Below are 241108 nucleotides of genomic sequence, written 5' to 3'. Positions count from 1 at the left end.
TTGCTTGGAAACGGAGTAAGTTATCGATTATCGGAAACAAACTCGATCTGCGCAGGAACTAGGAGCATCTACATCTAAAATTTCAAGTCTCTAGCTCTTATAGGTTCTGAGATCCTTTGGCTCATACATACGGACGAACGGACGGACAGACAGACGGACATGGCTAGATCGACTCGGCTATTTATGCTGATCAAGAATATATATACTTTATGGGGTCGGAGAAGCTTACTTCTGCCTGTTACATACATTTGGATTTTGCACAAATACAATATACCCTTATACCCATTTTTAATGGGTTCAGGGTATAAAAATAAGTTTGAGGCCAACCGGAGGAAAAGCTAAAACTTCGACCAACAAATCTTTATAATGTTATAAGTATATTTATAAAACAATTTTAACAACAATTTGAGCCTGAAACTTCAACCATCGAATCGTTGAACTTCATTTCCAAGAGGAGGAATGGATTGAATTTAAACAAAGAACTCTGAAAATAAAAAAACATTTTTCGCGATTTTTCCACTCTTACAAGTGGAATTGCTCATCAAATATGGAAATAAGATACATGCGACTCGGCGATATATGATTTTATTATTCTCTTTGAATTTATCAGACTAACACTAAAATGTTACATCGATTGTTGTTTCTACATATAAATTCGAACCATAGGTTAAATACAATCAGCACATATACATCTATTTCGTAATTTTCATTCATTTTATTTAACTTAAGTCTTATGCTAGGGAGGTGTAAATGAATGGTTGGCATAATTATAATTTTTAGAATTGAATAATAATTAGTTTCGTTGCAATTCTTTTCGATTATATTTTTGTATTCGTAAAGTATGTTGTTCTTCTCCCCTCTGGCGAGCGATAATCTATGTTACTTTTTGGCTTAATCGTATTTGAGAGATGAACTGGAAATTCTTAACTTTTGAAGTACACAAGTATAAGTTCTTATTTTAGCCTATGTACAAAAATGAAGTCGAGCTCGGAAAATATGAATCTGTGCTATTCTCATGTTTATCATTATTTTAACCTACATACATGTACAAAAAATCAAGTAGGGCTACATTTGTTTTAGCTCCTTAGGAAAATTATCTCATTAATCTGTGGCCTCTTCATATCATGTAAAAAATTAAATGCAAGACTTTAATTTAAATTAAATTTAATTAGAACTTTATAAACAACTTAAAGCAAGAACTTTTCGAGAAGAACTAAATTTAAAGCGTGCTATTTACATTTTTCATAAATATTTATTAATATCCTATAAGAATTTTAGGTCTACCTGCCCGAGCTTATATCAGATCATTTGGGTTGTTCTCAATTACATTTAACCTCTTTATTCGCTAGCATTTCGTTCAAATAATGTTCTATGTAAGAAATGATTATTAAAGTTGTTAAAGTTTTTTTTTATTACTTTAATCAATTCACAAAATAGATTTAACTTAAGAAAACTCTCTTGGAGATGACTAATTCATGCATCAATTCGTTGTCTGGCTAGAAAAGTGGATGACTGTAGGCGGACGAATGGAAGGGATGCTGAAATACTTGAGATTGGGCATTGGGATGAAAAGTGACACCCGATTCCGATCCCGTTCCGGCAATCATTGGGGCTGGGGATGTGACGGACGGTGTGGTAGGTGGCGTTAGGTTCTGGCTCATTGTCGATTCGGTTAGATTGAAGTAAAGGGATGAGCTGGGTGCCATTTGCGGTAATAGCATTGGTGGGTTGTCCATAGACGGCTTATTGCCGGCAACTGTTTGGGCTTGTTCTTCGACAACATGCGCCACGGCCACGGCAGCCGCAGCTGCGGCCTTCGAGAGCAGCTCTGTGGGCAAATTAAAGATCGAGGATCACTGAAGTCGCGGCCAATAATTGCTGCCAGTCAAATCGGATACATTCTGAGTCGATATTTGTACAGGTACCGAAACGCCAGCAGATATTACACCTGCAATTAAAAAAAAAGCCGTTTGTTAATTATCTGTGAAAACAGATTTTTTTTCAACACCTGTACTCACCTGTATTGGCTGTGCTTACTGCGGAGCTGTTGCCATAGACCCCATGCTGTGGTGGCTGCTGATGAGCTGCTGCCGGGTTGCAGGCTGTGTTCCGAGGGTGGGCAGCATAAGGAGATCCCAGGGACAGAGGATCGTGAAACATATATGGATAACTATCCCTTTGTTGCAAGCATGTGGGCGTCATTGAACTCAATGATGACGTCATCGAGCTGTTCGAGGTAGAAGCACAAAATAAAATAAAGACAAAATTAACACTTGTCACATTTTTTGAGATCTTTGTTAATTAAATAAATTAATTAAATCGCCCAAGAGGGGTGGATTTGCCGAAAAGTGTGAAACATGTCTCAAATACATTTTCACAAAGACCTCTTAAAATCAGTATGAAGCCGATTCGTTTTTAATTTTCCGCCAAATTTCCACAGTTGCGAAAAACGTTTTCACTAAGTTCTTATGTCGGGCTTTGAAACGAAGTTTGAAACTACCTGTGGCTCCACTACACGCCAGAAGGGTTGGGTTTGTCGAAAAGTGTGAAACACGTTTCAAATTAATTATCTTAGAGATCTTTGCCAATGATCTCACACCCAAACTCTACGCCCATTCAACCTTTGGGTACGCATTTTCCACCGAAAAGTGTGAAGCACGTCCCCATTTTGAAACTTTTCTTTAATCGTTGAACGTTAAATCACGTCATCAATAGGTTCTTATGTAGGAATTTAAATATATATGCAAAGATCTTTGGAAATGAGTTTGAGAACGTTAGGGTAGTGAAATTTCCTAGATACAATTTTCTCTTTAGCCTCCTAGCTAGCCGCCTAGACCAGAAGACCTTAGAAGACTTACTTGTAACTTTCGGCCATGGTTGCGATCGGTTGCGGGATGGATGAGTACATTGTGTTGAAACCAGAGTTTAGGGGTAGGCGGGGTGCTACGGCCTGCAAAGGTGGGCTTTCGGAGTTGGTATGGGCATTGCCTGTATCGCCGCCGTGTATCTGGAAGTGGGAGAAATGTTGAGCATACGCCATATATTGTTTTTATATATGGTATGTATTACTGTCGGTCCATTGGAGGATTCAGCCAGGTTATTGTTGTTGTTGCCAGCGTGAGCTGCTGATGCTCCCTCTGAAACGGAGGATCCTGCGATTCCGGGCGTCGAACTGTTCGCCGTTGTACCATTGGCCGGACCGGTGCCTCCGGCGGGATTATTTGTGCTTGCGCGGCTGCTGTTGCCACCGCCTCCATTATCGACGGAGCGTCGTTGGGTGCGCAGCTTTTCCTCTCGACGCCATTTGGCGCGTCGGTTCGAAAACCAAACCTAATTAAAAGTTTGTAAATTCTTATTATATATATTATGTGTCGGTGTCTCAAAGTTGAACTTTAAAACGTATTTACCAAATAAAGCATACAAATTAGAACAGATAAAAATAAAACCAACAAAAACAACGTATAGGTAGAAACAAGTCAAATGTTTATGAATAAATTCCTAAATTCCGATGATAATGACCATGTTGCTAGATTCTATGTATGTATATCTATATATATCTATGAGATACTCCAGTTAAATGGACAGAAAGTCAGACAAACAGAACTGAAAGCTCGTTTTCCCGATCAGGATGAACGTATCTACTTTAGTAAAATTAACAGACTTCGCGACAAAATAAAAATACCTTCTGTAATAACATAAGAATCTTTAAGATACTTTCTGTAATAACATACGTCATACATACTTTATGTAATAGCATAAGAATTCAAAAATGATCAGTTATCTTTGAAAAAAAGCCCCAAAGTTAGTTTGGGTTCGACAATCAAATTTATCTTAGCATATTTGGCAGGTGGCAATTTAAGGTGTGGATCAAGTTTGAAAATGTGTACGACATGCAATATTTTTAGTAAATCCGGAAAATGTTCAAAAACATAAGGCAATGCAAGGTTTGTTGCCAAACTTTCAATCCGGGTGTCACTTTGAACCGTAAACCGACACAATTGTTTTTATTTTTGGGATTAAACTTTTGGCATATTTTACGCAAAAGCAGCAGTTGCTGATTCTCATTGTCACGTGAACGTGATGACATTTATAAATGCTTCAGACCCAAATTCGTTCCATTGGCCTCAACGACTTGGCAATAAAACAATAAAAACACGAATAAATGGAGGTCGAAAGTGTAATACCCTCTCTTGTATTGAATGCATTTCCATACATATAGCTATATAAAAACTAATTTTAAAATTGAGGGAGAGATTAAATTAATTCAATATTGTACAAAAGTTTCTATGGGCAGTTGATAACATAATTGGGTATGGATAATTGCAAATATATGTTGTCCCTTAGTGCAGGCCAATGTGATTGATTTAATAAAATGAACTGATTAATTTATTCAGTAATTAGTCAATTAAATCAGAAATTAATGATTTTAATCTGTATTCCCCACTTGTTTAGTCTGTTGTTATATAAAATAGTAGATTCTTGAGATATATGCCTGCAGGATAAAAATATAATTTATTATTTATCTATTCAGCTGGACCTAATCAAATATGATATATTCTCAAAAATAAAAAAAAATATATTATTTAAATATACCATAATTTATAATTAATCTATTCAGTTGCACTTAATCAAATATGATAATTATTGGTTTCTTTATTTCATATTTCAATTACATATACGTCGTTTTTTGCTCTGTTAACTTATGTATTTATAAAACTTTTCAAATAGAAACGTCGACATTTATTTATTTCCATTATTTAAAAAAAAATTTTATAAATTTTAAATCGACTCATGATCAACTAATCAAGTAAAATGACCGTTTTTTTTGTTTCTTATATATTTTATTTAATTTTTTTATTCATTCATCAGGACTCGGAGCTTAACCTGATCTACTTCACAATTTAGTTCCCAAAATTGAACTAGAAGTGCACACACATCACACACATCATCACACACACATCACACACATCATCTCTCTATAAAAAACTGTTTGTCCTAACTGACTGATTGGCTGATTGGTGATCAATGCACAGTCCAAACCGTAAGAGCTAGGAAGCTGAAATTTTCACTGTAGTTACCTTATGTAATGAAGGTGCACGTTGAGACGCGGTTTCGGGAAATTCCACCCGCAACAGTGGGAAATTGGTGGAAAACGTTTGTATGAAAGTTGTTTGTTTACTGTCCGATCAGTTTCAAAATCATTTTCAAAGCTTTTTGAGAACATTTATTTATATGTGCCACGGACAAGGCCGGGCTGTACCCGCTAGTTCATGTATAAAGGTAGACCCAATCGGGTTAGGTTGCATTTCAGAAGGTCGCCTTTCTGTTGGCAAAATCATAATGCGCCTTTTGCGAGGGTATGAGTTTGATACTCATACCCATTTCAGACGTGTAATGAAGTCTAAGCTTATCACATCAGTCGAGAGACCCTTTGGCTCTCTGTCTGAGCTTATTTATGTTTGTTACTCTTGACAAAGGGGCGAATCTGGGGATTACAATATTTGTTGTGCCTTCATATTTTCATGATGACATTTATTATTATTTTGCCGCGAATACCCATCAGTTGTTGGTGTGCTTGACAAAACACTTCAACGCTCGACTCAATGTGAAAATCACAAGTAGTTTCAAGTGTTTTTACAGTCAAACTGTTTTTATTCACTTATACAAATAATCGTAAGCCGAACGAAACAAGTATTAATAAAAAAAAAGCATTAATAACAAATATTACAAGGGGGTGCACGTCGCATGTTGAGGGTTGACATTTGGCTTCCGTCGATTCTGACTCGCGTGCCTAAAAGGCATGGCAATCACTTCGAACAATCGGTTACAAAATTCACCAACCCCAAAAGGATGCGAGAGTTAGATTGATTTTTGTAACCCCAACCCCCGGTGAAGAATTCAGTATAGCATTATTTTTTTAGATGCCCAGCCCTATTTAAAAAATATAAAACTAAAGCGAGTTAGGCGATAGAAAAAACAATATTGAAAATAATAGAAATTTATTTAAATTGATTTTTGTATTATTCAATTCTATTTCTCTAGATGCCGAAAATGAATGAAAAATATATAACTAAGGCATGTAAGGCAATACAAACGAGAAAGGAGGGCAATCTTCGGCACGCCGAAGATCTAATACAAGATATCTTGATAACCAAAATAGCCTTTAATCAAAAACCCGGTTTTCGACCGATCGTTCCTATGACAGCTACAAGATATCGTGGTCCGATCCAGGTGATTTTGACATGTGTGCTGCGCGCAATAGAAAAAGGGACTTCTGCAAAGTTGCATTAAGATTGCTTTAAAACTGAGAGAATATTCGCATAGAAACACACAGACGGACATGGCTTTATCGACTCGGCTGTTGATGCTGATCAAGAATACATATACTTTATGGGGTCGGAGATGTCTCATTCTATGCGTTACACATTTCAAGACAAAATTATAATACCCTCCGCAAGGGTATAAAAATTGTGCAAATAAAATGGAAATTTATTTAAATTGATTTCTTTAACCCCCCAGTAAGGAATTCTCTAGATGCCAAGCACTATTCAAAGCTCGCGTGGCCTCACAAACGAATGAACCAAAATATGAAACTAAGGCATGTCGGGCAATAGAAATTAGAAAATATAGTGAAAATTATAGAAAATAGATCTAAAACCGAAAATAATTAAACAAAACGGAAAGACAAACCTGAATACGTGCCTCTGGCAAACCAATTTTTTCTGCAAGCCTCTCCCGTGCGAAGACATCCGGGTAATGCGTCCGTTCGAATTCTATCATAAATATGGCAGGTGTAAAAGTTAAATGTGTGTCTATAAGTTAACGAGAATTTTGCTATTTATTATTGTATTATTAACCTTTTTCCAAGCTGTCGATTTGCTCGTTTGTGAATGAAGTCCGATTTCGCTGCAGTTTCCGTTTCAGTCTCAGACGCATCTGCGAGTCCTCGTCCCCGGAAGAGTTGTGATCCGAATTGCCATCCGATGTGCTCTCATGCGAATTGGGATGCGACAGATCACCTGGATAGAGGTCTGAAAGGGAATATGGGATTAGAATTGGACATGTGAAAATAGCTATTTTTAGCCATGTTTAAAGTAATAATATTTGCATTTATAGTGACATATATGAAATCAGCTTTAAAAGTAATTGGAAAATTGTTATTTTGTGATCTCAATAAAAAATAAGTTTACAGCTAGAGGTGGGCATGAGCCGTGCTTTTGCACCATGACACGACTTTTTCACTATCTGAGTTTGTGGACAAATATTTCTTTTTACTTTATCTGCATGCAATTTAGCGCTCAAAAGTATTCAACATTTTATGACATAAATTTTTATACCCTGAACCCATTAAAAATGGGTATAAGGGTATATTGTATTTGTGCAAAATCCAAATGTATGTAACAGGCATTTATCCTAAAATTACACTTAACAAGTAAGAGGTTCAAGTCGGGAGCTCCCGACTAGGAGATACCCTGAACCCTCTTCTTCCAACATCAAATGCATATATATATTGTATTTTAGAAGCTATATGTCAAGTTTGGTGACTCTTGCTCTTATAATTTACCAAAATTGCCCAAAAAACAGGATATCGATATCAATTTTTATCGATTGCTTGGAAACGGAGTAAGTTATCGACTATCGGAAACAAACTCGATCTGCGCGGGAGCTAGGAGCGTTCATACATACGGACGGACGGACGGACGGAAGAAAGACGGACATGGCTAGATCGACTCGGCTATTGGTGCTGATCAAGAATATATATACTTTATGGGGTCGGAGATGCTTCCTTCTGCCTTTTACATACATTTGGATTTTGCACAAATACAATATACCCTTATACCCATTTTTAATAGGTTCAGGGTATAAAAAAACAATTTCACCTATATCTATTTGAAGATTCTAAATTGCCTATGTGATAGGAAATTAAGAAATTAAGCATTAATTAAAACGAAAATTAAACAAAAATTCAACATAATTGTTTAGTTATTTCGTAGTTCCAAACAATAAATAGTAAACATCGTAAAATTCATGGCAATTCGATAGAATGAGAAATTTGCTGTTAATTGCCAACAAATCTGAACTATTCTGCTATTCTTCTATTCAGAACTATTCAGGGGAGGTGAGGGTGAGGTTAGTGCAGACTTAGACGGTGTTGTGTAAGAATTGTGGAAAATTGTCAGAAAATAGTGTGAAATACTTCGGTAAATTTTCACAGCATGAAAAATGTAGTAAGTTAAGTTTTTATTAAACTTAAAAGATTCACCCAAATAAACTTTGATCCAGCATCTATACGGAGGAGCCTTGCTGGCAAGTGTGAAACACCTCTAAAAGAAATATTTAAGGATGTTTGTAATAAACTTGAACCCAAATCTTCGCTTATTCAACCTTGAAAAGAGGTGTAGTTTGCGAAAAGTGCGACACAGACATCAAATAAATTGGTTAAAAGCCTCGACTTAAGACCCAAAACCAAATCGAATTCTTTATGCAAACTGTTCCCAGTAATTTGACTTGGCTCTGATTAAGCCATGGCTAGTGCAGTGGCATTTGCAAAATTAATTCCATGATTGCTTCTCCTTATCTTTGAACAGAACATTTGCCGCGCAAGTACAAAAACATTTCCCTCTTACATGGAAGCATATTTTTGTAACCGTAAAAGGATGGCAGGGGAGGGGAGTGGATGGGCTGCTACTTATTGGCAATGGGACATATGTCAGCCTTATTTATTGATCGCAGAATAAACATAAACAATTGAAGGGCAGGCAAACCGACTACATGGGCGAAATTACGCTTCTCAATTAGATTTAATGGCAAATAACAAATGACCAACGAATTAACTGTTTGTTGTTGCCCCGATGTTTGATCATCTGTGACCAAATGTTTTTCCCTAGGGGTTGTTTTTCTTTCTTTCTCTCCTCTGATGACAAGTAATACCCCCCCTTCACCTCATAGTACGTCATTTAGAGTAATTCCAAAATTGTATCGAAATGATTTTGGGATGCTTGATTAAAATCTTCACTCGTTTTGCTTTAGATAAGTTGACTAGATGTTGGTCTCAATTGAAATAACGACCAAACTTAACAATTAATGGCCATAGGTATAATTACGAAATTTATCCAAAATATTCTTAAGATATTATATCATCATATCATATAAGAAAAAAAATCAAATTAAGTACAAGCATAACACTCAGAACGAAGTTCTTATCTTCTGAAATTCCCTGTTTTAAACGAAAGTATATAAAACCTGTTCACTAGAGTTGTGTCGTTCAGTTCGGACCAAGTCCAATTGAACGGGTCATTAAAATGAACTACTGAACTTATTCAGTGATTAGTGAACTAATTCGGTCAGCTATCCAGTCGGTTGAGATGTTTTTTTGTTCATGAACAACAAAAATAGTGGCATTTTAAGTTCACTTTTGATTTGTTGCGTCGTAAGTATCTAAAATTAATGGTACAGCATAGGATGTAAACAATTTAAATCCTGTTTTATTGGGCAATTTTGGTAAATAATAAGAGCTAGAGTCACCAAACTTGACATATAGCTTCTAAAATAGAATATATGTATATATTCATTTGATGTTGGAAGAAGAGAGTTCAGGGTATCCCTTAGTCGGGAGCTCCCGACAAGAACCTCTTACTTGTTACCCAATTTCGATGGGCTTAGGCTACAAAAACAATCCTATTTAATATGTGGCTGTTAAAATATTGAAGTAATTAATCTTCTTAATTAGTTTTTTGTTTCTGTTAAGAATATTCAATGGAGTTTTTCATTTTGTACATATTGAAACAAAGGCAAAAAAGAAATGAGAATTTAAATTTTGGCTAACTTACCGCGCTTTTGCACCTCATCTCGGTTTATCTGGCCAGATAAATTCGTTGGCACTGCCGTGGGCGTGGGCGGCAGTGCCAAGTGCGCCGTCGTCGTATTGCCCGGGTACCAGGCCCATCCGCCGGATTGTCCATTAAACATTCGCAACTTCTCATACACGGACTCGTTCTGCTGCTGCGCCTGCTGCTCCTTCTGCGACGCTAAATTGCGCAGCACCCGATTAATAGATGAAACCTGCAATTAAAGCGAAAGAATAAAGCAGTGCATATTTCCTCAAATTATAAATTCAAGTATGCTGAATAAAGCAGTGCGCGAGTATGTGTATGCGAGTGCGAGTGTTTTTGTGTGTGTGTTTGCAGAGGCATGCCGCTATTTCTACCCCCAAATACTAATGCAGTGCAAGATGCTGCCATTGGCTATGAGTTACAGCCAATCACGAGCTGCTGTCCAAGAGCAGGACAGCAATACTCGACTCTGTCGAGCATTTCATTTTAGCGTACACACGCATGTTAAAGCACTTTTACAAATAAGGCTTACATCCTTACACACAGTTGTCAACTTGGCCATAATAGCATGCATGGTACACATATACCTACATATACATACCTAAATATATATATATATATATATTTATGTGAATTCAAGTCTGCATAAACATAATTAAGAACACGCTTAGATAAAAATATGTTTGTGAGTGTATTTGCATTAAAGGGATTGCTTTTAACAGGAGTGGTCCAATCAGGAGTTCCTGACTAGCAGTTACCATGTCTAATTAGAGATGGCATCGGACCGCGAATCCTTTAGGGAGTCCCGCGAGTCCCCCGCATCTACTAATTATTGTATTCCTACAAATTTCGGAATTTTTCGTCTTTGATCGCATAACTTATTGTGGGATCTTGATATATTATGAAAAACGTCCGGCTGAGATAAACTCGATTTCGGGTCGTGCGAGACTGAATCGAATATTCTTTGCCGCGCCAATCTCTAGTCTAAACATTCATCTGAATCTAACTATGTAAATACATACAGAAGACTCAGATACACATACAAGACAAGACAATTCTCAACTAATCTCATACTCTATTTATCATCAGCATAATAACCAAGAAAACTCGATTCGACTCATTTTATTGCTTCACCCACAGCAAGAGATGAGCCCGAAATGAAGATACATTTTTTAAATCGGATAGAAGAATCACCACAAGAACAAATGGATGCCTCGATGTATCAAAATATTCGACATTGATTATTCCTTTGAATTTGCCAGATTAATGTATCATATAGTTCTACAGAAAGAATCGAACGAAAAGTAACTTCAGGAGTTCTGGTATCATTTTCTGAGATTAGCTTTAAAATTACTTCTGTTCTTACACCCAATCGACCTTAGATACAGAGCAGGCTGCGTCTGGAAATAAATAGGCAAAACAATATCTTTACAGCCCAACAATAAGATAGAAAAAACAGGAACAGAGAGACAACAAGGTATCCAAGATCTGTGATCCGAATGGAAATATAGCAATCCCACTTTCTGTCTAGGGAGGTATGGGAGAGGAATATGGTAGTTAATACTCGTTAGGTTTCCTTCTACATGGACTGTCGAGTGGGGATTGGATTGCACTCAAAAAGGCGCTCTTCACATCGATGATATCAAAGGTAATGAAAAAGCCGTGAAGAATCAGATTGCGATACTTCAGCGTGAAGCACAGCAATCCACACCACAAACCGGAATAGCGAACCATTATAGAAAATCGCAGACAAAGTGCACAAAAAACTTACCAAATTCAAAAAAGGGACAAACAGGACAACTGGCTGCCTCTTCATATAGTAAAAAAGAGATGCTAGTCGAAAGGATACTAAACGTCTTAAAGAAAAGACTGGCCTAAAAGCTGGGCATGCCTCGAAACTCAGATGCAGATGCAGTAAGAGGGCGAAAGGAATGGCAACATTGGAGAATTTACTGTCACTGGCCGGGTGCAGATAATAAATGTATACCAGCTACAATCCCTGGAGGAAGCCACAAGGCAGACTTCTTTTCCTAAATTCCAACTGGATATAAAAAGCATCTTTCAACACATGCACCTCAAAATGTCAATGAAGTCGATTAAAATAGTGGAAATAGTGCGTCTTTTTTGGCAGCGTCCAATGTCAACCCTTCATGGAAAACCCATTGCAGGGCATTTGCCGACGGACCAGTCCCTGACTAGGTTAGCCGTGCCACAACCCCGAACAGCAGGGGATGTTTTTGTGTGCCTATTTGTCCTTAATATGTATATATCTATATATCTACAGGGTATCTCCAATTCGTTTACTCTCGACTGATCACGGGGCTTGCTCTTTTGTTTTATTTAAGAACTTGTTAAATACTGCAATTAACGCAAATGCAATATATATAATAATTGAATGATGATGAAGTATAAGAGGGGTTCTTACATTCCTTCATTATATTAAGGTGAAAAAGTCAACAAATATTTTACAAATAATTTCTATTGTGCATAATAAGTATTATATTCCTAATATTATTCCTAATACATATTCCTTGCATTGAACGAATAAGAGACTCGCATCTAGGATTGGCACTGAAAACCTTTGATGTCCTTTGATGTCATTATGTGGCAATACAAAACGGCCCGCAATTCATTATAATCGTAACAGTAGAACCAACGTCAACGACGAGCACGGACACGAGCACGGACACAAGAACGAGCACGAGCACGCGAATGCAAAGAAATGCCAACTCCAATTCGCCGGACACGTGCCAACACTTAAGGCCTAAAGTGCTGTTTTTCATGTTCGTATTAATGGATGCAAACAGCGTCAAAGAACATTTTCAAATACTCGTTCTTCAATAACGTAAGACCTCCTCCACGTAAAGACTGGAGCTGGGCGCGAGCCGTGATTTTATCGTGCCTCAAACTACTTTTTCGTGCCTCAAAATGAACTCACAAATGCTTATAACTGTATGTAATTAATAAATCATTTAATTCAATTAATTGAATTTAATTTAATTGAATATGTTTTCTTCGGTGTTTGTTGTCCGATCTTCAGGTTCTAATTATATCCCGAACCCATTGAAAATGGGTAACAAGTAAGAGGATCTAGTCGGGAGCTCCCGACTAAGGGATACCCTGAACCCTCTTCTTCGAACATCAAATGCATATATATATTCTATTTTAAAAGCTATATGTCAAGTTTGGTGACTCTAGCAACAGAATGTCGATATCGATTTTTATCGGTTGCTTGGAAGCGGAGTAAGTTGGCGATTATCGGAAACAGACTCCTTGCGCTCATACATACGGGAGCTCCCGACTAGAACTTCTTACTTGTTTTAATTTTTATAGATGGCATTAAAATATTGACAAAAGTCGTCATTTATAAGCAATATCAAGATATTTTAAACATAATCGGCATTAACCATTTTCCCTGTGCTTCTCAGATACGGGCAAAGCACTATGCGCATTATGAAAAGGTTGGGTCTGCAAGGGTATTAAATAGCCATTCTTTCTCGTTATGTACATATATGCAAATAATTGTGTCTATGTAAAATAGTAGGCGATTACATTTGTACATACATATGTAAGACACGCACATACCAAATATGGTATAGAAAATCTACCCTTTGACTAAGAGAGGCAGGGGTGGGGATGGAATAAATGCAAACTGTAAATTCAATTTCGAAGCCACCCTCAATTTACCCATGAATACTAGAATACATATTTGCATATCCAATTATACATATTTATGAGAGTCCGAAAATAGGTACAGATGAATTAAAGATTTGAATGCTGTGACAAATTACAAGTACTGCAAAAGAAAGAGGGATTCTGCAAAGGACTTCTGGTTCATAAAGATAGCTTTGAAACTGAGAGACTGTTTCGCATAGGAACAGTAAGACGGGCAGACGGACATGGCTATATCGACTCGGTTGCTGATACTGATCAAAAATATATATACTTTATACTTATCAAGAATGTATATACTTAATAAATGCCAAGTTTGGTCAAGTTATCTTTATAAACAAAAATGTTAGTCATACAATAACTTAATTTTCGACCTATCGTTCCTATGGCAGCTATATGATATAGTGGTTCGATCCAGCTGGTTCTGACATATGTACTGCGTGCAACAGAAAGATGAACTTCTGCAGAGTTTCATAAAGATAGCTTTTAAACTGCGAGACTAGCTTGCAGAGTTCGAAAATGTCTTCTTCTAAGCGTTACACATTTCATGACAAAATTATAATACCCTCCAGCAAGGGTATAAAAGAGAAAGTTGAAGCTGTGTGCTCATAAAGTGAAAGGTAGCATATTGTTCTTGGGCATTGTCCGACACAGTCTCTGAGTAAACTGTTCATTGTATATATTTTAAGCACAACTTGAATATATTACTGTATCAAATAAATAATTGTGAGTATCCAACTATGTCAAAACAGTTTGCTTCAGACAGATACAAAGTCTCTCTCAAAGCGTCGATTGCTTTTTTCCTTGTTAATAATAATAAATTAAATAAACACATATTAAATTACAATGTTAAATAACGAACTTTCGCTTGTCGCAATATCATGACGTTACGTTTACAAAAATCAACTTTGGGTTTCCGTTGTTTTTAATGGTTTTTTTTAGTACTTATCTCCGAAAGCCCCATTTTAGTGCTTACTTTCGAGCCAAAAAGAAACAACTTCCCAGCTCCGACGGCTGTTCTGCGAGTCCGTCAGTCCGTCAGTCAGTCAGTCAGTCAGTCAGGACAAACCAGTTTATTTATTTTATATTTATATATTATATGCACATAGATTTATAGGTATTAGTGATTGCTTAATTTCATTGATTGCCTTGAAATCAAACTTGCTTCTGTAAAGTTTAAGGCGGGTGAAAAAAAACGGGTGTATCTTAAGATACTATAATAATAATCGAAGACTATATAAATTATCCGAGCTATTGGTTTTCCTGAATCAGAACTGGTACTTTACTTAGGCAATGATGCCATGGATCTGTTTGTAACAAATGCTAGTTTTTTCCGGTTTTCAACGAAATGTAGGGCAGATTTTTATACACCTATATGTGTCGGCCTAATTTGATAGCGTTGTAAAGGAGTATTATAATAATGTATGGCATAGAAGGACCCCATGAAGTATATATATTCTTGATCGGCATCAACAGTCGAGTTGATCTAGCCATGTCCGTCTGTCTGTCTGTCCGTCTGTCCGTATGTATGAACGCAAGGATCTCAGAACCTATAAGAGCTAGAGACTTGACTTTAGATGTAGGTGCTCCTAGTGCCTGCGCAGATCGAGTTTGTTTCCGATAATCAATAACTGTTTTTTGGGCAATTTTGGTAAATAATAAGAGCTAGAGTCACCAAACTTGACATATAGCTTCTAAAATAGAATATATATATGCATTTGATGTTGGAAGAAGCTTGGGAGCTCCCGACTAGAACCTCTTGCTTGTTTGTAGTTGAGCGCACTAGACTACAGGTCTCATAATTATTTTCTAGGGCAAATAAACAACTAATTAATATTCATCTCTATATATAAAACTGTTTGTCCTGACTGACTGACTGGCTGATGGGTGATCAATGCACAGCCCAAGCCGTAAGAGCTAGGAGGCTGAAATTTTCACTGTAGTTACTTTATGTGATGAAAGTGCAGGTTAAGACGGGGTTTCGAGAAATTGCACCCGCAAGTGTGGAAAAATCGCGAAAAACGTTTGTATGAAACTTTTTTCTTTAACATCCGATCGGCCTCAAACTCAATTTCAAAGTTGTTTGCTCAAGTTCATTTGAGGGGTGTTCCACACTTTTCGAAAAATGTATTCCTCCTTGGTGGAAATGGGGGTTAAAGATTTGGTGGATGACGTTTCGCCCTCAAATTTATTTTCAATGATCTATATGGCACATCATTTGAGACGTGTTTCACATTTTCCGCAAAATCTGAAATCCTTCGGTAGATGTGCGATTAAAAGATTTTTTGGGCAAAGTTTTAAGTTTTATCCGATTTATCTCAAACTTATTTTCAAAGCTCTACATAAGAACTTAATGAATACGTGTTTCAGCGATTTGGAAAATTCCACCCGCAACAGTGGTAAATTGGCGGAAAACGTTTGTATGAAGTTGTTTGTTTACCGTTCGATCAGTTTCAAAATCATTTTCAAAGCTTTTAGAGAACATTTATTTTATACGTGCCACGGGCACCGCCGGGCTATATCCGCTAGTATTTATACCCTGAATCCATTAAAAATGGGTATAAGGGTATATTGTATTTGTGCAAAATCCAAATGTATGTAACAGGGAGACCCGACCCCATAAAGTATATATATTCTTGATCAGCATCAATAGCCGAGTCGATATAGCCACGTCTGTCTGTCTGTCTGTCCGTCCGTCCGTCCGTATGTATGAACGCAAGGATCTCAGAACCTATAAGAGCTAGAGACTTGAAATTTTAGATGTAGATGCTCCTAGTTCCCGCGCAGATGGAGTTTGTTTACGATAATCGATAACTTACTCCGTTTTGAAAACATTTGATGTTGGAAGAAGAGGGTTCAGGGTATTCCCCTAGTCGGGAGCTCCCGACTAGAAACTCTTACTTGTTTAATAATTCTTTTATGCAAAAGTTTCATTTACGACCGATTGTTTCTATTGAAGCTATATGATAGAAAATAAGTTTGTTGCTTGTTAAAAAAATATATCTATGTAGGCGAAGTTTGAAATTAAAAATGAAATTGTCGGTGCGTAAAAATTGAAGGCTCAATATTGTCAACCAAAGCTAAAAAAAAAAATAAATAAAAACAAGTAAGAGGTTCTAGTCGGGAGCTCCCGACTTCCTCTTCCAACATCAAATGCATATATATATTCTATTTTAGAAGCTATATGTCAAGTTTGGTGACTCTAGCTCTTATTATTTACCAAAATCGCCCAAAAAACAGGATATCGATATCGATTTTTATCGATTGCTTGGAAACGGAGTACGATATCGATTATCGAAAACAAACTCGATCTGCGCAGGCACTAGGAGCACCGACATCTAAAAGTCAAGTCTCTAGCTCTTATAGGTTCGGAGATCCTTGCGTTCATACATACGGACGGACGGACAGAAAAGTCAGTGGGCTTAACGTGGCTTAATCTCACGGCATTCGAAAAAACAACGAGCCGAAACGATGCGTCGGACTATCGCCCCTCCAGGACACTGTCCCTGCTTGAACAGTGTCCCTTCGGTACCAATTGAATGAATGCCGGGCGGAGGCAATACATTCCCTCATTGGTGGGAGGTGAGGCCGGTCTAAAACCTCATAAAAAGCAAGCTCTACCCGCGTTTTGGGTATAAGCCACAGCCACCACTATACTCCCCGAAGGGCCGCAATTAAACAGTCAGGACGGAACAAGTTCCGTGGGCTCCTGGCTACCCGTTGTACCAAATTTACTGCCGAAGATGTATACTACCCAGTTTGGCCTCCACCGGCCTAAGAATGCGTCGACTTAATGTTTTCGCCGCTCGAATTAGCTGGTTGTCCGAATATACCTCGGACAATCACCCAGGGTCACCACAAGGAGGTCACTAATAATTATATGTGGGGCACAATGTGCCTTCGAGTCGACTTGTCGGTCCATTGAACCCCGGACGGACGGACAGACAGACGGAATGGCTAGATAGACTCGGCTATTGATGCTGATCAAGAATATATACTTTATGGGGACGGAGATGCTTCCTTCTGCCTGTTACATACATTTGGATTTTGCACAAATACAATATATACTTATACCCATATTTAATGGGTTCAGGGTATAAAAATACATAATATATATGGGATTTTTACTGTATATGATCCATAGGAAAGTTCTTATAGGTCGAGTGCATCGTCAGGTTAATAATCATTTTTTATCCTATTTATTGTTTAAAGATCATTTTCAAAATCATGCTTTCAAAACAATCGAACGTGCATCAATCAACTTGGGACTCTGTTAAATGAATTCTTTGCAAATTTTCCAGTTTGCCCAACTAATATGGAAGCTTCTATAGATAGATATATACTTGCTGAACACCATTGCTTGGACTTTAATCTGCGGCTTCAGATTTTTTTAATGCTCAGAGAGAACCGCCAACCACCGAATTTCCATTGAGTACAACAAATGGAATTAGGTGAACTAGATCCATTTGTTTACCTGATCGAATAATGAGAGTATCTTTTTTCGGATGAGCAGTATCTAAATCTTAATCCATTTGAAAAACATTGCGAAGGTATTGTTTTGAAATTACTTAATCCATTCTGAATGCTGGCTCATCCTCTGCAGCCGCCTTGCGCTCGGCTCTACTTTACGACAATCTTGATGGTATGCTGTGGTCTCGAGCCCGGCTCTCTTCCTCCTTTTTGTCTGTGTATGCAACGCACAACATCAACCCTCCATGCTTCATGAAATCAGTGCGTTTTTCAAAAGATTTTCAACTGTTACTTTGTATCCTGTACGCATTCAATACGCGTCAAAAGGTTAATAAGAGATTGGAGAAAAGGAAAGAAAAACTTAGTTTATCTAAATACTAATTCAATAGTGCTTATATGCATTAGCTTGGGCTTGAAGTAGAATACCATTATTAAACAATTTTTGATTCGCTTTGAAATGCATTTCGGAAGTTTGAACATGTTGGTCACGCAAATTAAGATTCGAACTGTTCAATTCGGAGCTCTGTTTTGAATATATCTTAACAGTTAACGGATTTCTTGGTTCTCATTCAAATTTTAATTGTATCCATATTCATACTTCGCTAGATAAGAAAACATTGTGTCCTGACTGAATGGCGGTCCAAAGCTAAGGTACTTGACTAAAAAATACCCTGTAGCTTTAGTCAAAAATCTTAATGTTGATTTATAATCGAATTCTTCTTCGCTGCTTCCTTTCCCTTCCCCCTTCTCCCACGGTATTGGAAATTTAATGTTAAATACCAATCTATGTTTGTTTTGCGATCTGAATAAAATTGGGTGGGGCATAAATATAGCATTTAAATATCCAAAATACAAGAGATAGAAATAAAAAAATATTTCTATTCCAAATAGTTATAGTATAATTATATACAATTTATGAGTTAAGCATAAGATAGTTATTGTAAATATAGCTTTATTGATATTTTGAAAATGGCAAGAGATATCTATCAAAAAAAATGTATACACGTTTTGTATAGGAGTATAGAAGCAGTAGTATAGGATATAAACTTTAAATTTATAGTCTTTCAAGTCTCAAGTTCTTATAGATCAAAGTTTTCAACAGACGGCCAGACGGACAAGGACTGTCTGGCAAAAAACAAAAGGCAAGGGTATAAGCCTTTTGTTTGTTGCCCGGGTATAGTTATTAAACACATTTTTAAAGATTTTTGAAATATTTTTTGAAACGTATTTAAAAGAGTTCTGTATAATTTATTTGATCATCCAATCGACTCAAACGTGGCTTTTGAGACATTCTTCGCTATCTGCGCAACAAGAGCTTCTCAGTGGAAACGGGGTTCAATGTAGTATGGGGGATTTTGGTATATAACACTTAAATAACACTTACGCTTGGAATATTATCACTATTGCATACTTGCTCCGATAGCAGCCGATCCCGAATTTCCCACGCAAATATGCTCGGACATTCTCTTTTGTAATCGGCAATTTTTTGGACGACGGGCGTCGTAGCCACTCGCGGCTTTGAACCACCTATCGCTCGGGGTTTTATCGATCCAGTTTCATAATATCTAAAAGTAGAAATATAAATCATAAATTGGTAGAAATAATATGCGTAGAAAAACGTGAGAGTGCTAGAAAATGCTACAGAGTAGTATTTTGTCGTGATAAAATATGGAAACCATTTTACCCATACATTCATAAATTCCTTCATGAATAAAAAGTGTGTTTATTCTTAAAGCCCTGAAAGAATTTGTGGAATGGAAGTAATATGAACTTGATCTATATATGGTATGGTATGCTAATATTATTGTCTCATCTTTTGTAGACAGACTCAGTTCGAAGTCCTTGTCAACTATAGCTGTCTTTTAACATATTTCCACATATATCCATTACTAATAGAACATTTTAAGAGGTTCTAGTCGGGAGCTCCCGACTAGGAGATACCCTGAACCCTGTTCTTCCAATATCATATATATATATATATATATATATATATATATATATATATATATATATATTCTATTTTGGAAGCTATATGTCAAGTTTCGTGACACTAGCTCTTATTATTTACCAAAATTGCCCAAAAAACAGGATATCGATATATATTTTTATCGATTGCTTGGAAACGGAGTAAGTTATCGATTATCAGAAAGAAACTCGATCTGCGCGGGAACTAGGAGCAGCTAAATCTAAAATTTCAGTCTCTAGCGCTTATAGGTTCTGAGATCCTTGCGTTCATACATAAGGACGAACGGACAGACAGACGGATATGGCTAGATAGACTCAGCTATTGGTGCTGATCAAGAATATATATACTTTATGGGGTCGGAGATGCTTCCTTCTGCCTGTTACATACATTTGGCTTTCGCACAAATACAATGTACCCTTGTACCCATTCTTAATGGGTTCAGGGTATGAAAAAAGTTCCCTTGGCTGGGCTTGAACTCGCAACTGACCGCATTACTTGCTGTCGACTCTACTCAACAGCCACACCAGCAAAAAAAACAAGTAAGAGGTTCTAGTCGGGAGCCCCCGCTAGGGGATACCCTGAACCCTCTTCTTCCAACATCAAATGCATATATATATTCTATTTTAGAAGCTATATGTTAAGTTTGGCGACTCTAGCTCTTATTATTTATCAAAATTGCCCAAAAAACTGGATATCGATATCGATTGCTTGGAAACGGAGTAGGTTGTCGATTATCGGAAACAAACTCGATCTGCGCAGACGGAGAGACGGACTGACAGACAGACGGACATGGCTAGATCGAATCGGCTATTGATGCTGATCAAGAATATATATACTTTATGGGGTCGGAGATGCTTAGTTCTGCCTGTTACATACATTTGGATTTTGCACAAATACAATATACCCATATACCCATTTTTAATAGATTCAGGGTATAAAAATATTCTTTATAATATTTGTGGTATAGCCTTGATACCTCCGAGAACATACATCCAATATGAGGCGTCTGTTTCTCTTAAAAGCTGCTAAATATGATAAAAAGTCCTATTTATATTGATTTCGTAGAAACAGAGCTATCTATGATTAAAACCAAAAACAAACAAGTAAGAGGTTCTAGTCGGGAGCTCCCGACTAGGGGATACCCTGAACCCTCTTATTCCAACACCAAATAAATTTAAAACAAGTAAGAGGTCCTACTCGGGAGCTCCCGACTAGGGGATACCCTGAACCCTCTTCTTTCAACATCAAATGCATATATATATTCTATTTTAGAAGCTATATCTCAAGTTTGGCGACTCTAGCTCTTATTATTTATCAAAATTTCCCAAAAAACTGGATATCGATATCGATTGCTTGGAAACGGAGTAGGTTGTCGATTATCGGAAACAAACTCGATCTGCGCGGGAACTAGGAGCACCTACATCTAAAATTTCAAGTCTCTAGCTCTTATAGGTTCTGAGATCCTTGCGTTCATACATACCGTCGGACGGACGGACGGACGGACGGACGGACGGACGGACGGACGGACGGACGGACGGACAGACAGACGGACATGGCTAGATCGATTCGGCTATTGATGCTGATCAAGAATATATATACTTTATGGGGTCGGAGATGCTTCCTTCTGCCTGTTACATACATTTGGATTTTGCACAAATACAATATACCCTTGTACCCATTTTTAATGGGTTCAGGGTTTAAAAAGACATATAGCATTTAATATAATATTTAAATTGGCTTTTGTGAAACATTTTACTGTGTAGACAATACATATATATACACATCTTACTGTTATATAAAAATATATATATATATATATATGTATGTATATATATCTTTCTGTATTATATCTTTGAAATTTGGTTTTGTGAGTCCATCTACCTCTCCGAAGAAATAAATTGTTATGATTTTTTGGCCAGACGAAAGGTTTTAGAGTTTGAGAGTTGAAAGTTTGATTACAATAATTTACAAAGTTAATTAAAAATAATAAATACAGCAGCCATTCTCTAGCATCTCTCTCTCTTTCTCTCTTTCTCTCTCTGTCTTTCTCAAATGGCATTTGTCTCACCTGCCCAAGATTTTGCTAACGCAGCCATTGGAAACTTGAAGTATTCGAGAAATATCACATGGCCGAGCGCCGGAATGTGCCAGCTCGACAATCTTCTGGCGTGTGGAATCGGGCAGGGGTCTGCCGTTCACATAGACGCCTCCTAGCTGGTTAATTCCGCTGTGTCCCGCTGTCGAACAGCCGAACAGTGCACTTTGGCCCACCCCCACGCCGACGGACGAATGGGGATGTCCGTGCATAATGTGTTCCGTTGTTAGCATCATTTTGTATAATTATCGTAATGATTATTGTCAAAGCGTATTCAGATTTTGGCTGCTCCGATTATAGCGCACTTATACCGTATTCTCATTGGATAAATAAAACCAAGAAAGCACTGAACAATTGACTATTTTTATGTTATTTATTCACTGTCATAAACTCGTGAATTAACTATGTTTTGTTGTTTATTTCGTTGTTGGATTTTTGTACTGGTGCATGTTGATGTATTTTCTTGTTCCACTTTATATCTAGATTACACTACGTTACAATTGTGTTTCTGAGTTGGAGGCATCATCAGATTTCGGCGGGGTTGTTATGGAATTTTGTTATGCTATTATCGTAGATTATTATTAATTCCAATTTTTTGTACTTATTGTCTCCAATTCGTATACGCTCTTTTTTTTTGAATTAACTTTAACTTCGATTTCGATTGCGATTGCGGTTTTTGGCTGCGATTTTGTTTAGCATATGTGTGGTAGGCAGCTCCTACATTCAAGGAGTATAACACATCGGTGCCGATCTGCCATAGGCGGCCAGCGACCAGCGACCAGCGACCCGGCGGCAACGCCACGGATTGCGAGCCCGTCACTTCTCTAACAATTTGTTTGCTTCAAATAGCAAAATAATCAAACTGCGGCGGCGGTGTTGGTGTGTGCCCTGAACAAAGTTGTGTATGACTAACTGGTTAGCCAAGCGAAACGATAATGAGCTCTCAAGCGAAAGACCAAACCTGCCCAGACAGGCTAGCTAGCATATTGAAAGGCAACAGCGAATGCCGTATCGCGGCCATTTTGCGTAAGTCTCTGCACAAGTGCGAGTGGGATGGTTGCCCGTTCGCTGCTGCTGTCGTCGCACGAAATGGCGATAGTGTCGCGAATGGGGCGAGAGCGGGATGGCACTAGTGTTTTGCGTGCGCTGCTTTGGTAAAACAGGATACAGAATCATCCCAGGTCTTGCAGCCATTTACAAAATAAAAACCGCGAGCAACGTTTTATAAGACTGTTGGAAAATAGAAAGCATACATGTGTAAACACACACATGTACACATACAGTATAACATACACACATACAATTTAAGGCAACGAATGCAAATTCTGCACGGTGGAGGGTTCCACTGGTACGGTTATATTTGTATGCGTATAAGGGATTCATTATATGTATGTATGTTTGTACATACAGTCTGTTATATATGTATATATATATACCAGCGGGAATTACCCGGCCTTGCCCGTGGCAAATTTTGTTCTTAAAATTTTAGTTATTACTTTTTTACTTTTTGTGTTATCTTATGGTGAAAATATTTGAGTAGAAAATTAAACTTTCGTTTTTCCCATTTTTCCCTTTTTACTTCATTTTCATTCACCATTTTCCACTGTTGCGGGTAGAATTCAAAATTGCTGAAAAACATATTCAATAAATTGGTTTTGAATAGAAGTTGGAAGCGAATTGGATTAAAACATTGCCCAATAAATGTTTGATCGGGATTTTCCGCCGAGGATTTTCCGAAAAACGCGACTCAAATTGATATTCTTAAAGATCCTTGCGAATGAGCATACAACTAAACTTCGTTCATTCAACATTTGATCCGCATTATCAAATAAATTTTGACAGCGATTTTAGAAAAGGATTTTGAAGCCGTAGAATCAGTTAACCCTTAACCAGAGTTACAGGTGGAAGTTTCAAAATTGCGAAAAATACATGTTCGTCAAGTTCTTGTGTTAGCCTTTGAAAATATGTTTAAGGCCAATAACACAATATTTTTCACACTTTTTCACCGATGAATCAATACCGAAAGATTGGACCAGAAGAGCAAGAGAACCGGAACGTCGTTACCTTATGTGACAGATATCTAAGATCTTTGTTCAAATTCATTTGAAAAAGATATCCCTCCTCGGTGGAAATGAAATGAACCAAAGATTTTTTTTTTTCAAATATGAATATTTATATATATGGCAAAAATAATTTCTTTGAAAATAAGAAAGTATTCGATGAATAAATTACAAAGGTGCACATGAAGCAATTAAACACGCTATCTAGGTCTATCAATATCATAAATTAAAGAATTAAATTAATTAATTAAGTGTATAACATATCAGTAGAATTATTCCCTGATAATTGCATATTCTCGAAAGTAAACGAAACAAAGTCAATATAGTTACAAATATTGGCTTTCACAAAAAATTAAATATTTTGATATAATATAATTTTACGGTCTATATATGTATCTAGAGCTATATGATAATCATAATATGATATATTTTTATAGCTATCTTGTGAAAACTTGGTCGAATTGCTGAAATGTAGTCTTAAATATATTGTGTATAGTCCGCAAATTATTATTAAAAACATTTTGATTAGGCTTAAGTTGAACTGAAGTATATCTACCATATGCATGCAATAGTATTAAGTAGACAACTTTTGTGTCTTTATATATACATTCGTATATTTAGAGACAGATAGACAAATAGATAGAAAAGCTAGAACATAGACTATGTGCATAATTTATAATATAGTCAATTATAAAACATTTTCGAATGGTTGATATTTTTTTAAGTAATATAAAGACATCAGTTGCAGAAAACGGCAAACAAATAAATGGGCCAATTATTAATAACATATAATTAACTAAATATCGCAAGATAGATTGTAAAGAAAAATTAGGACTGGAAAAAATGTTAAAATTATAAATCATTTTCGAATGGTTGATATTTTCATGTAAGCAATCAAACAGGCCAAAAATTTAAAATAGTCAATTTATTTATTATCGCAAGATGGATTATAAACAATAATTGAAACGGAAAAAAAAATATTCTAAAACATTTTCGAATGGTTGATAAATTCAAGTAAAATAAAGACATCAGTTGCAGAACACTACAAGCAATCAAACGCGCCAAGAACTTAAAATTGTGCCTATCACAGTCCACAGTTTCCACCCCGAAATGATGATTGCGCAAGCATGCACACCGCACAACTCGCACAATTCGCAACCCGCAACCCGCAACACCCCAACTCCGTGCCCGTCTTAGTTTGTGAAGCACTCGCAATACCCATTCTCTATGGGTAGAGTCTGCACGGGAGAGGAGTACGTCAATTTCAACATGCTGCCCGACACGTTTTTGGGATTTTTGAAGTCACACGCATCAACGGGCGCACACCCTCACCTTCACCCTACCCCTCGCCCACACCCTCACCCCCGGCCGACAAAAAAGCATTTCTTCAAAGCGAAATTCCTGGCTGGGCCCTTTAAATGCTTGTAGAAATTACATGGGGCATTGTGAAGGTGACGAATCAGATTTTTTTCCTGAAATGTGTGAAATATGTTAATTTGTTTTATAATACATTCTTGAGGCAACTTTCAGCGGGTGTACACCAAAATGAATAAGATCAGACAATGTACAGGCGGATTTTCTATTTTACTATATACTTACAAATATTGTTTGGTATTTATTATTATGTGGCTTGCCCCTAGAAGTAAACAAAAAACGATATGGAAATCAGTTTGAAAAAATATTCTTCGCATCTTCTTCTTTTAAACTAAATGTGAGTAAAGAAATTCATTGATATTTGTGATCTGGCCGGAATAGTTTTGTGCAAAATCCAAATGTATGTAACAGGAAGACCCGACCCCATAAAGTATATATATTCTTGATCAGCATCAATAGCCGAGTCGATCTAGCCATGTCCTTCTGTCTGTCCGTCCGTCCGTCCTTTCGTCCGTCCGTATGTATGAGCCAAAGGATCTCAGAACCTATAAGAGCTAGAGACTTGAAATTAGATGTAGATGCTCCTAGTTCCCGCGCAGATCGAGTTTGTTTCCGATAGTCGATAACTTACTCCGTTTTCAAGCAATCGATAAAAATCGATATCGACATCCTGTTTTTTTTAGCAAATTGGGTAAATAATAAGAGCTAGAGCCACCAAACATGATATGTTGCTTGTAGAATATTATAGATATTTCAAGTATCTTTCACTTCAAACCTATCGCCACCTCCCCGCTACCACGCCAGAGCTATAAATCAAGTTAATAACCCAACTTTTATTGCCAACCAATTTAAACCACAATTTAAATGCAATTGATTGTTTCAGAATACACAAATATTCTATGGTACAATAAGATATACTGTAGAAAATTTCATAAAGATCGGTTAAGAAAACCCAAAGTTATATGCAACTGCGCAATTGAATGAGGCAGCAGCTTTAAGAATTTCTGTATACATGTACACACACACATTCATGCGCGTCTGCTTCGCATTCTAATAGCATGGTAATTGCATCTTTTTTTTGTAATGTTATTTTAGTTCCTTTTTTTATCATAAGTACTTAATTGTTGGTGTGGCTGCTGAGTAGAGGCATAGCAAGTGGTGAGGTCTGTCGCGAGTTCAAGCCCTACCGGGGAAAGTATTATTATTTTTTTTTTTTTGCTGGTGTGGCTGTTGAGTAGAGTCGACAGTAAGTAATGCGTTCAGTTGCAAATTCGAGCCCTGCCAAGGGAACTTTTTTTTATTAATTTATTTGGTGTTGGAATAAGAGGGTTCAGGGTATCCCCTAGTCGGGAGCTCCCGACTAGAACTTCTTACTTGTTGTTTTTTGTTTTGTTAAGTTTCTTTTTTGGGGCATTATATTTGCAATGTTGGGTGAGAGAGAAAGAAAGAGAGAGAGGGAGAGAGAGGGAGAGAGAGAGAGAGAGAGAGAGAGAGAGAGAGAGAGAGAGAGAGAGAGAGAGAGAGAGGGAGAGAGATCTAATCGAGACGGCTCAATTTGGTGATAATATGTACTAAAATCCGAAGCAAACACTTATACATATACTCTGCTGGCTCGCTTTGCCTCTTAGGGGAATTATTCCTCGATTATTGTTAAAATTATGATGGCCTTGAAACCTTATAAGATGTGAATTTTTATTTTTGTGTTCGAAAAGTCAAATATTCTTGAAGAGTGTAGGCCATTCAATAAGTTGTATCAAAAAGGGTTTATTCTTCCGTTATCCTTGGGGGATACAGTCGAGATATAGCCGTAAATAGAATGTCCTGTTCCGAAAAATAGGCATACCTCGGCAACTACAACTTTTATTCCTATGTCCTTTGGTAAACTGATAGTGTTCATACCCCAAATTAAAAATAAAATATAAGAAGGAAACAAATTGTCTTGACTGAGACTAAACATTGACCAAAGGACATCCAAATCGTCCTTTTAGTTACGTTACGATGTAAATGTGTCTTTCTGACTGTCACATAGATTTTATTTAATACAAATACCAAGTCTTGCAATTTTTCTTACTTATTTTCAAGAAAAAAAAAGAAAATCGCTTTACTTAATATTCATTTAATTTTTTTATTTTATGGCTGATTTATCCAAATTATTATGTTATATTTTTTTTGAAGACATGTTCTAGTTTATGCATATTTAAAAATTTTAAAATATGCTAGTCTATACATATTTTATACACAATTAAAAGCAAAAGGCGGGCCATCGGGCGTGCGCCGCGACACGAGCAAGGGCAAGGGCATTGTCTGATTGCTTCTGTCAACAAATTCCTGACAATCCAGAGGTGCGGACGGACAGAGAGGATGATGTCTTAAACAACACCGCGCTCTTTTCTTTTTATTGTGCCTCGGAAGGGAACAAATAAAAGGTAATATGCGTAACATTGGCCAAAATCAAACCAAACCATTCCGATTCGGATGCCAGTGTTGAGCATTTGGCTGTTTACCCGTCGAATCTGGATATTTTTTAAATTCGATTTTAATTCGAAAAATAATTTAAAACGTAGCCAGCTTTGTTTAATGTGTTTTTGTTTTCATATAAGCTTATTATTTTATATATATACAAAATTTGTTATATAAAAAAACTCATTGAATTTTATTTTTTATAAACATTGTTATTGCTTTAAAATGTTGGCACACATACTTAGCTTCAAGTTGAGCTTTCCAGTCAGAACGTGACACATACTCTTATACTCGATTCGAAGTTGCTTTTTTTGTATATGAAAAACAAGTTATCAGCATAGAAAAAAAATAGCAGGTTGTCTGTATAGCTGGTTCGAGAACCTTTGGAGACTTTGTTACGCCTTGTTTTCTTTTCGCAGATTCAACTTGTTGAGAATTAAAAGATAGCTATGCTAATTAATAAATAGTTGCCTGCCCCTAAAATGACACTCTAGAATTGAAAATCCTCTAAAACTAGCTCTTTTACTCTCCAACAGTTCGCAACACAGATAGGTACAGAAGTCTCTGCTGGCCCAGGCTGAGTACTAAGCCGCAGACTTTGCCGCAGTTGCAGTCAACGTCAGTCACAGGCTTATTAAAAATAAAAAAATACAAATAGAAAGAAAAGAAAATGTAATAGACCGAGTCTGCGAGAGGGGCTACAGAAAGATAGAAAGAGCTGGGGTGTAAAATTTAGCTTAGGTAAATACGTCAAAGACCAAAAAACCGCAGACGATGCCGACAGACAGACAGATAGACAGACAGACAGACAGAGAGACACAGACAAACAGACACAGGCAAGGCTCTACATGTATAACTAACATAACTAATAACAAAAGACGTCAAAGTAGCTACACTGGGTACTCAATAGAAGCATAGAGATAGAGACACAGATACGAAGAGGAGTACCTCAACAATGAGACTGTGAAGCGGTTCGGTGGTTTATTAGACAGATGTAGGGACACATTCGCTTTGACAGTCAGCCCTTACTTAGAGGGCTGCTATGAGCTGAGCCGAACCGAGTCGTGCCGATCCGATCCGATCCGATCCGACCCGAGCCGAGCCCACCCTTACAACAAACAATTAAATGAATCGATGCATTGTGTATGTGGATCAATATGTTTCCTTCTGTTCTTGTTGTTATTGTTATTGTTATTGTTAATGTGAAGAGGCGTAATGGGGATGTGGTAACTGCAGCATGCAATTCTTCTACCTGTGCAGGCCAAGGGGGCAAGAGGCCAAGAGGGCTGAGCGTCAGAAACAATGAATAATTCCAATGCGTATCTCACACATTCGCCCATCAGAAGAAGAGTGTTGAATCATTTTTACATTAAACTAAGTGTGTGTATACATATAATGTCACCTTTTTTTACACCTTGTATACCCAGTACTGAGTAAGTAATAAAAAAAGTATTTAAAACAAGTAAGCAACTAGGCGATACCCTAAACCCTCTTCTTCCAACACCAAATGCAAATATATTTAATATGTCAAGTTTGGTGACTCTAGCTCTTATTATTTACCAAAATTGCCCAAAAAACAATATATCGATTGCTTGGAAATGGAGTAAGTTATCGATTATCGAAAAAAAACTCGATCTACGCACGCACTAGGAGCATCTACATCTCAAATTTCAAGTCTCTAGCTTTTATAGGTTCTGAGATCCTTGCGTTCATACATACGGACGGACAGACGGACGGACGGACATGGCTAGATCGACTCGGCTATTGATGCTGATCAAGAATATATATATACTTTATGGGGTCGGAGGTGCTTCCTTCTGCCTGTTACATACATTTGGATTTTGCACAAATACAATATACCCTTATACCCATTTTTAATGGGTTCAGGGTATAAAAAATAGATCACATTATTGCCTCACCTGCCAAAGCTTCCCTAGTCTTATGGCTTCATTCTGAACCAACTGCCTTATGTATTTAGATTAGAGTATTTGTTATCAGGCTCTCGCAAAGTAAGTGAGCTGTTCCGAGCGATGATAATGATGGACATGGACCGACGTCCATAGTTGGTGGGGCGGGGGAGGGGTTGTAGCTGCCAGGTCTTGGCAGGCCTGGTGGAGTAGGTCGGTTTGCACGCGTTGCGTATTACTTGCCGGATACGGAAATATTATTTTAAATAACTGCGCACAATCATAGAGGCCAGACGTCCTGCCGCTAGTTCCTAGGGGGGATTGCTTGGATTTCTGTATATACCATTAACTGGTTTTTTGCTCATGAAGTGTGTATGTTTTTTGGGGGGTGCAGAAGTTTGTGCGTGTGCACGGGAAATTAACAAAGGAGCGTGCAGAATTTGATTCGTAATATTTGCTTACTAAAAGCTACCGTCATTTATTAATTTATTGCCCGGATTTATAAAGTGGACGTGGCTTGAGACAAGTCTGAAAGGCAGTTCAAATTTTTTTGTTTTGTAAAAACAGAGAAAAAACAAAGACCTTTAAAACACGTTTTTAATTATCGTATTAAAATGTATTTATTAACAAATATTTGAAGAAGTCCTCTCAAATTAGCCAAAATAACAGCTGAAGATGAAATACTCAGGGGCATTTGCGATATATTTTATATACTTAGACGATGTGCTTAAGTAAATCAAGGTGGTTTTTCCAAAAGTTAATCTCGTCTGCCCGTAACTGATTAGTTTGGTTGCGTTATTATGATAACAGAAACAAGTAAGAGGTTCTAGTCGGGAGCTCCCGACTATGGGATACCCTGAACCCTCTTCTTCCAACATCAAATGCATATATATATATTCTATTTTAGAAGCTATATGTCAAGTTTGGTGACTCTAGCTCTTATTATTTACCAAAATTGCCCAAAAAACAGGATATCCATATCGATTTTTATCGATAGCTTGGAAACGGAGTAGGTTGTCGATTATCGGAAACAAACTCGATCTGCGCAGGTACTAGGAGCACCGGAGCATCGGCTATTGATGCTGATCAAGAATATTTATACTTTATGGGGTCGAAGATGCTTCCTTCTGTCTGTTACATACATTTGGATTTTGCACAAATACAATATACCCTTATACCCATTTTTAATGGGTTCAGGGTATAACAAACTAGCCTCTCATTTTGCATAGGTCCGTCTTTCTGTTGTATATCATCTGTATTTCATATAACATTCGATTTGCCTTAAATCTTGGACAAGCTCGGCATTTACTAGTTTAACTTTGCTGTTTTAATATGGGATGAGCTTATTCTTATCATGATCAAAATATCCGTCGATAATATGGGTTTTTGTATAGCAAAATATTCTGTTCTTCAAGAGCTCCAAGCTCAGCATTTACGAGCTTCCCTTTCTCCCCAATGTGCAAAGCCGTAGGGCGAATGTGTACAAGGATGTTTAATATCTGACATGTTAAAAATATCCCAACAAAAGAAAGACGCGTGACAGCGCTAAATCACAAAACAGCACGATTATTACGGGACAATTAATGCTAGTATAGACTTCAAATGAAACAAAGAACAGATTCTGTTCAAAAATACATATACATATACTATATATATATATGTCTGGGGTCTATTCGAATGTGTCCTCACAAAATATGAAATTTTATCCGAACCGGTTCGAATCCGATATTTAATTGTATGAATCGAACTTTAAAGCAAGCCAATTGCCCAAAAACTAACCATGCTGATAAATAAACCATATAAGTTTCCAAAATGAACCATATAGGTCTCCAAGATGATTTGGCCTTTGAGAGTCTCAGACCCAATGCATTTACAGTTTGAGCTCAACCATTGGACTTACATAAAATTGATATGCATACAATTTAAAATGGGCAATTATGAATTTAAAATTCAATGAAATCAAATCGGTGTTCTGAAATATTGACAACCTGGCTAATGAACCGTGAACCGAACCACTAGCAAACTGCTGGGACTTGCATTTTCGGCTGTTATTTGGTTCACGGATTGGGTTAAGGGAATTTTAATTCTGGGCTTATACCGATGACGCGGCTTGCAGGCTAGGTATTGAAATATATTTAGCGACAAGCAAGTTAAAATCAAATTGTATTGAGTGGGATAAGGATTGAAGCATTTTCACACACAATTGTGATAGAGAGTCAGCAGAAGGCGTTCTCCAACTGTGCGCAACGGATGCCGGTAAATGCGCACATGGCCAACCACCGGGCAGAAAGAAAGAAACTTTGTCATGTCAAATTCGAATAGGTTAAAGGGTTGAGCGACACTAAAATAAATGACAGTTCCCCAAGGAGAAATTAAAGAGACGTACGTTTCAGATGCGCTCCTCCTCCGCTCGTATCTGGCACAAATCATACAACCTACTAATTTGTATAAATATGCATCGATTGGGTGGTGAGTGCTTACATATTATCGTTATATCGTTAGCCATCGCGCTGACAACCACGGCCAAAATGTGGACCACTTTCAGCCGGTGGAACAGGCGTTTAAATCTCTATTTAGTGCACCTCGTTGGCTGCACTCTTCTCTGAGGGGGTTGCCCTGTGCCGTTGCTCTGCCGGCTGATGATGATGCTGTTCCTCCTGAGCCTTTACGTCACCGGCACACAGTCGGTCGTCGGTCGTCGGTCGTCGGTCGACGGTCGTTGGTCGACGCTCCGCAGCCCACTCGCAGCCAGAATTAACCGCCTGCTGTTGCCAACGAACTAGAAAGAACAGTCGTTCCGCCACGTGTCGCTGACAAACTGCTTAAACACGCCGTTGATGAATTCAAATAGAGTCGTTCGCTGCATTGCCAGGGCTACCAGATTGCCGGTCCGAGCCGGGTTGGGTTGGTTTGGGTCCGTGTCCTCGTCTTCGTCCTCGACAAATTACACACTTTGCGGCGTTTTGCGCTTTTAACAACTTTATTGTTATCGATCGATGGTCGCCTGGCTGCCAATTATCAAGTGCCAGAGCAGACAAGCACCAATTGTGTAAATCAGACATATCGATATTCCTTTTGTGTGCGGGTCGGATGGCGGTTGGTATGGCGGGTGGTATGGCGGGAGCTGTGACAGAGGCGAGATGAAGAATCGCCGAGTAATTTACATACGGAGCCCACCAAATGTAATTAATTTTATGGACGGCTGGGCTATGATAAGCATACAAACTTAACGCAATTACATACCTCCAATACAGACCCAAACAAACAAACACGGAAATACTCACATGCACGTCTAAAAGGGTGGAAGGGGGTAAGGGGGGATAAGTAGGTGGTCACCAAAGCTTAGCTGTAGGTGTACATGAAATTAAGGATTACACGAGTTCTTTCCATGAGCTGTGTGCACGTCAATTTCAATGGTCAAGCCCAGAGCTAGGCTATATAACATTTGAACCGGCGGGCATTGTTTTTCCTCATTTGTTTTTCTTTCAACTTGAACTATCCTCTTTCATCCGTATTTCCCAATGCTGTACTGAAATTTAGGAAATTGCTGAAGACTTCCCCAAATGCAATACGATTAGGAATTTTATTTTCCGCAATAGAAGAGGGGCAGATGGATGTGCAACACAATTGAATAGCTTTGTCAAATAATTATGTATGGTCGTACAGACGGACAGACAAGCTAGATTGAGCCAGCTCTTGATACTGTCTAAGAATGTATCTACTTTATGGTGTCGGAGATGCTAGTTTCTGCACTTTACATACGTTTGCACAAAATCAATAAACGCTTTTTATACCCTGAACCCATTTAAAATGGGTATAAGGGTATATTGTATTTGTGCAAAATCCAAATGTATGTAACAGGCAGAAGGAAGCATCTCCGACCCCATAAAGTATATATATTCTTGATCAGTATCAATAGCCGAGTCGATCTAGCCATGTCCGTCTGTCCGTCCGTATGTATGAGTCAAAGGATCTCAGAACCTATAATAGATACTCCTAGTTCCCGCGCAGATCGAGTTTGTTTCCGATAATCGATAACTTACTCCGTTTCCCAGCAATCGATAAAAATCGATATCGACATCCTGTTTTTTTAGCAAATTGGGTAAATAATAAGAGCTAAAGCCACCAAACATGATATGTTGCTTCTAGAATATTATAGATATTTCAAGTATCTTTCATTTCATACCTATCGCCACCTCCCCGCTACCACCCCAGAGCTATAAATCAAGTTAATAACCCAACTTTTATTGCCAACCAATTTAAACCACAATTTAAATGCAATTGATTTTTTCAGAATACACAAATATTCTATGGTACAATAAGATATACTGTAGAAAATTTCATAAAGATCGGTTAAGAAAACCCAAAGTTATATGCAACTGCGCAATTGAATGGGGCAGCAGCTTTAAGAATTTCTGTATACATGTACACACACACATTCATGCGCGTCTGCTTCGCATTCTAATAGCATGGTAATTGCATCTTTTTTTTGTAATGTTATCTTAGTTCCTTTTTTTTATCATAAGTACTTAATTGTTGGTGTGGCTGCTGAGTAGAGGCATAGCAAGTGGTGCGGTCTGTCGCGAGTTCGAGCCCTACCGGGGAAAGTATCATTATTATTTTTTTTTGCTGGTGTGGCTGTTGAGTAGAGTCGACAGTAAGTAATGCGGTCAGTTGCAAATTCGAGCCCTGCCAAGGGAACTTTTTTTTATTAATTTATTTGGTGTTGGAATAAGAGGGTTCAGGGTATCCCCTAGTCGGGAGCTCCCGACTAGAACCTCTTACTTGTTAATATAGAAATAATTATGAAGAAATATTGTTAAAAACACATGGTCTATTATTATCAGCTTTTATTTATAACTTTCCTTTTATAATTTAGTTAATTAATTAAATATAACAAATTAATTCATAACTTTTATTTGATTGAAAAGGCAATAAATAAATATTTAAATTAAATGTAATTTTTACCTCGCATATATAATATAAATATAATATATATGAGCCAGTGTTTTTTGTGCTTAAATTCATATATAATTATGCATATATATTAATGTATGCTCACATGAATGTTAAGTATAATATTTGCAAACATCAGTATTCCTCCCAAACTTCAAATTGAAGTTCCCGAATATTTACTAGCATCCTCAAGGGCGAAAGGTTTTTCCTCGGTTTGGTATGTGCGTTCAGTTTTATAAATATTAAGATTAATATAAATATTAGATTTATATGTATAATATACTATATACCATTCTATACATTATATATTACATATTATATATATATATATATATATATATATATATATATTCATGCGAGTATATAGTATAGTATATATTATATAATTCCTTTTCTCTCCGTACAATATTATAATTGTAGTTAGTGTATAAAGCAGCCGCTGCTCTCTCTACTACTTACCAAAAATATTCATGTTTACAATCGCCTTCGATCAATAGTTCGCCAATGCAAGAGGACAGCTCATTGCAGCTGGCGCTCTCGATCAGTTTATCCCTACTTGATCACTCCATCATCTTGCCGAGTGATACGAATCATTTGAAGTGTCACCGTGAATCATATCAATGATGAAGTGCTTATTTAGCGTGTTGCCTTCTCGCTTGTACTCGGGGACTGTATTCGTACTTTATTGTTAGTTTGCTGCACACAGGTGGAAGGTTAGAAAGTTACCCTATAGACGTAGTCCTCCGTCAGCAACAACTTGTTCAAGTTTTATTTTTTGATATCCTTTGCCAGATGAATAAATAAAAACAAATTAAAAATATCTAGCTTCTTCTATAGCAAATCTAGAGTGGAGAGCAAAACCTGCCGATGATAAAACCGGGAGGCTTTTGATATAGCTTCACAGACCTTGTTGTTGGTCGCAGTGAAACCTCGACTCGGCCAGCATAAGGTTTTGAAAATATAAGAGCTATCAAATTATATAAATATTTCAAATTTCAGTTCTCTGGATTTTGGTGTTTCCGAGATTAAAGCATTTATACAGAGGGACACTGCGAGCTTCCTCGAATTGAATTGAATTGAATTGAATTGTCGAACTAAAACATATTTTTAAGGCCATATATAAGAAGTTTGTACTTTGTATTCAGCTTACCATTTTTGTGAAAATTCATTCGTTACATGTGCAAACTTTTCGCAAAATCCATCCTTGTGGGATGTTGCGGCTCAATTTTCGACGTACGACCATTTGTAAATATCTTGAAAAAATTTATTTGAGACCTGTTTCATATTTTCGGAAATTCTACATTTCCTGGACGATAAATTTACATCAAAGGTTGTAAGATTAGAATTACATCAGATCTGCTTTTATCTTATTTTAAAAGCTCAACATAAACATCTTGTGCAGCGCAGCTGGAAATAAGGATGAGCTTTACTTATAAAAAGAAATATGTAGCTCTTCTTTCTTAAAACCCATTTGCACTTCTCGTGGATTTAAAAAAGCGGAAAAATTTAACATAGCTGTTAGAAAACAAGTTGAAAACTCCGAGGCAAAGAGTTTGAAGCTGATCGGATGATAAACATAGGCAGCGTATATACCATGTAGACAAGCTGGATCACCCGTCGTTGCGCGGATTTTGCTATATTGATTACTCGAGGCTACAAATTGGGACATGCCTTTTTTTGCAGAGTGAAACGAAAGTTTCTCCGCATCAGGTTGTATTTAAATAGGGTTCATGCAATCTTCAGTGCTTTACTATAATACATAATTTAAGCTTGGGCTATTCCACTGATTCGGGCTGGACGAAAAAAATTGAATTATTGTATAACAAATGTTACGGCAATTTTCATGAATTCAAAATCATTGAAATGAAATAATGGAAATCCCAAAAAACAATCAAAGGGATACCCACTCCCAATGCCTGCTAGACTGTTTATATACATACACATATATGTTTCCCTTTTTTTGAAGGGCGGCAAGGGCTCAGCATTCAGCACTAAAGAGGTGTTTAGTGCCGACTGGCCTAACCACCACCCCTCTTAACCATTTATTGTGCGGGGTGTGTGTGCACGCGTGCGTGTTTCTTGGTGAGCCACACAAATTTCTGTTCTTTAAACACAAATCCCAACACAGAAGAGGGCGTAACTCTGTTGATAAAGTTAAATTAGCAGTCGGGCATTTCGTCCATAATTCCCCCATCCCTATATTCATATATATGTATGTACATATGTATATGCATAACGTATGTATATTTATATGTATATTTATATGTATATGTATATGTATATGTATATGTATATGTATATGTATATGTATATGCATATGTATATGTATATGTATATGTATATGTATATGTATATGCATATATATATGTATATGTATATGTATATGTATATGTATATGTATATGTATATGTATATGTATATGTATATGTATATGTATATGTATATGTATATGTATATGTATATGTATATGTATATGTATATGTATATGTATATGTATATGTATATGTATATGTATATGTATATGTATATGTATATGTATATGTATATGTATATGTATATGTATATGTATATGTATATGTATATGTATATGTATATGTATATGTATATGTATATGTATATGTATATGTATATGTATATGTATATGTATATGTATATGTATATGTATATGTATATGTATATGTATATGTATATGTATATGTATATGTATATGTATATGTATATGTATATGTATATGTATATGTATATGTATATGTATATGTATATGTATATGTATATGTATATGTATATGTATATGTATATGTATATGTATATGTATATGTATATGTATATGTATATATGTGTGTTTATGTATGCGTATAGACAATTGTGTTCCGCATAGGGTGCGCGACTTGGACATGCCCTAAGCGAAACAATGCTTTGTTTCATTATTATTTTCTTTGAACGCAATAATGAACAACACAGCAATCATTTATACAACAATGCGATGCGCCCAAGCTGCGGATAAAGATGACGATGGGTTATGACGACAATTTCAATGAGGATTTGGCCGCGACTGCGTTGGATGGCCGTCATCAGAGTGAGGCCGGAGCCGGAGCCAGGACCAGAGCGCAACTCTCTCACTCATTGCTGGAAGCTGCCAGTTGACTGGGCAATTAACCATTGAGTTGGAAAAGGAAAAAGGGAACTTCAGCAACAGCTACAGCCTCGCAAAGCTGTTCGCAGTACATTTTATAAATTCTGCACCCTAGCCCTTACGCCAGAAAGGCTGGAATATTAGAGAACAGTGCATACTCAGGCCTGCTCCTGGTATTCGCCTGATAATTGGCATTGGCAGACATACTGGCAGATTGGGATTGCAGCGGGCGTTCATTTTGGTGCAGCGCATTTTATTACTTGTGTTACCTAGGTGGGGGGATGGAAGCTGGCTTTCTGGTAGTACAATTTTACACATTTGCTCCGCACCCGCAAGACTATTGTTGGCCATCAGCTGTTTAGATTCAAATTCGATCTCGTCCTGCGTTATTTTTTAAATAAAGCTATGTTTGAAATATCTATTAAGAAATACATATATATTTTTTTGGGATTAGAGTTTATTAAAATACTCAGGCTTATTTATTTTTATACCCTGAACCCATTAAAAATGGGTATAAGGGTATATTGTATTTGTGCGAAAGCCAAAGGTATGTAACAGGCAGAACGAAGCATCTCCGACCCCATAAAGTATATATATTCTTGATCAGCATAAATAGCCGAGTCGATCTAGCCATGTCCGTCTGTCTGTCCGTCCGTTCGTCCGTATGTATGAACGCAAGGATATCAGAACCTATAAGAGCTAGAGACTTGAAATTTTAGATGTAGATGCTCCTAGTTCGCGCGCAGATCGAGTTTGTTTCCGATAATCGATAGCTTACTCCGTTTCCAAGCAATGGAATATCGATATCGATATCCTGTTTTTTGGGCAATTTTGGTAAATAATAAGAGCTAGAGTCACCAAACTTGACATTTAGCTTCCAAAATAGATATATATGCATTTGATGTTGGTAGAAGAGGGTTCAGGGTATCCCCTAGTCGGGAGCTTCCGACAAGAACCTCTTACTTTTTAGTCTTTCGTTTTTCTTTGACCCGCACTCTCCAGGGTGGAGGGGTGGACTTTGTGAAAAACGTTTCAAATAAATCACCACAAAGATCTATAAAAATGAGTTTTAGGCGATTGCGAAAAAGTTCCAACCATTCTTCCCATTTTTTTCCAATTGCGGGTGGAACCAAACCGCTGAAACACGCATTCATTTTATGTAAGGCTTGAACATAATTTTGAAACAAAACGGAGAAAACTTAAAACTTTGCTCAAAAAGTCTTTAAATCACATTTTCAGTGGCGATAGCTTGGAATCTCCAAAAAGTGTGCAACACATCTCAATGATTTTTGCACGGAACTTTCACCACCCATCTTTGCACTCCCATTTATGCCACGGAGAAATCGATTTTTTGAAAACTGTGAAACTCCTCTCAAATAAATTTGAGCAAATATCTTCGAACCTGAGTTTGAGACCGATCGGATGGTAAACAAATAAGTTTTATACAAACGCATTTGCATTTTTGGTATGTGGGTTGATCACTAATCAGTCAGTCAGACAGTCAGTCAGTCGTCAGTCAGTCAGTCAGTCAGTCAGTCAGTCAGTCAGTCAGTCATTAAGTCAGTCATTAAGTCAGTCAGCCAGTCAGTCAATCAGTCAGTCAGTCAGGGAGTCAATCAGTCAATCAGTCAGTCCATATAGATATACCTAGGGGAACCAGTTTGCATTCAAGTCGCATCCAGCGTGTTTGGCATCGGGATCATCGACAAGTCAAGCGGAATTAATGCGTTTAATTGCTTTGTTGAAGCGTCAAATATTTAAAGATATTGAAACGTTGGATTCCATTTTTTTTTTTAAATTGGACTTTTTCTAATGCCACAACATATAAATAAAAAGAAATAAATAACAGAAGCAGGCAGAAGAATCTATATTCGAACTGTCACAGGTTTCATTCGCTAGACAATTCGTTTCTGAATCTGCCTCTAAAATCGTTTGTGTAAAACAAAATTGTGATGTTGCTGTAGGTAGATTTTACTCGGTTTTAGCGGAAACATTGCAAAGGTCTTTCTGTCGGAATCGGACGAATAGAACCGATAATTATGATCGGTTGAAAATATAATTGTCTTTAAAAAATAGGTCTGTTTATTAAGATTAACCTAATTAAACTGAAAACGAGTTGCTTGTATTCTATATTCATGAAGACAGAATTGAGTCTGTACAGAATGTTTCTTGTTGTTTGCCCTTCGTGGATTCAATTGGGATACTCCTGCTGATGATTAATCTTCCTTCCTTCCTTAAGTAATTGTAGAATATTTATTCATAAGCTAATTACGGGTGAAATCAGCTCGGAGTCGTCTCCTGCTCTAATAAAGTCAAAACTATTTAGCAAATATATAGTCTTAGTATAAATTCGTAGATTGTCATCGTTCTGTTATTCGCGACTCGGGAAAAAAAGATATGTTAAAGTCCTATCGGACTCATATGCCGTAAGGAATTTTAGGAAGAATCCGTCGAATAATGAGCTCGTTTGGCAATATGCTCGGCCATTTTTGAAAGGAAACCAAACCAACAAAATTTAACAATTGCGAGTTTCACTTTTCACTTGACACATTTGTAAAACCGTCAGTCAAAATTCTCAAAGGGTAATTCATAATATCGGCATATCGATGATGGGAGATATACCTGATTTTTCATAATAGTTGATCCTGCTTATTAGGTGTTGCATCAGGAGAAACCCACATAATAAATCGGTTCACGAATTAAAAGAATAAGACCCCTATTGAAACTAGAGACTAGTTATACGAAATATATATATATGTTGAATATCTTTACATATTCAGCAAATGACCGCATTAGGTGAAATGCGTTGAGTGTGAACGATACCGATCTATATACATATAGACTAGAGACATATATTTTACGATATATATATATATACTAATATATATAAGAGGTTCTAGTCGGGAGCTCCCGACTAGGGGATACCCTTAACACTCTTCTTCCAACATCAAATGCATATATATATTCTATTTTAGAAGCTATATGTCAAGTCTGGTGACTCTAGCTCTTATTATTTACCAAAATTGCCCAAAAAACAGGATATCGATATCGATTGCTTGGAAACGGAGTAAGCTATCGATTATCGGAAACAAACTCGATCTGCGCGCGAACTAGGAGCACCTACTTCTAAAATTTCAAGTCTCTAGCTCTTTTATGTTCTGAGATCCTTGCGTTCATACATACGGACGGACGGACGGACAGACAGACGGATATGGCTAGATCGACTCGGCTATTGATGCTGATCAAGAATATATATACATTATGGGGTCGGAGATGCTTCCTTCTGCTTGTTACATACATTTGGCTTTCGCACAAATACAATGTACCCTTATACCCATTTTTAATGGGTTCAGGGTATAAAAAAAACTGCTGAGTTAACTTTTTTAATTGACATTACATCATTTGAAAATGTAAAAATGAAATTTGTTTAAAAATAAGCAAATAATCAATTGCTTAAAGTTACAATTCCCGATTTGAACAAAATGGGTAATAATGCCAGCTCAAGGAACAAGGAAGGAATGTGACTTATCCCACGGGTTGCCATTTCTCTGACGGCTGCAATCCAACAAGTGTTGTTGACAGCATCACTTTCCACATTTCACTTGTGTATCATTAATTTTCGAGTCGAACGAACCGCAGCGCAACGTGAAAAATAACAGCTGATCCCGCTTGGCTTTGCGCCTGACATCATCCCGTCAAGTGGAACTAAATTGACATGTGATAAGAATATTTGAGTTAAATCTCGAAATGCCCTCGACTCTAGACTGGGCCAAATGTTTGCCTGTTTCGCCTGATTTGATTCGCAGCAAAATATTGGCACAGCAATTCCTGAAAGCCGCAGGATTAAGATAGCATTAATTAAACAGACTGAAAGCTTGCAACTCAAAAACTGATCTATAACATTTTTGAAAAGCAACCCCATCTGATTATGATTTCGGTAAGCCATTCTGCCATTCTAATCCGTTCAATTATGCAAGCCCTATTGAAATGCATTTTCTTTGTGTGACGAATTCGTCCTGGGAGTTTCTTCACTTGTTTGCAGTGTTCAAATATCGCGCACCCCTTGAAAAGGGGGAAATGCCTGAGGCAACCGGCAGCCGGATGCCGGGCCGACCCCACAATGTACCCACTTTTTTGGTCAGCCACGATGGAACCTACTTTCGGGTCGAAAGTCAAATGTCGGCAATTCGAGCGTCAAATCGGGAGAGTTGGCCCAGGTTTGTATGAAAATCAAGGCTCTCTTGCTTCCCTTGGCAGCAATTGTCTACTACATTTTTATACCCTGAACCCATTAAAAATGGGTATAAGGGTATATTGTATTATGTAACAGGCAGAAGGAAGCATCTCCGACCCCATAAAGTATATATATTCTTGATCAGCACCAATAGCCGAGTCGATCTAGCCATGTCCTTATGTCCGTCCGTCCGTCTGTCCGTATGTATGAACGCAAGGATCTCAGAACCTATAAGAGCTAGAGACTGAAATTTTAGATGTAGGTGCTCCTAGTTCCCGCGCAAATCGAGTTTGTTTCCGATAATCGATAACTTACTCCGTTTCCAAACAATCGATATCGATATCCAGTTTTTTGGGCAATTTTGGTAAATAATAAGATCTAGAGTCACCAAACATATAGATTCTAAAATAGAATATATGTATATATATATATATATAAATATATATATATTTGATGTTGGAATAAGAGGGTTCAGAGTATACCCTAGTCGGGAGCTTCCGACTAGAACCTGTTACTTGTTGTTATTATTCACGCCCAAAAAAAAAACAAGTAAATGGTTCTAGTCGGGAGCTCCCTACTAGGGGATACCCTGAACTCTCTTCTTCCAACACCAAATGCAAATATACATATATACTATTCTAGAAGCTACATGTCAAGTTTGGTGACTCTAGCTCTTATTATTAACCAAAATTGCCCAAAAACCGGATTTTGATATAGATTTTTATTGATTACTTTGAAACGGGGCAAGTTATCGATTATTGGAAAAAAATCGAACTGGAGGAGGACCTACATCTTAAATTTTAATTTCTCTAGCTCTTATAGGTTCTGATATCCTTGCGTTCATACGGATGGACGGACGGACAAACGGAGAGACGGACGGACAGACAGACGGACATGGCTAGATCGACTCGGCTATTGATGCTGATCAAGAATATATATATCTTATGGGGTCGGAGATGCTTCCTTCTACCTGTTACATACATTTACATTTTGCACAAATATATACCCTTGTTACCCATTTTCAACAAGTTCAAGGTATAAAAAGAAAAATAGATTTCATTTTCAAAGAAGTTTTCTCTTTTTCTTTTTCATTACAACTAATTAAAACAAAAGTTTTTATTTTGTGGTGGAGTAGCCGAGATTTCGACCCAAGTATTGCCTTATTACCTTTATATATTTAACAGAACAGGGTTCTTCTCATTTCATTTTTCTCATCTAATTTTAAATTATTATCGTATATATGAGGTATCTCTATATCGTATACAGATATTGAGTATAGAGTTTAAGTAAGAAAAAAGCTTTTGGTAAATTTTGGAATTGATGTAATATACATTCGAAGATCATATCAGCTTTTACACATTTATACACACATAAATGAATACCTTGTGCTGCTGTTGGGTCCTCATCAGGTTTTCGCATTGCAAAGTTGTGAAATCTAGTTTTTAAATTGGTTTCGCCAACGCTTTTCCCTGGGGCGTATAACTTTCGTGAATATTAAATGTTACGGGCTTAAAAGTGGCATTCGAATGTGTGGTACAAGGGTAACTCCTGATTTGCGTTTATCATGAAATCGACCTTTTTCGATTAACGGAAGTTGTGCTAGAAAATATCTGCGCAACCATATGCTAGGCTCTAGGCAGAGTACACAAAGCAGTTGCACTGCTTGATAATACTTTTGCTTAGGGAATTTTATGTCTAATTTTGACTACACCCGGTTTCAAAACAGATTCCACACTTGGGAAAATTGCAGCTTAGACACTAAAATGTTTGCAGGGACACAAACCATAGTGTTGAAATTTGTTACTGTATAATTATAACCACAATTATTAATTTTTCGAAACGTACATCTGTAGATAAATAAAATCCTGATTTTTTTTGGCAAATCGTGGACAGTTATGTATTACGTGTATCTTAATGTCTGTTTTGTGTAGGGGGATGGGCAAAACCATGCCAGCGCGGACACAAACCAAGTATTTTTATCATACACCTAAATTAAAAGTAGGCCCAAATAGCTTGGTGTATTCATGTATGGATTTGAACGATAGCAAGGACCACACACTATTTTTTGTGCAAAAATTGAACATACGTCTAAATACACCATAGAATACATAGCATGGACACAAGCAAAAGTTGCGTGAATGCACAACACAGCACAGAATATACATATAAGGTAGAAAAGAAGCATAATACGTGATAAAGCGGTAGCAAGGACACACACAACTTTCTTTAAAATAAAATGAAATACCTTAGAATAAAATAGCATGGATACAAACCAAGGTTGTGTGAATATACAACACAGAATACACATATAAGATAGAAGCACTAACCATACAATGTATAGACATACTTTTTATCGAAACAAAAAAAATCGAAGCGAGGCGACCCCAATGATACCTGCGACCATTTTAGTGTGCCCAGACAGAGTAAGACTGCTGAGAGTGGCAGCCAAACGCCGGCCTCAAAAGCCGAACGTTCAGTATGAAGCCGCATCTCGCTCAGCGCACAACGTTGCGGCTGATGATGCGTTTTCTTAATATATGTATGTATGCCATTTTTAAATCCTTACAGCCCAAAAACTTTTGTGTGTATACATGTGCCTCGCTCTCACTAATTGCTTCGCGCACTTGCGTCCAGCTCTTTCTTCCTGTATAGCTTCCCACAAAACCCCGAGATCTACAAACATTCATATGTTTGTGTTGTGTGGATGTGCGCACAAGTAGATCGCAACGTTTGTCGCGAGCCAGAGGTTATTTCTTCAATTGTGTGTGAACAAAAGTTGACGCACACTCTTTCAAGTAAGCAGTTGTGTGAAATTATTAAAGGGTTTGGCCTGTTCATGTGCAAAATTGCTATTTTCCATGCTTGTTGTAGGGGTAAGGGTACCTGATCGCTGGCATGTGTGCATGATACCTTTCTGGGTCGGCCAATCACGCACACTAACACACTTTTCTATATGGATGGAAGCATTAATGCGTGTGCGTGTTGGTTGCCTGCCTGCCTGCCCGATGCAAATTTTACAAAATCTGATATTTTTGGCATTTGTGAATTTCGAGCTCTACGCCCACACATGTACACACTCACAATTGTGTGTGGGTTTGTCGTGAGGCAGAGATATTTTTATCAATGGGTGCGTAAATTTGGGCGACTGGCACGTTTTTTTGGCATGCCTGCGGTGGGCTTGAATGAAACAGAGAGCGAGGCACATGCATACACACAAATGTTTTTGGGCTGTAAGGATTTAAAAATGGCATACATTCATATATTAAGAAAACGCATCATCAGCCACAACGTTGTGCGCTTAGCGAGATGCGGCTTCATACTGAACGTTCGGCTTTTGAGGCCGGCGTTCGGCTGCCACTCTCAGCAGTCTTACTCTGGGCACACTAAAATGGTTCCAGGTACCATTTGGGTCGCCTCGTTACGATTTTTTTTGTTTCGATAAAAAGGGCCATTTGGTATGTCCATACATTGTATGGTTAGTGATAGAAATGTGGAAGGTAAGCTATATATGTTATAAAACGATAGCAAGGACACACACCACCTTCATACATAAAAACTCTTATTGATTCATTATGTGAATAGAACAAGTTTTGCAATAGAAAGCCCTTTAGCATAGCAATAAATAAGAAAAGATAATTTACAAATCTAACGAATTTTCCTTTTAAGCCTTATTGCGCCGGAGCTTCAACTTAGACATAAACAGCATGGTTTAAACTGACAATAAATTGTAATGAATAAAGCGACTGCAAGAAAATAAGGCAAAGAACTGGCTACGAAACTTGGTTATTCTGTGGATCATATAAACAGTAAATGCGTATACATAAATATTGTTCCATAAATTTCAGTTGCCAACGAAAGCTTAAAGCTTTTTAAGTATAAGTCTAATATACATAGTTAAGTTTAACGATAGATGGCGCTTAAATATTTTTCGCTTCCTTTAAATCGAGTGACATGCCCCACTGGCAGATACCCTGTTTTTTATATTTTCTTTCAGCTAGAGCAAGCTTAAATTAAATTATAACCATTCCTCGACAACTTTTGACTTTTGCAGGGTGTATACAAAACAGCTTCAAGCAAAATAGCAAAAAGGCCAAAGACACCAAATAGGATATGTACAGGCTCTTGTTGAGTATACACAATCAGTTCGTCAGTTATATATATAGTTTAACGAGTCCGTTTCGGATATTAAAAATCTATTTTTATACTTGCGGTCCGATTACGTCCCGTATATTACAAACACTGGGAAGCTGATGATATGAGAACCATTTGGTACCGATGTATGCCACAGCAAATACAGGGTATCTCCCAATACGGTTGCCATTGACTATTTGACCCCGAAACAATGGGCTATGCTGCAATTGTGAGCACAGAGCAACCCGTTAGATAACACTCAGGTGTAATGTGTGCACGGCGTAAAGTCGTATGCCGGGCACAGACTTCCCTAACATGCCAATACAATGGTAACCACCGCTGGAACGCATTGGTCGTGGATTGGCGATGGGCGATGGGCGAGTGACACCACGTCACGAGTTAAGTGCGCTCATTTCACCCCTATTTTAACGCTTGGGCACTTTGTGGTCGATTCGACATCTCGATGTGGAACTAGTGTGTGGTGTGCATTAGAGAAGGGCCGTGATTTTGTTCCGTGTCACGGCGGGCTACTCTCCGTGTATACCTCTCCAATATTAAATCCAATGCAGTTCGCAGAGCCTAGTAGGGAATATTGATATTGAGATAGAAAAATACCATGATGAATTCTTGCAAAAACATAAACATAACAACTTCGTGCTTCGTGTTCGTGTTGGACCGTGTCGTTCAAGCCCGACCCACACCCATATCTAGTGTGCATACATTAATATATTTACTAAAAGTCGGAGATTCTTTTGTTGTATCTGTTGTATCGTGCAGATACAAAGTTAATGCTCGACACACGACCCAAATTAAATTTAATAACCAATTAACAGTATCATCCGCGTTCGTGGCATACAAATTCGAAGCCTTCATGCCTGCATTACGAAAGAAGCCACCCCAAAGGTCGACATTATTTCAACGAGGATTGATAAGTACCAAGTTAATCCAAGAAAGTGACGTGTTTCATAGTATCCGCTTCAGAGATACCCTGTAACCAATTCCCAACTTCTTTGAAGCTCAACGTACAAATACCATTAATTACCATAATTAAGGTAGGCAAAAAGGTAAATTTAGTGGAAAAGGCGCTTATAGTCTCAATAAGACGGGCCGACGTACATGGAGGGACAGACGTGATCAGGAATATACAGTGAGCACTCTCTTAACGCGGACATATTCGGGCATATCTTTGTATACCCTACATAAATTAAAAAAGGATTTTTTGCAAATGTATTTGGCAGGCAGAAGGACCCCGTCGAGCCTACTTCATATCAGCATCAATAGCCAAGTCGATCTACTTGCCCAAGAGAGTCTACATATCCTTTTGGGATTGGAAAGAAACTAATAAACAATTTTTTGGTGCTTTTCTTAGATTTTTGACTTGTTTTTTAAATGAATTTTTCGTAAAGAGCTTTCAAAACGATTTTGAGCGGGAAACTTGACCCACTTAAATCTTTGACCCCATTAAGAACGAACAGGAGTAGATTTTAAATCTGTCCGCTTATTCGGCAATATTTAAGCTTGTTGGAAAGACATTGACAATTATGTTGTTTAGTGTAATTGTTGTAGGGGGAGGGTTAAACATCCAACATACTTTCTGGGGGAGGTCAAGCGGGCGTGTTCTCCTGTGTTCTCATCTTGGAAATGCAAGATCAGGTGTTATATTCTAATGGTTAGAAAATGAATTGATTTGGCACAATTAAAGGTCTAGCATGCAATCGTGCTCTGCTACAAGATAATTTTTGGTTAAAAAAATTAGCCCAGCACGCTAAGTAGGTCATTATCACGCATATGAGTGGAAATTTCTTTAATGCGTTTCATGTAAACTTGATTATCGCATTAAGGTTGGGAAAGAAACTATACTTACAACAATCTGAGCGCAGTAAAACAAAAGAGCTTCTATCTGGAGAGCACATATGTATGTATGTATGTACTGTCAGAAGTAAGCCAGGGCATTGCATTGACGATAATCCAAATTTGACGAAAGGATTTTGTGCATACAATACGACCTCGCCCAACGCAACCTGTTAAAATTTGGCTAATTGCGAAAACTGAGGTGGTTGCAAGAACCGAAGAAAAATTTTCTGTTGGCCACGAGACCTATTTCCAAAAAGAGATGCCTTTGCTAACCATCAAAATTAAAGTAAATCGAATAATTCAGTGTTCAAGGCAGGGATTTTATTTTACTTTATTTTTTGTAAAATTGAGAAATTGTAGTCTGCACTTTTTAAAATTTATATTTTTCTGAATAGCTGTTTTGCGAATGTTAAGAAATCGGGTGTTGCAATTATCGAGGAGTTGCGTGTAACGAGGGTTGTGTTGAGCGAGGTCATTCTGTATAAGGCGAATTCAAAAATTGAGACTTGAGACTCCACAAATTGATTTAAAAACGTGTATTTTCTTGTTAGCTTCTTATTTCAAATCGAATTTCGTAAATGGTTGAAATAATGTGTGATTTTTGATTTTAATGGTTATATGTTAAAACAAGTAAAATGTTTTAGTCGGGAGCTCCCGACTAGGGGATACCCTGAACCCTCTTCTTCCAACACCAAATACAAATATATATACTATTCTAGAAGCTACCTGTTAAGTTTGGTGACTCTACCTCTTATTATTTACCAAAATTGCTCAAAAAACAGGATATCGATATCGATTTTTTTCGATTACTTGGAAACGGGGCAAGTTATCGATTATCGCAAACTCGATTTGCGCAGGCACTAGATGGACCTATATCTAAAATTTCAAGTCTCTAGCTCTTATAGGTTCTGAGATCCTTACGTACATACATACGGACGGACGGACGAACGGAGAGACGGACGGACAGACAAACGGGCATGGCTAGATCGACTCGACTGTTAATGCTAATTAAGAATATGTATACTTTATGGGGTCGGAGATGCTTCCTTCTGTCTGTTACATACATTTACATTTTGCACAAATACAATATACCCTTTTAACCCATTTTTAATGGGTTCAGGGTAGAGTCGTGTCGTTTAGTTCAGACCAAGCTCGATTGAACTGTTCATTAAAATGAACTACTGAACTTATTCAGTGACTAGTGAACTAATCGATCAGTCGGTCATGAACGAAACATTCTTGATACTCGTTCAGTCGGTCATGAACTTTGTATGCAACTCAGCAGTTCATCCGTTCCTGAACAATACATTCTTTTGAGATGTTCAGTTCTTAATAAACATAAAATATAGCGGGATATTAATTTCAATTTTGATTTGACTGCATAACTGAACTAAGCGAATAGTTCATGAACGACTGAATAGCTGAGCAGAATTCATCGTTCATGACCGACTGAATAGCTGAACGAGTGAACTAAATGACCGATTTAGTTCACGGCCAGAAAATGAACGAGTGAACTTATTCAGCAAATTGAACTAGAAATCCCCACTCTATTTCAGGGTATAACAAATAATTAAATAATATATGTATTCATATTGAAACAATAATCTAACAACCTGCTTTTATGTATATAATTTGATACCCTTCTCAATTTAGTTTTTGACGGAAATAATAAATACATATTTTGGAGAAATCAATTTGCTTGCCCGTGTGTACTATAGATGAGATATCCAGTACAATTTCATGTGGACATTGACAATTTTGAGGATTGGTCCAAACTCGACTTCGTTTTCGATGTGGCAAACTCTTTCATTATTTGAAAATTGAATTTGTGCGCATTGTCGGTTGTGCGGACAGACACACACACGCACATGCATTTAAACGATCTCTAGATATAATGAGAGAACATTGGGAGCACTGAGAGTAAGCGAAAGCACTTTCTTGTAGTGGGAGCCAGATAAAAAGAGCGATGCCGTTCCACCCCACAAATCATATGTATGTATTTCTCTCTGAACAAGATTCGAGAAGACAGAGCGAAAGATAAACATTTCATAATAACAGAGCAATAAAACGTTAAAAAAATGTTCGTATGCAAACAATTTTTATTTTAAGCAATAAGCAACACCAACACCAACGTGATGCACAAGCGCACACACACACACACACACACACACACAAAAGTACATGCAGAGGGGAGAACGAAGAGAACGGATAATCAAAACAAACACAAACAACAAAACGGGACTGACGCCGCGGTTTATAAATGCAATAATTGATAAACTTCACTGCACAAGTAATAAAAACTTTTTAAATAAAGCAAAAAAAACCAAAAGGGGCTCTAGTCGGGAGGGGCCGACTAGGGGATACCCTGAGCCCTCTTCTACCAACGCCAAATGCAGCTAAAATAAAAAAGGTCTCTCCCTATACCCCTATATAATATAATTATCCCATCAGCCCGACGTCGAACATGTTTAGATAAATATTTTGGACAGAAAAACAGGTTCATCACGATAGCATTAAGATGGACAGAAAGTCAGAAATTGTAATACCATACATGTAAATATTAGCGGGTATAACCCGACCTTGTCCGTGGCACTTACATATGTATAAAATAAATTTTCTCAAAAAGCTTTAAAAATTATTTTTAAACTGATGGGATGGTAAACAAACATATGTACTCATTAAGATTTTCTGTAGATCTTTAGAAATAAGTTTAAAGTAAATCGGACAACATTTAAAACTTAGCCCAACAAATTTTTGAATCGCATTTCTAACGAATAAGCTTGGATTCTGTGAGGCACGTCTCAAATGATTTTTCATATAATTCTTTTTAAATGAATTTGAGTGCGAAATGTCACCCACCAAATCTTTGACAAAGGTGGAATGGATTTTCTAAAAAGTGTAAAATACCCCTCAAATGAATTTGAACAAAGATCTTTGAAAATAAGTTTGAGGCCGATCGGATTGTTAACAAAAAGTTTCATATAAACATTTTCCCGATTCCGATTCCTGCATTATATTTATATGATTATACCCTCAGGGAGGGTATAGAAATATGCTGCATACAAATTGGGTTGTAGGGATCTTAATAAAAAATATGGTTAATATAATATAAATATCCGATCAGCTCGGTGGCGAGCATGTTATCCCTTGTTTCCCGTGTTGTGTTACAAATATGGTCATACGATTATACCCTCCGTGAGGGTATATGTATATATTTGCTGAATTGCAATTGCCCAATGTGTAAAACGAATGACATATAATGATTAACATTGATAGTTAATTTATTAAATTGCAGCAATGCGGATCGTTGTTATATTTTATTATCTTTACAGCTTGCAAAATGGTAATTCGGTTATATGCCAAAAAAATGAATCAGGTCAGATGTATAAGGAACGATTTGAAATTTTCAAGGTATGATCACCAACTAAATTTATAATATTCGAATATACTCAGTATATATATATATATATTTTTTTTTTAGAAAATAAACAATAGAAGCTATACACGTTCCCATGATGAAATGCGCAGCTATGAAGCCTATGAGGAAAATCAAAAAATTGTCAACGAACACAATTCGTATTACGAAACTGGAAAAAGCAGCTTTCGATTAGCAACAAACACATTGGCTGACATGGTATTATAGATATCTATAAATATTTGTTATGCTCCAAATGTATGTATGGGAAGCCTCTCCCGCCTTATAAGGCGTATTTTTAATCATCATCAATAGCCAGGTCGATCTCAGAACCTATAAAAGATATAGACTTCAGCTGTAGCTATATTAACTGGGCTGATCTAGAATATATAGTATATATACTTTATGTGATCGTTGATGTCTCCTTCTATGCGTTGATAAAATTATAGTACAACAAAATTATAGAAAATACTAATACAACTTATTAATTACAGAATACTGATTCATACCTCAAGGGATATTTACGTTTATTACGGAGCCCAGCGATTTCTGATTCGGACAATATTGCCGACATTGTTGGATCACCGCTGATGAATAATGTTCCCGAAAGTTTTGATTGGCGTAAAAAGGGATTTATTACACCATCGTATAATCAACAAAGCTGCGGCTCCTGCTATGCCTTCAGTATAGCTCAAAGTATAGAAGGGCAGGTCTTCAAGCGCACCGGTAAAATTCTAGCCCTAAGTGAACAACAAATTGTGGACTGTAGTATCTCCCATGGCAATCAAGGCTGTATCGGGGGCTCACTACGAAACACTCTAAGATATCTACAGGCTACCGGGGGTCTAATGAGATCGCTTGATTACAAATATGCCTCAAAGGTAATATAATCATTAAATATTCATTAACTCCCAATAGGATATTATTCATAACCTTATAATATAAAATATAAAAGCCTGAATATTATTCATACTCATATAATATAAAACCCGTACTACCCTGAATTCACAATAGAATATTATTATTATTATACCCTGAACCCATTAAAAATTGAGTATAAGGATTATTGTATTTGTGCAAAATCCAAATGTATGTAACAGGCAGAAGGAAGCATCTCCGATTCCATAAAGTATATATATTCTTGATCAGCATCAATAGCCGAGTCGATCTAGCCATGTCCGTCTGTCTGTCTGTCCGTCCGTCCGTCCGTCCGTCCGTATGTATGAACGCAAGGATCTCAGAACCTATAAGAGCTGGATTTTAGATGTGGATGCTTCTAGTGCCTGCGCAGAACGAGTTTGTTTCCGTTAATCGATAACGTACTCCGCTTCCAAGTAATAAAAATCGATATCGATATCCTGTTTTTTTGGGCAATTTTGGTAAATAATAAGAGCTAGAGTCACCAAACTTGACATATAGCTTCTAAAATAGAATATATATATGCATTTGATGTTGGAAGAAGAGGGTTCAGGGTATCCCCTAGTCGGGAGCTTCCGACTAGAATCTCTTACTTATTCATTATCGTCTAATGTAAAATATAAAGCCCGTACCATCGTGCTCGCCGCCTTAAGTTGTATTTTTCGTTCGAGTCCTGCGAATTTAAAACCCCAAAGTATAGCTTACGAATTCTTAATTATGTTTCTTTTTTTTTAGAAAGGAGAATGCCAATTCGTTAGCGAACTAGCCGTAGTCAATGTGACATCGTGGGCTATTTTACCGACAAAGGATGAAAACGCCATTCAAGCAGCTGTGGCACATATTGGTCCAGTTGCAGTCTCCATTAACGCAAGTCCCAAAACTTTTCAACTTTATAGGTAAGACGATCAAGATTCTAAAAATATATTTCCTGTAATCTTAGTTTGTTTTATCACTTTGTTTCAAAATTCTTGATCAGATATATATTCTTGATCAGCACCAATAGCCGAGTCGATCTAGCCATGACCGTCTGTCTGTCCGTCCGTATGTATGTATGAACGCAAGGATCACAGAACCTAAAAGAGCTAGAGTCTTGAAATTTTAGATGTAGGTGCTCCTAGTGCCTGCGCAGATCGAGTTTGTTTCCGATAATCGATAACTTACTCCGTTTCCAAGCAATCGATAAAAATCGATATCGATATCCTGTTTTTTTTGGCATTTTTGGTAAATAATAAGTCACCAAACTTGACACATAGCTTCTAAAATAGAATATATAAATGCATTTGATGTTGGAAGAAGAGGGTTCAGGGTATCCCCTAGTCGGGAGCTCCCGAATAGAACCTCTTACTTGTTCATTAATCAAAAGTAGAAAGCTGATCAGCGCAGAAGAAAATAATAAATTGAAAGAGATTAATAGTGCGCGTGAGTAAAGATTAAGTGCATTAGATTGTCAGAAGGCGGGCTGGACTCGAGAGTTGAATATATATAAACCCTATTGAGTAACAAATATATATAATATAATAATAAATATATTTATTGCTCAATGTACTTACCCATAGAGTCAAGGATCCCTTCTCTTCCTCCTTCTGACTATTACATACATATATATAAAACTATTTTCAATTAAACGAACTTGCCTGCGTCAGTTTTTTGATTTTATTCTCTACCCATTATCCGCTGTTGGAAGGCTGAAGTGTATCCCTACTTCTTTAAGCCCCCTTACAAGGAGGTTCTTCAATCATTTGAATGGGGACTTACACTCCTAGCTCTTAGGCCAAAATAATTGATGTATACGGAAATGTTAATTATCTTTTTATTTTGATTTATATTTTTTACAGTGAGGGAATTTATGACGACGTATCCTGTTCATCAACTTCTGTAAACCATGCCATGCTACTGATTGGCTTTGACAAAGACTTCTGGATTCTAAAGAACTGGTGGGGAGAATTGTGGGGAGAAGCTGGCTTTATGAGAATGCGTAAAGGTATTAATTTATGTGGGATTGCAAATTATGCAGCTTATGCAATAGTATAAGCCAGAGAAAGAGAAATGTCTCCATAATTACACTACTAAACATGCTTTAATGTGTATATTTAGTATAAGTACTAAATATCATGTTGGATAAAAGGCTATTGAATGTCCAACATGCACACGGAAATATGTATGATATTTACACCCCGCAATCTAGCTTGTCCAATAACTTAATTTAATTTGCATGCCACAATTTGTTGGAAAAGTTAATTAAATTAAAAGCAATATTCACAGTTCGTTAAATTCAAAATACAAAATACGTGTTATGTGCAAATTATGGGTATGATGCGATGTTCGGGGTGTAAGTGCAGGAATTTCTCCAGGGTGACTTCCTTCAGACGCATGCGTCGGATCGGATGGGGACACGCCCATATCACTCTAATTGGCGGAATGTACAAAATCTCTCCCGGACATGGCCTGTAAACATTCGAGGCGTGACCCTTATTGGTTGGGTTTCCTATCTGGTATTTATTTAGTGTTTGGCAAGGTGGCTTTTACAGGAGTCAGACAAAACGGAAACGCGTTCCTGTTCAGTCTTCACGGTTAATTCGCGACGCGAGATTTCTTGATTTGTTCGGAAACAAGCTGAAATTATGTTTGAAAAAGTGAATATAATATAATAACTATACAATGATTATAAAACAAATGCACGGTGTCCAATTTATATAATCGAACAATCTAACATCGGCTTATGTATTGTATGTATGCAGGCATCCCCGACCCCCCACAAGGTACACTTGCAAAAAAATAGTAGTTAGTTCCCATGGTGTTGTTTCTCTACAATAAAATCTCTCATTGTTAAACGTTAATTGCATAACTTTTAGGAACGATATTAGAAAGACGAGTTTTTGTAATTTATAAAAATTTACGACTCACTAATTGGGGACTAATGCTTAGTCGAAAGAGCTACGAGGCTAAACATTTGATTCAATTTAATTGGCATTGGGTAGTTTTATAAACGCTTTATATTATTTTTATATATTTTATGAAAATTGGTTGTGCATATCCTCGACCATAACGTGTACATATTCTTGATCCGTCTGCTCACCTGGCTGTCGGTTAATTTGTCCATATTTATGCCTACAACTCATTGAAAATTAAGTGAAAGCTTATAAAAGGGTATCCAATAGACAGAAGGAAGCATTTCGAAACGTATAAAGCACATATGTATTTCTGATCCCAATGTATGTCTGCTTTTCCGTTCGTCCTTTATTTGTGAACGCGTCGATCTCAGAACTTATAGGAGCTGGACAATTTAACTTTGATATCCGGTTTTTCTTAGGTTTTAATTGCTATGTTCACCAAATGTGATATATAGCTTCTCGTATAGCATACGTAGATCAAGGACATTTATTTTTTTGAATACAACCCTATTCTGCTTTATCAAATACACATACATTCACGCACGTGTTCCTTAGTTCTATAATAAGTAGTGTTCTATAACATTCTATTAATAAATAGAAATTACGAATGTTCTGTATCCTGTGCTTTGGTATGTGCTGCTCTTGAATTCATACGATTCTTATTAATTTTCTTTGTTTGATAATGTTAGTTTTAGGTTAATAGAGTAAGTTTTGGATCAGGCGATCGTACGGTATCTTCTGGTCGAGCACTCCCGACAACCACTCGAGAGAACATCTTTTTATACCCTGAACCCATTAAAAATGGGTATAAGGGTATATTGTATTTGTGCAAAATCCAAATGTATGTAACAGGCAGAAGGAAGCATCTCCGACCCCATAAAGTATATATATTCTTGATCGGCATAAATAGCCGAGTCGATCTAGCCATGTTCGTCTGTCTGTCCGTCCGTCCATCCGTCCGTCCATCCGTCCGTCCGTTCGTCCGTCCGTATGTATGAACGCAAGGATCTCAGAACCTATAAGAGCTAGAAAAAATTTTAGATGTAGATGCTCCTAGTTCCCGCGCAGATCGAGTTTGTTTCCGATAATCGATAACTTACTCCTTTTCCAAGCAATCGATAAAAATCGATATCGATATCCTGTTTTTGGGCAATTTTGGGAAATAATAAGAGCTAGAATCACCAAACTTGACATATAGCTTTTAATTTTATATATGCATTTGATGTTGGAAGAAGAAGGTTCAGGGTATCCCCTAGTAGGGAGCTCCCGACAAGAACCTCTTACTTGTTTCGATTGTTTCAGGCAGAGCTGGTAAATCAATGACCAAATCCAAGGAAGGATGAGGGTTCTTCGGGACGTGAGAGCGGGTCCTGAAAGGCATCCAGTACAAAGTTTAAACTAAAAGATCTGTCTCTTGTGTAATTCAACCAAAAAGCCTGAAATAGGGACATCTCACGTAGACAGAAAGTTTGAATCCATTGACAGGGAGGATTTTCAAGGGGAGAGATAGACATCTTAGATAGTGAAGAAATATGGGATCTCGATTTCCGGGATAGGAATGTCAGGAAGCTAAGATCGAAAAGAAGACTTAACAGCTTTGAGTACTCCTCCTCCGATAAGGGCAGTTCGATCACCCGATCTGTAAATGGTAAATGGAATCTGAGATATCCGGTTTTGGTCAAGTTTTAGTAAACGTGATAACATCAAAATTTGAAGGCAAGCAACTAAATTTGGAGTCCGATTTTTCATTTCGGCCAAAACTGCTTACAACCAAATTTATCAATTTTGTATATACTTTATGATTTAAAAGAGTTTTTGCTTTATCCGAAATCTATAAACATCGGATTACTTTATTATATAGATCTGTGCTTTATTTATACTTATTACTTTATTTTATAGTTCTTGCGGGAAAAGCTTTTTGATTTTCTACATAAGCCAGAACTTATTTAAGTCTCATCGACATCTAACTTCTATAAATTTTCTATAAATCTGACGCGATATTTTTACAAAATTCTAATATATTTGAATCAATCATCTGCAAAATATATTAGTATTGGCCAATTAGTCAGTCAGTCAGGACAATTATATATTAGTCCATCCGCAACCTACCAGTCTCCACTGTGGAGAATGGGATGGGAAATATAGTATCAGCATTGTCAGCTGCTTGAAGTAATTGAACATACTTCAGATAAATTGTGTAATCTGTTAAATGTGATATTTAGTCTGATATTATACAAAACTCAACAATTACTGGAGACCTATGCTTGACCATATTGGCGAATTCTAATAAATACCAGATCATTCTATAAATAAATAAATAAATACCCGATCATTATTTCATACAAATAACCAATGAGCATCAAATTTATTTTACTACCCTGAACCCATTAAAAATGGGTATAAGGGTATATTGTATTTGTGCAAAATCGAAATGCATGTAACAGGCAGAAGGAAGCATCTTCGACCCCATAAAGTATATATATTCTTGATCAGCATCAATAGCCGAGTCGATCTAGCCATGTCCGTCTGTCTGTTTTCCCGTCCGCCCGTCCGTCCGTTTGTATGTATGAACGCAAGGATCTCAGCACCTATAAGAGCTAGAGACTTGAAATCTTAGATGCAGGTGCTTCTAGTGCCTGCGCAGATCGAGTTTGTTTCTGATAATCGATAACTTACTCCGTTTCCAAGCAATCGATAAATAAAAAGAGCTAGAGTCACCAAACTTGACATATAGCTTCTAAAATAGAATATATATATGCATTTGATGTTGGAAGCAGAGGGTTCAGGGTATCCCCTAGTCGGGAGCTCCCAACTAGAACCTCTTTCATGTTATTATTATGTTTCCGGGTATTTTAGAAAGTTTATATTTGTGGACCAATCATTATCTGCAAAATGTATCTAAATATATGGTATATATTAATTTCAGCAGTTGGCCAATTAGTCAGTCAGTCAGGACAATTATATATTAGTCCATCCACAGCTCATCAGTCTCCATTGTGGAGAATGGTTTGGGGAATATAGTATCAACATTATCAGCTGCTTTGTAGGCATGCAATGCATTTGGTAATTGAACATACTTCAGGTAAATTGTGTAATCTGTTAAATGCAGCTTTTCCATGGCTACGAGTGCTTACCTGTAGGAAGCCACTTGTAATTAGGCAAAGTAAACTCAATTATCCGCGCATTTCATTTTCAAATGTTAATCGTCCAGCAATTTAACCCAATTAAATATGCATGATGTTTTACGTGTAAACAAAAGACCATCAGCAGCGGCATCAGTGTAATAATGATTACCCGCCCTCAAATGGAACACCTTCTATTATTTGCCTGTTGACAGTAACCACTCAACCGAATTATTGCCAACTCATCAGTGGGTATTTCGGTCTTTATCTGGCTGTGTGCTCCGTATTCGTCAAAAGGACACATGCCTTCAAATTTCAACCACCCTCGGGACCGTATTGCCAAACTGTAATCGTTTTCAATTTCAATAGCCGCCAAATGTGTACATTTGAACATTCCATATATACATGTTCGTATGTCTTTAATAAGTCGTTTTCAATCTTTACTTTTTTATACTCTGTAGCCATTACGAATGAATGCAAATGGTGTAATAGATTAGTAAAGCCCTATGTAGGTTTCTGCGATGGCTATAATTTATAATAATAATAATGCTTAATGTAACAGATAATTTATCTGTCAATTTCTGCCCAAAAAGCGGGCAGATTTTAAATAAAAATAATAATGTTAAAAAAATTAATTTTTTTTAGTAACTCCGCTTTTCCATTTTTAAAGGTAAGGCCTTGATATATGGTATTAAATTTCAATTTCAGCTCAAAAACTATTTACGTTTAAAGATGAGTACAGGGTAGCCATTAATCGGATACTTCAAAAAACTCTCGCCTAAGCTGAAATATGAGACCTGTGCAAGCAACTAGAGTGCAGACTAAACAGCACGCCTTTTATAAACAAAATTAATTTAAGGTAATTGCATTGGCATTGCAAACGTGTTGCTTTGCCCAAAACTTGCCAGTACTTTTATAACAGATTGTCCTGAAATTTGGACGGGCACCTTCCGTTTGGACATACGCAAGCACTTCCGGCTAATACCTACCTAACAAAAATGCAAAAAAAAAATGCTTCTAGATTATAAAGTTAATATTTCCAAAACTGCGATTTTGGGGGGTTGAACCCGCGCGTGACAGAAATAAGTATAGTCTATTTTAATTGTTTCGATTTCAATATGCGCAAAGTAAAAATAATTCCGCTCCTTATGAAGAAGCCTACAACATTTTAGAATTTTATCAGCATATTTATATTGGAATGGTATTCAATGGAGAGACGAATTCTACTCGTAAGTGTGGAAAATCGAGAAAAAACTTTATTATAGAGCACTGAGAGTAAGCCAAATCGGTTTCCTGCGTTAAATCACACAAATCAAAACTTTGTCTTCCGGTAAATGATCAAGTTAAAACGAAGTCGATGTGGGACCTGACGCATAGAAAACATAGGACTATCCTTGGTCAAAGGGGGAAATTCGAAGTAAGTTTGAAGCGCGAAATTAGCAGCGCAGCGAGATATTAGCATTCTACTTCAAGGCCAAGGTCTAGATGGCCTGACATGGCCTTTGCGAAAGGCATTCCAGCCGACCTGTTAAAGGTAAGGGCATTCGTTGGGGTGCCACGTTTGTCCAAACAGAGCAAGTCGCCATGCCTGGAGACTCGCTCTGTTTCAATTACAACTTCAAGGGGCACTGTCGGAAGCGGATAAGAGAGCATGGTTCATGGTACGGCTGTGGTGCAACTAATCACCTAGGGACCCAATGCGCATGGAGGAACTCAAAGGCTGGCAAAGAGGGGATCAATCATTTCAATTGTTTAAGCCATGTACGAATTTTTAGACCCTGAATCCATTGGCAAATCAGGTAGAAGGAAGCATATTTTAACCCATAAAGTATATATATTCTTGATCGGCTTCTATAGCCAAGTTGATCCAAGTTAGTCTGTGTGACAGTCCAGTCGTCCGTCTCTCCGTATGTATGAATGTGTCGAAACGTGTTGGAGACTTGAAATTTTTGAGAGCGAAAAGCCACTCGGCTGGCGTAGCGTTTTAACAGCGAAAAGCCATCTGAAAGCCCAGACTAGACTTTTTTGCGTCGAATTAAAATATTCGTTACGTCACTCATCTCATAGTTTATATAATCATTGGTAAAACTCTAACTGTACTTTAATTCAAAAGAATATTTTTATGTTTTGTTGAGTCTGTAAAACATTCATTATTCTTTATTTGCCCTTTCATTTCTTATCGATTGATGTAAAGGTCTTTATACAGTTAGAAATTCAAGCCACAGGCCTTTGCCTATGTGACACCTGAAATATCTACAATCGGAACTTTTAATTCTGAATTTATTACCACATCCATTTATTGGCACTCAAACTCTAGTTGCTGCGTCAAAAAATAAATTCTGTTCTTGGGCTTACCTGTCAAAACGTAACGTAAAGTCTAAGCTTGCTAGCCTGTACTTAAATTCTCTTGCCTTTCAATTTTCCTAAGTATTATTACTTTCAATGAAACCAGATTCCTGATATCAGATTCCTCAATATTTACTTCTGATCGAGCTTCCTGTATCGAAGAAGGAGTACTATTCATCTATTCATCTTTGTAAAACAATATCAAATATTTACGATTCGAAATCTTCAAAGCATTGAAGCTGACGAGAAGGGTTTGGAGGAACAAAATTGTCCAAAGCCAGTTTAAACTGAATAGAATTTCTCTATAATCGAAGATCTTCAATATGATTTGAGGGCTAAATTGTTATTTATATGTTAAGGAAAAAAGGTTGAAGGCACCGGTACAATACATTTATGATCACGAAGATGACATTGAGTTGCACTGCGTAGCAAGTGCATTAGGATTTGTAGCAGCATCATGAAAATAAACCAGATGGCAAAGTACATTCGATATTTTATTTTTCGAAGCTGGCAATTAAGTCTGAAGCGAAATACCAGAGCTTTGAGCTGGACACTAGCCATTATATTCGCGTAACGCAGAATCCGAAATATATATATTGGCTTTTCATTTCCTTGTTGGGTTTAAGCCGCCGACCATACGCATGTTAGCCCGACGCTCAAACGACGTTTGCAAATCACAACTAGTCTTTTCAAAAAACGTTGATTTTCCCGATGGGTGGAATTTTCCAAAACCATGTCATAGCACTCACTTTCGACCCAAAAGGACCAGATTCGTAGCTCGTACGATTTAGCCTATGCGTAGGTCAGGTCAGCACATGCTTACTTAAATTGGGAATTGCATAGAAGGGTTGTAAACTTGGTATGCGCTCGACGAAAGCTAAAATATAGGCAGTCAACTAATCAGGCAGAACTCTGTTAAACTTTGTTAATACACTGTGAACAGAGTATGTTGGAGCTGGTTCCATTCGACTGAATGCTAACAAGTTATTCATTTTTAGTCCATCCCGACTAAGCTTACCCATTACAACATGTATTTAAGCACCATTTTGTAAAAAAGAAAAAAAAAATAATTACTAATTATAATTACAATTGATCAACTTTGCAAAAGTTTGAATATATATATGGGAGAGTGTCGAATAAATAAATATTGTTATACAAATATCGTTGCAGAAAACAACCCCGTTTAATATTTCCTAACCTCGGGCAAACATCCCCGATTTATTTTTACTGACTAGCTAAGTACATCTGCCACATTGTTAACAATCTGCTGTTTTTCTTAATACTAACATAATTTTGTCATTATTTACGTCACTGGTTTGTAATTCGTTCAACCCTCTGGTTGCTCCCGCCTCCTCCTCCCTTCCTCCCCTCCTCCCTTTCGCCCTTTCGACCTGCCTCCCTTTACAAGTTAAGAAGTCTCGTAATCATTTGTTTCGCCTCCCGCAGGAGAAACATTGGCATTAAGCTTAACAATCTGTGTTTTGTTACTTTTTTGTAACCATATTATCTTTAACGAATTGTCTCTGGGGAGAATCTTCTTTTCAATTATGCCATTCACACGCATAATATAATTGAATGTGGACCTTTCATATAAGGGGCGGGTCTGTCCAGGTTGAGTGCATTTTTACCAACTTTAACGGATCAAAATTCCATGTCCGTCTACGTTTCAAAGAGCTGAAAATTTACGCGGATCCTATTAGAGTGCTTAAATGGAGTGTATCCGACTCAAATATACCAGCTCCTGATTAACTTTTACACACCTTCCACAAGAAAAGAACAATTGAACAATTAAAGATACTGAACTTTACGAACATATACTTGGCAGAATTTTGCAAAAGATTCGGGACAGAACGAGTATATTAAACTTTACGATATTTAATTTTTCCGAAATAAATATTTATGGATTTTTAGAGAATAATGTATAACAAGGCAGTCGGGAGCTCTTTATCAAACTGCCTAACGAAAAATCTAGTTAGTTTTACAAAAGATAAAAAAAATTTTATTCGCTTCTTTGTTTTCTCTTTCAGAAATAGCACTAAATGGCATTCCCAGAGTCAATTCCAAGATCTACTCGGCCTTCAACTCCACCTAATGAAATGGAAAACAGCCAAATATCCGTATCCCCAAAGTCGAATCATGTGCGTTAACTTTACCAACAAAAAAATGTATATACATATATATATATATAAAACACAATTATAACAAACAAGCAAAAAAAAACACGTTAAACTAATATTTTGGGGTGTGTTTCCTCATACACAGACACCAAATCGAAAGTAGACAAATGTTTCCCTCTGGTATTGTAGTTTACGTGCTTTGATTTTCTATTCGATTTAAGAAAGAAATAAAAACGATGGCAATCAAAAAACGATGGCAGGACAAACTTTGGTGCCAATTAAGCAATAAATATCTAATATATATTACTGAAGAAATTGTCGTAAATATTTGCATATAATTTACTTTGGTGTTATTCCACTTTTTATTCTATTCAAAACTTTGGATGCACTATTAAATCAGCTGAAAATAGAGAGTTCTATACAAAACTCCGCACCCCTCAGTCAATGTAATATTTATGATTATAGCAACACGCTTTGCACTATTCCAATCATAAAATATTGACTTACATGAATTCCATAGTGTTTAGATAATAAGATATAGATGTATTTATGTACAACCCATAACCGACTAATTCTTCCGTCTGCGCGACCCTATTAGAACTTTTAATTTGAATATATATATACATAAATAATACTTATTATCGATATCGATATCGATTTAATAAGTAATTTATCGATTATCGGAAACAAACTCGATCTGCGCGGGAACCCATTTTTAATGGGTTCAGGGTATAAAAATAAAATATTCGAGCTTTATAATTAAAAATACTTGATCGACACAATACTATACTAGAAGCTCTTAAGACTTAAGAGATGTGCTCAAAAAGTATGATTTCAATATCGATTCCTAACGATTGCTTGGATGCGGGCAAGTTATCGGAAATAAATTACCAGGAGAGCATACGTTCAAAATTTCAAGCTTCTAGCTCTTGTAGATTCTGAGATTGACAGGACAGACAGGCGGACACTTTCTGGAGACGGAGATGCTTATTCGCCTGTTTCATACCTATCCAGAACTCCATTAAACCTTTCACTCAATTTCAATGGGTTCAGTTTATAATAAATAAATAGTAGTAGAATTTATTACTACTACAGTAGTAGTAGTTAATAGTAGTAGTAGTAGTAGTATTAGTAGTAACTAGTAGTAGTAGTAGTTATTAGTAGTAGTAGTTGTAAATAGTAAACAAATAATAGGCTCTTGTAGGTAGTTCCCGAGATAATTGATTTGAATATAATTTTTAGAAGCAAAATGTCCAGTTTGGTCAACTCTAGGTCTCAAGACCTGAGAAATATGCTCAAAACACAGGGTTTCGATATCGAATCTTATCGATTGCTTTTAAACTAGTCAATTTATCAGTTATCGTACTGCCCGGCTACTAGATAGACCTATGTTCAAAATATCAAGTCTATAGCCCTGATAGGTTCTGAGAGAGACTAGTTCATACATAGGGACAGACGGGCGGAGAGGGACCTAGTTGGCTAGATTGGCTAGATTGTTGCTGATCACGAATATAAATACATTAAGGGGTCGGAGATGATAAATTTAAAATTTATTTTAAATAATTTAAAATTTATTTAAAAAAGCGAAACACACTCAAATAGTAGAAATGCAACACAATTCTATCCTTTCGTTACAAAATTAGCAGTTTTTCATTGAATGAAAACTATTTGTGTATTAAAAAAATAAGACAATAAAAAACAAGTAAGAGGTTCTAGTCGGGAGCTCCCGACTAGGGGATACCCTGAACCCTCTTCTTTCAACATCAAATGCATATATATATTCTATTTTAGAAGCTATATGTCAAGTTTGGTATTTACCAAAATTGCCCAAAAAACAGGATATCGATATCGATTTTTATCGATTGCTTGGAAACCGAGTAAGTTATCGATTATCGGAAACAAACTCGATCTGCGCGGGAACTAGGAGCATCTACATCTTATAAGTTCTGAGATCCTTGCGTTCATACATACGGACGGACGGACGGACGGACAGACGGACATAGCTAGATCGACTCGGCTATTGATGCTGATCAAGAATATATATACTTTATGGGGTCGGAGAAGCTTACTTCTGCCTGTTACATACATTTGGATTTTGCACAAATACAATATACCTTTATACCCATTTTTGATGGGTTCAGGGTATTAAAAGAATTGATATTAAATATAAAATAAACGGATAAATATATATGAGAAAAAATGTTGAAAATCAGTTAAACACACAACATGCGGGCAGGTTTTAAATGAAAATAATAATAATGTTAAAAAAAATTCGAAAACACACATGCCTAAATAATAGAAATGTAACAAAATTAATTTTATGTAACACAGTTAATTATAATGAAATTAAAACTATTTGTATATTTTTTGCAGGTGAGCTCGGTACTGCTCTATGGCATACCCATTGTATCCTTGTACATCGAAGGACAGGAACGTCTCTGCTTGGCGCAGATCTCGAACACACTTCTCAAACAGTTCAGCTACAATGAGATTCACAATCGACGCGTTGCACTTGGCATAACCTGCGTGCAATGCACTCCAGTCCAGTTGGAAATACTGAGACGGGCCGGAGCGATGCCGGTGAGTTCACGGCGATGCGGAATGATAACACGCCGAGAAGCCGAAAGGCTGTGCAAAAGCTTTTTGGGAGATAATACGCCGCCGAGATTACCGGACGACTTTGCGTTTAACGTACAGCATAAATGCGCCTGGGGCTGCCGTGGGTCGTTTTTGCCCGCACGCTATAATTCCTCACGTGCCAAATGCATCAAGTGTACCTATTGTGGAATGTTCTTTTCGCCAAACAAATTCATTTTCCACTCGCATCGTATAACGACCAACGACCGATATATCCAACCCGACGCGGCCAATTTCAATTCCTGGCGTCGGCACATGACGCTCAGTTCTCATGCGCAGGACGAGAAAATTATTCATGCTTGGGAGGATGTGAAGGCCATGTTTAACGGCGGCACACGGAAGCGACTTGTTGGCTGCAATAATAATAATAATAATAATAATAGTAACCATAATAATAATAATAATAATAATAATAATCATATTAATAGTAATAATAATAATAATAGAAATAATAATAATAATACACATCGAAGTCAGAGTTCGCCTGGCAGCGCAGCCTATGCAGTTGAGGAAAATGCGTGCGATTCGCGGTCTCCGGTAAGTTGTGAAACCGACGCCAAGCCCCGATCCCTGCATGAGGAGACACTGTGCTCGAAGCGAACCCTGAACCATCAGCAATACAACTATAGCACAGTTGCGGCTGCCGCTGCCGTGGTGGGCGTTACCGCAGTAGCTGCCACCGTGGGCGTGCCCTTCAATTTGCACCGGTCGTCGGTGCTGTCCCCGCTCCAATCGCTGCGCAACGAGCACGACCTGTCGATTGTGCCGCTTTCGAGGAATTTCGTTGTCGATTACACGATGTGGCAGCAACAAAACCAAACGCATTCGAAAAAAATGAGCGGCAGCGAGGCAACGAACGGATCGGCCTGTCCAATGCCATGGATTAGACCCGATTTAAATGTCTTATCGTCAGCTGGGAATGCACTTCCATTGAATGTTATCAAAAACGAGCCACGATCCGCCGCCAGCTATGCTGGGATTAAGAATCGTAAAGTCGCCGATGGCGATCCGTCGGATTTCAATATGTCGTCGATATTGAGTTCTTCTGCATTCAAGCCCGTTGTCGCCTCCGCATCCATTATGTCCACCTCGCTATATGCCACGCGCTCCAATGATTCGATTAGCAACGTTTACATAAGTCCATCGCAATCGACGAGAACAACCACAGTATTCACCCATAACAGCATTACGGCAGCCGCAACCCAACGATTACCCTCGGAGGCGATACTTAACACGGCTACGTGTGCTTTTCCGCCCATCCTGAACTCGATCCAACTCAGCGCAGAAAGTGAGCAGCCGGACTTTGCACTTGCAATTGATAATAACAATGAACTCTCATCAGCTTTGACTGCGGAACACTTGAACAAGTCAACGTTGTCGGATCCAATATACATCAACACGAGTATTTGTCGGAATCCTGAAGCCGATGATGACAATGATGGTGATGATGATGACGAAGTGGTCGATATTGAAACGACGGAAGACGATCTGCAAACAATAAATGATTCTCGCAACCTATTTGCGCACTCACCCAATGATATCTCATCGCTCAGTGCAAGCCATTCACATTCCGGCAGCCCCAACGACGATGTCGATGTGGATGGCATTACAACAGATGTCGAAGACCAATTTGATTTCAAATCAAACAATTGCTCATACAACATTAACATTAGCCGCTCAAATTTGTATGTTCATCACACTACTGAAAAGGACAAAGTTTCATCCCTGGGCATGAATACAGAAGAAGAAGAGATACGTACAAATCATTTAAAAAATAATGAGGTAGGAAGTGTTGCAAAGAAATTATATTATTATATTATTAATATTCATTTATTATTATTTATATGCCATTTATTATAATATGCCACCGGCTGACTTTGCGATTTCGAATTCATTCCGATTCAAATTTCACTTTTCACTTTCCACCCATTTTACGCCAAAACGAATTGGAGCCGGTCAAAAACACGGTTAAAATTACCTTTTACAAGCTAATTTAAAATGAAATGAACGGCTTTCAAGCTTCAAATCAAGAGTTTTCTGTCCACTTACTTAGCATGAGGTGGGTTTTCTTAAAATCCAATAGAACGAAAATGAAATTTGTATCATGCGGGGGTATTTAGAATACATAATATGTGTAACTCAAGGAAGGACCACATAAAGTATATTCAAGAACCTAGTTGTCCGTCTGCATGTTGGAAACTATGGAAGCTCGTGCCTCAGTTGTGAAGCTTCTTGAAAGTTCCGTTCGGATCCCGATCGGATGACTATATCATATAACTGTCGTAGTTCCTGTTTTGTTTATCAAGATATATTGGCCAAAATTGACATTTCACAATGTTAATATGAGTCAAAATTTAATGTTTAAATATAAAATAATTATTTAATATATAAAATATTATATTATTATTTATTATGGTAAGCATCAGTCGAAATATGAGTTTTTGTAGACAAACTTTTCTGCTTTTCATGTTCAGCATTTACTAGCTTTTATTTGGTAAAATTTTATTATATTCTTTGTTAAAATTGTAGGCTGTTATTATATATGCAAATTACTCTTCATAATATTAATTTGATGATTAATTTTTTAGGACGCAAATGGATTAAAAAGATTTTCCCGGCGAAAGTGCTCAAATCAACAAACCCAACGTCAATATCTAAAAAAGAATGGACCCACTCTTGACACCGATAAATTATTTTCGACCCAACCTAGTCTACATATTCCCCAGCGGGTCACTTTTCCGGTATTCCTAAGGTCCCATCTAAATTCTTTTCGACAGCGCCACCACCGTCAGCCGAGCCCCAATACACCAAGACAATTATATTGCTGTGATACAACAGCGAGAACTAATGAGAATGGTTTTGAATAAAATAATTTCGTTAAAGTAAATCAAAAAATTACAAATCGAACATGTAATCCGATTGTAACGTTTAAGGTCCAATAATAAATTGATTAAACCGAAATAAAACTTATATTTTGACTATTTTACATAAGATAATAACACTAGGCAACAGAATTTTCTTCCCAGTGCAATCCACTTACTTTTCTAAAATATATACACAGGCTAAAGTATATATATATATATAACCCGGCCTTGCTCGTGGCAATCAATAATAATCGACTTTCCCAGGAAACAAACAACTTTCATACAATCGTTTTCCGCTTATTAACCACCGTTGTGGGTGTAAGTTACCAAATAGCTCAAACAGGTATTCTTTGAGCTCCTATGTAGAGCTTTGAAAATAAGTTTGAAACAAATAGACAAAACTTAACTTTTCACAAAAAAAAATTGTTGAATTGCACTTTCCACCTGTGAAAGCTTCGATTTTGTCAAAAATGTGAGACACGTAGATTTATTAAAATTAATTTGAAGGCGAAACGCCACCCACCAAATCGTTGACACCCATTTCCACCAAGGAGGGATGGATTTTGTAAAAAATGTGAAATTTCCATCAGATGAATTTGCCCAAAGATCTTTGAAATTGGGTTTGAGGCCGATCGGATGGTAAACAAAAAAGTTTCATACAAACGTTTTTCGCGATTTTTCCATACTTGCGGCTGGAATTTCCCGAAACACCGTCTTAACGTGCACCTTCATCACAAAAGGTAACTACAGCGAAAATTTGGGCTGTGCGTTCATCACCAATCAGTCAGTCAATAAGTCAGTCAGTCAAGACAAACAGTTTATATATAGGGATAATGAGTTTAAAGCAATTTCGTCTGCAATAAAGCAAAGAAAGTTGAGATTCTGCGAAAGTTGACACACGTCTCAAGATTCTTGGAAATGAATTTAAATCCGAAACGTCAGCCGCCAAATCTTTTACTCCCATTTATACCAAGCAGAAAAGGATTTTCCGCTAAGTGTGAAATCGCCTCAACCTTATTTAAAACGAGAAAGAAGGGAAAGAAGAAAAGAAGGGCACGTCAAAAATTGAATACCCTTGCATAATGTTTTTCATACAACTTAATTTTCGACCGATCGTCGATATGACAGATAAATGATATAGTAGTCCGATATAAACAAAATATTGCATAAGTGTAGGGAACATATTGAAACTAATAAATGCCGAATTTGGTCAGCTATATGATATAGTGGTCCGATCCAGCCGGTTCCCACATGTGAACTGCGTGCAACAGAAAAAGGGACTTATGCTTAGTTTCACGACGATATATTTAAAACTGAGAGACAAGCTCGTAAAAAACAGACAGGCGGACAGACGGACAGGCGGACAGACGGACATGGCTATATAGATTCGGCTGTTGAATGTATATACTTCATGGGGTCGAAGATGTATCCTTCTATGCGTTACACAATTCTCAACAAAATTATAATAAACTCTGAAAAGCTCTTTAAAATGGAGTGTAGTATACATACATAATACATATGAGTTGGAGATGACTCCTCCTATGCGATATACACTTCATAACAAAAATAATATCCTCTACAAGGGCATAATAAAAAATTGGAAATGCGGTCATTCTTTTTATTTAATTATTACTTTGTTGAAGGCAAAATTGATATGGTTGTGCGGAAGGCCTGGGACGTACGTCCCTCGCGAGAATTCGTGCATACACCTGTGTAGGTTCGAAGTGAATGCTTTATCGGATTATGCGAAATGCACGCGTTCAAAATTACGGCAGGTGCTGCTAGTAATATAAGCAACCACAATATAAATATATAAAACTTTTAACACATTTGATTGAAAGTAAGAATGTTGCAGTAGGGTACTTTAATTAAACTTACGCGCCGTCCTAAATTTTTTAACCGAAGTCATTTAAAATGGAAATTTAAGACCTCACAATTGTTGCCAGAAAGGGTTTCTGGTTTTGTATCTCAAAAGGGCTTCAATTCAATATCCTATACAAGCTACAAGGGCAGCATATAAGCAAATTAGAAAGATATTGCGGCGCAGTCCGAAAGCTCTCTGACCGAATTGAATGGACACAACGATAACTAAATCGTAACGCAACCATGTTCGCGCATATGTTGTATATATAAATATAGTAAACAGTGTGGCCATATATTTTATAGGCGAAATTCCAGCATTTGACAATCGATAGCTAAAACTTCCCATGACGTATATATTTAATTGAATGTCCAGATGTATGGCACCAAGTTAATATTTAGCAAAAAGGTCTTTATATAAACGGCTTGCAAAAAAAATTATTTAAAAAAACATTGTTTGATATAAGTCGATACAACATTTTTTACATCCCTAGTAAATACCAGTTTGATTGAACAAGTTCAATATTGAGCAAATCGCTAAAAGAGTGAATATTTCATGGAAAACTGCACGCACACTAACGTAAAGTGAAATATTAAGAATACTTTTAATTGCAACAAAATAATAGAAAATGTGACAACGCAACAAGTAAAACAAATCAAAATCAGATGTACCTTACTAAGTATCACATTTCAACTTACCTACATATGTATGTGCATATGTGTGAGGTGTGTTGAGATACAACAGCGAACGCTTGTGAATTCTTATTTTTTAAACAATTTAAATGTCTGTAATTGATTCAGCACAGATTTAGCATTTAGTTATACAGACTTTTGTGAACATAACGTGATACACACGAATAAGATATATATATGTTAACTTTGCTGAGTTTAAAAAATAAAAAACTTAATGTGTGTATGTGTGCATGCCAGTTCACACAAGCAGCATACGTACGTTTTTCAATATTTGTTTGTAAAAGTGCAGTAAATAAAGCGAGGACTAAAGAGTAAGAAGAAGATACAAAATGGACATTATTAAAGATAATTCGAGGTAAGTGATGTCTGTCTTGTGATATAAAAAAGATAGTCCTTTCGTAAAATCATATTTTAATGTATCAAAGGGCATTCTATACATACATACGTAATTATATGCATACATATTCTATGCTTTGTTCTTAAAAAATAAAAGTGCTCAGTTTTTTTCATACTTTCTCCAATATTTGCATACGCGTATCTTGTGTGTGTGTGTGTGTGTTTGTGTGCATGTATGTATGTATGGGTGCCCGACAACCGACTCAACCAAATTGAATAAAAATATCCATAAATGTCCCATTCTCAGATACTCACGGTCTGATTTACTGGCTCTTCGCTATGAAGGAAGTTCGAAACAACGACCACATTGTGCAAACCGAACAGAGCTGCAGACGTTAAATTTTTGGAAAATAAACGTGATTCAATCAAGCAACAACAGCAACAGCTACGTGAATAAAACTGGGCTGTCCCCAGAAAGGGAAAGTTCAAGTCTTGCTATTTCAAATGGACTGTTAAGTTCTCGTCGCGCCTTGCGGAACCGGGAACGAGCCCACAATTATTATCAACGGTTCAGTTCTAGCGATCAGATTGGCGGAGAAGAGGTACAGGTTAGCTTAGCATCAGCCACCGGAAATCTCAGTGCATCGTATAAGTCACCCAACATAGATCATCGAAGCATATCTTCGTCGCATTTAATGCCGGCGTTTGCCAAAAAACGCTTTGTTATTGCTTCAGGAGAAAGAATTGATCAAAATGAATCCCAAAACGAAAAGACGAATGCCTCGGGTAATTATGAAGACGGGATGATGAATGCAAAGGAAAACACTGCGACTCCTGCCCAGGCCAATGCCGATTTGAAAAATCATTTACGTGCCATTAACAGCTCGTTAGGCTCACCCATACGCAGGGGATCACCTATACGCAGAGCTCCTGCACCAGGCGAGTGGGAACGCGGTGAGAAACATTCGAATCCACAAGAGAATGAACAAACGTTGGCGTTATCGCCAACATTTTCATCGGGCCGTCAGGCTGGAGGCCTAAATGTTCAGGAACGACGCATTGGCAGTGGTCGACTATTGCCCCGAACTGATAATTGGGAATATAAAAACAAGGATGCAGACAATTTACTGAATAATCTTGAAAAGGACCGACCTGAAAATGGCGGTCTGGCCAATCAGCAGCGCCAGCGAACGAGTTCTGGGAAACATAGCGACCGCACCAGCGATAATGTAGGAGATCGGGACCGCGACCGGGATCGAGATCGCGATCGCAGACTTAATGAGCGCAAAGGAGTCGATAATCGTGATCAGAATGATGGCAAAAAAATGGTGCAGCCCGGACGTCGCACTTCCAATAAAGACAAATTTAGTTTTGGCGATAGCAACATTCAGAGTCGAGGCAAGCGCATGAACCTATACCAAACACACGACAGACCAGAACCCGAATGGTTTAGTGCTGGGCCAACATCGCAGCATGAAACGATAGATTTGCATGGCTTTGACGATTTTGAGGGCGAGAGCTCTGCGAATTTGAAAATCGTCAAAGAAGATGCGAGCAAAGAACTCGAACTAAAAAGAAACCAAGCAGCAACCCCAACATCCAGAAGCAGTAGCATAGCCAGCCTAAACATTGTCGAATCGAATAGTAACAACAAAAAGGATTCGGATGCGGACATTACAATGGCAAACGTTGCGCCTAGTATTCAAAATCATAGCGTTCAGCCGATTCCTAAATCTGACGTTGAGTTTAATTTTGATGCTTTTCTTAACATGGATCCCATGGATCATGCACTTATGGTAAGTGTATTTATAAAAATATCAGAAATTCGAAAAATCTGTTCGTTAAAATACAGAAATAATGTACTTCAAAGAAATTTCTATTTGTTAAATATCTAAAAAAAAAATTTTTCAGTTTTGTGTGTGCGCATATATCGATTATAAGATTGTAGATGAAAGCGAAGCGGTTTTTTGTCCGCTTACGAGGAAATAAATTTGGATTCGGCCGGTTAAAAGAGTTATTTTAAATGCTCTTTTATTAATTTCTGCGGCTGGTGAAATTTAATTTTTTAGTTAAATAAATTTCTTCAAATAGTTAGAAATTTCATTGCCATCCTCAACTCTTATGGCATGAATATGTTAATTTATTATTTAATAAAGAGAAGAATCAACGCTTTCATTTTAATCACAACAAATACGACCAATTGATTAAAATATACGTTTGTGATTTCGTTCGTTTTTGTCCGCTTATAAGACAGGTTTTTATGTAGTGCATACCGGTGTAGTATACCGGGTCTAGTTATTGGAGAGAAAAAGCAGTCATCTTCCACTCCTTGAGAGGCCTTGCCTGTGGAAGGCTCCGTAATAAAAATAATACCTATCCCACCAAGTTATCGCCCGTGGAAAATTTAAATCTACCCTTACCATCTTGATCTGCAATCTCCTGTTTTAAAATATGTTTAAAATCATAGAATCAATGGTTTCCGCCGAAAAATAAACTTCCATTAATGAAACCTTTGACCCCGCTTGAAAACAAATTTGAAGCCGATGCTGAATTACGTATTCATTAAGTTTTCATGTACTGATTTGAAAATAAGTGAAATAAATAAATAATAGTACTTCGCCCCAAGAGCCTGGGAGGTGCAATTTCCATCGAGGCGTCCTGAAACATGTACGAAACAAACAAGTCCGAAACATGTTACAAACTATTTTTTCTGAAAGTCCGTTTCAAATGAGCTTACCAGCGAAGTTGGCCGGATTCTGCGAAAGCTCTGTGAAACACATTTCAAAAGCATTTTCATAAAGATTATTCAAGTGATTTTTAAGCCAATCGGATGGTATGGTATTTTACCATAATTACGGGTGAAATAGTCAAAAACGGTGAAACACGTATAAGTTCTTAAGTATAAAGACGATTGCACTTAAGCAGAAACTACGCTGGTAAAAAAAAATAACAGTTCATAAAACTGTTTTCCGGTATTTTACCATAATTACGGGTGAAATAGTCAAAAACGGTGAAACACGTATAAGTTCTTAAGTATAAAGACGATTGCACTTAAGCAGAAACTACGCTCGAACAACATTTGATCTTCATTTTCCACAAGGAATGAGACGTCTCAAGTGAATTTTCTTAAAAACTGTTACAAATGAGCATTCATATTTGATCCAAGATGGAAGGATTTCGCGAAAAGTATGAGATATGAGATGAATTTTTACAAAAATCTTAAAATGAATTTGAAGACAATCAGATGGTATTAAAAATCTTTTTTGTAACAATTTTCCGCCTATCTTCCACAGTTGTGAGTGGAATCGAACAAGATTTAAAACTTCGCTTAAAATGTCTTTCATTCATATATTCCACAAAAACGTCCCAAACGAATTTTAATAAAAATTCTTAAAAATGAGTTTTAATCCCACCAAATCTTTTACACCCATTTCCATTGTGAATTTGAACCAATAGCTTCCATTTAAGGCCGATCGAATGTCCCGTTTTTTATAACCTGCACCCATTAAGAATGGGTAAAAGGGGTCTTATTTAACATGGAGAAGGAAGCATCTCCGACCCCATAAAGTATATGTGGTCTTGATCAGCATCAATAGCCAAGTCGATCTAGCCATGCCCCTCTGTCTGTGCGTCCGTCCATCTGTCCGTATGTATGAACGCAAGGATCTCAGAAACTGTAAGAACCCGACTAGAGCCTCTAACTTGTTTCCACATTTGCGTATGGAAAATATAAGGTAACTAATTCTTTTTGGCTCTTACGGCTTGGGCTGTGCGTTGATTAGCAGGCAGTCAGGGCAAATATATAAATAATATAAACTATTCATACAAATGTTCGTTATCTATTTAAAACGTATTTCGATAATTTCAGGGTAATGATAGCGAGGTGCAAGGCGATGTCAAAGGGACGTCGCGATTCAGTCAGTGGTTTGCATCCAAGGAGACAACAAATACCAACGATCAGCTTTACTTTGGACACTCTTCTACGCCAGATACGCAAGGTAAGCAATTATGTTATGTATTTACATGCAGAGTGTTTTTTATGAGAAAAGCCTAGTTAAGCACTGTCCCTATTTTATGTGATGTTCAACAGTTAAGTTGTCTCTGCGTGTGACTGTCCACAACACTTTTGGTGTCCAATTGCACCTATTGAAGTCTCTGCTTAGGGTTTTCATTCATAACTCTACATTTTTTTTTAACTGTCTTTAGTGTCTTGTCGTGTCTTTAGTGTCGCGCAGTCGTTTACATCCGATATTGTTACTATACTTGGTTCATCGCGTGAAGAGTATATTGGTGTTGCCCGTCAGGATGTTCGCTCCGACCGAAAAATCAAATTTATACTTCAAATACTTGTGCATGCACGCCCGCTAGGGGACCGCGAAAATCTATTTAAAGCTAAAAACCCGAAGAAGGAGCCAAAGCTTTGGATAATATAATATTGTAATAAAATGTGTGAAGCATAAAATAAATCTTTGAGCCTATAAAGTATATATATTCTAGATTAGCATCAACAGCCAAGTTTAGATTGTCACGTTCTTCTGTCTGTCCGTCCGTCTGTCTGTCGCTATGCTTTATGTTCGCCTTGAATATTTGCATAGGTCCTTCTGTTGCGGGCAGGACACAGTTCGGAGTCGGCTTGATATGATATAGCTGCCATTTGAATGATCGGTCGAAAGTTAAACAACTTGCACTTTTATATTATTCAAGTATTCTTAAACACACTCATTCTTTCGTTCTTTACATTAACATTACATCGGACAATATAATATTTAGTTATATATACCAAGCACGAGATTTCTTATCTCCACTATGAATCTCATATATGGTTTATGCAAATTCTTATCAAGTTCGGATAACTAGGTCTTATAGGAAAGATTACTCGAAAAATGGGTTTTTATATGGCATATTTTTATATTTTCCAAGATATTTTCATCAAGCTCAGCATTTGCGAATTGCACACACCCGCTAAAGGGTGTTACAACTTTATCCTTAATTTCATGCTTAATTGTTGTATATTGTAATTTTTAGAAATTCCTAGTGTGAAAGATTTGGAAGCACAAATGAGAAAAGTGGATTTGCGTCCGGAAAACGATATAATAAACGCAAATGCACACCCAGCAATTCACACAGAACAGAGAGACAAAGCTGTTACCAAGGATACCGAAGCTTTTAAAAGACTTCTGCAGCAATTGGGCTCCCAGAACATATCTCATCCAGGCACTGAGTCGTCGTATCCTATGAATGCAAATGTTTCAGTCGCTCGTAGCGGACAAAGCTCTAATACTCAAGACCGCCAGCAGTACATTATTCAAGTTCAGGAAAACCAAACAAAAGAAGATGAGCTACAACTATATCAGCAGCAGCGTTCCAAAAAAATTGATACTGCGCCACAAAGGCACATTGAAATGATTTCCCAAAATCAAATGCATCCCGTTTTGCCGCCGGGTATCCATGATTCAAACATATCTGGGCTCTTACCTCTGCAAGCACATAAACGCATGGAGATTCAACAATTGCTGCAAGGTATGTTATTTATAATTAACTATTACATCTGCTAGGATATACGCATTTTTCAATTAAATATTGTAAAAGGAAAATTTAATATGACTTGCATAAATAAAACAAATTTATTGTTGAATTTTAGGAGTGGTTCGAGGAGATATTTCAATTGAATTTTTAAATAAGGAACTGAATAATCCCAACACAACGCATCAGTCTAGGGAGGTTATTGCAGCAGTACTTCATGAATGTTCCAATTCCGGGCGAAATGCCGTACAACATTTACCGTATTCAAATGACATACATCCCCATAATCTTGTGAAAAATCATCAACTCTTTAACAAGAATATGGGCCCCGAAGGTGAGCTGTCTGAGTTTACTTTATAATTGTAAAATGAGCGTATGATACTGTAAAAATATGGAAATTATAAACATGCCTTAATGTATTTTAGATGTATTTACCCAAAACACTCCGAGCCAAGGCATAAACCAACACCAAAGGCATAGTAATTCGCCAACACCTTTGGCATTTACTCCAACATCAGTTTTAAGAAAGATGACTGCAGACAAAGAATCAACATCCGCGCTCAATAACAGTGCCAACAATCAGCAGTATCACCAATATCAATTATCCACGCACCATCCAAAACCGGCCGTACTCAATATGATGAACGAGTCACCGGTAATGTCTGCAATTAACCAACTGCAGCCTAGGATGATTTTGGGTGGAAATTATGCCATGCAGCATCAATTAAATGCCAACAGCCCGCAAATTTCTCCAAAATTACCGCCACAGATGACTCAATCGCGAAATCAGCAAAATAAATGGCCTCCCGGAAACATGCAAACAACACATGCATCCAAGTCTTTTGGTAATATGCCTGACATTACAACACAATCTATCTTTTTTATACGCACGTACTTATAAACTGACTTTTAAATTTATAGGTCGTCCGATTCTGAAAGGAACATTAAACTCCGGTCCCCAACAAATGCCTCCGCTAGCATTTTTATTAAATAATGACATGCAACAAATCCATCAGCAAAAACTGAAGTCCATGCAACCAACGGAAATAATAAACAATGAAATTATACACGTTGGACCGCCACCACATCAAAATGTTCCATATGCCGATGGAATCTCCCAGATGCAGCAACATCATTATATACAACAGCAACAGCAACGATCACAGCCGCCCAGACATCGATTATTGCATGGAGATATGCACCGACAAACTAATCTACCAATGCAGACACTTCCAATGGCAGGTAACTAGGAACAACTGTTTTTTTAAATAATATATTCATTCATTTGTTTTTGGACTACACCTAGGTGTCCCCGAAGGCTCCGAGTCGGCAAATTTAATAAAAAATAATAATCTCGGTCCCATGAACTATCACAGAGATGAACGTTTATCGCCTACAACAAATCAATTAGCCCAATGGTTTTCCCCAGAATTGCTTGCCAGAGCATCAGCTGGTAAATTGCCTCTTTTAAATATGAACCAGGCGCTCAGCTTGGAAGAATTCGAACGTAGCATGCAACATTCCTCAGCCACAGTGCTCAATTAAGACTAAGAATAAATCTACTTTAAAAGAGACTTAAATGAAACTAAATAAAATTAGTTGAAATGATTGCTGTATTATTAAATAAAAGTTTTTCTGTAGTTTCTTGAAAAGGATTTAAAGACCTGTTCATCTGTGCATAGTTGCAAGGCTTTAGTGTACACTCTAATAGTTTCGTAGAGAGCATTAAACACAGTTGAACTAAGAATAATAAAACTAATCGCTAATCGTAGATCGTATTGTAAAATAAAACAAACAATTCTTCTGTATATACTGCAACAAAAATTTAATAATAAAGTAAAACATTTTAAAATTGTTTAGTTTCCGGATACACTGTACCAAGTCTTAAAATCCTAATCTTTACATGCACTGCACGCGAACCATAAGATCTGAGAACCCGAATACATTTTTATTGGAGGCATTCCAGAATGCTGCAAATTATACTTTTGAATTTTAGATATCTAATAGCTGTAACGAAGGAAAAAATCATTGTAATAAGAAGTATTTGGACACAAGAAAATCTATTGAGCTAAGTACTTTTTGTTTTTATTTTTTCCGAACCCCTTGACGGATCCTTAAGTACTAAATATACTTAGTTACATTATCATTTAGTTATGAAAGTTGGTTCAAATAATGCGATTCGAATTTTTCCTTGGGAATAAATAAAGTGTTGATTATGAAACGCAGTTCAATTTAATACACAAGTACATATTTTGAACATTCATAACTAATTTGTCCGTGCATTTGTCTTATACTTCATTCAAATTGTGCTCTCCATATGTATTAGTTTAATCATGTTCATAGGTGGGATAATCTGCGACTAATCTTACGTAGTTAATTTAGGTAATGCTTTTATTAACATTGATATTCGGAAAAGTATTTGCAAAGAACTCAATAAAGGAGTTTCTCTAAAATTCTTTTAAAACAATTATATTATAATTTAAATCTCTTGATCTCATTTAACTTTAAATTGTTTTATCTCTGAAACTTTACATATTTTCTTTAGAATATGTTTGACATTCAACTTTCGGTTAAGATTCAAAACTGAAACTTATATTTTTAGTAATAGGCCAATGAACTTTATAAAGATGAAAGCTAAAAGCTTCGTGAAACTTTTTGGTAACAGAAGAGAGTTAAACTATTTGTTAAAAAACATGTACCGTTAAAATATTTTAATAAATTTTATCCGAATATCAAAGTCCATTTCAAAAGTTAATGATTGTCCTAAAGAACAAATTTTAAATAACAAACATTTCTTATGATGGCTTGCTTTTACATTTCGGAGCAGAGATTCCCAGATAGGCAAGTAAAATATTATAATTTGCTAATCCTTGAATAACATAAAATAAACACACATCATATTTTTAAAACACCTTTCAACTCGTTTACCGCCTTTAGAAAATATAATATGTTTGTTTTCTTTTGGCCTTACTAAGAGTTATAGATAAACTATCAGCACAGAAAGCACGACACTTAAGCAATAAACTTCTGTTGTTTAATTTAATTAATTTTAATTAAATTTAATTTTACAATTCGTCCGAACGAAAGACTTACGGCCACCTTTCAGTTGACTTAATTTAAAAAATCCTTATAACAATTTTCGTTTTTATGAAAGTTAACAACTTGATTTTTCGCAGACTACATTTTAAATTTAGTAAGCGTTCTGTGTTAAATTAAAGCAACTACTTATGTGAGAAACGCAAACATTTTAACAAAAACTGTCCGTCATACCTGCTCGTATTAAATAGTACTCTAGTATGTGGATAGTATGCTGATAGTTCTCATCGTATGTGGAGAGTACTCATCGTGTGTGTATAGTACTCATAGTATGTGGAGAGTACTCAAAGCACGAAGTGTCAATCTTGGGTGCACTTTGCGACTTATCTAATCGTTAATTCCAATGCAGGATGGGTCTTCAGCACCTAGTCGGCAATCGCACTTGTCGGATGTCGGAGCACCATTGACGCATTCTTCGTTCCTATGAATAACCGCCGTTTGATTTTGATCTAGCTCAGAGCACGGACTGTTTTGGCAATCGCTTTGAGGCTGTCGCTCAGACACAGCTTTAGCAGCAGGGACTATGCCTGCGTCTGCCGCATTCAATCCAATGGGTGTGCGACCATATCCGGAACTTGTAGGTACTCCCGGAGCTCCTCCAGTTGCGGCAGAGCGTCTGTACACTGTGCTATTCATTGTCAGCTTGCGCACATTCTTGTCAGGATGGAAAACCAATATATACACCTTCGGAGAGTAGAGACAGACCAGGGCCACGGATGCACTTAAGCTGATGGATATGCACAATGTAGTTATTTGGATCTAGGCAAGAATTATATTAAATTTATTAATTATTAACTAGCTTTAACTATTTTGATTCGTAGCTGTCGCTCTCGAGAGTTTCAACATGAAATAAGATTTGTTCGAAACTGATAAAGTTAATTGTTTCATTATCAAATGAATAAATGAATGAATCAAACAAGAGACTCTACTCGGGAGTACCCGACTAGGGATACCCTAAACCATCTTCTTCTACCAACACCAAATGCAGCTCGCGCTACGAGCTTGATTGCTTTATCAGTAAAACAAAATAAAGAAGTAAGAGGTTCTAGTCGGGAGCTCCAGACTAGGGGATACCCTGAACGCTCTAATTCCAACACCAAATAAATTAATAAAAAAAAGTTCCCTTGGCAGGACTTGAACTCGCAACTGACCGCATTTCTTGCTGTCGACTCTACACAATAGACACACCAGCAAAAAAAAAAAAAATAATACTTTTCCCGGTAGGGCTCGAACTCGCAAAATATTGCACCACCTGCTATGCCTCTACTCAGCAGCCACACCAACAATTAATTAGTTATGATAAAAAAAGGCACTAAAATAACATTACAAAAAAAAGATGCAATTACCATGCTATTAGAATGCGAAGCAGACGCGCTAAATGTGTGTGTGTACATGTATACAGAAATTCTTAAAGCTGCTGCCCCATTCAATTGCGCAGTTGCATATAACTTTGGTTTTTCTTAACCGATCTTTATGAAATTTTCTACAGCATATCTTATTGTACCATAGAATATTTGTGCATTCTGAAAAAGTCAATTCCATTTAAATTGTGGCTTAAATTGGTTGGCAATAAAAGTTGGGTTATTAACTTGATTTATAGCTCTGGGGTGGTAGCGGGGAGGTGGCGATAGGTATGAAATGAAAGATAATTGAAATATCTATAATATTCTACAAGCAACATATCATGTTTGGTGGCTCTAGCTCTTGTTATTTACCCGATTTGCCAAAAAAAAAAGCAGAGTAAGTTATCGATTATCGAAAACAAACTCGATCTGCGCAGGCCCTAGGAGCACCTACATCTAAAATTTCAAGTCTCTAGCTCTTATAGGTTCTGAGGTCCTTACGTTCATTCATACGGACGGACGGACAGACAGACGGACATGGCTAGATCGACTCGGCTATTGATGCTGATCAAGAATATATATACTTTATGGGTTCAGAGATGCTTCCTTCTGCCTGTTACATACATTTGGATTTTGCACAAATACAATATACCCTTATACCCATTTTTAATGGGTTCAGGGTATAATTAACAAAAATGCATACATGAGGCAAGCCAAAACACATTTTCTTGAATAACTTCTGTGTTTCGCAACCGATCTTCATGAAATTTTCAACAGTCGATCTTATTGTGTTATAGAATATTTGTATATTCTCAAAAAGTCAATTGTATTTAATTTGTGGATTAAATCGGTGGACAATTATTGGAGTTTTAACCTGATTTATAGCTATAAGATGGTAGTGGGTTGGTGGCGATAGCTATAAAATGAGAGATGCTTCGTGTATATATATTTAGGTATATACTATTCCAGAGGCCACATGTAAAGTTTGGTGACTCTACCTCTAAAAAGCTAAGGGATTTGCTAAAAAAAAACACGATTTCGATATCGATTTTGATCGGTTACTTGGAAACGGAACAAGTTGTCGATTATCGTTCTGCGCGGGGACCTATATACATTTAAAATTTTAAGTCTCTAGCTCTAATAATTTCTGAGATCCTTGCGTTCATACATAAGGAAGGACGGACGAACGGACAGACAGACAGACGCACATGGCTACATCGACGCGGCTATTGAAGCTGATCAAGAATATATATACCTTATGGGGTAGGAGATGCTTTCATCTTCCCTGTTCAATGGGTTCAGGGTATAACAATGAAAATTAAGCATTGTTAAAAGAATTTAGGGAAAGCCCAAATTTGTGGAGGTCACCTTTAAAAATAATAAATCAATTATTTAAGGAAACCAGTTAGCACAAGAGTTGGAGGTGGACATGGGCCGTGTTTTTCTTGGCCCTAATGTTAAGCTGATGTTTTTGTATTCAATAAATAAAATTCTTGAAAAACAAAAAATGGTTTCTAATAAGTTTAGGTAAATATTTATAGAGCTTACCTCGTAGGAGTTGCCAGTACCGAAATAAATTGGTACAAATGCCAGCCAAATGATGCAGGTTGTATACATTGTGAATCCGATAAATTTGGATTCGTTAAAATTTTCAGGTATTTTGCGGGTTTTTATAGCGTAAACCGTACAAATTGTAATGAGTATCATGTTGTACAGCTGAGAGAAAAGAAAGGACATGTCCTGTATCTTGCATTTCAAGATGACCTCGGTGCGGTCCGGGTAGTAAAATCGAGTTCCCGGTGGCTCCACAATCATCCAAATCATCGTAATCAAAACTTGGATCGCTAAACAATTAGTAAACATACGTACTTATTAAATATATTTGGGCTATAGGATCCGGATGATCTGTATTCAATACTCTAATTCTATCGCAATTACATATATTAAATGGGATTTCTGAATTTTTTTGAATATAAGTAAATTACACAAAAAATCCTTGTTGATATTGTGTTATTGTAAAGCAATAATTAAGAAGGTATTATAATATTGCCACGAAATATTTTCCTAATTTTATAAAATTATATTTATTAGATTAATTTTCTAGAAAGATGAGAATTTTTTTTTTTTAAACCGGGACATTTTCCAAATTTTAATTTAAATGGGATTTTTAATTTGTTTGAGTGTGAGTAAAATACAAAACAGTTTGGTTAATTTGTAAAAAGTTCAAATGATCCGCCCTCAGAAGGAGTTATAATTTTGCCCCACAATATTTCCCTAGATTTATTAAAATTTATTTAAGGATCATAAAAATTTCCTTTTAAAACAAGGACATTCTACGAAGTTAAATTGAAATAGGCTTTTTTACTTTTCTGACTGTAAGTAAATTATACAAAAAATCCTTGTCGATCTTGTGTCGATTGTGAAATTTTGTCTCCGATAATAGATAGCTCGTCCTGATTCCAAACAATCGATAAGAATCGATATTGAAATTCTTTTTTTTTTTTTTAAAAAAAACACTTAGGTTAAGAAAAATTATTTGATATTGGTTCCTATCAATTACTTCGAAATGGGGGAACTTGCTGGAGATTGGTCTCTCGGAGGATAACCGTTCAAAATTTGATGTTTCCAGGTTACGAGAGGCGAGGCGTTCAGGCAGACGGGCTGGAACGACTCGTCAAATTTGGGGCGAGCTGGGATTAACTTGAGCCACTAATCAAACAACATATAGAGCACTGGGAGTAAGCCAAAGCAGTTTCCTGCAGCGATGCTGTTTTATGAACCCGAACAAAAACGAAGGCGACTTTGGACCAGCCGCACAGAAAACGAGAGGTCCCATCGCCGTCCACTGATTGTCCAGTCTATATGTTGTTTGGATAGTGCTTGAGCCTATTTGTTCGATTGAAACGAACCAGTTCCATTATTTATTTGTTGTACGAGTGTCCAAAACAGGGTTGATTCGAAAACGAACTGTTATACACTCTAATATCTTGTTTGAATACGTACCGATCAAGGAGGTCGTGATCACCACCTGGGACTGGGGGCTGATGTATTTGAGGCGCTGCGCCGACTTCGATGCAGAGTGGAAGATGCGAGATATGCGATTGGTTTTCGTGAGCAGAGCACTGTAAATGATGGAAAAGCCGACGCCGATGCCGAACCTCTGCAGGACACAGGAGCCAATCGTCGGCTTCGCGATCAATGCAAATGTGTTGCAATAGCAGACGAGAATGCCAAAAAGTAGAGTATAGCTAAGCTCACGGCCCGATGCACGCACGAGCGGCGTATCGTGATTTCTGGCAAATAACACAATTACGATGATGGTCATCGTAATGCCGAATATTGCAATCGCCAAGGGAACGAGAGCAAAAAGCGAGTTCCAGCGCATGTACTGGATGTTGAGGGCAAAGCATGACAGCTTGTCCGGATACGGCCAGAGACCCGGGCCACAGTCTTTGCAGGTCAACTCATCGTAGACGTATTCGTAGGGCTCGCAGCTGTCGCAGATCCAGCAACACGTGTCCCCCTGTAAATAGAAAAGAGAGTCAGCAACTGGGGTCAGTATACTAAGATGAGTTTTACTACCTGTTGTTTTTTTATCATCCCAGCTTCGCACGGCAAGGAGCATGCCGAGGTTGGCATCTCATTTTCTTTGTTCCACACAACTGTATCCAAGTTAATTTCCAGGTTATTGAACCATTTACCAATCACCTACAAATGTTCAAAAATACCATCAATTTTTAAATATATATATATATAATGATTCCACAATTTTATAAAATCATATTTAAGGATCTTTTTCTCTAAACATGAGAATTTCCTTTAAAAAAACCGGACATTTTATTTATTTAAATGGGATTTTTAACAATAATTTAACTAAATATGAACATTTCCTTTTAAAAACGATACCATTTTGTGGAGATAAATTAAATTTGAATGGGATTCATTAAATTAAATAATTATTTAATTATGTTGAGTGTAAGTAAACTACACAAAAATCCTTGTCGATTTTTATTTATTGTTAAGCAATAATAGAGTTTGGTTAATTTCTAAAAAGATCAAGTGATCCGCCCTCAGAAGTTATTAAAATAAGTTAATAACCCAACTTTTATTGCCAACCAATTTAAGCCACAATTTAAATGCAATGACTTTTTCAGAATACACAAATATTCTATGGCACAATAAGATATACTGTAGAAAATTTCATAAAGATCGGTTAAGAAAAACCAAAGTTATATGCAACTGCACAATTGGATGGGGCAGCATCTTTAAGAATTTCTCACACACACATTCATGAGCGACTGCTTCGCATTCTAACAGAATGGAAATTGCGAATTTTTTCTGTAATGCTATTTTAGTTCCTTTTTTTATCATATAATAACATAATTAATTGTTGGTGTGGCTGCTGAGTAGAGACATAGCAAGTGGTGCGGTCTGTCGCGAGTTCGAGCCCTGCCGGGGAAAGTATTTTTTTTTGCTGGTGTGGCTGTTCAGTAGAGTCGACAGCAAGTAATGCGGTCAGTTGCGAGTTCGAACCCTGCCGAGGAAACTTTTTTTATACCCTGAATCCATTAAAAATGGGTATAAGGGTACATTATATTTGTGCAAAATCAAAATGTATGTTACAGTCAGAAGGAAGTATCTCCGACCCCATAAAGTATAAATATTCTTGATCAGGATCAATATCCGAGTCGATCTAGCCATATCCGTCTGTCTGTCTGTCTGTCCGTCTGTCCGTATGTATGAACGCAAGGATCTCAGAACCTATAAGAGCTACAGACTGAAATTTTAGATGTAGGTGATCCTAGTGCCTGCGCAGATCGAATCGAGTTTGTTTCCGATAATCGATAACTTACTCCGTTTCCAAGCAATCGATAAAAATCGATATCGTTGTTTGGGCAATTTTGGTAAATAATAAGAGCTGGAGTCACCAAACTTGACATACAGCTTTGCAAATTCAGGGTATCCCCTAGTCGGGAGCTCCCGACAAGAACCTCTTATTTGTTTAATAATCTAATTACCTTATACTGGTATCCGGAGGAGTTGTCCAGACGTTGATAGTTCAAAATGTCATACCTCGCCAAGCCATCGCCCTGACGATCAAACTTCACCTCGCTGCCAGCCAAATCTTGGGAGAGTCAAAGGTTAATTCAAAATAGAAACAAGTGCATACAATGGGGATCTTTAACTTCTGTACTGTACCTAAAAATGACACATTCAACAGGTAATTGTTGTAGAAGTCCTTTCCATCATAGTTGGCCATATTGGGACATGCCTGCGAGTGGCTGTCCACGGGCTTGCGATACCACACGGACGCACTATGCCGATGCTGTGCGCCCGGGTTCTGATCATTCTGGGTGCACAGATCATTGTGCAAATTGTGTAGGGCATGGGCGAAGGCGTACACGGCGTCCACTACGAATTGAGTCTTCGATTCTTGCTCGTAACTGAATCAAAATAAACAAGTAAGAGGTTCTAGTCGGGAGCTCCCAACTAGGAGATACCCTGAACCCTCTTCTTCCAACATCAAATGCATATATATATTCTATTTTAGAAACTTGATCTTCCAATAGAGATTTTATATGAACCGGAATTCCGACTTAGTTTTTATACCCTGAACCCATTACAAATGGGTATAAGGGTATATTGTATTTGTGCGAAATCCAAATGTATGTAGCAGGCATAAGGAAGCATCTCCGAACCCATAAAGTATATATATTCTTGATCAGCATCAATAGCCGAGTCAATCTAGCCATGTCCGTCTGTCTGTCTGTCCGTCCGTCCGTCTGTCCGTCCGTATGTATGAACGCAAGGATCTCAGAACCTATAAGAGCTAGAGACTTGAAATTTTAGATGTATATGCTCCTAGTTCCCGCTCAGATCGAGTTTGTTTACGATAATCGATAACTTACTCCGTTTCCAAGCAATCGATAAAAATAGATATCGATATCCCGTTTTTTGGGAAATTTTAGTAAATAATGAGAGCTAGAGTCACCAAACTTGACACATAGCTTCTAAAATATAATATATATATACATTTGTTGTTGGAAGAAGAGGGTTCAGGGTATCCCCTAGTCGGGAGCTCCCGACGAGAACCTCTTACTTGTTTATATATATGAACCGAACCTTCAAACAAAGGGAGGGTTCAAGGTATCCCATAGTCGGGAGCTCCCGACTAGAACCTCTTACTTGTTCTATATGAAAAAATCAACGATTGTATAATTTGTAGAATATATGTATGACAAGCCAAGGTTTGAACGCAAGCTTGGGCTTGGTATATGACATGCTAAGGTTGGATCCCAATCCTGGGCTTAAGCCTGAAACTCCTTGCAGAGTCGTTAACCGAATTCCCGGTGCCCACGGATTAGAACTTACCCGACTTTTTCCGAGAGCCTGAAACTGTCATCGCAGGCGATTTTCGGCTTTTCTTTGGTTGGACTAGCTTCCTCTTCCTCTTGTTGTCCATTCTCCGATGCCGTGGATAGCACACAATTAAAGGTATCCTCCCAATACTCGGCGAACCAAGGATTTCGCTTGTTGTTGCTGGGCGTCAATTGCATCATATATCGGTCAAAGTCTTCGATTATCTCCGATTGCAGTTCAACCGTAATGGCGCCCTCGGCAATGTCCTCCAGCCCCTCCAGTAGCTTCTGCTGTTTGCCCCATCCATCGCTGGCCACCCAGTGGAAGGGATGTGAGAGATTGGCCCGTTTCGCCGCGAGAAGGATGCGACGCGCATCCTCGGCGCGCGTAAACAGGATAACTCCGCGAGCGTTTGGCTTCTTTTGGAGTTTCCCAATAATCGAATCAAAGACTTTGTCGTCGGCGGCACTTGGCACCTTTTCGGCGGCGGCAATGCAGACATGTCGCTCTGTGGCCTCCTTGTGGAAGGCCTCGATGCCATATTCACCATAGGAGCCTTCCGAATGAATTGTCGACACGTAGGACCAGTTGAAGTTCTTGATGATGTCCACCAAGGCGACAGACTGGAATGTATCCGGCGGCACGGTGCGTGCGAATAGATCAAAGCGCGTCTTGTCCGAGAGAGTCTTTGCCGTAGATGCCGGTGAAATTTGCGGTATGTGAAAGAGGCGCAAGAGATTCGCGACCTGCAGCGATACGGAACTGTACGAGCCGCCAATTACACCAAAGACCGGACCGGATGTCGCATTTTTCCTCAACTGCGGAACGGATGCATCGGAGCACTCGAACACGGACGTGTCCAGGTTGTTCAGCGAGGCGCGCACAAACTGGAGAGACTGGTTCAGAGCGTAGGTATCCCGAGAGCACGTGTCCAGTATGTGCACGCCTATCGTTATTCCCGGCAATATGTTTGTGTCGTTGTTAACACGGTCGATAGCATAAAGCATGGCTTCCAGTCGCTGAACACCCCGGTTGTAGACCTTGGGTCCGCAGGGCGGTGCACCTTCGCCCTTCTCGTGAACGGGAAAAAGTCCACCGAGTATTATGTCACCCGGCAAGGACACGGACACCGTGTCGTGTGCCTGCGACGATCCTGCGCCTGCCAATTGTGGCAAGAAGCTCCAGCAGGTGGCCAACAGGACCACAAGGATAACTGGATAACTGTTATCTGGATTTCTCTTAAACATTTCCCACATATTAGTTAATTCAATAATTTAGCTCAAGGTCTACGAATCATTTAATAGACATATTCATATGGCTTTCGATTTCTCGATTGCAATGCTCTTTAGCTCGTGATACAGAAGCGCCCACGCCCATTGTCCTTCCCAAACATCTGAAACAAAAGGCAATAAACATTATATTCTAGCTCAAATTTTAGATATGGTTTTTTCCCAGTCGCTGCTCTTGGAAAATTTGAATCTACCTCTACTACATTAAAGTCGAGTTTACCACCCAATCGGATCATTATCAAAGATCGTTACGAAATGCATGTGACACATGTTTCACACTTTTCGAAAATCCACCCTTCTTGGATGCATAAATGCGGATCACAGGTTGAATGTGCGATATTTCGGGTGTAGGCTCATTCGCAATGATTCAATAGAAAATTCATTCGAGGCATGTCTTAAAGTTTGCTCAATGAAAATGCGGGACAACAATTTTTTGGTGAAAGTCTTATGTTTCGTTCGTTTCGATCGGTCTTAAGTTCACTCATAATTCACAATTTGGCAATTTCACCCGCAACTGTGGAAAGTTTGCGAAAAACAATTGCATGAAGTTTTTTTGTCCGTCAGTACAGAAAACTTTATTTAAATTCGTTTGAAACGGGCAAGGACGTGCAATAACCGTTAGTCAACTTATATTTAACATAGGTATTTGAAAATAAGTTTGAAGTTCATGGAATTGAGGGTCACGGTCACAAGTTGGAATTAACTTTTCCCTCCGCAAAGTAAACCTTCAATAACCCGAATTGTCAATCCACGATACAAATTTGATAAAAAAATTGCATACAAATAATTTCCGATAAATTTCCACAGTTGCGGGCGGAATTTTCAAAACCTTTCATTTTTAAAATATGCATTAAATCGAGTGTAAAATACTTAAAACTTCGCCCAAAAAACCTTTGCGCTCCGTTTTTCAAATAGTGTCAAACACGCCCTAAAAGAATTTTCATAAAGAAAAGTGTGGAAGCGCAAAACTTCAGTTCACTAACCATTTATAATTATGACTTTAAGTGCAAATAATAATATTATTAAAAAAAACAAGTAAGAGGTTCTAGTCGGGAGCTCCCGACTAGGGGATACCCTGAACCCTCTTCTTCCAACATCAAATGCATATATATATTCTATTTTAGATGGTATATGTCAACTTTGGTGACTCTAGCTCTTATTATTTACCAAAATTGCCCAAAAACAGGATATCGATATCGATTTTTATCGATTGCTTGGAAACGGAGTAAGCTATCGATTATCGGAAACAAACTCAATCAGCTGGAGCTAGGAGCACCTACATCTCAAATTTCAAGTCTCTAGCTCTTATAGATTCTATATACTTTATGGGGTCGGAGATGCTTCCTTCTGCCTGTTACATACATTTGGCTTTCGCACAAATACAATATACCCTTATACCCATTTTTAATGGGTTCAGGGTATAAAAAAATTATCCTTTCCCTTAGTCGGGATGTTTTTATACCCTGAACCCATTAAAAATGGGTATAAAGGTATATTGTATTTGTGCAAAATCCAAATGTATGCAGAAGGAAGCATCTGTCTGTCTGTCTGTCCGTCTGTCCGTCCGTCTGTCCGTCCGTCTGTCCTTATGTATGAACGCAAGGATCTCAGAACCTATAAGAGAGAGACTTGAAATTTAGATGTAGGTGCTCCTAGTACCTGCGCAGATCGAGTTTGTTTCCGATAATCGGTAACTTACTCCGTTTCCAAGCAATCGATAAAAATCGATATCGATATCCTGTTTTTTGGGCAATTTTGGTAAATAATAAGAGCTAGAGTCACCAGACTTGACATATAGCTTCTAAAATAGAATATATATATGCATTTGATGTTGGAAGAAGAGGGTTCAGGGTATCCCCTAGTCGGGAGCTCCCGACTAGAACCTCTTACCTGATTTTTTTTTTCAAATAGAGCTCTTGCAAATGTGTACAAGAACCTATATCTATGCCGATTTTCTGCATAAATGGCCAACTGTTAAAAATGAATGCTTGTCGATTTGCGGAATTGGTTAAGTTAAGAGGATGCTAGTTTATTTACAGAATCTCTTAAGTTAAGAGAGGTTTGGCAAAAGAAAGAGAATACCAGATGGGGATGCTTTTCGTGGCAAACACAAAAGTTTTTCAAAGCTTGCTCACGCACACGGTCCCGAATATTGTGTGTGTGTGTGTGTGTGTGTGTGTGTGTGTGTGTGTGTGTGTGTGTGTGTGTGTGTGTGTGTGTGTGTGTATGTGTGTGTGTGCTTCACAAGTAACAATGGTGACCCAGAAAAAGCTTCGATGCAAGAACTTTACCAGAAGTACCAAGGAAGAATGGTCCTACTGATGATGGCAATGCGCACAGAAGCAAAAGCAGCCGCAGCAGCAGCAGCAGACATCAAATACAGCAACACCTACATTTTGAAAACATATACACATACACTTCTTGCATATGTATATGTGGCGGAATTCTATTAATTGAATCGGGTCAGGTCAAGGGATTGAAAGAAGAAAAAAAAACTTATATGTATGTATGTATGTAGGTACAAAAGACTTGTTCGTGCTTTAAGCGTAGTGAACATTCAACTACTTCTTATATGCAATCTATGCCCCCATGCCCCCCTCTCTCTCTTCTCTTCTCCTCTTTACAGCTGCTGGTCCTTATTTATTGTGACGGTTCTGTTACTGTGTGGGTGTTAAGGTACACATACACATACAAATACAAATGTATGTACGTGCGTAGAGTTTTGTACACTGACGTAAACCAAGCGCCAACATGAACACACTAAAGCGAACTTATATGTATTTGTATGTACGTACATATGTATTTATGCAAGTGCGGACTATATTCGAAATATCTGTACTATTCGTAAATTCGTCATGAGGGTTAAAAAAGTGTACTTACCGTTATTTGGCTGATTTTTATTATTTAATAAATATTTCTATATATAGTTAGATATGTGCGAATATAACACATGTAGTTAAATTGTTTAAAGTATCTGGTTGCACTCACGTTACTTTTTTTCCGTTAACACTTATTTTAGCCACAAGCAAACAGCGCACACACATCTGTCCATAGCATTAACAGTAGATAAACTGATTTCCTCATGATAAGCCCAAACAGTTCTTGTACCAGAAGCAGCAGCAGCAGCAGCAGTACCAGCAGCAGCAGCAGCAGCGACCACGGCAGCAACACAACAACAATGATAAGAGCTGTGCCAGCAGCAGCAGCATCATGGCTAAGAACAACCGTATCAGAAGCACCAACAACCAGCAGCAGCGGCGACAGCGGCAGCGGCGACAGCGGCAGCAGCAGCAACAACACCCACAGCAGTCATCTAACTGTTGTCCATCTCTCCTTGAATACTCAGTTTCGCCACTGCAGCAGCCGCAATGGATATCAAAGAGCAAATTTCAACATAAAAACTAGCAGCTAAAACCGAAAAAAGAACAACAAAAAAATGTGTCCGTCAGTAGGTTCGTCCTGCAGCATGAGAGTTAAGAGCGGGAAAAAGCTCTCTAAAGCTTTAGCCTATCTCTTTGAGTTTCTCGAAGTTTGCAAGAGAAGTGCCATGGCAAGGAAATATGCTTAATTGTTGCTTTATCATTGTGTACAGATATATCTAATTGCTTGCAAATACTCACACGTAATATTTATTTATTAACTAATGGGTAGTACCCGGCCTTGCCCGTGGCTAGTGTTTTTCTACAAATATTAGATATTAGTTTTTAACCCAGTTTCCTACCATGGAATTTTAATTTAATTTAATTTTACTGAATCTGCCCGTAGGGTGGTGAAGTCCACTTCTATTCGAAAATATATTTAAATTCCATACACTAAAGATCTTTTTTTATACCCTGAACCCATCAAAAATGGGTATAAGGGTATATTGCATTTGTGCAAAATCCAAATGTATGTAACAGGCAGAATGAAGCATCTCCGACCCCATAAAGTATATATATTCTTGATCAGCATCAATAGCCGAGTCGATATAGCCATGTCCGTCTGTCTGTCTGTCCGTCCGTCCGAATGTATGAACGCAAGGATCTCAGAACCTATAAGAGCTAGAGACTTGAAATGTTCGATGTAGGTGCTCCTAGTTCCTGCGCAGATCGAGTTTGTTTCCGATTATCGATAACTTACTCCGTTTCCAAGCAATCGATAAAAATCGATATCGGTATCCTGTTTTTTGGGCAATTTTGGTAAATAATAAGAGCTAGAGTCACCAAACTTGACATAGCTTCTAAAATAGAATATATACATATATGCATTTGATGTTGGAAGAAGAGGGTTCAGGGTATCCCCTAATCGGGTGCTCCTGACTAGAACCTCTTACTGGTTTAAATATGTTTTATTTGTGTGCTGGAATCTATCAGTGCCTTTTGATCTCTACCAAGCGAATAACTATTAATGTAATATAGTTACTATTTTGTAACTTATATGGTATTTACAGGGATGTTATTTACAATGATGAGAATGTTCAAATAATACGCCTTGTAGGTAGGTCGTCGGGGTGTAGCCTTCGGAGGCGTCTCACTCTGATGGGGTCACCCAGGAGCCTGGCGTCCGCGTTCGGGTGTTGCAGCAGCTTGTCGGCGTATCGACTGCTGAAAAAGTTAAGTTGGTCTCCGATCTTTGTTAGGCGGGGATCGCGTTCTATGCCGTCGGTTGTCACGTCCCATGGCAGGCCGGCAACGTTGCGTGCTGCCTTGGCTTGGACAACCCGTATGCGCTGCAGCTGGTGTGCTGACGACGTGCTCCAAACTCGGATGGCATATATCCAGATAGGCGTTATCATCGATTTCACAAGCAGTGCCTTCGTGATACATGGAGCTTGCTTTGAGGTTTTAGTCGCCAGTTGAGCTTTTGAAGTCTTCTCAAGCATTTTATGCTCATTGCTGCGATGTGCGATCCCCATATGAGCTGGTGTGCTCAATGGTTCCTCCATCGAACCGAAGCCCCGGGCAACTGTCTGGGCGCAGCATGAATGTGCCACAAGCGGACTTGGCGATGTTCCAATTAGCTGTCCAAGTTTCGATCGCAGCCAGTTTTGCACTGTATTTGTTGCAGCTTGCAGGTGGTCGTGCGAAGCTAGGAAGGCGGTATCATCCGCGCACGTTGCCACCAGCAGTCTCGCGGGCCTGAAGGCTGCACTGTTTTGTCCTTGTATGGGGAGGTCCACCGTGTACAGCTAATCTATAAGTTGGAATCGAAACATACACTTTCGGTTATTTTTTCAAAAGAAAATAAATTTTAACAGAGATCTGTGAACACGATTTGAGGGAAACGGATAGTTAACTTTAACTAAACTAAATTTCCAAAATGGTGTAGGCCTTTGAAAGTAAGTTAAAGGCCGATCGGACAAATCCTGAAAGTGGGCCTCTACAACCTGTGACTATTTTCCATCCAGAAGGGTTGGATTTTTCTCAATTGAATTTTCGAGAAGATCGTGTCAAAGCTTTAAAATTCGCCCGAAAAAATTTTCAATCCATCTATATCAATATCGACTCGGAAGTTTATACTGATTAAGAATATATATACATACCTTCTGAGGTCGAAGATGACTCGTTCTGACTGTTTTGCACAAACACAATGCATCCTTTTTATGCATTTTTATAAAAAGTTGAGCCCAACAAAATTTCATGCTCTCCTCCCCATTGAGTAATAAATAGAAAGAGATCAAAGTTCACTTTTAGGTTTATTTTTACCGTTTTAAAGTTCATGAATGGTGGTTCGGGTTGGGTTGCAAACGCAAAATCAAACATCAAAAATAAATCTCATTTACCATTGGAAGCAACAACAAATCAGCTGCAAAGCAACAACAGTGCGGACGAAACCCCATTTTGTTTTCGTCGTCTGTTCTGATCACTGAAAAGTTGATGGAAGATTTCAACGACATGGGAAACTCAGTGTAATGAAAAGGGACAAATAATGCCCTGTGTTTGTTGCCTCTTTCTCTGTCGTTGCTACAAGTTGCTACACGACTTGGGTTCTAATGTTGTTGTTGTAGAGCCGAGTCACGGTGCAGGTAGGTAGAAAATTCGAATGCCAGTAGGTCTTGGCATTCAAATCAAAGGGTTACGCACACGGCTGGGTAACATCCCAAATTATGACGTCACATTTTATGGAATATTATTTCTTGTTATATTCTATTTATTTAGTATATATTTGAACCTTTTTACGTACATTTAACTTATTTATTAATAGGGTCTTTTGTAATAATTTATTTATTTAAAACTTTACTAATTTACTGTACTGCGATTGTTTTGCACACAAAAAGCCTTGGGCTGTGACATAACATGTGCTACAGAATATTGCAATCTTCTTAAATTCATATACATATATAAGTACTTCCCTTGGCTTGACAGACATATACATGCAGATTTTTTTTTAGCAAAATGTGTGAGATGAGACATACATACCGCATACATACATACATACATATATTTGGCGCGTCGAGGTTGTCATACCCTATTTTATAGAAATAGTAAATAATGTTTAAAGAAAAAAGGAACAAAACGATGTTATACCTACTTTTCGACCGATCGTTCCTATAGCAGATATATGATATAGTGGTCCGATCCGACAATGAAATATCTGACTTTTCATTATTAATTAATTATTATTAAATGTTTTACACATATGTATATATTTTTTTATACCCTGAGCCCATTAAAAATGGGTTTAAGGGTATATTGTATTTGTGCAAAATCCAAATGTATGTAACAGGCAGAAGGAAGCATCTTCGACCCCATAAAGTATATATATTCTTGATCAGCATCAATAGCCGAGTCGATCTAGCCATGCCAGTCCGTCCGTCCGTATGTATGAACGCAAGGATCTCTGAACCTATAAGAGCTAGAGACAAATTTTAGAAGTAGGTGCTCCTAGTGACTGCGCAGATCGAGTTTGTTTCCGATAATCGATAACTTACTCCGTTTCCAAGCAATCGATAAAAATCTATATCGATATCCTGTTTCTTGGGCAATTTTGGTAAATAATAAGAGCTAGAGTCACCAAACTTGACATATAGCTTCTAAAATAGAATATATATATGCATTTGATGTTGGAAGAAGAGGGTTCAGGGTATCCCCTAGTCGGGAGCTCCCGACTAGAACCTCTTACTTGTTTTTGTTTTTATATATGTACATACATTTTTTAGTGGAACATTTTATTCGATATTGAAATTTGCATAAAATTAAATGTAAATATTGGAAAAGCAATGTGAATACTAAATTTAATTAAATGCGTTTGATTATAATGATTTGTCACAATTAAATTTTAAATGCACAATTGGTAATAAATTGTGATTTGTATTTGATCAGCACAAATGAAATACATATTTAAATATGTTTAGGTTATTTATTTGTTGGCTGGCTCGAGGTCCGTGTTTGTTAAAACAAACAATGAAAACAATTTTATTTTAATTTTCTTCCGATATATTTCGGTTGCACATCGGCAAACCGTCTTCAGGGCACTAACACCAAGATACAAAAAACAATTAACAATTATAATACAATAAATTAAACATTATTTCGAACATTTTACATACATTATTTTACACGTCTGCGCTTTTTGACGTGGAGATTGTTACTGAGGTTGTTTGGCTGTTTAAGAGGTGTCTGTACAAGTGAGCGCAATTTTCTGTGTCTGTCTTGTAGTTTAGTCGTTTGTTGGTTGGTGTGTTAATTATGTGTAGCATTTCCAATGTGTGTCGCTTGTAATAGTGTTGTTCTTGTTGTAAGATTGTTGTTTCATCAAAATTTGGTGTGTGGTTGCTTTTTATACAATGGGTCATAAGTGCTGTTTTCTGTATATTATTTTGATGTCTTAGTTTGAAGTCCGATTTATGTTGACTAATCCTTGTTTTTAGCTTCGATTTTGTTGTACCTATGTAGACACTATTGCACTTGTTGTTGTTTTCCCCGCCACATGGTATTTGGTAAACGACGTTGCTTTTGTCGATCATCGGGATTTTCGACTTTATCTTGTTGAAGAATTTTTGTAATGTATTCGTCGGTTTGTGTGCTACTTTTATATCTTGTTTGTTATAACAGTCTGAGTTTGTGAGGCGTTCTGATAGTCGTGGTACATATATTAGTGATTTGTATATTTTAGCAGGTTCTGTTGGCTTTTTTCTTTCGATTTGTCGTCTTTTTAATAATGTTTTGATTATATTTGGGGGGAAGTCATTTTTGGTCAAGAGTTTTTTGATTTCATGTTCAATTTCTTTGTGGTATATTGTGTCCGATATTTTCATCATTCTATTCATACAGCCTAGTGCTGTATTGATTATCATACTCTTTGGGTGGTTTGAATTGAAGTTGAGTATTCGTCCGGAGGCTATGGGTTTCCTATACCACTTTATTTTGAGTGTGTTGTCCATTCTGCTTACAATAGAGTCTAAAAATGGTAATTTCCCGTCCTTTTCTAATTCCATTGTAAATTTTATCTGTTTGTGGAAGGAATTCAATTCTTTTAGAATATTTTCCACGTCTATTTTGTTCGTTATGGCAAAAAGGTCATCTACATATTTGGTCAAGAGTCTTGGTTTTATTTTTAATTTATCTGTAATCTTGTCCAACAGTTCCTCCATTAATATATCTGCGATTACTGGGGAAGCCGGTGATCCCATTGGCATTCCCTTAAGTTGTGTGTATATTTTGTCTTCGTATTTGAAATATCTGTTTTCCTGTATGCAAAATCTAACTATGTCCATAAATAGTTGTTTCGGTATATTCGTGTGCTCTTCTAATTTGGTCCATTTTTGTCTTATTGTGTCAAGTGCTAATTCTATTGGTATTCTGGGAAATAAGGATACTACGTCAAAAGATACTAATGTTTCCTCTTCTCTAATCTGGGAGTTGTTGACTCTGTCTTTAAAATCTACCGCGTTCTTGATGTTGTACCTAGAGTCCATTGTCAGATTTTTTAATATTTGTATTATATATTTGCACAGCCCGTAAGATGGAGATCCGATGGAAGAACATATTGGTCTCAGTGGTGTTCCTTCCTTGTGTATTTTTGGTAGTCCATATATCCTCGGAGGTACCGCTGTTGTTGTAGTCATCTTATTTCTTTCGTCCTTTGAAATAAGACCCATCTTGAATAATTGTGCTACGAAGGTGTTATTCTTTGTCTGTAGTCTTGATGTCGGATCCAGTCTCAGTGTTCTATACGCGCATAAGTCGTCTAAAATATTTGTCATTTTATTTTTATATTCATCCTCATCCATTGCTACGGTTTTGTTGCCCTTATCCGACGATAGAATTTTAATATTTATATTTTCTTTCAGTAATTTTCGTGTCTGTTCCACTGTGTCCAGTATTGCTCGATCCCTACTGTTTTGGTTGTTCTTGGTTTTATGCTCTTTGACTAACAAAGAGAATTTTGTGCGCGCCGACTCTTGTGTTTCCTTTTCTTTTATTGTTTGCACTAGCTCCTTACCGTCTGCGTTTAGGTTAGTTAAGCTTCGTTCCGATGTTTTACTGTACACATAAAATATAATAACATTACAAAACAAATAAAACAAGAACTAACTAAAGAAAAAAAATATAAATTGGATTCTGCGAAACTGCGTTTACATCCACCGTCTAACTAACTACTAATATTAATTTAGCTTATTTAAAAACTATATCCCATATATTTTTAGACGTTTCTGGGGGAGGCAGGCATCTCTCTTTATACCCGTGACGGGCTTTGGTTGATCCTAGGGACACTTGCACAACTGTGGGCTTTGTTTTTATCCACATTGCTTGCCTTGTCTCCAGCTGAAGAGACAGTTTCCGGGCCAGCGTTTGGGGCTACAAAAGGCAACGTTCGGCATATATGCATAAAGAATTGGCACTCCAAACTCTTGTGGAACTTCTTTTTCAGAGCCGGTCGAGAATCACAAAGATTTAATGTTATTTTTGTCATCTTCGTTATCGGAGACTATAAACGACATTATTTTTGTTGCGTGCTGTCAGCCAAAGGTGCACCGGCAAATACTTGTGCATGTGTTGGCGAGTCTCCGATGATTTGCAACACTGCTCACAACGTTGCACTGGAGCGAGCGCGGTCGAAAGGTTTGGCGCCAATTAAATTTACAGAGATATGATTTAAATATACATATACCAGGTATTTTAGTTTGATACTTGAAAATGAAGAGTATATTTATAAATATAAGCAAAAAGGCCATGACCAAAACTGCAGACCAACTTCTTTAAACTTTTTTTTTCTATACAACTAATTTAATTACATTTTCTTTGAGTTTTATGTTTTCTGTTTAGTTATAGTTATTATAAGGTATATAAATATATACTAGAAACAAACAGACGGACGGACAAATGGACATGACTACATCAACTCGGCTGTTGGTGCTGATCTGGAATATATTTACTGCTTTGCACATTTCGTGTCAAAATTAGAACAGCATTTTTAAGTGTATAATTTATTTATTTATTAATGGTCGGCAAAACAAGTGTCTTCCTCATTATTCAAATTAAATGCTAAGACCCTAGTAGAGAATCAATATGTAAGCGATAAGTTACTGAGAAATTTGGAGCCAGGCGCGCAGAACTTCATGCAGATCATTGTAGAGGCGGCTCCCAGGCTCCCGCACTGGTTAAGAAAGTTCGCAGTCACCAGAATTTTCCCATTCATGGGTTTGCCAAGAAGTTTTCAGATTATCACGTTTTTTATGTGCGTTAGGAACTCCTGCGGTAAGTTGATATTCATAATTGGTCACTATTTAAATCGATATCACCTCAATAATCTCATTAAAAAAATTATAGGCCGTTTGCTAAAAGATGTCGCAGTGAGGTATCGAAAAACAAATAGACAAAACAACTTTCTATCATTACGAGTAGTAATAGTTGGTCTACGAAACGAGGCGATAAGTGTGGGTAGACTTATCCAATCAGCATTGACTCTTGACTCTTCCTCCACCATAACGAAAGCTACTCGGATCGGATCGGGCAGAAAGCTGACGCAAGGATTAAGGACGTAATTCGGGGTGCGTCTAATGTAGCTGTAGCTTGATAATATTGTCCTCCTTGTGGGCCAATTGGCCTAGTAATGCAGCCCGACTCTCGCCCGAGCTCTCCTCTGTCGCCAGCTTGTACGACAACAGACAGATCTTGTCCTCTGGGCAAAGCTTGCAGTAGCCATGCATGATTTTGTCTTTAATTCGATGCACCTGCTATTTGACACCTGTTTTCAAGTCCTTAGGTCCTTCTTGGATTACATGGGTGACATCATGTTGTGTCAAAAAATTGTGAAGAGAAAAGGAGAATTTTATTTTTTTATACTTACTATCAATGAAATATAAATTAACATCATTTGCAAATACCAGCAGAAGCTGACAGAATACTGTTGAATAACAGAACGTTTGCTTAAGCCAATCATAGATCGTCTAGAAAAGGTTTCTATTTATAATATAGTATGATAGCAATTGTTTAATGTAATCGCAATATAATGCAACTAGAGGTTTATCCCTTCAAATGTAGGAGACCAACTCCTTTGAACCATCCCCTAATCCAGATCCGTAATAAGCGTCGAACTCTCCAGATTGTTCAGATCTGGCAAGATTGTTATTTTAATTATATTTTAAGTGAATTAGTTTAACAATAAACTAGAATCGCTAGGCGTCATTGTCCACTTTCCCCTAGTGCTGGTTGCTGTCATATTAATAATAGAAGATATATTCATATTGTTGTAAAAAACAACAAAAGTGTGACCCTCGGATTTTTATATTAAAAGCCATCTGATCTCGTTACAAGTATCAAGTACTTAAAGGTTACTAGTTACTAATGTCATCAAAACAAACACGCAGTTCATCGCCTACTATTAACAAAAGTTTCATTTTAGGCGTAACGATCGATAGTCGATATCATTAGTGTACTTTCTAGAAAGCTGAGTAATTTATAAGTGTGTGTTTAAAAAACATTAATGGGAATGGGAAAAATTGAAATTTTAAGACTGTTTACGAGAGCTGGGAGTTATGTGGTAAATAATAAAGAAATCATACAGGTTTTCTAATGTATTAAATGTGCGAAACCCTGCTAAAAATTATTATGTATATCTGTTTTTTTTGGTAAACTTCTAATTTAAGTTATTAGAGAATATTAATTTAATTTTTACTTGAAATAACCATCGCTGGTATTCGTCACTACTATTATTTTTTTGTTGCTGTCACAGTTGTCACTGTGACACCAATATAATACTATGGCACGTCACCATTACCCATACAACCTATCGATATATATCGCTACGAAGTGACCATTCCTAGGCAGCACATTGCATGTGGAATGAAATTGATAGAAAATTTGTTTTTGGAAATAAACATAAAGAAAGACAAGTATAACTTAGTTTGCTACTGTGCAAGTATACATTAAAAGTGCAAGAACTGTTTTTTCTATTGTATATAACTGCTTGATATACGCGTGACGAATGCTCCAGGTAAAACACGTTTGAGAACGAGAGAACGGACGTAAAGTAAATTACATGATGACATTTCTTACCACAATGCAATTAGTTGACGTTGCTTTCTTAATAATATTTAAATTTTAAATATTCTAATACCTACACCTATGCAGAATTTCATTATCTGCTAATCACTGTTTTAGCCCAGTGATTCTACCAATATGGCACACACCAATTTTGTACCATTCATTTTCTTTGTGTAAGAGTTTTGTTCAGTACGTCGCGCTGCCTGCCCTCCCTCGTTTCTCTCAGCCGCTCGCATGTGCGCCAACGTCGCAACGTCGGCAAATATGTAGGCGAAAAAGCATGATAAAAGACTTGCAAAAGTGAAGCGGGGCTTAAAAAACCTAACAAGCAAACTGCAAATGCCTTTGTAATGCAAATAAATAATAATATCAATCAATTTAAGGGCTACCGATTATTATTGTTTCAATATAAATACGTGTAAATATATATATATATATATATGTAAACATGTGTGTGTGTTTATATATATATGCATGTATGCGGGTTAAAACAGCCGACATCGGGAAAAATGAACTTGACAAATTTAAACAATATATATGTACATATAAACAATTGTCATTGGTTTTTTAATTTTTAAAAACTCCCATTTTGTACAAATGGTAAATTTGCAAGTGCAATATTTGAAAGTTGTTTATTTTTTTAAATCGTTTTTTACATATTTATAAATTTTAATTATTTTGAAAATTGTCTTATAATTTTTTTGATTGCAGGTCGAGTTCTTGTCCACAAATTACCGGAATTATTTCGCTGAATTTCTTTTTATATAATAGAACTACATTTTTGCAGGTAAGAGTATTTTCTCACACACACAAACGGAATAACCCTTATAATAATGGAGATAAAATCCACAGCAGCATAATCAAATGGTTGTGTGACAGGTTGCTAACGGGTCAAAAATCGTCCCGGAGATCGTCGAACAAAACGGAATTCGCATCCGTTTGACGATACAATTACCAAACGGATCGGTCCCTTCGTAATGCAACCAGCTGCTCCAACATTATCAACACAAGCCGATATTGCTAAAACCATGCAGCCTCAAAATATGGTATGTTGTGTTCCTTTACGCCTTATCAGTATACACAATATGCGTTAAGACACTTAAAACCGCAAAAAGCCCAGCGAATGTCTTCCGAACAAATTTGAGCCTAGAGATGTGTGGGGTAAAGAAAAGCTGTTCCATTTTGTCTGAGTACAAAGCTGTTTTTCCAACTAGACTTAATCTACCCATTTTGGGATATTTTTGAAGATAATTCTTTTCTTTCTAAATCCATTAAAGATGGGTACATAGTATGCAAATGTATTTAAATATACAGACAGGCAGCTAAGTCGATCTAGCCGTGTCCGTCGGTCTGTCCGTTTGTATGAGCGTTAATCTCAGAGCCTCACAGCTAGCTAGACGTAGCTCCTTTTATTTTCCGTGCAGATTGAAGTTGATAAATTGCAAATATTTCGAGGGTATTTAGAGCTACAGACGCGAAATTTGCCTCGTAACCTCGCTTTTTGGATACTTCCTCGTTCCCAAACATTTAAAAAAATCATTAGAAAGTTTATAGCCTTGCGCTTTGGTATTTCTACAAATTTGCCGTTCAGATCCTAAAGATTTGAGGGATACGCAAGCATTTCTCTAGTGTAGGGCTCAAAGAAGAACTCTGACTTTGTGACTTTTTAAATGCATTTTTATAATAGCTGGAGGCTTTTAATGTTTAATTTATTAGACCTTAAACAGTCACCATGACCTTTTTTTCCTCTGAAATGGGGATTTTAAATTTTAAATTGTTTTTATTTTTATTTTTTTAAATTAATTTATCGAGCTATATCAAAAACTACTTATCACAAAATAACCACTGACCGCAAGCTTTAGTTGGGCGAAGTTGTTTCTAAAAATTTGTATTCGGGATTTCGAATATCAAAATATTTGTAAAAAAAAAAGAAACACTTTTTTGTATTTGCAGTTTGCTTTTTCGTTAAATTTAATTGGTTAGTCATGAATATGTAATTGTTAAAAATCTTAATTTGCCTGCTGACAACGTTTTTGAGGGTTTCAAAAGTATTGTCTGTTGTGAAACCTTTTCTCTAAGATTTCCACATTGCTTTCAAAATTATTAAACGAGCTATTGCGAGATTCTGACTCCAAAAGATTGTCTTGTTTTAATTCGTGCAGCCCACTTCTTAATTTGATTTGTTTCTTTGTCGAGATGAATAGAGCGGTTTTTTGATTCACTAATAAAACTTGTTTGAGTTGAATATTATTTTTGTTTAGTTGCTCGGTTCGATTCGTTTCGTTCGATTTGGTTTCCATTTTTTGTTAAACATACATAAATGTGCATACGAATGGGGCGCAGTTGAAGTCTGTGCCCCAACAATATGAAACTTTTGCCATCTGTTGTAGATTTTGCCGACCAATAAAAAGACTAAAAAGTACGCTTCGCAAGTGCCGCCCACGAAGCAGCAGCAGCCCCTACCACAGCACAGCACGACCCAGCCGCAGTTTCAGATTAACAAGGCATATAACGTAGTTTCCATACTGAAAACAACTTCAACGACGAATGGTCAGCAGCAGCAGCAGTCGACACACATGAGCACACACACACACCAGCCGCAGTCACATCATTTGCAACAGACACAGCAGACACAGCAGCAGCAGCAGCAGAGTTATGCGAATGTGGTCAACCGAGCTAACATTGCGCCGGCACTCTCGGCTGGTGGAGCCCAGCTTGAGAGGTCGACGGTCATCTGCAGCGGCGGCAACCTTATGACCGTCAACAACTGTCAGTTGAATACAGCAGAGCTGAATGCATCTGCCATCTACAATCTAACTGGCCACAGGCCGCAATTGGCGGCCGCCAATAGTGGAGTCATAGAGCCCAATTGTCGTTTCGTGGGCAGCGTTTCGGCGGTATCGGATATGCCCAAAGGGCTAGCAAATGTTGCAACCACAAATAACAGCATACAACATACGACTGGTGGCGGCGGCGGAGCCAGCGGCAGCGGCAATAACAGCGGCAACGGCAGCAATCAGAGCCTCATCGCGTTGGCCAACTCGCATGGCATTCAACTTGGCGCCTCCAATGCACCATATGCTATGCACGAGAAGAGCCTGTTGGGCGTTGGGGTTAGCGTCGGTGTTGGTTGTATCGATAATAGGAAATACGACTATAAAAACAATAATCTGCTGTCGAACAGCAGCTTCCAACCAGCCCAAGAGGTAGGCCAAACACACCATCTTGCGAGCTCCACAAATATAATTACACACCTCTATATATAACTTGATCGACAGACGATTTTCTCAATTTCTGTAAGCTATTGTCAGAAAACTTTACATAGGGCCGGCCTTTTTTTGCAGGTCGGATCCGACAACTTTATTCTCGGTCCAAAAATTAAATTCTTCGATAGAAAGCTTATCAATATCGGACAACTGTATCTCTATAAACTCTATTCTATAGTACAAATCGGATGAATTGGGAAAATAATTGTTTTTCGAAATTTTTCCATCAACTCAGCAATGACAATTGTTCCTACAATCAAAAGCGACGCTTTTCAGAATTAACTGCAAATTCGTTTAAGTTGCTGTCTTATTTAAGCGTATTTAAAAGGATTCAAGTTATATTTTAGTGGGACTGGAAAAGTTAAAAGTAAAGACACAATAGTTTTCTTTATTCAAAATACCAAACAATTTTAAGTTGATTGGACTATTTCGGTTATAGCGTTGGATTCCTTTCAAAATTGTAAAATGTAAAATAACGCCCTTAAGAGAAAAAGCAGAATAGAAGTGTTATTTTAGTGATCCTCAAAATTGAATAGCTTTGCAAACATATTGCAATAAATAATGTAATATTATGCAATGTCATTTCCAAAGATCTATATGAAAAATCATTTGAGACGTGTTTTGCACTTTTCGCAGAATCCAAGCTTCCTCGGTGGAAAATGCGATTCAAAGACTTTTTGGGACACATTTTAAGTTTTGTCCTATATGCATCGTTATTTTTTATTTAAGAACTTAATAAATTCGTCTTTCAGTGATTTGGAAAATTCCGGCCACGCATGAAACGTTTTTGTTTAGATCTTTGTGGGAGCTCGCTGGAAGTGCATATACATGTCTTTATTCTTGATCAGGATTAAGAGAGCCGAGCTTAGCCATGCCATGTCCTACCTGTTGTCCGTATAAACGTATGCATCGCAAAGACTATGAATGTTAGATCGATAGACATATAAAAGTTAGAGACTTAAAGAGTAGATGTACTACCAAATAATTCTACTCCTTGGCCCCTAAAAACAATTGTTTTAAAATATTTGTTTTCTTGAAGTTTTCTTATCTGTTCGGTGGAGTTGTGGGCATCCCGAAAACAGTATTAAGAAATTGTGGCTAATCTTGTGATTCGAAACAAAACTTAAAATATGAGTTAATGAATATCTCGAAATGTGTTATATGACTCCAGAATGTGCTAAATGTTCTCGTAGAGTTCTGGGTAAACGTGGCACAAATGCAAAAAGTATTAAGATGTTGTATAAGGAGCGCAATTTATTTCTTGACAATGATATGATGCTAAGTTCTTCGTCTAATTTTATGATAGTGAGAATGTCTACTTTATGCAGCGCAAAATCTGGACTCGAGAGATCTGTAACGACGAAGCCATACAGAGCTGACCACCTAGGCTTGAGTTAATGTTCTAGCTTTTAGTCTTCAGCGCCTCTTTATTGCACATTTTGTTTGGTCCCATATTAATATATCCGGCGGAGTTGTAAATCAGCCAGGACTCGCTTTGTGTTTCGGCCCGTCATGCTAATAAAACCGAAATATGGCCAGATCTTAACACCGCAAAACTAAGAATTCGTGCACATGTTTGTTCAATGTACACTTAATGAAAGTTAACTTTCTTGTGCACCCAACTGAAAGACATGACACTTCCTCCGCCGTTAGCCTTGGCTCATCTGCTTAGTAATACTAAGTTCCCAAAAACCTGGATCCTTCGAAACGTATTCTCTAGCCAAGTTGAGTCTCCGCAGGGAACATTGCTTGCACTTCTTGAACTCGATGCAATGGGAGTCACAGATTTGTCGCTTGACATGCTTGTTGAAAATTGAATGGGGTCTTTTCAGCTTACTTTGCACCCGATTCTCAGGTTTAACGTTTTGCACTGTAGTCGCATTAAAGTTGACAACTTTTCTTTGAGTTTGACCGTTTCTCTATTACAAATGATGTGATATTTTGCACTTCAAATAATAAAATCAGAATAAAATTATTGTCAAGCCAATTCTTGAAGCAGAGCAAAGGTGTACCTTTAGATAACGTTGCACACAGAAGTGTAACTGCATAAAATAAGCTGTGATTCACAATTTTGATGTGATTAGTTCTGAGCACAGGGTACATATTTTAGACTTTAAATATGAGGGATGCTGGATAAAAAAGTATGCACTGCATAAATCTGCTGGCCAGATCTGACTAGCGAGATATAGCTGTCCAATTATATTCTATGAAGAATATAAACTAAGGATAACAAAAAAAAAAGGTTATAAAGGAAAGCCATTAAAATACCAGAATATCGGGGAATTGAATGCAATGTTAGATGCTACAATTTGAAAGAAATCGCTCTCAATAAAAATGCAATACAAATACAAAATGCAAAAAGCAAAGAATAAAAGTAAAGTTATAGAATATTTTACATACATCCCAAGTTAAAAAGAAATAGTTATTTAATTTAGTTGCACATTTTGAATGACTGTCTTATATTCGGGTCAAGGAATGTCTTAGGGATTAATTGTGAAAATTATATTTTCTTGGTCACTATTCAAGCACACAACTGGTCCCGAAATTGAGTCAAGCTTTGGTCGTGTTCAGTTGAGCGATTTTCCAAAGCAATTAAAAAGTAAAACTAAAAATGTTTTTGCTTTTGCAGTATGTGTCATCTGGAAACAACAGTTCTGGAAACAACCGTTCAAATCAACAAAGTGGAATTTTCCGTGGACCGCCGCCTACGTCAAATACGCCGCGCGGTGCCGGCGCAGGGGGAGCCCGCCACGTACACATGCCAACGATGTATCCAAACATGGTGTTGCAACAGTACCCACAATTTCCACAGCGACAACCAACTTATCAAACGCCTCATATACAATATGCGCCTGCTCCCATTTCCTACTATCCCTATCAATATCTTCCTCAGCTTCAGCAACAGCCGCCCCATTCGCGCAGCGGTGTTGGCGTTAATACTAGCGTTAACATTGGCAACACGATGCCCGGCCCCAACGGACCGCTGGCTGGTCCAGGGGCTTCTCCCTCCCAATTGCAGTTGCTAACCGGTGCCGTACAGCCGGGCGGTAACACAGTTATCGGTGTCAGTGGCACCGGGAGCGGGCAAGTGGGTGTGGGTGTTCCGCCAATGGTCAGCGTTATGCCAGCAAACGTGGCGCCACAGCCGGTTCAGGTGCCGACAACGAGTAGACGTCGACATCAGCACCGTTTACAGATCATCGATCCGGCAACACAAAAGAATATACTCGATGATCTGGATAAGGTAAGTCTCGATTGAAGTTTCGTCTCAATTCAGTTCAATAAAGTTAATTAATTGCATAGAGTAATGCAAGTACGGACATCGATAGCCAGGAGCCAGGGCCAGGGCCAACTGCGACAGCGGCAACGACAGCAGCCATCGTTCAGCCAGATGTCTCGATTTGCTTTTCCCAGCCAGATGCTGGTGGTATGTGTCTACCCAGTAGTGTGTTAGTCCCTGACCCAAGGGCCCACTACAAATTAGGTATTTAAACTAATCAACAATAATTTTCTTAAATCGATTTTTGCCCACACTTTGCTTCAGAACAAATTCTCGCTCAGCGCCAGGATATTATCATGGGACAGACCCCGGTGGTATCAGCGATGTCCGATGCTCCATCTGTAGAAATATTACCAACTTCCCAGAAGTACAAGAATAAAAAGTAAGTCACCTAAAAAAAATATAAATCGCGTTTATTATTAAAGAAAATGTTTTTCAGAATTCCTATAGTGTCTCCGAAAGATGGGTCTGAGTCGTCGTCTACGGTTTACTCATCTCGTAAGTCGTTTTTTGCTTCTCATTTCGATTACTGATTAAGCTAGGTTTGTTCGAAGTTTGGGCATCTAGTCAGATAAATGGGAGCAAAGCCTTATCTAAACTCAGATATCTCAATTTGCTATATTTCAATCATAATTGTTAAGCTTAATGCCTTTAACTTTTATCCCTTAATACCTTTGTGCTTACATTTGAAATATATAACCTTTTCGACCGGTACTATCTTGAACTCTACGCCTAATGTTATGTTTTGCATAGAACAATTCAAAAATTCTTTGATTCGCATTTCCCACCGACGAAGCATTGATTCTGCAAAAAGTGTAAAACACGTCGCAAATTACGTCTCATAACCATCTATGGATATGAATTTGAGCCCGAAATATTTGACCCCCATTTCGACCAACGAGGAATGCATTCTCCAAAAAGTGTGAATTTGAACAAAGACCTTTGAAAATGGGTTTAAGATCGATCCCTTGTTGAACAAAAAAGTTTCATAGGACCGTCCCTCGCAATTTTTCCCCAGACCCCGCATCTCTTTCACATAAGGTTACAACCTATCCAATCCAATCCAATCCAATCCAACCACCAATCAATCAGTGAGGCTGTCAAAACAAAGAGTCTTATATTAAACGATTGTTCAGTTGAGTCAAAATGGCCTTAATTACTTTGGCTTTGGTTCTTTTTTTGCTGGCCACAGTTATTAACGCAGTCGGATTATTTTCAATTTGTGTTCTTGTATATTCATATTACCCTTATTATAATTATGTTGTGAAATGCGTGACGCAGAGACATCTCCGACCCCATAAAGTATATATATTCTTGATCAGTATCAACAGCCGAGTCGATATAGCCATGTCCGTCTGTCTGTTTCTATGCGAACTAGTCTCTCAGTTTTAAAGCTATCGTCATTAAACCTTGCAAAAGTCTCTCTTTCTGTTGTACGCAGTTCATATATCGGAACCAACTGGATCGGACCATTATATCATATAGCTGCCTTCGGAACGATCGGTCGAAAAGTAGAAAACTTTTTTGTTTATCAAGATACCTTGAACAAACTTGGCATTTATTAGTTTTACTATGCTCCCCATATATGTATATATGCAAAATCTTATTAATATCATATAGCTGCCATAATAAAGATCGGTCTAAAATTAAGTTGTATTAAAAACTTTTCCCCTGTTTCCCCCCTATTTCCGATATGGTTTGATACGAAAAGGTTTCGTTTGCAAGGGTATTAAATCTTCGGCGTGCCGAAGATAGCACTTCCTTCTCGTTATAGCCTGAACCCATTAAAAATGGGTATAAGGGTGTGCAAAATCCAAATGTATGTAACAGGCAGAAGGAAGCATCTCCGACCCCATAAAGTATATATATTCTTGATCAGCACCAATAGCCGAGTCGATATAGCCATGTCCGTCTGTCTGTCCGTCCGTCCGTCCGCCCGTCCGTCCGTATGTATGAACGCAAGGATCTCAGAACCTATAAGAGCAATCGATAAAAATCGATATCGATATCCTGTTTATTGGGCAATTTTGGTAAATAATAAGAGCTAAAATCACCAAACTTTACATAGCTTCTAAAATAGAATATATATATGCATTTGATGTTGGAAGAAGAGGGTTCAGGGTATCCCCTAGTCGGGAGCTCCCGACTAGAACCTCTTACTTGTTAAAATTTGTAGGACTTCAAATGGCATCCTGAAGTGTGTGTAGACTAATTGCTTTTAGATAATAAACGCATATGCCTTTGAGCTAATGTAATTAAATACTAACTAAGACATATATAAATGTATTTTATTCCCTGTACATGTTACTCTATAAATATATAGGCTTTATAAGCATCAAGAGCCTTGTCGATCTGGCCAACTACAACACTTGGATTATAAATTCTAGTATACCATTAAAAGATCAAGTTTTTATATTTCTTGTATTTCCTTAACTGTATACTATTTAATATTATTTTCATATAGTCTGTAAATATAAGTAAGTGTAGGAATGTATTCTGGTGAGCATAGCACAGGGTATCTTTGCCGAAATCGTAATTTGTCAGTTTACTATGCTCACTATATCTCTATATATAAAATTGTTTGTCCTGACTGACTGACTGACTGACTGACTGATTGGTGATCAACGCACAGCACAAACCGTAAGAGCTAGGAAGCTGAAATGTTCACTGTAGTTACCTTATGTGATGAAGGTGCACGTTAAGAAGGGGTTTTAAGAAATTCCACCCGCAAGTATGGAAAAATCGCGAAAAACGTTTGTATGAAACTTTTTTGTTTACCATCCGATCGGCCTCAAACTCAATTTCAAAGTTCTTTGTTCAAATTAATTTGAGTGGTGTTTCACACTTTTCCAAAAATGTATTCCTCCTTGGTGGAAATGGGGGTCAAAGATTTGGTGGGTGACGTTTCGCGCTCAAATTCATTTTCAAAGCTCTATATGAAAAATCATTACAGACGTGTTTCACATTTTTCGCAAAATCTAAACTCCTTCGGTAGAAATGCGATTCAAAGATTTTTTGGGCGAAGTTTTAAGTGGTGTCCGATTTGCTTCAAACTTATTTTTAAAGCTACATAAGAACTTAATGAATACGTGTTTCAGCAATTTGGAAAATTCCACCCACAACTGTGGTTAATTACCGAAAAACGTTGGTATGAAACCTTTTTTGTTAACCATCCGATCGGCCTCAAACTTATTTTCAAAGAACATTGCTAAAATTCATTAGAGGGGTGTTTCACACTTTTCGAAAAATCCATTCCTTCTTGGTGGAAATGGGAGTCAAAGATTTGGTGGGTGGCCTTTTGCCTTCAAATTCATTTGCATGGATCTACATAAAAAATCATTTGAGACGTTGTTTCACATTTTTTGGAAAATCTAAGCTCCTTCGGTGGAAAGTGCATTTTAAAGTAATTTTATTTTATTTTCAAAGCTCTATATAAGAATATAATGAATACGTGTTTCAGCGATTTGGGAAATTCCAGTCGAAACACTGGTAAAATTACGGAAAACGTTTGTATGAGAGTAGATTGTTTACTGTCTTCACATTTTTTGGAAAATCTAAGCTCCTTCGGTGGAAAGTACATTTTAAAGTAATTTTATTTTATTTTCAAAGCTCTATATAAGAATATAATGAATACGTGTTTCAGCGATTTGGGAAATTCCAGTCGAAACACTGGTAAAATTACGGATAACGTTTGTATGAGAGTAGATTGTTTACTGTCCGCTCAGTTTCATCAAAATCATTTTCAAAGCTATTCGAGAACATCGATTTTATAACATAAGTGCCACGAGCAAGACCGGGCTATACCCTCTAGAATATATATATACATATGTATATATGTAAAGTAAGATCTTTCCAAAATCGGACCAATGTATCACTATGATGCCATTGGAATGATCCATCAAAATTGAAGTTTTTGTGTTTGACGATATCTGAACCCAGCTTGACATTTACCACACATGTGAGCCAAATCCTGTCAACATTATATATTTTATAGCTCTATTGGAATAGTCGGTCCATAAGTAATTTTTTGTACGAAAAAATGTTTGCTTCTTCATAATATTCAAGCTTTCCAATATTTCTCCCATAGCTGCACAGTCCTAAGCCTGCTGAATATAAGGCTATTTAATCTTGGGAATTAATCTTGTTAGAAAGGGTATTAAAAAGTATGCAGTAGCTGAGCTCGTCTGTCAGTACGTCTATATATTTGCGTTGAATGCGTCACCGTGAAATCGATAACAGTCGAATTTCAGATTAATAGAAATAGCAATATCAAATTTTGTGTATAGGTTCTTATATAGTAACACATGTCCGAGACTTCTTTTTATTGAATATGCAGACATTATTAAGCTTTATAACACACCAAAAGCAGCTAAAATGCATTTCGCCTTGTATGGGGCTCAATAGAGAAGGAGCACAGTCGCTAAACAAAGATTTAAAGGGTATTTAAAGTTCGCATACATATTACGGCATCTCGGCAGTTTGTTAATTAAGATATTCCCCAATCGGGCACTTATAACTGTTCTCGTAGGCGTGCACTCTTGCGTGGGCAATTTGAAATTCTTTAATAATATTAGTCTGGGAATTTATTTAAGGGGCTGAAAGTCCATTGTTATTGCAAATGCAAACGTTTAAAAAGTACTGTTGTTGTTTTGTGCATAGGTGAGTCGTTATTTCCTGTCACACAAACTGACGTGCCTATCTATAAATACATACATATCTACATATATATGCATGTATGTCTTATAGATGAATAGATGTGGATATTCCTTTAGTCAATTTGTCCACGTGCGTCGTCGTCTACTTTAACAGCAAGAAGTATATAGAATATTGACCGCACTCACTCTCGTCGGCTTTTATTTCGCTCTCTCTTTTAGTCCGCTTTCTTCTTGGATTTTGGTCCGTCTCTTGTCTCTCAATCTCAAGAATGTGAGTCAATCACATTAAAGTATTCCAACTTGATCAGCACCCGCACACACAAACATGTTCTTTGGCCTGAATTGTGTTTTTGTGCGCGTGCGTCTGTATTGCGTGAACATATATGCGTGTGTGTGTGTATATATGCGAGAGTGTCTGCATGAATTTTTACTTTTGCTTTTGCTACTCGTAACACGTTATAAGCTTGTTTGCCGCTTTTTGTTTGCTGCTGGCGCTGGCGCTAGCTGCTGCTTGCTCGTATTTCTGTTTGCCTCGCCCGCCTGTGCAGCGAGTTCATTTGCGGTGGCTGCTTGCTGCTTGAACCGCGGCCGGTCTCAACTAGCTGATCGATGCGATCATTTGGGTGTGTTAGTGCGATTCGATATCATCTGTGTGTCTATCTATAGCGCTAGGCAACAACGCGACATTGGTGGGACACGCACACAACTCTCAATAAGAAAAGAATTAACAAATAAATAAACTAAAACATATGAACATAGGTATTTACGTATTCGGAAAACGTGTGCATAGTTCTCAAGGAATACACCATATTGGTTACATATGTATATATTATCCAGTATCAATATTATAATACAGTTATCTTGACTTAATAAAAAGAATACCAAATTCGGATGTTAATTATCTTAATGCTTGACATCTTTACTCCATCTCGACTGTGATAATTACAATGTAATGGATAGAAAATATAACTCAACAAACAACTGGTATGTCTGATCTGATATGTAGGTATATTTATACGTATACCTTCACGGGTGATATCATCTAATTTGACATTATCTCTACGTTGTATAAGTTAAATTCCTTAATATATTTAAAATTGGTAGGTAATAAATAGGTAAACCTAATTTTGTTTTTGTTAGGATAATGCGACTTAGTAATTATACTCACATCGACTGAAAATTCTGTAGAATATATAGTTGGCTTTTCTTTGAATTTCCAAAATCCCACACATTTTCTATACCCTTGCGAAAGGTATTACAGTTTTGTCGTGAGATGTGTAACGCATAGAAAGACATCTCCGACCCCATAAAGTATATATATTCTTAATCAGTATCAACAGCCGAGTCGATATAGCTATGTCCGTCTGTTTGTTTCTATGGGAACTAGTCTCTCAGTTTTTAAGCTATCGTCATGAAACTTTGCAGAAGGCCTTCTTTCTGTTGTACGCAGTACATATGTATGTCGGAAACAGCTGGATCAGACCAATATATCATATAGCCGCCATAGGAAAGATCAGTCGATAATTAAGTTGTATAGAAAACATTATTGTGTTTCACGATAACTTGACTAAACTCAGCATTTATTAGTTTTCCTATGCTCCCCATATATAGGCAAAATTTTATAAATATCGGTCCACTATATCATATAGCTGCCATAGGAACAATAGGTCGAAAAGTAGGTTCTTGTATGAACAACTTTTTTGTTTATCAAGATATCTTGGTTTAGCTCGGTATTTATATGATATGCAAATTGTTATTTATATCGGGCATATAGAAGCTTATAGCTGACATAGGAACAATCGGTGGAAAAGTAGGTTCTGGTATGAAAAACTTTTTTGTTTATCAATTTTTGTTTAACTATTTTTCCCGTGCTTTTAGATTCGAGCAGAGCACTATGAACATTATGAAAAGGTTGGGTCTTCAAGGGAATTGAATCTTCGGCATGCCAAAGTGAACACCTTTTAAATATTTACCATAAGCAAATCAAGTTTAATTTGGATTACCGATCTTGCAACAGAGATTTTTTTTTTTTAACAGACGTAATTATCTGATCTTTAAAACTAAATTCAGTAGTTAGTACTTTTTAATATAACTCATGTAAAAATGATCAGATTTTGGTGTTCTTAGCTAATCTTGTCAATTGGGGTCTTCTCTACATTTACAACATTCGTAAATAGTTCAGTTCTGAAAAACATAATGACAGAAAGCCTCCAAAGAGGAAACGGTTAAGAATATTATGTTCCGACCAAATTTGATCAATGAATAACTATAGTGTTAGGGATAATCGCTTATCAAATATTTAAACTTACGTTCATTCGTAGCATATATGTAATTTAGAATCGAAGAGTCTAAAAATGTTAAAATTTGATTGTATTGTTTATATTGGATTATTTATTTCAGCCTGTTTTGATACTCCAACGAAATTAGGCCCAAGGACTACGGTCGGCGACATTCAAAAGAAGCTCCACGAAATGCATCAGGAAGTGCTTGAAAAAAGTAATCGATACTGGACGCAAAAGGGAAAAGAAACTACGGAGAATATCGATACAGTCGTTAATGAGACGCTTTCGCAAAGCGCATTGCCTGCCGAGCAATATCAGGAGGAAAGTGCGACAGTGGACTCCACAGGATCGATCACCCAAGATTGTCAAGAGCCAATTTCGATGGTCGACCCAGGACACGAGCCCGTGGCTGACGCCGCGCCGAAGTCGTCAGAAATACCTTCGGAAATTCCCGCAGCTACAACACATATTAAAGACAGCTTAGGACAAGCTGCATTTGGCAGCAGTGAAACAAGTTTTAATGTTCATATAAACACACCAAAGTCGGAAGAAGTAGCTGCCGACCCTTCCACTACGGCCAGTGAATCAACCCCGATGCCTGTATCATCCGCTGATCCAAAAACAGCTGCAACGGATCCTATTTTAAGCGAACAAGTTGATAAGCAGCCCCCGAGCGTTAGCCAACCGTCAATTCGCAAAGATGCACTCCCGACAACCAAGATTTCGAATCTTCATGAAAGCGATCCAAAAACAGCTGCAAAAACGGAGCCTATTTCAAGCGAAAAAGATGCTGAGCCTTCGACTCGGCCATCAAGCACAGATGAAATCCCAACCGATGAGACTGATCGTGCGAAAATGCTACTCGTTGAAGAGACTTGCGTATCGACAACAACAACAACGGCAAAAGCAACAATTAAGGAAATCGCAAATGTTGAAATCGAAAGCGCAACCGAAGAATCGACGACTAGCACCACAGTGGCGGACGGTCCAAATGCGGTGCCAGAGAAAGTGGGTGGTGAGCAGGAACAAGTCGCAACAGCGACGGCGACAGAGTCGGGAATTTCCTCGTTAATTAACTATAACGAAGGTCAATGGTCGCCGAATAATCCAGGCGGAAAAAAACAGTACGATCGTGAGCAACTGCTGCAGCTGCGCGAGGCAAAGGCCTCGCGTGTACAGCCCGAGGTGAAGAATGTATCCATTCTGCCACATCCGAACCTAATGCCATTGTTTATGCGAAACAACAACAACAACAACAATAACAATAAGCGTGTGCAATCGATGGTTGGAATGATTGGAGGCAATCGAAACAGCGACTCGGGCAGCAATTTTGCTGGTAAACAAGTCTCCATGTCCGGTGTACAAGGCAGAAGCAGCATGAAGGGAATGATCCATGTGAATCTATCACTTAACCAAGATGTCAAGCTGAATGAAACCGAAAATGCCTGGCGACCGCGACTTGCAACCAAACAGGACGGTGAGAACAGCTCTGATATCAGGACAACTCAAGAAAAGGACGAGCTTGTGCGGCGGGTACGTGGAATTCTTAATAAGCTAACGCCCGAGAGGTTCGATACCCTGGTCGAGGAGATAATCAAGCTAAAGATAGATACACCAGACAAAATGGACGAAGTGATTGTTCTTGTTTTCGAAAAGGCCATCGATGAACCAAACTTCTCAGTTTCGTATGCCAGACTGTGTCATCGCCTCATTAGCGAGGTAAAAGCGCGAGACGAGCGAATGGAAAGTGGCACCAAATCGAATCTGCAACACTTTCGCAATGCTCTGCTCGACAAAACTGAAAAGGAGTTTACGCAGAATGTCTCGCAAGGTGCAGCCAAAGAGAAAAGGCTGCAGCCCTTCCTAGAGAAGATTAAAAAGTGTACGGATCCCAACGAAAAGGCTGAACTGGAAGCCCTTCTGGAAGAAGAGGAGCGAAAGATACGCCGCCGATCCGGCGGTACAGTGCGCTTCATTGGCGAGCTCTTTAAAATATCTATGTTGACTGGCAAAATCATTTACTCTTGCATCGATACACTGCTCAATCCCCATTCAGAAGACATGCTGGAATGCCTGTGCAAGCTCCTGACAACAGTGGGTGCAAAGTTTGAGCAGACGCCGGTCAATGCCAAGGATCCCGGTCGCTGTTATTCACTTGAAAAGTCAATCACCAGAATGCAGGCAATAGCTAGCAAAGGCGACAAGGATGGCGCCAAAGTTAGTTCGCGCGTACGCTTCATGCTCCAGGACGTTATTGATTTGCGTAAAAATAAATGGCAGACCTCGCGCAACGAGGCGCCCAAGACAATGGGACAAATTGAAAAGGAGGCTAAAAACGAGCAGTTATCGGCACAATATATTAACTACAGCGGCTCATTATCTTCGTCCAGCCCCAATGGACCGCAATCGGGTTCCGGTTCCGGTAAACGTGACGAACGCAGCAGCAGCTCTCGTTTCGGCGACTCGAGATCAGCCGGCGGCTATGGTGGCAGTCACAGTCAGCGCGGCGATGGCGGCGCCAACATGCGCCATCAACAATCGAACAGCGGCGGAGGCGGTGGCAGTGGCAGCGGCAACAATAGCGGCGGCAACAACGCTCACTCCAATGGAAACAATGACGATAATACGTGGCACGTGCAGACCAGTAAAGGCAGCCGCTCGCAGGCTGTTGACAGCAACAAACTTGAGGGTTTGGTTAGTTGTTTTCACATAACTCAATTTCGAATCGAATTCTTATTATATGCATAAATATTCTTTTGGCAGACATTACAGCTCAATCAGAATTTGGATACCAAAAAGATGGGCGGAGTTAATCAATTTATTTGGAATAACAATGCCAATAGACAATCCTCAACGCCAACGACAACGCCTTCCAATTCATTTGCCGCGCTCTCATCGTTAAACGATAAAAACAGCACCGACAGAGATCGCGACAGAAGCGGGCCCAGGAACAAGGGCTCATACAACAAAGGCTCTATGGAGCGTGATCGTTATGGTGACCGAGGTGAGCAATATCATATTCTATGCCCCCATTCAATGAAAGTTAATTAATATGAATTAAATTGATGTAGGCATGCACTCGCGAACTGGCTCGTCACAAGGCTCACGGGAGAACTCGTCGTCGCGCGTTGGCCAAAATCAGCAAAGCCGCGGCATGATGAACTCTTCAATGCAAAAATCTGCTAGTCACTCAAAGTATACTCAACAGGCGCCGCCGAGCCGGCCTTCCAACAAGGTAAATACTCGCTTGTTTTGCTTGAAAAGATTCATTTCTAATCCCTAATGAATACGCATCGCTTATAGGGTCTGGGTTCTGGTTCGTTAAGCAGCTCGGCCGGCATATACAGGGGGAGCGATCAGCAGCCTTTATCAAGTGCCTCAACCTCTGCTGTTTCTGCTTCTCAACCTACTAAGGGCGTTGCACCGCCAGCAATGTTTATTGAGCCAAGAGAAAGCGATCTGAAGCTCTTCAAGTCCGTCGTGTCGGAAATGATCGAACTTGCGGCGGGTTCCAATTCGGCCAGTCCAACGGTTGTCGAATGCATAAAGCGGATATCAGAGCCCCAACTGTGCGGCTTTTTGTTTTATATATTAACTGATTATTTGCATTTATCGAATGTGGGTAAACAATACAGAAGATGCCTGGCAATCACAGTTGCCCAACTTATGCAACAACATTTCATGTCTGTGGATCACTTTAAACTTGCATACAAGGAATTTAGCGAGTGCGCTAACGATTTAATTGTTGATATTCCTGAGTTGTGGTTATATATTCTTCAATTTGCTGGTAAGTTCTCTTATATTTATCTATATCTCTACATATAAAACTGCTTGTCTTGACTGACTGACTAATTGGAGATCAACTCATAGCCCAAACCGAAATAGTTAGGAAGCAGAAGATATTTTACTGAGACGGGGCTTTTGTCCACCACACTTACATGTGGAATAATTTCAAAAATCGCTTGTATGCATTTTTTTTTCTTACAATCCGATCTGTCGCATTATTGTTTCAAATTAATTTGAGGGGTGTTTCACACTTTACGGAAAATCCATTCTTCGCTGCAAATGGGTGTCAAAGAAGTGTATGAAGTTTCGTGTTAAAAAAGGTTTAATTATCGATCTTTTTCTTTGGGTTTAAGACTTTTAACAGCAATACTAACCGGTAACCGTTGATTTCAACCTTTGGTTCTTTATTCGACGGACTTAAAGCATATTTTCGAATAGACGTGGAGTTGAATATAGTATGGCTAGATTTAAATTTTCCATGAGCGGCAACTGGGTATAAAAGCTAATATCTACAATTATGGACACAGAACTAGATTATATATTAGATATTTTAATTTTCCTGCTAGGTTATAATAAATTGAAAACTTTAAAATCGATGATATATAATGCATCGCTAACTTTGCTGTTTCTATGTAATCGTCAATCTGTAATTAGTCAATATCGAAATCCTGAATTTATTTAATGAAAATCTAATAATCGGGCAATACTCGAACGCATTTCTCATAGTGTGGGCTTAGGGGATCTCCTAGTTGGACACTCTGAACTATGTACCGTCTGCTAAAATTGTTAAAACTATATTTTCTTGTTTTGCGTAGGCCCACTGATAGTCAAGAAACACTTGACAGTGTCAGATCTGTGGAATGAAACTCTGAGAGACAACAGCGAACCGGGCATGGGTAAAAAGTTCCTTAAAACCTACCTGACATATTGTACACGGGAAGTAGGACCTAACTTCACCCGCAACATGTGGAAACAGTTTAACATGCGATGGTCAGATTTTATGCCCGACAACGAGGTTATCGATTTTATTGAATCGAATGTAAGTGAAAGCGTCTTTTAAATAATATATAATAAATTTAGCGCATCACATTAACTACGTTGAATACCCGCACAGAGATTAGAGTATGTGGAAAATGATTCGAAGGCGCCAGTGATTGAAGAACGCGAGTCCCACGAAAAACACGTCAAAAATGTGATAGACCATATTGAGAACTTGCTTAAAGAAGGCGCAGCTGCAGATTGCATTATAGATTACAGCAATGTAAGTTTTTATGTGTTTCATTTCATTTTATAATGCAAATACATATTTAAATCGTATTCTCAACATTTGCAGGGCAATATTGTGGTCGCTGATAAGCTGTTTATTAGAGGGTTGACAAAAACTTTAAGCAAGTTTGCAATCGTCTACAAGGATAATACCTATAAGCTCGAGCCCGAAGTCTTTCAAAAGTGTTGCATACCAGTTTTTCAGCGTTATATTGATTCTAGTGAAGACCTTCAGCTTGAGTGCCTTTATGGAGTACAGCTACTTGTCCATAGCTTGGAGCAGCCTAGAGGTTTGACACTTTCCACCCAATGAGTTTGGGTTTTGATTTGAAAATACTAAAAAGTACACTAACTTACCTTTCAGGGCTGTTGAGTGAACTTTTTGGTGAACTTTACGACGGCTTTATAATCCAGAAGGAGTCGCTGTACAAATGGCGCGATTCAAAGGATCAGTCAGCTGGAAAAGGTATTTATCTTATATATATATATTACCTTTTGGTAATTCATTCATTATTTATACACTCTCTCCTAATTCAGGCGTGGCTGTAAAGAGTCTCAATCCTTTTTTGAACTCATTATTCAATGATGAAGCCAATTAATGTATCAATATGCTCGTAGAGTTGACAGACATCGCGAGTTAGGGCAAAGCGAAAACAAAACTACATAACTTAATAAAAAAAAAAAAAACAAATACACTTTGGAGAAAAATAATATATACTTTTATATGTAATAAGAAAGTGTAAAATTCGGGTGTTTGTAATCAGAGAAAATATATTCTTCTTCGCTGATGAAACACGCGAGCTTATGGTAAGAGTATATGCAATAATAAGCAAGTATGTAAATTATTGTGTACGCATGTACTATAAAATAAAGCAAACCTGAAGGAAATTTATAGTTATAACTGGTTTACTGACAATGTTATTGACAAGGACACAGTAAAATATGTGCGGATGCAGACGCAGCTAAAAAGCTATTTGTATCTCACCAAAATGGAACGAATTGGAGCAAAGCATAGCCGCGGTTATTAATGGCAAAGGGTAATGCCTCAAGTCTTTTTGTAGATGAAAATTGTAAGTCGAAACACAAAAAAGATATTTAAAACAAAATTCAATCCAACCAACCATAAAAGTTATCTTACAAAATTTTATAGACTTAATTGCCTAATCGTTTATATTTGTATCTCTAAGAGACTATCAATCTATTTGTAACTTAAAGACGACTGATAAGTCCGTTTTAAATATAATGTTTTTAAAGGTAAACAAAAACGACTACCAATTTTTTGTAGCATTCCTGTTTTATTTTTACACGATATTGCGTAGGTATAACATTCAAATTTGTTCTCTAACCGTTTTTGGCCGCATTTAAATTATTTGTAAATATTTAAATTATTGTTAATTATGTTGTTATTATTTGTCACATCTGCATAATACTTTTCGACGCACAACCAACAGAACTAAACTGAACTTTTTACTGTAGTTGCCTTTTGCGTCATATTCAAATTTGTTTTTTCAAATTTGTTTGCGTTTTTTTTCACACCATTCGGGAAATCAATCCATGGGGGAGATGGGGCCTAAAGATTCCGTTGGTAAAGTTCCGGGTACAAATTCATTATCTTCACTTTGCTCAGGTAGAATCCCAGCTTCCTCCGTATTTAATGTGATTAAGAGTTTTTTAGATTTTATTTTTTTAGATTCCTCCAAACAGCATATGTTTCAATATTTTTTTTTTAAGTTTACTCGTGAAAATCCACCGCTCGTGGATGAGATAGGAGCGGGTAAAAGGCTGAATGAGCGAGGTTCGGGCTTGCAAAGATCTTTTAGAAAATGCATTTAGACATGTTTTACACTTTCCAAAAAATCGAAGCTACCTCGCTGGTAAATTCGGTTAAAAGATTATATTGCTAAAAAGTTTAAATAGTGATTTTCAAACTTGCTTTCGAAGAGTTTTGGAAAATATATTCGCAACTGTGGGAAATTGGAAACTTTTTTCATCTGATAATTGGTTGAATAGGCCAAATTTTTAATGGCAAGATAATTTATGAAGATCTTTTGAGATGTGTATCAAACTATTCGGATATTCCAGCCTTCCTTGGCGGTCGTTTGAAATCTTTTGTGCCTTAAACTTATTGCCAGAGTTCAACATGAAAAGTTTATAAATAAGTATAGCAACGACGGATTGGAAATTCCACCAGGTTCAAAGGGTTTTTTCAGCAAACACTGCAAAAATATAAGTAAAACCAACTGTTTTGCCATATTGCATATTTGTATGTAAGGTAATATATATTTCAAACTATATGGATTCAACAAAAGTACCAAGCATAGTTCGTAAGTTTTAAAGTGAAAACTTTTGAGATACTCTAAACCCAACTGCAAATTGTCGAAACATATTTCCGGAATGCTTCAATTCCGGGATAGATAGGCAGAATCCGGGTCCAGGGAGTGCTTGCTACGAGAAAGACTTGAAAAACATCGGACTTCCTTACATTTTCTATTGATGAAAACTTTGAACTTGATGCTGGCAAAGGAATCGGGTATCAAGCAGCATTATAACGAATTTTAATTCAGGTAACATAAAATTGTGTCCTATGTTGAAACGTTTTAATAAAAATGATACAGACATAGTCTAGGTTAAAAATGCTTTATTTGCAGCAATTTAATAATCATAAATTGATTTTTAATAATATTTTAACAGGTATATAACAAATATGTAATTTCAAGGTGGGTTGAATTTTCGATTTTTCGTTTTTTAAACTCAGTTTCTCTTCATCAATTATAATTCATTTTATTTCATTTCAATTCATGTCATTTCATTTTGTTTAACTCTTAATCTCAATCTCACTATTTTTATGTTTGCACTTCATCTCAGTAGACGCTTGTTCCGGCAATGGTTGGCTAATTTCTTTACAGTTACTATTTGAATTAATCAATGTTATTTTCTTATCGCCTTTTCTAATAAAAATATGTTATTACCTACAGCCTATTATTCTAGATAGTTTTAGTTTAAACTATGTATATTTAAGATTAACTTTTCGCTTTTACTTTCTTTTATTGTAAAAGAAACAACAATTCGCATTTTAAGTAACTTGTAACAATGTCGTTTTACGAGTTAATATTAGAATCTAATAATAACAATTAACTTTCATTATGTACATATCTTTAAGTATGTGACTTTTAACTTTTATCGCATTAGAGAACTATTTATCTTTTTCCCATACAAGTTGGTTTAGTTTGGTTTGCCAATAAATTTATGCTAATGAATTATGCGTGTGTGCTTGTATATGTTAAAAATCAAATAAACCTTCGCCCTATTGGTTAATTAGACTTTTTTTTGCTTAATTTCGATTGAAATAAGTAAGGAAGGACAGTTTTAAACAATCCAATAACATATTTTTTATTTCTAAGAATCTGATCTAGATATAAAGGCGATAGCTAATACCTACCTGCAAAAAATGTATAAAGCTTTTTCCGGGGAAATACTTGTAAACAGCAACATTTTATACACAATATACAATACAATATCCTTGTATTGCACTCATGTTCTTTAAGTTATTTTTTTTTTATAAACTTTTTTTTTTCGATTGATTAAGTTGCCCGTTCATCTTCTAGCTCTCCAATTAACCAGGCATAATGAATAATATAGACCTCAATTGCATAATATGTTGAAGCACAAATAAGAGCAATATGATAATCAATTGCTGTGCTCATTTTGTAATTTGTTGTTGTTGTTAATTAATCTTGGTTGAATGCTTTTTAAAGTATATACGCAAACTGTGCTATGCTTTTGCCCGTATGCAGCCTGTTTAAATACTGCTAAATCGTGTTTAAAGTTATTTTATAATCAAACTTGAATATATATGCGTATATGCATACATGTATATGTACGATATTAATTTTCTTTAACTGCAATATTTTGCATTATTCTGGTTTCAAGCGATGCCACTGGACCACAGTTTGTTTGGGCTTCGAAATCATGTCCTGCCAATGCTTCGTCTCCGAGGCGCCCGAGCCGTTTTTACCTATTGAATGTATATGAGAAATTAATGTATTCTGCAATAAATCGTATTTGATTTATCTCTTGCCAGCTAATAATATTCTGCCGATCAGCTCGTTTCGTCCAATATTATCGAAATCCATAACCATGACATCCAATGAACATTCACGAATTTTTTCCCATGGTACGTTAAAGCTGAATGATTCGTTGAAAACCGGATTTAACGTACAGGTAAATATAGGTGTTTTTCTCTTTTCGACGCGTTTATCTCCAAATTGAAGCCAAACCTTTACATACGGATCTGAAAGGTAAATCTTTTGTTAGCTGAACGCTGAACTATAATCATTCGTCATTTATCACATTTGATATTCACACTAACTCATTCTTTTCAAATAAAAAAACTCGTCGATCGTTTGATTTACCTGACTTTCCGTTGATATCCTTGGCTTTTAAATTCCTCGCCTTGATCAATGTCAATGTCAAAATGGAATTTGAAGGATGATAGCACAGCGAAGATAGAAGTTCACCACATTTATCCTTTGCCGGCGGCTTCAAAGCCTTCCAAAATGATTGCTTGCCAGCAAAGTCAACCTTTAAGTACATACCACAATATAATACATATACCACAATACAACACAATTATGCAATAAATAAATAAATAATAAATTTTTATTTTATATTTGGCATATCTTGGAAATTCGCTGATATCTGGGAGGTTTTACCTGACACAGCGGCAAAAATACTTCACCAATTGAATCGTCTCTTGAAAAACGATCATAATCAAAGACATGCAAGTGAAGTACCTAAAAATAATATTTTTATGATTTATTTTATCATATTAAATATAGTTAACTTTAGCTACACAACTTACGCGCGATTGAAGCTTTTGAATTGGAAAGCCCTCAAAATAAAATGTTTCATTCCATCGCGGATTCAAGGTTCTTCGTTTGATTTTGGTTTCGAGACGATGCTTTTTATCTGGCAATAATGTGACTCGAACGTACGGATCGGAGGTTCCGCTTAAATCTTTTGCCGGTAGTTCTTTGCCTTGTAGAACCTTTAGAATTAGGGTTGTATTTTGAAAATCATATTCCAATGAGAAATGTATTTGTCCAACGTTTTCACTTGAATCTGTGTCGAGGTACATATCGGTCATTGAAATGCTTTTGTTCTAAAATATGGAAAATACGATAGATATCCAATTTTAATTTTATATTTAGTATAATCTGCATTAGTATCTGTACCAAAGAAATTTAATCGAAGATCAAATATTTGGCCAGACAAATGTGGAAACATACTGCCAAATTTCTGATCCCAGCCAATTAAGATTAATACAACAAGGCTTTCGACAGATTGATTGGTTAGTACTCGAATCTCGAATTCTACTCTATAGATGACGTAATTATTATACGTACCGCTGTATCCTTAGATGTACCATCATTTGCACCTGATCCTGTGGAAGTATTTGATTTTTTGGTTGGTGTGGGCAACGTGCCGCTCCTAGAAACAAGATAAATATCATTGAAAAGGCAGTCCAGGGAATTTAATGGGCATATATGTAGACGTACCCAATGAGAGGCGTTCTGAGATTTAAAAAGCCATTCAATTTTCGATTTATGTTATTTTGTATAGGATTCGTAATGGCAGGGGCAACTGGCACTTGAGGTTTGCTTGGCGGATTTCCAGAGTCCACATTGTCCTGCGCAGCTCTAAGTTAAATGAACGGAACACCAAATCATTTTATTATAGGTCCCAGTCAGAAAGTTAATAATATAAAACCCTTAGACATGATATAGAAGAAGTTATATGATGTAGCTCAATTTCGATCCCGATGGGGATAAAAGTGATACACGTTGAGAAATCGTGAAAAACAACCCGACCGATTATTCCTAGTGATCTACATTATATAGTATTTCGATTTTCACAGGATTTTGCTCATAATAAGTTAGGCCACGTTCGTAATAAAAATTTATAGAACAATTTATTTAATCACTATATCCGAAAATATAAAAAATTAGCCTGTATTGATATAATTTTTAATTCAAAAATAAAAATGAAATTCAAATATTATTTTACCTTTATATATTAATATTTAATATTTAAAAAATTATAGAATATAAAAATAGTACATTTTTATTATAATATTACATTTAAGTATAAAATTATTATAATTATTTAATAGCTTAAATAAATTTTAAAAATTACAAAGTGTAATAAATTAATAAATTTAATAATTAACTGAAAATAACATATAATTTATTTTAATAAAAAATTTTTAAATTAGTAAATCAACAGAATAATTAGTTTTATCTAAAAAAAAACATCAATATTAAAAGTCAATTCAAAATCTTTCCATTTTAGTTTTACACTTTATAAACAAGTAAGAGGTTCTAGTCGGGAGCTCCCGACTAGGGGATACCCTGAACCCTCTTCTATCAACATCAAATGCATATATATATTCTATTTTAGAAGCTATATGTCAAGTTTGGTGACTCTAGCTCTTATTATTTACCAAAAATGCCAAAAAAAACAGGATATCGATATCGATTTTTATCGATTGCTTGGAAACGGAGTAAGTTATCGATTATCGGAAACAAACTCGATCTGCGCGGGAACTAGGATCATCTACATATAAAATTTCGACTCGGCTATTGGTGCTGATCAAGAATATATACCTCATAAAGTGGGTCGGAGATGCTTCCTTCTGCCTGTTACATACATTTGGATTTTGCACAAATACAATATACCCTTATACCCATTTTTAATGGGTTCAGGGTATAAAAATGGTATATACGTAAAGTGTTTTTTCAATTATTCGGTTCATTACAATTACTAACTATTGCCAGGATATTCCTGGCGTATTTTATAAATATTCTTGTAATAATCAGGTTAGCGTTGATTAAGAAATTTATCATCATTGTTGAAAATAATATCGACATTACATTATTTTACATCTGCATTTCGTTCTTTTAGATCAGCATTATTCACATGCGAAATGTTTCCCTGAAGTAGTGTGTTATTCTGATCCATTTTACTTTCAATGGAACATCATCTGTGTTATCAGATTCAATAACTAAGCTTTCGCAAAAATTATATTATATTTAAAAATATCACTAGAATCCTATTAAGGTATTTATTTGCAATTTCAGAGCCTATACTGTTTCTGAACTTGTCTTTCAAATAACCGAAATGTTCTAATATCGAGCGTCTGCAGTTACAGAGAGTTACTGAGACCAGGTCGCAAAGAGTTCTTCTCTTGATTATTCGAGCCAAGTCGCCTTCAAAAACTAGAAAACTTCTTTGGGCAACAATAATCAGTAAAACCAAAAAAAAAAATAACAGGGGAGTTCCAAAGAACAGATGCCTTACCGTGTGGTAAGTAGAAAAATGCATTATTCGTGGCTTACATTACATTTATGGTCATATTTGCTTATTGGACATCTCTAAATCTATAAAACGCTTTTTCATTGATTTAATATTTATTTATTATTATTATTTTATTTTAACATTTTTATTATTTTCATTTAAAATCTGCCCCGTTGATTTAATATCTTGTCACGAATGTGGGATCTCTTACAAAATTGATTTCCGCAAGGCTGACCAATGCTTGTTAAACCGAAGGTTCCACATGAATAGCCACAGTAAAGAACAACTATGAGTAATATTCTAATCTTGTCGGAACGGCCCGGCTAGGAGATACCTAATGATATTATGGAATCATAAAATTTGACTTTGTTTCTTGGGTTATTTTTATGCGAGATTCTACATACATCTTACAGTTTTTGAGCTATGCTGTAAAAATCAAGTCTCCAAATAAAATTCTAGCGATATTTTATAATTGGGAGGAGATATCAATTAAAAATGATAAACTTGTGCTGTGTATGGTATACGAGAATATACCATATATACATATATAGAAGCGTGAGATACGACTCATCTCGTCGCCCTGATTAACAATCTAGAGCACTTGTATATGACAGAGGTATGTCTGGGTTATGTAAGTTCATACACCAATCACTAAATATAAAGCTTATACACAGAGTAATATTATTATTGTTTGTTGCTTGGAACTTACCTCAAACTATAACTACTTGATTCCTCATCTTCATTTGGTTCAATAAATTGCAATTGTGACCTTTTGTGCCGCCACCACAGATATCCACCGGCTAAAAATAGCGCTATCGCAATGATTAGACCCAATATAGCTAGGCAAGCTATTAATATTATGCTCGCCATATCTGTAAATAAATTATAAAGTATTACACTACTCGCCTATACTATATGCCTACTGATTACACCATGCAACATTATTTTCTGTCCAAATAATAAGTAATAAGTAAGAAAGTAGCATATATTTTGTAGATTCGTGAATGAAAACCCTTTCTTAACCTATCCATATACATATACATATACATATACATATACATATACATATACATATACATATACATATACATATACATATACATATACATATACATATACATATACATATACATATACATATACATATACATATACATATACATATACATATACATATACATATACATATACATATACATATACATATACATATACATATACATATACATATACATATACATATACATATACATATACATATACATATACATATACATATACATATACATATACATATACATATACATATACATATACATATACATATACATATACATATACATATACATATACATATACATATACATATACATATACATATACATATACATATACATATACATATACATATACATATACATATACATATACATATACATATACATATACATATACATATACATATACATATACATATACATATACATATACATATACATATACATATACATATACATATACATATACATATACATATACATATACATATACATATACATATACATATACATATACATATACATATACATATACATATACATATACATATACATATACATATACATATACATATACATATACATATACATATACATATACATATACATATACATATACATATACATATACATATACATATACATATACATATACATATACATATACATATACATATACATACATATACATATACATATACATATACATATACATATACATATACATATACATATACATATACATATACATACATATACATATACATATACATATACATACATATACATATACATATACATATACATATACATATACATATACATATACATATACATATACATATACATATACATATACATATACATATACATATACATATACATATACATATACATATACATATACATATACATATACATATACATATACATATACATATACATATACATATACATATACATATACATATACATATACATATACATATACATATACATATACATATACATATACATATACATATACATATACATATACATATACATATACATATACATATACATATACATATACATATACATATACATATACATATACATATACATATACATATACATATACATATACATATACATATACATATACATATACATATACATATACATATACATATACATATACATATACATATGCATATACATATACATATACATATACATATACGCAGTAATTATCAACAGGCCTCTTCAATATGTTCATGAATTCACTTTATATATGTATTTAAATATTCGTTGTACACAATAAAGGTTTCACGTTTGGAACTGACAATATTGTCATTTCGTTTTATCTATATTATTTTCGATGATAACTTTTTTTTACCTTTTAAATGTTTTCATATAAATATGTAATCCTTTAAAAAATTGAGGATTTTCAACTATACTAATACGCATTAGCTCATGAGATTTATATTTTAGGCACAAATATGGAAACAATAGTTTAATGTTTAATGGTTTATTATTAAATATATTTTAACTGCGTATTCATTATGTGTTTGTCTATTTATTTTTTATAAAACACTTTACTTCGGCGACTTATGTATGTATAAGTAAATGTGACTAAGCAGCAGGGGATGACGATGACAGTAACCGAACTGCAAGGAGTACACAGAGAACTGAAAGCTCATAATCTATGAGAGTCCGAGGTATTGAAAAACACGGCAACAGACATGTATAGATAAATAAATGTAATGAAGTACGACCCGCCGACCTTAACACGTTAACTGATATTCGGAATGACTTTAAGCCTAATTATTTGAATAATTTGGGAGCATGGGATAATGCTCAACTTAACCATTTTATTGTTATTATAGGACTTACATTTATCAATGTATATGTTTGTATTATAAGAGCTGCAATGTGCTTTTAAGCTCTATTCGAGCTGACGACTGCGCATGTCGACTTATATTATCGTTATATTAACAGCAAGTCGACCAAAATACCACTCTACAGATACAATAATCTGATTATTGTCATCAGCAGAATAAATAAAATTTGTCAACTGATCCTAATAATATACTGATGCTGATTGAGTCAAGAGTCTGTCTCTCTAGGGCAAAAAAGATGACTTAAACGTTGCCATCTACTGAATTTACCTAAAAGGGCTCTATAAGATAAGATTGATAAAATATATAATATAATAATCTGCAGAATAAAAAACGTTTCGCTTTGCTTTTTTTTTTATTTTTGTTATAAGTAATAAATACGGTATTGAATTTCTAATGGGTAAAGGATTTGATTGTCGCTATGACTATTGTATTTTTGTCAGGTGGTCTTTTTTTTTTAGATTAGCAAAAAAATAAACGTTTCTTAAGAAAAATTAATTAAAATCTTTTTGGTTTTTAGGGACCCAAGCCTATCAAAATCTGTGGCTAAAAATGTAGATATGTTACATGGTGTACATATAATGAATACGGATCTCCTTGATGAAAAAGAACAGCAACCCAACGAAAAACGTTCATTCGAAGTTTTTTCATCCCATCCGCTTAAAATTGCTTATATAATATAATAAAATATAAAATTAAATATAATATAATATATCATATATATAAAAGATATAAATATATAAATCCTGTTTACGAATGTATATTTCGAAGATAATTACAGGATATCTTCGAGCCGGCCACTCTTATAAACAGATAATGGGCTGCAAGGTAAAATGTAAGTCTCTATTAAACCCTATTGCTATATCAATATTTTTCCGTATGGCTAGGAAAATACGAAGAGAAAGACAAAGAGTGAGAAAGACAGAGAGAGAGAGAGAGAGTGTGTGTGAGAGAGAGAGAGAGAGAGAGAGAGAGAGAGAGACCCCACGTTGAACTTTTCTCTGAGGCCAATTGGCCACATGCGCAATAAGAATTTTAATGATTGCGCATGTATCTGGCTTACATACTGAATGTCTGGCATTACTTCACCAGAGTGGAGAGTATTTCATTTTTAGAACGAACGATTCGATGTGGCCTCTAAGCATATTGCATTTGGCCAAGGAAATGGTTCCAAGGAACCAATAAAGAGATTCCATTTAAAGCGAAGAGCGAAAAGAGTTATATGTCTGTGCAGCTCCTCTTCGGGAATTGGATCATTTTGAGTTTAGTCGAAAGGTACCCGTTTCGCACAACGCACCTATTGTGTCACTTTTCGGTTGTGCCGAGTGCCCACAAATTTTGTGTGTGTATATATATATACATTTGTTTGTGTTCATGTAGGTATGTCTTTCCTGCATTCTCTGGACTGCCGTGAACATGTTCTAAAATTATTTGCATCTAGGTTTAATTCAAAAAATTACAATTGCATATATATGTATGAATCGTAGAGCTCTGTGCATAACTTTTTACATTACTACATAAATATAAGTAGTATGTATATATATATATATATATATATATATATATATATATATATATGTGTATATTCATTGTGTAATAATTGTGTAACGCTCAAAATGAAACTTGAATAAAAGTACATACTTAAAGTTTTCTTTTAAATATGTGAATGGAAATGCTCTAATGAAATAAATGCTCTTAGCGCAGTTATTCAAATCAAAATCAAAAAATATATTAAATAAATTAAATATTCGCAAAGTATTTGACATATGCCTAATACATACGTATGCTAATACAAATAATAATAATTACAATTTATTTATTATTATTATTTATTATTATGAAATGCTCTTATGAAAAAAGTGCTCCTAGCGAAGTTATTCGAATCAAAAAATATATTGAATATATTACATTTAATTAAATAACATATACATAATATATACGTATGCTAATGTAAACAATAATAATTATTATTTTTTGATTATAATGAATATTTTGTTGTGTCTTATTTGCAATTTCATTGTTATTCCAGTACCTACGGCTCGAAAATGATTAAAAATCAGACAAACAATAGAATATATTCGGAATAAGTATCGCACACTTGAAAAGGTCAACCAAATCTGTTGTACTCGAATACCAGCAGAGATAGGCAGAAAACATGCAAGAAGTCTTCGAATTACGCAGGTAAAGTGAAGCAATTCATTTTGTTACGAATTCGATAAAACTCGATGAATATAGCATAGATTGTTGCTATATATCTGCCTTGATACTTGAATACTTACTAAAGCACCATCATATAAGTTATAGGAACTTGTCGATGGAGGCCGGCTTATAAGAAATTCAATGATAAATAAAGTGCGGAAGGTATGTTTATACCAGATACACTGAGAAGCTGTATGATCGAGACGGACGTATCTTCCTATTTGCAAACATCTTCGACCGGACAGGTAAGGAGTTCATCATAGAAGACGCTTCCCAATAGCTCAATATCTGAACAATAAATGCGGTTCAAAGAACATTTTTTCAAACACAATCCTCACTTGCAAAGGTTCAAATAAAAGAAATGTAAATCTAAAAACCAAGCTTGCGCATCAGATTGCGCTGAAATTATACAAATTTTATAGTTAAAAAGTTAATAGTACAATATTTTAAACATTTTTTAGTTTTTCTGTTACAAATGTTTTATTCACATGTTTTTCCCTCTTCACGTCGACTAATGAAAGAATAAATATCCCACAAAATTAGCATAAGTCTGATTACATGCAACTAATCAAAGTTAACTAATTCTATTGTTAGGTATAATAATTGCTCTGGATTTTTAGGATAAAATTGCGAATACCAACAATACAACATTAATCAATCATATTTCAAATGTAACTAAAAATTATATGATACTCTGAGTTTTTATTAAAATTCTTGGTGTCTTTATGTTGATATATATATTTGCATTTTTAAGATTTTTAACAAAAAAAAAAAAAAAACTCATATTTGAGTATTTTGACTGCATCTTGTTGCCTTTTCACATACGATTTTTCCTTTCATTGTGCAAGAGTGTTTTCCAGCATTGTATATTTATGTACTATGTATGTTTTATTTTTTTCTCTTCTAAAACCAATTTATTTTTTTAACTGTTAAGAACACCCTTTAGTTTTTTTTAAAATTACGTAAACATGCTTTTGTCGGAGCTCCGACTATAAAGGACGCTTTCTTTCAGTACTCCCCATCATATTCTTAATTTGTTTAACGAAATAAATTAAAATAAATTGTATATATAGATATACATTTATATTATACTATATACGTATATATTATACTATACATTATTACTATTTCAAGGCAAGAGAACGATGCACTTGAAAAAAATTCTGGGCTGGCACAGAGAATTTAAAATTTTTTCCTGTTCATCTTTGGGATTAATTCTGTATAATCTTTTATTGGGTTTAATTGTAGGGCTGTTCAAAATAGTGATAAAATTATCTGTGGAATTCAGATATTGCCCAAAAATTGACAACATATACATAATACAGATTGTAAATATTGTTTGTAGTTAAAACCATTACTGCGATTTCGGGCTTATTCTTCAGAAACTTAAATGAATGACTTACATCTTAAGGAGTTTTGCTTATAAGAAAGTAAACTAAGCAATGAAAGCGCCCTAAATATATATATTTATATATATGTATGGTAATTGCATATGTATGTATTAAAAATGTATGTATGTGTATATATAAGTACACCTTTAGACATTTAATATACCATAAAAAAAGTACGTGTTTTAAAGCTGTGTGTGTATGCGCATATATTTGATAGTATTTCACAATACTTTAAAGCACACCTATTAATTTGTGTCCTGACAGCTACTCAAATATTTAGAAGTAAGATTAAATATCTTTGCAGATTTAAAGCAAAGTATTGATATATATCATGTCGTGTATAACTACTCGATTTTCGTGAGAATATTTCTATGGGAGTTATACGAAGTTTTTTCAATATAAATTTCTAAATAAATCGAATTTTATTTTGCTTTTACATACACAGTTGTCGGGATAATTATTTTGACAAACATTTTTTATGACTATCATCGCTTTCTAAATTCATTTGAATATGATAATTGTAAATTTAATATGCCTAAATCAAATATACAAATTGTATAAGTAATATGATATAATAAACTTTTTCAAAATATAGAAATTCACAAAAATTTCTGTCGATAAATATTTGTGCCGACCACTGTACAAAAAAAAAATACAAAGATATGTCCAAAAACAGCCGATTGCGGCTGTTTGTGATCGGATTGATTTCACGAATTTTCGCGATTTGTGATTTGTGATCGGATTGATTTCACGAATTTTCGCGATTCGTGATTTCAAGAGATTGGAGTATCTACTGTTAATAGCATTGAAAAATTGAGTTAATGTCGACAGACTTCTTAATAAAAAAGAGGCAGCCAGCACTTTGTAATTTTTGGAAAAGACTATAGTTAATTTAATAAATGTCTTTTTATTGGAGATAGCGCTCAGCAATTTCCAATCCATTTCACCGATTGTAATTTTTACCCAATCCATTAGTGTTTATTTTTAATTTGTATATCCGTAACTCTCATTTCTTCTATATGAATGCTTGATAAATATTATTTGGAATAATACAATTTGTTTCAAAAGCGTTTTGGTGTGTTAAATGTTTTAATGTGAGCCACTAGAAAAATGTTTTAAAAGTCCAGCACACAAAAGTTTTCACTTTTTCACGTTTTCTAATCATTCAATGTTGAAAATGAAATCGTTTAACGTTAAAAAAAAAGTAAAACATTTAGAATAGATTCCCAATTAAATTGACACTTTTTAAAACTTTTTTATACGGGTTCATTTTCAACATATGCCACATTTGCTTAACCTGGATTATTTGATGGGGTAAATTGGCAGTAAAATTGTGAAAACTTTCGACTGCTGTTAAATGATATTAAATTTGGTTTGTAAGTATTTGTGTCTCTCTCTGTGTATAATGTAGGATGAATTTCACCCCTTCATTGAGGCATTATTACCATACGTCAAATCATTCTCGTACTCTTGGTTTAACTTGCAAGCTGCTAAACGCAAGTATTACAAGAAGCACGAAAAGCGTATGTCCTTGGAAGAAGAAAGGCATTGCAAGGACGAGCTACAGGTATGGCCTGAAGACTTAACATTATTCTAAATAAATCTAAATAAATAATCTGAACGTGTTGATTGCAGAATGAAAAAACAGAAGTGAAACAAAAATGGGCTTCCCGTCTTTTGGGTAAATTAAGAAAGGACATAACACAAGAGAGTCGGGAGGATTTTGTTCAATCGATAATCGGCAAACGCAAATCGATTTGTGTCCTCTCCAATCCCGACCAAAAGGGCAAAATGCGACGCATCGATTGCTTGAGGCAGGCTGACAAAGTCTGGCGCCTGGACCTGGTTATGGTTATCCTATTTAAGGCCATACCATTGGAGAGTACGGATGGAGAGCGCTTGGAAAAGAACCCAGAATGCCTTCATCCGGGTCTATGTGTGAATCCATACCACATTAACGTCTCTGTCAGAGAGTTGGACTTGTATTTGGCAAACTTTATCAATACGCATAACTCAACGATAAATCCAGTCGCAAATTCCACTATGACAAGATCAGCCGCCGTTTGTGGTCACAATCGAAACAATAATTTGTCAGTTGACAGAAAGGAAGATGCTGAGAATGATGCAAAAACGAAAAGTCTAAGACATAATCCATACAATGGAGTTGTTTGCAACGATATTATTCTGGCAACAGGAGTCTTTTCATCGCAAGAACTCTGGACACTATCCAAAGGTGCACTATCATTTAATTAGCCTTAAAATAAATATTTATTTCTGCTCTATTTTAGATTCAATACTCGATGAAATAAGCGACAATAGCTTGCATACGAACATCATAAAGCGGGAGAATATGGGAGCTGCCTTTGACTGCAACACATACCAATTGACCCCAGATTCGCCAATATCCAGCTCACAAGGTCGGGCTCAGGCGGGAGCTATTGTCGCCAACCCGATTCCAGGTGGTTTTAGCAGTAAGTAGCTGAATATTTAATAGCAATGGGATTATATTGTAAGCCCAACTCACATCGTTCGTTTCAGTTGACTTTGTCGATCAGAATCAGAGAAGTGTGCATTTATCGACATCTCCCATGTTACGGGCGGATACAACAAATGGTTCCACCGATGCATGTAAGATAGATCACAGCTCTTCGCCGCCAGCTATTTCCCGTACAAGTACAAGCACGGACAATTGTACAACCGGCAGTTTTTCCGTGATTCTTCGATCGGCAGATAACATCAATTCCAATGGCGAGCCCGCGGCTACCTCTGAATCTTCTTCAATATCTCTGCATCGATACACCCCATTAAACAGCAGACCAATTGCAACAACTATGGCACCAATTCGTTCAACAGAAGGTAATACTACTTACTGTACAGGCTAACTTGAACAAACATTAACCATGGATAAGAAAGTGGCTTAGATATTTATATTATTCAAGTGTCGTCTTCCTTTGCACTCTAAAGATCCCCATCCCAATACTTATTCGCCTAATTATGGTTTTGACGCTCACACAACAATAATTGCTTAAACATCCGAAAATACACAGTTCAGACCATAATTCAATGATCATATAAAATAAAGAAACAATAATCACATTTATTCTTTGGTAGCTATACTAAATCAAAGTGAGATTAGCATTAGATTATGATTATAGTTTAAGTGCATTTGGAAACAGAAATAGTAAGTGTTATAGTTGTCCGATGCCGATAAGCTTGATTGCTTACGATTGGTTTGAATATCTTAAGAAACAAAGCAGTTATATTTAGCCTGAACCTACGAAAATTGTTAATATTAATTTAAATAGGGAAAATAATTAAACAGGCGGGACAAATCATCCCCAACCCATAAAGCTTATATGTATGTCAAGAGATCAGGCAGACGACCTGAATCGTACGCATGAATCCCGGACAGCATACACAGAACGAGCTAAACACTTTTTGTCGATATCACACAAATTACATATATATTTCCTGTTTTATGTTCTACTATATGCCTGAAAGAGTTTTAACCTTCGGCTCCCGAAAAAGAACATATTTTTATACCCTGAACCCATTGTACATCGGTGAGAAGGGTATTTTGTTTTGTGCCGGCAGAAGGAATCATCTCCGAGCCCGCAAAGCATTCTTGATCAATAGAAACTGTTAGAGCTAGAGTCTTGTTTTCAATAATCGAATAGTTGCCCCTGTTGCTAAGCAATCTATAAAAATCGATATTAAAATACTGTTTTTGAGCATATCTCTTAGTTTTTAAGATCTAAAGTCACGAAACTTGATATATAGAATATTATAGAATATTATATAGAATAGTATGCAACTTCTAGAATAGTATATCTATATATAGAAACTTTCTATAAACAGCTACTGCCCCCTCCCCTCTAGAGTGAGCTGCATTTGGTATTGGTAGAAGATGGTTCAGGGTATTCTCAAGTCGGGCACTCCCGTCTAGAGCACCCGTACTTGTTCTTGTAATTCCATTTTAATTTAACTGCCAAGCCAAATATTAATCTGTATACAAAAATTTGTTCTCTTTTATAGCAATTCTGCACCATAACTGTTCCACGTTTCTGGCCACCTCTGTTAGCCCAGTCAATACACTGTATTATCCGCAGCATAGCAGCCCAAGACTTCAGCCACACACTACGATATTAGATCAGGAGCATGAGCATGCCCAATCCCAGTCTGAGCAACAACAGCAATCAGAGCCTCATGACATTGCCGATTTTGTCACATACGTGTGCCAGGATGGGGGCCATTCAACAACCTTAACTTCTGAGAATCCCGTGTTTCAGCACCCTCACTCGCATCAACTGTCCGCGCACAGCCACACCCACTCGCCACACTATCAGATACACCAACAACTCAGAAATTCAAAACTGGCCACGGCTGCACCCTCGACGCACTATCACAGCACAATGCTGCCGCCCATGCTGCCGCCGATGGCACGACCTGTGGCCATAATTCGAACCAGCGGAGATTTGGCAATGGTTCAATCACCGCCATCGTCTGCGGTTAGTCAGTCTTCAAGCCTGTGCGTACCGAAGACCGGTTTGGTCGATGATGAGAATAGAACTATTAATTCTATGGAAAGCAATCACAGTCCGATTAACTCCGATACAGATCCTAATACTAACGTCGACTGCACAACACTTGTCTCAAGAACCTCACCACAACCACATCAATCGCCGAGCCCTCATGTTTCTACCGAAGATGCTCGATGTAAAATGTCGCTAAATTCTCTAACTCGAATCGCAGCGCCAATGTATCCTTCAACTAATAGTCGGGAGTACTTTAATCACTTTCATTCTCAATCAACATCGGTAAGTAATGCATTGTCAAGGCTCAAATGTATGGGTATTTGTATTTAGAGCCTAGATTTGGATCGCATATTACCACATTGGGCCACAAGCGATAAGAAGCCATTTTATTTTGATTAATTTATTCAGGTAGCATTATTATCGAAGAGAGTCTGCGGCAATGAAATTCAAATCAAAGTTTAAGACTATTGCCCAACTATATCCCTAGGAAACATAGCCACTTATATGCTTATAGTTTTATTAGAGCATCCATGCCATTATTTAAAGAGAAAAAGTTACTAATGATTTTAAAGTAGTCAGAAGGTAATTCTCCGAATCGCGATAAACTCATATTGAATGTATATAGTGGGGAGTGCTAGACACTATGGGAAATGTTTTTTTGCTTCGCTGCTATTAATCCGATCTTTAATAAATATTGGGGCATACATATGGTATCCAAATGTGTGTAAATAACAAACTCTTAGACTATGCTTAAAAAAATTCTACATTAATTGTGGAACTAGGGAGGTAACCAAAAAGATTTCGCTATCTGTGTAAATTAAACAACAGGCTACATAGCTAATTTCGTATCTCTTTGAAAGTTGGATTTCGATATAGATTTATATCGATTTCATATAAATTATCGATGCTTTTAGGCAGACAAGCACAGCTCAATCGTATCTGCCATTGATGCTGATCAAGAATATATAATATATATAATTGTTGGTGATGCCTCCTTTTATCTGTTGTTATACATTTACCCATGTATAATACACTTTTCGGACTATATGCGGGTAATACATTTGGAAAATATTTATACTTGCAGTTACTTGGATATGCCGGATCTATTTCCACAATGTCAGGTGTTATAAGTCCTACAAATCTAAGCCTATATTCAACCCCAACTATGGCTGTGACCTCTGCACACCGTTCAAGTATCAGATCCCGTTGGAACAATGGACTTCCAGAAGACGATTTTAATTTAATTCCGCACTCTGTAGCTAGTACAAATATAGAAAATACACAGGTTATATTAATGGAAGATGGTAAGTTTTTAGTTCCCAGAAATTTATATTTATTTATTTTTAACATGGGTTCAGGATCCATATAAAAAACTGTTTGTCCTGACTGACTAACTGACTCAAGGTTAACACATAAAAATTATAGTTATTTTTACCAAACTTATTTGGTCAAATTTTTATAAGAGGTGCTTCACATTTTTTTGAAACGGGTTGGTAAGGAAAATTGTTTGCTTAAATTCATTTTTAAGGATCTTTATGAAAATTCATTGGGACATGTTTCAACTTCCTTTTAAATGAAAAATGCGCTTCAAAAGTTGTATGAACGAATTTTATTTGCCGGCTTTCAACCTTTTGCCCTAATGCAAAGGATTTTAAACTCATTTCCAAATATCTATGGAAATCATAACATTAGACGTAAAGTTTAAGATAGTGATTCGATTTTTAATCGTGCGGGAAATGGGGAATTCATGTCTTACTTAGAGGAGAGGAAAGGAAAAGATGCGAAATACCAGTTAATTTATTATGAAAACCATAGGTATGTTGCAATTTAGATTAACAATTTTAAAAGACATCTCGTATTTTAAGATTTAAATGAAATTAGTACACACAAATTGAAATTTTTTTGATTTCAGCAACGGGTCGTTTTACCGATGAATACTCAACAAATCCAAATCGGGATTACGTATCGTGAGCTATTGACAGAATATCAACAAGCTGGGCTTTGGGCAAGCCATAACTGATATATATATATATATATAAATATGTTTAATGGCATATGTCAACATCATCTATTTTTAATTAAATAATTTTCATTTAAATTTAAGCAACTGTACATAGAACATCTAGAAGTTAATGCTATTTTAAAGAAAACGTACCTTAGAGAATTCTATAAAAATAAGCACCAATAGGTGTATCTCAACACATATATTCAATAACCTATGCATGTATGTATATATATATATATATATATATATATATATATATATATATATATATATATATATATATATATATATATGTATATGCATTAAATAGCATCTAGGGCTACCAATTTATGTGGAATGTATGAATTTATCAATGGTCTAATGATATACTCATGCATACAGACATATTTGTATGCCTATGTTTCAAATGCAAGTATGTACCCATGCACATAAATACATGCATATTTAGATTACATGCACAACTTCTATTGAATCGGTCACTAAATATACGTACGGAGGCTTACATAATAATAATATAATAATAATGTGTACGGTTTTGGGAGCATTGATGAGAATATGATGATGATGAGAATATGGAACATTTGCACAGTTCAGAGACTTGTCCAACTTCCAAATAACTGAACATATATTATAACATATGTATATTACAACATGTTTATACATATATTATAACATATATAAATATTTATTATTACATTTTATTGGGACGTATGTAATCACATAATTTGTTGTGACATTTAATAGCAGTGGCGACCGCTTGAAAAAAATTAAAATATTAAATATCATGGAAGATATTGGCATGCAACATGAATACATAGTATATGTACTGTTGGTTATTAACATATTAGCTTTGTTCATTAATTGATTTGTCGATAATTGTTAAATAATGAAAACTTAGCAGATCTGAAAAGTAATAACAATAAAAGTGGCACAAAATCATTTCAATAATTAAACCAAAATATTTTTATACATAGCTTTGGCCAGCTTAAAATATTGGTAAATATGTCCTCCTTATATACATACATCCCAATAAAATATTATAAATGTTGGCGTGTAGGTCTATAGAATTTGATATTCATTCTTGCAAGGCTAAGCACAATAGCATAAATGGTTCTGAACTATGATATAAATAATAAATAAAATATGTATGTATTTTTGAAAGACTACGTTAGTTATACTAATTATATTCAAAAGTATATTCATGCATATGAACGTAAGCAAAAACATGTGAGAACTAAATATAATGAAATATATTAAAATGTATAAATTATGTAATTCATAAGACTAATAGCATACTCTCCTTCTACCTTGCAAATATATTATACAAATATGCTATTTTATACACATTGTTCATACAAGTATGGATATAGATGCATATAAAATTAAAATAATTGCGACAATATTAGATTTAGTAACAATTGTGACAAATACACATATAAGTACATTTGTGAATATATGTATCTATATGTGGGTACATGGTAATTAAGATGTAATCTTGAGATACTTGATAAAAATGTCTAAAAACATGGCTCATACGAAGAATGTGGGATTATCACAATGTACGTTTGCTTTCAAAAAAAATCTTCCAAGCAATAAGACGAATCGAGACTTTAGACTGTATTTATTTTTAAAATACAATGAAATATTTCTGGGTCTTTGCACTGACGTCGTTCCAGGTATTTGTAAGAAGTCGTTGTAGGAGTATTAATTAAAGATACTAACGCTAAGACTAAAAATTCCAATTTAGTTTGAAAGACATGCTACCTACACAACTTACTTACTTGAACCTACTCAAAATCCGTGTACAGGCATATGCATATGTACTCAATATATCCGATATTGAAGCTAAATTATTTTAAATGAAAATGTTAATTACTCTTTGATTTTAGCTTTAGAGCCATCTCAGAGTCATGTATTCTTCAAATTGCTTAATTTATTTAATATTAATTCAATTGTTTAGATAATGAACATATTTTATACATGCAAACATGTATGCATGTCTATCAATATATGTAGATATGTTTAATAAAATATCTAAGTATTCCATGAAATAGTATATTTATATATGCATCATGTAATACGTAGATATTTATATAATGTATATATATATACTTATATATACATATCTACACACATATATACATTATATATATGATCAATCTGGTGTGCAAACATGTACATGTATGCATGTGTTAAAAAATCCCCAAGTTTTTCATGATACATGTAAATGTATATATATTTTTATATGTATCATGCAATACGTAATATATATATATATATATGTATATGCATATATATAAATATATATACCTTATGTATACGTACATACAATAACGAAATGTTTCTGTTTTTTTTTTTTATTTTAAGATATAAGTTACTTAGTACAATAATAATTGTAAGGTATCGGCATGTGCGAAAATTGAAAGAATATTTATTGTACGTTGACAAATTGGCTGTGAACATAATCTATTGCTAGTTCTGGTTAGTAAAATACTAATGTATACAACATATATATGTTAGGTTCATAAGTAGTTTGCGCTTTCATCATTAATGAAAGTGAATTTTAACTACTAAACGTAAGAGTGCTATCGGTTACTTTATTAGTACTTATAAGTACCAATAATACTATGTGTATATTGATCAATTGCGAACCAGAATAAAATTATAAATAAAATTTAAACATACTATTTATAACTTTCTTTCTTCATACGATCGAGTTCGAGCTCGGCGTAAAAAACGTTTGCGGAAAGTTTATTTTTACTAATTTAAATGACTTTTTTAAAGTTACTTTTAAATTTCCCTTTAAAGTACGTACTCAAAAAGAAATACACACGACGAGAAAGAAAGGCTATCTTCGGCACGCCGAATATCTAATACCCTTGCAGACCCAACCTTTTCATGATGCTTATAGTGCTTTGCCCGTATCTAAAAAGCACAGGGAAAAGAGGTAATGCCGAGTTTGGTCAAGATATATTGATAAACAAAAAAAGTTTTTAATGAAAAACCTAGTTTTCGACTGATCATTCCTATGGCAGATTTATGATATAGTTGTCCGATCTTAATAGGATTTTGAATATATATGAGGAGCATAGTAAAACTAATAAATGCCGAGTTTGGTCAAGATATCTTGATAAACAATATGTTTTTTTATACAAAAACTTAATGTTCGACCGATCGTTCCTATGGCATCTATATGATATAGTGGTCCAATCTTAATAGGATTTTGCATACATATGAGGAGCTTAGTAGAACTAATAAATGCCGAGTTTGGTCAAGATATCTTGATAAACAAAATGTTTTTTCATACAAAAAATTAATTTTCGACCGATCGTTCCTATGGCAGCTATATGATATAGTGGTCCGATCCAGTTTTGACATATGTTCTGCGTTCAACAGAAATAGGGACTTCTGCAAAGTTTCATTAAGATAGCTTTAAAACTGACGGACTAGTTCGCATAGAAACAGACAGACGGACAGACGGACATGGCTCTATCGACTCGGCTGTTGATAGTGATCAAGAATACGTTTTATGGGGTCGGAGATGTCTCCTTCTATGCGTTACACATTTCACGACAAAATTATAATACACTCTGCTAGGATATAATAAGCAGACACGTTATACAGCGGCTGTGCTTCCTCCTCTCTTAACTTCTCTTAATAGCTTCAATAACCGAGGTCTTCTCTTTATGCAACTGTAAAGGTACCCAAATTTATGCTATGTTGAGTAAAATACAATAATATTAAAATAAAGCATGCCTAAAAATTCTTAATTTCAAACGCCCGAAGTATCTGGTGGGGATTGCCCACAAGCATTCGAGCTTCCTTGTTTCACATGCGTAAACGCATGCACGCGCACACATGCGTTTCCGCTGCTTTCCGCGATTTACTTCGTTTTTGTTTACTGTCCATTGCCTATGAAATTTTTAGGACATAAAAATGGGATCCATATTTTTGTGTAAATACCAAACCCAAAGATTGTACGTCGAATAATATTCTAGACCTGTGTTCATTGGAAATTTTATCTTGAAAACTTCTGTGCTTGTTGTCCAAACCTCATAAAATATACATATTCACGCCATTCAAATAATAGCTTTAAAAATCAATTTTTGTTGGGGGCAAAGGAAGGTATGTCTGTAAGTTTCACCTGCGACTTAACCTTTTAATTTATCAATCGCTTGTGGCCAACATTTATTTAATTAGACCATTTTTTTTGTGGTTCCTGATAAAGACGCGTTAATAGAAACGGACGTAACTCAGCTCGTCGTCATGATCAAGAATGTATATACTTTATGGGGTCAGACATGCCTCCTTCTGCCTTATAAAAACAATGTATGGATTCTAGAGACTTTGGGTTATATTCCAGAGGGCAAACGAAATTATCATCCGGAAATAATGTCGGGGAACTAATTAAGTCTATGTAGACGAGATAATATTTGAATCCATCGAAAAGTCTTCAAAACGCGGTCATAAGAGTCGCCTAAAATAAATTCAAACTTTTCAAAAAGAGCGAAGAATACTTAGGATTCCTTGTGTACAGAGGTGGAATACAAGCGCTTTCTGATAAGGTTCGGGCTATAAATTATTTCCAACCTCAATTTGGCAGAGTACACAGCAGAGAGAAGTTGTCACGGCAGAGCATAACCGGACTCATCGAGCAGCTCAAGGGAATGTGAAACAAAATCTTTGGGAGTATATTTTTTCCAGAATGAGCTGGTTACCAAACGCAGAAGTCGGACACATTGAAAGGTAATAACTAGAACTTCTAACTTTGACTTTGATTGAGATTAAGTTAAGGCCCGTACAATTATTAGAATTGTAAAACAGACAATTAGACATAAACACTAAATTCCAAACGCCAACTAAACTGCAAGGTCTTTGAATATAATTTGCATACATATACTAATCATTTACATTAAGCAATTCTGGCAAAAAACATTATAATTAATACAATATTAGTAGATTTAATATTGTCCATAGCTATGGATATCAGAGAACTGGCAAGTTTTTATTTCAAGGAATATTTAGTATACAAATGCCAATAATACAATATTCATGGTACACTAAGCGATACAAATTGTGGAGTTTTGAAGCATCTAAGCTATATATTTTCTTCTTGCCCTAGGGAATACTCTGAACCTTCTCCCAAAAATGCAGCTTTATACGATAGCCTTTACGACTTTCTTTGCTTTCCAGTAATTCAAGTAAATTTAAATAAATTTCCTCACTTGGACTCGAACCCCTTTTCACTTTAAATGGAAAACTAAAATCTAATTAAAATTTCAGCACTGACAAGCAATCGCAATTGTCGATAGCTATAATATGAAAGACACTTGGTATCAGTTATCACATTTTCTCCACCGAACCGTCTATACCCCTAATAAAACGTTGTTTTCAGGGTATCTTCGGAAAGTCACTGAACATTCCTAGCTATGAGCAGGCTCTAAATAAAAGGGATGACACTCTTTTTTGTCGTCCATTAATAAATCAATTAATAAATTCTGGGTCGTGCCCAAAATGCATCGACAAGCAAATTGATTTCTCCAGAATGTATAATTCTGTGAGAAATCAGTTCTTAAAATTGAATAGTGTGGCTAAGCAGCTCACGAGTAATTTTGACTCGAGTTTCGAGTTGCTTGGCAACTATAAATTCGAGTCCCCAACCAATCGCCGGTTGGAGCCTCAACTTTTGCAATTGCCCTCTACGTCTGTTCAGACACCTACGCCTTTCTTGTCCCTTCCTAGCAAATTGGATGTATCTCCAATGTTGTCCCTATCTCCTTCTCCAAGCGACTGTCCAATTACCCCTATTTCAACCCCTGTAGTAGTCCCAGTAGAGCCCGTACCTGATCCCGTCCCAGTTAAGCCTCAGCCCCGTCAGCTCATGGCCGCAAAGGTAGACCTGCGCGCAATCTTGGCCAGATTGTTCAAAACAATCATTGTGCCTCATTAGCTCCTCCAACTCCTGTATTACCTAAAGCCCCATCAGCGCCTATTTTAACGGCAGTTGCCCCTCGTAGGCAAGTTTTTGTGTCTCGACTTTCGTCGGACACCACTTCTGAGTCATTGGCAGCCTATATTGCTAGCAAATCTTCTGCTAGCGTGTCAATAACCAAATTTAATTTCTCCACCCCTCGTAAAACATCATCATTCAAAATAAATGTTTCACATGATATGTTCCCAATCATTTGTGATCCCAAATTTTGGCCTCCACACATGATTGTTCACGAGTTCAAGCCTAAAAAGCGTAGCCAGCCTGTCACCCTTCCAGTCCCTTCAATACAGGGTACCATTTCTGCCCCAAAAAAGTAGCTTCATCTTCTGAACAAATCTTTATTCATTATCAGAATGTTAGAGGTCTCATTTCAAAGCTTAAAAATCTTTTCATGGCCAGCACTTCCTTCGATTCGGATATAATAGCATTTTCAGAAACATGGTTGAACTCAACCATATCTGATTTTGAGATTTTATCTAATAACTTTATTTTGTATAGAAATGATCGGCCGACTCGAGGTGGTGGGGTGTTAATTACCGTTAAAGCCACTCTCCAGTCAGCACTTTTCTGTTTTAGTACGCCTACTGACGCTGAGATTGTCTCAGTTAAGGTGTCTTTTCCTATACGGAATACCTATGTAAAATGCTCTTATGTCCCACCTTCTTCTGATATTCAAGTTTATATGAAACATATTACTTGCATTAGAGAAGTTTCTTCACATTTATTTACTGCCAAAAATTATCTAGTGCCCTCAGCACAGCACGATTTTATAGACTGCATGCTTGATCTTTCGTTGTTTCAAATCAATTCAATTTCTAATCATTTGAATAGAACACTTGACCTTGTATTTATCCCTTCCTTTATCTCTTCCTGAGGATGTCTTTCATCCTACTTTAGAGATTGCAATGCTCAATTGTATTCCTTTCATTTCGTGCTCATCAGCCAATAAGCCCCGATGTTGCTTTCGCAAAGGAAATTATTCTTTGCTGAATCAGCTTATTTATGCAACCGATTGGTCTTTCTTATATGACTCGGTTGATATGAATATTCCATAGCCAAATCGAACTTCTTTCTTCTTAATTCTCAATGCTATGAGCATTATCTAACTCGTTGTAAAAGGCAAGTTGCCCAAAATCCGAGACAGTTTTATAATTTTGTAAACTTGAAGCGTAAATCTTCAAGTTTGCCATCTTCTTTTTTTCTTGGCTTGGATAAAAGTAGCAATGACACTGATTCTGCTAACCTCTTTGCTAATTTTTTCCAATCAACTTACTCTTCAGGTTGTCCTAATACTAATTCTTACCCTTATACTATTTCTTCCGCTAGTTCTATACCTCCTCCCATTGTTTCACACTACTCTCTCTTATTAGCTATAAACTCTTTAAAGTCTTCTTACTCTCCTGGGCCGGACAATATTCCTAGTTGTCCACTCAAGGAGTGTAGTTCTTCCCTTCTTTATCCATTGCTAAAGCTTTTTAATCTATCCCTTGAAACTTCTGTCTTTCCATCTCTTTGGAAAGAATCTTATATCATTCCTCTTCACAAGAAAGGTGGGAAGTCTGATATACAAAATTACAGGGGTATTGCAAAACTGTCCGCTATTCCTAAATTATTTGAAAAAATAATCGCTTTGAATTTGCAGCATTTCTGCAAATCAGTTGTTTCCCCTGTTCAACATGGATTCGTAAAGAATCGGTCAACTACGACCAATCTGCTTGAGTTTACTTCCTTGGTAAATGATGCTTTCCTTTCGAAAATGCAAACTGATGTCATTTACACAGACTTAAGTAAGGCGTTAGACTCTGTGCACCATGACATTTTACTTTTTAAACTTGACCGAATAGGTTTCCCCCTGTCTCTTTTGCTTTGGGTTAATTCTTATTTTAAAAAAAGGACCCAAAGAGTAATGCTGAGGCTGACTACCTCTAAACAGGTTCACGTTACTTCAGGTGTTCCTCAAGGTAGTCATCTTGGACCTTTACTCTTTACTCTTTTTATAAAGGATCTCCCCTCTGTTATATCACATATCCGTGTATTCATGTATGCGATGTGAAATTTATTCTATCATACACTAATTCCCTACATCATTCTCGTCTACAAGACTATTTGAACGCTATGCAAGTTTGGGGTTCGGCCAATCAATTGCATCTAATTTGTTCAAAGTGTATGTTTATGACTTTTAATCGTACTACACCTTATCTTGTCAGTTATACAATCGACAATATCCCTTTGCAATGTATACTAACAGTTAAGGATTTAGGCGTTCTTTTTGATTCTAAACTCTGCTTCAATCTTCACAAAGATACCAACGTTAATGAGGCAAAAAGTGTACTTGGATTCATTAAACGATGGTCTAAAGAATTTAACCATCCTTTTATAACGAAGCTTCTGTACATCTCTCTTGTTCGGCCTATCCTTGAATACTGCTTTTGCATCTGGTCTCCGCAGTATAACTATAGCTAGGATCGTATTGAACCTGTACAGAAGCAATTTCTGCTTACAAGGTTTAAATTGGGACCCTAATCTTCGGTTGGCATCCTAATCCATCAGGTTGCTTCTTCTTAACCTTCTGTCGTTAACTTACCGTAGGACGGTGTTGTCGGTCACTGACCATTCCCAGCTATGAGCAGGGGCATAGCTTGCCGGACAGGCTGTAAATTCCCCCCCCCCTCTTTGTCCTATCTACTTAACACTCTTCTTCTTACTTTCTTTTTTCCTATTAAAATTAAGATTAAAATTAAGATTATTTTTAATTTAGCTTAAGAACACTTTTTTCCTAATTACACCCTTCTGCTTAGATGTAGGCTCTAATAGCTTCACTGACAAAATTAGCTGTGAAAAGGGGAACAGCTGGCCGGACTGGCATATAAAACACCTCCATCGCTTTGGTGATGCTATTTAGAAAATTGTATTCTTTAACTGGGCTTTTAGCATATAATTCTATTATCTATTGTATAACCTATTGAATAATGAGGAAGACACTCGGCTTGTCGACCATTAATAAAAAAATAAAGGCTGAATAAAGGCTGAATATTAAATAAAACAAGTAAGAGGTTCTAGTTGGGAGCTCCCGACTAGGGGATACCCTGAACCCTCTTCTTCCAACATCAACTGCATATATATATTCTATTTTAGTTATATGTCTTATTATTTACCAAAATTGCCCAAACAACAGGATATCGATATCGATTTTTATCGATTGCTTGGAAACGGAGTAAGTTATCGATTATCGGAAACAAACTCGATCTGCGCGGGAACTAGGAGCACCTACATCTTTTTCATAAAAAAATTATATTATTCTAGACGCTATATTGCGAACTCGGTAGCTCACTCCAATTTGGATAGAAGTAAGGTAAGGTTTTAACAAAATAAAGCGTACTGGTGCTGAAATATTACTCAAAAGGACCATTTTTATACCCTGAACCCATTAAAAATGGGTGTAAAAGTATATTGTATTTGTGCAAAATCCAAATGTATTTAACAGGCAAAAGGAAGCATCTCCGACCCCATAAAGTATATATATTCTTGATCTTGATCTTAATCGATATCGATATCCTGTTTTTTGGGGAATTTTGGTAAATAAAAGGAGCTAGAGTCACCAAACTTGACATATAGCTTTTAATTTTATATATGCATTTGATGTTGGAAGAAGAGGGTTCAGGGTATCCCCTAGTCGGGATCTCCCGACTAGAACCTCTTACTTGTTTCATTTAAATTGATTCGAATTGAAATACACCCAGCAGCAATGCACAAATAACTTGAGGCCCAATCATTGTATTTATCTAACCAATTTGGTAGATGCTTTGGTATTTCATTAAAACATTGAAATGAATGACAAGCCAAGGCTTGAACCCGGGTTATTGGATGTGGAAGATCAGGCTTATGTAGGAAACCACGAAAGTGTTTAGGTTTTGAAGCTATAAGATAGCCTTTTACGAATCTGGGGCTTCTAGTTCCCATAAAGTCTGAGATCTGTTAAAAAGAGAAAGAATGGATATCTTCGGCATGCCGTAGATATAATACCCTTACAGGCCTAACCTTTTCATAATGCTCATAATGCTTTGCTTGTATCTAAGAAGCACAGGGAAAATAGTTAATGCCGGGTATGGTTAAGATATCTGGAAAAACAAAAAGTTGTTCATACAAGAACCTCATTTTCGTCCGATCATTTTTATGGCAGCTGTATGATATAGTAACCCGATACAAACAATATTTCGTTTTCGTTTGAGCTTGGTCAAGATATATAGAAAACCGAAAATGTTTTCCATACAACTTTACCTTCGACTAAACGTTTCTATGACAGCTAAATGATATTGTGGTCCGATATTGATAGGATTTTGTATATATATGAGACGCATAGTAAAACTAATAAATGATATCAAGATATCTAGATAAACAAAAATCTTTTTCATAAAAGAACCTGATTTTCGTCCGATTGTTCCTATGGGAGCTACATGATATAGTGGTCAGATCCAACCGGTTTCGATATACATATTGCGTGCAGCAGAGTAAGGGACTTTTGTAAAGTTTCATAAAGATAAATAGACAGAAGGACATGTCTAAATCGACTCGGCTATTGATATTGATCAAGAATATATATACTTTATCGGGTTGGAGATGTCTTCTTCTGTGCTTACACAGTTACTATAAAATTATAATACCCTCTCCTGGATATAAGTTTGACACTTTTGTCACTTTTTCCCACTTGCAGGTTGAATTCAAAATCGCCAAAATCGCCTTACTGCACAGTTCTGACATAAAACGAAGTTATAGTAAAAATTTCCATCAGTCAGGAAAAATTCGTTGATATACATGGATAAGAACAAACCAGAGATGCGGATATACCCAGTTGCATATATTGTGTAGTATATGTATCTATCTTTCAAAATTTCTGTTTATCACTCTATATTCACATAAGTCCATATCAATACAAATACATTCATGATCATAAGTCTGCACCATAGCGAGAGCGTATTTAAGTATATGTGTATACTTATATATGTGTACATAAGTAAAGAGACGCGCATGCACATATGGATGGATGTCTGTATGTATTTATAAACATTTGTATACATACAGCCATATTTTCTCAAGAATAAACTGATTTTTTATGTATTCTATCTTTTTAGTGCTCTCAAAATATTTGACGTTATTCTCGAGACTTGAGTTTGTTGAACAGTCTAAATCGATGTGTTTTTGAGATTTGCATAATTAAAAATATAGAGTTAAATTTGTTCTTTTTTATCGTTGCCTTCTAAATAAATTCAATTTAACAATCAGTTTCTTGAATATATTTTAATGAATTACAATATACTGCGACAACAAATATCTACATAAGCCCCCTTCATTTGGGTACAATAAAGTAATAATTATTGTAAGTATTTCCCTTAAATATACATACATATGGATATATGCATAGTTATAAATGTATATGTGAATTTACATATTACATAGGCTTAAGTATGCATGCATGCCCACAACCATATAATGAACACACACATACACACGCGCCCACACACGCAAACACACGCATAGATATCAATGCTACACCAATTAGGCAAATAATTTAACTTTTAACAATATCAAATTTGATTTGAAATGCTGCCTTCCTCTTGTATATTAATAATTAAAAATTTATAAATCATTTACTGTACATGGAATAATACTCCATGTGGAAATGGGATGATTTTTTTGGTAAACTCAGCAAGTACAACAATGCTCTGGCAAGTTGGGAGCAAGCTTCCAAGCTGTAAGTAAATGTGAAAATATTTATCCTAACTGAAGCACATGTCTTTTAATTAGACCTGTTGTTTACGATTTCTTGCAACTTTTGGGCCATTACCCAATTTGTATTCTTGTAAAGGTCTGTGGCGATCTGGCCTCACAAAAATTTTTGCGTTTCTCTTTTTATTTTTGTCAAATTTGGTTACACTTATTAGGAGAAGTATGCTCAACACATTATAGCTCGAGCTCTCAACCTATCAGCATTCACGCGTTTAAATAATCACTTTTATGATTATTTACTGAAGCAACAATGATTTTTAGAAGAATATAATTTATTTGTGTTAATGGATGTGGAATACATACATTCCTACTGTTAAGCCAAATTGGTGAGCCCTACAACAACCAGAAGAGGAAGGACCTACTCAAATTGCAATCCTCGTCAATTTCATGGGCATACTTCGCAATCATTAAATTGGCCAATTGAAGCTATTCGAAAACTACAAAATTGAGGACGACAGGAGTTGTTGGCAATGTAATTTCTGTTTTTGTCTAGACGCACAAACATAGAAATGTTTTTCAAAAATCTGGAAAGCGGGTTTCCCTTGCCATGCATAGGTTGACGGAAGGAACACGAGAAGAATTCACATTTGCAGATATTCAATTAAATCCATACATCACACTCAAGCAACCTGTTCGAGCAAAGTTCGCTGAGTCAGAGATGAGTCCCGGTGATGGACATCCAATACCAATACTTCCCAAATGCCTACCTCCTGCAAATGCCTACCAACATCCCTGGTATTCGTGAGACTTCATCAATGTTTATGCCATGCAAATTTATTCCATGGTTAGGATACACGTTCACAGTATACCAGTTTATAATCGACTATTTATACCGGATACAAACTCCTGTAAGAAATTCATTATTGATTCTGGTGCAGAAGTGTTACATACCTTCTGCAGCCATAGGACGAAAATATGTCTATAGTCTTCAATCCTTAGCAACATTAAAATACGAGGATTCAACTCAGTGCATCCAGAAAAAAGACTTACCAACATTTGCAAAGGCCTCTTCCTGACTCCTGACAAAATTTACTCTACCAAAATGGAATTCGAGTTCTTGCTCAAAATGGTCCAACATGTAATTCGCGGTCATGTGGTTCCGGTTATCCATTCCAAACAGGCCAGAAAATAATAATAAATATATAATGATCTTAACCGTTCGTATAACTAGATCCATATCGAATCGGGGACACCATATGGTGTGTCATTTACACACATGGCCTTTCGATTAAGGACTAAACTTAAGGACTATACCCTCGTTTATAAAGATGGTATCGTTTGGCATTTTCATGTCAAAAACAACTCTAGCAAATGTAGTTTCGGTCTAACATCAATCGAATTTCCTCGTCTATTTGGTCGATCCCAGTCAAATCAAACCATTGCCAGACAAAGTTTAAACCATTATCTAAATTCCCTTGTCCGCAATTGTCAACTTTTAGAGATGATCCTTGCCAAAAGCAAGGACACAAAAAAAATTAATTAATACCGGACAATGAAAAAAGGACTCATCTCACTCAACATGGATGCTTCACCTGCAAATTGTCCAGAGGTATAAAAGCTACTTACTGATAATACGCCTACAATCCTCGAATTTAATCTATTAAATCATATCGAAAGGACATTATCAGCAAGATACATGGCATGGCCCATGCAGTAGTTGGTTGAGTAATTGAACTAGTAATTGAACTATTAATTGATCTAGTAATTGAACTTCGTAGAGCACTGCATTGCTTACCGAAAATCTGAAGTCATTCGGCATGTTCACTCACCATTTCATAAAAGATACTCGGCCCTCACATATAGTTGAACACATCAATTTGAACCTCATTGGATCACTGACTTTATCTGGTCAATTCACATTTTGTTCACGATCATCGCCAGATGCAGTTGCTATCGAGGCTATCCAAGCTAAAACAGTTTCCATAGCAGTCGACAACACATGGATCGCTTAGCAGTTCCACCGAGGAGTACTTCGGATCAAGGCAGGCAATTTGAGTTCAGATCATTAAAGGAGTTATCCTCCTAGGCAGTGACCATGGAAACTGCGAGCTACATATGGCCCCGCACAATCGTAGCAAAGCTTGCTAACTCCAAAACTTTTCATCTTTCTGGATTATTTTTCAGCAACTGATTTATCGAAATCCGTCCAATACAAATGCAATATAAATGCAATACAATACATCGAAGGCTTTCATCTTTAAGCAATTAGATTATTCAAACCAGTTTACGGTTAATGCTGATGATACCAAAGTATCGATTGATCGTCACAAACTTGGTTGGATGAAAGCCTACATCGTGAAGACGAAACCAATGATACTCCCAAGAGTTTCACAATTTGATACACATACACATGTATATAATTCGAGCGCTCTCTTTGGAATGCTTTGTAAAGGAACGATTGTAAGAAAAATAGAATTTATTTATATTTATGGATCTTGAATAGTGACCCATACCCTCCCTCTGTTTAACCAAAGCTTAAATAAATGTTTATTAACAAATTTAACAATCTACTCTACTTATCAAAACAAATGGAAAATTAATAGTGGTACATTTCAAACAAATAAGAGGTTCTAGCAGCACCTACATCTAAAATTTCAAGTCTCTAGCTCTTATAGGTTTTGAGAGCCTTGCGTTCATACATTCGGACGGACGGACGGACGGACAGACAGACAGACATGGCTAGATCGACTCGGCTATTGGTGCTGATCAAGAATATATATACTTTATGGGGTCGGGGATGCTTCCTTTTTCCTGTTACATACATTTGGATTTTGCACAAATACAATTTACGCGTATACACATTTTTAATGGGTTCTGCTTCTTATATGCAACGGGAATAAAAATCCTAGGTAACATAATGAATTTTTTTGTATCTGTTGCTAAACATACTTATCTGGATACATATGGGAACTTTCTGACTTCCCTTGGGGAGCACCTGTTCTATACACAAAAACAATATATCATATTCTATACTAAAGGAACAAAATTAAAATTTGTATACCCTGAACCCATTAAAAATGGGTATAAGGGTATATTGTATTTGTGCAAAATCCAAATGTATGTAACAGGCAGAAGGAAGCATCTCCGACCCCATAAAGTATATATATACTTGATCAGCACCAATAGCCGAGTCGATCTAGCCATGTCTGTCTGTCTGTCCGTCCGACCGTCCGTCCGTCCGAATGTATGAACGCAACGATCTCAGAACCTATAAGAGCTAGAGACTTGATATTTTAGATGTAGATGCTCCTAGCTCCTGCGCAGATCGAGTTTGATTCCGATAATCGATAACTTACTCCGTTTCCAAGCAGTCGATAAAAATCGATATCGATATCCTGTTTTTTGGGCAATTTTGGTAAATAATAAGAGCTAGAGTCACCAAACTTGACATATAGCTTCTAAAATAGAATATATATATGCATTTGATGTTGGAAGAAGAGGGTTCAGGGTATCCCCTAGTCGGGAGCTCCCGACTAGAACCTCTTGTTAAATCTGGTTTTTATATAAATATTTTTAAAGGGGAACTGGAACGTAGAGAAGGAGCCATGTGTATTACACTTCATAATGTATTTCTTACTCAAGATCGGCATTTATAAGTTCAACAATGCGCCCTTAATTCTAATCAACATCAGACTATAGCTGCAATTGAAATGATCGGTCGCAAATTAAGTTCTTGTATACAAAATTAGTTTATTTATGAAGATATCTTTAGCAAAGCCGGCATTTATTAGTTTAACTATGCTGCTTAAATATGAGCCAAGTCTTATCAATATCACACTACTATATTATATACTACTACTATATATACATTTTTTGGTTTCCTGACATATTTTTACCAAACAAAACTTCACTGTTCCCAAATTCTCCAAATGACAAAAAGTTATTATATCTTCGGCGTGCCGAAGAAACCCTTCTTTCTCTTTGTACGGTAACATACGAGGGAAATGAAACAAAAATTTTGGGTGCTCTTCACTTTGCATTAAGAAAATTGCATTAATAAGGCGACGTTGAAGATTTGATTGCCATTCCCTATCGAACATGTCTGCAAAACATACTATAAAGATCATAACGCACATTTCAAAGGATTCTTGCCATAACTGGTGCCTACTATATTGATAAAAATAATTGAACATCGAACCTCGTAAAAGTATTCATGATTGTATTTGTTTCAGATGGCATCAATATACACAAAATCACAAGCTCTGGATGTAAAAAAAGATATAATGCCAAGTTCTTCGGGACAGTTGGTCAGTTCTTTGCGTCAACCCGTGACAGTGATTAAAAAAAGATCGGGCCCCTTAGATGGTATGATCGATGAGCTTCATAGACTCGAAGGAACTACTACTCATGAAGTGGGCTTGTCGCTAACGAACTCGAACATTACTGACAATCAGACAGATGCAATTATCGAGAGCTCAACAAATTGTACAAGGCAAGGTTTGGGTAAAACATCTTCATCGGCATCGGCATCGGCATCGGCATCTGGCCGTCGACGTTTGCAAGCCAAAGATAAGGAGAAGAAACGGGAACGTTGGCTATTAACTCGAAAAACTTGGAGATATATGACCGACGCTGGTCGCAAATTGTTACCCGAGGGCAAGCCACACGGTGCCGAGAGTAGCATACCCGAAATCGAAGCGCAGTTTCAGCGTGTTTGTGCCTCGGAGCCGCGATTTGTATTGTGGCGTCGGAAATCTTCGTTTCCGGGAGCCAGCAAAAGCTCTAGAAAACGTATTAAGATACTTGCACAACATCGAGGCAATTATGCAGCGCAGTCGCAGCTGAGAAACCAAGAGAATGTTGATCAAACAATTGAACTTTTGCAGTCGTACCTTAAAATTCGGGACTCTTACAAGACAACAACTCTGCTCGGGACTAAAACCGTTCGGCCTGACCAAACATCTTCGCCTAGTTCGCGACGTCCAAATTATGACAAAGCACAGACATCTAGCAATTTGTCCACAATATCTTCCGAATCCAGGTCCAATAATATGAATCATGAATCCGTTCTTTTGGATCGCCTAAAAGAACTTTCGAGCTCGTCACTAGGCGGGTTACACGTGGACCAATTAACACCAGCTATTCTGGAAGATAAGGCACTCTTAAAAAAGATATATAATTTTTTAAAAAAACAGCAGCTACATCGTATTTTACATTCCTCTGAGCCGACAAAATCAAATTTAGCCAGATCTACCTCATTTTCAAGTCTGTTCAATTATACGGGCAGTGAAGAAATCGCGCCCATAGATCTAAGTTGTTTTGAGAATACTTCAAAATATACAATTAATAGTCGTGAATTACCAGACCCCAAAGCCGATAAAAAGTCAACGTCGAATACAACAAAACGGCAACAAAAACCACCTGAATCTCTGGATTTTAGCCACAGTACAAAAAGCCTGCAAGGACATGCGCTTCTTAATACAAATAACAATAATCATAGCCATGTAATTCGCGAAAAGTCCCTGAACTCTTGTGGGAGCCAAACAAATTTTATTCAATTGAGTGAGTTAAAATTAATCGCAGAACAATATGAACAAATGCTGGAAATCAAATCGGAAGGCGAAGAGGTCGACAAAAGTTCTCTGACGGTCAATTCGAACCACAGAAGAAGCTCCATCGACAATGAAGACGTATCCCAATCCGTGAGCGATACAATTAAACGATACTTGAGAATGGCTCGGAAAAAGAGTATACAGGATGATGATGCAAGTCGCTTTAAATCGGTCAATTATGATCGAAATTTGCGAAACATTAAGGCAAAAGGTGAAATAAATCCACCCGGCATGGATGAGGGCAACAACAAGGCTGTACAAACCCTAGACGCTTGGGCTCTGGTTGCATTGGATTTCATACGCGGCAACGAGAATTCCAAGAACCTGCGAAATGCCCATATCGCATGGCAAAAAGATCTAGATGAGCGCATACGCCAGAAAATGGAGTGGGAGAAGAGCTTTCAAGAGCGGAACCATGAAAACGTTGCCCAGCACAGAAAGAACCCACAATCGGTTTGCCTATCTGCGCCCACCTCCCCAACAAGTCCCATTCATAGTCCAAAGGAGAAAACTGGAAGAACCGCGAGCGCCATTCTAACGTCGAGTTCGCATTTTCTATCCAATTTTTGGCACGCAGGTTCTTCGGAACCCTCAAATACTCACAGCTTAAAATATGGAAGTACAAATGATTCATTTATAAGTAAGTATACGTACACCCAAATGTATGTATATGGTATGTGCGCATTTCTAGGAGGACTCAAAGAACAACATAGATCAATTTAAAAGTTTTGTTTTCTATTTTGTTAACAAAGTAAAAAAAGTAATTGGACTTGTGCAATATCCGCTTTCTTGTCCCTTAGCCTATCCGTCCGATTCTCTATCCTTTCAATCGTTCCCTTCTCAACCCCGCGAATGAACAAAAAATATATATAATTTCCTTTAGATTACAGTCTTACCTCCATTAACCCAATAATTCTTTTCGACTAGCTAGTCGATTGAATCCGAAAGTTCAACCTGGCTATATTATATAATTTTCTTTTATATTTATATATTCTCGATCATACGAGCTGAGCCGTGCAAAGTTTTAATCAAAGGTTTGAAGTTTAGCAAAGGTCCGTCTTCCGTCCGTCTGTGAATATGTCGGGTTTAGGCAGATCGATGTACTTTGTTAATTAAAAACAAAGTTTTGTAGCATTTCGTTAATAAAATTTAAGTTTAATTTTTGTCAGATTGGCTTTAAGCTTAATTTTGGAGTTTTACAAACACATTGGCATAATTTCTGAGTCAAAAATTGTGAGTAGTGAAATCAAAAACAAGCATTCATTTTTAACAGTTTGCCATTTATGCAGGAAATCGGCATAGATGTAGGTTCTTGTACACATTTGCAAGAGCTGTTTTTGAAAAAAAAAAATAACAGTAAAGAGGTTCTAGTAGGGAGCTCCCGACTAGGGTATACCCTGAACCATCTTCATTCAACATCAGATGCAAATATATATTCTATTTTAGAAGCTAGATGTCAAGTTTGGTGACTGTAGCTCTTATTATTTACCAAAATTGCCCAAAAAAACAGGATATCGATATCAATTTTTATCGATTGCTTGGGAACGGAGTAAGTTATCGATTATCGGAAACAAACTCGATCTGCGCAGGCACTAGGAGCACCTACATCAAATTTCATGTCTCTAGCTCTAATAGGTTCTGAGATCCTTGCGTTCATACATACGGACAGACGGACAGACGGACGGACAGACGGACATGGCTAGATCGACTCGGCTATTGGTGCTGATCAAGAATATATATACTTTATGGGGTCGGAGATGCTTCCTTCTGCCTGTTACATACATTTTGATTTTGCACAAATACAATATACCCTTATACCAAAGACAATATAAACAGTGTTTATATTGTCTTTGCTTATACCCATTTTTAATGGGTTCAGGGTATAATAATTTGTCTGAGCAAAGCCAGTTCATATTTGCTAGTGAGAATATAAGTGAGCACTTAAAAGGTTAAAGGGATTAAAATATTTATTCTGTGAGGGGTAGCAAGGAACTTCGTTGGGCATTTGAATTTGTATGCATATTGTAACAGGCTTGTACATCCAGTACTGTGTAAAGGATTGCTAGTCAGACAGTGTTGAGAAAGAGGTGATGGAGTTACTTGTAGACTAGAGTTGATTGAACACGGATGTCTGCGAAAGTGCTCGAGACTGGATAGTTAAATAAAGAAAGATAAAGAAAGACACACATACAAATAAAAATAAACAAAAATTATACAATATTTAAGAATACCTGGTATTTTCCGCCTATACTATAGGTCGAGTCAGCTGCTAGTCAGCTCTTAATGATCTTACCTATTTACGCGCCATTACCTTCACAGTTTTGAGAAAGAGTGGAAGATTTGTTGATTGAAGTTTATGTGCTAAATGGTGAAATACACATAAAAATACAAATAAAATAATGATACAATATGTAAGGGTATTTTTATTGGGCAACTGGTATTTTTTGAGCTTGCCCGGTTCAAGTTTTTCGTTTCAAGTTTAATACATCCATTTTTCATCAATTTTCTTATTGTTTGACCCCTCTCATAGGACTTAGAGCAAAGATCGTTGAAAATGAGTTTTGGGACGATTTGATGCTAAACAACAATATTGAATATAACATAATCACCACACCAACAGAAAATATACTGATCTACAAGACAGACTGTGTATAAAATGCGCAGATATCCAAAGACAGCCAAGCCGTTAGAAACTTTACGTAGTGCAGGTCGGACTGTAAGATTTTGGGCTTAGTTTTTATTTATTTATTTATTTTCTAATGGTCGACAAAACGAGTGTCTTCCTCATTATTCAATAGATTATACAGTAGATAATGTAATTATATGCTAAAAGCCTAGTTAAAGAACGCAATTTTCTAAATAGCATCACCGAGCGATGGAGGTGTTTTATATGCCAGTCCGGCCAGCTGTTCGCCTTTTCACAGCTAATTTTGTCAGTGAAGCTATTAGAGCCTACATCTAAGCAGAAGGGTGTTATTAGGAAAAAGTGTTCTTAAGCTAAATTAAAAATAATCTTAATTTTAATCTTAATTTTAATAGGAAAAAAGAAAGTAAGAAGATTGTTAATAAAGTAAAGAAATGTAAGCTAGATATAAAGAGTGTTAAGTAGATAGGACAAAGAGGGGGGGGGGGGGGGGGGGGGGGGGGGAATTTACAGCCTGTCCGGCAAGCTATGCCCCTGCTCATAGCTGGGAATGGTCAGTGACTTCCCGAAGGTATCCAGAAAGCAACGATTATATTTTGGGGTAGAGAAAGTTTGGTAAATGCGTAATGCAAGCCATAATAACACCGACAACACCGTCCTACGGTAAGTTAACGACAGAAGGTTAAGAAGAAGCAACCTGCTGGATTAGGATGCCAACCGAAGATTAGGGTCCCAATTTAAACCTTGTAAGCAGAAATTGCTTCTGTACAGGTTCAATACGATCCTAGCTATAGTTATACTGCGGAGACCAGATGCAAAAGCAGTATTCAAGGATAGGCCGAACAAGAGAGATGTACAGAAGCTTCGTTATAAAAGGATGGTTAAATTCTTTAGACCATTAACGTTGGTATCTTTGTGAAGATTGAAGCAGAGTTTAGAATCAAAAAGAACGCCTAAATCCTTAACTGTTAGTATACATTGCAAAGGGATATTGTCGATTGTATAACTGACAAGATAAGGTGTAGTATGATTAAAAGTCATAAACATACACTTTGAACAATTTAGATGCAATTCAAATCGTGTTGTCGAGAATGATGTAGGGGATTAGTGTATGATATGACACGGGCATGTGATATAACAGAGGGGAGATCATTTATAAAAAGAGTAAAGAGTAAAGGTAACGTGAACCTGTTTAGAGGTAGTCAGCCTCAGCATTACTCTTTGGGTCCTATCTTTTAAATAAGAATTAACCCAAAGCAAAAGAGACGGGGGAAACCTATTCGGTCAAGTTTAAAAAGTAAAATGTCATGGTACACAGAGTCAAACGCCTTACTGAAGTCAGTGTAAATGACATCAGTTTGCATTTTCGAAAGGAAAACATAATTTACCAAGCATCTCTGCAGATTGGTCGTAGTTGACCGATTCTTTACGAATCCATGTTGAAGAGGGGAAACAACTGATTTGCAGAAATGCTGCAAATTCAAATTGATTATTTTTTCAAATAATTTAGGAATAGCAGACCGTTTTGCCATGCCCCTGTAATTATGTATATCAGACTTTCGACCTTTCTTGTAAAGAGAAATTATATAAGATTCTTTCCGAAGTGATGAAAAGACAGTTTTAAAGGATAGATAAAAAAGCTTGAGCAATGGACGAAGAAGGGAAGAATTACACTCCTTGAGTAGACAACTAGCAATATTTTCAAGCCCAGGAGAGTAAGAAGATTTTAAAGAATTTATAGCTAAAAGGAGGGTGGAATTGGCAATCATAGCAACATGTGTAGAACAAGAGAAAGTAGTAGCATACGGTTAAGAATTAATATTGGTATAGATTGGAAAAAGCTAGCAAAGAGGGTAGCAGAATCAGAGTCATTGCTAGCTTTATCCATCCCGAGAGAAAAAGAAGATGGCAAACTTGAAGATTTACGCTTCAAGTTTACAAAATTATAAAACTGTCTCGGATTTTGGGAAAATTGCCTTTTACAACGAGTTAGCATTGAGAATTTAGAAGAAAGAAGTTCGACTTGGCTATGGAATATTTAGCCAAGTCTGTATACGAACCAGACTTTTTAAACTTTTTAAAATATTAAGATTTTACTTTTTTTAGATGTGAAAATCTGGGAGTAATCCAAGGTGGTTTTGAAAAAGTAGTCGAAGGAATTGACTTTGGAATACACACATCTAAGAGGGAGTTTAGGGTGATATAAAACGAGAAAGCTATCTTCGGCACGCCGAAGATCTAATTCCCTTGCAGACCCAACCTTTTCATAATGCTTATAGTGCCTTGCCCGTATCCAAGAAACACATGGAAAATAGTTAATGCCGAGTTTGGTCAAGATATCTTGATAAACAAACTGTTTTTTTATACAACAACTTAGGTTTCGACCGATCGTTCCTATGGCAGCTATATAGTGGTATATAGTGGTCCGATCTTAATAGGATTTTGCATATATATGAGGAGCTTAGTAAAACTAATAAATGCCGAGTTTGGTCAAGATATCTTGAAAAACAAAATGTTTTTTTATACAAAAACATAATTTTCGACCGATCGTTCCCATGGCAGCTATATGATATAGTGGTCCGATCTTAATAGGATTTTGCATATATATGAGGAGTAAAGTAAAACTAATAAGTGCCGAGTTTGGTCAAGATATCTTGATAAACGAAATGTGTTTTCATACAAAAACTTAATTTTCGACCGATCGTTCCTATGGCAGCTATATGATTTAGTGGTCCGATCCAGCTGGTTTTCACATATGAGCTGCGTGCAACAGAAAGAGGGACTTCTGCAAAATTTCATTAAGATAGCTTTAAAACTGACAGACTAGTTCGCATAGAAACAGACAGACGGACAGACGTACATGGCTCTATCGACTCGGCTGTTGATGCTGATCAAGAATATATATACTTTATCGGGTCAGAGATGTCTCCTTCTATGCGTTACACATTTCACGACAAAATTATAATACTCTCTGCAAGGGTATAAAAAATTAATGGTAGCAACCGAGCCATATAAGAAATACCAATCGGTTGCATAAATAAGCTGATTCGGCAATGAATAATTTCCTTTGCGAAAGCAACGGCGGGGCTACAATTGAGCATTGCAATCTCTAAAGTAGGATGATATACATCCTCAGGAAGAGGTAAAGGAGGGGACCTAGATTTTGTATTTTGTATTATTATATAATTTTTTGTAATATAATATTATATACAATTTCTCGAGATTTTTCCCCGCTACAGAACCACAGTAGAACATAGCCACAATACGATTCAAGCGGAAAGTGCACGGTTTTTAAATAACAATTTGAATGTGTATTAATGTTCAAAATTTATGTATGCTTGACGGTGCTACCAAAGACAATATCATCAACAATAAGATGAGCAACGCCATACAACAACATGCTACTATGCGGCTTGATCTTTTAAAAATTCAGAACAAAAACGAAATCTGTATTATTGCGCTCTCACAGCCGAAAACGCTAAATGTAGAATTCTTTCTCAGCTTAGGCTCTACGAGGGCCGAAAGCGTCGACGCAGAGCACGATCGAAGACAGGCTGGCGACTAACTTAACTTCGTTGCTTGTGTCAGCATCAAGAAGCCGCGACTTCGGCATTCGTTCGTCTGGCTTTTGGAGAGCGAAGAGACAGTCGGCTGGAGTGTCGTGTGAAGTGGGAAAAGTCAGATGAGAAGCCAGGCTAGAAATTTTGCGTCGCATTCAAATGTATGGGCGTTACTCATCTTAATGTTTATATTGTCTTTGGTGCTACTGTTAGAGATTTCATTTACATATATATAATATACTGAGCTTTTATTTTATTTCATTTTGTCGTGGTTTTTCAGATTCTAAAAATGAAACGACAAATATGCAAAAATCCAAATCGTTATCTAATGTCGGACAGTTTGTTTCAAGAAAAATTTGGGGAAGTCGCTCGAAATGTCAAAGTAGACAAAACCACAGTCAAGATTTTGTCCCACATCGGCAAACTTGGGCTCCCTCGGTAAGAAAAAAAACCCTTAAATAAAGTGACATAATTCTCTAGTACGGAGTGCCCGACTAGAAGATGCCCTGTGCCCAGGTCGAAGGTAACGTGACAAATTTTTAAGCTTCCTCTTAAATCAAATGTATATTAAATTGTGATTTCCAATATGTACTATATATTAGATATTTGTGTGTTTATTCCTAGAGCTTAATGAGAGAATTCCTGCTTAATGTAAAAATATCTTGAACTTTTTGTATATTCCATTCTATTAGTTTTTTAATTATTACCCCTTTGAAATCAACTATGTTTAACGCACTTTAAATAAGTACAACAAAATAAAAATAGAAAATGTTATTCGGCACTTGGCACCAACAAAAAGTTTGATCACAGCCCCATCCCAAAAAGTATGATCTTGTGACATTGTCTAGTCGGACTGATAAATTTGGAAATTTCGAATACTAAATTAAAACGTTCCCATCCTCTTCTGCGTAGGAGAACTGTACATGGATATCGGAAGAAGGACAGGTCCTACAACTAACGGATACATCCTTAGAAAAACTTTCCGATATTGAAGCAGAGTTCCTTATGCATATTGCTCTTGAAAAAATTAAGGAACTAAATATTGGAACGAATATAGGTAAGTTAATATAATATCATTGCCATCTCAACTTGTTCAGAACTTAAAAAGATTATATTGGATTAATGTACTGTCCGTCTTACTTTCCGTCCGGCAGATCCGTTTACAAGTCTGGTCAAAAGTTCGACTCAAACATTTCTCTATATAATTCTAACGTTTTAGAGCTAAAGTGCCCATTTTTAGTATTATTATTTGAAGTGCTTGCGCAAATCGAATAAGAATTTCGAACGAGATACCCTCTTATAGTTTTTGAGAACTGCTTAAAAAAACAAAGCTTAAAATCGATTTTTATCGATATTTTGAAAATGGGACAACATATCGAGAAGAAATGATAAATGCATTTCCAAATCTCTAATAGACGGACATGGTGAAATTTATTCAGCTCGGCGTCCTGATCGAGATCAAATACATTGTATGGTCGGTCATACCTCCTACTCCTTATAAAAATTGGGTGCAGACAGATGGACAGAAAGTGATACGGTCACTGAACAAATCCAATATTACAATATATGTAGCTATATATCAAGCACCTTGTACATATTATGTAAGTTTATCAATTGCACTTATGTAAATATTTAGATTTGGAACGTAAAACTCAGAAGACACGAGTTGTATCAAAGAAAAGAGCGCTTACAACAAGCATTTTCGATATCGGCAAAAAGGACGAACACAGTAAGCAGTGCTTTTAATAAGAAATAAATTCTTAAATTCATAAATTTCAAATCTAATTCATCTCATTCTCGTTTAACACTCTTTTTGATATTTAAAGTAAATTTATATGCCTACTTATATGCTAAACAAGTAAGAGGTTCTAGTCGGGCGCTTCCGACCAGGGGATACCCTGAACGCTCTTCATCCAACATCAAATGCATATATTTATTCTATTTTAGAAGCTATATGTCAAGTTTGATGACTCTGGCTCTTATTATTTACCAAAATTGCCCAAAAAACAATATATTGATATCGATTTTTATCGATTGCTTGGAAACGGAGTAAGTTATCGATAATCGGAAACAAACTCGATCTACGCGGGAACTAGGAGCATCTACATCTAAAAGCCTCTAGGTCTTATAGGTTCTGAGATCCTTGCGTTCATACATACGGACAGACGGACAGACAGACAGACAGACAGACAGACAGACAGACGGACCTGGCTAGATCGACTCGGCTATTGGTGCTGATCAAGAATATATATAATTTTTGGGGTCGAAGATGCTTCCTTCTGCCTGTTACATACATTTGGATTTTGCACAAATACAATATACCCGTATACCCATTTTAAATTGGTTCAGGGTATAAAAATGTGTAATTTGTAAGGCAACAATTAATTTATTTGGAGATGCTTTTTTCAGCTTTTAAAAGTGTCATAAATTTCAGTTAAGTGTTCTATAATAAAATGTGCATTTCAAATATTCGTTCACCTAATAACATCTAATAACTAATTTCCAAAAATAATAATGTAGTATGTCAGTTTAATAATTTGTATGTTCATTTAAATAAGACGGACGCGATATTTTATTTGGGACTTCTTTGGAATCCTGCTTGTCCAGGGACAGAAAGCGAGGCGGAGGAATGGATACCGGTTCGAAGCATACGTTGACGTCAGTATTTTCTAGCAGGGTTGGAAAATTAAATGATAACGTATGTATTTACCATTTTAAATAACCACTAAATTAAATTAATTAGGTTTGTGCATATTCTTTATACTAAAGGTACGTTCCTATGAAAGTTTGCCAACGAAATCTTTAAAGCATGGGGCTTCCTCTGACTACATGACAAATCTTCAAAAATCTGCCTCGATGTCAATGCAAATGTCGCGCAGTCATTTTGACATGAGGAATGTTGAACTGGATCTCGACAGAATACTATTCGAAGGATCAAAAAACAGTTTTTTTTTAAATGTGCCTATGTTTATAATAATCTGTATAGAATATTTGGAAGAACATGGTCTCCAAAAAGTCGGTCTCTTTCGAGTTAGTACATCGCAGAAGCGTGTAAAACAAGTAAGTCCATATAATTTTCATTTGCTTATAAACAAATTAATAAACATATGAATATTTTAGCTTCGTGAGGAATTTGATAAGAACTGCAACATGTGCATTCCTGAAAATACATGTCCACATGATGTAGCGACATTGCTTAAGGAATTTTTACGAGATCTCCCTGAGCCCCTCCTGTGCAAAAGATTATATACAACATTTTTGGAGACTCAACGTAAGACGCACGGAGATTAGGTTAGTCTGAAGACTGAGACTGAACAAAATTTATACTTTTTTAGGGATACGAAATCGGCGCCTTCAGCTGGAAGCCATATCTCACCTTATAAAACTGCTGCCTGTTGTGCATAGAGATACATTGTATGTCTTACTAAAGTTTCTGGGAAATGTAGCTGCTCATTGTGATGATATATGCGCCCCGGACGGTACAATCCAAATGAATGGAAACAAAATGGACAGCAACAACTTATCCACAGTGTTTGCTCCAAATATTTTGCGGGATTATGTGCCAAAAACGGCTGAATATAAAGAGCATGGAAATATGGTAGACGCAATAAATGTGATCAGGTAATATCTAGGCCACAGAGCGATTCATTGATTACTTTTATTAAATTCATAACTATTATTTATATCTTTATACCCTGAACTCATTTATATCTCTTTCCATATCGATAATATCAAAAAATTTGTTATAAGACTTCGACTAGACACAAATCAAAAACATTTCATTTTTATACCCTGAACCCATTAAAAATGGGTATAAGCGTAAATTGTATTTTTGCAAAATCCAAATGTATGTAACAGGCAGAAGGAAGCATCTTCGACCCCATAAAGTATATATATTCTTGACCAGCATCAATAGCCGAGTCGATCTAGCCATGTCCGTCTGTCTGTCCGTCCGTCCGTATGTATGAACGCAAGGATCTCAAAACCTATACGAGTCTTGAAATTTTAGATGTAGGTGCTCCTAGGGCCTGCGCAGATCGAGTTTGTTTCCGATAATCGATAACTTACTCCGTTCCCAAGTAGTCGATAAAAATCGATATCGATATCCTGTTTTTTGGGCAATTTTGGTAAATATTAAGAGCCATTGTCACCAAACTTGACATAAAGCTTCTAAAATAGAATATATATATATATATATATATTTGATGTTGGAAGAAGAGGGTTTAGGGTATGCCCTAGTCGGGAGCTCCCGACTAGAACCTCTTGCTTGTTTTTTTGGCTAATTGATTTTCAAATATTCAGCCTAAATTTAAATTGATAATCCAATCCTATCTTTTTTATTTGCAGAATAATGATTGATCACTATGAAGAGATCTTTAAAGTGCCTGTTGAGCTTGTAGACGTGCTTTACTCCCATATGCTGGATAAGTGTCCAGAGCAACTACACGTTATAATTACGAAGAAACTAAATCAATTATTAAAGTAAGAATTTTGTATTATTATCCTTATTTTTAAACAAGAGTATTCACTCTTTTGATATATCAAGTAGATATCCTAAGATTTCATTTGCATCGACTAACTAACTGAAGGCTGACGGCTGATGGGAGACCAAGCTTGGGGCTTTACAAAATAATTATACCCTGAACCCATTAAAAATGGGTATAAGGGTATATTGTATTTGTGCAAAATCCAAATGAATGTAACAGGCAAAAGGAAGCATCTCCGACCCCATAAATTATATATATTCTTGATCAGCATCAATAGCCGAGTCGATCTAGCCATGTCCGTATGTCTGTCCGTCCGTCCGTCCGTCCGTAAATAATAAGAGATAGAGTCACCAAACTTGACATATAGCTTCTAAAATTGAATATATATATGCATTTGATGTTGGAAGAAGAGGGTTCAGGGTATCCCCTAGTCGGGAGCTCCCGACTAGAACCTCTTACTTGTTTTCTATTATGTCCTTGCAGTCGTCCGAGACTTAAAACTAACAATATAAGCCATGACTCTTCGGGCATTACGTATAGAAACTTGTGTATAGAATGGGTTTTACTCTTTACTGCAAGCCTCAGAATTAGTTTCAGCTCAAACCAGAGTTTTTCGTATATTTTGAAATAAAATTAATTAAAATTGGCCCGTTCTGCTGAAAATATTTAATGTCGTGCATATTTTAAAGGAGAAACTGGAGTCGATCTTTGATTAAAATTATCATAATTATTGTCTCTTTACAATATAGTATAATGTATATTCATAAAATATATTTTTCTTAAAGTGCTCAAGTTGGGGAATCCAAACCAGATGGAACTTACGATTCGGCGCTTTCAATTGACGGAAGGCGTCAATCAACGCCTATTTTATTGGAACACCCAAACGTGTTTTCAGCCAGTCTGCAAATATCAATGCCGGAGGAATCATCTTTACAGCCAACACGGGCAAATATAATTCAAGGTACTCGATAAAGCATAAAGAAATTATTATATATATATATATATTCCCAATTTCTTTAGAGAGTAAAGTTCGAAATACGAGTATTTCCGAACCAAAGCTACCAACTAGTATATCCAACATTGGCGGAGCAACATTATTTGCAAAGACAGCCGAGTTTGAGAAGAACACACCTATAAATGTAGCCCATGGAACACAAAATCCAACAGCTAAAGCAAAACCACTCTATAAGCGACAACAATTAATTTCAAGTTCCAGACGATAAGAAAGAGCAACGAAAGAGCCTTTCTAATCTTCGAGAAAGCTCTCTTAAAATTACAAACTTAAGGCCACTTTGCTGTGGGAAATATAAACAGACAGACAGACGGACGGACAACAAGACTGACACTGCACAGAACCAATTTAATATACATATAATCGCATAATTGGTCAAATCATTTAAATGTACTAAATACCAATATATGTACGACTTATGAGTTAGCTAAAGGTCTCAGCTGCCAGGGTAATAATGTAAATCCATATAATTTTAGTTTTTAAGCTAGTTCTTTGCTTTGTATAAATATAATAACATAAAATGTAAATTCAAAGAATAAAAATATTCGTGCGTGTAAATATAACAAAAGTGACCCGATCTGCTTAAACAAAATCTGGTTGACACTCGACCATTTATTTTACTACTTTTATGCAACACCGACCCTAGTTTTTAAGTGCAGTGTTGGAAAATACATTTTTTTCAAATATTCTGGGCTTTTTATACACTGAACCCATTAAAAATGGGTATATTGTATTTGTGTGAAATCCAAATGTATGTAACAGGCAGAAGGAAGCATCTCCGACCCCATAAAGTATATATATTCTTGATCAGCATCAATAGCCGAGTCGATCTAGCCATGTCCGTCTGTCTGTCTGTCCGTCCGTCCGTCCGTCCGTATGTATGAACGCAAGGATCTCAGAACCTATTAGAACTAGAGACTTGAAATTAGATGTAGGTGCTCCTAGCTCCCGCGCAGATCAAGTTTGTTTCCGATAATCGATAACTTACTCCGTTTCGAAGCATCGATAAAAATCGATATCGATATCCTGTTTTTTGGGCAATTTTGGTAAATATTAAGAGCTAGAGTCAACAAACTTGACATATAGCTTCTAAAATAGAATATATATATGCATTTTATGTTGGAAGAAGAGGGTTCAGGGTATCCCCTAGTCGGGAGCTCCTGACTAGAAGCTCTTACTTGTTATTTATTAGGCTACTCGTTACGAACGCTAAAATTTAAAATTTTGAGCCGTATATCTAAAATAAAGTAAAAGACTCGATTCGTGTCAAATATCTCCAACAGGAAGACCATACTTAACAGTACGAGTTTACTTAGAAAGCACTAGAAGAATCTACCAATATTTCTATAAATATATTGATTAGACTGGATTGTATGGATGTAAAACGCGTCAAAGAACTGGGTGACATCTGGAAATAATTGTTCTTCTGGTAATATTTACATGGTAATACTAAATGTATATATATACATATATATATATATATATATATATATATTTTTTTTTTTTATGTGTATACATATATAAGTATTTATTATTGTTAGTGGTATTACATAAGACTATAGGAATTATGCTTAATGTAGTGTCTGTATATATTTTAAATTTGGTTTTTTTCGTTTTCTGTTTTTCTTTTTCGTAAACTTGTTCGTTTACAACCGTTCCCTTAGAATATGCTTGAATCTATAATGAAGAGGAGTAGATCATATTATTATATAAAAAGCTGATTTCTAAAATTAAAGCTTACCTTTAAAGAACATTTTGGGGTATGGCTAAATTGTTTAAGTTAGTCATCTTGAACTTCGATGTAGCAGTATGTATTGGGCTAGGTCTGAAATTTTAAACAACAAATCTTCTGATATGATCAAATACGTAATTATGATTGCTGTAGAAGCATTAATAACGCTCGCGACGCTTGTTTGCATTGCCGCCGGTTGCTCGCCTGTAAAAAATAAAAACAAAATTACGAAAACATTAATATAATAATATAATATAATAATGATATAATATTCTTAAAGAGCGGCTTTCCTTTTCTTCGGACGGAATTTCCTTAGTCAGTCGGGACAATTTATTTTAATAATAGAGATCATGTTTGACATTCTCTAGGCTCTGCTAAAGATGTAGGCCTTTCCCATTGTATATAATATATAATGCAGTTTCCTTTTAAATATATCTGTGTTTGAGCCATAAAAGGACGACTCCGGTTTCAATAAGTATGTAAATCGTAAGGTTCTATTTTAACAGATCTCCGTTGAGATGCCAATTTTCGTCGTTTGTCTGTCTCCCTTTGCCATATTTCCTTAAGCTGAGCTTTACAGATCAGTATATTTCGGAATACAGGGTCGATAACTGATTTAAAATCAATAAACCAATGATAAAGCATACTATCCTGGGTTGTATTTAAGGATTTCAAAAAATGTATTTTTGGACATAGTCAGACCAAAAACAATATACACAATTGTCGTTCGCTAGACCGACGGACATAGCAAGATCGTCAAAAGTCCGTCGTCCTAATCAAGAATATATTTATTTACTTTTGTCATTTTGATGATTCCTTCTGCCTGTTAATTACATTTCCGCAAAACCTATATATACTGTTACTCATCATTACTCATCCGGGTATAAGAACCACACCATTAGAATCACTTACCCGTCAGGACGTGAACACGAACAGAAGCCGGCACAGCTGCGTTGGGTACACATGTGTAATTGCCGGAGTCCCGCAAAGAAGCACGTGTCAGCATTAAACGACTTGTGGTGCCAGCATCGGTTTTTTCGGTTTCCAAACTAATGCCGCCTCGAAGTGAATCAAAGTCGACTATCGCTGAGCCGTGGTACCTTCGGTTGTAAATCATTATGTAAGTCTTTCCGGGTTGAACAAGATGTTATATGGCATGTTAATTTACCATAATACAGACGATGCGTGTATATTTACGGAGCAGGCCAAAGCAATTGTACTATCTCGCTTTACGTGTATTTCCGTCGATCCCAAAATTTTTGCCCGTGCCGCTTTAATGAATTAATATTCAATCACGTGAAAAGAATGATTTAATAAGCAGGATTTTTAGTTCCCACGTCTTCGTATATGTTGTTTATCTAAGTACGTTCTTTGCCATTCTTATTAGGGTTAAATGTTTATACAACTACAACTACAACTACTACAACTACAACCATTTATCCAAGAATGATTTTATTATATCGGAATCGACTTCCTATATACATAATGATATAGTTAGATCGACCGAACCTTGGACCTTGATGCTGATAAAGAATATTCATATTGGACCTTGGACCTTGATGCTGATAAAGAATATACATTTATATTATGATTATGTATTGTAAAAAATCAAAAACATCAAACATCAAAAACATCAACATTCAAAATCCAAATTTCCCTTTCGAGGTTGGCTCTTGATAAATTAACAACAATTGTCTTCCTTTATATAGATAAAGTTACAGATACAATAACCACAATTGACTTCCTTTATAGAAATAAAGTGTGAAAATTTTTTTTTGCCTGATTAGGTTACCCTTAAAATTAGTTTAAGATTTATTTATGAATAATATCAAACCTTTTGAATTATAGTATAGTTTCTCTGAATTTATATCTCTCATATCATTTTCAGCTGCAATTATACGGGAAAAAAAAAAACATTTTTTGGCATATCCTGTTGCAGAATTTGACAAAACAAAGAATATCGCTTTGCAGTACTCTGTTCACAGTGTAATATTTGATTAATTCTAGCAAATGAGTTTTTATTAACTAATGGATTGATGACGGTAACCGCAAAGAGTTTTCTGTAACTAAATGTAGCTTGTTTAGGGACTCTCCTGACTGCTATGGAAAATGTAATGGACCTAAGAAAATGTAACGATTTATGCCAAATGACTTATGCAATGAATTTCCATCATCCACTTTACTTTAAAATAGCTTTTTACAGCGACTGTTCTGCCTAAAGCCTCGTACACAACTTACTCTTCAATCCTTCTGGTATGCTGGTCCATTGATGACCTACTGACATATTGACTTACTGACAAATTTATATATTGACATATTGATAAATGATAATCAATATATTGACATATATATATATATATATATATATATATATATATATATCAACATATTAATATATCAAAATATATATATCAACATATTAATATATCAATATATATATATATATATATATATATGTCAATATATTGATTATCATTTATCAATATGTCAATATACAAATTTGTCAGTAAGTCAATATGTCAGTAGGTCATCAATGGACCAGCATATATGTTGATATATTGATATATTAATATATGGATATATTGTCATATTTATATATTGCCATATTGATATATTGATTTATTGACATTTTGATGTATTGATAAATTCCTGTTAATAGACTGTAAATTTGTGGATACTTCTTCTTTTTCTGAGTACACCCAACCGTTCTTGCATATATTTGAAGCTTTAAGATTGAAATTAAAATTTTGTTTTTGCGGACAAATGGACAGGTTCCTTATTACTTTGTAAACTTCGTACCAATACCAATACGGTTTCTATTGCTTTGTGAACAGAGTATAGTGACTCTAAATTAATTTATTACCTGTGATCTCTAAAGTAATTGCCAAGTTGATTTTCGGCTCTGTATTTACTTGACACTCATAAATGCCACTGTCTCGGGTTTGTGCGTAATCAATCTTTAAGTCCCAGTCGTCGCTATTTGGCGGATGTAAAACGGAGAACCTTTGATCTCCGGTGTATGTATAGATGTTTGTGGTCAGGATATGAAGATCTCGCTTGCGCATCCACGAAACCTGCACAAGAGTTAAAAAAATAATAAATATAAACAAAATTTTAAAGGCATAAAATATGGCTCAGTAGAGTGGATTGAGCAATATGGTAAAGTTTCCATAGTACCCATTCTTCCCGCATTTGTGTTAATTCTTAATAATGTTGGACTGTTATATCTCATTGGTTCATTGGGTATTGAATAAAGAATTCATATTGGGATGTTTTTTTTCCCAATGATCCTTCAATTTGCTCCACACTATGGGAAATATATTTGCAATATATTTTAGCTTTCAAGCTATTGCAGTTTCAGAGAATAAGGTGTTTATACGGACGGACAGACAAGCGGACATGAGTATATTAACTCAGCTTGTTAAATAAAAATATATATTAATAAAATACGTATATGCGTACAGTTCGATTTCCTTTATTTTTAACTCGGCATCTTAAAATTGCTGTTTCATCAACAACAGCTGAGATATTTCTGGGGCTTATATCGTCAAAGTAAGGTCGATCCAAGTTGGCCAAGTCTGGAAATATAAAATGAACTGATGAAAGCCCATTAGATTGTTAAATTACATTTTATCCTTACCATTGATTATTAAAAACGATGATGCGCTTATCTGCTGAATACTACTATTTAAATGCAGGATAAAAAAAATGATCGGCTTGAACTTATTTAAATTATCCGAGCTCTGTTTTTTGCCAGATGAAGCCACCATTGTCGTTCACCTTGGCTACTTCTTAGGAATGCCTCGATGCTATTTTGTTGTTTCTTAAACCTAAAATAAATAAATTAAATTTTATAAGCCACGTCTTATATGATTTTTTTGTTAAGAATATTCATTTTTATTAAAACTCTGCCCGCTTATTGGCCCATAACTATTAATTTTAATTAATTTATTAATACAAATAATATCATATTTATTTGTTTTTCATCCGGATTTGCCAACTAGTTCCCGACCAGGAGATGCTTTGTGACCAAATTAATGGATAAAGGGAAATAAAAAACAAAAATTATAAAAATAAAAACGTACAATCAATTAAAACTAACACTTAAGTTCTTATAAAAAAAACACACACACAGTATAATAACAAACAGTACAACATACAATAAAATCGTAATTGCAATTAGTTGCCAGCTCATTCTGCTATCTGGTCGTTCTCCTGGATCGCTGGCTCATCTATAGTTCCCACATCTGGTCTTACTCCGTCCAAGCCCAGCCTCACCGAGTAGAGCAGACGATGCCATTCCTAATCCCCTTCTCTGAAAATATCCCGCCATTGTAAAGTCCAACATTCCAAATTTCTAGCTTTGTTGATTGCTAGATGGATGTATTTATAAAAACGGATGGGTCAAAGAGACGCATATAGGTAGATAGACTCGACTATCAATGCTAAGTAAAAATACACATACTTTATGGGATTGGATATGCCTACTTCTGCCTGCTACTTACGCTGAAATAATACCATTATTCAAAAGACAATATAAACACTAAGATAAGTAACGCCCATACATTTGAATGCGACGCAAAATTTCTAGCCTGGCTTCTCATCTGGCTTTTCCACTTTAATCCATACGCCAGTCGACTGGCTCTTCGCTCTTCAAAGGCCAGGCGAACGAATGCCGAAGTCGTGGCTTACTGATGCTGACACATTGAGTAATAAACAGATTTTTTTATTACTCAAAGATACTGACAAAAGCAACGAAGTTAGTCGCCAGTCTGATCGATCGTGCTCTACGTCGATTCGTTCGACCCTCATAGAGTCGAAGCTGAGAATAAATTCAAAAAATGAGCTGCATAGTAGCATTTTGTTGTATGGCGTTACTCATGTTAGCTATTTGGTCTTTGATTTTCCCCGTTTAACCTATTTTGAATAGGTCTTTTGTATGAATATCATTTACAGCTTGCAGCCTCCTTCATACCTTATGGCATGTGTACATGCATGAATAGGTAAGTACAATTGATGTGAAGGCGATTTGGCGTACAATTCAATCGCAATAGTCTTAGAAATAGCAAACTTGTATGTAACATTTTTTTTTTTATCTATTTATCCATTTATCCACTTGTATATGCATATGCGTATTCATTAAACAAAACATCGACGATGATTCACTGGTATTTATAGTTTATTTTATTATTTACGCGCCAAATGATGTATTCTTTTCATTGTCATTATCTTTAATATACTTACTATTAACAGGCTTGAAACCTTATCCATCTCTTTTATAAGCCATAATAAAATTTCTTAAAACTTTTTAAACGAATGTATTTTTGAGATTTTCAACGAGCACTTACTATCATAATAATTGATTTTTAACATTGATAAGTGTTTCTTTTTATATGCAAGAGGGCATTTAGTTTTTGTAGAAAAATTTGTTCAATATATTTAATCCTGCGATTTGTATTCACAATTCCCTTTCACACGCACTGCGCAGCTCAACTTTGTTCAACCACCGAAGCATCTGGTCGTATTCAGTTGAGCTCTCTGAGAATGCAAAAGAGAGAGCTTTTACGAGGGTTGGCATTTTTATACCCTGAACCCATTAAAAATGGGTATAAGGGTATATTGTATTGTGTGCAAAATCCAAATGTATGTAACAGGCAGAAGGAAGCATCTCCGACCCCATAAAGTATATATATTCTTGATCAGCATCAATAGCCGAGTCGATCTAGCCATGTCCGTCTGTCTGTCCGTCCGTCCGTCCGTCCGTCCGTCCGTATGTATGAACGCAAGGATCTCAGAACCTATAAGAGCTAGAGACTTAAAATTTAGATGTAGGTGCTCCTAGTTCCCGCGCAGATCGAGTTTGTTTCCGATAATCGATAACTTACTCCGTTTCCAAGCAATCGATAAAAATCGATATCGATATCCTGTTTTTTGGGCAATTTTGGTAAATAATAAGAGCTACAGTCACCAAACTTGACATCTAGCTTCTAAAATAGAATATATATTTGCATCTGATGTTGAATGAAGATGGTTCAGGGTATACCCTAGTCGGGAGCTCCCTACTAGAACCTTTTACTTGTTTAATTTTACACTATGGCAACTCTAAGTGTTACCAGGTGCGATTCAACTATTCCATTATGATTTTTTTATACCCTGAACCTTTTCAAAATAGCTAAACAGATTTTACTATGGTTTCGATCTAATGCATGTAACATACATATATATATTTATATTCTTAACCAGGCCACATGTCCTACTGAACACCCGGCTGCATATCCCTCTGTCTGTCGATCTCGGAAATTAAAAAGCTAGTCTTGAAATTTTGAGTATTTGCTTTATTGCAATATTCTCGTAGCTAAATAGTCAAACTTGTTGATATATAAACAAAATATTGCTCCATAATCACCGATGCTGCTCAAGAATTTATTACCCTTAAAGGCACAGCCCCAGTGTAAGCTGCACAGCAAGCGGCATGCATACGTATGTTTTTGTGTATGTATAGAACAGTTCGTAAGGGTGCATTGAGTAATAAATAGTTTACAGAGAAGGCTTTTGGATCAAAATCTCTTTTTCAAAATACTTGAAGCAAGATACCAAGGCTACAAACACAACATCCGTCTGCCCAAAATTCAAAGACAACTGCAGAACATTTACTTTAAGAACCAACAACAACCGTAATCAAAACAAACGAATCGACATTGAAAAGAACACACCATATATTATGTGTTTGCTATCCCTTTTTGTTTTGGGCTACAGCCTAGGATCTTAGCTTCTGCACTCTTCTCACTCATTGTTGAGGCTTCTTAGCACTGCTATGCCTTTAATTCGCAGTCACAAAGTTATAATCTTTTTCTCCACTCGCTTTCAACTTGCAAGCCACCCGGCAGATTTTTATCATTTTTCATTTTTCGACCAGCAAAGCATTCTTTCCCAAATAGGGTATTTTAACTATTGATAAGGGCTGTAACCAAATACCACTAACCTTCTTATATACAAATCATTATCCAATGTTTGAGTAAAATACAGTTTCGTATTTAGTGTGCAACTATTAGTACAATCAATAATAATTGGTTTTCTTAAGGGTATCGAAGCTCAAACATTATGGTAAATAATCTACATGTATGTATGTATGTGCCTGCCAAGGGAAGCATATTATTTCTGTTGCGCTTGTGCGGTCACAGCCTAAGGCTTTTTCGTACGATCGTTGCGTACAGTAAAATTATACTTTCTTTTAAATAAATTCCCTATTAATAAATTACTCAAATGTACGCAATAAAGATGGAAATATATTCTAAACATTAAAAGAAATAACATTTTATGACATTTTTGATGTTACGCGCAGTGTGCGTAACCCTTTGATTTGAATACAATGGCCTGCTGGTATTCGAATATTATACCTACTTGCGCCAATTACGTTTTGATATCAAGGTACGCAGAAAGTTTTCAGTTATATACTTATGTATATGTACGTTTTGTGTTAGCTATAGTGACTGAAAATTTAACTTGAAATTCCGTGGCACCCGAATATAGAGATTTCTGTTGAGTTGTCACCATTGTTCCACCCTGTGCCCACCCTGGGCCATGATTAGAACCATTTTTAACAATTTCCCTCTACTTAGACATGCTAGAAATGAAAAATGACTAAATCACACAATTGTTCATAAATATATATTATTATATTAAAGAAGCAAATAAACAAACGCAATCAATAAACATTAATAAATATCGTATATATTCAATCAGATACATACATATGTATGTGTATATGTATATGTATATGTATATGTATATGTATATGTATATGTATATGTATATGTATATGTATATGTATATGTATATGTATATGTATATGTATATGTATACGTATATGTATACGTATATGTATATGTATATGTATATGTATATGTATATGAATATGTATATGTATATGTATATGTATATGTATATGTATATGTATATGTATATGTATATGTATATGTATATGTATATGTATATGTATATGTATATGTATATGTATACGTATATGTATATGTATAAGTATATGTATATGAATATGTATATGTATATGTATATGTATATGTATATGTATATGTATATGTATATGTATATGTATATGTATATGTATATGTATATGTATATGTATATGTATATGTATATGTATATGTATATGTATATGTATATGTATATGTATATGTATATGCATATGTATATGTATATGTATATGTATATGTATAAGTATATGTATATGTATATGTATATGTATATGTATATGTATATGTATATGAATATATGTTTATGTATATGTGTATGAATATTTATATAGATATATGTATACACATATGTATATGTATGTATGCGTTGAATAGAAGCATGTCGTAAATCGTAATCGGATTACAGATTATGAACTATAATATATTATATCTGATCAATTTCAGAAGTCTGAGTAAGGCAGACCTTCTGTCGCTAGCGGGACCTTTGAAGAGAGGAAATTTCGTTGAGAATTAGAGGCTTGGCTCCAGCCACGAGCGCTGTTGTTGAAGCATTGACCAGGGGCACGCAATTGATGAGATTCCGGGCTATATGCATTCTGTCCATAATTTGATGGGGTCGATGAAAAAGTTGATCGTTGGATATTATCGAAACCTGCACGATCTCCGATACCTCCAGGCGTGAACGGAGTGGGGGATGCATTCCTCACGTTTGTATATGCTGGCTGTTTGTTTGCATTAAGATATCGCTGAGTCGATACACCAGAATTTCTCTGGTTTGATTCTTGAAATTTGGATAACTTATCAAATGACAACGGCGAGGGATTAAAGTTGACCTGTGGTGCCGCCTGGACGGAGCTTGGGGGCACCTTTTGGTAACTCGCCGGAGCATAGAGTTGTTGCTTGGGCGGCACTGATGAATATAATCCGGTTGTGGGATTCGAAATGGGAAAACCACTTGGTGCATCACCAACATGAGATGTCAAATATCCTTTTGAAAAGTCGGCCTTTGTTGGGGTTTGAAAGTTAGATGTATGTTGCTGTACCGGCGGAGGTGCGTAACTCGCCAGTGAGATTTCCTTGGGCACATATAAACCTACAGGAGAGTAAGTCAATTAAATAAAATAACATATTAGAACTTATTCTACAACATGTTTGTAGGAATATTCATATTCACAATGTGAATTTCATATATTCACAAACATACAGGTATATCCAAATAACACTATGCAACATATCTAACTTATTCTTCTGGGTTTTTATACCCTGAACCCATTTAAAATGGGTATAAGGGTATATTGTATTCGTGCAAAATCCAAATGTATGTAACAGGAAAAAGGAAGCATCCACGACCCCATAAAGTATATATATTCTTGATCAGTATCAATAGCCGAGTCGATCTAGCCATGTCCGTCTGTCTGTCTGTCCTTGTGTCCGTCTGTCCGTATGTATGAACGCAAGGCTCTCAAAACCTATAAGAGCTAGAGACTTGAAATTTTACATGTAGGTGCTCCTAGTGCTCGCGCAGATCGAGTTTGTTTCCGATAATCGATAACTTACTCAGTTTCCAAGCAATCGATAAAAATTGATATCGATATCCTGTTTTTTGGGCAATTTTGGTAAATAATAAGAGCTACCAAACTTGACATATAGCTTCTAAAATAGAATAAATATATGCATTTGATGTTGGAAGAAGAGGGTTCAGGGTATCCCCTAGTCGATTAGAACCTCTTACTTGTTTTTTTGTTGATTGGGGCCCCAAAAATATTGTATATTCTATCTGACTCCATAAAATATATGTATATGTTATCGATCTGTATCGAGTCGATCTGGCCATGTCTGTCTGCCTGTCCTTATGCCTGTCTGTCCTCCCTGTTTTCAAAAAAGACTTTCCAAAAATCGAAATACAGATTCTGTTTTTTGACAAATCATCAAGTAGTATAAACAAGTATCAAGCATCTTTGGGTTTTTTAGCTTTCGGCTTTAAAAACAAAAAATAGTCATTTCTTCATTTGGGGAGCCTAGTCTATCTAAAAAGAGATTGTTTACTAGACTTATTATTATTGGACTTGTGTTGAACACATATATATATAGTTTAACATATTGTGACAGAATTGTAATACATTTAATGTACAGTAAACAGATATTTATGTGAACACGTATATTGGAGGTTATGTACAGAAAGTTGGAGTGGATGCAATCATGCCTTTGGTTGTGGACTCATCAGCATCATCATTATTTTCCGTTTTCAATGCGAAATTACTTTGTGATTTTGAATTATCGTCAATCGAACGCCTTATGTCAGTTGTAAATTCGCATCGGTTTTTCTGAAGTCCTTCGTGTTCTCGTAAGGACTGTTGCTCAAATGAGAAAATTAATTCACGTACATTAACTGGATCAGTTACTTCAGCGATATTCTTTGTTATATCTTCTTTGCATTTTGATAAATTCGTATTATCGGGAGCTATCTCAGATTCCTTATTTTTTCTGTACATGTCTGTAGTTTCATTTCGTTGACCAGATGCCTCAGGCATGCCATGTTTGATTCCTATGTTCAGACCCAGCCTTTGCTGTTGCATAAAGCATTTCTGAAATTGTTCTAACTGCAGTAGCCTATGTTCAATGTCATCGGTAAAATAGTTGTTTGAATTATTAGTTATATTAGCTCCATAGGCCTTGGGATCTACGAGAACATGTTCATTCGAGTAATAATATTCACTCATATCATCAGTATTCTGTGTTTCACATTGTTGCTGGTAGCTTTGCCAATAATACTCTGAAATATTTAATTTCGCATTAACAATAAACGAAATCGCAATATATACGTTCACTGACTTGCTTTTAAATTAAAAAAAACTAATTAGGGATTTCTTAGGACTAAGAAAACTAATATTAGAATTAGAATGAGGCCTAATGCTGCAAGATTCTCAAATAAGAAATTTACGATGTATTTATGATATTTACTATAATACTATACTATCAAATTAATAAAAATAATTAGTTGCCTTCACCTCTTGCTAGTTCAACATTGCGACCTCCCAAACTAATTGGGGATTTCTTTTCAAGGTTCTTAGGACTAAGAAAATTAAAATTAGAATTAGAAGCAGGCCTAATGCTGCAAGATTCTCAAATAAGGAATTTATAATCTATTTATGATATTTTGTTGTACTCTTTTCAAATTACTTTTATCTTTACCTCTTGGTAGCTCAACATTGCGACCTCCCCAGCCTTGTGCCACGCTTGGCTTGTATGCCAGTTCTCTTTGTGGATTGCTCGGAGGTTGGTTGGCTTGGCTTTGGACACGAGTGTTGTGTAGCTAAAAGCAAAAGTTTCAGATAAAAATACCATACCATTTAAGTGCTAGAAACTAACATTTTTATACGGATCCTGTACGTTGTTCGATGAGGCACAATAAGGGGCAGGCTGACGTGATGGCAACTCTGAGATTGAACTTTGAAAATCGGTAACGTCTTGATTGAAATGCACAGGTGACGCTTGAGAGGTAATCGGTGTTTGGTTTTGATATCTGGAGTCCTCCAAAAATGCTGCGCTTGCCGAGCCAGTCTGGAGGGCAGCTTCCCAGGGTGATTTAACTACCTGGACACCTGGCTTTGAGTATTTCTCAATGAGCTGATCCTGGTGAAGATTTAATTGAACCCGATGCTTTCCAGCATCCGAATATGCTGGCAAAATGCTCGGCGAGGTCGCCGGCCTTGCCTGATATTGTTGGTAATCTGGAATACCAGATGGACTGTGAATGCCGGCATTTGTCTCGTCGACTACCCAATTTTCAGCCTTTCTACGACGTTTTGCAAAGAGCTCAGCTCCTTGATGGTGATGTTTGCATATATGTATATATATATTTATAATTGTTTTGGGTTTTCACAATTATTATTGTTGTTGTTTATAGAAGAGCAGCAAGCAGGCCGAGGCGGCGGCGGCGGCGGCGGGCAAAGCAATATTTGGGTGGTTCATGTTGTTAAATAAATTAAATTATTAGATTATTTAATTATCAAAAACCTTTCAAAACCAGCAATAAATCAACAAAATTACTAGGTTTGTTATCTCTGCGTAGAACAAACCAATTACTTAAGTAATTTATGCGTGTTTAAATGAGTATGAGCATGTGTGTGTATGTGTGTGTGTGTGTACAAATTTAATAAAAAACAAGTAAGAGGTTCTAGTCGGGAGCTCGCGACTAGGGGATACCCTGAACCCTCTTCTTCTAACATGAAATGCATATGTATATTCTATTTTAGAAGCTATATGTCAAGTTTGTTGACTATAGCTCTTTTTATTTACCAAAATTGCCCAAAAAACAGGATATCGATATCGATTTTATCGATTGCTTGGAAACGGAGTAAGTTATCGATTATCGGAAACAAACTCGATCTGCGCAGGCACTAGAAGCACCTGCATCTAAGATTTCAAGTCTCTAGCTCTTAGTAGCATAGTAAAACTAATAAATGCCGAGTTTAATCAAGATATATCGATAATCAAAAAAGTGTTTCATACAAGAACCTACTTTTCTACCGATTGTTGCTATGGCAGCTATATAATATACTGGTGCGATCCAGTTGGTTTCGACTTCTGCAAAATTTCATTAAGATAGCTTTAAAACTGAGCGACTAGTTCGCATAGAACCAGACACACGGACATGGCTATATCCACTCAGCTGTTGATACTGATCAAGAATATATATACTTTATGGGAACGGAGATGTCTCCTTCTATGCGTTACATATTTCACGACAAGGGTATAATAATAGTGTTACTGTGTTATCATTTGTGTGCATGTTGTAGTACTTAAATACTTATTGCTAAATGTAATGGGATTAAATTTGTTTACCTCGGCCTTTATGCAGTTGCAGCGCAGTTATTAGCTCAGCGCAATTGTCAGGTGATAAAAGGCCTGATTCAACATTTATAGATTCTTTCAGTGAGTTATAATCGCGCATTTGTCCTCGTGGATTCATGACTAACTTTAAAGGCATTTTTTCCAGCTTATTTAAATCCGGCTTCAAAATCTCTTCCGTATTTTCTTTACTTAATGAGCGTGTTTCAATAATATCATCTTCTTCTATTTCTACAATACGATATGTTATTTGAAAGTTTAGGTAAACGATTTTTAAACAAATTAATCAATCACTGTTTTTTTTTTTTTTTTTGACATGCATGGGTAATCATTTACTATAGGCTCTTCATAAAGTAAGACAACAAGCATAATATATAATATAAAAAGGGATTGTTCGCATAGCAGGATGTAATAATAAAAGATGATTACGTTAGTAATATCAAAGACAATATAAACACTTAGATGAGTAATGCCCATACATTTGAGTGCGTCGCAAAATTTTTAGCCTGGCTTCTCATCTGGCTTTCCCGCTTCACACGACACGCCAGCCGACTGGCTCTTCGCCCTCCAAAAGGCAGACGTGCTGACACGAGCATCGAAGTTATTTAGATTCGATCGGCCCTCATAGTGCAGAAGCTGAGAGTACAAGCTAAATAGTAGCATTTTTTTATATGGCGTTACTCATCTTAGTGTTTATATTGTCTTTGGTAATAGCCTACATGGTTTTTTGTTTAAACTGAGGAATACAAAGCCGATTACATACGATACATAACAGAAACAAATGTAATCAAATAAAATACCTATTATATCTGGGCAATTAGTTAAGGCTTATTTTAGACTTATTCATGCTCAAAAATATTTGTGTACTTTTTATACATATGTGTATGGATATATATATATGAAAAAATAAGTTCAGTTAATGCTGCAATAATATCTAAATACTAAATATATCTTCCCTGCCTAGTTCCCTGACAGTCTATCTAGTAAGTCTTTTGATGCAAGCCTGTCAATTTAGATTTCTTTATATTTAAATATATATTAGTAAATAGTTGAATCCAATGTTAAAGTTGCTTAAAATATTTGAATTTTCTTTGCTTTCAAAGCTACAGTTTGCAGTAGATTTAAGATTTTATGTGTTTCCAACATAAAATAGCCAAAGTCAGGGACAGATTGTCTTAACTGGCAAAACTGACCACCCCAAGTCGCACAAACCTATGCCTGAAACATTATTTCCATTGCACCAATATATACTTTTTTTGTTATATAAGTAAGGGTAGCAAGGTTTTTTAGATAACGAACAGTTTCTATTTAATGACCTAATTGGTGTACAGTGGACCCTCGGTTAACGAATGCCACGCATAATGAAAATTTTGCAAAACGAACACGTTTTTTTGGGAAAAAAAGTTTCTCCTCACGAACGAAGTTTCGCATAACGACGAACGAAAAAGGGGGAAACCTTAATTGCATGTAAAATTTCTGTCTCTGTTTAGCAATGGCTGCATTCTGTAGACTAAACACTTGCACAACAGTTGAGACAAAATACAACATTTAGTTCGCTACATGAACTGCTCTATCTACATTCTCTCGAGAGAACAATTTCTACGCCACTTTCTTTTTTCCATTTCAGATTGTCTCCTTCCGTCCAATATATTTTCAGTTCCTTAAAAAATTTATACGTTTCATTTAACTTTCTTTCAATATAAATATAAATAAAATATTAAAATATTTTGGGGTATTTTTCCCGTTCTTTAAAAGTTATGTTTTATTTCATGTTACTTTCTTTCAATAAAAGTTCAAATTGAATCATATTAGAGTGAATTTTTTTCGACCTGGAACGCCTTTTTTATTTTACATTGGTTTATATGGGAATAATGGTTTTGCTTAACAAATGTTTCGCATAATAAACAAGATGCTGGCACCAATTGTGTACGTTAACCGAGGGTCCACTGTATATATAAAAATGTACATCGTATAAGAAGTGTACACGTATAATACCTAAGGGCATAACAGGACCTTTTATGCATGCATTAAGAGATCTATTACCTTGGCCAGAACCTTCGTGAACCCATTTTACTGATCGTTTTTTCCGATTCACATACATTGATTGACCCTTAGAGGTTTGATTGCTTATGTCACTCAATGAATGCGATATTCGGCGAGCAAGCTCAACCTGGTCCTCCACGGTTGGATGCAGTGATGGGGAATAAAATGCTGATGAAGCATATAGCTTTCCTATTTTGAACAAATTTAAGGTAAATTCAATTGATTCACTCAAAGCATTGTTAAAGGCGATACGTAATCCACTCTGATTTCTAGGTAACTGAAACTAAGCCATAAAGCACAAAGCGAATTTCAGATATAGATATATATATATATATAGATATAAAATATATATACATATATATATCTATATATATATTGATGAAGATGATTAAGGATGTGTGTGAATTTATGTATATTCTTCAGCTTACAAATGTCGAAGGCTTTTCTATTGGGTAACCGCCGTAAATATTACATATTAAATTTTATTCATTTTACGTATCACCTTTTTAAATTCAATTGAAATATTACTTACGGTTCTTTGGCAATATTTCGGGAGCATCTGTAGCTGGTGTAAATATTTTGCGCAAATCTACAGTCCTCGACAAGTTGGATGATTCCTATTTTAATTAACATACACATTCATACTATTTTCTAAATTCAATCAAATTGTATATTCAATAAACTTATATTTGAAATTCGTGTACTATGTATGCTGACATTCGTGTATATTGTTTATATTATCTATCATTCATATCGACAGATATGTACATATAGTATGTAGAGCCTTTTGCAACGATCTACGTACATTTTTTCTTTGCCACAGCTTTGTGCTCAGTTCGAGCAAAATTTTTTTCTTGCTTTCATCATAACGATCGCTAGGTCGAAAGCCACGTTTCCTTTCAATTGTACAATTGTTAATTTGGCCATGTGACTTTTCCAGATCACAAGAATTCCATAAAGATTGGGATAGGCCCTTAATATTGGACGTTGAAAAACCTTTATGCATGTTCAAACACAAATTGGACTCGCAAACGCCTTCGCCTTTCGTACAAATAAAATTTTCTTAACAGATTCACATTCATGTGAGTGTGCGTGTGCTTATGTTTGAGTATATAGTTGTCTGTGAATGATGTGTGCATATATTTAAGAAGCTCTCTCTTAAATGCTAATTATAGAGATACTCGGAGAGTGGGTAACAGATAACCAAATAAACTTGAATACTGCGAGTACCACACACAAATACAAATACAAATACAGATACAGATACTCGAAGAGTGGGTAACGGATCACCCAAATGAAAACGAAATAGTACGAGTACCACACACAAAAAACAAATACAAATACAAATGCAATATATAGATATAGATATATACGTAAGATATAAATGTACAACATGCATATGAACGAGTAAACTGAGTAAACAACGAACAAAATATACATACTGTACATATTTTACTTTAGAATGTAAAAGTGTACAATCATGCTCTTATAATTTGAGATCGACGCCTTTATACAGACAGAGGGCAGGACGGAAAAGACGAGCATGGGTAGATCGGATCTGCTTATCGTCCTGTCTGTTACATCAATATAGGCAAATTTTTTAATACCCATATAACGCAATTTCTATGCGTACAGGGTACACAAATAGGTAGACCGATCATGTTTCTAGATTTTCTTAATTAGGATGAGTTTCTCACTTTGTGATATTAGTGCTATTGTGGCCTACCTTTTTGTCGTATGAATCTTCTTGCTGGCTGTGAACCCTTGTGTAATCCTGTGCCACTTTTGGAGCTATCTCTTCCTTGTACTCGTTGGGGCTATGGAACTGATTCTGTTGCTCATACTGTTGCGCCCTCAACTCTTGTTCCTTCAATTGATTTTGCCGATACTGTTGTGCCCTCAGCTCCTGCTCCTTCAATTGATTTTTCTGATACTGTTGCGCCCTCAGCTCTTGCTCCTTCAATTGATTTTGCTGATACTGTTGCGCCTTAAGTTCCTGTTCCTTTAATTGATTTTGCGCAAACAACTTTTGAGCTAATAATTGTTGCTGTTGAATCTGGCTGGCCAGCTCCTTTTGTTTCTGGATAAGTTGCAGCTCTTGTTCCTTGAGCTGCGTTATTTTTTCCTGTGCTTTTATATTTATATCAATATCAGATATAATGTTCTCTATTTGATTATTAATATCCTTCTGAAAGATAAGTGCAAATATTATAATAACATATTAAAGCAAACAGCTTGGCCTTATTTAATGGGTATTATGTGGTTATGTGGTCTGGCAAAAATAACATTTAAGCAAGTAAGAGGCTCTAGTCCGGAGCTCCCGACTAGGGGATATTTTGATGAAATTTTTAACAGCAGATCTCATTATATATTTGTGTATACTCAAAAGGGCATTTGCATTAAAATTGCGGTTTAAATTGCTCAAAATCAGGTTTTTATATCGATTTTTATCGATTACTTGGAAACGGGCAGAGTTATCGAATATCGGAAACAAAATCGTACTGCGCGGACACTAGGAGGACCTACATTTAAAATTGCAAATCTTTAGCTCTTATAGGTTCTGAGATAATTTAGTTCAGACAGACGAGCGGACGGACGGACATACAGACGGACATAGATAGATCGACTCGGCTATTGATGCTGATCAAGAATATATATACTTTATGGGGTCGAAGATGCTTCTTTCTGCCTGTTACACACAATTGCACAATTACATTATGCCCTTTTTACCCATTTTCAATGGGTTCAGGGTATAAAAATAGTTCTTACAATACTGAATATTTGTATATACAACAAATATATAAAATATTGGGTAATTACTTACATTCGCGTTGTTTATTTTTTCAGTCGAGTCTTGGGCTTTTTTCACATGTACGGCAACAACTTCTGACTGGGACTCATCTCGGTCATCTTTATTCTAAAGAAATCAAATTGTTGATAATAATAATAATAATTAGAAACACATATTTGATTAAAATGTTCGCTCATCCTCAGATAATTGGCCTAGTTACTTGTTAGAATTCAAAACAAATAATACAATTTATATATTTTCAATAAAATAACTTATTTAAAGGTTTAGATTTTGTATATATAGAGTATATATTCAAGTTATCGAGCACTTGCGTTAAGTTTTGGAATACGCGCTATTATTATAGGTAAATAAGAGATTTTATACTTTTTCAATCTTGGCCTCTGTCTCTTCTCCCAAGTCTTCATCATCAGACGTACTGTCACCCTCTTCGGATTCCTCTTCCTCTTTCCTTTCGGAAGCACTAACATTTTGTTCTGCGGCATCCGTAGATGTATCCGGAATACTTGATTGCGAGCCACTTTTGTTAATAGTTTCAGCGGTTTCTGTAACCGGGTCCGATATCAGTTCGGGCTTAACTAGCTGCGATTCTTTAGTTTCGGCTTTTATCTGGCTGTTATCAACATTAGATACATTATCTTTAATTGGAGCCAATCCGTCCTCAGCTTTTTTAGCTATAACAACTGTTGATGATGTCGTTTCAGTTTCCTTCTGCGAAGTCTCCTCTCCGCTATCCTTTTTCGTGACAACGACCGTGGTTGTTGTTTGAGTCTCTGTAAGGGGACCTTCATCGCCATTATCCTTTTTAGTCGTAACGATTGTAGTTGTTGTTTTGATCTCTGTATGACGACTCTCATTGCCATCATCTACACTGGCCACTTCCTCATTGACATTTTTATCGACGCTTTTCTGATCCTTGGTTGTGTCAGTTGCTTCAGGTGGGACACTTTCTTTCGAGTCCTTAACCAATTCGGTATTTTCGGTTTCACTTAATTTCGTCTTAATGTTAAAATGAAAAACAATAACACGTTATTGAAAGCAATTTGAGGGCAAGCACTTATGCACTTATGTAAAAAAGCAATTGGCAAGCATCGTAATCAAATTGGATTGCATTTTAATTAAAAGCCAGCATCTTCTATAGATCGTAGCGCATATCCTTGGTGGCATTCAAGAAGACAGAAGTCAGACTCAATAGTTTATAGATAGGATACATTAAGCTGCGTATTAAGCTGCGTGTCCTGATTGACTGAACGCATAGCTTGACCGCAAGAGGTTCGAATCTGAAATTTTTACTGAAGACGGTAGGTCGACGGTCCAAATTCAGCAATAATTTTAAATTGTTATATATGTTTGGGTGATTGCATGCGTGCTGACGATATGATCGACTTTTGCATATTATAATAATATGAAAATATGCCTCGCGTTGGGCGCCATGTCTTATTATTATATTATGTGTCGAACATGAAGGCTACGTTGGACGCCATTTTCTTATTATTATAGTATAACTAATACTGTTTGAGTGGCCGATGCCGCTTATTTTTTCCAGTCAATGATAATAAAATAAGAGAGCCTTTAACTAAAAGATACTCCGCGTAAGTAGTAAAGGTAGTAGGCAGTTTGGGCATATGCCAAAATCCAAATTTGTATGTATTCTACACCCTTTGTTATAACGATCAGAAAATAAACAAAGAAGTTATTAAACAATGAATTCAGTTAAGGACAAGTAAGAACTTTGCAGTTGGGTACAGCCGACTTTGCAACACTCTTTTGTGCTTTTAGGAAATACGGGTGTCTGACCATTTGTGGCGATTAAATTGAATGGAGATCATCAGTAAAAACCCTGCAAAACCGAAATACTTTTTTTAAGCGGTTTAACACGAGTAGATATTCTAAATTTTTAGTCTTCATTGGCATCGAAACAAATATATTCCTTTCTTCTCGCGGGCAGAGTGCAAATTAAATATAGCAAATAATTTTCAAGTACTTTGTATATCTAAAGGATGCAAAGTACATTAAATGAAGTAGATGAAGTTTGAATTATATAAATTGTAATGTACTTGATGTAAAATACAAAATTTTAGCTTTTGTACTTACCACAGCTTCAGAATCCATTTTAAAAGATATTCAAAAAGGTTTATCTAAAGAATTGTAAAAATAATTGTAATAATTAAATTCTATAATAATAAAACTTTTTAAAGATGGACATGGTATATCAAGTCGGCTGTTGATACTAATCTAGAATATATATACTTTATGAGGTCGGAGATGTCTCCTTCTATGCATTACATATCTCATGACAAAATTATAATACTCTCAACAAGGGTATAAAAATACTCCAAACGATTTATAGATGCTTCATGTAATATATATTATTTCAGCAAGTACATAAATATATATGGAGAGAGAAAAATCTTTCAAATGAGAAATTGGACATATTTGATATACGCATATGAAATATATTAACATCAGAATAGATGTATAAAAACATTCTATTAGATCCCCACCTGTTGACACCGTTTATTATTTTTACGGTTTTGTTTTATATATATGTATATATGTGGTACATATGTACACATGTATGTGCATGATATTTCGGCATATGTGTGCATATATGTACATATACGTTTAGGCAGCACGCATACATATGTATGAACATATTCGAAAATATATTAACTACATATGTACATATTACATAGAAGACATTCATTAAGTACTTTGTATGTGAATTAACATTTACATAAACAGGTTGATATTTACAGCTTATATAACCGTTTGTTTATGAATATGCATATTTTTGTAGAGACTTTATTCACGTTTTAAAAGAACATTACTTAATCAGCTTGCTTTAACTTACCACTTGTTAATTTTGCTGCAATTAATTATACACGTACAACGCGGCACAGTCTTACCTAAATTACGCGGTCTAAACTTGTGTAAGATAACAATAAAATTAAAATACCACCCGGACTAAAATAATAACCTCGAATGAACAAAATATATCTACATACATATGGATGGATGTATATTCCGTTCGATTCAAAGAATATGAGTGCACATTAAAGATAGCGTCCACAATGTCCACATTCTATTTTTTTTCTATATTGCCAAGTTCCCGCACATTCACAATATAGAATTATACATTCACATGTGTAGATATATATATATATTCATACACGCATACACAACCACATGCGTAAACCAAAAAAACATGTATATGTATAAATTTAAATACATGCTCGATATGTTTATTTAAATACAGTCCTATATTAAAAGCCGTGCACACACAATCGACAATATGTACCACACATGCATACATACTACATGTTCCTATTTCATACAGATTTCGCTCACAATGGCCTAAATATCCATTTTATTGGGCATAAATTTACAAATCCACAATAGTTGCCTACATAAAAGTACTTATTAAGCTGAAATGTATATACATACGTATGTATTCATTTATTATTTATTTTAAAAGAAGTTCTTTTTCAACATTTTAGCAATAGGACTTTGAAGATTTATAAACATCATTATAAAGTATTTTTATTCGAAATATAACTTAATTTTTCTTAAAATTGCAAGTGTACAATAAAATATAGTTGAAATAAAAATGTGTCTGTTCATGACATATTCGTAGAATATTTAGCGAGCGTTGATCTTGCTATTTTTCCACCTTACTATTGAAAAATAAATCCACTTAACTTAAAAACTGTTCGTTTAGATTAAATAGATACAGACAGATCGCAAGGCTTTATCGATTTGGTGGGTCCAAACGGGTAATATATGTATATACTTAAAGCGAACTAAAAATCTATTATTACCAAACGTATAATATATAAGTAATATATAAGATATTCTTTAAAAAATATCCGTCAAATGATGTTCAGAGTTGCAACAATTTCGCTTAAAATTTAATTTAACAGCTGATAGCCGATTTTAAACAGCTGTCACTCAATAACAGCACTATCGGCATTAATAGCTATCGATAGTTCGATTTTTTCTCTACAATCAAAAACGTGCGTCAAATTAGCGGCGGTGACTTAGCGTCGAATTTTGGTACTTGTTATCGAAAAACTATCGGTCACTTTCAAATGCATTTATGTTACGGAACTGCTTGTTTCTCAGTGGGCCGCGCCGGCTGGCTCATCGGATTCTCTGGGTGTGGTCCCATCCCTGGCCCGCAGTCCGCACAATCGATAACAACAAAACTACACGTCTGTAACAAAACAGACTCACACAACACTACTCAAAATGAACCGCATAATCGATAACAAATATTCGGAACTACTAACTCATGAACAAAATACACAGCTGTAACAACTATGAAAATGTAAACAACAAAGGTAAGACACTCAATATAAATTAACAAAAAAACACTATTTATCCACCTTACTCTTCCAGATCGGGCCCCGGTTCCGGACCCAGCGTACCCGCCCTACCATGAGACGATCACCTCCACTCGTCTCCCTCATTTTGGCCACTAAATGGCCTATATTAGCCCGTGTCGGCCATAATGCCCACTCTCCCCAACAATATTATTTTAGCCGGACATGATTTCTTTCAATAGGTGCGTATAATTGGTCGCGTTTTCTTAAAATGTATAACAATCATAATCATTGCTTATGGCATTTATCTTGCAGCTGTTTAGGATCTCATGCAAGCGGATAATTCATTAACTTCACAGGTGCGTATTACTGTTGCATATATTTATACTAATTGACAAAGCGCATTAATTCCTAAATTTTTCTCTTATCTTATAGAATTAATTTTTTTTTTATTTTTTTTACAACACTGAATGGAACAGGCGACGAAATACTACAAGGATATTGCTAGTCGCCGCAAAAGAAACGCGCACGGAGGCACTTTAGAGGCAATCGTTGCGCCGATTTAGGAACAATGGCCCACACAATTACTTAAAACTGGGTATGTCACGTATTATGTATCGTATGTATTAAATCGCTTAATTCTACCTTACCCTACCTAAAGAGCTCTCTGGGGGTGGTAAGGGGCGATATAAATGCGTAAATTCAAATTAGGTAAGTCTGTGAGCATAGTTCGCGCAAGTGTTAATTTTAGATTTTTATATTTTACAGGCGCAGATGCATCACCTTTGGAGTTTCCCTCACCGTTCGCACTCTAAAGTGAAGCTCGGCGTGAGTGCCTATGTATGTATAAATATATTTTATAAATACAAATTAACTAAATTTAACGATAATAAAAAAATCTACTCCTTTTCAGGGAGTGCAATTAGGAGTCTTCTTCTGACTCTGCCAGGGGCTCGAACGAGGATGGGCAAAGATATGGAACGGACTCACTCGGTGGATGTGGGCGGGGTCTCGCCTGTGGCCGCTTCTTCGTTGTTGGAGCCCGGTCGTTGGTGGCTCGTCTCGTCGCCTTCAGGTTTGCGCCGACGCTTGCTGGCGGCGTCGCGGATATGGCTGGTTTGCTCCGCTGCACTGAATCCTGGCCTTTGAATATTTCGTGGGCCTCTCTGGTGCGCGAGCTGGTCTCCTTGGTGCCGGAGCCGTTAATTTTTGGCTTATTTGGTTCGTCTCTCGTCGCACTTAAGTTTTAAGTCTCTTTTAATTTTTTTATTATATTTTTTTTGTGACTCGAGCGGTTTGATTTAGATATATTTATTAACACAAAACCAAAACTTTTATTTGTCCGTTAAGTCTTTTGTATTACGTGCCGGCTTAATTTTCAGAAGGAAGAAATTCGAGTCTTTTGAGCAATGTACAACTTTTATGCTCACTTCGAGCTGGCACGCCCGCCGTTAACCGCTGAACAAATCGAACTCCTCTACATTTTGGGCAGCCACACCATCGGTGCCGAATTTCGGCACACGCATACATTTGCGAGGCGGGCACCGTTGCTGCTCATCTGCACAGCTGCATTTTTTTGGGTCAACGGCCCAAATGAAGGCCAAGGGCATATCCAAGGGCATGCGATCCACTCTCCTCATATTCTCTTTAAGAGCGAACCGGGCGGCCAATAGCAATCGTCGCTTTTGGCGCCGTGGATCGCATGTCTGGCGTTGCCACCCTTCAAAAATTTGGGCTCCGCCGTGGGCCCAGCTTCACCCCGCATACTCCGACCATATGACAAAAAGATATCGGCGTGGCCGATAATATCGCACGCAACCAACTGAGTAACCCTCGGTGCTGCCGATAACATCAAATGCAACATCACCACGCAGATTATTGTAACGACATGAAGGACAGTTACAAGGAATCTGCGTGCGCATTTCATGGATTGACCCAGCCGGCTAATAACGATGCCCAACGTAGGCCACACCCACGACAAGTAATCTATATTTTTTTCCGCTGACCCAAAAAAAAAGGGGGGACTGGCGCTGCCGCCGCCGTTGCCTGGCAAGGAGGTGAGCAAATTACGATTATGTTCGTATATCTTTTGCGTGGAAGACACCTAGCACGCGTCCCTGGAGATCTTCCAACTCGTAGGCGTTGGTTCCCACGGCTCGGACGACGCGGCTCTTCAAGAACTTCCGGGCGAACTTGGCATTGAAGGCTTTGCCGAAGCTGCTTAGTGCGAAGTTGCGCCTCCACACTTCCTGTCCCGGTTCCAGATGGAGCTGTCGCGCGCGGTGGTCGTACCGTTGGCGACTTCGCTCGTATGCGGTGTGCAGGTGGTCCTTGACTTGGCTTCGGATTACAGCCAGCCTGTCCTTTGCGTCAAGGTCAGAAATACTGTGGTCGGCCAATGATCTCAGCTTCCTGGCCAGATTGTAACTGGAACCATTCAGGTACATCTGCTGTCCAAAGACCGCGAAGAACGGAGTGACTCCCGTAGCGCTGTGGACCGCATTCCGGATCGCCACTTCCACCTCTGGTAGGTACGCGTCCCATTCCCGATGATCCTGACCTAGGTAGGTTCTGATTGCCGACAGCACTGTGCGGTTCACGCGTTCGGCGGCGTTGCTCTGAGGCGAATACACTGGTGTGCGTAGGTGAGTAATGCCAAACGCCTGGACCATCGCATCGAACGACTTTGACACGAATTGTCGTCCATTATCCGAATGGATCACTTCCGGCACGCCAAATTTGAAGAACACCTCATGCACTAGGAAGTTCACGACATCCGCCGCGGTGGCTTCCCTCATGGCCTTCAGGAAAGTAAACTTCGAGAAGTGGTCTACGACGACGAATATCCACGCATGCCCTCGTTTCGACCGTGGATACTTCCCCAAGAAGTCGATGTATAGCTTCTGGAAGGGGCGGTCGGTGCGCACTTCTTCCCCAATTCCGACCTGCATTCGGTAGTTCTGTGCCTTGGTCTCCTTGCATGTATCGCATTTCCGAACATAGTCCCTGACTTGTATGGCCATGTTGGGCCAATAATATCGCCTGCGCAGCGCGTGCAGCGTTTTCCTCATGCCTCCATGAGCTGACGTCTCGTCCGCGTGTGCTTGTTGGATGAGTCCTGCCGTCAGCGACTCCGGCACCCAGAGCTTCCAACTGGTGCCTTCGACCTCATCCTCCAAGCTCTCGTGCACGGTCCTCTTGAACAGAAGTCCGTCCTGCACTCTAAGGTCCGGCAACTTCCCTTGTTGGCTCATCACCTCTCTTATCAGCTCTCGATATTCGGTGCTCTCGAACTCCGGGGTCTGAAATCCCAACAGATCTTCCGGGGTCAGTTCGACCTCTTCCACGCTTCGGGACAATGTGTCTGCGACGACGTTGTCGGCTCCCTTGCGGTACTGCATGGAGAAAGGGAACGCTTGCAGTTCTAGGGACCACCTGGCTAATCTCCCGCTCAAGTCTTTGAGACTCATAAGCCACTGCAGACTCGCATGATCGGTGATTACCGTGAACGGCATCATCTCCACGTACGGCCGGAATCGATGTATGGCCAGTTTGGCGGCTAGGCATTCCTTCTCGGTCACCGAATAGTTGATCTGGTGCTTGTTGAGTTTGGCCGAGAAGAATGCGATCGGCCTTTCCTGTTGTTCGTCGTCTAGCTGGAACAACACGGCTCCTACTCCGTAGTGAGATGCGTCGCATTGGATGAAGAATGGTCTTCGAAAATCCGCGTGAACTAACACCGGGGCTGTGGTGAGGGCTAACTTCAAGCTTTCTATGGCTTCTATGGCCTCGTCGCTCAACACAAATCTACCCGTTCTCTTCTTAAGGGCATCAGTCAACGGTACCGATATCTCGGCGAAGTTCTTTATGAATCGGCGGTACCACCCCGCCGTACCTAAGAAGCTTCGTAGTTCTTTGACCGTCCTCGGATTCGGGATGTTCCGGATCGCTTCTACCCTTCCCGGATCCATGCGCAGCGTCCCGCCGCCTATGATGAAACCCAGGTAGTTTAGGTTGCGGAAGCAGAATTTTGACTTCGCCATGCCTATGGTGAGGTTCGCGTTCCGCAGACACTCGGCCACCAATTCCAAGTATTTTAAGTGCGTTGGAAAATCTGCCGATATTATCAGCAAGTCGTCTAGGTATACGAATACGTTGGACCTCAAATTCGCCGGGATTACCTTGTCCATGAGCCTGCAAAGTTGTTGAGCGGCGTTGCAGAGCCCGAATGGCATGTGGCGGAACTGGTACAGCGGCCTCCCTGGTACAGTAAACGCCGTATACGCCCTGCTCTTCTCCTCCATCTCTATTTGCCAGAACGCGAACTTAAGGTCGACGCTAGAGATAAAATGAGTCTCGTCGATTCGCGATAGGATGCCCTCGATGCATGGAAGCGGGTAAGCGTCTTTTACCGTCACACTGTTTAATTTCCTGGCGTCTAAGCAAAACCTGTTCTTCCCAGGCCTCATCACCACCGTCGTCCGGTTGCTCCAGGGGCTGTCACTCTCCTCGATGATGCCCAACTTTAGCATTTTATCCACCTCGGCCCACACGATCTCCTGTTTGGCCGGGGACAGCGGATAATGTCTGTCTTTCACGGGTTCTGCTCCCTCGATCAGCTGAATTCGGTGCTGCAGCAGGTGAGTTTTCCCTAGGCCATCCTTCTCAAATTGGAGGAATCTGCGTTTCACGCTTTCCAACTGACTCCTCTGATCGTCGTCCAGGTCCCACATTTCCGGATCCGTCACGCAGTCGTCGTCGTCCCGGTAATAAGCCACCTCTGGGTTTGCTACCGTTACCTCAGATGCCTCTGGTGGTGTTTCGGACTTTCTGGCCGGACCGAGCAACTCTGGTGCGATCTCGAAGGCTCGCCAGAAGTCGATTCCCAGGTATAGTTCCTGTCGCAGGTCCGGGCACATGTAAAATACGATATCTTCCTTTCTATTCCCGTATTTCACAGGCAGAACAACGCGACCTAAAATTGGGCGATTGGCACCCGCCGCTGTCCTCACCATCGATTCGTATGGCCGCGCTTCCCATCCCAGTTTCTCCACTAACTCCCGGCATCCTTGTCCCAACAGACTGACTTAGGCCCCCGTGTCCAGCAACCCTTTCATCTTGGCCCCAGCGACCTCCACTTCGGCGAATACTCGTGGGTCTATACTCTCCTCCCGTCTCACCGCTTCGACGACCTGGCGCCTGGTAATCCTGCGTGTGCGGAAGCGCGCACGTGCCTTCACCATTCTCCGGGTGGCTAGCGCCATCCCCTCCAGCTGTCGCTCACCAAAAATTCTATTTCGGGCCGACATGTATGCCCGAACACGTTCTTCGTATGGTAAGCCCCTAAGTGTTCCTCCTTTGCTTATACTATTATTATAATTAGCCTTGTCCTGATCCTTATTCCAAATCTCCGTCTCCTTTCCAATGATTATTGGCTCTGGTAGGTGCCCCTCTCCTGCTTTCCCGCGGTCGCCGTCCCGGAACGCGTCTGTCCCGCCATCAGCGCGCTCCCTCTGGGGTTTCCCGGACAGTTTTCACACTGCGAGCAGAAAGTGTCCGGCTTTCCACACCTATAGCAGAATATTTTCCGCTCCTTGGACAGGCAGTCTCTAAAGACGTGATCGAACCGACCGCAGTTCCAGCATACAATTCGGGATGAGTTTCTGCTTCGCACGAATGCCTCCTCCAGTTCTCCCGGTGGCGTTTCTGTAAGATGCGGTGGTACTTCAACCTCGTGGACTACGGGCCTCGTTCCTTGTGGACAACGCGACGGCTGAAGGTACCCAGTCCGGCTTCTGCGACCCATGTGCCTCTCCACTTCTAGGCACTCTTGGCGCAGCTCATCCACGGTGAGTACGTCCATGGCATAGATATATTTCGCCAGACTTTCTTTTAAACCACGCTTTATAATCCTCACCAGCTCTCGGTCTCTCAGCGGCTTCTGGAATCGCGCGGCGAGTTGACGCATGTGGTGGATATAATCATCCACCCCTTCGCTGGCCTGTTGCTCTCGTTGTAGAAGCTCCTGCATTACATCGTGTTCCGTCTGGTAGCCCCGGAACCTGTCCAAGAGGGCATGCCGCAGTTGCATCCAGCTGTCGACCCTAGAATGCCGCACGTGCATCCAATACCACTCGCGGGCGCGGCCGGTCAGGAGCAGGTGGAAACCGCGCAGGACCTCCTTCCACGGGCATTGATACTGCCTCTGCAGGAACTCTAGGCGGAACACGAAGTCCTCGACCGAATTCATCGCGTCCTCGCCGTCAAACTTGACGTTCCACCGCTCGAGCTTCATGTACGCAGTTTCTCGCACGTTGGCGTACGCCTCCTCCGGTTGAAAATCATCCGCTCTCCGGTCCTCTACTCGGAAATGGCGGTTATTCGGGTTACGCCAGTTCCTCGACTGAGCATCTGCCACGTAAACTGGGCTGCTGGACGAATACTCCGCCCCTCGTGCGCCTTGTCTACGTGGCTTCGGTGGCACCGGTGGTGGAAATGCCTCGCGCTGGAACACTTCCCGTTCTTTCGGGATGGCGCCTGTTCGCGGTCCCGGCTCGACATGTCTGGGCGGCTTCGGCGCAGTGTTAGTCTCGGCGGTTTGGCTCCCTGGCGGCCTAAGCACATCAATGATGCCCTTCATCATTTCCATGAAGCCAGCTCGCATCTCCTCGCGGATGGACTCGCTGATGCCAGATGGCAGAGCATGCAGATATGTTTGGTGGGCCTGAGCGATCGCCGCGTTTGCCGCCGATTTGAGCACTGAGTCTTTCGGGGCTTTTGGGAACTCCAGGTTCCGTGGAGGTCTATCCTGTTGCGCCAATTCTTTCTCCAAGTCTACCAGGTGACCCTCTTCCGGGATCTGTCTCTCTGGAAATCCCCGGAAATTCACTGGCGTTCGCACCAGCCCTCCAGCTGGGCGCGGCGGTGGCAGAGCCGACGCCCCATCAGCGTCAGAAGCCCAATCAGACACCTGTTCCTCAGCCATACTTATCCCTTCTGAGAACAGTACCCCTCTCTTCTACAAGGCTTACAACCCTTATAAAAACTTTACTAATATTCCTTATAAATTAATAAATAAATAAACACCCACTAACAAATCTTACTAATAAAGAATAATAAATTAATACACATCGACCACAAAAACACTCACAAAATTAAATTTTTTTTCTTTCTAATTAATTTCAAATACTTGGGGGAGAGAAGACAAATCCTAACACAGGCTAAATAATCTACGCATAATCTGGACAGTGGACAACACTTTAGCATTCGTCCCATGCTCAGTTCGTCAGTTTGACTGACGAACGGCATGCAAGGAACGCTACCTTGAAGGCTATTTGGTTTCTGTCGCACTTCTGTGCACCCTTAGGGTATGCTGTGTGACAGGTGCGGCGCAGGATCGGCTCTATATCGTCCTGGGTCACCTGCCTCCGAAGCTCATTTAACTACGGCCAGCACACACCAAACGTTAACACAGAGTGGGACAAAACAAATAGAAAACATTAAACAAACTCTAGTCAGACCTACCCTAATATCACATTTTGTCACAGGTTATTTTGTCATGGCGGCTACCACCAGGCTACGATGGACGGTCGCGAACGTTCACCAACTAGCAAACGTGACTTACCGTCATCAACCGCGACAAGAAAACTCCCCATATCAATGGACACCATGGCAAGATCCGTCTCCGTCGCTCTTCTGGCCATTTTTGGGATATGCTGTGTGACAGATGCGGCGCAGGCTCGGCTCTATATCGTCCTGGGTCACCTGTCTCCGAAGCTCGTATAACTACGGCCAGCATACATCCAACATTGACACAAAATGAGACAAAAACTGCTAATTGAATAAATAACATCTGACTAAACTACCCTAATATCACATTTTTTTAATCATGAGATGCCTTTGTCGTTGCGGCTACCACCAGGCGAACGATGGATAGTCGCAAATGTTTCGCCAACATGCGAACGGCCATCAACCACTACAAAAAAAACCCCTCATGCTTATGGATGGATATTCAGATAACCTCTACTTCCGTCGTGCTTCTCGGATTCCACTACACGCTGCGCGATTATGAGCTACCTATTCGTGCCACATAAGACTTCAGCGGTGTGGGTCCTGAAGCCAAGGGAGTCCTTTCCTCTGTACCTTCATTTTTATCGTATTTATTTTTCTTTGATTACACACCGACTTCAAAGAAGCCGAGTGCTTCTTCAAGTTGGGCGCCATATTGTTACGGAACTGCTTGTTTCTCAGTGGGCCGCGCCGGCTGGCTCATCGGATTCTCTGGGTGTGGTCCCATCCCTGGCCCGCAGTCCGCACAATCGATAACAACAAAACTACACGTCTGTAACAAAACAGACTCACACAACACTACTCAAAATGAACCGCAAATTCGATAACAAATATTCGGAACTACTAACTCATGAACAAAATACACAGCTGTAACAACTATGAAAATGTAAACAACAAAGGTAAGACACTCAATATAAATTAACAAAAAAACACTATTTATCCACCTTACTCTTCCAGATCGGGCCCCGGTTCCGGACCCAGCGTACCCGCCCTACCATGAGACGATCACCTCCACTCGTCTCCCTCATTTTGGCCACTAAATGGCCTATATTAGCCCGTGTCGGCCATAATGCCCACTCTCCCCAACAATATTATTTTAGCCGGACATGATTTCTTTCAATAGGTGCGTATAATTGGTCGCGTTTTCTTAAAATGTATAACAATCATAATCATTGCTTATGGCATTTATCTTGCAGCTGTTTAGGATCTCATGCAAGCGGATAATTCATTAACTTCACAGGTGCGTATTACTGTTGCATATATTTATACTAATTGACAAAGCGCATTAATTCCTAAATTTTTCTCTTATCTTATAGAATTAATTTTTTTTTTATTTTTTTTACAACACTGAATGGAACAGGCGACGAAATACTACAAGGATATTGCTAGTCGCCGCAAAAGAAACGCGCACGGAGGCACTTTAGAGGCAATCGTTGCGCCGATTTAGGAACAATGGCCCACACAATTACTTAAAACTGGGTATGTCACGTATTATGTATCGTATGTATTAAATCGCTTAATTCTACCTTACCCTACCTAAAGAGCTCTCTGGGGGTGGTAAAGGGCCATATAAATGCGTAAATTCAAATTAGGTAAGTCTGTGAGCATAGTTCGCGCAAGTGTTAATTTTAGATTTTTATATTTTACAGGCGCAGATGCATCACCTTTGGAGTTTCCCTCACCGTTCGCACTCTAAAGTGAAGCTCGGCGTGAGTGCCTATGTATGTATAAATATATTTTATAAATACAAATTAACTAAATTTAACGATAAAAAAAAAATCTACTCCTTTTCAGGGAGTGCAATTAGGAGTCTTCTTCTGACTCTGCCAGGGGCTCGAACGAGGATGGGCAAAGATATGGAACGGACTCACTCGGTGGATGTGGGCGGGGTCTCGCCTGTGGCCGCTTCTTCGTTGTTGGAGCCCGGTCGTTGGTGGCTCGTCTCGTCGCCTTCAGGTTTGCGCCGACGCTTGCTGGCGGCGTCGTGGATATGGCTGGTTTGCTCCGCTGCACTGAATCCTGGCCTTTGAATATTTCGTGGGCCTCTCTGGTGCGCGAGCTGGTCTCCTTGGTGCCGGAGCCGTTAATTTTTGGCTTATTTGGTTCGTCTCTCGTCGCACTTAAGTTTTAAGTCTCTTTTAATTTTTTTATTATATTTTTTTGTGACTCGAGCGGTTTGATTTAGATATATTTATTAACACAAAACCAAAACTTTTATTTGTCCGTTAAGTCTTTTGTATTACGTGCCGGCTTAATTTTCAGAAGGAAGAAATTCGAGTCTTTTGAGCAATGTACAACTTTTATGCTCACTTCGAGCTGGCACGCCCGCCGTTAACCGCTGAACAAATCGAACTCCTCTACATTTTGGGCAGCCACACCATCGGTGCCGAATTTCGGCACACGCATACATTTGCGAGGCGGGCACCGTTGCTGCTCATCAGCACAGCTGCATTTTTTTGGGTCAACGGCCCAAATGAAGGCCAAGGGCATATCCAAGGGCATGCGATCCACTCTCCTCATATTCTCTTTAAGAGCGAACCGGGCGGCCAATAGCAATCGTCGCTTTTGGCGCCGTGGATCGCATGTCTGGCGTTGCCACCCTTCAAAAATTTGGGCTCCGCCGTGGGCCCAGCTTCACCCCGCATACTCCGACCATATGACAAAAAGATATCGGCGTGGCCGATAATATCGCACGCAACCAACTGAGTAACCCTCGGTGCTGCCGATAACATCAAATGCAACATTTATTTATGTTTTTAAGCACGAAACCAAATAAATTTAAATGCAGAATTGCAAAAAATTAAATTATTTACTATCTACATTCATTTATTTTTAAATTTTAATTTATAATAAGGGTAAACATGTTGCATTTGACGTTATCGGCAGAACCGAGGGTTACTCAGTTGGTTGCGTGCGATATTATCGACCACGCCGATATCTTTTGTCATATGGTCGGAGTATGCGGGGTGAAGCTGGGCCCACGGCGGAGCCCAAATTTTTGAAGGGTGGCAACGCCAGACATGCGATCCACGGCGCCAAAAGCGACGATTGCTATTGGCCGCCCGGTTCGCTCTTAAAGAGAATATGAGGAGAGTGGATCGCATGCCCTTGGATATGCCCTTGGCCTTCATTTGGGCCGTTGACCCAAAAAAATGCAGCTGTGCAGATGAGCAGCAACGGTGCCCGCCTCGCAAATGTATGCGTGTGCCGAAATTCGGCACCGATGGTGTGGCGGCCCAAAATGTCGGGGAGTTCGATTTGTTCAGCGGTTAACGGCGGGCGTGCCAGCTCGAAGTGAGCATAAAAGTTGTACATTGCATTTCTGCTCAAAAGACTCGAATTTTTTCCTTCTGCAAATTAAGCCGGCGCATAATACAAATGACTTAACAGACAAATAAAAGTTTTGTTTTTGTGTTCCTTTTTGCCATTTAATAAATATATCGAAAGCAAACCGCTCGAGTCACAAAAAAAAAAATATAAAAAAAAATTAAAAGAGACTTAAAACTTAAGTGCGACGAGAGACGAACCAAATAAGCCAAAAATTAACGGCTCCGGCACCAAGGAGACCAGCTCGCGCACCAGAGAGGCCCACGAAACATTCAAAGGCCAGGATTCAGTTCAGCGGCGCAAACCAGCCATACCCGCGACGCCGCCAACAAGCGTCGGCGCAAACCTAAAGGCGACGGGACGAGCCACCAACGACCGGGCTCCAACGACGAAGAAGCGGCCACAGGCGAGACCCCGCCCACATCCACCGAGTGAGTCCGTTCCATATCTTTGCCCATCCTCGTTCGAGCCCCTGGCAGAGTCAGAAGAAGACTCCTAATTGCACTCCCTGAAAAGGAGTAGATTTTTTTATTATCGTTAAATTTAGTTAATTTGTATTTATAAAATATATTTATACATACATAGGCACTTACGCCGAGCTTCACTTTAGAGTGCGAACGGTGAGGGAAACTCCAAAGGTGATGCATCTGCGCCTGTAAAATATAAAAATCTAAAATTAACACTTGCGCGAACTATGCTCACATACTTACCTAATTTGAATTTACGCATTTATATCGCCCCTTACCACCCCCAGAGAGCTCTTTAGGTAGGGTAAGGTAGAATTAAGCGATTTAATACATACAATACATAATACGTGGCATACCCAGTTTTAAGTAATTGTGTGGGCCATTGTTCCTAAATCGGCGCAATGATTGCCTCTAAAGTGCCTCCTTGCGCGTTTCTTTTGCGGCGACTAGCAATATCCTTGTAGTATTTCGTCGCCTGTTCCATTCAGTGTTGTATAAAAAATAAAAAAATTAATTCTATAAGATAAGAGAAAAATTTAGGAATTAATGCACTTTGTCAATTAGTATAAATAGATGCAACAGTAATACGCACTTGGAGAAGAAATGTTCACGTGCATGAATACGAATTTACCTGAATAGAGACCTCGTGCAAATTGGACAGAAATAAAAGAAATATTAATGCCAATAATTATAAGAGTACACAAACCATTATACGCACCTGTGAAGTTAATGAATTATCCGCTTGCATGAGATCCTAAACAGCTGCAAGATAAATGCCATAAGCAATGATTATAATTGTTATACATTTTAAGAAAACGCAACCAATTATACGCACCTATTGAAAGAAATCATGAACGGCTAAAATAATATTGTTGGGGAGAGTAGGCATTATGGCCGACACGGGCTAATATAGGCCATTTAGTGGCCAAAATGAGGGAGACGAGTGGAGGTGATCGTCTCATGGTAGGGCGGGTACGCTGGGTCCGGAACCGGGGCCCGATCTGGAAGAGTAAGGTGGATAAATAGTGTTTTTTGTTAATTTATATTGAGTGTCTTACCTTTGTTGTTTACATTTTCGTAGTTGTTACAGCTGTGTATTTTGTTCATGAGTTAGTAGTTCCGAATATTTGTTATCGATTATGCGGTTCATTTTGAGTAGTGTTGTGTGAGTCTGTTTTGCTACAGACGTGTAGCTTTGTTGTTATCGATTGTGCGGACTGCGGGCCAGGGATGGGACCACACCCAGAGAATCCGATGAGCCAGCCGGCACGGCCCACTGAGAAAAAACAGTTCCGTAACAATATGGCGCCCAACTTGAAGAAGCACTCGGCTTCTTTGAAGTCGGTGTGTAATCAAAGAAAAATAAATACGATAAAAATGAAGGTACAGAGGAAAGGACTCCCTTGGCTTCAGGACCCACACCGCTGAAGTCTTATGTGGCACGAGTAGGTAGCTCATAATCGCGCAGCGTGTAGTGGAATCCGAGAAGCACGACGGAAGTAGAGGTTATCTGAATATCCATCCATAAGCATGAGGGGTTTTTTTTGTAGTGGTTGTTGGCCGTTCGCATGTTGGCGAAACATTTGCGACTATCCATCGTTCGCCTGGTGGTAGCCGCAACGACAAAGGCATCTCATGATTAAAAAAATGTGATATTAGGGTAGTTTAGTCAGATGTTATTTATTCAATTAGTAGTTTTTGTCTCATTTTGTGTCAATGTTGGATGTATGCTGGCCGTAGTTATACGAGCTTCGGAGACAGGTGACCCAGGACGTTATAGAGCCGAGCCTGCGCCGCATCTGTCACACAGCATATCCCAAGAAGGGCCAGAAGAGCGACGGAGACGGATCTTGCCATGGTGTCCATTGACATGGGGAGTTTTCTTGTCGCGGTTGATGACGGTAAGTCACGTTTGCTAGTTGGTGAATGTTCGCGACCGTCCATCGTAGCCTGGTGGTAGCCGCCATGACAAAATAACCTGTGACAAAATGTGATATTAGGGTAGGTCTGACTAGAGTTTGTTTAATGTTTTCTATTTGTTTTGTCCCACTCTGTGTTAACGTTTGGTGTGGGCTGGCCGTAGTTAAATGAGCTTCGGAGGCAGGTGACCCAGGACGATATAGAGCCGATCCTGCGCCGCACCTGTCACACAGCATACCCTAAGGGTGCACAGAAGTGCGACAGAAACCAAATAGCCTTCAAGGTAGCGTTCCTTGAATGCCGTTCGTCAGTCAAACTGACGAACTGAGCATGGGACGAATGCTAAAGTGTTGTCCACTGTCCAGATTATGCGTAGATTATTTAGCCTGTGTTAGGATTTGTCTTCTCTCCCCCAAGTATTTGAAATTAATTAGAAAGAAAAAAAATTTAATTTTGTGAGTGTTTTTGTGGTCGATGTGTATTAATTTATTATTCTTTATTAGTAAGATTTGTTAGTGGGTGTTTATTTATTTATTAATTTATTAGGAATATTAGTAAAGTTTTTATAAGGGTTGTAAGCCTTGTAGAAGAGAGGGGTACTGTTCTCAGAAGGGATAAGTATGGCTGAGGAACAGGTGTCTGATTGGGCTTCTGACGCTGATGGGGCGTCGGCTCTGCCACCGCCGCGCCCAGCTGGAGGGCTGGTGCGAACGCCAATGAATTTCCGGGGATTTCCAGAGAGACAGATCCCGGAAGAGGGTCACCTGGTAGACTTGGAGAAAGAATTGGCGCAACAGGATAGACCTCCACGGAACCTGGAGTTCCCAAAAGCCCCGAAAGACTCAGTGCTCAAATCGGCGGCAAACGCGGCGATCGCTCAGGCCCACCAAACATATCTGCATGCTCTGCCATCTGGCATCAGCGAGTCCATCCGCGAGGAGATGCGAGCTGGCTTCATGGAAATGATGAAGGGCATCATTGATGTGCTTAGGCCGCCAGGGAGCCAAACCGCCGAGACTAACACTGCGCCGAAGCCGCCCAGACATGTCGAGCCGGGACCGCGAACAGGCGCCATCCCGAAAGAACGGGAAGTGTTCCAGCGCGAGGCATTTCCACCACCGGTGCCACCGAAGCCACGTAGACAAGGCGCACGAGGGGCGGAGTATTCGTCCAGCAGCCCAGTTTACGTGGCAGATGCTCAGTCGAGGAACTGGCGTAACCCGAATAACCGCCATTTCCGAGTAGAGGACCGGAGAGCGGATGATTTTCAACCGGAGGAGGCGTACGCCAACGTGCGAGAAACTGCGTACATGAAGCTCGAGCGGTGGAACGTCAAGTTTGACGGCGAGGACGCGATGAATTCGGTCGAGGACTTCGTGTTCCGCCTAGAGTTCCTGCAGAGGCAGTATCAATGCCCGTGGAAGGAGGTCCTGCGCGGTTTCCACCTGCTCCTGACCGGCCGCGCTCGCGAGTGGTATTGGATGCACGTGCGGCATTCTAGGGTCGACAGCTGGATGCAACTGCGGCATGCCCTCTTGGACAGGTTCCGGGGCTACCAGACGGAACACGATGTAATGCAGGAGCTTCTACAACGAGAGCAACAGGCCAGCGAAGGGGTGGATGATTATATCCACCACATGCGTCAACTCGCCGCGCGATTCCAGAAGCCGCTGAGAGACCGAGAGCTGGTGAGGATTATAAAGCGTGGTTTAAAAGAAAGCCTGGCGAAATATATCTATGCCATGGACGTACTCACCGTGGATGAGCTGCGCCAAGAGTGCCTAGAAGTGGAGAGGCACATGGGTCGCAGAAGCCGGACTGGGTACCTTCAGCCGTCGCGTTGTCCACAAGGAACGAGGCCCGTAGTCCACGAGGTTGAAGTACCACCGCATCTTACAGAAACGCCACCGGGAGAACTGGAGGAGGCATTCGTGCGAAGCAGAAACTCATCCCGAATTGTATGCTGGAACTGCAGACAGTTCGATCACGTCTTTAGAGACTGCCTGTCCAAGGAGCGGAAAATATTCTGCTATAGGTGTGGAAAGCCGGACACTTTCTGCTCGCAGTGTGAAAACTGTCCGGGAAACCCCAGAGGGAGCGCGGTGATGGCGGGACAGACGCGTTCCGGGACGGCGACCGCGGGGAAGCAGGAGAGGGGCACCTACCAGAGCCAATAATCATTGGAATGGAGACGGAGATTTGGAATAAGGATCAGGATAAGGCTAATTATAATAATAGTATAAGCAAAGGAGGAACACTTAGGGGCTTACCATACGAAGAACGTGTTCGGGCATACATGTCGGCCCGAAATAGAATTTTTGGTGAGCGACAGCTGGAGGGGATGACGCTAGCCACCCGGAGAATGGTGAAGGCACGTGCGCGCTTCCGCAGACGCAGGATTACCAGGCGCCAGGTCGTCGAAGCGGTGAGACGGGAGGATAGCATAGACCCACGAGTATTCGCCGAAGTGGAGGTCGCTGGGGCCAAGATGAAAGGGTTGCTGGACACGGGGGCCTCAGTCAGTCTGTTGGGACAAGGATGCCGGGAGTTAGTGGAGAAACTGGGATGGGAAGCGCGGCCATACGAATCGATGGTGAGGACAGCGGCGGGTGCCAATCGCCCAATTTTGGGTCGCGTTGTTCTGCCTGTGAAATACGGGAATAGAAAGGAAGATATCGTATTTTACATGTGCCCGGACCTGCGACAGGAACTATACCTGGGAATCGACTTCTGGCGAGCCTTCGAGATCGCACCAGAGCTGCTCGGTCCGGCCAGAAAGTCCGAAACACCACCAGAGGCATCTGAGGTAACAGTAGCGAACCCAGAGGTGGCTTATTACCGGGACGACGACGACTGCGTGACGGATCCGGAAATGAGGGACCTGGACAACGATCAGAGGAGTCAGTTGGAAAGCGTGAAGCGCAGATTTCTCCAATTTGAGAAGGATGGCCTAGGGAAAACTCACCTGCTGCAGCACCGAATTCAGCTGATCGAGGGAGCAGAACCCGTGAAAGACAGACATTATCCGCTGTCCCCGGCCAAACAGGAGATCGTGTGGGCCGAGGTGGATAAAATGCTAAAGTTGGGCATCATCGAGGAGAGTGACAGCCCCTGGAGCAACCGGACGACGGTGGTGATGAGGCCTGGGAAGAACAGGTTTTGCTTAGACGCCAGGAAATTAAACAGTGTGACGGTAAAAGACGCTTACCCGCTTCCATGCATCGAGGGCATCCTATCGCGAATCGACGAGACTCATTTTATCTCTAGCGTCGACCTTAAGTTCGCGTTCTGGCAAATCGAGATGGAGGAGAAGAGCAGGGCGTATACGGCGTTTACTGTACCAGGGAGGCCGCTGTACCAGTTCCGCCACATGCCATTCGGGCTCTGCAACGCCGCTCAACAACTTTGCAGGCTCATGGACAAGGTAATCCCGGCGAATCTGAGGTCCAACGTATTCGTATACCTAGACGACTTGCTGATAATATCGGCAGATTTTCCAACGCACTTAAAATACTTGGAATTGGTGGCCGAGTGTCTGAGGAACGCGAACCTCACCATAGGCATGGCGAAGTCAAAATTCTGCTTCCGCAACCTAAACTACCTGGGTTTCATCATAGGCGGCGGGACGCTGCGCATGGATCCGGGAAAAGTAGAAGCGATCCGGAACGTCCCGAATCCGAGGACGGTCAAAGAACTACGAAGCTTCTTAGGTACGGCGGGGTGGTATCGCCGATTCATAAAGAACTTCGCCGAGATATCGGTACCATTGACTGATGCCCTTAAGAAGAGAACGGGTAGATTTGTGTTGAGCGACGAGGCCATAGAAGCCATAGAAAGCTTGAAGTTAGCCCTCACCACAGCCCCGGTGTTAGTTCACGCGGATTTTCGAAGACCATTCTTCATCCAATGCGACGCATCTCACTACGGAGTAGGAGCCGTGTTGTTCCAGCTAGACGACGAACAACAGGAAAGGCCGATCGCATTCTTCTCGGCCAAACTCAACAAGCACACGCGGACGAGACGTCAGCTCATGGAGGCATGAGGAAAACGCTGCACGCGCTGCGCAGGCGATATTATTGGCCCAACATGGCCATACAAGTCAGGGACTATGTTCGGAAATGCGATACATGCAAGGAGACCAAGGCACAGAACTACCGAATGCAGGTCGGAATTGGGGAAGAAGTGCGCACCGACCGCCCCTTCCAGAAGCTATATATCGACTTCTTGACTTCTCCACGGTCGAAACGAGGGCATGCGTGGATATTCGTCGTCGTAGACCACTTCTCGAAGTTTACCTTCCTGAAGGCCATGAGGGAAGCCACCGCGGCGGATGTCGTGAACTTCCTAGTGCATGAGGTGTTCTTCAAATTTGGCGTGCCGGAAGTGATCCATTCGGATAATGGACGACAATTCGTGTCAAAGTCGTTCGATGCGATGGTCCAGGCGTTTGGCATTACTCACCTGCGCACACCAGTGTATTCGCCTCAGAGCAACGCCGCCGAACGCGTGAACCGCACAGTGCTGTCGGCAATCAGAACCTACCTGGGTCAGGATCATCGGGAATGGGACGCGTACCTACCAGAGGTGGAAGTGGCGATCCGGAATGCGGTCCACAGCGCTACGGGAGTCACTCCGTTCTTCGCGGTCTTTGGACAGCAGATGTACCTGAATGGTTCCAGTTACAAACTGGCCAGGAAGCTGAGATCATTGGCCGACCACGGTATTTCTGACCTTGACGCAAAGGACAGACTGGCTGTAATCCGAAGCCAAGTCAAGGACCACCTGCACACCGCATACGAGCGAAGTCGCCAACGGTACGACCACCGCGCGCGACAGCTCCATCTGGAACCGGGACAGGAAGTGTGGAGGCGCAACTTCGCACTAAGCAGCTTCGGCAAAGCCTTCAATGCCAAGTTCGCCCGGAAATTCTTGAAGAGCCGCGTCGTCCGAGCCGTGGGAACCAACGCCTACGAGTTGGAAGATCTCCAGGGACGCGTGCTAGGCGTCTTCCACGCAAAAGATATACGAACATAATCGTAATTTGCTCACCTCCCTGCCAGGCAACGGCGGCGGCAGCGCCAGTCCCCCCTTTTTTTTTGGGTCAGCGGCAAAAATATAGATTACTTGTCGTGGGTGTGGCCTACGTTGGGCATCGTTATTAGCCGGCTGGGTCAATCCATGAAATGCGCACGCAGATTCCTTGTAACTGTCCTTCATGTCGTTACAATAATCTGCGTGGTGATGTTGCATTTGACGTTATCGGCAGCACGAGGGTAACTCAGTTGGTTGCGTGCGATATTATCGGCCACGCCGATATCTTTTGTCATATGGTCGGAGTATGCGGGGTGAAGCTGGGCCCACGGCGGAGCCCAAATTTTTGAAGGGTGGCAACGCCAGACATGCGATCCACGGCGCCAAAAGCGACGATTGCTATTGGCCGCCCGGTTCGCTCTTAAAGAGAATATGAGGAGAGTGGATCGCATGCCCTTGGATATGCCCTTGGCCTTCATTTGGGCCGTTGACCCAAAAAAATGCAGCTGTGCAGATGAGCAGCAACGGTGCCCGCCTCGCAAATGTATGCGTGTGCCGAAATTCGGCACCGATGGTGTGGCGGCCCAAAATGTCGGGGAGTTCGATTTGTTCAGCGGTTAACGGCGGGCGTGCCAGCTCGAAGTGAGCATAAAAGTTGTACATTGCATTTCTGCTCAAAAGACTCGAATTTTTTCCTTCTGCAAATTAAGCCGGCGCATAATACAAATGACTTAACAGACAAATAAAAGTTTTGTTTTTGTGTTCCTTTTTGCCATTTAATAAATATATCGAAAGCAAACCGCTCGAGTCACAAAAAAAAAAATATAAAAAAAAATTAAAAGAGACTTAAAACTTAAGTGCGACGAGAGACGAACCAAATAAGCCAAAAATTAACGGCTCCGGCACCAAGGAGACCAGCTCGCGCACCAGAGAGGCCCACGAAACATTCAAAGGCCTGGATTCAGTTCAGCGGCGCAAACCAGCCATACCCGCGACGCCGCCAGCAAGCGTCGGCGCAAACCTAAAGGCGACGGGACGAGCCACCAACGACCGGGCTCCAACGACGAAGAAGCGGCCACAGGCGAGACCCCGCCCACATCCACCGAGTGAGTCCGTTCCATATCTTTGCCCATCCTCGTTCGAGCCCCTGGCAGAGTCAGAAGAAGACTCCTAATTGCACTCCCTGAAAAGGAGTAGATTTTTTTATTATCGTTAAATTTAGTTAATTTGTATTTATAAAATATATTTATACATACATAGGCACTTACGCCGAGCTTCACTTTAGAGTGCGAACGGTGAGGGAAACTCCAAAGGTGATGCATCTGCGCCTGTAAAATATAAAAATCTAAAATTAACACTTGCGCGAACTATGCTCACATACTTACCTAATTTGAATTTACGCATTTATATCGCCCCTTACCACCCTCAGAGAGCTCTTTAGGTAGGGTAAGGTAGAATTGAGCGATTTAATACATACAATACATAATACGTGGCATACCCAGTTTTAAGTAATTGTGTGGGCCATTGTTCCTAAATCGGCGCAACGATTGCCTCTAAAGTGCCTCCTTGCGCGTTTCTTTTGCGGCGACTAGCAATATCCTTGTAGTATTTCGTCGCCTGTTCCATTCAGTGTTGTAAAAAAAATAAAAAAATTAATTCTATAAGATAAGAGAAAAATTTAGGAATTAATGCACTTTGTCAATTAGTATAAATAGATGCAACAGTAATACGCACTTGGAGAAGAAATGTTCACGTGCATGAATACGAATTTACCTGAATAGAGACCTCGTGCAAATTGGACAGAAATAAAAGAAATATTAATGCCAATAATTATAAGAGTACACAAACCATTATACGCACCTGTGAAGTTAATGAATTATCCGCTTGCATGAGATCCTAAACAGCTGCAAGATAAATGCCATAAGCAATGATTATAATTGTTATACATTTTAAGAAAACGCAACCAATTATACGCACCTATTGAAAGAAATCATGTCCGGCTAAAATAATATTGTTGGGGAGAGTAGGCATTATGGCCGACACGGGCTAATATAGGCCATTTAGTGGCCAAAATGAGGGAGACGAGTGGAGGTGATCGTCTCATGGTAGGGCGGGTACGCTGGGTCCGGAACCGGGGCCCGATCTGGAAGAGTAAGGTGGATAAATAGTGTTTTTTGTTAATTTATATTGAGTGTCTTACCTTTGTTGTTTACATTTTCATAGTTGTTACAGCTGTGTATTTTGTTCATGAGTTAGTAGTTCCGAATATTTGTTATCGATTATGCGGTTCATTTTGAGTAGTGTTGTGTGAGTCTGTTTTGCTACAGACGTGTAGCTTTGTTGTTATCGATTGTGCGGACTGCGGGCCAGGGATGGGACCACACCCAGAGAATCCGATGAGCCAGCCGGCGCGGCCCACTGAGAAACAAGCAGTTCCGTAACAAACAAAGGGGTTGAAAAGTTAGGTTTTCGCCATTCTTTAAATATCTTAATTCAGGGATAATGGCCCCGAAAACCGCATATACACGATTGAAGTCTATAGTTTCACCTATCCAATCGTGAAAAAATTATAAAAATCGATCAGCACGTTTTTAAGATATTTGTACTACAGTGCAGCACCCTCGTTGCTAGCCCCATACAAAATGACCGTAAAAAATCACCCTTGCACTTGAACCCTAATAACTTTTCTCAGAGATAATGGCCCTCAATGCACGGTATACCATCTTGAAGATACATGTTTAAGGAAGCTTTACGCATTAATTCTAAACAAATCGATCAGCCAGTTTTTTTTAGAAAAATGGCAAAATGTAAGCACACCTCATGTTGTTCATTCAAAATGCCTATCGAGCTACTAGCTCCAACGGGAACCGAACCACTGCTCGGAATCAGTGTTGAACAATGTAATAAAGTATTGAGCGGGAACAAATTAATTCAAAATACTTGTATATGAAAGAGATGTGCAGTATAATATAAAATAATTGTCATTTTAAAATAAAACATTATCTTTGGTAAAATAGAGTGCTGCAAAAGACAACACCTATGCATTTAAGTATTTATGCACGTATAATAACGAAAAGATGGCAATATTTCAACCTATATTATTCTATTTCTCCGATAATGGCCCCAGATGCACGGTAGTTTAACATACAGATCGCGAATTATCAATCATTTTGCTTTTTACATCAAGAAAATCGTCCAGCCAGTTTTAGAGAAATTCGCATTTTACTATTTTGCTTATTATACCCTCTGTTGTGCAAAAAAAACTAGCTGGCAGCATTACATTATTAACATATTCATTTATCAAAATGGCGACGATATTTCGACCTTTATTATTCTATTTCTCCGATAATGGCCCCAAATGCACGGTAGTTTAACATATAGATCGCGAATTATCAATCATTTTGCTTTTAACATCAAGAAAATCGTCCAGCCAGTTTTAGAGAAATTCGCATTTTACTATTTTTCTTATTATATCCCCTAATATGCAAAAAAAACTATCTGGCAACATTACATACTTAATATATTTATGTTAGGGGCTGCCAACTTATGAAGAATGCAAACATAATTATATAGAATATATAAAGATGCCAGCTTGTGAAAATAAGTAAAAGTATACATGACGATGAATATTATGTAATCATGATATTTATATTAAATAAATATAATTTATATATGTTGAAACATTCTACATCTTTATGTTTACATTCTTCATAAGTTGGCAGCCCCTAACATAAATTATATTAAGTATGTAATGTTGCCAGATAGTTTTTTTGCATAACAGGGGATAAAATAAGAAAAATAGAAAAATGCGAATTTTTTCAAAAACTGGCTGGATGATTTTCTTGATGTAAAAAGCAAAATGATTGATAATTCGCGATCTATATGTTAAGCTACTGTGCATTTGGGGCCATTATCGGAGAAATAGAATAATAAAGGTTGAAATATTGCCACCTTTTCGTTATTTTACGTGTATAAATACTTAAATGCATAGTTGTCATCTTTTGCAGCAGTCTATTTTACCAAAGATAATTTTTCATTGTAAAATGACAATTATTTCATATATTACTGCATTTCTCTTCCATATACAAGTATTTTGAATTAATTTGTTCCCGCTCAATACTGTATAGCATTGTTCTACACTGATTCCGAGCAGTGGTTCGGTTCCCGTTGGAGCTAGTTGCTCGATAGGCCTTTTGAATGAACAACATGAGGTGTGTTTACATTTTGCTATTTTTCTAAAAAACTGGCTGATCGATTTGTTTAGAATTAATGCGTAAAGCTTCCTTAAACATGTATCTTCAAGATGGTATACCGTGCATTGAGGGCCATTATCCCTGAAAAAAGTTATTAGGATTCAAATGCAAGAGTGATTTTTTACGGTCATTTTGTATGGGGCTCGCAACGAGGGTTCTGCACTGTTGTACAAATATCTTAAAAACGTGCTGATCGATTTTTATAATTTTTTCAAGATTGGTTAGGTGAAACTATAGACTTCAATCGTGTATATGCGGTTTTCGGGTCCATTATCCGTGAATTAAGATACTTAAAGAATGGTGAAAACCTAACTTTTCAACCCCTTTGTTTACCCATATTATAAATAAAAATTCAAAAATAATTGAATGTAGATAGTGAATAAATTATTTTTTGCAATTCTGCACTTAACTTGATTTGGTTTCGTGCTTAAAAACATTAATAAATGCATTTGAAAGTGACCGATAGTTTTCCGATAACAAGTACCAAAATTCGACGCTAAGTCACCGCCGTTAATTTGACGCACGTGTAGCAAAACAGACTTACACAACACTATGCAAAACGAACCACAAATCGATAACGTCAAGCAATCGGAACTTCTAACTCGTGAACAAAAAAAAAAAAACAGCTGTTACAACTATGAGAATGTAAACAACAAAGGCATTCGCTTGCCGTCAACCGGACCGAACGGAAGTCTAGCCAGCTAGTGTGCTTTAAAAATACATACAAAATATAAAATCCCAAAAGTGCCTAAAATCTCAATTCGTGCAGCTGTGGTAATTCCTAGACTAAGAAGTGCTAAAGAGAAGAGGAGAGAACATGGCGGGCGCCACCTCACTGGCGTCAGCCACAAAAAGATATGCTGATAACTTTGACATCTTTGGCCTGGAAGGAGAAGCCCCTGAGCTCAAGAAAACAGCCATATCATCAAAAATGAATAATAAAGGAAATAAAACGGCAAAGTGTAACAATGAGACAAAACCTCCCAAAATAAATTCCAAAGAGAATACTAATAGAGAAATATAAAAAAAAAAGACATATCTTCTACAGAAATTAGTGACAGCTCAATGAGTGACACATCGATAAGCAGCGCTCATTCGATCAAAAAAACATGCAAGTATACTAATGTCAATATGGGCTCAGCGGAAAATTATCTGAAGAAGCTACCAAACTCAGCAATCAAATACCTGAAAACCCAAATAACAAACAGCAACAAAGAAAATGAAAATAAGAATAAGGAATTGATTTCAAACACAGACGACTCAGGTACCACCATAAATGACCCTAAGACTGAAAAACCTATTTTCCTGTATGATGCCGAATCTAGGAGCTGCTTGTGTACTAGTAGACACAAGTCAAAATAAAGCCATCCAAAATAAAAACATAAAGAATGGTCTATTCCTCTTCGAAAAAATTCGTCACCTTAAACTCAAAGGCCTGAAGAACATAACGGCGCTTGGAGCAACCCTTTACAAATTATATTTTGATAATGCCACCAACGCAAATCAGATAATTAAAAATGAAAGTCTCTGCCAATTAAAGTACAAAGCTTTCATCCCGAGGAACTACACTGAGACATATGGGGTAATCCGTGGGGTACCAACAATTTGGGCAGAGGAGGATATCTACAATAATATCCAATCTAAAATCAAAATTAAAACGGTTGAAAGAATAATGAGGAGAAAGAAAAATGAAGTGGATGAACTATTAAAAGAGATCATACTAGAATCAACTGAAACAGTCAAAATAGGGTTTATAAACAATGAAATACCCAAATCTGTGTGTCAACAAGCCACGCCTACACTTCATTCTGCCCTCATACACCAATGACACAAGCGATTGGACCTATAATTACCCAAAGAAGGATGAAACTACAGCAATATGTAATGAATTATTCCAACTATTTTGTCCACTTTTCCATGACAACAATGAGCTCAGTACAAAATTAAATTTATTAAAAGACAAGTTCGAAAACGCACTTATATATCAAAATGAACCACCCAACTTAACATCCAACAATAGCCAAAATCAAGATGCCCCTTAAAATACTTCAAAACAACATTCAATCTTTGAAGGCAAATAGAGACAATTTAGAATTTTTCATAAACACAGAAAACTTTGATATAACCTTCCTTTCTAAAATTTTTTCACATGACGAAAACAGAAATAACAGAAAACTAGCTAACTTCAATTTAATCAAAAAACACAGAGCAGATGGATATGGAGGAGTAGCCTTAGCATTCAGAAACAATATAAAATTTAGAAAACAGTACAGTACAAATTGTGATATCATCATGGCAACAACGACCAATTTAAATATAAATCTAACCTTAGTTTCGGTCTATTTCGAGCCGAGAATCCCCCTTGAGGAGTTCAAACAGGAGATGTCCATGCTACTTGCGCATTTAGAGCATATGACAAATGTAATAATAGCTGGTGACGTCAATGCCAAGAGCACGGCCTTCGGCGGTAACATAACAAATGCACGTAGCAAATTTCTGGAAGAGTGCATGACCAATGCAGGTTTCAGATGCCTGAATACAGGTGCTAACAACTTCCAAGCGTAAATTGGCATCAGCTCAGGTTCAGTCCTTGACCTAACTTTCTCCAAAATAAATGCGACTCAAAGCTGGCTGGTCAGGCCAATCCAGTTAGGGGGAAGCCACCATTTCCCAATAATAGTGAGCATAGAGTACACAGCAGTCAAGCCAACTACCTTCCTGGCCAAGAAAAAATTCTTGAAGGATATTGCCAACCTCACAATCAGCAATAATCTGGATGACTTCAACAAAAAATTCTCATCTGCAATCAAAACATCATGCTATGCTATACAAAATAATAAAATCCCCAAATACTGGTGGTCTGATGACCTACCAAAAATATACAGACTTTTTATAGCTTCACAAGCAAAGGCCAACAAGTTCCCCTCCATTATTAATTTCAACAAAGCCATTGCTTTAAAGAAACTCTGGAAAAATGCAATTGCCAAAGCCAAAAAAGAAAGCTACACTAACAAAATCAGCATGTTGGACAAGCAACCGAACACAAGAACGGCCTGGAGATTCCTCAACTCCCTGAAAAACTGCCCACAGCCAGAACCAGCCAAACTCTGCCCATCTATGCACAAGCATTTTCTACAAATGTTAAAAGACCAGGTTTCAAGAACAATCAATTTCCAGGAACTCAGGTTCCCAAAAGAACAAAATTATGCAGAGATGCTCTTCTCCATGTCAGAGTTAACCGAAGCCCTAGATCACAAAAGGCCCACAGCGGGAGGGCATGACAAAATAACATATGACATGCTCAAGGCATTAAATGAAAACGGAAAAGCAAAGCTCATTGACATATATAACGATCTCTTTAAAGACTGCATAGTTCCTCATCAGTGGAGAATCATAAACATAGCACCCATACTCAAACATGGCAAAGACCCTACGAATCTTGAGAACTATAGGCCAATATCGCTCATATCGGTCCTTGCCAAAACTGTTAACATTATGATCAAAAACAGAATCTCTAAATATGTGGAAGAAAACAACACCTATAAAGTCCTATGCATACAGAAAAAACAAATCCACGACCATGTGCATAAATGATTTACTAACCACAATCTCCCTACTTAAACAATAGAAGAAGGCAGTAGTCATAGTCTGGACATAAACAATGCGTATAACTGTGTCTGTCTAGAATATTTAAGTAAAATCATGTTACATGAGGGCATACCCGCAATATATGTCATGTGGATAATGAATTTGATGTCCAGCAGAAGTCTAAAAATTGGTCCTAACAGAAAACCCATGGTATAAGAAGATAAAGTGGACAGCATCTTATATTAAACTCATAAACCGCCTCTTCACTAGACATACGTATGACAAAAGATATCTACACAAAATCAACAAAGTTGATACTAACATGTGTGAAGTATGTAATGATATAGAAAGCGCAGAACTCTCCATTTTCCAATGCCAGAAATTTAATAGATTAAGAAGAAAATACAAAATTTGTACTCGCGCTCAGTCAACTAAAGATATATTAAAAACGAAAAAAAAACTTATATTTAAGAGAACTAACAAAATTCATAAATGAAACAAAAATAAATATCTAAACCAAATCAATTAATTATTACAATTACAGACACACACCAGCTTACTGAACCAACACAAACAACTGACTACACACAGGACTGCCTCGTGCTGTCCTAGCCACAACGTATCTGGTTATCTGCCGCATTACTTTGCGACGACCAACCCCATAGACAGTTCTCGCAACTGTCTTCACCAAATCAAAAAAAAAATAAATAAACAACAAAGGTGAGACACTCAATATAAATTAACAAAAACACTATTTATCCACCTTACTCTTTTAGATCGGGCCCCGGTTCCGGACCCGCCCAACCATGAGACGATCACCTACACTCGTCTCCCTCATCTTGTCCATTAGATGGCCATCAGCGTGTGCCGGCTGTTATGCCAACTCTCCCCAACGAAGAAAATTTAACCGGGCATTTCTCTCATCAGATACGGTATATAATTGGTTGCGTTTTCTTAAAGTGTATAACAATTATAATCATTGCTTATGGCATTTATCCTTGCAGCTATTTCGAATCTCATACAAGTGGATATTTGGTTACCTTCACAGGTGCGTATAATGGTTTGTGCATTCTTATAATTATTGGCCTTAATATTTCTTTTATTCCTGATTTGCATGAGGTCTCCGTCCAGATGGATTAACATTTATGCACGTGAACGTTTCTTACTTACTTATGGACAAAGTGTATTAATGCCTACATTTTTCTCTTATCTTCTAAAATTCCCTTTTTTACTTTAACAGCACTAAGTGGAACAGGCGACGAAATTCTACAAGGATACTGCTAGACGCCGCAAAAAAAAAAACTCGCATGGAAGCAATTGTAGCGCCAATTTAGGAACAATTTGCCCACACAACTACGTAAAACTGGGTATGTCACGATAATCGGTCGTGCAACAGGTAGGTGATATAAATTGTATTAAATCGCTTAATTCTACCTTACCCTACCTAAAGAGCTCTCTGGGGGAGGTAAGGAGCGATGTAAATGGATAATTCCAATTAGGTTAGTATGTGAGCATAGTTCGCGCAAGTGTTAATTTTAAATGTTTATCTTTTACAGACGCAGATGCATCACCTTTGGAAATTCCCTCACCGTTCGCACTCTAAAGTGAAACTCGGCGTAAGTGCCTATGTATGTATGGACAAGATTTATAAATCCAAAAAAAAAAAATTTAACGAAAAAAAAAATCAGTTATTTTTCAGGGAGTACGGTCAGGAGCCTTCATCATATCTCTGCCAAGGGCTCGAACGAGGATGGGCAAAAATGGAACGAACTCACTCGGGGGACGTGGTCTCGCCTGTGGCCGCTTCTTCGTTGCTGGCGTCTGGTCCGTGATGGCTCGTCCCTCCGTTTCGTGGATTACGCCGACACTTAGCTGGTGCGGGAGCTGGTCCCTTTGTTGCCGGAGCCGTTAATTTTTATTTTTTTTTGCTTGTCTCGTCGCACTTAAGTTTTAAGTTTTTTCTTTTGCAATACCTTAGCACATAAGGATTAAGCAATTTACTAATAAAGAAAACCCGTCAAAAAACAAGTGTGATTTGAGTTTAACCGGCAAAATAAAATATCCAACATTTAGATTTTCTTAACTGTGAGCCGGTACGTCCGCTGTGGACCGCTGACAAAATCGCACTATTCTCACATTTGGGCAGCAACATCATCGGTGCCGAATTTCGGCACACGCATACATAGGCGAGGCGGGCACCGTTGCTGCACATCTGCACATCTGCACAGCTGCATTTTTTTGGGTCAATGGCCCAAATGACGGTCAAGGGTATATCCAAGGGCATGCGATCCACTCTATTCAAATTCTCTTTAAGAGCGAACTGGGCGGCCAATAGCAATCGTCGCTTTTGGCGCCGTGCATCGCAAGTCTGGCTTGCCACCCTTCAAAAATTTGGGCTCCGCCGTGGGCGCCGCTTCACCCCGCATACTCTGATCATATGACGAAAAGATATCGGCGTGGCCGATTATATCGCACGCAAATAACTAGGTAAACCCTCGGTGCTACCGATAACGTCAAATGCAACAATATAAACAAAATAGAAAAACATTACAAAACAAATAACCATTGCTGAAGTAAACAAAAACATAACAAAGAAAAATATATAAATAAATAACTAATTACTGATATTAATTTAGCTTATTCAGAACATCTATGCGTTTTTATGCCCAATGCCGCCTCCGTGGCTGGGTTGCGTACAGACGCCGACTTTTTAAGACTTATTCGGGTGGCAGGCATCTCTTTATAACCGTCACGGGCTTTGGTTGATACTGGAATACTTCTCTTTGCCGGAGCCTTTGACTAGAAAACTTGTACAACTGTAGGCTTCGTTTCCTTCTACTTTGCCTGCCTGGTCTCTAATAATATTTTTCGATATTGTACAAGTATAGTTCGTCACATTTAAATAGTTAAAAGGAACACACCCATCAATTAGTCTTCTAATTATAACAATTTAACAATTATTACAGTCTCTGGTTGAGGAGACAGTTTCCGGGCCAGCGTTCGGCACATATCAAGAATTGACACTCCAAAGTTCTTGTGGAACTCACCTTTTTATTTTCTGCACCCCGCGCAAGTAGTTGCATGGCATGTTTGACAGCCTGCTTAGTGGCTTGCAGTCGTTTCACATCCTTGAGAGTCTTTGATATGGTTATGACTGCGGGAACTGAACCGGAAGTGCCAGGGATGGCGACGCAACGAGACTGAGTAGCAACGCACAGGAATTCTAAATATGCTATACGCTGAAGAATTTTTGTATTTAATTAAATTATTTTCATTTGGCTTACCTTTTTCTTTTGCTCCAGCATCGCTTCATTTGCCGCTCGGATTAAAGATTCGTAAAAATCTATCTGTAGCTGACCTACTTTCTCTTCCGACATGGTTGTGCGATCAGGAAGATCCTCGTTCTGTATTTCGTCAGCTCCACTTGACATACAAAATGACATGCATTTATTGGTGAGTTTTCGATGATTTGCAACACAGCTCACAACGTTGCACTGGAGTGAGATTTACATAAGTGTGGTTTTACCAAAATTTATCACGAGTATATTTATAAATATAAACAAAAATTAGCTTTCTTTAAAACTTATTAATTTACATATTCTTTAAGTTTCATGTTTTCTCTTTAGTTACAGGTATAATGAAGTTATATTATTTTAAATGATGATAGCCTGAAAGCTACTAGCACTGGTTAATAAATAAATAAAAGTGAACTACAAATACTAAAAAAATTTTATAGTTTTAATGTTCATTATTATGCAATTATTTTTATACCCTGAACCCATTAAAAATGGGTATAAGAGTATATTGTATTTGTGCGAAACCCAAATGTATGTAACAGGCAGAAGGAAGCATCTTCGACCCCATAAAGTATATATATTCTTGATCAGCATAAATAGCCGAGTCGATCTAGCCATGTCCGTCTGTCTGTCCGTCCGTCCGTCCGTATGTATGAACGCAAGGATCTCAGAACCTATAAGAGCTAGAGACTTGAATGTAGGTGCTCCTAGTTCCCGCGTAGATCGAGTTTGTTTCCGATAATCGATAACTTACTCCATTTCCAAGCAATCGATAAAAATTGATATCGACATCTTGTTTTTTTTTTATCAACTTGGATAAATAAATGTGATATGTTGCTTCTAGAATATTATAGATATTTCAAGTGTCTTTCATTTCATACCTATCGCCACCTCCCCGCTACCTTCCCAGAGCTATAAATCAAGTTAATAACCCAACTTTTATTGCCAACCAATTTAAACCACAATTTAAAGATCGGTTAAGAAAAACCAAAGTTATATGCAACTGCGCAATTGAATGGGGCAGCAGCTTTAAGAATTTCTGTATACTTGTACACACTCACATTCATGAGCGTCTGCTTCGCATTCTAATAGCATGGTAATTGCATCTTTTTTTGTAATGTTATTTTAGTTCCTTTATTTATCATAAGTACTTAATTGTTGGTGTGGCTGCTGAGTAGAGACATAGCAAGTGGTGCGGTCAGTCGCGAGTTCGAGTCCTGCCAAGGTAACTTTTTTTTATTAATTTATTTGGTGTTGGAATAAGATGGCTCAGGGTATCCCCTAGTCGGGAGCTCCCGACTAGAACCTCTTACTTGTTTGTATTGTATTTTCATATATACACATTCACGGCAATAAGAAGCTTGACAATATTAATGGTAAATCTACGCATTACGGCGATAACTTTAAATTATAATTTTTAATATATTTGTGCAAATGTACGTAACACACAGAAGGAAGCATATACGACCATATAAGGTACAAATATATATATTTTTTTTCATTCGTATGCTCAAAGACACACGCATTAAACCAATGTGTTAAGTGCACGGATCCACACCTGCATTACAAGGGGGGATTGTTAGTGTTTTTATTCATTTTTAATATTTAGAATAATATGTGAATAGCATTGTTTAGAGCATAATTTTAACATTTCTGGTAATTAACATTTTAGTATTATGTTAAGTACAGGAAAATATTAATAAATCCCATCACTAGGACAATTTAACATTAAGCGAGAAAGAAGGGCTATCTTCGGCACGCCGACTATCTAATACCCTTGCAGACCCAACGTTTTCATAATGCTTATAGTGCTTTGCCCGTATCTAAGAAGCACAGGGAAAATAGTTAATGCCGAGTTTGGGCAAGATATCTTGATAAACAAAATGTTTTTTCATACAAAAACTTAATTTTCGACCGATCGTCCCTATGGCAGTTATATGATATAGTGGTCCGTATATATGAGGAGCATAGTAAAACTAATAAATGCCGAGTTTGGTCGAGATATCTTGAAAAGCAAAATGTTTTTTCATACAAAAATTTAATTTTTGAACGATCGATCCTATGGCATCTATATGATATAGTGGTCCGATCTTAATAGGATTTTGCATATATATGAGGAGTAAAGTAAAACTAAAAGGTGCCGAGTTTGGTTATGATATCTTGATAAACAAAATGTTTTTTCATACAAAATCTTAATTTTCGACCGATCGTTCCTATGGCAGCTATATGATATAGTGGTCCGATCCAGCTGGTTTTCACAAAAGTGTTGCGTGCAACAGAAAGAGGGACTTCTGTAAAATTTCATTAAGATAGATTTAAAACTGTGAGACTAGTTCGCATAGAAACAGACACACGGACAGACGGACATGGCTCTATCGACTCGGCTATAATATATATACTTTATGAGGTCGGAGATGTTTCCTTCTATGCGTTACACATTTCACGACAAAATTATAATAACCTCTGCAAGGGTATAAAAAGGTAAACAAGTGTACCGTTGGTGACAGGAACCGCTGTTGAAACGATTGTGTCTTAAAAATAAGTGAGTACACATTTAATTCAAATTAAAAAATCATATATATATATATATAATTAAGTTTTACGCGTTCAGTTAATGTAAAAAAATATATTTCAATTTATTAATTTCACTGAAGGTTACTTATGTTGAGTACAATCCGCTTTGGTTACCGAATCTGAACTAATTTATCTAACCATTGCCGTCGCTTAGCAAACTTCGCTCGACTCATAATTGAGTGAAGTTTGAGCTGCGTCAGCAATTATGCGTGGGATAATGCTAAAGTGAGAATATTGATAGTGGCGTGATTTTTAGGGTGAATTGTTTATGTCTACCGAAGGGGGACAGTTTGATCTTGCCCAATGTCAATGCTATCACCAGGCTCTTTTGTTTACAAGAATTGAAAATGTTTATACTTGTGCTTATGAGCTAAGTTATATTAAAGGGTGGGTCCGACTATGGATATGTCACTATATATATACATATGTATCAGTCTATTTTTAAAGTTGTCTTCATGCTATTGTTGAAGAAGGTGGGCGATGTCTATCTTTGTACCTTCTAGCTAACGATCTGTCGAAAATGAATAAATATGTTGAAATATTGCCACAATTTTACAGTATAAAATAAAATATAAACTTTTTTTATACCCTTGCAGAAGGTATTATAATTTTGTCGTGAAATGTGTAACGCATAGAAGGAGACATCTCCGACCCCATAATATACATAGATTCTTGATCAGCATCAACAGCCGAGTCGATATAGCCATGTCCGTCAGTCCGTCTGTCTGTTTCGATGCGAACTAGTCCCTCAGTTTTAAAGCTATCTTAATGAAACTTTGCAGAAGTCCCTATTTCTGTTACACGCAGCACATATGTCAAAACCAGCTGGATCGGACCACTATTTCATATAGCTGCCATAGGAACGATCGGTCGAAAATTAAGTTTTTGTATGAAAAACACGTTGTTTATCAAGATATCTTGACCAAACTCGGCATTTATTAGTTTTACTAAGCTCCTCATATATAAGCAAAATCCTATTAAGATAGGACCACTATATCATATAGCTGCCATAGGCACTATCGGTCGAAAATTAAGTTTTTGTATGAAAAACACGTTGTTTATCAAGATATCTTGACCAAACTCGGCATTTATTAGTTTTACTTTACTCCTCATACATATGCAAAATCCTATTAAGATCGGACCACTATATCATATAGCTGCCATAGGAACGATCGGTCGAAAATTAAGTTTTTGTATGAAAAAACATTTTGCTTATCAAGATATTTTGACCAAACTCGGCAATTATTAGTTTTACTAAGCTCCTCATATATAAGCAAAATCCTATTAAGATAGGACCACTATATCATATAGCTGCCATAGGAACGATCGGTCGAAAATTAAGTTTTTGTATGAAAAAACATTTTGTTCATCAAGATATCTTGACCAAGCTCGGCATTTCTGGTTCAGTTTGCTGAATAAGTTCACTTGTTCATTTTCTAGCCGTGAACTAAATCGGTCATTTAGTTCACTCAGCTGAGCGAGCGACTGAACTAAATAACCAATTTAGTTCACTAATCACTGAATAAGTTCAGTATTTCATTTTAATTACCCTTTAATTCGAACATGGTCTGAACTAAACGACACAACTCTAGTGCTAGGTGAAATTATAAGCTTTATTCGTGTATATGCGGATTCCGGGCCATTATCCTTGACTTAAGATACTTAAAGAGTGGAGGAAATTTAATTTTTACAATCCCTTGTTTTACCCATACTATAAGCTAAAATTCAAAAACAAATGATTGTAGACAGTAAACAATTTAATTTTTTACAAAGCTGGCAATATATTAATTTTATATTGTGGCAATATTTCAACATATTTATTAATTTTCGACAGATCGTTAGCTAGAAGGTACAAAGATGTACATCGCCCACCTTCTCCAACAGCAGCATGAAGACAACTTTAAAAGAAGACTGATGCAGCATACATATATATACATATACTAGCGGGTATAGCCCGTCCTTCCCCGTGGCACGTGTAAAATAAATGTTCTCAAAAAGCTTTCAAAATGTTTTTGAAACTGATCGGACGGTAAACAAACATCTTTCATACAAGCGTTTTCCGTTAATCAGCCACTGCTGCGGGTGGAATTTTCCATATCGTTTAAACACGTATTCATTAAGTTTTCGTGTAGAGCTTTACAAATAATTTTGAAGCAAATCGAAAAAAAATTAAAGCGTCACCAAAAAAATTTTTGAATTGCACTTTTTACCCAGGATGCTTTGATCCTGCGAAAAATGAGAAAGGTAAATGATAAGGTAACTACAGTGAAAATTTGAGCTTCCTAGCTCTTACGGTTTGGGATGTGCGTTGATCACCAATCAGTCAGTCAGTCAGACAGGACAAACAGTTTTATATATAGAGATATATATGATTTTTATACCCTTGCAGAGGGTATTATAATTTTGTCGTGAAATGTGTAACGCATAGAAGGAGACATCTCCGACCCCATAAAGTATATATATTCTTGATCAGCATCAACAGCCGAGTCGATAGAGCCATATCCGTCTGTCCGTCTGTATGTTTCTATGCGAGCTAGTCTCTCAGTTTTAAAGCTATCTTAATTTTGCAGAAGTCCGTCTTTCTGTTGCCCGCAGCACATATGTGAAAACCAGCTGGATCGGACAACTATATCATATAGCTGTCATAGGAACGATCGGTCGAAAACTAAGTTTTTGTATGAAGAAACATATTGTTTATCAAGATATCTTGACCAAACTCAGCATTTATTAGTTTTACTAAGCTCCTCATATATATGCAAAATCCTATTTAGATCGGACCACTATATCATATAGCTGCCATGGGAACGATCAGTCGAAAATTAAGTTTTTGTATGAAACAACATTTTGCATTTTTATCAAGATATCTTGACCATATCTTCCCTTCCTAGCAACTTGGATGTATCTCCAATGTTGTCCCTACCGCCTTCTCCAAGCGACTGTCCAATTACCCTTATTTCAACCCTTGTAGTAGTCCCAGTAGAGCCCGTACCTGATCCCGTCCCAATTAATAAAACTGCCTCAGCCCCGTCAGCTCCTGGCCGCAAAGGTAGACCTGCGCGCAATCTTGCCCAGATTGTTCAAAACAATCATTGTGCCTCTTTAGCTCTTCCAATTCCTGTATTACCTACAGCCCCATCAGCGCCTATTTTAACGGTAGTTGCCCTTCGTAGGCAAGTTTTTGTGTCTCGACTTTCGTCGGACACCACTTCTGAGTCATTGGCAGCCTATATTGCTAGCAAATCTTCTGCTAGCGTGTCTATAACCAAATTTAATTTCTCCACCCCTCGTGAAACATCATCATTCAAAATAAATGTTTCACATGATATGTTCCCAATCATTTGTGATCCCAAATTTTGGCCTCCACACATGATTGTTCACGAGTTCAAGCCTAAAAAGCGTAACCAGCCTGTCATCCTTCCAGTCCCTTCAATACAGGGTACCATTTCTGCCCCAAAAAACTAGCTTCATCTTCTGACCAAATCTTTATTCATTATCAGAATGTTAGAGGTCTCATTTCAAAGCTTAAAAATCTTTTCATGGCCAGCACTTCCTTCGATTCGGATATAATAGCATTTTCAGAAACATGGTTGAACTCAACCATTTCTGATTTTGAGATTTTATCTTATAACATTATTTTGTATAGAAGTGATCGGCCGACTCGAGGTGGTGGGGTGTTAATTGCCGTTAAAGCCACTCTCCAGTCAGAAATTTTCTGTTTTAGTACGCCCACTGACGCTGAGATTGTCTCAGTTAAGGTGTCTTTTCCTACACGGAATGTCTATGAAACATGCTCTTATGTCCCACTTTCTTCTGATATTCAAGTTTATATGAAACATATTAATATTATTAATATTATTACATGTATTAAAGAAGTTTCTTCACACGTGCGTGATAATGACCTATTTATGGTGTTGGGTGATTTTAATTTGCCCAACATCTCTTGGTCATTATTTACTGCCAAAAATTATCTAGTGCCCTCAGCACAGCACGATTTTATAGACTGCATGCTTGATCTTTCGTTGTTTCAAATCAATTCAATTTCTAATCATTTGATTAGAACACTTGACCTTGTATTTGCTAACGACTACCTTATTTCTAATGTGTCTAGGTCCCCTCCTTTATCTCTTCCTGAGGATGTCTATCATCCTACTTTAGAGATTGCAATGCTCAATTGTATTCCTTTCATTTCGTGCTCATCAGCCAATAAGCCCCGATGTTGCTTTCGCAAAGGAAATTATTCTTTGCTGAATCAGCTTATTTATGCAACCGATTGGTCTTTCTTATATGACTCGGTTGATATGAATACTGCCATTAATTTTTTTTATAACACCCTAAACTCCCTCTTAGATGTGTGTATTCCTAAGTCAATTCCTTCGACTACTTTTTCCAAACCACCCTGGTTTACTCCCAGACTATCACATCTAAAAAATGTAAAATCTAAATATTTTAAAAAGTTTAAAAAGTCTGGTTCGTGTACAGACTTGGCTAAATATTCCATAGCCAAATCGAACTTCTTTCTTCTTAATTCTCAATGCTATGAGAATTATCTAACTCGTTGTAAAAGGCAATTTGCCCAAAATCCGAGACAGTTTTAAAATTTTGTAAACTTGAAGCGTAAATCTTCAAGTTTGCCATCTTCTTTTTTTCTTGGCTTGGATAAAGCTAGCAATGGCACTGATTCTGCTAACCTCTTTGCTAATTTTTTCCAATCAACTTACTCTTCAGGTTGTCCTAATACTAATTCTTACCCTTATACTATTTCTTCCGCTAGTTCTATACCTCCTCCCATTATTTCACACTACTCTCTCTTATTAGCTATAAACTCTTTAAAATCTTCTTACTCTGCTGGGCCGGACAATATTCCTAGTTGTCTAATCAAGGAGTGCTAAAGCTTTTTAATCTATCCCTTCAAACTTCTGTCTTTCCATCTCTTTGGAAAGAATCTTATATCATTCCTCTTCACAAGAAAGGTGGGAAGTCTGATATACGAAATTACAGGGGCATTGAAAAACTGTCCGCTATTCCTAAATTATTTGAAAAAATAATCACTTCGAATTTGCAGCATTTCTGCAAATCAGTTGTTTCCCTTGTTCAACATGGATTCGTAAAGAATCGGTCAACTACGACCAATCTGCTTGAGTTTACTTCCTTGGTAAATGATGCTTTCCTTTCGAAAATGCAAACTGATGTCATTTACACTGACTTCAGTAAGGCGTTTGACTCTGTGCACCATGACATTTAACTCTTTAAACTTGACCGAATAGGTTTCCCCCTGTCTCTTTTGCTTTGGATTAATTCTTATTTAAAAGGTAGGACCCAAAGAGTAATGCTGAGGCTGACTACCTCTAAACGGGTTCACGTTACTTCTGGTGTTCCTCAAGGTAGTCATCTTGGACCTTTACTCTTTACTCTTTTTATAAATGATCTCCCCTTTGTTATATCACATGCCCGTGTACTCATGTATGCGGACGATGTCAAACTTCTTCTATCATACACTAATCCCCTACATCATTCTCGTTTACAAGACGATTTGAACGCTATGCAACTTTGGTGTTTGGACAATCAATTGCATCAAAATTGTTCAAAGTGTATGTTTATGACTTTTAATCGTACTACACCTTATCTTGTCAGTTATACAATCGACAATATCCCTTTGTAACGTATACTAACAGTTAAGGATCTAGGCGTTATTTTTTATTCTAAACTCTGTTTCAATCTTCAGATATATACCATCGTTAATGAGGCAAAAGGTGTACTTGGATTCATTAAACGATGGTCTAAAGAGTTTAACGATCCTTTTATAACAAAACTTCTGTACATCTCTCTTGTTCGGCCTATCCTTGAATACTGCTTTTGCATCTGGTCTCCGCAGTATAACTATAGCTAGGATCGTATTGAATCTGTTCAGAAGCAATTTCTGCTTTTTGCCTTACGAGGTTTAAATTGGGACCCTAATCTTCGGTTGCCATTCTACTCCAGCAGACTGCTTCTTCTGTGTAAAAATTATAATAGTTTGCATCACGTTTTCTCTACAGAACTGTCTCTACCCCTAATAAAATCGTTGCTTTCAGGATACCTTCGGGAAGTCGCTGACCATTCCCAGCTATGAGCAGGTGCATAGCTTGCCGGACAAAATTTTCCCCCACCGGGTCGGTGATTTCCCATTACTTTTCTCTTTGTCCTATCTACTTAACACTCTTCATCTAACTTACATTGCTTTACTTTATTAACAATCTTCTTACTCTCTTTTTTCCTATTTATTGTATTTTCTTTATTAATATAGCAAATTAAGATTCTTTTTAATTTTACTTAAGAACACTTTTTTCCTAATTACAACCTTCCGCTTAGAGGTAGGCTCTAATAGCGTCACTGACAAAAGTAGCTGTGAAAAGGGGCACAGCTGGCCGGACTGGCAAATAAAACACTTCCATCGGTCGGTGATGCTATTTAGAAAATTGTATTCTTAAACTAGGATTTTAGCATATTGTATAACCTATTGAATAATGAGGAAGACACTCGGTTTGTCGACCATTAATAAATAAATAAACTCGGCAATTATTAGTTTTACTAAGGTCCTCATATATATGCAAAATCCTATTCAGATCCGACCACTATATCATATAGCTGCCATAGGAACGATCGGTCGAAAATTAAGTTTTTGTATGAAAGAACATTTTGTTTATCAAGATATCTTGACCAAACTCGGCATTAACTATTTTCCCTGTGCTTCTTAGATACGGGCAAATCACTATAAGCATTATGAAAAGGTTGGGTCTGCAAGGGTATTAGATCTTCGGCGTGCCGAAGATAGCCTTTCTTTCTCGTTTAATTTGAATTAAATTTTTACTTACTTTTTTATACCCTTGCAGAGGGTATTATAATTTTGTCGTGAAATGTGTAACGCATAGAAGGAGACATCTCCGACCCCATAAAGTATATATATTCTAGATCAGCATCAACAGCCAAGTCGATATAGCCATGTCCGCCTGTCCATCTGTCTGTTTCTATGCGAACTAGTCCCTCAGTTTTAAAGCTATCTTAATGAAACTTTGCAGAAGTCCCTATTTCTGTTACACGCAGCACATATTCAAAACCAGGTGGATCGGACCACTATATCATATAGCTGTCATAGGAACGATCGGTCGAAAACTAAGTTTTTGTATGAAGAAACATATTGTTTATCAAGATATCTTGACCAAACTCAGCATTTATTAGTTTTACTAAGCTCCTCATATATATGCAAAATCCTATTTAGATCGGACCACTATATCATATAGCTGCCATGGGAACGATCAGTCGAAAATTAAGTTTTTGTATGAAACAACATTTTGCATTTTTATTAAGATATCTTGACCAAACTCGGCATTTATTAATTTTAATAAGCTCCTCATATATATTCAAAATCCTATTAAGATCGGTACACTATATCATATAGCTGCCATAGGAACGATCGGTCAGAAATTAAGTTGTATGAAAAAACATTTAGTTCATCAAGATATCTTGACCAAACTCGGCATTTATTAGTTTTACTAAGCTTCTCATATATATGCAAAATCCTATTAAGATCGGACCACTATATCATATAGCTGCCATGGGAACGATCGGTCGAAAATTAAGTTTTTGTATGAAAAAACATTTTGCTTACCAAGATATCTTTATTAGTTTTACTAAGCTTCTGATATGTATGCAAAATCCTATTAAGATCGGACCACTATATCATATAGCTGCCATAGGAACGATCGGTCGAAAATTAAGTTTTTGTATGAAAAAACATTTTGTTCATCAAGATATCTTGACCAAACTGGGCAATTATTAGTTTCACTAAGCTCATCATATATATGCGAAATCCTATTAAGATCGGACCACTATATCATATAGCTGTCATAGGAACGATCGGTCGAAAACTAAGTTTTTGTATGAAGAAACATATTGTTTATCAAGATATCTTGACCAAACTCAGCATTTATTAGTTTTACTAAGCTCCTCATATATATGCAAAATCCTATTTAGATCGGACCACTATATCATATAGCTGCCATGGGAACGATCAGTCGAAAATTAAGTTTTTGTATGAAACAACATTTTGCATTTTTATCAAGATATCTTGACCAAACTCGGCATTTATTAATTTTACTAAGCTCCTCATATATATTCAAAATCCTATTAAGATCGGTACACTATATCATATAGCTGCCATAGGAACGATCGGTCAGAAATTAAGTTGTATGAAAAAACATTTAGTTCATCAAGATATCTTGACCAAACTCGGCATTTATTAGTTTTACTAAGCTTCTCATATATATGCAAAATCCTATTAAGATCGGACCACTATATCATATAGCTGCCATGGGAACGATCGGTCGAAAATTAAGTTTTTGTATGAAAAAACATTTTGCTTACCAAGATATCTTTATTAGTTTTACTAAGCTTCTGATATGTATGCAAAATCCTATTAAGATCGGACCACTATATCATATAGCTGCCATAGGAACGATCGGTCGAAAATTAAGTTTTTGTATGAAAATACATTTTGTTTTTCAAGATATCTTGACCAAACTCGGCAATTATTATTTTTACTAAGCTCCTCATATATATGCAAAATCCTATTAAGATCGGACAACTATATCATATAGCTGCCATAGGAACGATCGGTCGAAAATTAAGTTTTTGTATGAAAAAACATTTTGTTCATCAAGATATCTTGACCAAACTGGGCAATTATTAGTTTCACTAAGCTCCTCATATATATGCGAAATCCTATTAAGATCGGACCACTATATCATATAGCTGCCATAGGAACGATCGGTCGAAAATTAAGTTTTTGTATGAAAATACATTTTGTTTTTCAAGATATCTTGACCAAACTCGGCAATTATTAGTTTTACTAAGCTCCTCATATATATGCAAAATCCTATTAAGATAGGACCACTATATCATATAGCTGCCATAGGCACTATCGGTCGAAAATTAAGTTTTTGTATGAAAAACACGTTGTTTATCAAGATATCTTGACCAAACTCGGCATTTATTAGTTTTACTTTACTCCTCATACATATGCAAAATCCTATTAAGATCGGACCACTATATCATATAGCTGCCATAGGAACGATCGGTCGAAAATTAAGTTTTTGTATGAAAAAACATTTTGCTTATCAAGATATCTTGACCAAACTCGGCAATTATTAGTTTTACTAAGCTCCTCATATATAAGCAAAATCCTATTAAGATAGGACCACTATATCATATAGCTGCCATAGGAACGATCGGTCGAAAATTAAGTTTTTGTATGAAAAAACATTTTGTTCATCAAGATATCTTGACCAAGCTCGGCATTTCTGGTTCAGTTTGCTGAATAAGTTCACTTGTTCATTTTCTAGCCGTGAACTAAATCGGTCATTTAGTTCACTCAGCTGAGCGAGCGACTGAACTAAATAACCACTTTAGTTCACTAATCACTGAATAAGTTCAGTATTTCATTTTAATTACCCTTTTAATCGAACATGGTCTGAACTAAACGACACAACTCTAGTGCTAGGTGAAATTATAAGCTTTATTCGTGTATATGCGGATTCCGGGCCATTATCCTTGACTTAAGATACTTAAAGAGTGGAGGAAATTTAATTTTTACAATCCCTTGTTTTACCCATACTATAAGCTAAAATTCAAAAACAAATGATTGTAGACAGTAAACAATTTAATTTTTTACAAAGCTGGCAATATATTAATTTTATATTGTGGCAATATTTCAACATATTTATTAATTTTCGACAGATCGTTAGCTAGAAGGTACAAAGATGTACATTGCCCACCTTCTCCAACAGCAGCATGAAGACAACTTTAAAAGAAGACTGATGCAGCATACATATATATATGTACATATACTAGCGGGTATAGCCCGTCCTTCCCCGTGGCACGTGTAAAATAAATGTTCTCAAAAAGCTTTCAAAATGTTTTTGAAACTGATCGGACGGTAAACAAACATCTTTCATACAAGCGTTTTCCGTTAATCAGCCACTGCTGCGGGTGGAATTTTCCATATCGTTTAAACACGTATTCATTAAGTTTTCGTGTAGAGCTTTACAAATAATTTTGAAGCAAATCGAAAAAAAATTAAAGCGTCACCAAAAAAATTTTTGAATTGCACTTTTTACCCAGGATGCTTTGATCCTGCGAAAAATGAGAAAGGTAAATGATAAGGTAACTACAGTGAAAATTTGAGCTTCCTAGCTCTTACGGTTTGGGATGTGCGTTGATCACCAATCAGTCAGTCAGTCAGACAGGACAAACAGTTTTATATATAGAGATATATATGATTTTTATACCCTTGCAGAGGGTATTATAATTTTGTCGTGAAATGTGTAACGCATAGAAGGAGACATCTCCGACCCCATAAAGTATATATATTCTTGATCAGCATCAACAGCCGAGTCGATAGAGCCATATCCGTCTGTCCGTCTGTATGTTTCTATGCGAGCTAGTCTCTCAGTTTTAAAGCTATCTTAATTTTGCAGAAGTCCGTCTTTCTGTTGCCCGCAGCACATATGTGAAAACCAGCTGGATCGGACAACTATATCATATAGCTGTCATAGGAACGATCGGTCGAAAATTAAGTTTTTGTATGAAAAGCACGTTGTTTATCAAGATATCTTGACCAAACTCGGCATTTATAAGTTTTACTTTACTCCTCACACATATGCAAAATCCTATTAAGATCGGACCACTATATCATATAGCTGCCATAGGAACGATCGGTCGAAAATTAAGTTTTTGTATGAAAAAACATTTTGTTTATCAAGATATCTTGACCATATCTTCCCTTCCTAGCAACTTGGATGTATCTCCAATGTTGTCCCTACCGCCTTCTCCAAGCGACTGTCCAATTACCCTTATTTCAACCCTTGTAGTAGTCCCAGTAGAGCCCGTACCTGATCCCGTCCCAATTAATAAAACTGCCTCAGCCCCGTCAGCTCCTGGCCGCAAAGGTAGACCTGCGCGCAATCTTGCCCAGATTGTTCAAAACAATCATTGTGCCTCTTTAGCTCTTCCAATTCCTGTATTACCTACAGCCCCATCAGCGCCTATTTTAACGGTAGTTGCCCTTCGTAGGCAAGTTTTTGTGTCTCGACTTTCGTCGGACACCACTTCTGAGTCATTGGCAGCCTATATTGCTAGCAAATCTTCTGCTAGCGTGTCTATAACCAAATTTAATTTCTCCACCCCTCGTGAAACATCATCATTCAAAATAAATGTTTCACATGATATGTTCCCAATCATTTGTGATCCCAAATTTTGGCCTCCACACATGATTGTTCACGAGTTCAAGCCTAAAAAGCGTAACCAGCCTGTCATCCTTCCAGTCCCTTCAATACAGGGTACCATTTCTGCCCCAAAAAACTAGCTTCATCTTCTGACCAAATCTTTATTCATTATCAGAATGTTAGAGGTCTCATTTCAAAGCTTAAAAATCTTTTCATGGCCAGCACTTCCTTCGATTCGGATATAATAGCATTTTCAGAAACATGGTTGAACTCAACCATTTCTGATTTTGAGATTTTATCTTATAACATTATTTTGTATAGAAGTGATCGGCCGACTCGAGGTGGTGGGGTGTTAATTGCCGTTAAAGCCACTCTCCAGTCAGAAATTTTCTGTTTTAGTACGCCCACTGACGCTGAGATTGTCTCAGTTAAGGTGTCTTTTCCTACACGGAATGTCTATGAAACATGCTCTTATGTCCCACTTTCTTCTGATATTCAAGTTTATATGAAACATATTAATATTATTAATATTATTACATGTATTAAAGAAGTTTCTTCACACGTGCGTGATAATCACCTATTTATGGTGTTGGGTGATTTTAATTTGCCCAACATCTCTTGGTCATTATTTACTGCCAAAAATTATCTAGTGCCCTCAGCACAGCACGATTTTATAGACTGCATGCTTGATCTTTCGTTGTTTCAAATCAATTCAATTTCTAATCATTTGATTAGAACACTTGACCTTGTATTTGCTAACGACTACCTTATTTCTAATGTGTCTAGGTCCCCTCCTTTATCTCTTCCTGAGGATGTCTATCATCCTACTTTAGAGATTGCAATGCTAAATTGTATTCCTTTCATTTCGTGCTCATCAGCCAATAAGCCCCGATGTTGCTTTCGCAAAGGAAATTATTCTTTGCTGAATCAGCTTATTTATGCAACCGATTGGTCTTTCTTATATGACTCGGTTGATATGAATACTGCCATTAATTTTTTTTATAACACCCTAAACTCCCTCTTAGATGTGTGTATTCCTAAGTCAATTCCTTCGACTACTTTTTCCAAACCACCCTGGTTTACTCCCAGACTATCACATCTAAAAAATGTAAAATCTAAATATTTTAAAAAGTTTAAAAAGTCTGGTTCGTGTACAGACTTGGCTAAATATTCCATAGCCAAATCGAACTTCTTTCTTCTTAATTCTCAATGCTATGAGAATTATCTAACTCGTTGTAAAAGGCAATTTGCCCAAAATCCGAGACAGTTTTAAAATTTTGTAAACTTGAAGCGTAAATCTTCAAGTTTGCCATCTTCTTTTTTTCTTGGCTTGGATAAAGCTAGCAATGGCACTGATTCTGCTAACCTCTTTGCTAATTTTTTCCAATCAACTTACTCTTCAGGTTGTCCTGATACTAATTCTTACCCTTATACTATTTCTTCCGCTAGTTCTATACCTCCTCCCATTATTTCACACTACTCTCTCTTATTAGCTATAAACTCTTTAAAATCTTCTTACTCTGCTGGGCCGGACAATATTCCTAGTTGTCTAATCAAGGAGTGCTAAAGCTTTTTAATCTATCCCTTCAAACTTCTGTCTTTCCATCTCTTTGGAAAGAATCTTATATCATTCCTCTTCACAAGAAAGGTGGGAAGTCTGATATACGAAATTACAGGGGCATTGAAAAACTGTCCGCTATTCCTAAATTATTTGAAAAAATAATCACTTCGAATTTGCAGCATTTCTGCAAATCAGTTGTTTCCCCTGTTCAACATGGATTCGTAAAGAATCGATCAACTACGACCAATCTGCTTGAGTTTACTTCCTTGGTAAATGATGCTTTCCTTTCGAAAATGCAAACTGATGTCATTTACACTGACTTCAGTAAGGCGTTTGACTCTGTGCACCATGACATTTAACTCTTTAAACTTGACCGAATAGGTTTCCCCCTGTCTCTTTTGCTTTGGATTAATTCTTATTTAAAAGGTAGGACCCAAAGAGTAATGCTGAGGCTGACTACCTCTAAACGGGTTCACGTTACTTCTGGTGTTCCTCAAGGTAGTCATCTTGGACCTTTACTCTTTACTCTTTTTATAAATGATCTCCACTTTGTTATATCACATGCCCGTGTACTCATGTATGCGGACGATGTCAAACTTCTTCTATCATACACTAATCCCCTACATCATTCTCGTTTACAAGACGATTTGAGCGCTATGCAACTTTGGTGTTTGGACAATCAATTGCATCAAAATTGTTCAAAGTGTATGTTTATGACTTTTAATCGTACTACACCTTATCTTGTCAGTTATACAATCGACAATATCCCTTTGTAACGTATACTAACAGTTAAGAATCTAGGCGTTATTTTTTATTCTAAACTCTGTTTCAATCTTCACATATATACCATCGTTAATGAGGCAAAAGGTGTACTTGGATTCATTAAACGATGGTCTAAAGAGTTTAACGATCCTTTTATAACAAAACTTCTGTACATCTCTCTTGTTCGGCCTATCCTTGAATACTGCTTTTGCATCTGGTCTCCGCAGTATAACTATAGCTAGGATCGTATTGAATCTGTTCAGAAGCAATTTCTGCTTTTTGCCTTACGAGGTTTAAATTGGGACCCTAATCTTCGGTTGCCATTCTACTCCAGCAGACTGCTTCTTCTGTGTAAAAATTATAATAGTTTGCATCACGTTTTCTCTACAGAACTGTCTCTACCCCTAATAAAATCGTTGCTTTCAGGATACCTTCGGGAAGTCGCTGACCATTCCCAGCTATGAGCAGGTGCATAGCTTGCCGGACAAAATTTTCCCCCACCGGGTCGGTGATTTCCCATTACTTTTCTCTTTGTCCTATCTACTTAACACTCTTCATCTAACTTACATTGCTTTACTTTATTAACAATCTTCTTACTCTCTTTTTTCCTATTTATTGTATTTTCTTTATTAATATAGCAAATTAAGATTATTTTTAATTTTACTTAAGAACACTTTTTTCCTAATTACAACCTTCCGCTGTGAAAAGGGGCACAGCTGGCCGGACTGGCAAATAAAACACTTCCATCGGTCGGTGATGCTATTTAGAAAATTGTATTCTTAAACTAGGATTTTAGCATATTGAAGCTAAAAGCTTTTAAAGCTTTTAAAGCTATCCTAATGAAACTTTGCAGAAGTCCCTATTTCTGTTACACGCTGCACATATTCAAAACCAGGTGGATCGGACCACTATATCATATAGCTGTCATAGGAACGATCGGTCGAAAACTAAGTTTTTGTATGAAGAAACATATTGTTTATCAAGATATCTTGACCAAACTCAGCATTTATTAGTTTTACTAAGCTCCTCATATATATGCAAAATCCTATTTAGATCGGACCACTATATCATATAGCTGCCATGGGAACGATCAGTCGAAAATTAAGTTTTTGTATGAAACAACATTTTGCATTTTTATCAAGATATCTTGACCATATCTTCCCTTCCTAGCAACTTGGATGTATCTCCAATGTTGTCCCTACCGCCTTCTCCAAGCGACTGTCCAATTACCCTTATTTCAACCCTTGTAGTAGTCCCAGTAGAGCCCGTACCTGATCCCGTCCCAATTAATAAAACTGCCTCAGCCCCGTCAGCTCCTGGCCGCAAAGGTAGACCTGCGCGCAATCTTGCCCAGATTGTTCAAAACAATCATTGTGCCTCTTTAGCTCTTCCAATTCCTGTATTACCTACAGCCCCATCAGCGCCTATTTTAACGGTAGTTGCCCTTCGTAGGCAAGTTTTTGTGTCTCGACTTTCGTCGGACACCACTTCTGAGTCATTGGCAGCCTATATTGCTAGCAAATCTTCTGCTAGCGTGTCTATAACCAAATTTAATTTCTCCACCCCTCGTGAAACATCATCATTCAAAATAAATGTTTCACATGATATGTTCCCAATCATTTGTGATCCCAAATTTTGGCCTCCACACATGATTGTTCACGAGTTCAAGCCTAAAAAGCGTAACCAGCCTGTCATCCTTCCAGTCCCTTCAATACAGGGTACCATTTCTGCCCCAAAAAACTAGCTTCATCTTCTGACCAAATCTTTATTCATTATCAGAATGTTAGAGGTCTCATTTCAAAGCTTAAAAATCTTTTCATGGCCAGCACTTCCTTCGATTCGGATATAATAGCATTTTCAGAAACATGGTTGAACTCAACCATTTCTGATTTTGAGATTTTATCTTATAACATTATTTTGTATAGAAGTGATCGGCCGACTCGAGGTGGTGGGGTGTTAATTGCCGTTAAAGCCACTCTCCAGTCAGAAATTTTCTGTTTTAGTACGCCCACTGACGCTGAGATTGTCTCAGTTAAGGTGTCTTTTCCTACACGGAATGTCTATGAAACATGCTCTTATGTCCCACTTTCTTCTGATATTCAAGTTTATATGAAACATATTAATATTATTAATATTATTACATGTATTAAAGAAGTTTCTTCACACGTGCGTGATAATCACCTATTTATGGTGTTGGGTGATTTTAATTTGCCCAACATCTCTTGGTCATTATTTACTGCCAAAAATTATCTAGTGCCCTCAGCACAGCACGATTTTATAGACTGCATGCTTGATCTTTCGTTGTTTCAAATCAATTCAATTTCTAATCATTTGAT

The 241108-nt window shown here is 37.4% G+C and overlaps 12 protein-coding genes and 6 long non-coding RNA genes across 60 annotated transcripts; 9 read left to right on the top strand and 9 right to left on the bottom strand.

Moving 5' to 3' along the window:
• Window positions 1–608: 608 nt before the first annotated feature.
• On the bottom strand, window positions 609–22939 carry LOC115766779 (paired box protein Pax-6). Of its 3 annotated transcripts, none has more exons than XM_030710789.1 (9): window positions 22010–22938; window positions 19360–19540; window positions 9831–10062; window positions 6858–7031; window positions 6691–6773; window positions 3070–3330; window positions 2859–3007; window positions 2019–2227; window positions 609–1948 (listed from the first exon to the last, which is right to left on the bottom strand). In XM_030710789.1, exons 1-9 carry the CDS (start codon window positions 22270–22272, stop codon window positions 1854–1856), a joined length of 1647 nt encoding a protein of 548 aa, XP_030566649.1. In that variant the 5' UTR covers window positions 22273–22938; the 3' UTR covers window positions 609–1853. The 3 variants fall into 3 exon arrangements, with proteins under 3 accessions (XP_030566649.1, XP_030566650.1, XP_030566651.1); XM_030710790.1 differs by having other exon boundaries at window positions 6703–6773; XM_030710791.1 differs by lacking the exons at window positions 609–1948; window positions 2019–2227; window positions 2859–3007; window positions 3070–3330 and adding an exon at window positions 5717–5931 and having other exon boundaries at window positions 22010–22939.
• An 18705-nt stretch (window positions 22940–41644) lies between these two features.
• LOC115766781 (cathepsin L1) lies at window positions 41645–65405 on the top strand. Of its 9 annotated transcripts, none has more exons than XM_030710796.1 (8): window positions 41662–42143; window positions 51478–51556; window positions 51627–51779; window positions 52055–52441; window positions 53214–53374; window positions 54314–54459; window positions 62865–62975; window positions 63100–63216. In XM_030710796.1, exons 1-7 carry the CDS (start codon window positions 41914–41916, stop codon window positions 62927–62929), a joined length of 1221 nt encoding a protein of 406 aa, XP_030566656.1. In that variant the 5' UTR covers window positions 41662–41913; the 3' UTR covers window positions 62930–62975; window positions 63100–63216. The 9 variants fall into 9 exon arrangements, 7 of the variants coding, with proteins under 7 accessions (XP_030566658.1, XP_030566656.1, XP_030566655.1 ...); XM_030710795.1 differs by lacking the exon at window positions 63100–63216 and adding an exon at window positions 65328–65405 and having other exon boundaries at window positions 41663–42143; XR_004018324.1 differs by having other exon boundaries at window positions 41674–42143; window positions 62865–63002.
• LOC115766797 lies at window positions 65295–68532 on the top strand. Its single transcript, XM_030710821.1, has 3 exons — window positions 65295–65958; window positions 66058–67373; window positions 68180–68532. Exons 1-3 carry the CDS (start codon window positions 65295–65297, stop codon window positions 68456–68458), a joined length of 2259 nt encoding a protein of 752 aa, XP_030566681.1. The 3' UTR covers window positions 68459–68532.
• A 2353-nt stretch (window positions 68533–70885) lies between these two features.
• On the top strand, window positions 70886–78669 carry LOC115766741 (protein cup). The gene is made up of 8 exons (XM_030710707.1): window positions 70886–71363; window positions 71652–73140; window positions 75213–75342; window positions 76370–76864; window positions 76986–77201; window positions 77293–77712; window positions 77789–78109; window positions 78174–78669. Exons 1-8 carry the CDS (start codon window positions 71338–71340, stop codon window positions 78410–78412), a joined length of 3336 nt encoding a protein of 1111 aa, XP_030566567.1. The 5' UTR covers window positions 70886–71337; the 3' UTR covers window positions 78413–78669.
• A 20-nt stretch (window positions 78670–78689) lies between these two features.
• Window positions 78690–88922, bottom strand: LOC115766767 (metabotropic glutamate receptor). Its single transcript, XM_030710764.1, has 7 exons — window positions 87679–88922; window positions 86506–86750; window positions 86325–86431; window positions 84889–85014; window positions 84310–84829; window positions 82855–83150; window positions 78690–80722 (listed from the first exon to the last, which is right to left on the bottom strand). Exons 1-7 carry the CDS (start codon window positions 88920–88922, stop codon window positions 80291–80293), a joined length of 2970 nt encoding a protein of 989 aa, XP_030566624.1. The 3' UTR covers window positions 78690–80290.
• A 7430-nt stretch (window positions 88923–96352) lies between these two features.
• LOC115766791 lies at window positions 96353–98237 on the bottom strand. Its single transcript, XM_030710810.1, has 2 exons — window positions 96484–98237; window positions 96353–96408 (listed from the first exon to the last, which is right to left on the bottom strand). Exon 1 carries the CDS (start codon window positions 98164–98166, stop codon window positions 96490–96492), a length of 1677 nt encoding a protein of 558 aa, XP_030566670.1. The 5' UTR covers window positions 98167–98237; the 3' UTR covers window positions 96353–96408; window positions 96484–96489.
• A 2978-nt stretch (window positions 98238–101215) lies between these two features.
• On the top strand, window positions 101216–120858 carry LOC115766796 (eukaryotic translation initiation factor 4 gamma 3). 2 transcript variants are annotated; one of them, XM_030710820.1, is made up of 16 exons: window positions 101216–101372; window positions 102134–102209; window positions 102275–102468; window positions 107318–107932; window positions 107992–108115; window positions 108233–108350; window positions 108408–108466; window positions 115024–117599; window positions 117669–117909; window positions 117977–118140; window positions 118209–118692; window positions 119507–119730; window positions 119806–119952; window positions 120025–120247; window positions 120322–120423; window positions 120495–120858. In XM_030710820.1, exons 3-16 carry the CDS (start codon window positions 102400–102402, stop codon window positions 120554–120556), a joined length of 5208 nt encoding a protein of 1735 aa, XP_030566680.1. In that variant the 5' UTR covers window positions 101216–101372; window positions 102134–102209; window positions 102275–102399; the 3' UTR covers window positions 120557–120858. The 2 variants fall into 2 exon arrangements, with proteins under 2 accessions (XP_030566680.1, XP_030566679.1); XM_030710819.1 differs by having other exon boundaries at window positions 107992–108172.
• A 1772-nt stretch (window positions 120859–122630) lies between these two features.
• LOC115766790 (synaptotagmin-7) lies at window positions 122631–130162 on the bottom strand. The gene is made up of 9 exons (XM_030710809.1): window positions 129753–130162; window positions 128023–128185; window positions 125516–125656; window positions 125363–125447; window positions 124819–125118; window positions 124670–124750; window positions 124370–124538; window positions 124036–124248; window positions 122631–123972 (listed from the first exon to the last, which is right to left on the bottom strand). Exons 2-9 carry the CDS (start codon window positions 128181–128183, stop codon window positions 123872–123874), a joined length of 1251 nt encoding a protein of 416 aa, XP_030566669.1. The 5' UTR covers window positions 128184–128185; window positions 129753–130162; the 3' UTR covers window positions 122631–123871.
• Window positions 130163–131447: 1285 nt separating this feature from the next.
• Window positions 131448–140587, top strand: LOC115766788. 3 transcript variants are annotated; one of them, XM_030710804.1, is made up of 10 exons: window positions 131448–131634; window positions 132284–132435; window positions 132559–132698; window positions 135256–135411; window positions 135480–136077; window positions 136133–136315; window positions 136383–136700; window positions 137880–138661; window positions 139464–139683; window positions 140292–140587. In XM_030710804.1, exons 3-10 carry the CDS (start codon window positions 132618–132620, stop codon window positions 140348–140350), a joined length of 2397 nt encoding a protein of 798 aa, XP_030566664.1. In that variant the 5' UTR covers window positions 131448–131634; window positions 132284–132435; window positions 132559–132617; the 3' UTR covers window positions 140351–140587. The 3 variants fall into 3 exon arrangements, with proteins under 3 accessions (XP_030566664.1, XP_030566665.1, XP_030566666.1); XM_030710805.1 differs by having other exon boundaries at window positions 132553–132698; XM_030710806.1 differs by lacking the exons at window positions 131448–131634; window positions 132284–132435 and adding an exon at window positions 133048–133124 and having other exon boundaries at window positions 132617–132698.
• An 11102-nt stretch (window positions 140588–151689) lies between these two features.
• LOC115766789 lies at window positions 151690–169934 on the top strand. 2 transcript variants are annotated; one of them, XM_030710808.1, is made up of 12 exons: window positions 151690–151750; window positions 156333–158352; window positions 164197–164354; window positions 164829–164973; window positions 165553–165645; window positions 166475–166614; window positions 166686–166976; window positions 167037–167187; window positions 167252–167537; window positions 168264–168398; window positions 169189–169364; window positions 169424–169934. In XM_030710808.1, the coding sequence occupies exons 2-12, from the start codon at window positions 156333–156335 to the stop codon at window positions 169624–169626; spliced, it is 3798 nt and encodes a 1265-aa protein (XP_030566668.1). In that variant the 5' UTR covers window positions 151690–151750; the 3' UTR covers window positions 169627–169934. The 2 variants fall into 2 exon arrangements, 1 of the variants encoding a protein (XP_030566668.1); XR_004018334.1 differs by lacking the exons at window positions 164197–164354; window positions 166475–166614; window positions 166686–166976; ... (3 more) ...; window positions 169189–169364; window positions 169424–169934 and having other exon boundaries at window positions 165553–165629.
• A 1007-nt stretch (window positions 169935–170941) lies between these two features.
• LOC115766752 (zwei Ig domain protein zig-8) lies at window positions 170942–176575 on the bottom strand. Its single transcript, XM_030710730.1, has 9 exons — window positions 176392–176575; window positions 174788–174977; window positions 174610–174725; window positions 174011–174221; window positions 172982–173035; window positions 172316–172418; window positions 172060–172247; window positions 171157–171351; window positions 170942–171092 (listed from the first exon to the last, which is right to left on the bottom strand). The coding sequence occupies exons 2-8, from the start codon at window positions 174915–174917 to the stop codon at window positions 171200–171202; spliced, it is 954 nt and encodes a 317-aa protein (XP_030566590.1). The 5' UTR covers window positions 174918–174977; window positions 176392–176575; the 3' UTR covers window positions 170942–171092; window positions 171157–171199.
• A 2867-nt stretch (window positions 176576–179442) lies between these two features.
• On the bottom strand, window positions 179443–192536 carry LOC115766743 (putative uncharacterized protein DDB_G0271606). 8 transcript variants are annotated; one of them, XM_030710708.1, is made up of 13 exons: window positions 191850–191951; window positions 191696–191764; window positions 190936–190979; window positions 189208–189840; window positions 188857–188949; window positions 187759–188220; window positions 186565–186649; window positions 186033–186221; window positions 183984–184220; window positions 182508–182962; window positions 182331–182451; window positions 181399–181911; window positions 179443–180231 (listed from the first exon to the last, which is right to left on the bottom strand). In XM_030710708.1, exons 3-13 carry the CDS (start codon window positions 190951–190953, stop codon window positions 179579–179581), a joined length of 3459 nt encoding a protein of 1152 aa, XP_030566568.1. In that variant the 5' UTR covers window positions 190954–190979; window positions 191696–191764; window positions 191850–191951; the 3' UTR covers window positions 179443–179578. The 8 variants fall into 8 exon arrangements, with proteins under 8 accessions (XP_030566568.1, XP_030566569.1, XP_030566575.1 ...); XM_030710709.1 differs by lacking the exon at window positions 191850–191951 and having other exon boundaries at window positions 187759–188217; window positions 191696–191827; XM_030710715.1 differs by lacking the exons at window positions 189208–189840; window positions 191696–191764; window positions 191850–191951 and adding an exon at window positions 192520–192536.
• Window positions 192537–193164: 628 nt separating this feature from the next.
• Window positions 193165–193963, top strand: LOC115766757. Of its 2 annotated transcripts, none has more exons than XR_004018315.1 (6): window positions 193165–193184; window positions 193243–193408; window positions 193482–193525; window positions 193646–193764; window positions 193828–193877; window positions 193935–193963. It is a non-coding gene; the product is annotated as an uncharacterized LOC115766757 (long non-coding RNA). The 2 variants fall into 2 exon arrangements; XR_004018316.1 differs by having other exon boundaries at window positions 193602–193764.
• Window positions 193964–201543: 7580 nt separating this feature from the next.
• Window positions 201544–202420, top strand: LOC115766751. Of its 4 annotated transcripts, XR_004018311.1 has the most exons (6): window positions 201544–201634; window positions 201693–201858; window positions 201932–201975; window positions 202096–202214; window positions 202278–202327; window positions 202385–202409. It is a non-coding gene; the product is annotated as an uncharacterized LOC115766751 (long non-coding RNA). The 4 variants fall into 4 exon arrangements; XR_004018313.1 differs by lacking the exon at window positions 202278–202327 and having other exon boundaries at window positions 202385–202420; XR_004018310.1 differs by having other exon boundaries at window positions 202278–202404.
• Window positions 202421–204787: 2367 nt separating this feature from the next.
• Window positions 204788–205606, bottom strand: LOC115766750. Of its 7 annotated transcripts, none has more exons than XR_004018308.1 (6): window positions 205588–205606; window positions 205365–205530; window positions 205248–205291; window positions 205161–205172; window positions 204886–205004; window positions 204788–204822 (listed from the first exon to the last, which is right to left on the bottom strand). It is a non-coding gene; the product is annotated as an uncharacterized LOC115766750 (long non-coding RNA). The 7 variants fall into 7 exon arrangements; XR_004018307.1 differs by lacking the exon at window positions 205161–205172 and adding an exon at window positions 205122–205160 and having other exon boundaries at window positions 204886–205045; XR_004018309.1 differs by lacking the exon at window positions 205161–205172 and adding an exon at window positions 205122–205160.
• A 7166-nt stretch (window positions 205607–212772) lies between these two features.
• On the bottom strand, window positions 212773–213701 carry LOC115766749. Of its 6 annotated transcripts, none has more exons than XR_004018299.1 (5): window positions 213681–213701; window positions 213458–213623; window positions 213341–213384; window positions 212979–213097; window positions 212773–212808 (listed from the first exon to the last, which is right to left on the bottom strand). It is a non-coding gene; the product is annotated as an uncharacterized LOC115766749 (long non-coding RNA). The 6 variants fall into 6 exon arrangements; XR_004018298.1 differs by lacking the exon at window positions 212773–212808 and adding an exon at window positions 212880–212915; XR_004018301.1 differs by lacking the exon at window positions 212773–212808 and adding an exon at window positions 213254–213265 and having other exon boundaries at window positions 212900–213097.
• A 165-nt stretch (window positions 213702–213866) lies between these two features.
• Window positions 213867–222769, bottom strand: LOC115766785. The gene is made up of 3 exons (XR_004018333.1): window positions 222606–222769; window positions 222369–222544; window positions 213867–213898 (listed from the first exon to the last, which is right to left on the bottom strand). It is a non-coding gene; the product is annotated as an uncharacterized LOC115766785 (long non-coding RNA).
• LOC115766783 lies at window positions 216400–220903 on the top strand. 7 transcript variants are annotated; one of them, XR_004018331.1, is made up of 8 exons: window positions 216400–216507; window positions 219866–220041; window positions 220098–220253; window positions 220326–220369; window positions 220453–220504; window positions 220562–220717; window positions 220772–220820; window positions 220878–220903. It is a non-coding gene; the product is annotated as an uncharacterized LOC115766783 (long non-coding RNA). The 7 variants fall into 7 exon arrangements; XR_004018332.1 differs by lacking the exon at window positions 220453–220504; XR_004018329.1 differs by having other exon boundaries at window positions 220453–220717.
• Window positions 222770–241108: the final 18339 nt, after the last annotated feature.

This window comes from Drosophila novamexicana, unplaced genomic scaffold, assembly GCF_003285875.2.
Source record: "Drosophila novamexicana strain 15010-1031.04,08,12 unplaced genomic scaffold, DnovRS2.1 tig00001222-arrow-arrow-pilon, whole genome shotgun sequence".
In the NCBI taxonomy this organism is placed as follows: domain Eukaryota; kingdom Metazoa; phylum Arthropoda; class Insecta; order Diptera; family Drosophilidae; genus Drosophila; species Drosophila novamexicana.
This window is presented reverse-complemented; position numbering and strand designations above follow the sequence as displayed.

What these genes read in the sequence shown, in the direction of transcription:
- LOC115766779 (XM_030710789.1), bottom strand. Translation starts at nt 22,272, where the DNA reads ATGATGCTAACAACGGAACACATTATGCACGGACATCCCCATTCGTCC. An exon ending in AGATGAGGTGCAAAAGCGCG is followed by an intron (nt 7,032 to 9,830) that starts GTAAGTTAGCCA and finishes ATTCCCTTTCAG; the next exon opens with ACCTCTATCCAGGTGATCTG. An exon ending in TGCCAGAGGCACGTATTCAG is followed by an intron (nt 3,331 to 6,690) that starts GTTTGTCTTTCC and finishes ACTTTTAATTAG; the next exon opens with GTTTGGTTTTCGAACCGACG.
- LOC115766781 (XM_030710795.1), top strand. Translation starts at nt 41,914, where the DNA reads ATGCATTTTCTTTGTGTGACGAATTCGTCCTGGGAGTTTCTTCACTTG. An exon ending in AATCGGGAGAGTTGGCCCAG is followed by an intron (nt 42,144 to 51,477) that starts GTTTGTATGAAA and finishes TTATCTTTACAG; the next exon opens with CTTGCAAAATGGTAATTCGG. An exon ending in AAAACTTTTCAACTTTATAG is followed by an intron (nt 53,375 to 54,313) that starts GTAAGACGATCA and finishes TATTTTTTACAG; the next exon opens with TGAGGGAATTTATGACGACG.
- LOC115766797 (XM_030710821.1), top strand. Translation starts at nt 65,295, where the DNA reads ATGAAATTAAAACTATTTGTATATTTTTTGCAGGTGAGCTCGGTACTG. An exon ending in TGTTGGCTGCAATAATAATA is followed by an intron (nt 65,959 to 66,057) that starts ATAATAATAATA and finishes ATAATAATACAC; the next exon opens with ATCGAAGTCAGAGTTCGCCT. An exon ending in ATCATTTAAAAAATAATGAG is followed by an intron (nt 67,374 to 68,179) that starts GTAGGAAGTGTT and finishes TTAATTTTTTAG; the next exon opens with GACGCAAATGGATTAAAAAG.
- LOC115766741 (XM_030710707.1), top strand. Translation starts at nt 71,338, where the DNA reads ATGGACATTATTAAAGATAATTCGAG. An exon ending in CCATGGATCATGCACTTATG is followed by an intron (nt 73,141 to 75,212) that starts GTAAGTGTATTT and finishes CGATAATTTCAG; the next exon opens with GGTAATGATAGCGAGGTGCA. An exon ending in GATTCAACAATTGCTGCAAG is followed by an intron (nt 76,865 to 76,985) that starts GTATGTTATTTA and finishes GTTGAATTTTAG; the next exon opens with GAGTGGTTCGAGGAGATATT.
- LOC115766767 (XM_030710764.1), bottom strand. Translation starts at nt 88,922, where the DNA reads ATGTGGGAAATGTTTAAGAGAAATCCAGATAACAGTTATCCAGTTATC. An exon ending in AGGCTCTCGGAAAAAGTCGG is followed by an intron (nt 86,751 to 87,678) that starts GTAAGTTCTAAT and finishes ATTTTGATTCAG; the next exon opens with TTACGAGCAAGAATCGAAGA. An exon ending in GTTGAATGTGTCATTTTTAG is followed by an intron (nt 86,432 to 86,505) that starts GTACAGTACAGA and finishes GACTCTCCCAAG; the next exon opens with ATTTGGCTGGCAGCGAGGTG.
- LOC115766791 (XM_030710810.1), bottom strand. Translation starts at nt 98,166, where the DNA reads ATGGATGAGGATGAATATAAAAATAAAATGACAAATATTTTAGACGAC.
- LOC115766796 (XM_030710819.1), top strand. Translation starts at nt 102,400, where the DNA reads ATGCAACCAGCTGCTCCAACATTATCAACACAAGCCGATATTGCTAAA. An exon ending in ATATATTCTTCAATTTGCTG is followed by an intron (nt 118,693 to 119,506) that starts GTAAGTTCTCTT and finishes TGTTTTGCGTAG; the next exon opens with GCCCACTGATAGTCAAGAAA. An exon ending in TCGATTTTATTGAATCGAAT is followed by an intron (nt 119,731 to 119,805) that starts GTAAGTGAAAGC and finishes ATACCCGCACAG; the next exon opens with AGATTAGAGTATGTGGAAAA.
- LOC115766790 (XM_030710809.1), bottom strand. Translation starts at nt 128,183, where the DNA reads ATGGCGAGCATAATATTAATAGCTTGCCTAGCTATATTGGGTCTAATC. An exon ending in TCAAGTAGTTATAGTTTGAG is followed by an intron (nt 125,657 to 128,022) that starts GTAAGTTCCAAG and finishes CATTTAACTTAG; the next exon opens with AGCTGCGCAGGACAATGTGG. An exon ending in TTCAAAAGCTTCAATCGCGC is followed by an intron (nt 124,751 to 124,818) that starts GTAAGTTGTGTA and finishes TATTATTTTTAG; the next exon opens with GTACTTCACTTGCATGTCTT.
- LOC115766788 (XM_030710804.1), top strand. Translation starts at nt 132,618, where the DNA reads ATGTTTATACCAGATACACTGAGAAGCTGTATGATCGAGACGGACGTA. An exon ending in ACTCTGGACACTATCCAAAG is followed by an intron (nt 136,078 to 136,132) that starts GTGCACTATCAT and finishes GCTCTATTTTAG; the next exon opens with ATTCAATACTCGATGAAATA. An exon ending in ACCAATTCGTTCAACAGAAG is followed by an intron (nt 136,701 to 137,879) that starts GTAATACTACTT and finishes TCTCTTTTATAG; the next exon opens with CAATTCTGCACCATAACTGT.
- LOC115766789 (XM_030710808.1), top strand. Translation starts at nt 156,333, where the DNA reads ATGGCATCAATATACACAAAATCACAAGCTCTGGATGTAAAAAAAGAT. An exon ending in TACAAATGATTCATTTATAA is followed by an intron (nt 158,353 to 164,196) that starts GTAAGTATACGT and finishes GTGGTTTTTCAG; the next exon opens with ATTCTAAAAATGAAACGACA. An exon ending in GGCAAACTTGGGCTCCCTCG is followed by an intron (nt 164,355 to 164,828) that starts GTAAGAAAAAAA and finishes TCTTCTGCGTAG; the next exon opens with GAGAACTGTACATGGATATC.
- LOC115766752 (XM_030710730.1), bottom strand. Translation starts at nt 174,917, where the DNA reads ATGGTGGCTTCATCTGGCAAAAAACAGAGCTCGGATAATTTAAATAAG. An exon ending in ATCGTTTTTAATAATCAATG is followed by an intron (nt 174,726 to 174,787) that starts GTAAGGATAAAA and finishes TTATATTTCCAG; the next exon opens with ACTTGGCCAACTTGGATCGA. An exon ending in TCGTGTTCACGTCCTGACGG is followed by an intron (nt 171,352 to 172,059) that starts GTAAGTGATTCT and finishes TATTTTTTACAG; the next exon opens with GCGAGCAACCGGCGGCAATG.
- LOC115766743 (XM_030710708.1), bottom strand. An exon ending in AAAAAATAAACAACGCGAAT is followed by an intron (nt 188,221 to 188,856) that starts GTAAGTAATTAC and finishes CTTATCTTTCAG; the next exon opens with AAGGATATTAATAATCAAAT. An exon ending in CGATAATTCAAAATCACAAA is followed by an intron (nt 180,232 to 181,398) that starts GTAATTTCGCAT and finishes ACTCTCCTGTAG; the next exon opens with GTTTATATGTGCCCAAGGAA.